This window comes from Argopecten irradians, chromosome 4 (genome assembly GCF_041381155.1).
Source record: "Argopecten irradians isolate NY chromosome 4, Ai_NY, whole genome shotgun sequence".
NCBI lineage: Eukaryota > Metazoa > Mollusca > Bivalvia > Pectinida > Pectinidae > Argopecten > Argopecten irradians.
The window spans coordinates 25,566,816-25,815,043 of record NC_091137.1 but is presented as its reverse complement, the minus strand read 5'-3'; the positions used below and the strand labels follow the sequence as shown (position 1 = coordinate 25,815,043).

Sequence of the window (248,228 nt, the reverse complement as noted above, 5' to 3'; positions counted from 1 at the left end):
TCTGCCAACCTTATGGAAGCCCTGGGAGACATCAAACATTCTATACATTTAACATTTGTCCAAAGTCATATTTTTGGACTTCCTATTTGCACACCTTTTTCTTTACAAAATAGTACAAAATACCGAAATTAAAACATAACCAAAAACCATGGACTAAAACCTTAAAAAGCATTCAATAGGTTCGCTTCCTTTATTTAACCCAACTTTCTTTTCACGTGCAATCTACTTTCGTGAATTCCGTGGTGCAAGTAAAATACCCGAGAAAGTTTATATTCGCAAATAAATAAATTCTTTATCCACTCAAAATTGCTATGAATTCCTATTCAGTTTTTAAATCCATGAATTGGTTATTATCACAGGAACTTGATGTGAAATGGAAATTCGCGAAATTTAGTAGCCACGAATGAAATTTCGGTTAACAGTAAATAAATTTTTTTATTTAATAAACATAACTTTCATCCAACATCCATTTCACCATGAACACCACCTCAACTAATATTCTGAACCCTGTGTTCTCGAACATTCATTAACTTTAAGGAATCTCTTGACTTAAAAACTTTACCAATAAGATAACGCAACTACAAAAGTTGTAGGAAATATTAGGTAGTTTAGGTAATTTCTTTATATTTCGGTTTGGCTATGGTCATGTTGTTTTTTATATATTTAACTAGGTATTAGTGTTGTGGTAAGTGGTTTGCAATTGTGTTTGAGGTCATTTTTTTGTTCTTCGGTTGCCTATAATATTCCAGGTAATTAGTGTGATGGTTCTGTGCTTGTTGGTCAATAATGTAATGGTGCTTTTTATATACCTGGTATTAGTGTTGTGGTGCTTGTCTGGTTCAATTTTGTCATGGTGACTATATTATTTATGGTATTAGTTGGTGGTGCATGGTGGTAATAATGTCATGGTAGCCTTTAATATAATCAGGTATTAGTGTTGTGGTGCATGTTGGTCAATAATGTCATGGTGCCTATAATATATCAGGTATTAGTGTTTGTGAGTGCTTGTTGGTCAACAATGTCATGGTGCCTATAATATATCAGGTATTAGTGTTTGTGGTGCATGTTGGTCAATTAATGTCATGGTGCGCCTTAAATATATCAGGTATTAGTGTTGTGGTGCTTGTTGGTCAATAATGTCATGGTGCCTTATAATATATCAGGTATTAGTGTTGTGGTGCTTGTTGGTCAATAAATGTCATGGTGCCTATAATATATCAGGTATTAGTGTTGTGGTGCTTGTTGTCAACAATGTCATGGTGCCTATATATTATACCAGGGTATTAGTGTTGTGGTGCTTGTTGGTCAATAATGTCATGGTGCTTATAATATACCTGAGGTATTAGTTTATGTGGTGCTTGTGTGGCCCAGTAATGTCACGTGTGCCTATAATATATCAGGTATTAGTGTTGTGGTGCTTGTTTGTTCAATAATGTCATGGTGCCTATAATTATACCTGAGGTATTAGTTAGTGTTGTGGTGCTTGTTGGTCAGTAATGTCATGGTGCCTATAATAAACCAGACATTAGTGTTGTGGTGCTTGTTGGTCAACAATGTCATGGTGCCTATAATATACCAGGTATTAGTGTTGTGGTGCTTGTTGGTCAATAATGTCATGGTACCTATAATATACCAGGTATTATTGTTGTGGTTTCTTGTTTGTCAACAATGTCATGGTGCCTATAATATACCCAGGTATTAGTGTTGTGGTGCTTGTTGGTCAACAATGTCATGGTGCCTATAATATACCAGGTATTAGTGTTGTGGTGCTTGTTGGTCAATAATGTCATGGTGCCTATAATATATATCAGGTATTTGTGTTGTGGTGCTTATTGGTCAATAATGTCATGGTGCTTATAATATTACCTGAGGTATTAGTTATGTGGTGCATTGTTGGTCAATAATGGTCATGGTGCCTATAATATATCAGGTATTAGTGTTGTGGTGCTTGTTGGTCAATAATGTCATGGTGCCTATAATATATATCAGGTATTAGTGATGTGGTGCTTGTTGGTCAACAATGTCATGGTGCCTATAATATTTACCAGGTATTAGTGTTGTGGTTGCTTGTTGGTCAATAATGTCATGGTGCTTATATTAATATACCTTGAAGTATTAGTTTCTATGTGGTGCTTGTTGGTCAGTAATGTCACGGTGCCTATAATATATCAGGTATTTATTAGTGTTGTGGTGCTTGTTGGTCAATAATGTCATGGTGCCTATAATATACCTGAGGTATTAGTTATGTGGGTGCTTGTTGGTCAAACTAATGTCATGGTGCCTAAAATATACCAGACATTAGTGTTGTGGTGCTTGTTGGTCAACAATGTCATGGTGCCTATAATATACCAGGTATTAGTGTTGTGGTGCTTGTTGGTCAATAATGTCATGGTACCTATAATATTACCAGGTATTATTGTTTGTGGTTCTTGTTGGTCAACAATGTCATGGGTGCCTATAATATATCAGGTATTAGTGTTGTGGTGCTGTTGTTGGTCAACAATGTCATGGTGCCTATAATATACCAGGTATTAGTGTTGTGGTGTGGTTGTCTGTTGGTCAATAATGTCATGGTGCCTATAATATACCAGGATATTATTGTTGTGGGTGCTTGTATGGTCAAGTAATGTCATGGTGCCTATAATATACACCAGGATATTAGTGGTTGTGGTGCTTGTTTGGGTCAATAATGTCATGGTGCTTAATAATAGACCTGAGTGTATTAATGTTATGTGGCTGCTTGTTGGTCAATAATGTCATGGTGCCTATAATATACCTGAGGGCTATTAGTTATGTGGTGCTTTTGATGTTGGTCAATAATGTCATGGTGCCTATAATATAATAACAGGTATTAGTGTTGTGGTGCTTATTGGTCAATAATGTCATGGTGCTTATAATATATCAGTATTTGTGTTGTGGTGCTTGTTGGTCAATAATGTCATGGTGCCTATAATATACCTGAGGTATTAGTTATGTCACTTATGTGGTGCTTGAGGTGTTGTCATATGCTGAATTGTCATGGGATGCCTATTTTAATATACCTGAGGTATTATGTTATGTGGTGACTTGTTGGTCAATACTCGATGTCATGGTGCCTAAAATATAATCAGGTATTAGTGTTGTGGTGCTTTTGTTGGTCAATTAATGTCATGGTGCCTATTTAAAAATTATATATCAACAGGTATTAGTGTTGTGGTGTGCTTGTTGGTCAATAATGTCATTGGTGCCGTATAATAGATATCAGTGTATATTAGTTTTGTGTGCTTGTTGGTCAATAATGTCATGGTTGCCTATAATATACCAGGTATTATTGTGTAGTGCTTGTTGGTCAATAATGTCATGGTGGCCTATAATATATCAGGTATTAGTGTTGTGGTGCTTGTGGTCAATAATGTCATGGTGTTTATAATATACCAGGTATAAGTGTTGTGGTGCTTGTTGGTCATAATGTCATGGTGCTTATAATATATACCAGGTATTAGTGTTGTGGTGCTTGTTGGTCCAATAATGTCATGGTGCTTATAATAGATATCAGGTATTAGTTATGTGTGGTCGCTTGTTATATATTGATATAAAATAACACGAAACTTTCAATGCTTCAGTTTTTATGAATTTAATTTAATGCTCTGCGTTTTGTTGAATTAAAATAACTTAACGCAAGCAATATTAGATATACGAAATGTTTCTGTAACCTTATTACCTTATTCAGTGTACTAGGCCTATTTCAATGTTGCGGTGCTTACTATGGTTCTTACTGGGAAAACGAGCCCATAATTATAGATATTTTATTAATAGTGCTTCCGGGTCATAAATGTCATGGTGCATAATATACCAGGGGTGGTGCAAAAGGTCAAGTAATGTTGATGGTGCCTTAATATATACCAGGTATTAGTGTTGTGCGGTGCATAATATACCAGTATCAGTGTGTGGATACCGTACATTGTCCCGGTGATTATAAAACCAGATATAGTGTTGTGGTGCACCGTCATAATGTCATGGTGCATAATATACTATTCTTAGTGTTGTGGTGCATGTAACAACAATTGTCATGGTGAATATCCAGATTTAATGGTTTTGGTGCAAGTTCATGTCATGGTGCCTTATCGAAGGAGACCAGGTATTGAGTGTTGTGTGGTGCTTGTTGGTCAATAATGTCATGGTGCCATAATATACCAGGTATTAGTGTTGTGGTGCTTGTGGTCAATAAATGTTGCAAGCCCGATGTATCCCATCGGCACTTTGTGGCTGTACGTTATATGCTTTAATATACCATGTATTAGTAATATGGTGCTTGTTGGTCAACTAATTGTCATGGTGCATAATGATCATATTTCAATGGTCAATAATGTCATGGCCTTTCGATTATGTTTCGGTCAACTATTATGGTGCCTAAAATCCATAGTGTTGTGGTGCACAATAACACATGGTGCTTATAATATACCAAATACAGCCGTTGTTTGATTGTTGGGTGCTCATGTGGTCGAACAAATGTCAACAGGTAAATGTTTTGAAGTTTAATACAAACAAGAATAAAACTTGTTGGTCAATATGTCTGGTGCTTATAATGTATCAGTATTATTTGTTGTGGTGCTTGTTGGAAATAATGAACATGTTTAAAATTCATGTTAAAACTCTGACATTATATTTCTTTCGTAGTGAAAATTTGTAGGTCTTCCATATATGGTACTTGGTACATATTTGAGACTTTCTATCATTGACCGTCGGAGATGCGAGCCATTTCAAATGTCCTTACAAAATAATTTTAGTTTTACAATGGACACACGTGTTTTTCACCGATGTTTTGCTACGGTCAACGGGATGGAATCGTAGCTCTGACGACGACATCTGTCAGAAATCTTACGTCCGTCGTTCAGAGCTACGTCATCGCAGCTACACTGAGAGAAGAACAGGATGAACGAAACGTGAATTCTTTTCGCACCATGGATAGAGCGGTATCCCATTTTCAGGCAGAAGATGTGCAAGATATAAAATTGGCACAGGTTTGTTGTGTTCTGGTCATTTTTGTTGCTCACGAAATCATTAACTTAAGTTATAACCACGTTAACATCAACAGTACAGTAACCACAGCTACTGTACATTATACACGCAAGAGTAGACCGTAGGCTTATATCACATCATCATAATTACATTACCCATAACACATTAGCTATTAAAGTGGATGAATTTTAAATATTCTCCTATTTTGTGAGGTTTGTCAACAGAACATGTGATGTAAAATTGCAAACTTTGCTCACTTGAATCTATTACTATTACAGTAACCCTGATTTTTTTCTTGCCATGCTGTGATGCATTCCTTTTAATTAATTAAATTTATTGTTCTTATGTTCACAGATTGATACAGATGTCACCTATTGCACAGCATCAGTATTAGCTTCCATGAAAAAGCAGAAATACAGAGTGTACATATGTTTGTACCAAGATAAACCAGCCCATGCCCACTGTCAGTGCCCCATAGGGTAAGCGTTTTGTTAAATGATGTATATTACAGCAAGTATATAGATCAAGTGGCATATGTTGTACATGAAGCAATTTCTCACTTAGCTGTAGACTCATGGGTCATTGGTTAATGAAAGGAAAAGGTCCCTAAATTCAATTGTCATAATATGTAGATATGTAAAGAACTCTAAAGAAAGGAAAATGATTTAAAAAAGTGGACAATTAGAAGTTACATTTTTTCAACAATAGATGAGTATTTTTCCCTTGTTTTACAGACTTGCACAGTGCTGTAGCCATGTTGGTGGACTTTTATTTGCGCTGAATGACTTCAACAGGGAAGTGGCTATACAACAAAGTACTTTATCATGTACATCCAAATTGTCCAAATGGAATGTGCCTAGGAAGCTAACTATGAAGCCATGTCCTTTAAGAGACCTCAATTGAGCAAGCCGACTCTTGAACCTGAGAAACCTTCAAGGACAGTTCTCGAGTTTGATCCTCGGCATACATCTGACAAGATGTTGGATTATAACCCACTATGCTGAGAAAATGAGGGAGCTGCGTTCCATTTTTCCAAACACAGGTGTGTATTGTTGTGTGTTGCTTCATATGTTTGGGGAATAAAAACACGTCCGTTCGTTTTGGATTCCTTTTATTTTTCTCTATTTTCTATCTTTCACAACAAAAGAGTTCCAAAGTTCCAAATGTGATTTAGAGTTATTTCCCCCTTTGCCCACAACTAGATCGTTTCATCACTCATTCCAATACAATACTATAACATGCCGCCCCTTAAAATAAAATTTTTGCCCAATGTATCAAAAATTTTACCATGAGTGATGAAAAGATTCAGTGCATGGACACTTAAGAGAAAAATTACATGAAATTCAGTTAATATAAGAAATGCAAACAGTTGCATTTAAAATACATTGAACAGTATATTAGTAAATAGTATGGGGGAATTATTTCAATTGGTAAATTTGGTGTTGTAAAAAAAATATACATGAAATTGGAGTAATGAGTAAGTTTTTAAACAAGGTAATGCTACTGAAGCATTAAATTGACCCAAAAGTATCAAAGAAGGAAAACATAATTCAAACAGAAACAGTAGTGTATATGAAATACAGTGAACATCAATTAATATGGTATCATTCAGTTTGGTCAAAGTTTACCAGGCTAATCATATGAGGTACATACAACATACATTATAATTCAATATTCAGTATTCACTTAGAGTTGATAGACCATAAGATTTCTCACTCAAAAATGTGTACATGTTGATATAAAATGGTGGTATGTTATAACTCATTGTAGCCATAGGTACAACATTATTGAAAAATCAAGGGAACATGATACCTTAATAAGAACATTGGCAATTTTCATAAGAGTTCAAGATAAAACGCACATGTCTTTGTATACAAAGTCACACAAGATAAAGAAATGTGAAAATTATAACAAGTATACACAAAATACTCCTATGGTACACAAATGTATTGATAATGAATGCATGTGATCAACAATGGTGTAACCATATACATGTAATCTCCGGTGTCCGTAGTAACATGGAGTAATACTTATAAAAAAAAGCAATAGTTGAAAAATCATACAATGGTGTTGGCATAAAAACATTTTGAAATATGAAACATGTCATTATATTCAAAACAATACAAAGAAACTTGTTGAAATACTGGTCAATTTCAAATTCAACTATGAAATTGGAGATGAAACAAGCCTAGGATTATACTAAAGAATGTTCATTTCACTTACAATGAATCAGGCTTGGTTTATAAAGTAGTTAATACAAATAACTAAACACATTTAGGTGGGCATTTAGCGATTAACTGTAGAGCTTTAGTGTTCAAACTTGAGGCAGGACACCAAGTTGCTAACTGAGCTGGCTCTCCAACCGCATGTACAAGATACTGAATACCAGCTGCAGTTTGTCGTTGAGCAAGCACTTTTTTCACCTTGACCTTAGAAGTGGTAGGATCTTGGGTGGCGAAAACAATGTCAGGGTCAATGTGATCCGAATCTCTGTACCGCAGAGGTTTTCCGTATTTGTCTCTGTGGACCATGGATTGAACAGGAGGTTTAGGTAATTGTCGTCGTGGCAGCAGAGCAGAGGATTCCTTTACTAGCGCATCATCCTGGTTAGATGAAGACATCAAAGGGGAATTACTCTGTCGATTATCTCCCTTGTCAAACATTACAGTCAGAGTTTGGGTACCTGTAGTCTGAAAGGTCCGTTTGGAGGTAACTGTGAAGAAATTTGACGGTGATGGTTGTCGTAAATGAGCAATCTTCAAACGGTCAACATGAATAGGTTGAGGAAAAGATTTCTTTCCTGTAGGGTCAGTTTAGTGTGACCATGTGGCCACTGACGTGTTCATCAATGACATAAGGACCATCATAATGATGATGAAGTTTCTTTGCAGGTCCTGTGTATTCATTAGTCATATAAACATAATCTCCTGGCTTGAGATCTATAAGATCTTTACCCTGATTGGTAGCTGTCAACATATGATGTTGGGTTTTCTGTACATTTGCATGTAGATCAGTACGAATGTCATTTAAGAGTTGTTGCTTTTGAGCGACGTAATCTCTCATGTCCACTGGAAGAGATTTCAGATCCTTCGTATGATTAACTAGAGGAAACTTTGGTCGCTGGGCAAAAAATAACCTCAAATGGTGAAAATCCTGTGCTGTTGTGTACAGAGTTGTTCATAGAAAATGTAACAGCAGGTAAAACTGTGTCCCAATTATTACACTCATCATTCATGTAGGGAGTAAGGCGAACTCCAAGGGTGTTATGAGAGAGTGTGAGATAACTGTGAAACTCACGCAAAAACTTCTCTCCATCTTCATTCATGAACCCGGAAAATTTTAAATGTTTATCAGGGATGACGTCTCAAATGATAAATGTCGGACCGACTCCATGGCCACGTGATGAATTATGGGCGGGAACGTGAACATTATAATTACCGTCTGGTTGAGGGAAATCTGTCTGTGGTAAACTGTACCCCGGGTTCCCGTCGGGAGTCTGTGAGAAATATGGACGAGGTAGCATATTCATATTTGGATAGTCATCAGGGCATGGTATTTCAGTATTTGTCACAGCACCGTTCATTCCGTTTCCCGCCATGGCGTGATAGCGGTTAACGTTGTTCTCCGTGATCCCGTCAGCATGGTCACTCCATCGAATTGGTGTGTCGAGGTGCGAAATGGGATCACAGCCTGAAGTAAACATACTGTTAGGAGTACTGCAAGTAACATCTATTAAATTCGGATTCTCCACCATGTTGTGTGTTGCTTCATATGTTTGGGGAATAAAACACGTCCGTTCGTTTTGGATTCCTTTTATTCTTCTCTATTTTCTATCTTTCACAACAAAAGAGTTCCAAAGTTCCAAATGTGTGATTTAGAGTTATTTCCCCTTTGCCCACAACTAGATCGTTTCATCACTCATTCCAATACAATACTATAACAGTATATACATATATATTTATAAAAGAATATAACACAGTTTAAATGTGCAAGCATTACTCAAGTTTATTGATCAACATAAAGCCAGCTTCATTTTTTTTTTTTTACTTTAACACACATGTATTTATACAATGACCAAATATTGTGCAGAGATCAACATTAATTAAAATTGATTCAAAGTCTTATTTTTCTAAAATTAATTTGAGAATTTAGACAATATGAAGTTAATTTCATTCTTCTGTGTATGGATATGATAAACTGAGTGTTTACAGGAAATTTTTATAAAATGTATTAATACTGCAGGTATGGCACACCTTGCTATCATACCAGATAGTGTCCCAGACTTTCTGGAGGAGGAAGAAGTGACTACCACAAAAAATGAAATGGAAGCCAGGCTTCAACAGCTTATATACACAGCTAATACATGTAAGCTCTATGTGTCTCATCTAAGTATGCTTAATGATGATGTAACTTATTTAATGAAGAAAAATGGCATAATCTATGTTTTATTACTTTGCACTTTTTCACTTTTTATTAATAATGGATTTAAAATTATTTCAATTACAATCTACAGGTACAGTACATTACCACCTTCTGTCCAACGGGGAATAGATATGGAGCAGAGAGCAAAGGTTGACTACATGGCAGTAATGGAATCATTTGGTACTCCCATACAGATAGAGAATACTGGCCTGTTTCTTCTCCAATCTGCTGCGTTTTTAGGAGCAAGTTGTGACGGCAAAGTTATCGACCCCTCCATGCCAAGTGAATGTCAAGAAGGAGTATTGGAGATTAAGTGTCCTTTCAGTATAAATGGACAAAAAAATCTGTGAAATGGAGGTTCTTGATATTTTAGAGAAATTTCTATCATTATACATGAAAACAACTGAAGAAGGCCCAGAACTGGATAAGTCTCACAAATACTTTGCACAAGTACAAGGAGAAATGGCAGTGACTGGATTGCCATGGTGTGACTTTGTAGTTTGGACCAGTGCAGGGAAAAACAACATCTGTTCTCAGAGGATTCAGTTTGATCCAGAATATGTTTTTAATATGCTTCCTAAGCTTCAAAACTTTTACTTTAAGTTTTTATGTAAAAATTAAAACTTCATACATCAGTGTTATGTTCACTGCAATGTCATATTATTGCCAGTTTTTATACTACTGTATAAGGCCTAAAAAAAAATATGTTGGTATGTTTCAGGTACCCCTACCTACCCTAGTTTTTACTTCCGACCCTAGCTATTTTATCACACTTTTTCAAAACCAAAATGTTGTGTATGAAGTTTTCAACTTAGATTTTTACGCATGCTTTAAGTTTATCCAGATAATGTTTAATTACGAATACGGTAATGAGAAATAAAAGACTTCTAGCCAGCCTAAAACCTAAGAGACAACTTACATGTATTATTAAATTACTTTTAATGTAGTTATAAAGCCACTTGACCCCTCCCTCACCCCTCCTTAAAAAATAAAATAAAAAAAAAATGAAATAAAAAAAAATCCCGACCAACCTACCCTATTTTTTTTCAGTCATGTAACCTGAAACACACATATAATTTTTTTTGGCCTAAATGAATGACATTTTTGGAAGTTATATGTACATCAAAACTAGCATCTTGTGAAGGTTTCATGGTGTAAAATATGATAACATTGCATTTGTCAATTTAATCACTGTGACTGTAAAAAAATGACATTCATGTTTTTATATAACATGATATGAAACAAATTTGGCTTCTGATCACCCTTGTTTTGACCTTTACCCTTTCGTTTCGTATTTTGCCTCCGGAACTAATCATTAAAACAATCCGAGGAGTTCGAATGTATTCACAAAACCGAAAGTAGCACAGAGAATCTCTACTTCTTTTGAGACAGTTAAACATGTGGATGTTACAGAGTTTAATGTTATAACATAATTATGCATCGTTTTGAGTCTCCTTTAGTCAATATTCAAAACGTTTAACAGACAACAGGAGCCGTACGCGTATAAATTATTTGTAGGCTTAATGAAGAAACAGAGACATTGGACATGTACGTAATACAACTAGTTAAATCTATGTCTGTGCAATAATGGTCGCATTCATCTGATTGAAGATTATGTCATGTTATTATAAATACACGTACCTTGTTAATTTTCTGAAACTTTAGACATAAATTGCTTACATGTATGTGTACAAGAGACGCTAGGTACAGTATCAATCATCAATGGGGAACCTCAAAAATACCTCAAAAATACATATATGTTCCATTTCTCATTTTCCTATACCAGCACACATATATTACATGTATTTTTACATGTATGGTTGTTCGCACTGTTGGGCCCTAATACAGACTTAACATATACATGTATAAATTTTTCACAATAGCAGTAACACATTATTTTTATCTTCAGCAGCAACATGACCCATAAAAGTCCATTGTGTTTCCACAAGGGTCAGTTAAAACTGGTTGATAGAAAATAAGAAGTAAAATAATTCTGCATATGCAATCTAGGGAAATTAAATTAACTCATATACATATATTCACACATACCATGGGTATACATACATGCATTGTATATGTGTAACTTTAATAAAAGCCAATGAATTAATCCTTATAAGATTTCATACATAAGAAGGTTCATATATGTCATAAGCACATTTTCTTAAATATATTTTTTGCAATTTATTGGCTAGGGTAGTATGAGATATTTACCTTCTTGAAGAGCTAATTTTGTTGTAACCATAATTGGTACATAGATAGTTCCACATATGCCACATGTATAGGAGACAACAAAACAACAACAAAATAACACAAACATAAACAACACCTTTTTTTAGCACAAGAAAAATATCTAGTTGCCCATAATATAAAAAAAAAAACAAATGTTTGTTTTTCAGATATTTTTCATTTAAAAAAAAAATTAATAAAGTAGTTAAATAGTTAAGGGGGAACCATTTTTGGGTAAATATATTAACAGTGTTATTTTCAGTAGCCACTATTTTTTCAATTTGTTTTATTTTACAAAACTGTTTCTTACAGCTCTCAAAAATTGGTTGGGTCTTCCTGAAGCGACAGTTATAAATATGGTATTTGATTATTAGTATCAAATGATTAATAACAGGTGGTCCGATTTCACAAATAAAAAGTATATCTCTTATTCCCAAATCTTCACCTATATGAAAGTTGTTTTGGCTTATATTATTTAACCAATTTTTGAATTCTTTCCATATTTTGTCTACTTTGCCACAATAAATTAGTAAGTGTTCAAAAGTCTCTGGAGAGTTCTTACAGAAGGTACATAATCATCATCAATTACATTAATTTGGTGTAAAAAAGTATTTGTAGTTAGAATTCTATGAAGAATTTTATATCGTAGATTTTTGAATTCTTTATTTTCTTTTAATTTTTTATTTTCAAACATTTTACATAGTATATATAAATGGACACCGAACATACAAACACTTGCATACGCACTCATTCACAATACTTAAAACACCAAGTTGTATGTTATGATACATCATATATAAAAACATTACATAGCATGTCATGGTGTTAATCTGCATAATATGCATGTATGTGTACTAACATGACACAATACGCATACATGCATGCATACATACATACATACACACACACACACACACACACACACACACACACACACACACACACACACACACACACACACACACACACACACACACACACACACACACACACACACACACACACCAGGAGAGGAGGTACCGTTACACATACATGTATATTACAGTTTAAAATATATTATACTAAATAAATAAAAAAAAAATAAAACAAAATTGTTCTGAAGAATCTTTGTGCTGATCAGCTATATAAACCCCAACAAAAGATAAAAAAGAAAATTAAAGTAAGTTAGCAGTAGTAAAAGACTAAGTGAAAGACTAGGGTAAAGGTATATACTCAAAGGTCCAATAAAGGTTTCCATTTCCTCCAGCCTATTTCAAATTGCCTTTTAACACGGTCATTTTGACTAAAAAACATATATTTATGAACTGAAAAAATATCCTTAATTACATTAATAAGAGCATTGGTATTGAAAGAGTTGCTAAGACATCTGGTTTTATAAATGTAATGTTTCATAATTATCAAAATTTCATTGTCAACAGAGCTACAATTTTGTAAAACTATTCCAAAAAGAAATGAATCTTTATTATATGCAAAGGGAATAAACAATAAATCTAATAAAGTTTCAAAATTTTGAAGCAGAGTTTGCACCTCATTGCATTCCCATAGGCAATGTATAATTGTCTCCCTTTCAGTATTACGTTAAGTATACATAGGACTAGGATTTATTCCTATCTTACGAAGGAAGGTATTAGTAACTAATATATGATGAATAATTCTGACTTGAAACCATATCAATTTGGAATTTTTTGTTACCTTAAATGGAAGAGTATATATTTTTAACCACATTTCTGTATCAAAGTTAAAGCTCAAATTCCATTTTCTAGTACCTGTTGGAGTTGTTGATGGAGTGATGATAAACCTATAGAAGTCTTTCACACCCTTTTTGCTTTTAAAGAAAATTTTTAATAATTGTGGTACAAAAGGGTATGAAAGTTTCTCTGGTTTTATTTCGAGATTTCTTAAATAGCGCTTTATTGACAATATTAGTCCATGGTATTGTAGAAAATTAGTATCAATTCCAAATTTTTGTATAAATTCGTCAAAAGAAAGAAAAGTAAAATTGTCAGAATTTTTCATTAAATCATTTAAAATTTAATTACCTGACCTAAATCAGTTGGGTTAAAAAACAAATTTATTATCAACTTTAATATCATTGTTGTACCAGAGAGGTGTTTTGAGGATACACTCTTGTCTATTTAGCCTCATATCTTCAGAATAATTTAATTTATCCCAAGCTTTAAAGACATCTTTCCAAAATTGATTATGACATCTGGATATACACAATTTTACATAATCCTTCCCACAATTATATATCTTATTTAAATCTAGAGTTGACTTGAGGATCAGATACCATTTGCCTGAAGATGAGAATAATCTTCTAATCCATCCTAACTTTAATGAATGAATGAAAGCATACAAGTCAATCATCTTAAGCCCACATCTGCATAATTTTGAATCATAACATCTGATTTGATCTTATGGTTCGCATTTGATCATTCCACATAAAAATCTTGTAGCCAAGTAAGTGTAATAGCAAAATTAAAGTTTCTGATCATAAAGATGTCGGCACAATACCTTGTACTTCATAGCCCTTGGATAAACGACATATACCTATTATAAAAAATGTATATTTAACATTGAATCTAAAAGAACAAATACCACGGAAGAGTCTTCAGAAAAGCCAGTCCTTTTCTCTGCCTTCCAGTCACTTTTTTTCGACTCGAACATTTTAACTGCAATCAATGTATTTATGTGTTTATTGGTCATCTCTACGCCATGACATCATCACAACATGGGCCCACTATAAATACCGAGGCCTTTTAGGTATCATGTTAGTTTGTACTTGCCATCTTGTGACAGTATTAAATTGGGTAACGTTTGTAGAATCCTAAATATTCTGTATTTTATCACTGACTGTTAAGTACTTTTTTACGTTAATCAACCTAGACTCAATCATTGATTGAATTCCGACCTAGTAACCGTAAAGTCATCGTAACTGAATCGTGTTGCATGTTGTGTCTTGACAAATCCGCACCAAACACGCTATTGTTCTTCAACCAATAACGTAGCTGCAAGCACCCGTTGTACTAACGCGGTAGTTAACCAACATCGTCAAACCAACCGCGTTGTTTATGACTTCGTTTACGGTACGTTTTTAAATAACGGGGTGTGATAGGTGGCTAGTTAAAGTAGTGTAGTAGTAGAGTAACACCAATTCAGTCAGAACATACACCAAAATTCGATTAAGATAAAGGACATACCACGGTTTGTTAGAACCTGTAGCACAAATTTTTGAGTTGGTTCAAATTTTGTCAACGAAACTAAAAATACGTCCCCAGTCATAACTTAAGGAAGACAACGTGCCTTACCTATACGGAAATCTGAGGACCAACTTACATTATACCACGAATGATGCGGTGTCACAATCCGGCGAGGTTATCCGTGAAAAGCCATTTATCGGTGTCAGCTTTGTCATCAGTAAGAACAGCGTCTCACTACCGATATCATTGACATTTATAAGTGCTTCTGGATCGGGCAACAATAACACAATGATGCAGACAGATACAGACGAAGGTATGTTTATCTTTAATAATTGCATTAAGTAAATATACATTTTGTGGAAATTAACATTCCATCTGTGCAAATCCATCTATTTCCTAAAAGCATCAAACCAATCACAAGCATGCAATTTTTTTCATATCTTACTACAGAACCGGATATATAAGATCATAAATAAAATATTACATATTGGATAAATTTAATTTTTGATGTTGATGAAATGAAATTCACAAGGTTTACATTGAGCACCTCAAAATAAAATTGCACTTTAAAAACTTTTTTTGGAAAGGCGTCATCAACAATTTTGAATGGCATAAAACATAAAAACATTTTTTGAAAAAATTGATATCACAACCGTTCTATTATATCTTGTCGTATATTAAATTGTGTAGATGAATGTATTTTTCTATGTGTTCCAATGTACAATGTATTTACAAATTTTGTTCCAAACTCCGTTTTTATTCAACAATATTAAGCTCATGTAAGGTATCAGCTTTGACTAGGTCGTTATTAAACACGGGTATTGATATGCTTTCAAACATAGGATACACAGCTGATTGACTTGCAATTACGATTCGATATTAACCGCTGATTCCGTTTTTGTCATATGTCTATTGTCCATACCAGACCCTCTTAGAGAACCTATGTAGGTAAAATCAATGTAATATTTTAAAGCCTAAGTAAAAAAAAAGTTGTCAGACTTTTAATACAAAATTTCAGTCAAACCACTGTTAACCTCCGTAAGAGGATTCTTTTGCAACCAGTTCAGATATCTACTGTCGTTTTATTTCTGCGAAAGTAATTTTCTTTTGAAGGTATTCTCATAAACTCGACCGGACACAGGAGTATGGCTGTATGTTACTAGACAATTTTTTTTCTTCTAAAAATAAAATACTGAGTCCAAGGTCAACAAACCGTATAAAATGTGGGCCATCCGGCCTATGGGACTACACTACTCAATTTTCAACAAAAATGTTCATTCATATTAAACTTACCGCAACTTGGCATATGATACAAATATATCACGCCATATGAATGCCACTTAGGTATCCAGAAACATTGGAAAACAGACAGATTTCAACTGGTTGGACACTGCGGTGTCCTCCGATGAAAACGCCAGGGCTCTAATGGGTAGCTCAAAAACCACTGCATTATCTTGCTCTCGAGTTAGAGTACTCCCACTTTCACATTTTGTACGGTTTGTTAAAATTCATACTTTTTGAAATTTGGTAGTGTTATATGGCCGGCCGAGGTTATAGACCTTGACACAGTAATACATATATAGAGAGAGAAAATGTCTAGAAAGCCAAACGCCTGTGATCTAGATAAGTAAAATATCGCACGATACCGTAAGTGGCGACTAAATTTATGATGTTATCTTTTCTCTTCCTCCTAATTGTCGGTTATGTGACCGGGTGGGTCATGTTGCGTGGTGTCTTCGGCAGCATGCTTCAGTAGTTTCTATAAAGAAGAGAGCTATAACACATCTGATACATGGGAGGCCGTTCTTACATGACCTGGCCGTTATTTAACCCTACACCAGTTTCATTAATATAGTACGCATCACTGACGCTAATGGTGAAACGTCAGGATTATCGAAGTTGGCAAGTAATTACAACTTCAACGATCTAGTACATTTATATTAATATGAAATGGCACAATATTGATGTATATTAGATGAGCAGATGGGACATGTGCCAAATTATGTTACGTTTTTAATTGCATATGCAACAAATACAAATACAAATGTATATTTCATATATATGTACAAAACAGTTCCGCAACGTAAGTTATTTTGTAAATATTTTTAACATTAATGCTAAGAAATGCTGAATACAACAAATTTCGAAACGGGATTTCAAATATTTAGTAACTAAATTGTTGAAAATCTTTAAACATCATAAAGCGGGCTGTTGATTCTTACTTAAACGAATCGAATCCGACGATCTTTGATACATATAGCATGCGGAACGATACTGACAACGGATGGTGTACGATTTATAATGTTTATTTATAAAACTGATGTGATTATATCACACAATTGGTTTAATGATTTCAAAATGTATAGAATATACATTTATATAAGCACATTTACTGTGATATTGTTGAACATTTCAAATTATAAACTCATTCTATAATGCTTCAAACCGATCGCTTATTCATGTATGCATTTGCAGTATAACCGTGTTGATTCCTTCCCAATGAGATTGCTTACTGAAGCATGCCGCCATTATACTGACTATGGGCAAGCCAGTCGTCCCACTCCCTTTATGCTGAGCACACAGGACCAGAAAGTACAAGTTTAAAACTGGCGAGACACACTCCAGAGCCTTCTTGATCTAAACAAATATTAATCGTGATCAAATACATTTCAATTGTGGAAACGGGATACCATGTGCTCTTCCCAAAGGTAGTAACCATTTTTTGTTTTTATGAAGAAAATGTGATTTCTTAGCCACCAAAGCTAGTTGAGTTTAACGTTTTGTGTGGGGGATACTTTCCAACCGTTAAGTGTATAGTACAAAGTAGCATAGGTTTTTTTAAAGTGTTTTATCTAGACCCCTAACACGTTTAAATAGTCTATGAACACTCTGGCTGGTCAATTAGTTATATTATACTGTAACTAATCATCAGATCCATGTAAAGCAAACCACAGCCATGCGCGCTGAAACGACATATCGTTTTCAGTTCATGTAGGAAATTGCATTTGAACGGTAATACAAGAAGAATTAAGGTCAATAGAATCCTACTGGAATGTTGTCAGACACTAAACACAGAGAATAAGCATTTGTACAAAACGGATTGTGAATCAACTGAAGCGGTGTCAAGGGAGACGTCAGGAAGAAGAGAAAATATTTTATCCCGAATTTAGTCGTCTTTTACGATCGGATTTATTTTCAGTATATACTACAGAATTGAGGCCATTATGCAAAGTAAAATGTGCAACATTGGATATGCATTTAATTGTTATCAAGCTAGCAGCTAAACCGGATGAGGATTATCATCCACCAGTGACGTTTCACAATAACCCTTTCAAAGGAATATAGATATTTGGAGATCGTATTATTGTTTAGGTAACTGCGAGTCCGATGCATGTGCATACACATTGTCACACACGTGCACATGTATCAGGGGTGTAGGAAGCAGGGGGCAATTGCATGTCTTTTTGGCCCCCCCCCCCCCCCCCCCCCTTTTCGCCGACTGAAACTTTCTTAAAATGTCCATCAAGGGATTCTACTATTTAAAACAATGGTTAAAACAATGAGAGTCGTTTGTTAAGCACGACAATTAATTCATTATTATTTTGATTTACACAACAATGTGCTGATGGTGTGAAGCCAGTTTGTTCAGATCGAGAAGGGTTGCATAATGATATGACAACATTCACAATTATCATTTCAAAATGCACGTAACTTTAATCGAACAATTCCCATGTTAAAACGATTTAAAATCATTAAAATACATTGTAATACTCATTAGAGCCATTCTAAATCGTAATATTTTACCCGGGGTGACCCCGAAACCCCTAAATACCAAAATCTCGCGCCATCGGTCACTCTCAAATTCATCAAAATGCATCGGAAAACTCATCTCGGCCATTCTAAATCGTAATATTTTCCCGGGCGCCGGGCTCGGACGCCAATTTGGCCAATTTGCGCTTTCATCAATTTCCTTTTAGCGACGCCACTGTTTATAGATATATATAAACAAGGATTATATAATGATATATGAAAAAACGTATATAAAGTATATATGGTTGTGTGTTGAATTAATGTCCTTTGATGGGTGCGGGGCACGGGGGGGGGAGGTGTTACAAAATATTGAGACCCCCCCCCCCCCATTACGTTTCAACTTCCTACGCCACTGGTATAATTATATAAACAAGAATGAAACAAATCATGTAACATGATACATTACGGATATAAAATCAATGATGATAGTATCTACCATGTATGTGTATCAAATTCATCGATACGCGACCTTACATGTATAATCTCCAAATACATACACCTGTCTACTAATGTGAACAGATTTCTTTGTTTGTTGGATTAATCAGTGTCCTATTAAAATCCACAGTCATATTAGAGGCCCAGAGGGTCTGTATCGTTCACCGGTTTGTAATGCCAAGTAATGTTGTGGATACAGGATCATTGTTTCTTTTCTGAAGGAATTTAAAGATTTACCTCCAAACTCCATGTTGGGCCCTATACCTTCTGCTCAGGGGTCAGAGCCAAAATTTATACAAATTCTGTTCCCACTCCCCAAGGATGTTTCTGGTCAAATTTAGTTAAAATATATGCAAAACGCTATGACTAGTAGCGATTAAAAGGATTTACCTCTATTTCCCTATTGGACCCCGCCCCTCCTGCCCCTGGGGGGTCATAACCAAAATTGATACAAACTATGTTCCCTTTTCCCCAAGGATGTGGTCTGGTATGACCTTATTTATGATAAGTTCCAAAAACTTTTATTATATAAGAAAAATAGAATGTTCCAAAATTGCTCTGTTCCGAAATAACCGATCGTTAGCTGCATATTAGCTTCGAAATACATATCCTTGATAACATTTCATCACAGATCACGTTAGGATTGATCTATCATGTCAGCATATCGAACTGACTATTACCTCGGCTTTGAAACGTCTTATATGAGGACTTGGATTTTTAAAATCGTTTTTCTTTTGTATGTCTTGAATATACCGCAGCCTTCCAAAACACACACCCGCAAATCCATACACGCAACACAACGCATACATTGGCGGCTGTTATTACATGACCCTGGCTGTTAATAGGACTATAATTCAATCAAACAAACAAGAGTGACGGGGATATACAATGTAGTAGACCACTTTCAATTAATAATATTTTGGTTTAATTTAGTTATAAGATAACTGTCACCGTTCGATATTAATGCCTGTCCGTCTGCCCGTGATCGGCATTCTTTATAGACGGACAGACAATTTTTATCAAGTACATGTAGCTGGTCCTTTGACCGGCAACTTGTTTGTCAATATAGAGGATATACATGTATAGTTGATTGTGTTGTTGTTTACTCCCTAAACCTAATTATTTCACTGTCATTTAAATGATGACATCGGACATGTACAAATATCCAATCTAGCGTATTTATTTTTTGTCTTATTTAGGATGCATAATACAAAGATATCCATACTTGAAAGAAATCTACTGCAGTACGCACAAACTGTAGTGTTACTTCTGGTAGCTTAAAGAATGGCATCTAGCTCCATGAATATTTGGTACTTTATATCAGAAAACAGACATGTGCGTACTGCTTCTCTTCACTTTACGCATAGATTTAAGACTGTTATGTTGCCCATAAGCGTAAACAAACATGGTGCATGTAAAAAATGATTGTTTCTTCATGATTTGCAAATAAATCTTCACTTTAGGGACTTCATTGATATCGTTCTTTACCAATCCTTTATTACACTGGTAAAAGTATTTTTCCACATTTTCACTTCCAAAAGTACCTTACATTTAGTGTAAATTACACTAATATAATCTTTATAGGCCAAAGTTTTTATTGTTCAGAAAAAAGCAGCAGTACAATTGTGTAAGATTGAAGATCAAATCGAGTTCTGATAGATATATTTTTTTAATATGAAGTTATTAATATGAAATTATTAATTTGCTAACAATTATGTAACCTAAAAGGACTAATTGCAATTTTGTGAGGGCCAATCTCTTCCAGTCAGGGCCATATAACTCTTAGGGTTAGCCGGTCCTTAGGACCAGCAGGGAAAAAGTCGTTAAGAGAGAACACTGATTATTGTCATATTTAGGTCAGCAAAAAGTCAAGTTAGATTCGACTTCGATATTTCTTGTATTTATAGATGTAGTTAAAATTAAGTTATATCAAAGAATATTGATTATCATTTCCTAATAACTTTGATACAGCTTTTGCTGAAACTCGATGCCGGTAAGCATGCCTTCATTTTAAACTTGTCGCCATAGAATTAAAGATCGTTGCCCAATCGAAGAGTTCATAAGACGTTATGTAGTTACGGAAGTCACATTGTGTTTTCGGTAACAACGTTACAACGTCGTTTAAGTTCGGCTTGTTTGAAAAGTGGGATCCACTTTGCTGTGGTCAATATTTGAATTTTTTATTGAAAAAGAAAATTTAGAAAATAATTATCGCTCATCTTGACTTACATTAAGTCCTATCTCTGCATGATTAACAACGGGAATGTATGTTAAAATTTCTTCTAAATCACGAAAAACCCAGACAGATACGGATATTGGGACTTTAAGAGCCCGGGTCATTTAAGGACGCACACGCATTTGACCAATATGTTACAGCGTGTAGATATCTGCATGTTCGATATCGTTTGTTTATTAGTTTGACTATTTTAACGTCCTATTAACAGCTAGGGTCATGTTAGGACGGCCTAAGATATATGCAGTGTTTAGCGTGTGTGAAGTACGAGTTGCGTTTTTTTTGTGAGATATATTCGTGTTGTGTCTTCTTGTATAGTGGAACTCTTTCCATTCTAATAGTGCTGTTTCACTAAAGCATGCCGCCGAGGACACCAAGCAACATACCCACCCGGTCACACATTATAATGACAACGGGCGAAGCAGTCGTCCTACTACCGGTATGCTGGAGCAGAAACTACCACTTTTGTAGACTTTGGTGTGTCTTGGCCAGGGGACAGAACACAGAGCCCACCTCGTCTATCAAACAAGTCGCATACATTACATCAACGTATTTATCTCGGATATGTTAAAATCCGCACAGTGCAATAAAACGTGTTGCACAGTGAGATGATGATCATGGTGTGTGATACTCCTCACACAGCAGATACACGTTGGAAAGATAAGTATACCAAGTTTGGACCAAAAGTGGAATACTTCTCTTTACAATCCGTCAGACTGGGAAAATTAGGTTAAGTTTAGACGCTTACATATCAAAGGTAATTTGCATAATCCCACGTGCCAGGGTAAGATAAATATGTTTATATCTATATATTCTTTATAATGTGATGTATAATGACAAATATAGTGGAAGGAGAAATAGGTTCCCATGTACCCCTCTGGCAGTTTTTCGAAACATGTTTTTAGGACCGGGACCGGTATGATGTGTAGTTTTATTTTATGCTTGTTGCCATTGACAACTAATGTCCCATGGGGTCATATGGCGCCAATCTGGAATTTAAGTTATCGAAAAATAGCAAAAAATCACACATTCGCATATACGCATATATTGTAGACAAGATTCAGTTCAGTTCAGACCTATTTCTCCTCATCTAATATTGTACGATAGTTTACACATTACATTATATACGTAACATATTTCATATTTGAATACGAAACATGCTCTCTGATTACGTATTTTTCAGATGTTGTGTTAATAAAATTTGTATCTATATCTATCAACTACAATTTGATATCGTTGATGTTTCTTGATATCTGAATGTATTACATATTTTTACATTCTAAAAATGTCCCGGGGCAGTACTCGTATAAATGGCACTCTTGATTTAGTCATTAATGTTTCCAATTTCTGTCCTCTTTACATCATCATTACTTAATTTACATAATATTGATTACCATACGTCTTGGCTAAATATGCAACACATTAACTTGATAAGAAACACATGGTCATCGCTATAAATATAAAAGCAGGATGCAGAACGATATTGAATAAGGTAAGTTTATTTCATAGCGCTTTCAACTTTAGGTTACTGATGTGAATGTGTCACTGAAAAAGAAATTGTTGGTGGGTACGTTGTTTTATTTAAGACCCATTAACAAGCAGTGCTATTTTAAGACTAGAACGAATATACGTACCCGGCCTACTATACCTTTCGGCCGGGTACGAATTGGTCCCTATGTGTGGTGGTGGAGCAGCGCCTCCGAAAATCACTCGGGCACAATTTTCTATACTTTGTGGTAGGTTTCCGATTAATTTATGCGTATACAAGCATTTACATAATGATGTTATCCTAAACAAACATAACTACCATTCTTGATATCTACCGTACCGCTCACAAGACATCAAATTCATAATTTGAAGACTTCCGGTATAAATTCTCTTCAGAAAGGCCTTCATATGTATTTGTAAAAAAAATAATTGTAGCTCTAAAGACGACATCATTATCTGTCTAAAAGTTTTTTGAGCTACAATATTGCAGCTATTTAAAGACAAGCTCCCCTGCGATGTGTATTGTGCGGATGTTTGTATATTTTTGGAGGAAAGAAAAAGAGAAAAGAAAATATCCAAAATTTAATTGCCTTTTACGATCATGTAACCGAAGTGGCAGGTACAATTTTAACGCCCTACCTGCAAGGGTAATGATTAAACGATGGAAATCTGACAAAAACTTATTATATTAAAATAGTTCTGAATTAGTTTGCAGTCGAATTTGCAATATGTAAATATACAATGTAGTCCATATTTACTATGCAAATATTAGTACTCATATTAATATCGCTAGAGAATACTTTCATTGACAAATCTAAAAAGTGCCACCATCTTACGATTTTTGCTTGTTTGTTTGTTTGATTAATTAACGTCCTATTAACAGCTATGGTCATGTAAGGACGGCCTCCCATGTATGCGGTGCGTTGCGTGTATGTTGTGCGGGATGCGTTTTTTGGGAGACTGCGGTATATCCATGTTGTGTCTTCTTGTATAGTGGGAACTGTTGCCCTTTTCCATGTTACGACAATAATAAACATAATCTATTATGGAATATGTTAACACGATCTAGCTTAAAAAATACGTACGCGGACACTGGTAAGATTGCACAAAATTACATCCGCACAACATAGACGCAACACGCTGAATACACGGGAGGCCGTCCTTACATGACCATAGCTGTTAATAGGACGTTAATTAATCAAACAAACAAATATATCCTAAGTTTAAGGCTTTATTACACCATTTGACAATACAGGTTTTCTTTTTGCAAGATTTGATATTTTTTGTATTATCTCTCACTCATGTTATATATATTTGTATATTCGAATCTCCATGCTGTGAACTTATTCTTCCCTGCAGTTAGGGTGTTAGAATTGTAAAAGCTGCCCCTATTGCATGATCGTAAAAGGCGACTAAATTAAGGATATAATCTTTTCTCTCCTTCCTTATTGACTATATTCTTTCTAACGTCTTCCTTGACACCGCCTTACTTTTGGCCTTTTGTTGAAAGCTCGCCCATGTTAGATAGGCTCTGGGTTCTGTCCCCTGGTCAAGACATACCAAAGTCTTTAAAACTTGTAGTTTCTGGTCCTGCTAAGTGCTTAGCATACCGAAAGTGCAATTACTGGTTCGCTCGTTGTCAGTAGTCTTCGCCGACATGATATAGAAAGGACAATAGTTCCATTATACAAGAAAATACAACACGAAAATACAGCAGTCTCCCAAAACACGAACTTCGCACTGTATACATGCAATACACCGCATACATTGGAGGCCGTCCTTACATGACCTTAGCTGTTAATAGGACGTTAATTAATCAAACAAATAAACTTTATTTAAAAAAATCATTAATTATACTTATTTTGACATAATTAATTAAAGCAAGATATACTAATATCCTTATGTGGAAAATTTCAAGGATATTGAAAAAATTACTAATTAGATATTTGCCTATTACCGGTATTCATTAATATGTACTACCAGATGTCGTTTTCCTGTATCAATATTCCAAGTCATAAAATGCCATTGTCAAAAGAAACAAACATAATTTTGAATCTGTCAAATATAATAACGGCAGAACAGTTCAACTTTCATCTATCATGATCGAATCATATTGATCAACCAAAATGGAATTAAACAGGTATTAAATTCATATATACCTTCTCACAGTATGTATTTACAATTAATTTAAAGATGCTCCACCGCCGACAGAGCATAAATCAAATGATACTCATCACATTTGAACTATAATTGGTGTTTAATATTGTATATGTATTTCTTAATGACACAAATATATATATATATAATAATAATATATTTTGCTATTGGTGCATGCGCAATCAGTACTTTATTCAATATAGGATATAGTGACACGGAATTTTTTCGGGATGCATTTAATTATTTTCTAAATTGAAGTAAAATTAGTAAAGTAAGTAACTGAAGAGTAAGTAACTTTGAAACTGAAGAAAATACAAAATCGTTTGCTCCTGTTTTTTATAGTGAAAAAAAATACCATTTATCAGCGGTGGAGCATCTTTAAATGCTTGGTTTATTATGTGTACGTCCTATTAACGACCAGGTTCATGTAATGACGAGTGGTGAATGATTATTTGGTGATTTCGGTGGTATGTGGTGGTGAGATAGCACTATAGAAAGGGCAAAAGTTCCACCATTACACGGAAACACAACATGAATATACTGCAACCTTCCTACACATTCAAACATGCGTACAAGGGAGGAAGTACTCCAATGAACCTGGTTACGTAAGGTGATCGGGTGGCTTGTTTTGTTTGATATTTAAATAGTGATGATGGTAGGCTATTCAAATCACGTTTTGTCCGTGGTCTTGTTACTGCTAGAAAGAGTTTAAGGGATCATTTTCAAATTGTTAACATCGCATTGGAACCAATATGTTAATAAGATGGCCGACAGGCCACCGTCTTTGATTTTGATAGTTAAAGATTGTTTCCGCTATTTCTAAGAAAGTACCGAAGAGATCCTTCTCAAATTTCATATGAATGACCCTAGTTGTGAATATTGCATTTTGGGACCGATTGGTCAATTTGTAGGGCGTAAGAATTGTACCTGCTGCCCCTATTGCATGATCGTAAAAGGCGACTAAATTTGGAATCGTATAATTTCTCTTCTTCCTAACTGACTTTATCTTTCCTAATGCCTCCCTTGGCTCCGCCTAACTTTTGACCTTGAGTTGAGCGTTCGCCCTTGTGAGGAAGGCTCATGGTTCTGTCCCCTGGCCGAGACACACCAAAGTCTATAAAAATGGTAGTTTCTGCTCCCGCTTAGCGCTCAGCATACCGGAAGAAGGACGACTGGTTTGCCCATTGTCGGTATAATGTGATCGGGTGGGGTGTGTTGCTTGGTGTCTTCAGCGGCATGCTTCAGTGATATAGCACTATATTTACACTTGCTAGGCTTGGTCAATATACGCTAATACTAGCCGATTTTGTTTACCATAACTGCATGGTAACATTGAACTTTGAACTTGCGTATGAAAATGTTCTGTGCAACGTAAAAGGACTACTTTTTTTAAAAAAGAAACACATGGCTTTGTTTACATTTTGACGCAACATTACGTGTATATTGTTGTTTTTCATAGAATTTTGGAAAAATGTAAACAATATATACATATTTTATATTTATATATGATTCAAACAATTTTTAAATTAACAATTGTATAAAGAAACGGAAAAATATCCCGACAGGGGGGACGTGCTTTCATTTTTGTTAAAAATGATGGGTGTCAAATGTAAACATTACCTCTGTGCCTATGTTCGTCCTACGATCGGTCAGTTATAAACATACCCTCTTGTCTTTGTTCTTTGAGAATTTAATCATGTGTATTATAAAACATGCACCGCTAATAATCCACGTGTTGACAGTTACGCGTCGCCAAAAATACATTGTATTCATCGGTCACAAGTGAATTTGTTTCATCTATCGATGGCGATATGGATCTAAGCGTAGATTATATAATCACATGGCTCCCAAGGATGTAATATCGTCACGTCAGACGACATCTCAAACACATTGCACTCGGTGTTTTGACAACTTCGGCAAATTCAAGTGTGTAAGCGTGCGTCAGCTTCGCCTCGCTGCACAATAACGGTCACCGAGTTCACACATGTGGCCGTGTACAAATTCTTTATGTTATTACGCTATATAATTTCTTTTAGCAAAATTGAATATATATTTAAAGTTCTGATCTGATTATATAAAATTATCTCTGAAATTTACTTTGTTTGTCATGTTTGTTTTACACTAAAATATTGAACTTTTTTGTCGTCGCGGATGAATAATTCTACCTTACGTGAAGCGTCATCATTCGCTGTTCAATTGAGTAAGCTCCTCCCACTTTTGACCGACTTTTATTGAATAATTACGTCACTTTCAAATGACGATTTTAGTGCATAAAATATAAATAAAAAGTCGTGTGAGTGTAAATATAGGGATTGGATTTCGTTTTTATATTAACCATGCTTGTATGGAGCGGAGCAATTCCTCTAAGAATATATTCAATATGGGGCGCTAACGCGCCTCATAGATTATATTCTTTGAGGAATTGCTCCATACAAGCATGGTTAACATAAAAACGAAATCCAATCCCTATATATAAAAGGACAACAGTTCCACTATACAAGAAGACACAACATGGATATACCGCAGTCTCCCAAAACACTCACCTCGCACAACATACACGCAACACACCGCATACATGGGAGGCCGTCCTTACATGACCATGGCTGTTACAGTAATAGGACGTAAATTATTCAAGCAAACAAACAAAGGTAAATAGAATGGCAGACGGGTCGCCATCTTAAATTTTGATAGCTGAAGTTTGTTGCCGCTCTATCTATGAAAAAGCTTTAGGGATTTGTCTCAAAATTCATTCGTAGGCTGTCGGTTAACAAGATTTCCGCAAGGTAGCCATCTTGGATTTTGATAGTTGAATCTTGCTACTGATTATTACGGAAGAGATCCTTCTAAAATTCCATAATATAGTTTGTGGTTGAAGTTTGACAAACAGAAAAAAGATCCCTCATTCCAATGTCAGGCATAAATCATTCTTTGCGGGCATCAAGATCCCTCTGGGATCACTTGTTCGTGTGTGTTTCGGACTATTTGATGGTCAATGATTTTATTAAGTTATTATGAGTTACAAATCTCCAACCTCTCTAAATACTGATAAAGAAATATACGAGAAAAAATACCAACGAATGCAGCATAGCAGTATGAGGTATTGTGTGAACCGCTTTCATACTATATGATAGCAAGCCACTTTTCTTGTCGTATGCAGACTGAATGGAGAAAGGAACAATTTCCGCGTTTTGTCAATCACCCAAGATGTTGCCGTGCATAACATTACTATCACAAGGACTGACCCTGATATCAAAACGCAAAAATATAACTGACTGCTGTTTTATATAATGGAGTTTTAAATGAGTTAGGTTATATTGCGTTAAATAAAGCAAGTGTCAAATAACAGATCAGAGCATACACAAATACAAAAATCCCACACTATGCTTAACCAGGTGCTACATTGCCAGTTTTCAATTTCCTTTATTGAAAATTTAATCCTTCGTAAGTTACTATTTCCCTAATTTAATTAAAAATTATATCTTTTGAGATCAAATATACCGAACGTACATTTAAATTCATCAATAATTCAATTCGTAATAATGTAACACCTTTTCAATCAATTATTTCTGACAGTATTCATATTAGTTTGTAGTAATTTCAATCCGTTTGATAATTTTACATACTAAATTACTTTAAATGATGCACGTATATGTTCCATGTTAAATGTACATTTAAATTCATCAATAATTCAATTCGTAATAATGTAACACCTTTTCAATCAATTATATCTGACAGTATTCATATTAGTTTGTAGTAATTTCAATCCGTTTGATAATTTTACATACTAAATTACTTCAAATAATGCATGTATATGTTCCCGAAGGATAAAGACTTGTTCATTTCCCGACTTGTGGTGAACTTACATGTTGATATTCAGCACTTCGTATTATTAGATAAAGGATTTTATATGAAATTGCACACTCACAAACAATCATATTGTAAAAATCTTGAAACGTACTCTTTCCGCGTGCAGCTCCATGTAAACACAAACTAGGCTTAACATAACACGTGTCAAAGCTGTATATGAAAGGATGAATATTAATTAGATCATCTCACACGAGGGCCAGTATTACCTCAACATTTCAACGTTTCATCAACATTATACACGATTTTTCTCATGTGTTTTAGCCAAAACTATTTGATCCCATGCAACTCTTATTTTATAAAATCAACATTTTCAACTTGGGTTTTAGTTCGTACTTGCCTTTTTCTTATCCTTATCTTTTAGACACAGTCATTGTTTATATCCTGATATTGATGCCTGACTTGTAGTTTAGCCCTATATGACCTTATACCTAAATAACCAAACAAACAAGGCAACATTACATATGATTGTCATGCTTCGTCTTCGTCCGCAGTCATTAAACTTTTTTATCCCCAGCTTTCATCGAAATGGGGGACATTTACTTGTAATAACTACCACAAGTACAAGCGATTTTTCTTGTAGCTTAGTCACATGGCTAAATGTGCCAAGGGCTCGTATGCGTTCGCTCGGCACTTTCATCTGAACTTATTTGGCGGAGTTATTGCCCTTTGTTCAAGGCATTTTCCACTGTTTTCGTTTAACAACTCACAAATATTAACGGATTTTCTCGACAGTTGGTGACATAGTTAAACGTCTCGGGGGCCTTGGCCACGAATTTGCTTGTACAGTTTAAAGGTCATTTCAAGAAAAAAAAACATTTGGGACTTCTGAAGTTCTACCAGTGCCCTTTAACTAATATAAATGCTGCTTTTAGGGTCGATCCGAAATCCTAAATGGCCACCATAACATCATCCTGAAAAAAATATTTCATTTTTTTCGAATCCAGCCGAAATGTATGAATTGAGAAGTGTTGGTTTTTAAAACCTTACCTTTTAAAACCTTATCTGTCTGCGCAAAATCCAATGCGTTCCAAAATCACAATTTTTTATATTTTTTTTTCATTTTCTTAGCCCACCATCATCATATAGTGGGCTATTAAAATCCCCTGTCGTCCGTGGTCGTCATTCCGTCCGTCCGTTAACAATTCTTGTTACCGCTATTTCTCAGAAAGTACTGAAAGGATCTTTCTCAAATTTCATATGTACATGTAGGTTCCCCTAAGGCCCTAGTTATGCATATTGCATTTATGGGACCGATCGATCAACTAGATGGCCGCCAGGCAGCCATCCTGGATTTTGATAGTTAAAGTTTGTTACCGCTGTTTTTCAGAAAGTACTAAATGGATCTTTTTCAAATTTCATATGTATGTTCCCCCAGGACCCTAGTTGTGCATATTGCATTTTGGGATTGATCGATGAACAAGGTGGCCGACTGGCTGCCATCTTGGATTTTGATAGTTGAAAAGCAGAGAAAAGATCCTCCATCATATGTCAGAAAAGATCATTCTTTGGTAGGTACCAAGATCCATCTGGGATCTCTTGTTACTGTTTCACCGGTGCCAAGGCTATCTTTAAAGACCGCTTAGATTGTTTTTTAAAGTGAACAGTCGGGCAAGGATGGCTAAAGTCGGTAAAAATGATGTGAATGTATCCAGTATAATTTCTAATGGAATAGAAAAATAAACTTTCTCGTCAAAATCTGTGTGCGTACGTAGAAATTAATTTAAAGTATAGGAATCCTAAAACGTCCTCCCGGCTGACTATGTCCGTGGTTACATTACCACGCAGCCTCGCTTTCAATGTTTCCATCTTTTCTTAGTTCAATGGTCAGAACTGGGAAACGTAAACAGAACTTGACCGTCATATTATTATGTGAGAACTTTTGGAAGGCCAATGAACGCATTTAGACTGGTTTTCTTTTCCCGACTATTCACTTTAAAATTGATATAAGATGGCATTAAGTTTTGAAGTATCCACACAATGCATACACACATTTTTCGAAAACTTCAAGCATTGAACGATTTTTTAATTGCGTGGATACTTAATAAATCATACATCGACCCTGTAGGTAGGGCAATAGAATAGCTGCTACCCTACTGCATGATCGTTTTGGGGCATTCAGGTGAGTGCTCGCCGTTTCTGTTCCTGCTGCTGAGCGCTCAACATAAAGGGAATTGGCGACTGGTTACTATAAAAAGGCAACAGTTTCTCTTTTACAAGAACAAAACACGAATATATATTGAGGTCTCGAAAACACGCACTTCAAACACTCAACACATCTCATTCATGAGTGGCCGTCCATAAATGATCAAACATACTATCATGATTTTTAACAGGTCGGACAAATGGAAACTCGGGCTTTCTTAACAGAATCGTCGAGGATATTTTTAAGGAGGTGTTTGAAAGGCAAGGTGACCGACAAGAAAAGATAATTGAATTCAAACTTCCAGAGGATCTAGAAAATACTTTGGACTTGTCGCTTGAGCACCCCACAGATGATGATAGACTGCTAGAAATCTGTCGAGATGTCATTCGTTACAGTGTAAAGACGGGTAAGGAAATTCTCATTTGGTATTAACTTCTAACATCTTTAGTCATATCATTTCTGTTTAAAAGGTCATTTCGTTGGGCAAAATTTCAGACCAAAATGTAGAATGATATATCTGTTTAGATGTTGTTGTTCCTGCAGGTCATCCTTTGTTCTTCAATCAACTATATGGTGGAATGGACCAGTATACGATGGGAGGGGCATGGCTCACCGATGCCCTCAATACCAGCATGCAAGTTGTTTTTCTTTTTCGAAAGGTCTATTTGTCCGAACTGTGGAATTTTAGCTTTTTTTAATTTGATGTGCACATGTAATTTAAACATAAATATATCACCCTAAATTGTTGAAATTTCATCATATTCAAATTAACAAAATACGATATATATATATTTTTTTTTTTCTCGTGGAATGCTTTCTTATTTTCTCATTAAAAGCTTTATTTAAGTCGTAATTATTATGTATAGGTTTCACAACTACCTGCAAAATCTATATTTCTAGGTTTACCTACGAAGTAGCACCTGTGTTTTCTGTCATGGAGAAGTATGTTGTAAACAAAATGCTAGGAATCGCTGGCTTTTCTTCAGGGGACGGTATTTTCTCTCCTGGTAAGTCGTTGATATGTTTCTGATACATATTTCATAAAATTTAGAAATGTTCCACTCTTCACATTCGCTAATGCACTGTCATTTAGCATATCGACTCGATGCTTACTTGTTAAGAAACACCGAGTCAATATTTCTATAATATAAACTTTATTTATTTTATATCGATTGCGAAACAACTCATGCAAATTCCTTTCAATGGCCCGGATGAATGCGCGCGAGGGGTCTTAGTTTGTGAGGAAACTCACGTGATCGGGTAGGTACCCCCTGACCTTTCCACGTCCATGCCGGCTAGGTATAAGTCGAGGGGCTTAACCTTTACCCCCACCCGATCACATCAATATTCCTATTGTGACGTCACTCTCAAGTCGATATTGGTATTGTTACTTCGTTAAATTCTTCGAGAAGATGTAGTTGAAAAAAATCTTCATGTAATTCTGTATTCTATAGCATAAAGCAAACATTTTAAAATAATTATTATATCTAATATAAAATTTAAACCCATAGACCTTAACGGTCATCTGACTCATGGCACAAAACAACAGTCACAGTATAAAGTAGTGGTTAACAATTTATATAAGCAATACAAGGAACACCTTAGTTGAATATGTAAGTTTCTCAGATATTAAAGGTCATTTGTTGAACAAACTTGGTAGCCCTTCATCCTAGTATGCTGTTGGCCAAATATCAAGTCTCTAAACTTCTTAGTTATTCACAAGGGTTTGTTTCAAAGATTTTAGCTTATATGACTCCAGTGAAGTTAAATTGTCTTCATTTGAATAATTTGTTTTCTACAGATGTTCCACGACATATATGGTTGTAATCCATTCAAGGATTAAGGAGGAGTCAGATTTTAAAGCCAAATTTCAGCAAAGCTCCCATTTATTACCTCCGCCGTTCTATACCCATTGGTCATATATCGATCCTTATAAAATATGATTGTCCTCACCTACTGATGTTTCAAGACAAATCTGGTTGTACTCCACTCAAGGGTTAACGAGGATTAAGAATTTTAATCAAACTTTCATCAAAGTTTTCCATTCTGAGCCCCGCCCCTTTGTCCCTAAAATTCAAATCTGGCTCATTTATAGAAAATATGATTGTCTTCCGCCATTGATGTTTCACAGCAATAATGGCTTTTAATCACTCAAAGGAGAAGTATGACTTTAAAGCCAAATTTCAGTCAAATTACCCCTTCGGATCTCGCCCTTCTGTCCCGAGCGGTCGGACTTAACTCGTTTATAAAAAATATGATTGTCCCTCCTCAATGATGTTTTACATAAAATATGGATGTATTCCACTCTAGGGTTAATGAGAAGTAGGATTTTGAAGCAAAATTTCATCAAAATTCCCCTTTCTGAGCCAGCCCTTCCGTCCCCAGGGGTAGGAACTCACTCGTTTATATAAAATATGATCATCCTTCCCCAATCATGTTTCGCATCAAATAAGATTTAATCCAAGAGAAAGCGGGTAGGATTTAAAACCCAAATTTCATCAAAGTTCCATCTTCTGAGCTCCGCCCCTCTGTCCCCAAGACTCGGACCTAACTTAACTCGTTAATATAAAATATTATTGTCCTTCCCAAATGTTCTTTTACACCTCACATTGTATATGGATGTAATCAACTCAAGGGTTAAGGAGAAGTAGGATTTTTAAGTCAAATTTCATCAAAGTTCTCCCTTCTGAGTCCCACCCCTCTGTCCCTAGGGGTCGGACCTTACTCGTTTATATAAAATGTTATTGTCCTTTTCCAACAATTTTTTAAAACAAATTCGGCTGCCATCCATCCAAATATGAAGGAGGAGTATTTTAAAGTTAAAATTCAGAAAATTTCCTCATTGGGACCTCGCCCCTCTGCCCTTAGGGGTCGGACCTCACTCGTTTATATAGAATATTATTGTCCTTCCTGAATGATATTTCACAACAAATATGGATGTAATCCACCTTGGGGTTAAGGAGGAGTAGGTTTTTGTATAAATAGTCTTGCGGACGGCGCATGACGACGTACGATACACGATGACCTTCGGTCAAGACATTCACAGGTGAAAATCACAGGTAGACTTGGGTTTTGGTGTCGATCACCTATCTGGGTGTAGTGAACTACTAGTTTACCTGTAGTTTAAATGAATTGCACCATCAGTACTACTACATTGTAGTTGGCTATTCACCCGTATTTCAAAACATAACGTCATCTCAGAGATGTAAATCTCTGGTCAATTATAGCAGTTGAATTATTCGCTGCCGTGTGTTATAAGGGGAAGAAAGTCCAATGGCAGAATGGCAGATATCTTAACCATTACGACATATCGATCTCATAATCTCTTGTGTAGATACCGGTAATTGGAACGCTAGTTTTAATCACTTCTGCTTAATCACTATTTTAAAAAATGGAGTTAGTTAAAGTGTGTTGTGGAAAATGTCAAGACGAAAGAAACTATAAACCGCCTTTTTATGAGTGACAACATTCACTAACCAATTCATGAAAATAAGTGAAGATAATATCTAATTTATTAACCGATCTGAATTTCAAAAATATATACTAATAATATCATTTACATACAAACAATTCTTTTAAAAAAAATACAACAAGGCCGAAAAGTAAAAACAAAACACTCACTTCATACACGCATTTCATCGCATACATGGGAGACCGTCCTTACATGACCCTAACTGTTAATTGGATTAAATAAACAAACAAAACAAAGAAAAGTAAACTATATATGAATTTTAAAAATTTTAAAATATTTCGAAAACATAATGATAATTAATGTTGATTAAATTTTATCCCAACGGTTGGTCACGCCCCGTTTACCCTATCGTATGTAATTTACATTTAAGTTATATGTGTCGTAACTGCGAAAATTTTGACACATTGTTTTGATAGATCATTTTATCGAATTTCTGTCTACGACATAATTTAAAAGCTCGCAACCACAAAAGAAATCTGACAGAGTAATTTGACATACTGATTAAGTTTAAGATTAATTGCGGAAGCGTTTTAGGCTCACATACAAACATATTTTTTCAGGAGAACGAAAATATTTTATTTGGCGGACGCCACTAATGTATCTGGCAGCCGCCAAATGAAACATTTTCGTTATCGTAAAAAAATATTTTTTAATGTTAGTCAATATACTTCCGTACCTTATCTTCACCATAGTTTTAAAATACTTTTGGTTTGTAAGGAAGAAAGATATATATTTATAACTATAAACCGGTACCCCAGGAATGAAGTCACAAGCAATCTTGCTGCTGATAGTTAATGCAGTAACTATAAGATATAAGAAATATTGGCTAGTTTAAAGATGCTCCACCGTTGGCAGGGCATAAATGATATTCATCATTTGAGCAATAATTGGTGTTTAGTCGTATATATATATTATATATCTAATTAAACCAAAAAATGATATGAAATGATTTGTTTCGCCATTGGTGCATGCGCAATCAGTACGTCATTCCATATAGGATATAGTGCCACGGAATTTTTTCGGGATGTAATTGATTGTTTTTTTTTATATTTTTAACTTGAAATAAAATAAGAAGCTCAAACTTTTCAATGGTGGTAATGGTTAAAGTAGGTAACTTTTGTAACTGAAGAAAAACACTAAATCGTCTGCTCCTGTTGATGAAAGATAAAAAACACCATTTGTCAGCGGTAGAGCATCTTTAAGTTTATGTTTAAGGGGTTTAACGTACCTTCACCAATAATATAACTTCGTTTACTGGTACGAAAAATTTGGCTAGTGCTGTATTCGCACTTTCATAATAGTAGGATCGCTCTCGGTTTCCATATACCTAGTACAGATAAATAGAATAGACTAGTTCCAATGAATGATCATAATCTTAATAACGAGTAAACGTCATTGATCTGCACAATTGCCTTAATTCTCACACCTCTATCCTTATATATAATTAGCGTGTGACACGAAAGTAACAAAAGTATTGCGAAATGTTTGAAAAATTATGTTTACTTACTAAACAACTGAACAAACATATCGATGAATGGATAACGTAGAAATCAAACCGTCTTTGAGGACGAATAACTCAATTTCAAAGACATAAATTAAAAGTCATTATAATTTGAAAACATGACATACGATACATGTAATTACATCACCTTTGAATACATGGATGTGTGCCCGGCTCATATATGGATGTGTGCCCGGCTCATATATATCAAACAATTTGTTCAGTGTTTGTTTAGATAAGGCCGTTCAGTCTCGCCTTGGAGAATTGTGGTTTTGAGATATTTGAATTGTGTTATTCTAATGATGTTATCATGTCTGTTACAACGTTTAAAGTGAACAGTCGGGCAAGGATGGCTAAAGTCGGTAAAACTGGTGTGAATGTATCCAGTATAATTTCTTATGAAATAGAAAAATAAAATCTCTCGCCAAAATCTGTCTGCGGACGAGAAATCAATTTAAAGTGTAGGAATCCTAAAACGTCCTCCCGGCTGATTATGTCCGTGGTTACATTTCCACGCAGCCTCGCTTTCAATGCTTTCAACTTTCCTTTACTTTAATGGTCAGAACTGGGAAACGTAAGCAGAATTTGGCCGTCGTATTAATATGTGAGAACTTTTGGAAGGCCATTGAACGCATTTGGACTGGTTTTCTTTGCCCGACTATTCACTTTAATGACTATGTCAGCTTATTTGTACACTTTGCTGAGTTCCGTTTTAATTCTGATATATTTACTTTTGATTGTCATTCAAATAAAATATTCCTGTTTTAACACAACTGTGGGTCCTGTGCGATCACAACGAAGACATTAATTCCATAACGTTAGCATTATCTTTAAGTTATTAATAGAGCAGAACTTTAGTTTCTCCGGTAATCAAACGACGATAAACGTACTTAGATGTAATTTAAAGATAGTAAACGCGATTTCTATAATATCAGACACTACGACAGCTTAAAAAATAAGTTCTAGTTATAGATCTGGTGAAAAGTCAAAATTTTCTGATGACTCACTATTTTCTATTATAGATTCTTGGAATTAAGAATTCATACAAAGTTTAAAATGTAATAAAAAGGATATGGTGGTGTGCTTCATTTTGAGCTATTATGAATCCAAGATACCTATTTGACGTAAACTGTGATTTGAGCATTCACACGACGAACGAAAGCAATATTTTTCAAATTATTTATCGATGTACAAATATTCGCAAAATTGACAAAACCTATGTGTTCTTTGTGAAAATAATATTATCATACAGTCAACTCGTTATTTTTGCTCAGAACAGATGTATATGTTACCCCTACCCCATAAATTTTGAATAAGAAAATACCTCGTATTTAAGAATTCAACGCTTCACAGAAACGGTTCTGATGACTTTTTTTCTAAGTTTTGCAGTTCAAAAGAAAACAAATTGTTGTTTCTAAAACCTGCATGTACATGTAATTAACATTTTGATCTCAGTGACCCTTAAAAAGATTTACAGCAAACATTTAAAATGTTGTCGCACCTGCGAATTAAATTTAAAAAAATGAAGTAAAAAGGATAAAATTCACCTCTCCACAAAGTGTAAGAAATGCACCTTTTCAAAATGGTAATTTCTATATGGCAACTTTTTAAGACAATTATTTTTTTTCAAAATCACAAAAGATGTTTGATTGATGTATATATTTCCACTGTGCGAAAGATCCAAATGCGCATGCTACAACGGAATTCGCTGTCTTATCTCGTTCAATAGGTTTCGCCGTGATTTAGTGATACTAACATTTAAGTATAATTTGCAGTCAGTGGTAACTTTATAGTGTAAACGCCGTTAATTTCAGTTTAAGACTACACAACTTTGTTTTTCAATAGATGACCCTGCAGGTAGGGCGTATTACCTGCTGCCCCTATTGATTATTGGTAAAAAGGCGACTTAATCTAGGATATTATATTTCTTTTTTTTCTAACTGACCTTCATCTTCTTAACGTCTCACTTGACACCGCTTCTGTTCAGCGCTCGACCCTGTGATATAGTTATGCCCACTAGCCGTGACACAACAAAGTATAACAGTTGTAGTTTCTGCTCCTGCTTAGCACTCAGCATACAGGGAGTGGGACGACTATTTGTGAATATAATGTGACGGGATGGGGTGTGTTGCTATGTGTCTTTGGCAGCATATTTCAGTGATAATATAAGTTCACATATACAAGAAGACACAACACGAAAATACCGCAGTCCCCAAAACAACACACTACATACACGCTTCACACCTCATACATTTAAAGTGACAATCTGACGTCGCGCGGATGTCCATACAGTTGAGTGTAAGCTAACCCTTTAAACCATATATATGAACAAGTTAATGTAATTGTTATACAGCGAAAATATAATTGATATACGTAAATTAGCAAAATTGATATTTTAGGCCATGGAAATTCTACTCCGTCTCCCAATAATTTCGGTGTAGTTTTTATGGTATTGTATACATATAACAGTTATGTTATGTTATTCCAATAAGTAGTAAACTGACGGAAATAAAAAAATGAATGGAATAGTGCACTACTAAATTACAGGCTCCGAACTGCACTGAATCGATTTTTAAAACATACGAGATAATTATAAGTATCACGATGTCTCCGACATGTACACTTTGTTCCATGTTGTGAGACATACCTATTCGTACTTTCAATTATCTCAAAGAAAATTAAACAAAATATGAACGTTTTCTCATCTTATCATCGTATCAACTCGACATTTCATCGTTTCATCAACATTTACAATCTGTGTTTTACTTCTGACTTGCCTTTTTATTATGTATTCTTCTGAGGTTTCAGTCCCGTTGGAGTCTCTTTCGATATATATCAAAGAAGTTATGAGATTTTCAAATAAAATTTATCAATATCTGTACTATTTGTAGCAAGTTGCCAGTTGCAAATTTTGTCAAAAAATTACATTTCTATTCTTATTAGATTTTTTATACGGGGATTTTAAGAAATGACCTATTTGGCGGCCATTTTGAAAGTGTGCTTTTTTTCGCTTTGATTAGAGCCAAAGTTTTGGCATTTTTTGCTTAAAGTGTTTTACTTAAATCATCACTGCACCAGTATATTTAGCTGCATCGAGTTATGTTTTGCTGTAATTCTTTACTAGCTTCGTTAAAATTACCATTAAAGTAGTAAGCATAAATGTGTGAAATGATACGCTTTTGTCATTTTATTTTAACATTTAATAGTAATTTTAACACTTTTATTTTTACTCTAAATTATTGAAAAATAACAGATATTAAAATGGGGCAAAAAAGTTCTTCTATGGTATGAACTCCTATTTCCAAAAAGCTATATGAGGAAAAAAAGTTTAATACAAGAAAATTTTGACTTCTCAGAGGTGTACATCCTTAACATGTAATCATTGGTTAAATCCGGATATTAAAATTACCTTAGTTGTCGAATGGCCGTAAACTCAAACAAACCACTAAAATCGCTATACAGGTAATGGACCGCGCCATTGGACACCTGTACCCGTGTACCTGTATTTTTTTAACTAATTATTATCATTGTCTCATTTATGGTAACAGTGTTAGTGTTACGAAGTTCAGGTATTACTAGATATTTCAATAGTGTAATTGAATTCTCTGTTGTTAATTAATTTCTTAAAGTTTAATGATTTAATGATATTAACATTTATCATAATACAATCTTATAATTCTAAAAGCTTTCAGAATAAATGTTGATGAGTGTAATTTGCATTTTATATCAGAGATTTAGTTAGTATAATATCTAAAGCTCTGTTGTCATATATTTAATGTTGATTTATTCTTTTTATTGTCATTTCGGATGATATATTAACATGAGTTCTTTATTGAAATCAATCAAATGTCCTGTACATGTATTAGAATATAAACTTAAAGTGATGACATGTAATTGCATTTAAATAATGTCGAGTGTCATATAAATTATGTTGTCAACAGATATCTTTGAAATGTTTAACATACATAATATATAATATTTCAATCAAATACAGATTAATTATTTTTATTTTCACCCAGACAATTTAGATTATACACTTCGTTCCATTACTACATGTATTTAGATCTATGCACATGTAGCTGATGTGTTTGATGTACGGTACTGATAAGTACAGTAAAATCTACCAGTCCTCTTAATCTCTGAGAAAAAAATCTTTATCAAAATGTGCCTATTCTTCAAATGAAAACGGTTGTTATACATTATGCAATATTAATATTTTTTTCTTCGGAAAATGAAGATCAAATATACACATTTACATTTATTACATTTCTATTAATACCCTGTATATTGCACGTTATGTGTATTCCAAACATGCGTCTACAATATACACCCCGAGCTCACTTATCCCCAACACAACCCCAAATCTATACGTATTGTTCTGGTGTGTATTTTGCCACACTGACACTAATTCTGCCATCTTATAATGAAGTGTATTACCTGTAACTAACATACTAGTCACCAGATATAGTATAGAGAATTGAAATTGATGTGTGTATACCTGAATGAACGAAAGGTGTACACTATAAACCATATAATGTTGTAGTTATCAATATGTTATCGAAATGTTAGAACTTATTGTTCAAGTTTAAAATAGAAAGTATCAAACAAAGTTTGAAGATGGTTATCAAATATGTAAACAAAGTCAACATTGTTAAGACTTTATTAAATGAAGGATGTTGTATCAAACATTTGCTATATACAATATATATATCAATTATAGCTAAATTAATGAAATCAGATTGATAATACTTTTTGTGAAGAAAAAAAAAGTTTTAAAGTATGACTTTTTTTATTTATTTGTTTATTTGTTTTTTGTTAACTTTATCAAAATAATAGATTTTTTTCAATATAAGTACATATAAATATAAGGTAGCTTAATTATTTAAATTAATTCTCGACATTCTTTCTGGTTTTGTTCTGAGCAAAAGTAGATCTTTTATAAGTCCAAATATAATCTAGATTCAGATTACCAGACACCCAAAAGTGAAAATAACATGTAGCCTTGGGTACTGTTCATTGCCTGTAATGGAGTTTTGGTGTCGATCACCTATCCAGGTGTAGTGCACTACCAGTGTTGTATTTTTTATGCTCACAGGACAGAAAAGTTGTTAGGTCACCTGAGACGAAGTCAAATACTCTTCATAGAAAGAAATCTCTTAATGTCCTTGACATAAAATGTGAATTATATGACCCTGGGGTCTCATGTTTCCCCTGGGGAGGGGATCAAATTTACTAAAGTTTATATAGGGAAAACACAGTTTTGAACACTATTTGGTCATTTGTAATAAGAAATGACTCAAATATTGGTAGAATTATCAGTTTGAGATGGCCATTGAATTATATTAACAAATTGTCCATAACTGACCCCCAGGGGCCTTAAGGGCGATCAAGTTGACTAAAGTTTATGTAGGGAAAACACATCTATGAGCATTTTTGCTCAATTTTCATAGGAAATGAGTCAAAGTTGGTTAGAATTATTAGTCTGAGATAGCATTTTAATATAATATCAATATTGGTCCTGGCCGACCCCCTGGGGGCAGAGGGGCGAGGCCAACAGGGGCAAATAGGCTAAAACTTCAAAAAATATTCTGAAAATCCTCTTAATAGATGGAAAGGTCTTAAGGTCCTTTAAAAAATTGTGAATTATACGACAATGGGGTCTTAAGTTTCCACCTTGGGAGGAAGTCAAGTTTACTATAGTTTATATAGGAAAAAAAACATTGATGAGCATTATTTGCTCAATTTCTATAGTAAATGATTCAAACTTTGTTAGAAATATTACCCTGATATATAGCATTTTAACATATCCATATACGTCCTCATTGACCCGTAGGGACCCGTTGGATGAAGCTAAACGTGGTCAAAATGACTAAGAATTAAAAAAAAAGTCTTCTTTTGAATTCACAAATTTGATGAACCAAATACTCTTCATAGATTGAAAAGTCAAATTTATAAAATCACTGACTGATTTCAAGGGCCTGATAGGTCAATATATATTGTCCATATGTCTTTGTTTCATTCTGAATCCGAACTCAGGGGATCACTAAGGCATAGGGGTTTCTTGGTAATATTTCATTGGCCACAACAACTTACTATCATTATTACAAGACATACAATACAAATATTTTTATTTAAAAGCACATATAAGAGCTGAAAATGAAAATGATTTTTAGCTGTAATCATATCTAATGTATCTATATATTTTACCGTAACGATCTAAGCACGATTTTACATTCGTACATGTATAAGTTACTGAGGACTTCTGGCTGTATAGTTGACTTCAGTTAGAATGAACGTACTTCAAACCCTATTCCTAAAACTACTGAATAGCGATTTTCAATTGATTTGCAAAAACTCTGAAATTCCTAGATTGTGTGTTTCCCAGGAAAGTCAAGGAAAACGATCTTATTTTGTCAAAAGCAACCATCACGCCTGCACGCTTTTATAGTATTAGTACTAATTTTCCATAAGTGTAAACTTTATCTTGATTGACAGTGAAATGTGTATAGATAATGAACAGCCTTGTCTCCTAGATCGCCACATTTCATTTGAAAGACTTTAAATTACTTCTAATATCTATCTTATCGTCAGGTTAGATCTAAGGGACGGATTTACGTCAGCTAATGCCACGAGTCATTGAAAACTAAACAATGAATAACCTTGAATATTTTCTGAGTTCAAATTTAAAAATTCTTCATATAAGTTTTTATCTCGTCGTTTAAAGCATTAAGTTACCAGAGAGACAAAAGGTCTTCTCTCTGTGATGTTAACACGTTGATAAAAGCAAAGAGAAAATTGACAGTGTCGATTGGCTTTAATCGACTAATAATGCCAGTTTGTGATGATTGGGTAATACTGAGTTAGTGGTCGCCATGTTGTTAGATATAGATTGTTGTGAACAGTCAATCAATGTAAATAAATCAGGAACACATGTATGTATAACTAGCTAATTATCACGTTTTGTCGGTGGTAGAGATACAACGTATATTTGTGTATGCATGTATAGGTGACGGTAATCAACATTAAATATGCATATGGTGAGACATTGTTTGAGTATTTTTCTTACGACGGTGACAATTATATTATTTCTTTATACTTATGCCTAATCTAAAACCTTGGTTTTTAGCTATTGCGTATCGATACTTTGAAATTAAAACAGTTGTGATCCATATATCCATGTGATTTCCTACCCACAACAATAATTATTATTAATTAGTGACTTATTATGAGACCGAGATGTTGTAACGGCCAAGATGTATGACATTCTACTGTCGATCCCCCTCCCCCTATATAAAACAGGGTAGCGTATAATTTAAGTACCATCTGCTATAAATGAAGATTATGTGGCAAGAAAACTAGCTGATATTATCCTTTTCTCTCATACCGGTGTCATACCGACCCATTCCATTTAATACACTTGTGCCGTCTGAAGCCGTATTACATGGCTACCCATGCAATACAACCTCATGAAATTATATGCTAATATAAACGATGCAAACAACATGATTTGCTTTAAAATATCTCGCAATTTTCATGTATATAAATTGACTTTCATTCCCGGTTTTCTTCGAACTTCAAATGGCGGGGTGATATTATATTGATATGAAAACGTCAAGGTATGAAACAAAATTACCTTTTCATATGTGAATATAGATATTCTACCCTCGGAATCAGAGAGATCTTATTTTTGGTACAGATACATATATAAAACTGTTTCCATTAACATATCTTTAACAAACTTGCTTTTGTTCCTTTTTAGGTCACAAGTGACCTATTCTAATCGCCTTTGTCCGTCGTCGTCCGTCGTACGTCGTCCGTCGTGCGTAGTATTTCCGTAAACAATTTACATTTTCGACTTCTTCTCCAAAACTGCGGAAGCAATTTCAATGAAATTTTGCACAAACCTTCTAAGGCATTAGGCCAATCAAAATTGTTAATTATATGGTCCCCATCCCCCAGGGGGCTGTGGGAGGTCTAAAAGGGGTAAAATTGACTAAAATTTTTAAAATCTTCTTCTCTACTCACAGATGTGGTAGAATGTATTACTCTTCATAAATAGAAAGGTCGTAAGGTCCTTTACAACAATTATAAATTATATGACCTTGGGGTCTCTCGTTTCCCTCTGGGGAGGGGGTTAAGTTGATTATAGTTTATATAGGGAAAACATATTTTTGAGCATAAGATTTAAATGTTGTCAGAATTATCAGTATGAGATGGCCATTAAATACTATTAACAAATTTTCTATGACTGACCCTCAGGGCCCTTAAGGTGGGTCAAAAGGGGCCAAATAGTCTAAAACTTCAAAATAATTCTTTTGACATTTTTGAAATGGTAGAATCAAATACTTTTCATAGAAAGAAAGGTCTTAAAGTCTTTTACAAAATTTGTGAATTATACAATGTATGAGACTGGGGTCTCACGTTTTCCCTTGGGGAGGTGATCAAGTTTACTTTAGTTTATTTAGGAAAAACACATTTATGAACATTATTTGCTCTATTTTCATAGGAAATGAGTCAAACTTGATTAAAATTATTAGCCTGAGATATAGCATTTTAACATTCATATCGGTCCTCGATGACCCTCTGGGACCAGAAGGGCGGGACCAAACAGGGTCAAAATGACTAAAATTTCAAAAAATTCTTCTTCTAAGTTCACAGGTTTGATGGAAGCAAATACTCTTCATAGACTAAAAAGTCAAATTTATAAAATCATTGACCAACTTCAAGGCCCAGTATATAGTGTTTATATGTCTTTTATTTGTTTCATTATATATTCAAACTCAGGTGACCGTTAAGGCCATGGGCCTCTTGTTTATCAGTATGTATGTTTATATTTTGTGTGATCTCTATACCCATGGTATACACATGTGACCTATCATCAATGCATGTATGATTTTTCTATCGAAGCTATATAGTTATATAATTAGGGCCCCGACAGGCAGCCATATTGAATTTTGATAGTTGAAGTTTGTTACCGCTATTTCTCATAAAGTACTGAAGGAATCCATCTCAAATTTCATAGGTAGGTTCCCGTAAGGCTCTAGTTCTGCATATTGTATTTTGGGACATACTTCAAGATGGCCGCCAGGGAGCCATCTTGGATTTTGATACTTAAAGTTTGTTGTCGCTATTTCTTAGAACGTACTGCAGGTAGACCTATTGCTCATGAAGTAATTTTGAATTTTGATAGTTTGAAATTGTTACCTCTATTTTCATAAAATGACAAAGGGATTTGTCTCAGATTTCATATGAAGGGTCCCCTAGTACCCTTGTTTAAATAATACTCCTCATAAAGCATCGAAGTGGAACGGAATTGCAAATCTAATTCTAATTAGATTGAGTAATACAGATGTAGATATTTATCTAAACTATCTTTGATATACATATTAAACCACTAGTTTTCTCACTTTTAGAGCTTTTATATACAAGCCATCTTATAATAAAAAAAGTATAGTTGTTTGAGGATTCTTTATAGATTATACACATTATTGATTATCGTATAATTTTCTTGTATTTACTCATAATACACTTATTTCCATAAGTAACTAGTACATATGTATGGTCAGTGTATATATGTGGAAGTAAGCGTGTTCTTATGTATGGGACATAGGTAACTTGTCGTATAAAAGTGTATATATGCATGACTGGATATTTATTAAGAGCGCATGTAAAGATAATAATAAGCTTTTAATATATATTTTATCTTAAAAATATATATATATATTTATTTATGAATGGGTGTAGGCAGCGTTACTGTCCTGTGATTATCGTTATGGAATTAGTAAATATTGTGTCAGTGTTGTAATGAGTGAGAACCCTCCTGTGTGGGGATACTGTTTATATTGCTGAAGGCTGACACCCAAGTCCCTAACCGTGGCAACCGTCGACGAATGATTTTCTTAATGTTCTGGGGCAATAAATATTTGCTTTCCGTCTTAACCAATATTATTCATTAATGATTAAATGAAATGAGTGATTGTCAATAAAATAATATATACTGACAAAATACACTGGTATATTGATTGTAGGTGGGTCAGTTTCAAATATGTATGGGTTGAATCTGGCAAGGTGTATGCGGTTTCCAGAAGTCAAAATGGACGGAATGTCGTCAGTTCCGCCCCTGCGTATTCTTGCATCAGAACAGGTTTGTTTTATCATGGTGTTCATAAAACATACTTGTCACATAATAAATATATTGCCGTGTCCCAAACTACAGTCACTTTTTAAGAGAAACACAACAACATACCACAGCCTCCCAAACCTTACCACATGACATCCACACATCGTCATATTGCAGCCTCCGAAAACATACCACATAACATTCACACACAGCCATACCGCAGCCTCCCAATACATACCACACGCCATCCACACGCCGCCATACCACAGCCTCCGAAAACTAACTACATGTTAGTTCACACACACTCACACACACAATTACCACCATGCATCACATACACACACAACAAAAAATATATTATCCTTTGCAAAGTGTAAAGTTTTAAGAATCATTACATTTGTGTACTCAAGATGATGTTCCGTCTTAATGGCTTTACCATTACTAATGTGAACTCGTGGATATGTATATACGTATTGCCACTCATCATTACATTTCATTACAGGCACACTTTAGTGTTAAGAAAGGAGCAGCGTTTCTTGGCTTCGGAATGAAAAATGTCGTCCTCGTGAAATGTGACTCTAAAGGCAGGATGTCTACAACAGACCTAGAGCAGAAAATCCAAACACTAAAATCTAAGGTATTGAATGGACACTTACGTATGATTTGTATGATTTAACTGCTCGAAAAATAAAATGTCATCATCTCAATGCAAATTCTAACTTTTTCAAGGGCGAGGAACCATTATGCGTTGTTGCCACCTCTGGAACCACTGTCATAGGAGCGTTTGATCCCCTAAACGAAGTAGCTGATATTTGTGAAAAATACAAACTTTGGATGCACGTTGATGCAGCTTGGGGTGGTGCAGTTCTGTTGTCAAAGAAACATAAAACACTTATGTCTGGTGTTGAAAGGTACAATATTAAAGTTTTGAATAAATTCAAAATACCTTCGATTAGTTATATAGGCAGGGTAATATTTTTATTTCTTTACAGCTCCATAGTAAAGTTACACTCTCTTTGTTATTATCAGAAATGACTAATTCATGTCAGTGTTGCTGTTATGCTGGGTGAAGCCAGTCCCTTTTGAAGTATATTTGTAGAAGTAATAAACATTCATTTAAATGAGTGGGACGACTGATTCGTCAGTATAATGTCACCGGATAGGGTGTGTTGCTTCAGTAATATAGCACTATAACAAGAGGCCCATGGACATTAATAATCACCTGAGTTTGGATTCAATATTGGGACCATTAGGCTCTTAAAGTCAGTAAGTGATTACATCAATTTAACCTTTCAATCTACATTTTGTGTGGAGAGTATTTGATTCCATTACACCTCTTAAAGTTCTAAAATGAATTTTGAGCAAATAATGCTCATAAATGTGTTTTCCTTGTATAAACTATAGAACATTTTACCGCATTCTCAGGTGAAAATCTGAGACCCCCGAAATTCACAATTTTGGAGAGGGCCTTAAGACCTTTCGAATTTAAAATAAGATTTTTGAAGTTTCAGCCTTTTTTTGGCCCCGCCCCTCTGGCCCGTGGGTGTCAGCCAGCACCTATATTGATGTGATGTTAAAATGCTGTCTCCGATCAATAATGCTAACCATGTTTGACTCATTTCCTATGAGAATTGAGCAAATGATATTCATAAATGTGTTTTCCCTATATAAAGTATAGTATTTGACCACCTCCAAAGGGGAAAATCTGATACCTAGGCAATGAAATTTACAGTTTTTGTAGAGGGCTTCGATACCCTTCAATCTTTGAAGAGTACGAGTATCTGGTACTAGCTTATCTGCGCGTGGTTAAGAGTTTTTTTTTAATTTTAGCCATATGCAATTTTACCCCTTTTGGCCCCGCCTCTTTGTCCCATCAGCCAGAAACTATATGAATATGAAGATAAAATGCTATCCCATAGGCATTGAATGTATTTTTCTAATTTCGGAAGATATGTAGATAGTTTCTGCTATGCATAGCCGCTATGGAATTTAGAAAAATATATTCAATCCATATATTTACATTAGAATAATTTATGAAAATAAAAATTATTGAAAGATTATTATGAAAATAAAAATTAATGAAAGGTTATTAAATTATATTAAATGTGATGACACCCATAAACAACAAGAAACGAGATTAATGGAAAGCTGGATGACAAAGTCGTTCCACAGCGTCGCTTTTTCAATCTTCCGCCTTCCAGTCGACCTTTTTTTTCAAATGAAAAACGATAAACAAGAAATATAGTCAAAATAAGATTTGGTTGACTTATTATTGTAAACCTTTGTTGATTCTATATCAAGAAACAACACATTAGAGATTATACATCAAAATACTGTGGTTGACTATTTGTTTATTGATATGAAACTGGCGTGATGAAATCAGCTGATTGTTTTACGAGAATCGTTTTATTCATAGTGTATTCATAGTGTTTTCATAGGCAAATGTTTGTTTTCGTCAGTTGGTTGATTCATATAGTGACGAATCACTCAGAATGTAAATATAGACGAATAACTCTAACCAAGTTGGAATCATTTCTTATGTAAATTGAGGAAATATTTTACTCATAAATAAGTTATCCTATGTAAAATATAGTAAATTTGACCCCCTCCCCAGGGGAAAATCTGTAACCCCAGAACCATGAAATTCATACTTGTGGTAGAGGGCATTGAGACCTTACAATCTATATGATTTTATTTTTAATTTTAACCAATTTGACTCTTTAGGCCGCTCCCACAGTCCCCTGTTCACAATTTTGATAATGCCTTAGAAGGTTTGTGCAAAACATTGAAATTGTGTCAGCAGTTTTGGAGAAGAAGTCGAAAGTGTAAGTTGTTAACGAACACACGACGCACGACAACGGACAAACGGCGATTAGAAAAGGCCACTTGAGACTTCGCAAGAGTTCCAAGAAGACACCAAACGAATATATCACTAAACACGCACCTCATACTTCATACACTCAACACACCGCAAACATGGGAGGTAGTCCTTACATGACCATGGCTGTTGATAGGACGTTAGTTAAATCAAGCATACACTTTGGAATGGCCTTCATTATGTCTATATTATTTTTTCAGAGCAGACTCCTTGACGTGGAACCCTCATAAAATGATGGGTGCTCTCAATCAATGTTCTGTGTTTCTTACAAGGCATAAGGTAGATAACTCTTACTTCAGTTATTCAATTTCTGTAAACCTGTTTAATACAATAATACTCTCTTAACCCCCATAATGTTAACCAATTGTCATTCGCAGCTAGTAAATTTCAGTGATTTTGTTTCGTTGATTTAAAATTGAATAGAAATACCTTTTCTACCACAATAGTCAGTGTTATTTAACTCTCAGGGTATCAAATAAACGATGCAGCTGTTGATTAACAATTTGTTTATACCACACGTGGTATAAACTCTGTACGCATTCTGATTGGCTGACACGGTAACTTTGACCGAACAACGTCTTTCTGAGTGTCGTGTCATCATTTGTCAACGTCATCAATAATCGAGTGACATCATGCTATGCTGTGATCGCCGCTTGACGCCAAAACTGCTGTTGAATAGCGTACTTATCCTCGTCGTATTTCTATCGGCTAAAAGCTGATATAATATGTGGTAGAAACATGTCACACGACTCGTGGTTGTTGGATATGGAATTTATTCCACACTCGTAAGTTATTTTTTAAAAGTTACAAAAGACACTACTCGCTAAAGCTCGTGTCTTTTGTAAATTTTAAAAAATAACTCACTCGTGTGGAATAAATTCCATATCCAACAGCCACTCGTTGTGTAACCTCTATTTATTTAATAATGAATGAATTGTAGTGGATATTGACTCGCGGCGATAATTTTTCTGGAATCGCAAAATTCGCGGAAATAAATCGCATGCAAAAGAGAGTTGGTTATCAGTATCCAGAATTAATCAAACGTTGTTTATCTGACGACAGGATCTGTTGGAGAGGAGCCATTCTGCGAGAGCGGAGTATCTATTCCAACCAGACAAATTTTATGACTCCACGTATGACCTAGGTGACAAATCTATCCAGTGTGGACGCAAGGTAGACGTTCTCAAACTCTGGGTCATGTGGAAGTCAAAGGGAGATAATCGGCTGGAACAGGATGTAGACAATGCCCTGGATTGTGCCAGGTATACTAGTCCTTTCTTAACTAATACACATGACTATGTTGTGTTAATTGAAGCATCTAGTTAAGACAAGATATCAATACCCATAATTAAGTTGAACATTTTTGTACAATAGCAAATCATAAATTATTATAAAAGTTACGAAAAATAACGAGAACACTTTTTAAAATTGAAAATGATCATAAATGCCGTTAGTTTATTGTGATCAGAATGATCGGGGTATGAAGTAAAATTAATATTTAATACTATGCAATACGTCAAGATTTATTTATTTATATTTATCTGAAGACAAGACCTCATTTTTGTGAAACTACATGTTTACAACTGTTATTGCATTTTGATTACAGATTCTTTGCAAATACAATAAAAGACAAGGAAGGTTTTCGCCTTCTTACTCAGGTAATGCATTTTTATTGTTTTGAAAACTTGGTAAAACAATCGAAACAATTCTGTTATCAAATCTAAAAGGATTCAATTGACTGCAGCAAATAATAGATTAGAATCTACAACAATTACTCCGCCGACATGATTTCATTACCTTGATATAATTGACATAGCACCAGGTTTATATATCTATCACACTTCCATTTGCTGATCTGATTTACTTAGATTGCCCGTTAACACAACTGTAGTACCCAGTTTTATACAAACCCTAAGTGTATTCAGAAATAAAACGAGGACCATTGTTCATGAAATGAAATCGACACCTGATCAACTTTTATCAGTGAATTATGTAAACAACCCCATCCCTCTAATGAGAATTTAAACCTACAGCTAAAAGGCGAGTAATTTAGGATATTATCTTTCCTCTTTTTCCCTACTGACGTTCTTCTTTCAAATATCTCTCTCGACACAGCATCATTAAAATGTGGGATGTGCTGTACGGTGTCTTTGGTGGCATTGTATACAGCGGATGTCGACCTAATGGTCAATAGAAAGTGAGGCCAAAGCAACCAACCAACCTAGTAGAGAGAAGTAAAAAATCATATATACTATCAATTCTTAGATACTATCGACTAAGATTAATAATTTATGTAATACTTTATCATCCATTATATTGTAGCCTGAGTTTACCAATATTTGCTTCTGGTACATTCCGCAAAGTATGCGCAATGAAGAGGAAAACGATGATTGGAGACTACGTTTATCAAAGGTAATTGGTCTGAGTGCATCAACAGTGATCATCTTGGTCCAGTTAAAACCGTTAGATATCCTGTTAGATAAAAGTCCCAATATCCGTATCTGTCTTATTTTTCCATGATTTAGAAGAGTGTTGAAAAAAAATCCTGTTGTAAAGCATGCAGGGACAGGACTAAATCGAAGACAAGATGAGCGATAATGATTCGGAAACTTTTGATAAAAATCAAATAAATATTGAACATCGCTAGGTGGATCCCACTTAGTCAAACAAACCGAAGTTAACCGACATTGTAACGTCGTTGCCGAGAACGTCATGTGACTATCTTAACTAAGTAACGTCTGTTCGAACTCTCCGAGCACGGGTCATGAACTTTCCGACTTCCATTCGGCAATAATCGTAACTTCTATGGTGACCAGTTTAAGATGAATTCATGTTAACAAGTATCGACTTTCAACAACTGCTATACCAGTTATTAAGAAATCATTATAAATATTCTTTGATATAACTTAATTTCTACTAGATTGTACATCTACAAATACTTACAATATCGGTGTCGAATCTAACTTGTTTTTTTGTTGATAGTTACGTATAGTGTGGCTTTAACGAAGGGGGCGTTGGAATGGTTTGAGTGGTGTCAGTACATATTTATGTATAAGTCAAATGCCTAGATTCTTTACGTGCTATGTGAAAATAATAAATTAATTTAGTTTCTCTTTTGCGATATAGTATTTCATGGAGTTTAAGTTCAAATTAAGAATTTCAACCATCTATTATTTTTTCTAGGTTGTTCCTGCAATGAAACAACAGATGGTAAGAGAGGGTACAATGATGGTGAACTACCAGCCTTTGGGGGATCATGTCAACTTCTTCCGGTTGGTGTTGTCCAATCTGGACATCACGCGGGAGGACATGACGACCGTAATCAATATCATAGACAGGATTGGACAGAATATGTAATGTTTAGATTTACCTTAGATGCTAACATCTTTATGGACAATTTATAGCAATACTAACCATTTACATTAGTTGTATATTATCAATGCCTTAATTACAATACTAATGTACTGTAAATTAATTTGCATGGGAGATACGAAACCGCGAAAACGTTTTACAAATCGCGACATTAATGGCCATAAAATAATATAAGACTGTTTCATGTTTTAATATGAAGGATAGTGGTATTCCTACTCGAAGATCACAAAAGAGTATATTGCCCTAGACCAGCCAGTATTTTACGTGTAGGTATGAGGGTAGCTTCAGGCGACACGAATGAATTCCCCTAGACCAGCCAGTATTACACGTTTAGGTATGAGAGGTAGCTTCAGGCGACATGAGTGTATTGCCCTAGACCATTCAGTATTACACGTGTATGTATGAAAGGTAGCTTCAGGCGACAAGAGTGTATTGCCCCAGACCAGCCAGAATTACACGTGTAGGTATGAGAGATAGCTTCAGACGACATGAGTGTATTGCCCCAGACCAGCCCGATTTACACGTTGAGGTATGAGAGGTAGCTTCAAACGACATGAGTGTATTGCCCTAGACCAGTATTCCAGTATTACACGTGTATGTATGAGAGGTAGCTTCAGGCGACATGAGTGTATTGCCCTAGACCAGCTAGAATTACACGTGTAGGTATGAGAGGTAGCTTCAGGCAGCATAAGTGTATTGCCCTAGACCAGTCAGTATTACACGTGTATGTATGAGAGGTAGCTTCAGGCAACATGGCTGTATTTCGTAGGCATGAGAGATAGCTTCAGGCGACATGAGTGTATTGCCCCAGACCAGCCAGTATTACACGTGTAGGTATGAGGGTAGCTTCAGGCGACACGAGTGAATTGCCCTAGACCAGCCAGTATTACACGTGTAAGTTTGAGAGGTAGCTTCAGGCGACATGATTGCATTGCCCTAGACCAGCCAGTATCACACGTGTAGGTATGAAAAGTAGCCTCAGGTGACAGAATTATGTTGCCCTAAACCAGCCAGTAATACATGTGTAGGTATGAGAGAAAGTCATTAAACCTGAAAACGCGAAGTGAAGTCGCCGGAAAAATTGATTCACTTTTAGATATCATTTGGTATGTGAGTACTGGAAATTTCCATAAGAACAATGTACATGTAATTGTAGTCCACCAACAGTCGGTTATCACATCACGATTCAAATCGAGCCAAACACCTTTGATGCCATGGATAAAATTAAGTTTATAGATATACACCGTAAATTTAAAAAGCCAGTTTTATATCCCCTTTATTCATTGATTTAGATCATTATAATTTATTTTTCCTGGCATTAATTAAAATACCATTTAAAGCTTGAAAACCAAAAAATAAAACCAAAGAACGTCTTATAATGTCCCCCTAAATAATAACTTACAAAACATGAAGTAAGGAATTACAACAAATACAATTTATGTATGATAGAAACTAAAATTATCATGCATACAATTTATGTAAGATAGAATAAAAAAATGTCATACATATAATTTATGTAAGATAGAAACAAAAATATGTATGTAGAAACAAAAATTATCATAAATGTCATGATTGCAGTGAGATTAAAACTCACTGTCAACAATTGATGAAATTATAGAACTAGATCTAGTGGCAATTCTATTTTTGGGAAAAAGAATTATTGTCGTTAAACTCACTTTCCTCATAATTTTCTGATTCTTCATAAGAAATACCTTTTGCATATACATTTGTGCTTCATATGTTGATACTGGTTATAGGTTTCTATTAATAAAACTCTTTTTGTTTGTGTAGTGTATATGTTATATGTAACAGATTTTTTCTATACATGTATAGCTGCTGATAAAAAGCAATTAGAGATACCTCCCCTTACAAGTTCTATTTTTTCAGAACACATTAAAATGTCAAAAGTTCATACTATATACATAACTCAAAGAAAAAAATATTAAAGGTTTTCAAATAATTCAATCATTGGAATGTATCAGTCTTTTGCTTTTATTTTTCTATACCGGATCAGCATGCTATACAATGTGTTTATTGTTGTTTATGTGGTCATAATACATTTAATAGTTATGTTTTGTCTTTTTTTATTTATTTGTAAATATCTTTTATGCTAAAAAATTAAATCAAAGTGAAAAGAAATATATATACAAAAAAAATAAACATTTGCATACACAAAATGGACCCAGTTATTTTATCAAACCGCGCTAACATTATCATACAACAGATTACAACTGATGAGTACCGTCTAGGGTTGATGGTTGCATTAACGAAAAACAGACAACATGAGATTGATATATCGGCGTCAGTATCGAGTGATCAGTACCATAACTCGAGTTCCCTCCCATGGGCAAGGCAAATTGTGTAGTGAAAACTTTCACTCGTCTCCGGATGGTTTACAGAGACCGATGTCATAAAGTTTACTTTGTACCGTTATTCGATTCTACATGTGTTGTTGTTAACGACTTTAAGGTAGCCTAAAATGTACACAACAAATGTACGTACATGTACATATAAAAGGTATTGCCCTCTGAACTCATTACATATATCAAAAACCTCTCATTTACAAGATAAACATGACGACGTGCTCGGTAACAGTTTCAGTACTAACGTCATTTGATTACGTCAACGGAGATGGTGTGATCGGAAACTAGTTCCGCCCAATTGTTACGTCGCCTGGCAACTGACTGCGTGATCAGAAACAAGTCCCGTCCATCTCAAATCTGATTGGTTTAACAGAAATAGCCGAGTCCGGGTGTGTGCTAGATTCCAGGAGTGTGTTAGTTCGAAAGACTAACTCACAGCTGAGTGAGGGTTTTGGAAAAAAGTTGGGAGCTACTCAATTTATCTTTTATATATCGTTAAATAAGTAAAGGTATATTAACATCTGCTGTCGCACTCACTCGTCTTCAGTTGTGAATGTCCAGGTGTGGTTATTACGACAGTACATGTAATAGTACAAAATATTTTTGGTTTGCTTTAAGTATTTGGCATGTTGATCCATTTTCAAGCATGCGGTAAGATATAATCTTTTCACATATTATTTTCTCAGAAGACTTTAAAGATGGTAAAACACTTTTCAAAGGCTCGGATGTTAGGATATTTCTTTTTAAATATTTATCATAGTTACATGTAAGTGGTTTTATATTAACAATCGGCAATGTGTACCTTCATAAAACAAAGATGAGCTTTAACCAATATCCATTTTTATCTGACATCTGAATTTCAAAAATAGTGCATTCCAAAACGTAGAATCTTTATCGTACTAGTATCCTAAATTCTCAATATACGCTAATTTCCTTTCAAATTTAAACTTGATATGTTGAAATCACCAAACTGTTTTCTGTATTTCGATTTTGAAATACAAAATGGAAAATATCCAGAGAATGATTTTAATGAATGGTAAAATGGTAAAAACACATTTAATTGTTGTACTGAGAGAATATTTTAGTATCCTGCTCTTAGGTCACTAATTCCTCGACATCCTGTTCAATGGTCAAACGAGTGCTGTATTTATCTATTTTTTTGTTAATGAAATCCCAGTTTGGTATAGTTTAGTTAATTACGTGAAACTTAGTTTGTTAAAACACGTATCACACATCAACCGCGTATAACGTTAGATTCATTATCTGGCAGGTAATTAAAACAGGTCATCTTGAAATTGGTCGACAGATTAAAGGCAAAATATTTTTCAACTATCCGAAGGGATACCGCAAGGTGATGTCATTGGTACATTATATATAAGCATACAGAACCTTTACGCAGCAGTTGTATTCTAAATGATAAGCATAATTTTTTAACATTACATTTTATATGTGTAGTATAACACAATATAATCAACATTTCAATATCTACCATATATGTAACCAAACACTTACTGCTCTTCTTTTTAATGTCAAAAGTTGAAACTCCATCCCCCTCCCCCTACATCCCACATCCATGTTCCATCCAATTCATTACATTCTTTTCCTATGTTCATAATGTTCAAAAGCAATGCTTAATACGACATAGCATAATGTATACATGTACTACGTTATTCGTATTGACATTTATAAGTTTAGTATTTTAGTCACCAAACATACTTTCTGTTTTCTTTAATTGTCATTTTACAAATTAGCAATGAGATACCTTTGATTTTTATTTGTTTTGTTTTCTAATAAGTGTCTGTCAAAGGGAGAAAATACATAATTAAATCTTAAAGATTTGGGTGCCGTACTTTTCATACTCACGAGTCAAGAGAAGCTTTCAATATATTTTATAACGTTTATAAGGCATCATATGTTTAGCTGTCCATTTGAATGATTTGTACAGCTTTATTCATCAAACTAGATAGATTTTAATAGATTACTGAAGACAAAATAACATATCAAAAGGTTCTCTCAGTTACGGCACATATAACGTTAAAGTTTTTATGTTGCACATATCAATGCATAATAATTAGGAGCAAATACATTATGTAACTCACTGTTTAGTTTCATTAAATCGGACAAAATAGAAAATGACCACTCTGATAATCCCTTATTAATCAACAGAGACTTTGACTTAAACTTATTTTATATTGTATTATGACATCAGCCCATGTATTGGTAAGCAAAAAAATATATTGGTCATGGCCATCTGAGGACCCATGCAAATTGACACCCCTCATTTCCGCGAGTATGTGTTTTGAAACAATTCAATACCGTTAAACTTCCTTGTGTCGAAAACGTGATGACGGAGATTTCATAACTTTTAACAACCCAACCCCTACTCTTTATGTGATTACAAAACCAAGTATTGGTCTGTATTACATTATGTAGACAGGATGATATTTACTAAACACAGCTTCTGATTACACTACACCCTACCGACTCTGTATTATGAAAACAAATATTTATAAACAGAAAACCCCTATGTAGTATTGGAGATAATTAATGTATAAAAATATATATGTCTCATTGTTTTCTTAATTATGAACATTCTTCTTTGTTTTATTTATACAATAGTTCTGCAAAGTAATTAGCTGTGATAATGCATCATTTCTGAATTTCACAAAAATAAAAACTTATTATGAAATAAAACATGAATATGATTAAAGATCTTGTAATCAAACTGTTCAACTGTATTATCATGGACCCAATTATTCCAGTATTTACTTTCAAGATTAAGCAATTTATTGGTTCACCGCAAACACCTATTAGGTTTCTACACATTCCATTGGGGTTATTACATCAGCAAAATTCCATATAATGTAAACTTTTCAAACCTAATTAAAATACAAATAGACGTATTGTGCCACAACTACAAATAGGCGAGTACATTCACACATCCCAACAAGTTGTACACGTTGATACGATGTTAATCAAACCAAAAGTGAATAGCCGGACACAGGAAGGCGGTAAAAATGGTATTAATATAGCCAGTACAATTTCTTATCAAATAGAAAATATTATAGGAATCCTAAATCGTCCTTCCAGCTGGCTATAATTGGATAGAAGTGTTGACATTTCCATGCAGTCTCCCTTTCAAAGAGTTATGCGAATTTACACAGGGCTTTCCCATGACTTCAGCGGTCTAAACTGGACAGCGTAAGCGTTTTTCGGTATATATCATAACTAATGTAGGATTAAATAAAACTATAAATATCGAGTATGTCACAATACACTGGTATTACAACTTATGGAAATCATTATTAGTATTAAATATCTAATCATATAGTTGTGGACCTATAAATTAATATTTAAAGATGCACCACCGCTGACAAATGGTATTTTTTCACTATCAAAAACAGAAGCAGAAGATTTAGTGTTTTTCTTTTGTTACAAATGTTACTTAATTTACACTATTACCACCATTGTAAAATTTTGAGCTTCTAATTTTAATTCAAGTTAAAAATATGAAATAGAATTAATTGCATCCCGAAAAAATTCCGTGACACTATATCCTATATAAATTCAAGTACTGATTGCGCATGTACCAAAGTCAAGAGAAATTATTTTATACTATTTTTGTGTTAATTAGACATATGTACACGATTAAAAACCAAGTATTGTTCAAATGATGAATATCATGTATGCTCTGTCGACGGTGGAGCATCTTTAATAGAATGAAAGATAAAGTGATCAAATGAACAAATGGAATCATATTTAAAGGACAGATTTATTTTAGGCTCCACGCAAAATCTAAAATCTCAGTTGATCTTTTATACTATATACTGACATCATCAAAAGATTTTTCTCGAACATCGATTTTATACTAAATGTAAAATATGAACACAAACTTCCTTGACTAAGCATAAACAAATAAAACATAAACTCTTAACTTGCAGAAAAGTGTGCATGAAGTGAAGCTTGGAACCATGCTTTCCGAAAGAGTAAGGGTTTTCTTTACAGTTTTAATTAATCCAATTAAAGTCTCTAAATCTCAAGAAAATCATTCAGTTATACTTGATATTACAAATCATTCATACCACATAGCTGCCTCATTTATACTCCTGGTCATCTGGCCTCCATAAGCTGTACATGTAGATGTTCGGTGACATAGTGTTGACAAATGACCCTTGTGGTAAAGGAAGCAACTCCATGACAGTAAATATATCCAACTGTCGACGGGTGCTCCCTTCATCATAGTAGGTCCAAATTACCGATCCATTTCCATAGCTCTCACTTCTACATTAAAGTAGTTCCGAATTCCCTGTCCTCCCAAAGTTTTAAATCTTGATCCATTTTGTCTAAAACACAATCTTCCTTTAGATATAACAAAGTCAGAAGTGTTGTTGATTTAACGTTGGTACAGAAATGTACATCTTTTCAATACTTAGCTTAAATCGTGTATGTCTTCCTAAATATCAATCTTTACACGAAACATCTGTCGTATCTTGTCTTATTTGTTTTAATGTGTAATTGAAGAATAAATATCGGTCTGCCGTGAATGTTCTCTCCCTCGTGGAGGGAAAATTGTAGAATAAAAACCTACTTGAAGAAAAGAGCAACTCCATGACAGTACATACACTTCCGACCGTCATCGAATGCTCCCCTCATCAAAGTGAGGTCATGCTTTCCATTGTAGTTGAACGCTCCAATCGTCAGCGTTTTCATGGGAGGTTTTCATGACATCAATACGTACAATTCCAACATGTTATATCCCTATTGCTGAAAATAAAAAAGCAGAAATATCGCCAATCGAAAGTTGGTATAGAAAATATTATTTTGAAACGCAATGTGTTACATATTTTAACATAATTATTCCGAAAAAGTAGAACTGCTACAGTTAAGAAGACATGGCAAACAAGATCATTGCATCATAATTACACATTTTCAGAAATAACCAGATAATGCGTTTTATTTTGTTCAAAATGGGATAAGAAAACCATATTTAGTAACATCTGCCTACTTCCAACTTTTGAATTAAAGGGAAATTGTGAACAATTTGGCAATATATTGTAGTTGATTAAACCTGTCCTATCTCTTCTTCAAAAAAATCTCTTTCCTTCGCCTGTTTGCTCTCTTACTGTTATAAAACTGTCTCCCTCTCCTATCAACATCTTAATATCACTCTCTCCAACTCACCAATGACTTTAGAACTTATAATATTCCCATTGGTTATGATGACGATGTCTCTTAAAATGAGCGGAATGTCACTGAAGAAATATCGAGGGAGGGGGGGGGTTAGGAAAAGGGAGGTCAAAGGGCGTGTTTAAATCGAAAGGAGAACCGCCATTTCCCTACCTGTATTTGTGGTATGTAATTCATGTACGATCATGTCCCTCCTGTTATCAATTTTCAAACGCTCTAACATAATAAATATTCATGAGAAATGTTGAGTGTTAAAACAATTATTCATTAACTTTGGATCGATTACCAGTACTAAACTGTTATACAGTCTCTACTACGTGCTTAGCCGAACTATCGCTGGCTAGATACTGTAGAAATTTGCTGAAGCAGGCAGGAAATGCGAAGTTTTGGCGGCCAGTAAAATGTCATGGCGTACATTTTAATCAACAAGCTTGACACTCTGTTTATGTTAGATTAACATGGATCACATTAACAATGCCGTTTGTTTTAATTCTAAATATAGTTTTTCCTCTGTGTCTGCCTGTTATCGAAATGTAGTGATGGGGTATTTCTTTTACACAAGTTAGTATACAATATGGCATTGCATAACTAGTAGAATAATTTATCCCATCACTGGATTTTAGAAACAGTGTATAAGATCCAGGAATTAGTCAAACAATGTAATGATAACACTAATGGATCAATCAAACATTATGTAAAACCCAGGGAAAAATCAAACAATGTATATCACCTAAGGATTAGTCAAACAATGTTTAATATAATTAAACGTTTATAACAAAACGGGGATTAGTAAAACAACGTTAATACCCAAGGATTAGTAAAACAATGTTTAATATAATTAAACGTTTATAACAAAAAGGGGATTAGTAAAACAACGTTAATACCCAAGGATTAGTAAAACAATGTATAAGACCTAAGGATTAGTCAAACAATGTATAAGACCTAAGGAATAGTCAAACAATGTATAAGACCTAAGGAATAGTCAAACAATGTATAAGACCTACTAAGGAATAGTCAAACAATGTATAAGACCTAAGAATTAGTCAAACAATGTATAAAACTCATGGACTAGTTAAAACCCAGGAATAAGTAAAACAATGTTTAATATAATCAAACCTTTATAAAAAACGGAGATTAATAAAACAAGATTTAACACTCAAGGATTAGTTAAACAATGTATAAAACCCAGGAATAAGTAAAACAATGTTTAATATAATCAAACACTCAAGGATTAGTTAAACAATGTATGAAACCCAGGAGCTAGTCAAACAATGTATAATATAATCAAACCTTTATAACAAAACGGAGATTAGTAAAACAATGTTAAACACCAAAGGATTAGTCAAAGAATGTATAAAACCCAGGAATTAATAAAACAATGTATAAACCTCGTGGATTACATGTAGATAAATAATATGTAAGATCCAAGGATTGGTCAAACAATGTATAGCACTCAGGGTTTTCTATAACATAACTGTAAATACGGATTATTTAAAGTAATGTACAATGTATGACACGTGGATTATGTGTAATACACACACATTAGAATAAACATGTATAACACGATTTGGTATATAATTAAACAATGTTAGATAAACCTGGCCCTAGTGGTTTAATAATGTCTCTTAAATACTTAGAACTATGATGTGCAAACAGTCTATTCAAACCATTTAAGTTATATGTGCCGTATTTTTCATAGTCATGAATCAAGAAGAGCTTTTAATATGTTATTTAACTCCAAAAGTTACCAACATTTTGAAAATTACAATACTTTCAATGTATAGGTTTTAATTTTACAAGTACAAAAGAGAGCTGAAAATGATTTTTGGCAGTACTGCCAAAAATCATTATATTAACATCTTTAGTGTAGTGAAATGAGTTCATACGGTCAGACCATGAAGCCATATTATTGTCCACAATTTCATTGCACATTTTTACAGTATTATTAATAATTGTAAAGTGATTTTTGAAGGTATGTTTCCATCTAAATGTATATAAGGCATAAAAACCAAGAATTTCACAGTGCATAGCCTATGTGTTCCAACTAACGTTTATAAGGCATTATATATGTTTGTCTGTCCATTTGAATGATTTTCACAGCTTTATTCATTAAAACTTATGGTTTTAAATAGATAATTGAAGAAAAAATAACATGTCCAAATTTTCGGCCAGTTACGGCACATTTAACTTTAAGCGTTACGGCACTAATATATAAAGTGCTCTATTACACCAGAGTATCCCAATTCAATGTTTAATCGATGGTAATATTTTTGAAAAAAGGTTTCAAGACACAAATGGAAATACACTGTTCCTCCTACTTCTACACACGGATATAGTCGGATAAAAACGCTCTTCTGTAGATTAGGCTGCGACAATCACACAGACTACGGTTAACCTTTGACCTTAAGACAGCTGGTTATTTTCATAACGAATTGTGTATCTTAATTACGTTGATAAGGGTCGTATGAAACACCATTCGCTGGCATGCTGTAGCCAATATGGCAGACAGAATATCACACACTCTCTAAACTGGGGTTAGACAGAAAAGCTGATTTTTTCTTAAAAAATAAACTTGATTCAGCTCATATCGACATTCGTAAATTGGATATATAGATTTCTAATTAAGTTACTCAACTGTTCATTCTTTTATACATAATTTAGTGACATAGCGTTACAATGCATTATATATATTCTGTATAAAAAGATAAGATGAACCTACAGAAAAGCTAAAATGAATTCTTAACTATATATTGAATCGATCAGCATGTTAAAGGAAACTTATATCGATAACATTCTATGGACTAGTGGTCAGAGTTCAATTTTAACCTGTCAAACGAATGTAATTTATTCTGAAATCCATATTTATATTATGTCATATATATGAAAGTTAAAATGTTACAAAAGGACAGTAGAATAGCATTAATACGAAAATGTAAAGTCTATTGGTAGTCTAGATTTTAGATTCAAATTGTTGGTATGAATTTTATCACATTACCAGTATGTCCTTTGTGATAATTTAATCAAACAACTTTTCGTCTAAAAAAGATTGTATTATTAATCAAATTTACAAGATCAAACGATGCAGCCGAAAAAGAAATATACATCAATTCATAAGCAATTGTTAAGTTGACAGTGTGGTTCTTAGGAAAATTCGGAACTATCCTTCATTCTTTTCTTTAAATGATTGTATCCAGTTTTAGGGTAGTATACTTCGATTTCGTCAGATACCGTAAACACTAAAAGTTGAATGGAAATTTTACTACGCTTTGGCCATAAACGTACGTTACAAAATGATACACGATAGAATGAGATATGTCAATAAGGAAAGTTATTTACGATGTTGTAAACCTGAGATTCTGTGAGATCTATAAAGTTTTATAGGCCCTTTATTTACCCTTGTGTGTAAGGAAAATATTGACTAAGGTTACAACCATATCAGCCGTCTTCTACCTTGATTTACTGGCTCTAAGAACCTGTATCTACATCATATACAACTATTTTACTATGAATGATTGTACATGTAGGAACTGAGTGAAATTCCACAAAACGCGAGTTTTAATGAATGACAAAAAGGAAAATTGCAATGAACATTTGATCGTATATGGATATTTTCTTTTAATTCGAAAGCTGCTAATTACAGCAAAAACAACATCTCGTGAATAAGTCCTGTATTGCTAGCGTAATGCAGAAACTATGCGCATTCTGTATTCTTATCGAAGTTTTTCCAATTCCTAAACCCATTTTACGGGTGTTATCGTTGAAAACCTGTTATACCAAAAAAACGCCTCTTTTAAATCAATTTCGTGTTTTAATTATTTGCAAATTTCCTTTAAAAACGTATTAAATATCTGTAAACGTAAAACTTACTTTTTCTTGGGCATAAGTCAAACCAAACCTTGGATTTTGCGTGTTTCCATCTCGATTTTGGACACAGTCTTTTCCGTGGTCCAAGAACTTTCCTGCGTGACGCGGTCCCAGAACTCCCCCGGCACGTGAAAACGTCCACGAGCACAGTGCCTCCTATCCCACACCCCACCTTATAAACTACAGACCAACTCCGGACGGATATGCGGACACATAAATACCGGTATAAGTAATTACCGAACGTGCCCCAGCATATTCTGTGTTTCGCTCTCATGTAAACTGTGTCCACGAAAGAGGGGGGAGGCGACATTTAATTATCTCAACTCAAAGTATCTAATTTATAAAGGAAGACGTGAAAAACTATACCCTCGTCAATTTAATAACTCGTGATGGAAAATAAGGGGTTCACAATGGGTAATTTGAGATCAGAAAGTTTTGCAGATAACGGTAATGTGCTAATTCCGTTATCGAAAGTATACCCTTTATAATTAACGTAGAGTTAATTATAATACCCATGCTAATTACCAGTGAGATAACATTGTAATAAATATATTTCAGAACTCGATTACAGTTTTTGCTGCGTACAGATATTCAATTTGTATTTTTTTATAATAAACGTGGAGTTTCCCCCTCGTTGGACCCCTGTCTGATACAACAAATACGACCCAATGGTCCCCAGCATTGTGACCGAGCCGCCATAAACATTATATGATTCGTCAAGGACACTATAGATGTCAGAGATAGCCGAGTGCGGTCGGGACGGTCCGAGCGGTCCCATTACACAACGTTGGGGTGTTAACGTCATTGTGTGCTATCGTATACTGCCACACCCACCGGGCCACGCCCCTTTGTTAGAAATAGTCTGAACGATTAATATTACACCCAAAAACAACTGCGATGCTTGTTTATCACACATTTTAGAACAATATACAAACGGTTCATGTGAAATACAGCAAACATTCACAATAGCATGTGTATTAATAAGTAAACATCAACAATTGTTTCGATTTTGACTGACATACACCGCCATAACTTTCCATTGTGTAGATGGGTTATGTAATGTTACCGACGTATACAGGAAGTGTCAGTATCATTCCGGGAAAAGATAATCAGTAACATTAACGGAGTACACCTATATATAAAATTATCTATTGTTATAGCAGATTGGTAATTGGGGTACTGACATTTATTCTACATTATTATGTACTTCCGGTTACGTGGATGAGTAGGATGATCCCATATCAGTATGCAATGTAATATTGGAAATTACTTGATTCAAGAAACCTTAAACTAGAAATGATCTGTTTGTATATATTAAGAAGTTGTTCGTGTCTTCATTGACTATTTCAGTTTATATTAGTGTAAATGTCCTTTTCTTATCACGGCCATCATTTGGAAATATCATTATGTGAATATATATATTATGTAAACCTACCACCACGAATTAAATTATGATTTCCCTTCTTTGATGAATTTAAATGATTGAAAATAATGTTAGATTGATTTTTTTTAATTCTTTAGTTTAGTAACATGACTATTTAGCGCGTAATTTTACCCCAAGGAATATCGCGTGTGAAGGCGGGTTGGTGTTCCCTAGGCTACAAACGTTATGGCTCCAACAAACTTCTTTATAGCTTTGATTTTCATACACAAACGCTATGTAAACATGTTGTATACATAATGACACGGTTGTCCTGTATCTTACTGTCAAACCAAATTGGACAATTCCTGACTCTGTCTTAAGACTTGTTTGGCTTTCTGTGGTGTTGTTATTTTTGAAGTTAGCTAAGGTTGTGACAATTATATCTAAGGAATAATAAAACATTAGTTTTATGTAAATAATTTTATTATCTTAATACCACGTAATTAACTTATAACAATTTGTAATTCTAAAAATAAAAATAGGCGAAAGTTTGACGGGCGAAATCAACTTGTTATACGTTACGTAATCCAGATCCAATGCGCATTAGTCAAACATTTGTGAACAGTTGACACAAAATCTCGCTGTAGGATATATATATATATTTTTTTTTTTTTTGTAAATTGACCGGTATTTTGAATTGATCTTGATTTATTTGTTCATTTGCGATTCACAAAAACCGGAAATCCTAAAAAAATCCGTCGATCGACAGTAGGTATGACGTACAGAAAAACGACTGAGCCAAATATCAGATGGAATGAGGTTTGTTTATGTCTCACTAACAGACATGGTCAATAAAGAAAGTTCATTCACTAATTACTTGTACAGATTGGAAAATATAAAATGAAATGACACACATTTTCGAAGATAAGAACTAATTTGTGTACTCGTATGTGTATGTATTCCATATCTAAAATTTTCATCTTGAATATTCATTATCTCATCGATATGAATGTAACGTCAGGTCTGGCTCCGTTGATTTATAATCAATATGTTTAATCATACGGAAAATTAGTCATGCACACGTTGAATAGCTTACACGTGCATCAGGCGTATATACATTATAGTTACTTACGTGATATGACCGTATTCTCATCACATCTATACATACATAGAGTACCCATCCGTACTCCCCCAGGAATACATTAGCGGGGCTGTTAATCTGTTAATATATGCACTACCAGTACCTCAAACGAGCTGTCTGGACTTGATTCAACGATTTTAAGCCAATTTTGTTCTGAACTAAATAGATGATAACAAAAATTCAACAAATAAAATGCCATTTTGTTACTTTCAATAGTCACTAGGATTTGTAAAGACTTTTTAAAATACATATCCTTATTATCATTACGTTTAATAAGAGGATCTGACTACATCCCAGAAAGAATCAAGTTGCAGTGGCTTAGGAAGATGAAACGTAATGGTGGGAGGGGCAAAGGTCCTCAATATTTTCTAACACCCCCCTCGCGCACATCGCACCCAAAGGAGATACTAGATAGATAGATGAGTTTAACGATGTATTTTGATGATTTTGGTGTTTGGGGGGTTCGGGGGTCTCCCCCGGGAAAAACTTGTACGATTTAGAATGCCACAGATTAGTTTTTACTGTTTTTTTTTTTGTTGAATATGCGATCGCCGAAGGCGCGAGATTTTGGTGTTTGGTGGGGCCGTGGGTCTCCCACAGAAAAACATTGTACGATCTAGAATGCCAGAGAGGAGTTTTACGATGTATTTTGATAATTTTTCGGGCGCCGAAGGCGCGAGATTTTAGTGCTTGGGGGGGTTCCTGGGTTCTCCCCCGGGAAAAAATCTACGATTTAGAATGGCTGAGATGAGTTTTACGATGCATTTTGATGATTTTAAAGCGTTCTAACACGGTAATTTTTCGATTTAAAGTTACCTGCATTTAGAAATGATAATTGTGAGTGTCGTCATACCATTATGCAACCCAGCTCGATCTGAACATACCGGATTCACACCATCGACACATTGTTGTGTAACTCAACATGATAATGAATTGATTGTCTTGCTAAGACACATAAACAAATTAATCTTTTAAGAAGCGTTTTTTGAAATAGCATAATCCCTTGATGGATATTTTTAGTCTAGTTCGCGTGTATTGAGTTTTCATTACATTACGTGCTTGAACGTTTTAGGAAACGCGCCGCGCAGCGGAAAATTTCAGGGGGCAAACTAGTCTTAAAAAAGCTGTCAGAATGATTTTTGCGTTCGGAGTCATCTCGTCCAAAGAGCACAACAATGCTAAATGCAATCGGATCCCCTCGGAGAAATTTCCGGTAATCTTCGGAAATATAAATTTCCGAAGATTGACGCAAATTACTCCGAGATGTCGCGATTGAGCTTAATAGTCATTGTATACTGGGACGAAATGTCGTTTTCAATGGATGTGTACATAAGGATTTTCCTTGCTGCCACTATTACATGATCGTAAAAGGCGACTATATTTAGAATCTTATCCTTTCTTTCTCCTTACGTTACTTTCTTCTTCCCAACGTCTCCCTTAACAACACCTCACACTTGGCCTTTGATTGAGCGCTCGCACATGTGAGGAAGGATCTAGCTTCTGTCCCCTGGCCGAGACACACCAAAGTCTATAAACGTGGTAGTTTCTGCTCAGCATACCAGGACGACTGGTTTGCCCATTGTCAGTAAAATGTGACCGGGTGGGGTGTGATGCATTGTCTTCGGCGGCATGCTTCAGTGATAAAATACTGTAAAAAGGGAAAGACACAACACGAATATAATGCAGTCTCCCAAACCATACACCCGAACTTGATACACGAAATACACTGAATTCATGGGAGGGCGTCCTTACATGACCCTGACTGTTAATATGACGTTAATTTAATCAAACAAACAAACAAGCATGTCAATCACTTCATACAGTAATAGTAATGTTTCCATACGTACATGTAGTTCGATATACTATCGCTATAGGAGATTTCAGAAAAGATGGCGATGACGTCACACAAAGGTACATCCGGGCGCTCAAAGGTACAACTCCTTATATCACCACATAAACATAGAGGGAAAACAGTCGCTTGCGATGTTTGTTTACATTTTATTGTAATAAATAGTACGACAATCCGAGAACTATTGCGTTATTTTAATTATAAAAAGGGTAAATAAAAATATTTAACAATAATATTTAGATATAAACATCTGGTATTTATATATTTTACTCCGTTTATACTCCATTTTCTACCGCCACGAGAAAAAAACACGGTCGCCATTAGACCTACGTATAAACATTGACAGAAGTTACAAAATTGACAGAAACTACAAATTAAATTCCAAGTTTCCCCAAATATTATACTGATATTTTAATAAGCAATTACTGTTTTCTAAGTCTTACTTGGTAAAATACCTTACGATGTGTGATTATGACCAAATTAAAATTTGCCTTCGTAGATACCCCAAGCGCACTACAGCCATTACGTACAGTACTGCCGAGATCCCGAATTTCGTCATTTTTCATAGTCACAAAATTATGTATTCTGGTTAACTTTTTCGTTAGAAATTTTGGAATTTAGTTTATAACATTCAAATGAGTCATTTTATAGTTACTTTTTATCATATTTTTAAACAAAACTTCGAGTATTTTAGAATTCTCAAAGCCGTGCGCAATGTGTCCTGGTCGGCATTTATAGTAATTACGATCTACATTGTAGCTATATTCATAAATCTAAATGTAGTCTATCTAACATGTATTCAAATTATTTTAAAGTAATATCACCTCAATTTGGGACTTCACATAACGGCACATGGAATAAAAGTGATTAAAAAATAAAAAATAAACTCATGAAATTGAACGATTTTATTTTTCGAGATATCGGCAGCCATACTGTACGTCTACGTACACATACATGTACATGTATATCTTCATTTATGTGTAACGGTGGTTTATACCATTCATTTAAAATAATATATACATGGGAAATAACGAAATATATATATATATTTTACAAGTACTTATTGAGATATGTGTTGGTAATTACGTATAAATATTATTAATTTCCCAACTATCGGCTGTTGCCCGAGGTGATCTACCAGCGAAGCCATGCACGAGCGGCCGTGGCCTGGCCGTGTGGTTCACATTTCGTTATATTTATATTAAATAGTGTTATGAACAGATTTTTCGTGTATAACAGAAATATTATACATTGAAATCAATTATCTATTCATAACTTTTTCACAACATGGATTTCTACGTGTGAACAAAAAGCGGGTACGTGTGACGGCCCGGCACCGCTTCGCAAGCTGGCTTCAACACTAAATCTAAACAAATATATTTAGCAATAAACAATTGTAAATATAAATGTCTGCAACCTCTGAAACAATAAGAAACTATTTTGAAATCAGAATTTGCAAGTATGAAAGTGTATACTTTTGTCAACGTATCGATTGTGTATCAGGGATGTACGTATCTGTTATTGTTTTTATTAGTCGCCATACCGTGTTTGTACCTTTGAGGACCCGGATGTAAACTTTCTGTGACGTCACGCCATCTTTTCTGAAATCTCCTTTATCTGACATACTCATAACAAATAATCATACCCCATCTTCGCCTCTATCTGATTACAACAACAATCTTCTGTCCATTGTACGTTATCAAAGCTACTATAGGCAGCACTCCGTACTGTGTAACTACAATAAAACACATGTCTCTGTATAACACATTTATTAGCTAGCTGTACAATTTTAAATGTCGTGTCTTTTTTCAATTATTTCTGTATAAACATGCGTTACGCATGTACAGTTGTACATACATTGTACATTAGATCCTTTATTCTTTATTGGACGTACCGAGAGTAGATGAAAAAATAGCCTTTCCAAAAATTGACAAATGATGTTAGTAGGAGGTCAGTGTTTGAATATCAACCATATAATGTCATAATTAAGGCACACTGATCACGTGTGAGTTAACATCACTTTATACGTAGGTATCGCCACATTGCTTCATTCAAAAGTGAATTCTTCGTGATTGTACACTTTGGCAATTTCTTACAAATGTTTACAATTCTTACATGTATGTTTGAATTTATTGGCGTGTCAATTGTAAAATGTGTATTTGTCAATTATATAATGAAAACACTTTTTTTCCAAAGTTAATTATCATGTCAAAGTAAAAAAAATGCTGAGTAAATTTGAGACCCGAATTTTGGTTAATTCTTAGTGCAACGTTTGCTGAACATCTTTTCATCATGCACTACAATCATCTTTGTCGATTTTTGTGTGTGTGCTATATCTAAGGTTGGACGACAACATTTTCTTTGGTAACAGCAGATTTGTAAGAAAACAAAGGCATGTGTACCCCAAGGTTTGGTACCCGGACCCTTATTATTCATATTATTATGTTTGATTGCCGATTATGCTTTTGATACCACAATACTGACATAACGTTTAATGAATAACAGTAAATGTAGAATTTGTTGACCATCATAAATATTTAAAGTTGTATTGCTGCTAATTTCACTGTAACGATATGTAACTTAAACATTTGATATTTAAACATTGACATGTAACTTGATGATTTAGCTCCCCAAAAGCATATGTCGGCCTATAAGAGATCCGAAATCTAGGAATCATATATTCCTGGTTTTGAATAAAGCGCCTTCAATCACCGCCAGATTCCTAATCGTATCACGTGACTGACGTTCGACACGACCTTCACGTGGTGAGCCAGGTAACTAGCGTAAGCACACATGTGTTTGTTTACGTTTTCCTTCTGGCCTATATGAGCAAATCATGCTGGTATATGTTCACAGATTGAGTATTTGAAACATTCAATTTACACATTACCGTAAAATGTTGTGTGTATCAAATATTGTAATGTGCGAGCATTATTTTCTTTGTAGATAGAGTCTGATGAGGTCGACCACATGTTTTGTTTATGAAAAATTGTTGATATTTTCTCTTGGTTTCACAAATCTCGTTTCACTTCGAGATTGTTGCGACGATGTTCGGAAGAGTTCGGAATGATTCGGCATCTTTCGAGTTTCACGTGTACACGTTAAAAAGATTTTTTACTTTTATAATTAAAGATACTCCCAGTGCTGCAACTTTATAAAAAGTGGTAAAATTAGAAAGTTTAAACCTCAGACAGACGGAGAAAAATATGTATAAACAGTTTTCACTATGACCAAAAGAGCGAAAGTTATAGACCATACAACTTTAAGTGTACTTATTGATTCCAACTGTAAATGGAACTTCCACACCGAATATGTATCAAAAGGAAGATCTCAATATTAGAAATATGGGTAATACAATAATGGAAGCTGTGCTTTTAGCAGAAGAAAACGGATGGGTGTAGTGCTTCAGATGCTAACAAAGTAAAAAAAAAAAAAAAAAAAAAAAAAACAATAAAAAACGTTAGAGGTTGTTAGGATAGTAACACAACTTCCTTCATACATAAATAGCCAAACTTTATACTCTGTATGACCGTATCTAGGCAAAATTTAACGTATTTTATTAACTACACAATGGTCTGGTACTACTTATCTGCCCTTCTACTTTAAATTCAGAAAAAAGATACTCTACGTTATAACTGTCAGGACATCAACAACACTCACTCTTCTTTCCTCTCATCAACCATAAGAATATATGACTGTTTATATTACTAATATTAGAAAGTTTGGAATCTATCACAAAAGAGCACAAGAAGCCTGCTCCTGTATTAGTGTTCATTATACATGTATTTAATTCTGGTACATTTCCATTTCCATACAACATAAAGTGTATCGTTCGGGCAAGGATTTGGTTTCTTTTGGGAGTTCGTGGTCGATACCTATATAGACGATTCTTCTTAACATGTACATCTTTATCATACTAATATTATAGGTATAGACACAAAAAGAAGCTTTAATGGATTTAGAATTTAAACAATTGTATGTCGGCCATTTTGAAATACAAGATATTATTAACCTGATAATTTTTACCAATTACTAATTTCATATTTGCATTCACTAGTCCTAAAATGTACCGTATTTGACCTTAGTTGTCGATGGTCGTAAAACTGGAACAAGCAAACAAATCACCGCAAATAAGCCGCCCCCCACTTCCCACCTATTTTGACATATCATTTCCAGAAGTAGGGGATGCCTAAAAATAAGACCCCCACACCTATTTTCCGTGTTATTGAAGGGTGCATTTGAGCAATGGAGTAATTTTTAAAAAAATCCACCAAAACCATTGTGCACTGTTTTCTTTTTATCGACAAAGAAAAATCACGTACAGTAAACAACTGTTTGTTTGTTTGTTTGTTATTATTGTTACGTTGTATTTAGTTCAAGTAAATTCACAGGTAATTTATTTCAATTATCAAGAACTACGAATTGTTGACAGTGATGATATTTAATTGAAGGTTATTTTCGACCAAATATCTTCACCTCGGCATGGTTAACCCGTTTGCACCAATGTATACACAATTAAGGTTTTTGACCCTGTTTTAACTAGTGATATTTTGGTATGCCTGTATATAATCCAATAATATTAGATCTCGATATTGAGAAACTTCTGATGTGCAATATCGAGATCTAATGCCCGAACCCTATACGAGTCTTCGCAAGTTCCGCCCTCGAATTAGAGCGGAACTTTGACGCTTAATTACCAAGTGAAAAACTTACCAGAACGTCAAAAAACATGTATAGCGTGAATCATTAGTTATCCATGAACACATCCTGGTATAAGAAGAGGTATGACATAACATTAATCCACGGAATAATCACACATTTAAGAGCTGACCCATAGCATCGCTGTATAATCTAGGTTAATTCCTATTCAAATTTTCGTCACTTCCGGTTTATCAAATTATAGTACGGTGTATCAAATGGAAAGATAAAATTAATAGTGGTAACCAAGGTTGTTTATATGCACGGAAACAAGTATTTTTTATTAGTTCTGATTGATTCTGGAAATATTTAAATAAATTAATGCATTTTTGTCGAAATACTGCAAAATATTTCATAGATAATGATACTTTTACTTTCCGTCACCATTCCGTAATTTGTAACAACCGAGTAAAAATGGCGACCGGGTAGACTTACAAATAGTGGTGGGGGTATAGAAATGTCTAAATTCGGTATAACAGTGCAATAGTGACGTTTTGAATTTTGGATTTAACATGATTTGGGATAATTCTTTCAGGATATAAAAGGTTAGTGTAAACATAACTTGAAATTTTGAATTTATATAGAGCCCATTTCTGCGCCGTGTGAATCCTGCCTCGATTGTTAGAGGTTAGACACGACGTAATGATCAAAAGTGTTTCGTCGTGCTATACCTCTAACATTGTTGGAGTAGCCTGTATATCACTTCTTAGGTGTAGTTGAACACTTAGCTGATAAAAAGTGTGTATGCATCGATCCTATTCCTAATCAATTATATTGTTAACTCGTACTGTATATAAAAGATTTTATGTTGCTTGCTAATTTTGACAAAATATGCGAAAAAATGTACATTTCAGTTTAGTAAGTCCACAGGGTTCGCTACATATTTTTGTCACCTGATAGCCATGTCATTTGCTTACGCGTGTCTTTAGCATGTACTAGGAGCGCTTGTTTTTCCGAATTCGATTTTACAAAAGCATACACATCGACTACTTCTTGACATTGTCATGCAAATATGATATCATATATTGTATCATGACAATATGGCATATATATGGAGGCGTTCCATATATGGTACCAGTGTATCATCTGAACATAGTTGGAAAACTGTTTTTCAAGAAAAATGTTGGAGTGTGCATTTACACAAATCTGCATGTTTTGTCCCAAATACTGCGGTTCAATATTTTTCTCAAAACTACGTCTTCGTTTCATGTTCAGTGTTCATAAAATTATATGATATGGGTATTTGTGATCATTGAAATGCCTTCCTATATGCCAGCGTTCCATGATATCATTTAAAACCGTCATTTACATAACATGGTTAAATAGGACTCGAAGTATATGTTTTTGTAAAGTCGAATTACTTAACCGAAATGTACAATTTTTTGCATAATTTGGCAAAATTAACAAGCAACTCATCAATCTAAGACTCAGCAGTAATACCAAATGTTAGGTCTGATGCATAAATATTTTTTTTATCAACTTAACTATGTTCAAGTACACTTAAGAAATTATACATTGGCATGTGAATAATTACTATAGTTTAAATAGGGTATAAAACCTTAAAGATACTCAACTGCCGATACAGCATAAACGATACGTACATGTAAATTTATTATATTTTTATTTGTATGTCTAATTAACACAAGAAATGATAAAATTGCTTGTTTTGCTTTTAGTGGATGAAGCATTTAGGATGCAAATAAGTCTTCATATTTTTACTTAAAGTAAAGTAAGAAATTAAAACATTTCGCAATGGTGAAATTCATATGAAGTAAAACTTTGTAAACTGACAAAATACTGATACTTTTAAACCTTGATATCAATCGTGGGAAGTATGTATACTAAATCAGTTCCTCTCTAGATTCAACCGACAAAGGTCAAATCTGTTAAAAATTCTGTTAATTTTCGTTCTAAACTGTTATTGTTTGATGTGAAGGTTTTAAGGATTATATAAGTTGTAAAAAAGTCAATATCAGGTCATTTAATTTAAATTTATTTTGGATGTCATATTTAAAGTATATAATATTATGTAAATTATGTTTAGAACGTTAAATGATTAGACAAAAATATTATAATAAAATATATTTGCAGTTTATGGCAAATTATGGAGAAAATTGGTTTGATGATTAAATACGAGTTTTATAATTAGGGGAAGTAACTCTGTCATGATCTGTTGGCGAACAGCAACTTTCGATTTGAATCAGGTAATATATTGTAAGAACAATTAAGGATGTATTCTTCTGAGGTTTAAGTCCCGTTGAAGTCTCGTTTCAACATAGATCAAAGAAGTTTTGAGATTTTCAAATACAATTTATCAGTATCTGTAGCAAGTTACCAGATGCAAATTTTGTCAAAAAATTACATTTCTATTTTAGGAGAATTTTTTATACGGGGATTTTAAGAAATGGCCCATTTGGCGGCCATTTTGAAATTGTGTCTTTTTTCGCTTCAAGTAGAGCCACAGTTTTACCATTTTCTACTGAAATTGCTTTTACCTAAATCATCACTGCGCCAGCATTTTTAGATGTATTGAGCTAATTTTTGCTGCAAATTGTTACTAGGTTCGTAGTAATTAATATATTGAGCATTAATATGTGTAGTGATACACTTTTGTGACTTTATTTTTACATTTAATGGTAATTTGGGCACTTTTATTTTTTACTCTAAAGTACTGAAAAATAACAAAAATTCAAATGGAGCAATAAAGTAAGCACACGGACCCCCAATTTTTCTTCCTGATTTAGAAAGAACAGCCGTTTTCCTATTGATATGCAAAATAATAACAAAAGTTTAATACCAGAACTTTTTCTATAAAGGGTTAAATTTGGCAAAAATGGCTGAAAATGGTGCATTTTGTAGCTCAAAAATAAGGGGTAGGGGTAGCATATGTTGTTATTCTGAGAAAAAATATTAGTCTAATTGATAAAATCTGGTATATTTTTAAAAAAGACTACCAGAAAATGAATTCTACAAACATTCATGCATATCAAACACCTCATAAGGAAATTATGGCTTTAATCTCTATCTTATATGGTCAAAACGGCAAAATTCCCATAAAAATCCAATATTTTGTCAACTAGGTATCTTTGAGTGACAAAAGCTCAAAAACGAGCACACGGACATATGTTTTTTATTCCATTTTCTTTCATGGTATGAACTCCTTTTTCAAAAAATCTATATGAGAAAAAAAGTTTAATACAAGAAAATTTTGACTTCTCAGAGGTGTACATCCTTAAAGGCCCACTACCTTTCCGAAACGGCTTTTAATTTTTAAAATGGGAATGTAAAACAAGATCGATAATTTTGTAGAGTTGCAAAAGTTATTAGCTTACCGTTAATACTACATTTATCATCACCTTCTGAACGATTTGATTAAAATAAATAAAATGTTTATTTTCATAAAGCGGGTCGTATTATGTTTCCCGCCGTCGTCCTAAGTACCGTGCTGTAGTTGATTATCATTGCGCCAGACGGCAAAACAGCGAATTGACTCTCAAATGTTTTCATATATTACGCAGGAAATCTTGCATATGTTTGGTGTCGTAACCTTATTTTAGGTCATCGGTATGCATTTTCTGATGTTATTAATGTTTTTTAAGAAACCTTTATATTTTGCTCCGGAAGGGTAATGGGCCTTTAAGAGCTGTACTACTCGATTTTTATCTATCTTATATTTATTACACCAGTCGAAAGTGTTGTAAAATATTTTACTTTTTTTCCCCTGCACAATTTGTTTAGACAACTCATGGGTTTCACCAGAAAAAAAAGTCGATACAGTTAATTGCTATTGTAAAGGTCTATTTTTTTTTAATTCAACGTCCTATTAACAGCCATGTTTGTTGGTGGATGGAAGTCCGACTACCCTGAGAAAAACCGCCGATCTATGGTGAGTACCTGTCAACTGTCCCACATGGGATTAGAACTCGCGACCCAGATCTAGAGGTAGAGAGCCTGTGGTAATATATCGAGACATCTTTTAAAGCCACTCGACCACCGCTGTGCCAATTATACTCGAATAAACGCTTGTAAAGAAATAAAATAATCTGATTAAAATGTAAACATGTTGGTTTATATAATATATAATTTTTGGTGGTGAATAACATAGTCAACGCTTTTTTTTTTGTTCGTGACTATGAGAACTACAGCACATATAACTTTAAAAATGTCATGTAATGCTTAGAATTTTACAATATCTACTCTCAAATGGGGTTAATTAAAACACTTGTAGATGAAATGGAAGTTATCCTTACCCGGTTAAGATTCAACATCGCATAGAAGCTGCTACTGCAGATGATGATGATGATGAACAATAATGATGTAGATGAATGAAGCTGATGCATCAGACAATGATGATGGTGTATGAAACTGTGACTGTAAATGATGATGATGGTGATGATGATTATGAAAAAGAACGGTAACGACAATGACTAGTATGAATGTTGCTGCTGAAGATGATGATGATGATGAATGGTGATGGTGCTGGTGAAGATGATGAATGGTGATGATGAATGGTGATGATGATGATGATGGTGATGATGATGGTGATGAATGGTGATGATGATGATGAATGGTGATGATGATGATAAATGGTGATGGTGATGGTGATGATGATGATGACGATGAATGGTGATGGTGATGATGATGATGATGAATGGTGATGATGATGATGATGATGATGATGATGATGATGATGATGATGATGATGATGATGAATGGTGATGATGATGATGATGATGATGATGATGATGATGATGATGATGATGATGATGATGATGATGATGATGATGATGATGATGATGATGATGAAGATGACGATGATGATGAATGAAGCTGATGCAGCAGATTATGATGATGATGGTGAATGAAACTGATGTGGCAGATGATGAGTGATGATAATCTTTTGTTTTGTATTTGTAAAAATGCTTTGGAAAAAAATAAAATAATTATAAAAAAAAAAGATTCAACATCGATGTTCGATATAATTGGTTAGTATGACCGCCATCCGAACGATTTTTGATTATTAATCGGTTAGTCTACTGTCATTTAATCTTTCAGAAATGTCGGCTTTTTAATCATGTCTCACATTTAAATCGTATCACTAATAAAATTTAAAATTTCAATTTTGGAGCAAATTCTATAAGTTTTTCACAGTTTTGAACATTGCCAACTTTCTGTTGCGTTTCATCGACAAAACACTAACTATAGAAATGTTTAGATTAGACTCTTTTACCAGAAACATCAATACACGTAGAGTATGAGATGTTTCTGTCAGTAAAGAGTCCGCCAGAAAATTCATTTAAAAGTACAAAAAAAGCAGAAATGAAGGGAGAGTTGTTATGCTTAACAATTTGTTAAATAAACAATCCTTATTTTATTGTTTAAATAAGACAAATATAATAAATTAACGTATAGTAAAATAGTTTAATTTACAATTTTAAAAAGTAATTAATTAAAATTTAAATTATTATAATTGTGTATTGTATATAAAATAGATTACGAGACAAATAACTTAATAAATTGGAGCAAAGTTTCAAAAATATAGGGGAGTTAACTCGTACTAGAGTACGCTGCTAAATACTATTGAATTTCGTACTTACTTCCCTTTATATGTATAGTATTTGGGAGACTAAACAAGCCATGACCACAATGCTAACTTTGTCTATGCGTGCAACCAAGGACGTATATGAGACTTATAAATCCTTGGTGCAACTGATGCAAAATGCAAAATAAAATGTGTTAAATGTTTTACATCACATGTTCAATGGTCAATGCTGTTAAATCACGTGGAATACTCGTTTTGTTGTGTTTGAGTTACAAAAATTTTTTTGGTATGTTTTAATTTCATTATTAAAATCTAAAATATACATGGACCAATTTTGGCCTCTTTTATAAATTAAAAGGAAAGTTAATCACATAATAAGATTTCAACTGGAAATTTTTTTTATAGTTTATGCAAAACAGTAAGTACAAGGTATGTTTCGCATTGTAACATAAATTGTACATATCACAGGGATCTGAGAATTAGTTACAGTTTATATAATTTTATATATCACGGACCACCAGAGTGCCCTAAGACCATTTTAGACGTAAAAGAGGTCTAGATAAAAAACAGCAAAAATCATACTCTAGATATAGACTTTTCGATAACTTTATAATGTAAAATGTCAGTTTTTGAGAACTTTTTATGTATCTAATCAATAGAATGTGTCTGTGTCGCGCTTCATGTACATACTGTATATATGCAAAGTCAAGTATATACTGCGATAAAGATAGTGTAACTCTTACAACTGGCATTATCAGATCTCCTCTTAAAAGATTGGTCAAGAATTGCATGAATAATAACTTTCGGGTGTGTGTGGGGGGATATTAGTTTTGAATATGTGTTTTCAATATTCAATTCAATTCATTTTATTCACTGAAGACAAACGATCTGTGTGTAATAGGTGGTCAATCAAACAAATACATAGAGATGGCAGAACAGAAATACATCATTACATAATGATGTTTTACAAATTTAGCAATGATATATACGTTACACATATACATACAAAATCCTTATATTAATGTGTAATATTATATTAATATGTAATATATTTTCGTACGTACATCACATAACATACATGCATTATACACATTACATACAACTTTACATATATAAGTATAATACACAATACATACATACATTATTCACAAAATTAATTACATTACAAATTAATGTTCAATTGTATGGAATAAGTCACGTCATGAATGTCAAATGTTGAAACAATTTTACATGTAGCTATAAAACGTGGGTGCTGGTATGGCTAAACAAATCAAATATGACTACCAATAATTATTAATGTTTGTTTGTTTCTTTTTCCTTTCTTTCTTTTACATACAATTTGATATACAATCATTAATGCTGCTATTGTATGTTTGATTATGATACATCATATACATTTGTATGGGAGAGGGCAATTCTAAGTTGTATAACTTGTGCCTAATTCCTTTTGACTTTGTTCAAATAAAATATGTCTAAACTAAACTATACATTATTCTACATAGATACATTATATAACATACAATTCACATGTAGGAGTGAGCTCTTTAATAATATAGCTACACTGACACAGATAAGCACTTATGTGACAGAATTCTAGTGACTATGAAGATAAGAATGAGTCTACCGATAACCGTGGGCAATATGGAAGTGTTAATTCTAATTTCTCTCTTTTTTAGAATTCTGCAGGCAACAGATCCGCGACTTGGTAGGTAACATATCTTACAGTTAAGTTTATATCGCGCGTCTTCACAGATATCCATACGGAAATGGTTACAGAGACAACTTAATTAAGTATAGTGCTTTAACTTTGTTCGGCCATATTCCAATGCAATACATCCCTAGATACATGCAAAACATGATACATTAATTTGATCAAAATTGACTTATACTAGTAGCATTTAACTATGATTTAAGACTACTCACAATATTTATAAACTCATGCAAACAAACATTGGATGTGTCAAGTTTGCATTCTTACACACCTAACCGTAACCAGGGTGTATAAATCGTTATAATGGGAACATTCAGTTGTGCGGATTATCGCCCATGATTTATATTTTGTTCATTGCTGTTTATTTATTAGAAACCTACAATGTCGACGCTAACGCAATATCTGTCTCTGGAATTTCCTCTGGAGCTGCCATGGCCACACAGATGCACGTGATCAATTCGGAACGAATAATGGGAGCAGGGATCATAGCCGGAGGTACATGTAACATGGTAGAGTTACGTCACCTTACTACAAACTAAACATTTTTCTCCTAGAACAAGGACGTTAAGCCTTATAAATAATATGAGCCTCTTTTGAACGGACTGGCAATAAGGATCTGTATTTTAATCAGATTGACTTTTTAAAACCATCATCTTTTCTTTCTCATGTACACTTCCAAAATTTTTTTTTTTTTTTTGAATGAAAGTATGAAATTACAGTAAGCTTAAAGAAATGTGAACAATGCATATAACTATTTCTTACTTTAAAGTGGTAGAAAAAGAAACAACTTTAATTTGGTCTTATTTGTAATTAAGACCGAAATTATTGAACTTATTTACAAGTTCTGTTGTGACACAGCATTACCAAAGAGCTATTAGTTACAGTCGACGTAGATCGTCTTAGTATAATCACTGACTAGTACATCGCTCTGATATCCGTATTAATACCAATAGTGAAATTGGTATACAGCTTTTGTATTTTAATCTTTGATTCACTTGAACAGTACCATTTGCCTGCTCTGGAGGAAGCATAGCTGGTGCGTCGACATGTATGCTGACACCATCGCTGACCTCTGTGTCGTCACTGGAGCTTTTGGTGACGTCAGGCAGCTTCCTTGGTAACGTAGACACGACATCAAACCTTCGTGATGACAAGGTCTACATCTTCAGTGGTACTTCGGACAGTGTGGTCAAGCCTGGTCAGTTGTAACAGAACGATAAATATCTTCTGGTCTCAATAAGTATAACTACAATATCAAAAATAAGAAATTATCATATATTATAGGCCTATACTATTAAAGAATTTCACAAAGAGTAAATGTCTAATTTCTAATTCAGATTGTACATTTATTCTCTTGTAATATTGTGCAGATTTTCATGTTTTAGAATCTTTATTTCAGGAAATGGTCAAAACATTGAACGTTTTTATCGGCATTACATTTCAAATCGATCAAATATAAAGACTGTTTTCAATATGGCTGCGGAACACTGCATGGTAAGTTCACCATTACATTTTCAAAAATAAAGGACACTTCTAAAACTTGAAATATGGTCATGGAGTTATTATCTGAAGTGGTCAAATATATGAGATTGTATGAAGGATTCAGAAATTCAGAGCAAAAAGGGTTATCGTTCTTAACATTTATGGGTCTTTAGTTAAATATTTTGAATCAAAATGAAATCTATGCTGAACTTAAACATAATCAGTCATCATTATAACTGTATAATTCAATTTTGCTTGTTACGAGCATTTTCATTGGCTTAAAAATTTACTTTATCAGCCCATAAAGGAAAAAATGGCGTCGCCGTTTGTAACGTCGCTTCTGATTGGCTGAGATGACGGCGTAATAATTTCATAGACAAAAGAGTCCCAAAATAAATTTTAAATGTTGAAGAGATTATCTTTAGTAAATTGAATTATAAGGATTAATTTGAATAGATTTTTTATGTTATGGAGATATAACACAAAAATCTGAGTGTACTCTCATCATAAACCGCTTCGCGGTTTATTTAGAGTACACTAAGATTTTTGTGTTATATCTCCATAACATAAAAAATCTATTCAAGTTAATCCTTAAGTGTTAGTATTTTTTATATATAATTTGATAAGTTGCACTTTACAGCCGACTGAAAACTATGGAGGACAGTGCGGCACCCTGTCGTCGTCCACTGGTTACCTTAATAACTGTAACTATAACGCCGCTTACGACCTTCTCAATCACATCTATGGCGGTCATCTCAAGGTCAGTGGTCCAGCATCTATTGGTCATTTCTAAAGCAGATACAATACGACATATAACGACATGCTCTGTTGGCCAAGAAATCCAAAACCAGTTTGAGTCATAAATTGACTATTACAGTTAAATACACAACTTCAGTATTGTTCAGTTGAATAGATACTGACAATACGGTATTGGGAGTAAAGAAAAGTAAACTTATGATGCTATTCATTTATGTTAAAGTTTCAGTTCCAATATACATGTACAATGTATTTATATTACTCATGTATGTCTAACATCATAGCTTTTCAGAGTAATACATAGTTAAATCTCTGGGAATGCATTTTATTGTCTATAAACATTATTTTCCCTTCTATTGTTTTTGATACTTTCACTTTTCCAGAAACCAATGAATGCTTCCGCTATCGAAGGAAATGTGAGTAAGATTTTCATAGAGAAGAATGCTTATGTTTAAGTGAGTGACGACTGTCATAGAAGTAAATGAGAACTAGGATTAGCGATGATGTTTGCTGGGCGGTATAAAAATGTGCAAAAGTTATCATTTGAAAAAGAAATTAACTCTTACATCAGAAACAAAAGATTGTGGATATTTAATGACATTTTGAAAGTGTGTGTTTTTATATTATAACTCTTTCGTACGATGGCCGATATGGGCCTGGCAAAAACGAGTATCATAATTACATAAATATCAGACAAATATCATAACCAAAAAACTGTGTCCCACATATTACTAGTTTACAAAACTGTCCGGCATATTTTTGGACAAAAAGACTGCCTGGCAAAAATGTATTGCGGCCATGAAAATGTATCCGGCATTTTTTTCGACAAAAAAAAAAACTGCCTAGCAATTCATAAGGACAATGTGAAAGTGCCTGGCATTTTTATTGGACGAAAACTGTCACTGATTTTTTTTTCAATCAGTAGTATAAATTATTGACATGTTATTAAGGTTACCAGAAACAATGTTGACCTTTTGAAACAATAAACAAACGACAGAGATTGATAACTAATGACACTCACACGAGGGACGATTTTCACGGCGCTTCGCTTCATTGGCCTTTTATACAGACGCATGTCCCATGCAGTAAGTATGACATGTTTGATGTAACATTTCACGATAGATATGTATAAGATTCGGGTTTTTGCACTTTTAATATATATCAGGCACTTTTACGTTGTAACAATACATTTTTGCCAGGCAGTTTTTTCCCCAAAAATATGCCGGGCAGTTTTGTTAACTATAGTGATACCAATATACCAGACACATTTCTTTTGTTATGAAATTTTCCTGGCATTTTTGTAATTGTGATTTACGTTTTTACCAGGCCCAACTGAGCATTTCACTCGTTTGTTTTATTTTACGCGTTTTATTTTGAGTTTATATTTTCAGTTGCGGAAGTTTGATCAGAAAGAGTTTTTCCATCTGGCGCCTCCCTCTACATACAGTATGGATGTAACCGGATATGTCTATGTACCGGAAGTCTGTTCCCAGAGACATCAACATTATACGGGTAAACCACGTTCGTTTGGTCAAATTGTTGTTACTAAACACCATACAGAAGATAATATAAGACTCTTTCATATGTGGATATGAAGTATAGGGATATTCTACACGAGGGTCACAAAATGTTGTAAAACCCGAGGCTTACCGAGGTTTTTCTCTCATACCCCGACGTTTTATTGCAATTTTATTACTATGATTTTACGCAATTTTGAAATCAATTCGAAAAAATCGCGACTTCAAGTCAATTCTCCATACATGAAAATTGGATGATATTTTCAATGCTAATCACGTTGTTAGTATCTTTTAAAGTTAATCCAGACTCGTTTCTGAAAAAAAGAGTTAAAATTGTACCTATAAAATAGCGATTTTGATGACGCTGTGACGTCACGAGGCTTCATAGAACGAATATACGTACCCGGCCAACTATACCTTTCGGCCGGGTACGAATTAGTCCCGATGTGTCGTAGTGGAGCACTGCCTCCGAAAATCACTCGGGCATCGTTTTCTTTACTTTTTTGTAGGTTTCCAATTATTTTATGCGTATACATGCATTTACATATGATTTTTGTCCAAAACAAACATAACTACCATTCTTAATATCTACCGTAACGCTCACAAGACGTCAAATTCACAATTTGTGGACTTGCCGTATAAATTCCCTTCTCAAAGACCTTCATATGTATTATGTAAAAAAATTATGCCTCGATGAGAATTTTATATTTTATGTGGTTCAGTTTTATTGCCTAGAAGGTAAGCGATATCATACAAGTACAATAAAAATGCAAACAAACGTTTTATAATGGTTTGCATAATCATTACTTTGCTCCATTAGCAGTAATAGGCACCAATTGTAGCTCTAAAGACGACACAATTTTCTGTCAAAAAGTCTTTTGAGCTACGATATTGGAGCTAGAGGCTTCATTGCATAGGTAGCCATACAATACAGTCTTAGGCGACATGAGTGTATTGCCCTAGACCAGTCAGTTTTGCACTTTTAGGTACGAGAGAAAATGTTTTATATACCACATAGTTAAGTTTGTCATCTATGGATACGAAAATCGTTCACAGAAGGAATGATAATTTGCTCACCATGGCAATACTCACCTTATTATACAATTGCATTGTTTACTCTGCATTCACATACCACTTGCCATCTACGTATGTAACACAAAAGGTATCGGCTTGAGATTGAGAATGCTTGTAAACCCTGTGGCATCAAATTCAACTAACACAACTAGGGATTTACTGCATTATATATTTAACAAATTATATATCAACTAGCAACTATCTTTTAAAACTCTCATAGATCTCTTGTTTTCAAGATAATTTTGATATTATTATGACATAGGGTTCACCGCACTGTACTTTAAGAAGCTATAAAATGTATATATATTTTCAGAATGTAAATTTCATATTGCGCTGCACGGCTGCGGTATGGGAAGGTATGTATGATATACAAGTAGTTTATATTGTTTCTATGTTCAATTTGATTAATTGGTTTAACTCCAATAGAAAGACGGGGCTATTTAATTACTACCAGGTTGGAGATGGAGGAAAACCGGAGAACCTTGTGAAAACCCAGCGCCATCGATCAGTACCTGGCAACTTGACTTAGGTCGAACTCGGGTGGAGGAGGGCTTGTTGTACCATGTCGGAACATCTTAACCCTAGCCACCGAAGCCCCTAGGTGTTAGGAAGCATTTCACTTAGGAAATTGTAATGCATATGTATTTACATCTGATTAGAAAGCGGTCAAAATAGGGGTCACTTTGTACAGTATGGAAATATTGTGGTCGATAAAACTGTTATCTTTAATGTGATGAGACTGCACCATTTTGAGTGTTATTTTATTTACAAAATACACTATCCACAATAAATTAGGTATTGAATGATGGCGAGAAATGTTTTTCATATGTCATCGAAACAGTTGGTTTTTTATGTAAATATTTCAATAAGTTTTACAGTTCCTCGTTCTAGGGAAACTATTGGTGAAGTGTACGTTCGTCATGGCGGCTATAACGATGTGGCAGAACTCAACAACATCATCATTCTGTACCCACAAGTTATCCCTACCATAACTAACCCTAAAGGATGCTGGGATTGGTGGGGGTACACAGGGGCATACTTTGGTAATTATAAAGGATGCTGGGATTGGTGGGGGTACACAGGGACATACTTTGGTAACTATAAAGGATGCTCAGATTGGTGGGGGTACACAGGGGCATACTTTGGTAATTATAAAGGATGCTGGGATTGGTGGGGGTACACAGGGGCATACTTTGGTTATTATAAAGGATACTAGGATTGGTGGGGGTACACAGGGGCATACTTTGGTAATTATAAAGGATGCTGGGATTGGTGGGGGTACACAGGGGCATACTTTGGTAATTATAAAGGATGCTGGGATTGGTGGGGGTACACAGGGGCATACTTTGGTAATTATAAAGGATACTGGGATTGGTGGGGGTACACAGGGGCATACTTTGGTAATTATAAAGGATGCTGGGATTGGTGGGGTACACAGGGGCATACTTTGGTAATTATAAAGGATACTGGGATTGGTGGGGGTACACAGGGGCATACTTTGGTAATTATAAAGGATGCTGGGATTGGTGGGGGTACACAGGGGCATACTTTGGTAATTATAAAGGATACTGGGATTGGTGGGGGTACACAGGGGCATACTTTGGTAATTATAAAGGATGCTGGGATTGGTGGGGGTACACAGGGGCATACTTTGGTAATTATAAAGGATACTGGGATTGGTGGGGGTACACAGGGGCATACTTTGGTAATTATAAAGGATGCTGGGATTGGTGGGGGTACACAGGGGCATACTTTGGTAATTATAAAGGATGCTGGGATTGGTGGGGGTACACAGGGGCATACTTTGGTAATTATAAAGGATACTAGGATTGGTGGGGGTACACAGGGGCATACTTTGGTAATTATAAAGGATGCTGGGATTGGTGGGGGTACACAGGGGCATACTTTGGTAATTATAAAGGATGCTGGGATTGGTGGGGGTACACAGGGGCATACTTTGGTAATTATAAAGGATGCTGGGATTGGTGGGGTACACAGGGGCATACTTTGGTAATTATAAAGGATGCTGGGATTGGTTGGGGTACACAGGGGCATACTTTGGTAATTATAAAGGATGCTGGGATTGGTGGGGGTACACAGGGGCATACTTTGGTAATTATAAAGGATGCTGGGATTGGTGGGGTACACAGGGGCATACTTTGGTAATTATAAAAGGATGCTGGGATTGGTTGGGTGGGGTACACAGGGGCATACTTTGGTAATTATAAAGGATACTAGGATTGGTGGGGGTACACAGGGGCATACTTTGGTAATTATAAAGGATGCTGGGATTGGTGGGGGTACACAGGGGCATACTTTGGTAATTATAAAGGATACTGGGATTGGTGGGGGTACACAGGGGCATACTTTGGTAATTATAAAGGATGCTGGGATTGGTGGGGGTACACAGGGGCATACTTTGGTAATTATAAAGGATACTGGGATTGGTGGGGGTACACAGGGGCATACTTTGGTAATTATAAAGGATGCTGGGATTGGTGGGGGTACACAGGGGCATATTTTGGTAATTATAAAGGATGCTGGGATTGGTGGGGGTACACAGGGGCATACTTTGGTAATTATAAAGGATGCTGGGATTGGTGGGGGTACACAGGGGCATACTTTGGTAATTATAAAGGATACTGGGATTGGTGGGGGTACACAGGGGCATACTTTGGTAATTATAAAGGATGCTGGGATTGGTGGGGGTACACAGGGGCATATTTTTGGTAATTATAAAGGATGCTGGGATTGGTGGGGGTACACAGGGGGCATATTTTGGTAATTATAAAGGATACTGGGATTGGTGGGGGTACACAGGGCATACTTTGGTAATTATAAAGGATACTGGGATTGGTGGGGGTACACAGGGGCATACTTTGGTAATTATAAAGGATACTGGGATTGGTGGGGGTACACAGGGGCATACTTTGGTAATAATAAAGGATGCTGGGATTGGTGGGGGTACACAGGGGCATACTTTGGTAATTATAAAGGATGCTGGGATTGGTGGGGGTACACAGGGGCATACTTTGGTAATTATAAAGGATACTGGGATTGGTGGGGGTACACAGGGGCATACTTTGGTAATTATAAAGGATGCTGGGATTGGTGGGGGTACACAGGGGCATACTTTGGTAATTATAAAGGATGCTGGGATTGGTGGGGGTACACAGGGGTACTTTGGTAATTATAAAGGATGCTTGGATTGGTGGGGGTACACAGGGGCATATTTTGGTAATTATAAAGGATGCTGGGATTGGTGGGGTACACAGGGGCATACTTTGGTAATTATAAAGGATGCTGGGATTGGTGGGGGTACACAGGGGCATACTTTGGTAATTATAAAGGATGCTGGGATTGGTGGGGGGTACACAGGGGCATACTTTGGTAATTATAAAGGATGCTGGGATTGGTGGGGGTACACAGGGGGTTATACTTTGGTAATTATAAAGGATGCTGGGATTGGTGGGGGGGTACACAGGGGCATACTTTTGGTAATAATAAAGGATGCTGGGATTGGTGGGGTACACAGGGGCATACTTTGGTAATTATAAAGGATGCTGGGATTGGTGGGGGTACACAGGGCATACTTTGGTAATTATAAAGGATGCTGGGATTGTGGGGTACACAGGGGCATACTTTGGTAATTATAAAGGATGCTGGGATTGGTGGGGGTACACAGGGGCATACTTTTGGTAATTATAAAGGATACTGGGATTGGTGGGGGTACACAGGGGCATACTTTGGTAATTATAAAGGATACTAGGATTGGTGGGGGTACACAGGGGCATACTTTGGTAATTATAAAGGATACTAGGATTGGTGGGGGTACACAGGGGCATACTTTGGTAATTATAAAGGATACTGGGATTGGTGGGGGTACACAGGGGCATACTTTGGTAATTATAAAGGATACTAGGATTGGTGGGGGTACACAGGGGCATACTTTGGTAATTATAAAGGATGCTAGGGATTGTCTGGGGGTACACAGGGGTATACTTTGGTAATTATAAAAAGGATGCTGGGATTGGTTGGGGGTACACAGGGGATACTTTGGGATGCTGGATTGGTGGGGTACACAGGGGCATACTTTGGTAATTATAAAGGATGCTGGGATTGGGTGGGGGGTACACAGGGGCATACTTCTGTAATTATAAAGGATAACTAGGATTGGTGGGGGTACACAGGGGTGTACTTTGGTAATTATAAAGGATTACTAGGATTGGTGGGGGTACACAGGGGCATACTTTGGTAATTATAAAGGATGCTAGGATTGGTGGGGGTACACAGGGGCATACTTTGGTAATTATAAAGGATGGCTGGGATTGGTGGGGGTACACAGGGGCATACTTTGGTAATTATAAAGGATACTGGGATTGGTGGGGGTACACAGGGGTATACTTTGGTAATTATAAAGGATGCTGGGATTGGTGGGGAGTACACAGGGCATACATTGGTAATTATAAAGGATACTGGGATTGGTGGGGGGTACACAGGGGCATACTTGGTAATTATAAAGGATACTGGGATTGGTGGGGGTACACAGGGGCATACTTTGGTAATTATAAAGGATGCTGGGATTGGTGGGGGGTACACAGGGGCATACTTTGGTAATTATAAAGGATGCTGGGGATTGGTGGGGGTACACAGGGGTATACTTTGGTAATTATAAAGGATGCTGGGATTGGTGGGGGTACACAGGGGCATACTTTGGTAATTATAAAGGATAGCTGGCATGGATTACAAGGTACTTTGGGGGTACACAGGGGCATACTTTGGTAATTATAAAGGATGCTGGGATTGGTGGGGGGTACACAGGGGCATACTTTGGTAATTAATAAAGGATGCTGGGATTGGTGGGGGTACACAGGGGCATACTTTGGTAATTATAAATGGTATGCTGGGATTGGTTGGGGTACACAGGGTCATACTTTGGTAATTATAAAGGATGCTGGGTAGTGGTGGGGGTACACAGGGGTATACTTTGGTAATTATAAAGGATGACTGGGATTGGTGGGGTACACAGGGGCATACTTTGGTAATTATAAAGGATGCTGGGATTGGTGGGGGTACACAGGGGCATACTTTGGTAATTATAAAGGATGCTGGGATTGGTGGGGGTACACAGGGGCATACTTTGGTAATTATAAAGGATACTGGGATTGGTGGGGGTACACAGGGGCATACTTTGGTAACTATAAAGGATGCTGGGATTGGTGGGGGTACACAGGGGCATACTTTGGTAATTATAAAGGATAACTGGATTGGTGGGGTACACAGGGGCATACTTTGGTAATTATAAAGGATGCTGGGATTGGTGAGGGTACACAGGGGCATACTTTGGTAATTATAAAGGATGCTGGGATTGGTGGGGGTACACAGGGGCATACTTTGGTAATTATAAAGGATGCTAGGATTGGTGGGGGTACACAGGGGCAATACTTTGGTAATTATAAAGGATACTGGGATTGGTGGGGGTACACAGGGGCATACTTTGGTAATTATAAAGGATGCTGGGATTGGTGGGGGTACACAGGGGTATACTTTGGTAATTATAAAGGATACTGGGATTGGTGGGGGTACACAGGGGCATACTTTGGTAATTATAAAGGATACTAGGATTGGTGGGGGTACACAGGGGCATACTTTGGTAATTATAAAGGATACTGGGATTGGTGGGGGTACACAGGGGCATACTTTGGTAATTATAAAGGATACTGGGATTGGTGGGGGTACACAGGGGCATACTTTGGTAATTATAAAGGATACTGGATTGGTGGGGGTACACAGGGGCATACTTTGGTAATTATAAAGGATGCTGGATTGGTGGGGGTACACAGGGGCATACTTTGGTAATTATAAAGGATGCTGGGATTGGTGGGGGTACACAGGGGCATACTTTGGTAATTATAAAGGATACTGGGATTGGTGGGGGTACACAGGGGCATACTTTGGTAATTATAAAGGATGCTGGGATTGGTGGGGGTACACAGGGGCATACTTTGGTAATTATAAAGGATGCTGGGATTGGTGGGGGTACACAGGGGCATACTTTGGTAATTATAAAGGATGCTGGGATTGGTGGGGGTACACAGGGGCATACTTTGGTAATTATAAAGGATACTAGGATTGGTGGGGGTACACAGGGGCATACTTTGGTAATTATAAAGGATGCTGGGATTGGTGGGGGTACACAGGGGCATACTTTGGTAATTATAAAGGATGCTGGGATTGGTGGGGGTACACAGGGGCATACTTTGGTAATTATAAAGGATGCTGGGATTGGTGGGGGTACACAGGGGCATACTTTGGTAATTATAAAGGATGCTGGGATTGGTGGGGGTACACAGGGGCATATTTTGGTAATTATAAAGGATACTGGGATTGGTGGGGGTACACAGGGGCATACTTTGGTAATTATAAAGGATACTGGGATTGGTGGGGGTACACAGGGGCATACTTTGGTAATTATAAAGGATGCTGGGATTGGTGGGGGTACACAGGGGCATACTTTGGTAATAATAAAGGATGCTGGGATTGGTGGGGGTACACAGGGGCATACTTTGGTAATTATAAAGGATACTAGGATTGGTGGGGGTACACAGGGGCATACTTTGGTAATTATAAAGGATACTGGGATTGGTGGGGGTACACAGAGGCAAACTTTGGTAATTATAAAGGATACTGGGATTGGTGGGGGTGCACAGGGGCATACTTTGGTAATTATAAAGGATATTGGGATTGGTGGGGGTACACAGGGGTACTTTGGTAATTATAAAGGATGCTGGGATTGGTGGGGGTACACAGGGGCATACTTTGGTAATTATAAAGGATGCTGGGATTGGTAGGGGGTACACAGGGGCATACTTTGGTAATTATAAAGGATACTGGGATTGGTAGGGGTACACAGGGGCATACTTTGGTAATTATAAAGGATGCTGGGATTGGTGGGGGTACACAGGGGCATACTTTGGTAATTATAAAGGATGCTGGGATTGGTGGGGGTACACAGGGGCATACTTTGGTAATTATAAAGGATGCTGGGATTGGTGGGGGTACACAGGGGCATACTTTGGTAATTATAAAGGATGCTGGGATTGGTGGGGGTACACAGGGGCATACTTTGGTAATTATAAAGGATGCTGGGATTGGTGGGGGTACACAGGGGAATACTTTGGTAATTATAAAGGATGCTAGGATTGGTGGGGTACACAGGGGCATACTTTGGTAATTATAAAGGATACTGAGATTGGTAGGGGTACACAGGGGCATACTTTGGTAATTATAAAGGATGCTGGGATTGGTGAGGGTACACAGGGGCATACTTTGGTAATTATAAAGGATACTGGGATTGGTGGGGGTACACAGGGGCATACTTTGGTAATTATAAAGGATACTGGGATTGGTGGGGGTACACAGGGGCATACTTTGGTAATTATAAAGGATGCTGGGATTGGTGGGGGTACACAGGGGCATACTTTGGTAATTATAAAGGATACTGGGATTGGTGGGGGTACACAGGGGCATACTTTGGTAATTATAAAGGATACTGGGATTGGTGGGGGTACACAGGGGCATACTTTGGTAATTATAAAGGATACTAGGATTGGTGGGGGTACACAGGGGCATACTTTGGTAATTATAAAGGATACTGGGATTGGTGGGGGTACACAGGGGCATACTTTGGTAATTATAAAGGATACTGGGATTGGTGGGGGTACACAGGGGCATACTTTGGTAATTATAAAGGATACTGGGATTGGTGGGGGTACACAGGGGCATACTTTGGTAATTATAAAGGATACTGGATTGGTGGGGGTACACAGGGGATACTTTGGTAATTATAAAGGATACTGGGATTGGTGGGGGTACACAGGGGCATACTTTGGTAATTATAAAGGATACTGGGATTGGTGGGGGTACACAGGGGCATACTTTGGTAATTATAAAGGATGCTGGGATTGGTGGGGGTACACAGGGGCATACTTTGGTAATCAAAAAGGATGCTGGGATTGGTGGGGGTACACAGGGGCATACTTTTGGTAATAATAAAGGATGCTGTGCTGGGATTGGTGGGGGTACACAGGGGTATACTTTGGTTATTATAAAGGATACTGGGATTGGTGGGGGTACACAGGGGCATACTTTGGTAATTATAAAGGATACTGGGATTGGTGGGGGTACACAGGGGCATACTTTGGTAATTATAAAGGATGCTGGGATTGGTGGGGGTACACAGGGGCATACTTTGGTAATTATAAAGGATACTGGGATTGGTGGGGGTACACAGGGGCATACTTTGGTAATTATAAAGGATGCTGGGATTGGTGGGGGTACACAGGGGAATACTTTGGTAATTATAAAGGATGCTGGGATTGGTGGGGGTACACAGGGGCATACTTTGGTAATTATAAAGGATACTGAGATTGGTGGGGGTACACAGGGCATACTTTGGTAATTATAAAGGATCTGGGGTGGGGTACATACTTTGGTAATTATAAAGGATGCTGGGATTGGTGGGGGTACACAGGGGCATATTTGGTAATTATAAAGGATGCTGGGATTGGTGGGGGTACACAGGGGCATACTTTGGTAATTATAAAGGATACTGGGATTGGTGGGGGTACACAGGGGCATACTTTGGTAATTATAAAGGATACTGGGATTGGTGGGGGTACACAGGGGCATACTTTGGTAATTATAAAGGATACTGGGATTGGTGGGGGTACACAGGGGCATACTTTGGTAATTGTAAAGGATACTAGGATTGGTGGGGGTACACAGGGGTATGCTTTGGTAATTATAAAGGATGCTGGGATTGGTGGGGGAAACGGGAACATACTTCTGTAATTATAAAGAGTGTTGAAATTGTTAATGTCTCGAGCGACCATACCTATTTCGCAATCCCCGCGCATTACTTACGTGTTGCTCAATATATCCATACTTTTGAGGCGCATACAAGGAAAACTAAAAAAACGAAATACCAGCGGTGTTGTTCCAACACCAAGGCATCAACATCATAACTTTATTTTATAAAAATGAAATTCGATTTGTTCATTTTCCCTCAGAAATATAAGTAATATTGTTCCCTTATCCTATTGTTTCAGCGACTAAACACGGATTCCAGATAACAGCCCTGAGGAGGATGTTAGAAAGGGCCAGTCACTACTGATACAGCCTTAATTAGATAATCAACTGTGTCTATGTGAGATTTATTTAAAAACGCAATAATTAAAACGCGTTATAAGTTTCTATTTGATGTTTCTATTTTTAAATTTGTATTTCTTGTAATTTTCACCATCACAAACTGTCAAAAACCAACAACGTGTTCCAAAAATACAGCAAGTCACAGAACATACAACTTTAAAAAGTATACCTGTATCGAATGTTTAAAATAAATGGACAAATAGCGTCTCCTTGGTATACAGCATTCAATGTTTGAAGGAAATACATGTATTCTCTTGGATCGGGTTGTATAGTGTGAATGTACACTAGAATACAAATGATGACAACCCAGCGTGTTGTGATATGTGAACTTACAATAAAAAGAAAGATATGTCTGACCTGCCGTTTAATTTCGAGGCGTCATCCCTTGAAAGAGAGAGCAGAAAATATCAACCTGTTGTAAAATAAAAATAATTTATTGACTGCCTAATACGTAGATAAATGGAAATTAAACTTATGTAAACGCATGTACGTCACAACAATGTTAAACTCTCGAGTCATTTCACTGTGATAAAATGAACGTTTTCTGTTACCTCTTACTTAAACGCAATAGTGATCTGCGGATTTTGTAATCAAAGTAATATGAAAACTAAAACATGTGCGGTCATTACTAGATTACATATTCAGATATTGGGTCGTTCTTGACTGAACAGATCACGGGTACATATAAATATCAATAAGATGTGAGTTGTTGTAGATGATACCCCGCTATCTTATCTCGCTATCGCCGTACACGCTCGACACATACCTAACCAGCGCATCTTCACAATCAGTCAGATAGAGATGTGTATGTACGTGAATCTATACTTTAAACTCAAATATTTAAGTCAATATTTCAATGTAAGAGGCACTTACGGGGTTATCTTTGAAATAAATCGCAGTCCCTTATCCAGCCCCTGATTTTTATGTCGGGTAGTATAACGCCCCCATGTCAGATGGAGATCTGGTCGTGAAGGATGGCTGCGGCATTGTGATTGAGAGAAAAGCGATCTGATTTCTGTGGAAGACAAATCAATATCTGATAATCAAAATGACAACTAATGTTCTGTTAAAGACTGTGGTGATAGCATTTCTGTTTTCTCTACAATTACAATGGGGTAAGTTTGTGTTTATTTGATTTTCCATACAGTTTTCTCATAAAGGTCTACATACACGTGCATATAGGTTACGGTAGTTATGAATTGCCAATATGTAAATATTTATTGGACAAACGACGAAAACACATGGAATCCGTCACTAACTACAATATACTGTAAACATTCTTTCGATTTATTTTCGTGAATTTCGCTATCCAAGTAATTTCACGAAAGTAAATATCTGCGAATTAGCATCAGTCTCGCTTACATTGAAAGGTAATCTCATTTCATCCAAAAAAATCGGCCAAAAAAAGAGGGGGAAAATCTTCACATGCATGCATATTGTGAAATGGAAATCATGAAATTAAGTGGCCACGAAAGAAAATTAGTTTAGAGTAATGTTGATGTCAGGTTGTCTGATATGTCATTAAGAATCTATATCCAAGGAGGCCTACAAAGAGGACAAAATCTAACTCGAGATTAAGGAATTGTCATTAATTTCTCGGGTTACGTAGTGTCTGATATACGATATTTATCGAATGTAAATCCGCTTCTGGGAGGTGAAATTTAGAACAATTTAAAGTTAATATATAAATTCGCAGTTATCGGTATTGTCGATTTCGATGAAAGTGCGAGAGTGGATTTCCATCCGTCGAGAGTGGGAAATGACTGGCCAAAAATATCAAGTTACTAGGAAATAAAACCCCGACCCTCTTAATGATAAGCAAATATGGCACCACTGTGGCACCGATTAAACAAAATTAAGTTCCAATCATTACGTTTTCAGAGAACATATTGTTATTATTACTTTTTGATAGTTACATAAATTGTTTGGATACTGAATCTGATAATTGACTGATGCTTTAAAGTGATGTTAAAACCCTAATATGATGCTTACTCATGCAAATGTACATATGTTAAATTAACACAAGAAAAAATGATACAAAGTAATTAATGTTGCTTTTGGTGCATGCGCTATGGACATAGTCCCTGATTGAGCAAATTACCGTTCATCAGCAGTGTATAGCAACTTAATGAATGTTTGGAAAATTAATATTGTTGGTATTGCTGAAAGCATTGAAAGTATCCACAAGGGTAGTAAAGGAAAGGAAACTATGACCACGGGCAAACTAAACAATAATCTGACAGCAAAACAAAAATACATGTGCCTGTGCTCTGGCTACAGACTGATCCAGATCGTGAAGCCTAAATTCTTAAATACACGTATTCCAAAAGGTATCCACCAGGGCGACACCATCTGTCCCATATTTTTATGTCGTAAATCCTAATAAAGGAAATATCATATTTTTCACAATAAAGGATTCCGTGTTGAATTTTAGTTTAAAAAAAATTATAGGATAATGTAAAGGGGCCGGTCTGATATAAACTTTATGTATCCTAGGTCCGGTTATAACCATATCGTATGATAACCGGAACAAGGACGTTAAGCCCCACCAATCAATTAACTCTGTAAGATAAATACATGTCTCAAAAGTGTCTAGAATCGTGCCATCAAATCACCTGAAGACGACTTGTAATGTACCTGATCACATCCAAAACAATGGACGATGTTGTCCGTAGATTATCAAACTGGAATGTAGATAAAAGACTTGATAAAACCGTGTGTACCAGGCCCTACAGATAGGATAATGAATGTTTACACAACGATCAGCTACTAAAGTCGTGATCTCAGGTAATGCAGAACATCTTATATAACTGTTAACCTATATTGATGAAAATATTTTGTATAACTGTTAACCTATATTGATTAAAATATTTTGTATAACTGTTGACCTATATTGATGAAAATATTTTGTATAACTGTTGACCTATATTGATGAAAATATTTTGTATAACTGTTGACCTATATTGATGAAAATATTTTGTATAACTGTTGACCTATATTGATGAAAATATTTTGTATAACTGTTAACCTATATTGATGAAAATATTTTGTATAACTGTTAACCTATATTGATGAAAATATTTTGTATAACTGTTAACCTATATTGATGAAAATATTTTGTATAACTGTTGACCTATATTGATGAAAATATTTTGTATAACTGTTGACCTATATTGATGAAAATATTTTGTATAACTGTTAACCTATATTGATGAAAATATTTTGTATAACTGTTAACCTATATTGATGAAAATATTTTGTATAACTGTTAACCTATATTGATGAAAATATTTTGTATAACTGTTAACCTATATTGATGAAAATATTTTGTATAACTGTTAACCTATATTGATGAAAATATTTTGTATAACTGTTGACCTATATTGATGAAAATATTTTGTATAACTGTTGACCTATATTGATGAAAATATTTTGTATAACTGTTGACCTATATTGATGAAAATATTTTGTATAACTGTTAACCTATATTACTGAAAATATTTTGTATAACTGTTACCTATATTGATGAAAATATTTTGTATAACTTTTAACCTGTATTGATGAAAATATTTTGTATAATTGTGAACCTGTGATGAATTTACTGTAACATTTTATGTAATTCTAAACTATAATATAGAACTATTCTAATATAGAATTTTTACAAGTACAACTGTTAACATACATTAATGGTTAAATTATTCCTTAATACATGTAACTAGGCCGCCGTGATGGCGTAATGGTTGAAATGTCTGGCATTATACCAATCGGCTCTAAGCGTTGCTAAATTTAAAATCTTAGCTAAAGACAGTAGTAAGATATTGACCTTAGACGCATATCCATTTTGCAACAAATCCAAAAATAGCATTTATCGTAATGATATTTAATGATAGATTTCTAGTACAGGATGATATATCCTCTACACCAGACTCAATTTTGCACATTCTTTATGATAACAGGTTTTATTGTAACATTACTTCAGGTTGTCAACTAGTCTTGAAATTATAGAAGTCTATGTTTTTCTAAAGTTTATCCAGTTTATTTGTGAAAACAATTTAAGTTTGACGGCGGTGGCCATATTGAATATGACACCTGAAAATGTTGCTGTTTCATACGTTATGTAAAGCATTAAAAAGACACCCCAAAGGAAGAGAGAAGTACATGTAACTAATGTGGAAAAAGAGAAAGACCATTCTTTTTATTGACTGATATAGCTCATTGTATGGTAGGTGTCAGGAACCCTCTGGGATGTATCTTATTATTTGTATTACTATGCCAATATTACATATACTGGGATGTTTCTTATTATTTGTATTACTATGCCAATATTACATATACTGGGATGTATCTTATTATTTGTATTACTATGCCAATATTACATATACTGGGATGTATCTTATTATTTGTATTACTATGCCAATATTACATATACTGGGATGTATCTTATTATTTGTATTACTATGCCAAAATTACATATACTGGGATGTATCTTATTATTTGTATTAATATGCCAATATTACATATACTGGGGTGTATCTTATTATTTGTATTACTATGCCAATATTACATATACTGGGATGTATCTTATTATTTGTATGACTATGCCAATATTACATATACTGGGATGTATCTTATTATTTGTATTACTATGCCAATATTACATATACTGGGATGTATCTTATTATTTGTATTACTATGCCAATATTACATATACTGGGATGTATCTTATTATTTGTATGACTATGCCAATATTACATATACTGGGATGTATCTTATTATTTGTATGACTATGCCAATATTACATATACTGGGATGTATCTTATTATTTGTATTACTATGCCAATATTACATATACTGGGATGTATCTTATTATTTGTATGACTATGCCAATATTACATATACTGGGATGTATCTTATTATTTGTATTACTATGCCAATATTACATATACATGCACGGACGGTGTCTAGCTGCTTATATAAAGAAGACATTAACTTTCGTACATTTTTAAACAATAAGATTTATGACTCTTATAGTAATATCCTAACTTACAGGGTAATATATATCTGTCTACAGATACACATGCATTGTACCATACGACTTGAACGCAAAGTCAAATGTCTTTGAATTATTATAAAATAAGATGTTATATTTTCAATATAAATTTTCATTAATGCAATGTTTTGTATTTCTTTAATTATTTCTCTGTATATGATAGATAATGAAGCTGATATGCATAAACCATAATATTAAACATACAATGTATTTAACTTTGATCATGGATTTGTCTAGACAAAATAGTTGACATGAACGTTTTATCACAAGTTTACAGAAGTCGAGTGTTTAGTATATATCATCTGATGGCAGACGTTATCTCATATCATATATAATAACCCATGATAAGCTCTTTTCTTTATGATATCGCAATACCGTTATATCAACCAATCAAATTCGACGTCACAAACGGCGTCGCCATATCTAGGTTATGAGTTGGTAGCGAGATTGAATTATGAAAGGCCCACTACCTCTCCGGAGCAAAATTTAAAGGTTTCTTAAAAATATTAATAATATAAGAAAATACATATCGATGGCCGAAGATCAGGTAGCAACACAAAGCAAATGCAAGATTCCCTGCGTACAATTTGATAATTGTCGAAATTCATTTCGCCGTTTTGCCGGTTGGCGCAGTAATAGTCAACAACCGCGCGGTATTTAGAAGGCGGGAAACATACGACAACTCGCGTTATGAAAATTAACATTTTATTATTATTATTTTTCGAAGATAATGATGGGTGTAGTATTAACGGTAAGTTAATAACTTTTGCGACTCTGCAAAATTATCAATCTTGTTTAATATTCTCATTTTGAATATTAAAAGCCGTTTCGGAAAGGTAGTGGGCCTTTAAAATGTAAAATTAAGAAATGAAAAAAATAAAAAGGTGTTATTATGGTTACTGGTTAGACCAGTCCCAGAAAGAAGGTGGCCAAATACCAGAAGCAGTTGGCGAGTTCGATTTCGACAGTTGACACACACTCCCATTTTCTATAGAGTATGCCCATGGCTATTCAAAGTGTAACAGTTTAAATGGACACATGTGCTATCAAATGATAAAGTCAGGGTGAATCAATGCATGGACACCTGTGTCATTTGAATGATTTAATATGCTAGAATGTAACAAACAATCCACGCGTGTCAAATGTAGCGTCACGTTACCAAAATGGTACACTTTTAACTTCTTTCCTGTTGCTCATTATCCCTGTTTAAACATGAACAAAATGAAATTGTGAAAAGGCTCAGGGAAACAGCATGTATTTTAAAACAAGGAAAACTATTACTGATTGTGATATTTTTGACAGATATTTGTCACTAAATAAACTTTAAAATGTTTGAAGTTCCCTTCAATGAATTCAAACATCTTTCATTATGTCAAGACATTAAATTATATTATAATCAAATGAAATTTAAGAGGTGTACCATTTTGGGTACTCGAACCTAGTGAAATACAGGGCTGAACCTGGGATGCTTCAAAGCTCTCCATTGTAACAATCTATGGACACATGTACCATTATCTGGTCTGGATACAGCATGGGTCCACACTTGCAATTAAATATATATTGTCCGAGTGTGTTATATCACCACATAGTGTTTACATCTAGTACAATCATTTATTCATATTTTTTACAAATAAAACCTATATTTTTTGTAAAGATTTCAATTTTTAAGCTCGCTTTACGAAACAAACTGACAGCAAATATGTAGTGATAAACGTTAATTATATTCTCTGCGACGTTTCACCTATATAGCTACTCTCCTGACCTCTCTAAGAGGACATTATGTGCTTATCTGCATTACCGTACAAACCTATTGTCAGATGGTAGCATGTATAACATTGTTCTCCCGTTCCACCTCAACTGAATTACTTCCCCTGCATACTTTCTAAATATGTTATAAAATATGTTATATCATATTTTTGTAAAGTTTTTTCTTTTTCTTTTCAAACAAAACAAAGTTTCATTTAATATTTTCTTTCTGAACATAAATAATTTTGACCATTTAAATGATAATTAGATTTTAAATATAATATTTTACTTTCAGAAAACTCTTTACAGCGTTTAATTTTTATTTATATTTAAAAAATGTTCGTTTATCAATCAACGGACGAACAGACGGGCGGAACTTTTTAAATCCCCCGCCTAGTTATTATTGCAATTTCTTGACCTCTCTTTATCTTAGAGAGGAAAACAAATAATGTCAATTGTAAATATTACATAATAATCATCGAGGAAGACTTGATTTTGCATTGTGTACGTGTACTGATGTGCGTATACCATGCAGGATCGAGATTAGCTACACAAACACATTCTATTGAATAGATACGTAAATAGTTCTCAAAAACTGACATTTTACAAGTTGTCGTTAACATTATTTGACAGATTACCCTAAAACTGCCTATACCTACCCGGTCATACTATATACATTGTATAGCTATTTGTCGGTCATGTATAGTAGTTTACGGGTAGGCCTGATAATATGATATCGATGGCGTTATCGAAAAGTCACACACATTTATTGTCCTTGTTTAATAGACAGCCTTTTTTAACTTCTTTCCTGTTGCTCATTATCCCTGTTTAAACATGAACAAAATGAAATTGTGAAAAGGCTCAGGGAAACAGCATGTATTTTAAAACAAGGAAAACTATTACTGATTGTGATATTATTGACAGATATTTGTCACTAAATAAACTTTAAAATGTTTGAAGTTCCCTTCAATGAATTCAAACATCTTTCATTATGTCAAGACATCAAATTATATTATAATCAAATGAAATTTAAGAGGTGTACCATTTTGGGTTCTCGAACCTAGTGAAATACAGGGCTGAACCTGGGATGCATTGTAACAATCTATGGACACATGTACCATTATCTGGTCTGGATACAGCATGGGTCCACACTTGTAATTAAATATATATTGTCCGAGTGTGTTATATTACCTATATTACCACATAGTGTTTACATCTAGTACAATCATTTATTCATATTTTTTAAAATAAAACCTATATTTTTTTGTAAAGATTTCAATTTTTAAGCTCGCTTTACGAAACAAACTGACAGCAAATCTGTAGTCATATACTTTAATTATATTCTCTGCGACGTTTCACCTATATAGCTACTCTCCTGACCTCTCTAAGAGGACATTATGTGCTTATCTGCATTACCGTACAAACCTATTGTCAGATACATTGCTCTCCCGTTCCACCTCAACTGAATTACTTCCCCTGCATACTTTCTAAATATGTTATAAAATATGTTATATCATGTTTTTGTAAATTTTTTTTCTATTTCTTTTCAAACAAAACAAAGTTGCATTTAATATTTTCTTTCTGAACATAAATAATTTTGACCATTTAAATGATAATTAGATTTTAGATATAATATTTTACTTTCAGAAAACTCTTTACAGCGTTTAATTTTTATGTAAGAAAAAAATGTACACTTGAAGAGCCGACAGACGAACAGACGGGCGGATCTATTTACATCCCCCGCTTAGTAATTATTGCAATTTCTTGACCTCTCATGATCTTTGAGAGGAAGACAAATAATGTCACTTGTAAATATTACATAATAATCATCGAAGAAGACTTGATTTTGCATTGTGTACTGATGTGTGTATACCATGCAGGATCGTGATTAGCTACACAGACACATTCTATTGAATAGATACGTACATAATTCTCAAAAAATGATATTTTACAAGTTGTCGTTAACATTATTTGACAGATTACCATAAAACTGCCTATACCTACCCGGTTACACTACAGTGTATATACATTGTATAGCTATTTGTCGGTCATGTATAGTAGTTTACGGGTAGGCCTGATAATATGATATCGATGGCGTTATCGAAAAGTCACACACATTTATTATCCTTGTTTAATAGACAGCCGTTCGTGCAACTTTGTTAATATATATGTTACAGAGAGATCCATTAACATCGACGTTAGGTAGCTATATGGACTATTCCAGTACATTCCATACAGTATACTAACTATTTCCGCTATAAACACGGAAGGTATCCTTGTAAAATAACTATCTTTTTGATGGTGATCATATTTTGATGATAATATTTATGTTAAATTTCGCTATTAGTGTAGCGTGGATTGGAATCTGATTACATTCGAATAGTTTATTGTAACGACATCAAATCGTATCATTTCACCACGTTTGTCCGCTATGCTAACACTGACCGTTATCATTCACTCTAGATAACGTTTTATTTGATCATATTTTATTGTAATATTTTTTCTTTCATACCTACGGGTATAGCATGGCTACCCATGCACGATGCAATAAAGCCTCGTGACGTCACGGCATCAGCAAAATTTCTATTTCCTCTGTAAAATTTCAACATTTTTTTCACAAACTTAACTGGTTTTACAATAAAAGATGCAAACAACGGAATATTTGTTGAAAATACCCCGAATTTTTCAAATTTACTTTCAGCCTTGGATTTCTTCGAATTTATTTAAAAATGGCGGGATATTATAGCTGTAAAATTGCAATAAAACGTCGAGGTATGAAAGAAAAATACTCTTTCATAAGTGGATATGAAGGATAGGGATAGTCTACCCTTGGGATCACAAAATGTTGCAAATCCCTCGGCAAGCCTCGGGTTTTACTACATTTTGTGACCCTCGGGAAGAATATTCCTATCCTTCATATCCACATATGAAAGAGTCTTATAATATAGAATGGGATTTCCTATATCTAGTTCTAGTGGTATTTTTATTTGATCATATTTTATTGTAATATTTTATTATAATGGGTTTTCCTATATCTAGTTCTAGGGGTATTTTTATTTGATCATATTTTATTGTAATATTTCATAGATAATGGGATTACGGTTAGTTATTATTATTTTTTTTTAAATATACGATACGATGATCATAATGGAAAATATGCTGTATTAATATATTGTATCAAATCATCATCGTCGTCGTCATCATCGTCCTTCAATTGAATTGATTTTTTTTAAATCCACATGCGATACATAGCAATATGTACAGATTGATGTACTAACACTTGTACCAGTTATTAACCGGAGACGTCACATTTAATGACCCAAATTACAATCTGTTCCACTATCGAGGAGTTATCCGTACCGGGGTCTCAGGTGTACTGTACTCTATCTAATATGTAAGTCCGATAATATCTCTCTAGTGAAATGCAGTACAACTTACATGATGATATGAATCGATTGCAAAACATCAGAAAAAATGGTTTTTCTTACTCATTCAGACCAGAAACGTACATGTACATGTATATACATTGAGATTGGAAACTCCTTCTTTGTCTTTGTTGACAACAGATGGACCTCCGGTATATTGACGTTTTCTCTTAGCTAACTACTTTGTACCTTTAAGTGCAATATTTTAAGTAGGCTATTTTCGCATCAGTACAAAGTTTAAACATTTTATCTTGGTTTGTTATGACCAGTTTTCCCGATTAACATGATTTAAAATGATTTTTGAAAGCACGAAAATAAACAATTTTACCTCGTTTTTTCGGAAGTGCATTTTTTTTTATTAAAAAGTTATTTGCATGTATTTAACTATTTAAGATTTTATCTAGAACCCCCTAAGCACATACTGATGTACATCTGCCGATCGTAAAAATTGCGGAGTCGCCAATCTCTCTAATATATATTTTTAATCAGCACATCCAGATGATATTCAGATCACAGTTAGTCCAAGCAACCATGAACGTTATTTCGATACGAAACATGCCTTAGCAAGTATAGGGTTGTTTCCGCCTAAACTTGCTGTACTCCCAGTACTATAGCTGAAAATCATTACATTTTTTTCTCTTCACTTTACACTCAATTTCACTCTGATACACTTTACTATTTTAATTAGTTCCATCAAAATAACAGCAACATTTTTATGTTGATTATTTAGCATGTGATTTTGTGTTAATATATCTTATCATAAGATATCGATATCAAAAATTAGTTCAGAATGATTATATTGATCAATATTGATATTACCTTATTCCCTTAAAGGTCCACTACCTTTGCGAAACACATATTAAAAGTTTCTTAAAAATGATTATATATGAAAATGTATATTAATGGCCCAGGAGGCTGTGTGAAGATTCATATCGCTGTTTTGCCGTCTGGCGCAGTGATAATAAACCGACGCGCTGTTATTAGGACGACAGCGGGAAACATAAAACGACCCGCGTTATGTAAATTAGCATATAGTCTATTCAAATTAAATTATTAAGAAGGTAATTGTAAGTGTAGTAGTAACGGTAAGTTAATAACTTTTGTGACTATAAAATTAACAATTTCGTTTTACAATCCGATTTTAAAAGTCAAAAGCCGTCTCGGAAAGGTAGTGGGCCTTTAAATCTATGATTAGTACTTTTCTATAGTTCAAAATAATGTCCCCATGCTCCATCCGAGAAATGAAATATTTACATTATTATAAATTATGATTTACAAAATACAAATACAATAACAAATATGCCATCTACTATCTTATTCTTTACAATTACTTGCTAAATCTGGATCGGAGTAAGGCCTAATCTTTACATTTATAGCTTCAGCAGAATGATTAATGTGCCCCGACACTCTCCGTGTACTGTTACCACCCTCACTCCCTCCCCTTCACCCAAAACCACAACCAAACCCAACCAAACACCTGTTCTAGATCGCGAGTTCGAAACATAGAAATGACATACAAAAAAACCCATAAAGATGAAAAGTTGTCAAATGACTGTCTGTCGATACAACCAATCCTAACCTAGACATCCAGTGAATCGACAAGTAGTCTGCATAGTAGTTCTTAGTCCGCTAAACCTGCCTATATTATTAGGCTTTTTTAAAAAAAAATTTTGCCTAATATATAGTCAGCTCGCGGTACCTCTTAAAAATGTGAAATCGTAGGCCAGATTTGGCCTACGCTACGTCAGCGGTATATTTCTAATATATCGTCCATGCAATGCCGGGAAAACATACACATACCTATATATTGGGATCTTATGTACTCCACTGCCCCCATGTTACATCCCATTTATGAAATTAAACAACTCTGCACAATGAAATACTTCCGAGACCCTTCTATTTCACAGATTTGTAATGGCCGCCGTATACACATTTAGTAGAGCAAACGGCAGCCAATCAACTTCGCTTCCGGTTTTATTTTTAAAAAACCACGTGTAGTTGAAAGATAAACAAAATGCTAGCCAGTTAGAGTTTTTATAGTGAAATTATAGTCGACATACACGACATGTTGTCAAATATTCAAATTGAACACGACTATTGCTGGTACCGCATCACTTTCGCGATATTCACGTTGCATATACATGTAGCATATACACAGTTGAATTTTGTTTATCTTTCAACTACACGTGGTTTTTTAAAAATAAAACCGGAAGCGAAGTTGATTGGCTGCCGTTTGCTCTACTAAATGTGTATACTATACGGCGGCCATTACAAATGTGTGAAATAGAAGGGTCTCGGAAGTATTTCATTGTGCAGAGTTGTTTAATTTCATAAATGGGATGTAACATGGGGGCAGTGGAGTACATAAGATCCCAATATATAGGTATGTGTATGTTTTCCCGGCATTGCATGGACGATATATTAGAAATATACCGCTGACGTAGCGTAGGCCAAATCTGGCCTACGATTTCACATTTTTAAGAGGTACCGCGAGCTGACTATATATTAGGCAAAAAAAAATTTAAAAAAGCCTAATAATATAGGCAGGTTTAGTAGTCTGCATAGTAGTTCTAACACGTGCTTCATAATATATAATCACATTAATAAAGTCTGTAAAACGATAGTATTAACATATATACCTGACTAATTACTACCGTCTATTTTACTTGTAGTGTATGGTCAGCGGTGTCCAGTTTACTGGGTCAGGTACGGCTCGAGTTGCTATCGCTATCAATATAAGGATGCTAAGTCGTGGTATGAGGCGAAAAACTGGTGTAAGCTACAGGGAGGGGACCTGGTCAAGATCGAGACAACAGCAGAAAGGGTCAGTAGCAAAGAGGACTTAGTGTGGTTAATAAGGCTATGTAGACAGAAGATTGTTGACATTGACCATTGATTCGTTCAAATGTTGCGTCATATGGTACGGCAAAAGTATCAGAGACATATATGACATATATGACAAATAGGTCACTGAATAAATATAAACATTTTGTTTTGCTATATTTGTCTGGCGACAATCCACCTTTTACAGACATTGATACTGCATTTAGTCATGAACCAAAGCTGAAGTGAATGTAATGTAGGAAATATATCACTTGTAACAAGACCTGACATATTACCATGTAAATATAATTATAGAATTATAACATTATTTATGTCCTTGCATCTATGTGGTGAATTGATGTACTTGTTCTGTTCAGACATGGATACTGCGCCAGTTAGGGAACCTACAAAGTCACCAACATGCCCATCCCCAATGGTGGACAGGAATGAACGACCTTGACGCGACCTCTGCCTGGCAATGGTCAGACCGTTCCACTGTTGACCCGAGGGTTTTGTAAGTACCGCACATAAGAGTAATTCATTTTCTTTTTAAAACGATTGGGTAATGCATGGAAGACCTAAAAGATTCGTTTGTACGTGCACATATCCAGATTTTCAAAGGTGAGCACAAAATATAGGATGTGTATATAGCATAATCACGTTATGGATTTTATAAATTGTTCAAAGAAAATAATTGCCGCTTTCATTTGTAGGTTGTCAACTTAGCATTGCCATTTACTATATATATATATATTGCCACTCTTTCTGCAGGACGAGGAAAGCAATGTTTTAAACGCTTATGTGGACGATGTTAGTCAATGTTAGATATAATCTAATTTCTTTAACATCAAATTAATGAGCGTATTGTGTTTGTGGTGTACAGTCTGTGGTTACCAGGGAATCCCAATAACCAGGGAAACAGAGAACACTGTGTCAGGTTTGAAAACCTAAAAATGAACGACAGACCATGCGGCGAAAGGATCAACTATGTTTGTGAGCGATCAATAGGTGGGTTTATATTTAGCGAAAATACTCTATCTAATCAATAAAGTTCAAATAACAAATGCAACAAGACTGTAACCAAACCAAAGTGGTACATCCTGATAGTTGCATCAAGTTTCAATTGGCATCATTTCCAATAAGGGGACCAACAATATGCCAGATAAAATACAATAAAAAGCCACATGGATTTATTTCTTATTTTGTTAATAAATAGAGACAACAATGCACTGTACTAGTATACAATACCGTTTCGTCCATTAGGTGTACCTCTGACCTGTGATGCTGACCGAGGCTGGCAGTCCTACCCTCCTTACTGTTATCACGTCCACGGGGACCAGCAAACCTGGGCAAATGCCAAGTAAGTACCAAAACCTCGACAAACGCCGAGTAAGTACCTCAAATCCGGGCAAATGCCAAGTAAGTACCAAACCTGGACAAATGCCGAGTAAGTACCCCAAACCTGGACAAATGCTAAGTAAGTACCCCAAACCTGGGCAAATGCTAAGTAAGTACTCTAAAGCTGGGCAAACGTCAAGTTAGTATCCCAAACTTGGGCAAACGTCAATATAGTACCCTTAACCTGGACAAACGTCAAGCTAGTACCCAAAACATGGGCGAACGTCAAGTAAGTACCCCAAACCTGGGTAAACGTCAAGTTAGAACCCTAAACCTGTGAAAACGTCACGTAAGTACCCCAAACCTGTGTAAACGTCACGTAAGTACCCCAAACCTTGACAAACGTCAATATAGTACCCTAAACCTGGACAAACGTCAAGTAAGTACCCAACCCTGGGTAAATGTCAAGTAAGTAGCCCAAACTTTGGCAAAAGTCAATATAGTACCCTAAACCTGGACAAACGTCAAGTACCCCAAACCTGGGTAAACGTCAAGTAAGTACCCCAAACCTATGTAAACGTCACGCAAGTACCCTAAACCTGGGCAGACGTCAATATAGTACCCCAAACCTAGGCAAACGTCAAGAAAGTACCCCAAACCTGGCCAAACGTTAAGTTAGTACTCCAAACCTGGGTAAACGTCAAGTAAGTACCCCAAACCTAGCCAAACGTCACGTAAGTACCCTAAACCCGGGCAGACGTCAATATAGTACCCAAAACCTTGACAAACGTCAAGTTAGTACCCAAAACCTGGACAAACGTCAAGTTAGTGCCCCATACCTGGACAAACGTCAAGTTAGTGCCCCATACCTGGCAAAAACGCTAAGTTAGTACCCCAAACCTGGCAAAAACGCTAAGTAAGAACACAAATAAAGGCAATTGTCAAGTAAATGCCCTAAATCAGTATCAGTGTTCATAATAATTCATAAACAATACATACTTTAAACCTTTATATGCTTATATTGATAAAGAATCTTATATTATAGAACATCATTTAAGTCAGGCAATCATTATATCTTAATTAATTATACAAAGAATGACATTAGCATATACGTATTTGATGTTACGTCATGGCGTCGACATCAAAGGCTTAATTAGTCCCCAATACTCATACAATCGCATACTATTTATCATAACAGACGACAATGTAACCGAGAAGGAGGAGATCTCGTTTCTATCCAATCACCAGGTGACGAGCAGACGATGCAGGGTATTGCTAGGACATCCAGACGGCCATACTGGATTGGTCTACATTCATACCAACAAACAGCCAATGTAAGGAAATGATTTGAAATTGAATAAGACTTATTCAGCATTGGTTTATTTTATTGCTTATTTTTCAACAAAGCTGGATATTTAGATATTGTAAATGTTCTGATTTTAACGCATTCAAAAGGATTTAGCGCAAATGCGAAAAACTGTAAATTATGATTATTAGCGCATACGTGAACTAGTCCAATCCTTTTGTGGTTCAACGCATGAAATTTGTGATTTAGTAGCGCGGATAAAAATTCGCGTAATTCTTCGGAAATTCAATAGCGGAAATACCTTTTTAGATATGTTACTGCTGAACACGAATGAACGCTTCAAAGACATTGCGAAAAGCGCTGAAATTAAACTACCGCTAAAATAAAATGCTTTACAGTATGCATATGAATACTTAGTAATCATCTTATTACTTTCTAGAAAACTGTGATTTGTTACATAAATTACCATTTGTCTTTTATACTATAAGAGCTTACTAAATTTCTTTATGTTTCTAGCCCAACTGATATTCACTTGTTGTTAATATATTTGCAAGTTTCATTATCGCGTATTTCGTCTCATTAACAGGGTCCTGTACAGTGGATGTGGAGCAATGGCAGCCTCCTCACGACCAAGGCTTATTGGGCCAATACTGGAGCATCAAATCCCCCTAAGTAAGTATTTAATGGATTTATTAGCATGTACAAAAATCGTCACAGAAAAATACTTTTGATATAAGATGTTGATTCATATAGAAAATTCATTTTGAAAAGAAATTTTGGCAAATCTATCTGTCAATTCATTCTACATGTATATGAATAGTGGTATATATTGAATAGTAGTACTGTGTGTCCTATAAATAAATCCAATATTAGTCTTGTCGTGATAAAAAGTTTGCGTCCTTTGACGAAAATCTTTTTCATATCCGAGGGTAGAGCGAGAACATGTTCTCATGACTTCTCGTCCAAACAACATGAACACGACCTAAGAACAAATATGGCGATAGTCGGAGTAGGGAACTTGGAAACATTAGCAATTTATCAATTTATAGTTGATTTTCTTAACATTGATGAAACCGAATCAGAGACACCACTAAATATACATATAACAATTCTGAAAATACACACCTTTTGATATTGAACGTTAATTATTTGAAAATAATTCAAATTCTATAAAATAAATTTCAACTATTTAATTTAATCTGATCAGTCAATATTTTATGCATCAGTGACACTCGTGCTAGCGTTTCTTACATTTTTTATGTGTCGTGCATGGTAATGTTACATCAATATAAAGAAATCATTGGAAATTCGTCGAAAAAACAATCACAACATTTTACGACCTATTATTACTTAAAATGATATAAATTCACATTTACATCAGTATTTTTAATTTCATAATCAAACTTCACGGCCACAAACAAGAAAGTCAAATTGAAGCGAAAGGCTAATCTTTGCTTTGCCGCCATGTTTGTTCTTGTTTGTTCTTCTTGCTCCTGCTTTGGAGATAGTGTGAGATTTCGTTCCGAGAACAATGTTCTCGTTTCATGTCCGTTGCGTTTGAGCGAAATTATTTCTTGAGAACAGAGTTCTTGTATCAAGAACATGTCGCCCAAGGACGGCCTTGGATTTTATTGATATGATACTTTTATTTTCGTCTGAATACATCTTTTGTTATTTAGTCTGTGCTGTTATTTACAAAGATTTTTTCCTTTTTTTTTTCACAGTAACCGTAAAAATACAACTTGTACGTATATAAGTAATTCAATCACAAATAACATGCCATGGGTGTCAACAGTGTGCAGCACTCGGAAATACTATGCATGTCGGAAACCGGAAGGTACGTGTTGCGCATGGGTACTTTTACAGTAGCTTGATGAAAATAATATGGTAGTCCTTCCAAGAATTGCATGATCAAAATGTCCTCATGAGTATCAAATTGATAATTCATTGCATAGATAAATAGGGGATAGTTTAATGATATTTTATACCACAAGGTGGGATGTATATATGTCATGTTCAATCAGATTTATAAAAACAAAGAGGATTGAATTAGTATCAAATGCTCACGAACATCTATCTTTTGTATGATTTTAGGAGTTTGTCAAGCAGGATGGGTTCCTCATCAGACAAAATGTTATCAAATCAACATCCGATTCAAATATTCCTGGTCACGGGCGAAATCCTATTGCGATTCACAGCATGCTAGACTTGTCGAAATCACAAGGTAAACAAAGGCATTTTTATTGATTTATAAAACACGCCATCTTAATTATGTTTTTTCCTTCCTTTTAATAACGATAAAGTACTATTAAAGTATTTATTGCAATGCCTGAACTACCGACAAAATTCAGTTGCCGAGGATATATATATTAGTAATTTTATGAAGATTATCATTTCTGATATGCTTAATGAAAAAAAATATTTTAAAATGTTTCGAATTTTGCCAATTACAGTGTATCAGACACGATTTAGAAAAGCACATTTTCTTACTTTTTAAAATGCATTTTTGTGGAAATAGAAAAGAAGATTTAAGTAATTTAAGCTAAGTTAAAATGAATTTATTGGCAACATTCATATTTAGTTTGTATAACGTATCTTTATGGTGTCAGAAATATAATGGGATTTACGCTCTGAACTCGGTAATGATTGGTTAAACGTTTTATAACTATTACAACAGACACTCTGAACTCGGTAATGTTTGGTTAAACGTTTTATAACTATTACAACAGGCACTCTGAACTCGGTAATGTTTGGTTAAACGTTTTATAACTATTACAACAGACACTCTGAACTCGGTAATGTTTGGTTAAAAGTTTTATAACTATAACAACAGACACTCTGAACCCGGTAATGTTTGGTTAAACTTTTAATAACTATTACAAGGTAACAGACACTATGAACTCGGTAATGTTTGGTTAAACGTTTTATAACTATTACAACAGACACTCTGAACTCGGTAATGTTTGGTTAAACGTTTTATAACTATTACAACAGACACTCTGAACTCGGTAATGTTTGGTTAAACGTTTTATAACTATTTCAACAGACACTCTGAACTCGGTAATGTTTGGTTAAACGTTTTATAACTATTAAGGCAACAGACACTCTGAACTCGGTAATGTTTGGTTAAAACGTTTTATAACTATTACAACACAGACACTCTGAACTCGGTAATGTTTGGTTAAACGTTTTATAACTATTACAAAACAGACACTCTGAACTCGGTAATGTTTGGTTAAACGTTTTATAACTATTACAGGGAACAGACACTCTGAACTCGGTAATGTTTGGTTAAACGTTTATAACTATTACAAGGTAACAGACACTCTGAACTCGGTAATGTTTGGTTAAACGTTTTATAACTATACAACAGACACTCTGAACTCGGTAATGTTTGGTTAAAAGTTTTATAACTATAACAAGGTAACAGACACTCTGAACCCGGTAATGTTTGGTTAAACTTTTAATAACTATTACAAGGTAACAGACACTATGAACTCGGTAATGTTTGGTTAAATGTTTTATAACTATTACAAGGTAACAGACACTCTGAACTCGGTAATGTTTGGTTAAACGTTTTATAACTATTACAACAGACACTCTGAACTCGGTAATGTTTGGTTAAACGTTTTATAACTATTACAACAGACACTCTGAACTCGGTAATGTTTGGTTAAACGTTTTATAATTATTTCAACAGACACTCTGAACTCGGTAATGTTTGGTTAAACGTTTTATAACTATTACAGGGTAACAGACACGACATTTGTTAACTCTTACCTCAGCAAACTAAGGCAGGCAGGTATCGATAGTTTCTGGATCGGTGCCTCAGGTAAGTCAATAGCTTCTTACATTTTCGTAGTTACTTTATCGATGTCTGCTATTTTTAAAAAAATATAAAGTCCTGCATAGTTCTTTTTAGAATCATTTAATAAGAATTACATATTCAGATCAGATTATAATTTCATTACACTTATACATTTCGCGGATTCTGCTCTCTTAAGCCATGCAATACTATTGATCGATCATTGCGTTATTTTGAGGTAAAGTCAATGTTGCTAAAGACATAGATATAAACTCCTAGGATATTAGATTGTTTTTCATTAGATTTTTTCAAAAAGTAATTCATGTACGCTAATTGAGCTGAGCGTTTGATTACTGCAGATTTAAATACGACAACATATCAATGGAGTCACCGAGGACGTATCAGCTACCAAAACTGGATTCACAACCCTCCTCCCAACACACGGAACCATCTCGATTGTGCTTACGTTGCTACCTGTAAGTCACTTAGAAAATCACATTTAATACAAATACTTCATATTGTTGGGTTACGCTGAGAGAAAAACAACACAATATTAGTGTATTGTCAGCAGAAAGGTGTGTTTCAGTAGAATGCACGTAATACAATACATGAAAATATGGTATTTTATATCAAATTGAAGAACCAACTTTTCAGTATATTCTTACTCTTTCATCTTCAAAGGGGGCAAATCTACTCTTATTGTGCGCGCTAGCCACGGGCTCCTAGTATATAAGTCCATCGTAGTAACGAGAATATTATAGTGTGTAGTACTGGATCACCAACACATCTAAACTACTTATCAACTTTATACTGTACAGAACACGAACAGTGGTAAAACATTAATCTCTAATTACTACTTTGGTATTGAGAAACGTTATTCCTGGTCACGTAAACTGCGTCCTCGAGATCTCAAAAGAAAGTAAGACTATTGGAAAGCCTAAGGACTCAACTCAAGGAGGGAAAGTTAAATGGATAATTTTGGGCAAGTTGAAGACAAAGATATGCGTGTTGTCGTATTGAAAGGAAAAATAAAGTAATGTATTTGATCTTAATTTCAGCTGACAACCGAGGGAAATGGCGTACGACGAGTAACTGTGGGGTGATGAAGAAGGCATTTATGTGTAGTATTGGTATGAACCAGGCTGTCCATCACGTAAACCCGCCTAGAGGTACGATACTATAGTAACATAGAGCCCATGGCTAAAATCGTCCATTGTTTTGAGTATGCAAATTGCAGATGACGTTTCAAAACATTAGTATTGTTTGACTGGCTACGCAAATGTATAACAAATGTATAAGATAATATATAAGAACATACATGTACCTGTAATTATCTTGGTGGCAAATATGGACAAACACGTTTCAACTATTGGGAAAGTTCATCTAAATTAATACGCATGAATTAAAAAACACCATAAGACAAGTGAAATGGTTTAAAAAAACACATAAATGGTAGAAATATACGTTTTTGTGTATTTTCTTTGCTATTTGGTGGCTTATCAGTCAATATCCTCGAGCGAAAGACTGTGAGAAATCTGACGCTGGGATCCGAGACGTTTTGTTAAACCTCAAACTGTCAACTAAAGCAGTTACTGACGCTTTGTGATTTGGCGTTTCAGCCCAGTACACTTGTGACCGTAACTGGATAGTATACGGGGCAAACTGTTACCGCTTTAATGATGCCAGGAGGGACTGGATAGGCGCTGGACAAGACTGTCAGAAACAGGGATCAAGTCTGGCAAAAATTCCAGATGTACACGTTCAGGGATTCATTGTTGGTAAGTGTTAAATTATTATGTATTATTTCATTTCAATCAATTTTATTTATCAATCAAAAGGATTGGGCAACAAGCTAGACCCATATATACCTTTTCCTAGCTGGATTTCGTTTGTATTGATTAGTCCTAGCAACAGCAGGAGGGTGGACATGTACCTATGATACAAGCAATTATGGTTAGCACATAGTAAAACGGAAATAGTAAAGCATGTACTAATTATAAAAGATGCTTTTTTATGAATGATCGTTTTTAAGATGATATGTTTTGCAGGAGTAATACTGTATATAAATATAATAGTGTTTCATAAAATTAAAGCATATTGGTTATTGTAAATTACGGAAATTACAACATATTTAATATGAGGATTTAGTATACACGTATAATGTAGAAATGATCATTTTATTTGAATGTTGGTTTTCATTTAAATTCATAGCTCACACTCACAATCAGGAGTACTGGATTGGTCTAAATGACATGAATGCGGAGCATCATTTTATATGGACATCAGACAAATCTCAAGTAAGTAATTTTGTAACATAACTCCAATAACTGACTTGTTTGGATATAGGTCAAACTCCAGTAAGTTAATATATATTACTCAGCTAATTTATATAGATAATGGATGTTTGTTTCTAAAGCATAATACTAGAAGATTTCGAACCACACTTACATTACGATTCTGGTAGATGACGGCTAGAAGATTTCACGCTACAATGTGTGGATAAGACAGTCTGTAACACGAGTTTATGCTGATGTATTTCACGTCTAAGTGTTCTGATTCATTTGTATTCAGTATATTAATTTGTTTCAGGCACACTATTTCAAATGGAACCCCCATGAGCCTAATAACTTGGGCGGTGAAAACTGCGTGGAGACGAGAGGAAATGGATGGAATGACAAATCATGTACCACTAGTCTAAAATACATCTGTATGAAGCCTGCACGTACGTCTATTTTACTGTACTTCAACAATTTGGGAAATACTTTGTTTGTCAATAGCTGAAATCTCTATTTAACTGTTCATCAACGTTCAATGTCAACACATTAGATATTTCGTCTTTGATTATGACAGTGCTTTAATCATTACTCAAACGGTTTTTGGTGAAAACAAAAACAAGTTTCGTCAAGCAGTATTGACATCACAATCGACATCTTCCCACAAGAACTGCAAACTCTATAATATGGAATGGCGGAATGCTTATACAGATATCGGTTAGAAATTGGTCAGCAACATATTTCGATGGGAAAGTTTAGTCAACCAATACATCAAATCACCTTTACCAACTTGCGTGCTTTTGATTTATCTATATATACATGAATATTTTTTTATTTCCAGGAAACGCCGGATTGCCATCTGGACCTCCATCTACAACTGCACGTAAGTAATCTCCCACTCCCGTGTTAACATAAGTATCCACTCATTGTATGATTAGCTGAGGAACATTATGTGTATCAATCTTGGCTAAGGTAGATTTTGCTTTGAATTTGGCGAATGATAATATCTCGATACTGTAGACGGACTTAGTTTGGCGCTTGGTGATGAGCAATTTTTGTGAAAGTTTATTTTGAATAATAGATACGAGTTTAAGGATGATTTCGAACATTCGCAATATTTGCTGCAATATAGATACTTGTAAAAAAATGACGCAATAATGTTTCAGCACAAACTTCCCTGAGCATAATGTGCTGAATTACTATCACCGCTAAAATATCTACATTTAGGAATGTAATACCAGTGAGTTTTTATCAACTTTTTCAGTACCCTACAGTGTAAACTGTGGTCTATTGTGGGAGGCAGATCCTAACTCTAACAATTGCTATCAGTTCCAAGACCAACAGTTAGATTGGAACGACGCCAGAACGACCTGCAGACACCAGGGTGGAGATCTTCTGAGTATCGAGTCCAGAGAGGAACAGTTTTACATCGCAGGTAATTCGTCATCTAATGATGTTTTACTGACAACGGTTAATGAGGTGACGACTTGAGGGTCAATAATATCTAATGTATAACTGCATACAAATTTAACTATACACGGTTTAAGTAAAGGCAAAACGAAAGTAAAAAAAATCAAAACACTTTTTTAAACATTACATTTTCAAGGCGTACAATTTAAGAATTATGTAATAAACGTTGTACTTATTGCAGTATATACATTTGTACTATCAGTGCTTGTCAATATTTTACTCTTTAGTCTTACGTTGATATCCACTTTGTGATATACATGTAGATATATTTTTCTCGTTTGTTTCATGTTAGGGATACTGTATAGTTGTTCATATTCGCGGGGGTAATTTTTTCTAAATTCGCGGATTCCACCAAAGTGGCGAAATTTAATACCTCGCGGAAATTTTCAAAAGTCATGGAATTCCATAGCACATACTGTCACATAAATGCTTCATAGACAATTCGCGAAAATAAGTCCATCCGATATGTTTCAAACTCCACAGTACCTGCTACCGACGTATATGTACATTGTACTACAAAGAAATCACTTCCAAAAGTGCGTTTCGGTTTTGGTATCCTATTACATATTTTCACATATTTTAATTGTTTTCATTAAATATCCGCGAACATGTTTCACGCAACATTTCAGCAATTGACATAAGACCACATGTATTATACAATATGATCACACAACCTGAACATAATCATCCGTGATCAATGTAAAAACTGAAAACGAATCATGTGGTAATGCCAACGTTTACAGTGCTACCTATAAACTGTGATGTTTTTCACTCTTCTCAAAGAATGTCAAGTGTTTCTAAATAACATTTTACTCTTCCAGCTCGTATTCAGACGATGTCATCAATTGCGATGTGGATAGGTGCGAATGACCGAGGGTCAGAAGGTGGCTGGACATGGACTGACCGCTCGCCGTTTGCATACCTAAACTGGCAGTCTGGTGCGTACATTTAGTTGTTGACATGATAAAATGGCGAATGAGCACTCACAAACGCATATAATAAATTTCGAAACTCATTTAATAAAAAATAAATAGCCCGAATTCTTAATGATGATGAAAACTATCTTACATTCATTTTTTTTTAAATAAATTATTTATAAAAAAAATGGTTACAATTAACTTTAGATGAATTGAAATTACGTACGCTGAAATACCGACTTAATGTAAAAAACGAAAATGAACGGAGAAGACCTATGCCAGATGTTTAGACCTATGCCAGATTTTCAGACCTTTGCCAGACATTCAGACTTACGCCAGATTTTCAGACATGTGCCAGATTTTCAGACATATGCCAGACTTTCAGACCTATGCAAAATTTTCAGACCTAAGCCATATTTTCAGACCTATTGCAGATTTTCAGATCTATACCAGACTTACAGACCTATGCCAGATTTTAAGACCATTTTTCAGACATATGCCAGACTTTCATATCTATGCAAAATTTCAGACCTATGCCATATTTGCAGACCTATTGCAGGTTTTCAGACCTATGCCAGACTTTCAGACCTATGCCAGATTTTCAGACCTATGCCAGAGTTTCAGACCTATGACAGACTTTTAGACCTATGCCAGATTTTCAATCCTATGAGACCTATGCCAGACTTTCAGACCTATGCCAGATTTCAGACCTATGCCAGAGTTTCAGACCTATGCCAGACTTTCAGACCAATGCCAGATTTTCAGACCTATGCCAGACTTTCAGACCTATGCCCGATTTTCAGACCTATGCCAGACTTTCAAACTCATGTCAGATTTTCAGACCTATGCCAGACTTTCAGACCTATGCCAGAATTTTAGACATATGCCAGAGTTTCCGACATATGCCAGAGTTCCCGACTTATGCCAGATTTTCAGACCTATGCTAGAGTTTCAGACCTATGCCAGATTCTCAGACCTATGCCAGAGTTTCAGACCTATGCCAAATTTCCCCATAAGATAATGTATTGGATATATACAATTTTACATTGTTGGTCATCCTTATCTGTTTATGGTAGGAGAACCGAATGATCTCCACCATAACGAAGACTGCGGTGCCATATTTACACAGAAAGGAACATGGGCTGATTATTCATGCATACAAAGAAACGGATATATCTGTAAAAAGCAAGGTAAGATATGACATATACTGTATTATCTCACTGTTGCATATTTTACCGAATACTTCAGACACTAAATACAACTAAAATGTCTATATTATGATGTTTAGCGCCAAATCATAGAATGGTCTATTCAAATGGCATTTCGTCCATTGGACGAAGTAAGTCTTTCTGTCTGTATCTCCGTACCCAATTCATGCTATAGCTACATATTATCTCACATAGTATTAGAGGTATTGTTAAAACTTTACATGTAGTTTGCTGTTATACATTTTACACTACGATAAAATTTCAAATATGTTACATCAATATTTATAATTGAATTAAGTTCTGCGTTCTTGTAAAAATAAAAACATCTTCTAGCTTAATTAACAGTAATATTTAAAAGTGAAATCAGTTTCTAAAAGACTTTCTTCATTATTGCTCACAGGGAGGGCCCATACAACTGTCAAACCATCAACGACTATGCGGGTACCAGGTAAGGATAAAATGGAGGAGAATTGAAAAAAATCACATGAAAATTATAATTTGTCCCAGTGCTGGTATCAATGCATTAATAGCTATATAGTAAGAACCAACGAATTCATCAATCGATATTTATCACAACACATTGTCTTTTTATTTTATTTTTAATAGAACTTGTTAAATATGTAGGCGTATACATCTTGTTACTAGCCGGAAGATACTACTACTGTCCGAACTATGCCTATTTTTATCCTGTTACGAGCCGGAATGATGCTCGGCTGTCCGAACTATGCCTATGTTAATCTTGTTACGCGCAGGAATAATACTTGGCTGTCCTAACTTTGCCTATGTATATCTTGTTACAAGCCGGAATGATGCTTGGTTGTCCGAACTACTGGAAACCTCACGGATCGTCCTGTTACCAGTTTGTCTCCAAAAGTATTACATGGGACCAAGGTCGCACTTTGTGTCGGTCCAGAGGAGGATATCTGGCCACTATAGCCAGCCAAGCCGACCAGAACTTTTTTGTCAGTCAGCTGCCAGTCAGTAAGTTCGTGAAATAGCATTTTGATTAGAAAACAAATACAGCCAGGATGAGTTCTAAGGAATGAAGGTAAAACGGATAAAATATATCCGGCGAAAACTTCCATACTCTTTAACAAAAATATTGTCTTTGCTTACCTTTTTATGACAATTCAATTGCATATCATTAAATAGTCTCAGCCTAAATATCAAATGATATCAAAAACAACTTTAAGCAATTTTGATTGACATCTTACAATTGCAGACTAATGTATCATAGATGTAACCGTCTTGAACTTATTTTGCATTAGCCAGTTCAAACAGTTTACAATATTATCTTACAATTTGGTAAAATAATAAAGTCAAAATTCAAGATAGATTTTGTCAGGAAGAACGTTTTCATGAATATGGGACCAGGTGTATGATGTAATTATGACATATTTAATTTTTTTTTTACATTTTGGTAGAACTTTGAATTTGTTTTCGAAGATCATACTGGAGGGTACTGGATAGGACTGAACGACAAACTAGTACAGAATGACTTTCAGTGGTCTGACGGGAGTAAAGTAACATACACCGCTTGGGCACCAAGGGAGCCAAACAACTTCTACGGTCATAGGGAAGACTGTGTGCTCATGTATTTGAAAGTAAGTTTTTTTTCTGTTGTATCATTAAGTTCAACTTCGAAAAAGTAACCAGAAATGTAAACCAAGCACTTAATTAATTTAAAAATATGAATCGTGAAAACGACAGAATATTGATTTGAATCTTCTTGTTTTAATTTCATATTTATGTATATGTATACATAATACTAAATGAATTGATGTGTATTATCCCAAGGCAGCTAACACAAAAATCAAACTGTCAGTATTATTGACAATTATACTAATATATGTGTTTATTTAACAGTTACATAGGCCTGTTGTTAACATATGTATTTATATTTAGGGTGGTAAGTGGAATGACGGTACTTGCGATCATCCCCAACAGGGTGTTATCTGTAGACGACCAAAACAGGTGGTGTCCAAAACCCAAAGTCCACAGACTGTAGGGTGTACATTGGTAAGGACAATAATGGTTAAGTGTAGTTGTAGTTCTGCAATATAATTCACTTATTGATCGGTAGATTGAATATGATTTTGGGATAAAATATGTACAACAGCAAACATTTTTACAATTTTCGCATTACCATATGATACCTGATGATACTGGTATGGTTACGAGATACTTTCAATTAAGTTTACATTGCTTACTAGTTTACATTTGTATTACAATTTCGTTTTTTATAGATATTCTGTATGTATGACTTGCACTTTTGTGTGTAATATTGTGTGGTGATTGACATTTGTGCTTACTTGTAATTACCATGTCCCCTCCTTTCACAGCCTGCTGTAGGTTACGTAGCCTCATGCTATTTTTATGTCACTGGTGCCCTAAAAACTTGGTCTGACGCTAATGCCGATTGTGGTCGTCGTTTTAACGGAACACTAGCCACCGTCAACGACAGGTATTAAAAACCTCATTCACATATGGTCTTATCACATCTTTTTAGGTCCTAGGACATATGATGGTACATTTTCATCTGATGCCATTTGTGATGTAAATTGCAATTGTAAAGCATTTGATATTGTCTAATAACTATACAAGTTGTATACACTTTGGTGGTATTCTATACAACTCGATAGTTTTGCTCTTGATATTAATATTATTACCATAATAATAAGAAGAAGAAGAAAAAATGAGAAGGTGTAACATTTTCATATAAAATCCTTTGTTCTTTTTGTATTTTTTCTCTATTTGTTAACATTTCGAAGGCTGATAATAAGGTCACAACCTTGACAAAATTGAAAATTAATACAACATTTGTAAACAAAATGTTTGGTCCGCTGCCATAAATGAAAATTAGGCATTAAGGAAACCTCAAAGAACGCACTTATCATCTTAGATCCTAGACACAGTTTGATTTAACACTATGTCATACCAGTATTTCATTATAGTCAATACATGTTCTTTTGTCTTACGTCCCTAGGTATACTCAGGCTTTTGTTGCTAACTACCTTAATTACAAGGGCGACATGTTCTGGATAGGAATGTCTGACACAGTTACACCTGGAACGTACCTGTGGAAGGATGGAACGGAAGTGGAATTCACGTTCTGGGGAAGCGCACATACAGGTAACATATACCCATAATAAAGCATTGTATTCAAACAATAGCATTATAGATAAATCAGGGTGTTCATAATTTATCTGGCAACTCTCAGCTTAATGTCCAGTTTTCTAATTAGCATTCTTTGTTTTTCTTTTATGATTTTGTTTTTCAATTTACATTGTAATTTTTTCTGATATATTGATATATCATATGTTAACGTTTATAACAAACACTGCAGGTTTTGAAGCATAATTTTCGATATTTGAAAAAGTCATTTTATCAAAGAATAACTTAATCTGTAGGAAGAGAGAGGAGCACATGCGTTGCCCTTACAACGGCACTTCCGATCGGGTTATGGGAAAACAAAAACTGTACAGATAAACATCACTACGTGTGTCAGTATCCAAGGAAAGGCTTCACCACTCCTCCTCCAACCACTACCAAACAACCCATCATGTGTCCACAGGGCTGGTCTGGCCCGAATTCACACAGCTACATGTGCTATAAGGTAACGCCCTTCTTAAAAACGTATTCGAAATGGACTAAGATTCCGTAAGCAACGTCAATTTCGCTCAATACAAGAATAAAATCGTTATAGTTGTACGATGAAATTAACTTTTGTACGATGATCGCTTAACAATGATTATATGAAAAATGTGTGTTTCAAAATGTGATTTAATGTACCTGTCATAATATAATTGATGTGTCTTGAGTGTTACCATTGTGTTATAGCATTTGTTCGTTAACACAAATACATGTATATATATGATATACGGTACCTTCCTAATACATTGGCTGTAATGTGAAAAAATTATGCTCAATACTCCCAACACCAATATGTTAAGAATAAAAATATTTGAATATCAATGAAACTTTTAAAGGTGTATTACAACGACAACGTTCTTGGAAAGATGACCTGGACTGAATCACGTGATTATTGCCGTGGTTTGGGAGGTGACCTTATCAGTATACATCGACAGGCACAGAATGCCTTTGTAGGCACTCTACTGAGGTAAGGAACCTTGGCAGGATAAATGCACTTTACTTTGTGATTTCACATGGACCTGATGTTGCGTTTTAACACATAACGAACCTTTCACGACGCTTAAATTTCGCGATAGGCTTCGCTTAAACTTTATTTTACTCATGTCTTCTGCGCAAATTTCGCGATTCCGTATCGCATTCGAAAATAAGTTGGTTTACAGAATATTGTCTTGAGGTAAAATGTTCCAAGGTCCTATGTACCTTAGGCTGGGCAGTATGGTATGGGTTATGGTGCTGCCTTGTCAGTATACACACACTAGATGAAACTAACTACCAGCTCTCACTGATGCGTTGTAAGGAGTAACTTCATTATGTTGAGAGAAGCATGAACTAACTTGTTTTAAGGTTATAAAGTACCACGTTGTTTTAAGATTTGAATATATTATGTTAGTAATAATTGTTTTACAGACATTGTTGTCTTAGCTAAAATGCTTTTTACAAATATGTCTTAATATTGCAGTCAGAAAACCGGAACGTTTTGGATTGGTTTAAATGATCGAGACCAGGAAGCAGGTAAGTTTGTGTGAGGTTTTATAAAAACACAAATGAATCTGTCAAAACTTCAACCTAATCCTAATTACATTACTGGAGAGTACAAAGAAATATCCGCCACATTGTTCTCTATTCCAAGGTTACGTGTGGACGGATGGGAGGGGGACTGACTATACCAACTGGAACCCTAATGAACCTAACGACTATAACGGTAATGAAGACTGTACACAGATTTTTGCCGGAACCTTGGGATGGAATGATAACAACTGTTACACCACGACTAACTGGATATGTGAAATCAGGAGAGGTAGGTTTTTGTGTAAATTGAGCCTAATCTTATTCACGGCTATAACTGTGCACGATATATATGTACGTCAAGATTTTCTTCTTTTTTTGTGTTTGTTTTTTGTTTTGTTGGTTTTTTTTCTTCATTTATTTGTAAATGTGTTAGCTAAAGTATGTAGCTAAAGATCCTTGCTGAAGCTGGATATTCTTTTCGGCTAGTGCGTGTTATGTATTCCGTATAACAAAGTAAATAAGACAAATAGTGCGTTACCGAGTTTATCAACAAAGATTTACATTATAGCAACTTACTGATTCCAGGTAAAACGCCGTTGACAACAATTGCGCCGCCTACCGGAGTTACATGTAAGTATTCCTACCATTATTTTACCGTCGCTATTGATATGTTATAATTGATATAAAATATGCCTCTTGATATAATCTATATCAGTGTTTTGAAAATACGACAATAATCCAAATTATAAAACATTAAATTTTTTATAACATGTATGGTTGCTGACTGAAGATATCTCTCAATAATCTGTTTTTAGTGTTGTTAAAGTTGATCATGAATTTCCTTATCATTTATGCAGCAAGTTTGTGTGGATCAGACCCAGGGTGGTCACTTTACAATGGGTCGTGTTATATGTCCAGTCCTTCGTCCGGAGACTCCGCCCTAGTGGACTGGTATGATGCCGGACAGTACTGTATGGGCCAAGGTGCTACATTGGCCAGTATACATACACTGGACGAAAACAACTACGTCCTATCATTGGTGAGTGGAAGGGTTAATAATGAACGCTCTGTAAATTTGAAGACATTCCCAGGGGATTTGGTTTTAAGGGAATTTCTATTCTAAACGGTGACAAGCGTAATACAGTCTAGCGAAAATCTATGTATTAACATTCGCACAATTTAACTAAAATCGTGATATATTAGCCCCAAATATAATAAATAAAATTGATATGCTATAGGTTGGATGATATAAGTAATACCGAGTATTATATCATTGAATACAAAAAAGTGTAATGTGGTTACATCACAGATATCGAAGGCGTCTTTGACTAGCGTTTGGATAGGTTACAACGAGCTGGGAGCTACCACATACACGTAAGTTTAATATTTGGAATTATAGAATGTAAACTTGTGTTTTTGGTCTTTAGTTTCATCTTATTTGCAATTTTGACAAGCAATGACATTTTATCAATATTATTTTTTTCTGTTCTTTTTCTTTCCGTAGTGTTTCGCTAGGTATTTGTATTTAGTTTGAGAGGCCTATTAGAGTTGACAAAAACCATTATTTTATGGAACTACCCAACTGGCAAATGATGCTAAATTCATCTCATTATTGTTAAATAAATACTCATTTATGCTAGACTAGTATAGGTTGATATAAAAAAAATTTCAAGTCAAAACTTTCTGACCCACTCTAACCATCCTCAGGCAGTTATGTATATATTTTGTCATATTGTTTTAATATCGTCTGTCAATTAGGGATTCAATGTAAGCATACAAACTTATCAATGGAATATAATCTGTAATATCAAAATGTAAGACACAATTATTTTATCAGATGGTCAGATGGTTCTCTAGTGGATTTTGACTTTTGGGGTAATGGCGAACCAAACAATGCGTTCGGTGCTGAAATGTGTGTGTCGGTGTCCGTGTACGGTAAGCATTGCTCACAGAATTGTAACTTCACTCAATTTGTTACATACCTTAATTAAGTGTATAACTTTTTGCAATGATGTATCGGTACGCAACTGCATATTACGAATTTATAACAGTATTTGTTTGATGGAAATATATTGTTAATCTTATATTTTTGTATTGCAGTATAGACATGAATTGACCGAGAAATCTTTAAGTAAAAATAATCCAAAATATCTGGACAAAAACAAAAAAGAATACCATCGCGAATGTAACAAAATTACAACCTAATATGATACATCGATCCAATCAATACGAGTCTGATATTAACAGGCGGGACGTGGAATGACGATAACTGTGGACAAGAGAAGGGATTTATCTGTAAGAAGAGTCTGTCTGGGTCAGGGCCGCCCACTGCACCAGCAGTACAGGTCATCAATGCCGGCTGTAACAATGGCTTTACTCCATTACTAAACAGTGAGTAGGAAAGTGTTGGTATCTTCGGCGGCATGTTTAATTGGGATAACACTATAAAAGGACATTTCCTCTATCACAAGAAGACACAACACGAATATTCCTCAGATTCCTAAAACACGCCTAACATACTACACATATGCAACTCTGCATTCATGGGAGACAGTCATTAAATTGGCCTGACTGTTAATAGGACGTTGATATAATCAATGTTATCATCTTTATCGGTTTCTTTGTCATTGATGACGTCATAATCTTCAACTTAATGCTGTAAATGTTTCGATTCGGTTAATTGTGATTTGACATTTATATAACGGACTTATCAATCTTAATTTGACTGCTGACTTGTATAAATCGTTATAAATCTTTAAAGTTAAAGGGTTATTTGATAATTGTTTTACAACATATGCAAAAGAGATGAAATGACTAACCCGGATTTTCGAACAAAGCCACCGACATTATCTGTTAATACAGTATCTTATAGTATGATATATAGAGGATATTCCTTGTTTCTTGATGAATACAAATTGTATTTCATCTCACGAGTTGAAATATTACTTGTATTCATCAAGAAACAAGGAATAATTTATTTAGTATTCATTAAGAAACAAGGAATAATCTATTTATTACATTTGTTTTCTCGCTTCTTTTCACAGTCACCATCACTACTAGTTCTGCAAAAGATTATTCCGCCATGATTTTTGCAGAGTTATTTGCCCTTGCGTGTTTTTTAGCATAACGTCATATTTTTAAAAAAAAATATGACGTCATATTTGCGCTCAAATTATTGACGAAACATTTTCCCTGCCAATGCTGCATACCGATTGGTCAAAAGCGAGTGAAAATTTACAAATTGTTCACCGTAAAACCTTATATTTCACTGCGTAAAATGTAATAAGATGTGATATAATATAATATAATATATTACTTATGTTAACACCTTCAGGTAATAAATGCTTTCCTCAAACCTTCAGGTAAAAAATGCTATATTTAAACCTTCAGGTATCAAATGCTATATTCAAACCTTCATAAAACCAATGCTTTTCTCAAACCTTCAGGTAACAAATGCTTCAAACTTGATGGTGTATCTTCGCCGGTAGATTGGCCAACTGCTTACAAGAACTGTCAGAAGTACGGCGCGGGATACGATATCGCTTCAATTAGCTCAGCAACAGAACAAGGTTAGTTCTACAGAATATTTATGTTATAGCTATTTGATAAAATTAAATAAAGCATTAATAATTTTACATGGAATTAGAACTTAATTTTGTTTGTCGCGACTGCCAATATGGTGGTGTATTGTTCTATATAATCGATCTTCAATAATTCCCCTTGTCCCAATTGAATTGAACGTTTAATTGTTTCGACGTTGGAACCGTATAATCTGTCAAAACCAGCCCATGTCTAATCCGGGTCTCTATTTATTCCAGCATAATTAAACAGTGTATTCCTTATTCATAGTAATTAAAACTTGTGTTATACAGAAACCTGCCATTATCGTTGAAATATGTTGGTCCTGGTTACATCCGGTTAAGACGGGTTATACTGTTATACATCTCATGTTACTCTTTACAATAGGTTGTGTATCAAAGTACCATTGTTGTTCTATACCAGTTGTATGGTAATGTGAACATTACGTCATTTTCTTGTAAGAGCAACCTCATGGATGATTCTGAAAGTCTTCATACCAACAAATAACCTCAAAATCAGCAACTACTAAATCGCTGATCATATTTTAGGAAAGGAAATAACTTTATTTTACAGCGTATTTGAACACACTCCTGAAAGGTCTAACAACCAATGTATGGATTGGTCTGAATAACAACCGTCACGATCATAAATTCATATGGCACGATAACTCGCACCTTACCTATACTAACTGGGCGGTCAACGAGCCTAATGGGCACAGCCAGAACCACTTCGGTACTACAACGGTAAGGTGGACTGTTTTCAGTTTATTGTTAGTAAGAGCAGTTCTCTGTTGTATTGCTTTAAATGAATTATTTTTGTTTTTGACTGTTTCGAGATTAAGCAGAAGGTTAATACCATAATCGCCTCATAAAAGGTTTGTTAGTTTCCTATTTGTTGTAAAATAGGTAATTATAAACAATGTATTATCTAAAGTTGGCAGGTAGGTAGTGAATGAAACATTTTAAACTAATTGCAACTGTTTGGCTTGAAAGTAATAATTTATTATTTATTTGAAAAAAAAAATCTTCGTTAAACAGTAGTTAGCCTAATTATATCTTGAAGAACTGGCCCATGTTGTTCAAATCGTCAGTTTTAATTGCGAATAATTTTATTTCGTATGCGTTACTATTAACCATTTGAATTATTGTTACTTTCGCAAAGACAATCTGGCTAATTTATCCCTTTTTTTCGTTTTAGCTGAAATAATATCCATTGTATAATTGCCTTAATACAATTGTTTGCGGTTTGAATTTCAGACCCATTCGCATGCTTTAAGGAAATTATTAATTACTGGTTTGCATTTCAGAAAGAAACTTGCATTATATTTAGCGATCTCGTATAAAATAAATCGGTTAAAATGATAAGCAGTAAATGTGTAAGTAAGTAAGCCACATTTTTGCAGCCATCAACACAGCATGGAACTGTACGTATATGAAAGCTGATGAAATCAATGTACATTGATAGTAAACTAATGACCCCTGGCATTGTCCGAAATTAGTATACGAATTTCTATATTATACATTTCAATTAAATTATTATTGCTGTTCGTTTAAACATATATGGATATTCATTATGATTGTGTTTTTTGTATTTGATTGTGTGTACGCCTCTTTCAGAATATTTAATTTCTAGTATAGATTGTTAGACTTTTATTCACACACACTTTCCTTGATCTCAATGTAAATATAATTGTCTTTCGTCAATATGATTTCTTCATATGAAATATTTACTCACAATTGCTTAACAAATATTTTGTATGCGAATGATAAACATCTTCGGTATTTTTATGTAAGATCGAAACATATTTACAGCCAGCAACAGATCAGCCAGAAACTGTACGTATATGATAGTTGATGAAATCGATGTACATTGATATCAAACTTAATATCAGTGGCTTTTTATCCGAGAAATCATAATTTCCGTTTGCTTTCATTCCACATCATTAAAATTCGAATTCATCTACATAACGCCATGCTTATCCTAAGCTATTAATCTCGAGTTTTGTGTCGAGGTAAGCTGTAAAATCGGTAAAACCATAGTGATCATGCAGATGATGAATTCTTGAAAAACACCTACATCTACATTCCATCCATGCTGACATAAAACTCATAAAACGCTTTATCATGCAAAGTAATACCAACCTCCTTCATCCGTACAAACTACCTTCTCTACGTAGCGTAACAGATTTTTGGCATGGAAAATTGTTATGAAAATATTTTCGAGATTATATGGGATAGAAACGTACGATAAGCAAAAAAAAAGACAAAACAATAGTAAATTTATTATCGTCAGTAATTTAACAGAAGTCCATGGCAGGTTACTTTTGTAGAAGTCACGAAAAGTCGTCAGTAGTTTAAAGATTTAGGAACAGCAATTAAAGACCGTGAGAAATCTTAGACAAAACATATATAAACTAAAGAACATACACAGTAACTATAAAATGTACATGTATATTGAAATCTGATATTTGCTGAATCATAGCTACCACGATAAAACATTTGTTGAGCCAAATATTGCCCATTTCCCTTCTGCTTCTCAGTTTTATCAAATATACTCAAGATGTACATAGTACCGTTTCATCCGTTCATCATTTAAATATAAAACCATTTAAACATTTGCAATCATCAAAAATCTAACTGGTCGTGAAAAACGACCTCTTGGTCTTAACAGGAAGACATAACATACAACATAGATAGCAAAACAAGAAGCATCAATACAATAAAGTTGACAAGATAACGGATAATTAGTCATATAATTCGATATTTAGAGTTATCCTTTATATTTTCTGTTTATCTTCATCAATTAAATCTCTTAACACAATGAAAACACATATAAGTTTGCAATACCTTGAAACAATGTATATGTTTAGTACACTGTACTTATTAATTCCATAGTGGAAACCAAACAATTGAATACCTGATAATTAATAATAATCTTCATCAATTCAACATTAGAATATTTTCCCCTGTAGGAGGACTGTGTGGAGGTGTACACATCAACCTCTAAAGTAGGGAAGTGGAATGACAAGCGATGCAGTAGCACCAGAGCTTACCTTTGTGAAGGAATGAGAGGTAATGTAGAATATATTACTTCATTTAAAGTCCTTTTCTGTTTTCTAGAAGGTATCATTATCTTAATTGGCATGGTATATGGCAACTTGTGAACATACTTATGTAACACTGTTATATCGTATCCGCAAATTTAGACAAAAACTTATGGCATACAATGGTCAGTACTTACTGCCAAAACGAAGTTGATTTTCTTTACATTTTAGGATATTTTCAAACGTTGAGCAATATCATGTCCTAAAATAATAGATATTAGAGATTGATATGACTGAATTATCAAACCTCTGATTTGAGAAATCTAGCAGTTTTGCGTTGACGACAAAGAAAGTGTTACTTTAGGTGATGTATGATAATATGATATATTATATAATATATATATATATGTGTGTGTGTGTATTTTATTTCATCTGTTTTGTGAACTATGTATCTCTTTATAAATAGCATCATAAATTCACATCCAGACTACGTGTGAAAGAACATCATGAAGTCAAACATTAAGAAGTTTTACCAACAATACTAAATTTACTAGTAAACCTAGGATATCACTTGTTTCTAATTGACTCTATTACATATTAGCATGTTCTTCCGTTTCCAGTAAATCACGTGCCTTTACCAAGCACACAGGGCACGTGCAGGAGTGGCTACACATCCTATGGCACCAGCTGTTACAAGGTTGTCACCTCCTCCCCCGCGACATGGACTAATGCTAACACGGCCTGTACCAACGATAATGCCGCCCTCGTCAACATCAATGACATATATGAGGATTCCTATGTGTACTCCCTGCTCGGTAATACACCATACTGGATCGGACTCTCGGACACTCTCTCAACGGTACGCATCAATCTTTTATATTTGTCCTCTACCAATGAATGCAGAGGTGTCTCATGTTTGTTTGATTGATTAATTAGCATCCTAGTAACAGCTAGGGTCATGTAAAGGCGGTCTTCCATGTACATATGTATGCGATATGCAACGTGTATGAAGTGTGCAGTGCGTGTTTTCAGAGACTGTGATATATTGTTAGATACAGTATTACTTTCCGTTTGTCTATCCGGATGTTGGTTTCCAGACGATACATTGAGAATGGATTGATTGATCATTCAATAGTGATGGAGTAACACATCTTGGGATATAATTTTAGGTCAAAAGGTCAATAACAAAGGTCACTGTCACTAAAAATATATTAATGCCAGTGTGTTAGTATTTCTTCAATAATACTTTTATAATAAATGTATTATCCGAGTTTATTATAGATGAGGTTATTCCAATTTTAACTGTTTTCGTAATGGTATATACGATGCCACTTTTTTTCTTTTTGTCCATTTTAGAGAAAAGTTTTAAATATATTTAGAGAAAATGTTTAAATATGTACACATTAATTGTAGATTAGTTAAATACACTGGGAAACACTGTATTTCACAACCATCTGACTTATTTGAAAGATACAGAAAGTTGTGTATTATTTTCAGAGCATTGTATTCGATATATGAACGATATTCCTCAATTTGGAATTTGTTTCGATATATAAAATCCAGTTTTCTTTCTTCACAGTCTTTTGACACATATTCCTGGACAAAGAACTGGCCCGTATACTACACCAACTGGGGGTCTGGCGAACCTACCCGAGGGGCTGGGGAGGGCTGCGTTTCTGTGATGGGCGGAATGTGGAACGATACGTTATGTACAGCTTCTATGGCATATGTTTGTGAAATCAACTCAGGTAATGAATGTTAATTGTTAGCTAATGTTTTACCGTCCACGCACAGATCATGGGACATAAATTACTGGTTATTTATCAAACCAAATGAACATTTTTCCTAATTATCAGGACATATTAAAAGCAACGCAAACGATATTAAATTTGGTTTCTACCATTGCGTTACAATTTGTTTTGATAATTTGTAATAAAAGAAAACATTTTGATTTGGCCAAAAACTTTATGGCCTTAGGATTGCAAAGCAAGCATTTCCATAGCATGATATACGATTCCTATATCAACATATCACATTCATGTGCACATGCACTGGTTATTTAAACTCATTATCATTCTGTCATAACATTTTCGCCATTCATATAAAAAGACTTCAATTTTCTATCTTGAATGTTTTTTTATCAAAATGATTTCGCTGATCTTCTTATCATACCCAATTTACCTGCCTATTATCTTAAATTATTACATTTTCTACTCAGTCTACGCTTATTTCTTAATTTAAATATAAACCTGATGGTTTATTTTTCTTCAAAATTGAACAGTGCCTTCACATTGTGTTTGAATTTACAGTTAAATACGTACCCAGTAAGTATTGGTTGTTCGCTGTTGGTTTAATAAACGGTGAAGCGGTATGTCGTTAACTCGGACACATGACAATTGAAATTCGTTGTTAATACAGGTGTATCAATTCTCGAATGTTTTCTGATCAATCTGATTAAAATACAGATCCTTATTATCACTACGTTGATAAGAGGATCTGACAACACCCCATTAGGGGTCACGTTCTGGTGACCTTTGTAAAGGACAAATCAAATCGCTGCTTCAAGAATGTTGACTGGGGACGAAATATGTTGAAATAGCTGCCACATTTTTTTCCATTCCTTTATAAAGTCATCTCGCCCAAAGAGCACAACAAAGCTAAATGTTCATGTATACTTGGACGATATGGAGGTATCAATTGACATAACAATGTGTAGATATGCATTTGATCTGAAGTACACATGGTAAAAAGGTCATCCGAACATGGCCCCTAATGGGATGTTGTCAGATCCTCTATTGAACGTAGTGGTTATAAGGATCTGTATTTTAATCAGATTGTTTTCTGATACACGTATCCATCATCTCAAAGACCAAAATGTAACAAAAAAGAGAACGAACCTGAGTAATGTCCTAATTCACAATATTCCGCTGAAATAATTGGTGTTGGGTCTGTCTGTAGTTGTTTATCCTCAGTTCCAGGTACAAATCACACTGTCGCTCAATAACCCTTGTGAACATACCGGATAGGCCTCATTTTTTGCACTAATAATGTATCATTTATCTTACTAATTTGATTGGTCCCGCCATAGGTTAAGACTGTTATCTTGACAAATTGAAGTTAATGATTGAAACACGTGCATACTTCGAATATCCTATGATTTCATATTACAGTCTGTACTTAAGTCTAGGTTATACGACGAGGACTATTTGAGGTTTATTCCGTTTTCAAACATACCCGGTATGTAATGCAAACACTGGTTCCTAAGATGTTCTGAGAGTATATACTAAGGGTGTTATCAATAGACAGCTCATCAGCTATTCAAACGTGACCACAAACAATATGCTTTGATTTGATAGTGTATCGATATCATATACATGGTACATTGTACATATTAGTGTTTCATTAAAAGACCTACATGCATGCACTTTTTCATTGGCATGCGTGGTATATGTTTCTAGGGAGTAAATGGGTGACAGTGAAATTTGCACCTGGAAGAGAGTGTGGTTGTTGTGAGACCTAGAAGTATTTTGGAATGAATACATGCTTCCAATTATGTGCTTACAACCAAAATGTGGTTTACCTACATAGTATACATACAGATATACTGTCATGCCGAAATTTTGGAAATACGTTTTTGCTCAATTGAAGTATTTTGTTAAATATCACGGTTCATCCTTATTTGCGAACGGGCCTAATTCATTTGTTTTGTTAATTAATAAAGTAATATTCATATTATTCATATCATGATTTCATTTGATCGATCACAATCATCATTATCATATGACACTTCAGACGTATCATTGTACTTTTCCATTACATCATGGCACATTTAAATGTTTTCAACACGTTGTCCCTTGTTTGGTCTCATCAAAACCTCATATTAATACATTTTGCACTATCATCCTACACTATATTCCGTCTGTATAAATGTCACCTTAACATGTTGGTTTACTGTACCTCGTCGCTCACCTCATTGCTCACTTCATCGCTCTACTATAAAGTATAAACTGCCAACGAGCAAAGTTAAACATCAGTGAATTTTTGCGCTGATAATATTTATTAATAAAGGTTTGCAAATTTTTTGTAGATAAATAAAATTTTGAATTCGATGAGACGTCTTTGAATGTATACCATACGCACATCTATAGTTTAGAAGCATAATAAATTAATAATGATTATTTTTTTACCAAAGAAATCCGTCAGCATTTTAACTTTTCATCAAATATTCTAACCGTTTGAACCATACGTTTGAAATTGGCTGAACCCTATATTATTGATTTGCCAATTTTTCAACTGTGCGTTTTATTATATCATTGGTAGCTACCCTATGAACATGTGATATCAATATTCAGTTTAATTGATATAAAACTACAGTGACAAATTGTGGGAAAGAAAAGGCAAGATAAGACAAATTGTCACTCATACAACATAAAAGATTTCGAATTCCAATATGCTGTCATCATTGTCATTAATTCTCAGATAATATTAAATTTAAATGGTTAGTAATATCCATTCACCTAATATCTAAATTCATTATTAAGCTGAATTGTATTACCAAAACTGTCATCGAGATTTATCGTTGAATTCCACGTACACATGCTGCTTATATGGTTGTGTTACTCTTTATTGGTAAGTAACCTGCCATTGATCATTACGTATATATGTCTATACTCGAGTAATACAAAATTTATCTATTTCTTGTTATTAAGTCCACCTGTGTAGCAGAGGTGAGATCTATAATAAAATTACACCATGTTTATTTTCCAGCTACTCCTCCCCCAGTGACCCCGCCCCCTGCAGGTCATTGTGCTGATCCGTCCTACCTCCGGAGTGGTGATTTCTGTTACTATATAGAAGCCTTTCACGCTGTATCGTGGCCAGAGGCCCGATACTATTGTCAAAAACGTGGTATGCAACTGACCAGTATTCACTCCGGTGCCGAGCAGAGCTTTCTGTATCAAACGGCCAGTAACATGAAACCCATGGCCAACGATACAGCGGCAGTGTCGGCAGGACTACAGAACGTGTGGATAGGGATGAATAAGGGACTCTCTGGTAAGTAAAAAAAATATAAAACGTATCCTCATGATAAAAGTATTTCTATTATGTGAATCACACCTTCAAAAACGACAGAGACTAGAAAAAGTAAAAATAAAATGTGTTTGTTTCGACAATGACATCCTGTATGGGATTACTAAATGTTACATTACGAAAAGTTAAGTGGCAAATAAACTTTGAAGTAGATACTACCTGATCAGTGTCATAAGATTGCACCATGATAAAAAAGAAAAGAAAAAGTGAAATGAAATATTATCAGTCAATCAGAAGAAGTACGGGACGTCCCGTGTCCAAAACTGCTCGTAATACTCTTTTATTTACAGATGGATTCACCTGGACTGACATGACAGCCGTGAGTTTCGAAGCCTGGGCGCCTGGAGAACCATCAGATGCTAAGGGAAGTAATAATGAGGAATGTGTGGAAATGTACCAGTCGAACGGTGAATGGAATGATAACAACTGCTTCAACACCAAGGGATACATATGTAAAGCACGTGCTTGTAAGTTTTGATGTTTTACATCACTGTTATTCATAAGAAAAAAAGAATAGCAGGAATGATACATGAGGAGGTTTAAAATTGTGGTACCTCTTTAGTTTGAAATTGTTTGCGGTAAAAATGTTCACAGCAATGTATAGTTTAGTCACAATAAGAACGATATAAGTATCTAGCGTGCAAATATCAATTCAACAAAATACTGTACTTTTGTACCAAAAAATCTGTATGACGCACTACTACTTCGAAGCACGTCTTTTTTAAAAAGTCATTCTAGCTTGTGTTCTGTTCCATATCAAGTGTTAGTGAGCATACAATGTTTGTAGGGGGTCTATAACATCCTATCAGGAACAGAATGATTAAAACAAGAAAGGCGCTTTCTAGTTTGTACTATGTTTCATAGCTGTTAATTGCCCTACAAAGATGAAAAGGTAGCATTCATAATTTGTTAATAAGTCCCTCTTAACGGCATCCTAAAAACATCAAATATATGTCTACTTTCTATTTTTTCTAGTAATGCTAGCGGCTGCCCCTACACCACCTCCATATACACCAGCTCCCGATACACCAGCTCCATATACACCAGCTCCCGATACACCACCTCCCTATACACCAGCTCCCTATACACCACCTCCCTATACACCAGCTCCAGTAACACCAAGACCAGGAACACCAAGACCAGGAACACCCAAACCAGCGACTCAGCCGTCATTTGTGACGTTCAAACCCATAAATGGCCACTCACAACAACAAAGATCAGCACCCAAGACAGGTAGGATATGTAATTAAACTATTTCTAATGTAAGTTACGTCTATTCAATTTGTTTCAATGGCAATATGTTGGTGATTTCATTTTTGCTTAAATTTGTAAATTATTCTATTTTATATGGATTGGGACAACGATTTTAGTTTCATACATAAATTGTCATAATTTTAATGGCGTGATTGGTATCAAATGTCCAAGTTATGAAATGATATATGTAATTATATACTAGTTCAGATAACACCGTTGTCAAAAGGTAATATAACTACTTATTTGGCGGATGTATTCGTTGTAATGCAACTGTAAAATGCTACTGTTCTAAATAGAATATTCAACTTTTAGATTGTCAACTGTTTTACATACCTCTATCGCAGATATTGTTATCTAAATCTTTTTTTCCAAATACTAGTCCTGCAGAGGGAGAATATATATATAAACTTCAAACAGTATAAATGTCTCTTCCACAAATTTTCGTCCACCTGTCCATCTTCAGGTACAAAAGTACTTCAAGAAACAAAAGAAAAGCTAGGTGAAATCCATCTTGATTTCAAAAGGTTCAAGATGGATTTCACCTAGCTTTTCTTGTGATACTATGTACCTGTAGATAGACAAGAGGCCGAAAATTAGTGAAAGAGACATAAATCTTATTTAATTATCTAAAACTCATACTTCCAAATTGAATATTCTACGTTTTACTCTAATGCTGTATTTTCCTTCAGAGAGCAATGGTATATCGGGTGGTGCTGTGGCAGGAATAATCCTGGGTGTAATTGTTGTCCTGGGGGTAGCTGCTGTCGCCGCCATCTTTATAAAACGTCGTAATGGCGGCGGTTTCGTTAAGGGCAGAAATGAGAGTGAAAATCTAGGTTTTGACAACGCTTTATATACCAAATCCGAACAGTCTGTACATATAGACCCAACGAAGACTAATGGTTTTTCGTCTGGACTCCCCGGTGATGAGGAGGACGCGTAAGATGAACCACGTGACGATGACGTCTCATGTTGTTCCGATATTGCATAACGTTTTGCCATTGCTGGCTAGAAGAAATATAACATTAAGTCTGCATTTGGTATTTGATAATAACGATAACATCCCGCAACAGTGGTATTATGGCAAGTCATCTTAACGCCTCTAGGAGGTCAGACAGCTGTTATTTGAGGAAAAAATGACAAAAACATTTTCTAAGAGAACTGCATCTTTGTCTTGATCAAATCATGGCATTTGTGTATCGTTTTGATATTGACATTTGCAGCTTTTAATTCCATGTGTACATTGTGTCAGTATCATTTGTTGTGTTATTTGTGTTGTGTTTGTCCTATTTATACAGATGTATGGTTCGTGAACGTCAATTATATATAAATATTTACAATATATCCATGACAATTAAACTGTCTAAATACACGTAATCCTGGTTTATTCTTTGATTTTTTTTCTCTTGATTTTAAATGATTTCTCCTAGCAAATTACATCTAGCAACATTCTGAAACATTCTTCTGGTTGATGTATCCTGTTCTAAACGCAAACGCACTACATACTTGTAGACGGAAGCGTACCTACGATTCGTCTCAAAAGTATAACATACCCAAATGTGCTGTGCATTGTAAGCATTCCTCCTGTAATAAAATTAAGCGAAAAACTACAATATCACATGTTTTGTAAAATAGCAAGTATCCTGTAAACCAATAATATTACAGTTCTCCACTTATTTTATTACAAGCACGCGACTTAATTTTGATATACCCCGAGTACGCGTCCATCTGCGTGTGCAGTACGTCTACATTCAGAAGTGTAAGTGTCCATACTAACATCTCTTGTTTACTATGTCCAAGTGTCAAAAGCGCTGATAATATCCAGCCAGAAATATGTCTACAAACATTTCAGAACAGTATCCAATCTGAATTCTTTCACACACACAAAAAAGAAAACCATCCAAAGGAATCCGAACATTTAGGTAGGCTGTACTTACGCTAAATCCCAAAGTTTAAACGCATTCAATCGCAACCTAATATATTTTTCTTCTATTTCAATAAGGTCAATAGTATATTTCATAAAGTCATTCTTCAGTGTTTTTTTAAACTGATCGATATTGTGTCAGAAATTTGTTGTTCAAACAATGTGGACATTTTAACCTCCCAAATTAAAACGAATAAAATGGTGTTCACTGGAGCTTGAGTGCGTTATCCAGACCAAAATGAGTATTTAACATGAGTAATTACGTACATATATAACAGAGATGGAAATGCATTTTCTGATCTTCCCGATCTTCCAAATAAAACGGATATAAAGAAATATGTATTTCAATTAATATGGACTTTCAAACACATTCAAACATGTTTATTGGTAGATTTTTTTTCGTAGTTTTTAAAGGAAACATGAATTTTCTTACTACAGCTATTTTTGAATTTATCTTATTTTGTACATTTAAGTACATTTACATGAAAGTAAAGTATATACTGAATCGATCAGATTTACAAAGGAGTTTTCATTGCAACCTACAATTATAATAGTTAGGTAGATGTGAGTTAGACTACGATTATCAAACACTGACATTCATTATTTATTTAGCCTTATTTAGTTATAAAATAACAATCACATAACTGGCCCCTTCGGTCATGTCATGAATATGGTAAACCACGTGTGTAATAACACTGTTTTGACGCCACAGGTAATAATAACGTCACTTGAATGGCTCGATAGCTAGACCGAAAATCAAATTCTGACATTGCCACGCTTATATTACTGTAAAAACGAGATTGCGAGTGTATACTTAGAAGCTTACGCTCGAAAACACGTAACATGAAATTTATTAAACTCTTTTAATAATTTGATATGTCATGCACTCGCCTTAATGTTCATTTCATATCAAACCATTCCACTCGATTAACAATAATTGGTAGACACTCATGTAATATCATCTTTATACATGGATGATGTAGTTGGCAATTTGATCAATGAACTGTTTTCTTGACTCTAAATGTGCAAAAAAAATCCGAGTTCCCGTTGAGATACTTATCCTCTGTTATTAAGTTAAGATATGCATCATTGAAATAACAAGAAAGTTAATCCAGTTGTAATTTTGTCCCCGTTTGGCTATACTAGGATTGCACTTTACTTTAAAAGATCAAAACGTTAAGATTATAACAGAATAAATGCCCAATAAATCAAAGTATATGGTAACAAATAAATGGAATTTGGAATAGAATTAAATTCCTTTTTTATAGAATTTGCTAAATACCTGAAATTAGTACTAAAATCTGCTGACCCTACCCTGTTGATCGCTGTCGGACACTGTAAATGAATACCGAGGATGTCTCAGAGTATTGTAGCATACATGTATATAGCACTAATGGCTATTACAATATGAAAACCAAGTGGTCCTTTACCGAACAAATTGTCTATATTTACATGTGCCCGATATGCACTATATGCAGTATTGAATTAATTGTGATTCCATTAATGTTATATATACCCGTACAATAACAATCGCCGGAGGCAATTTCTGGCAATTAATGAGCTCTATTCATTGACATCATAATAGACTGGACACGGGAGTGACTTCAACGATTATTAAGAAAACTTTTCTAGGAACAAATTCTAAGTTTGAAGAATTTCTAGTTATACATATATAGTACTGTACTATGGCGTGAGAAAAATCAGAATGATGCTCCTTAAGGTAAGGATTTTAGCTTGGATGTGATTTTATTTTACAGTCTAAAGTTAAAGTATGAATTAAATATAGTATACATCGCCAAATTTTAATTATACATATTTTATAGTTATTCGAACAGTTGGGAGTGTTTTTAACTGTGATAGGTTTGTTAGATATGAATACTCTAAAAACAGATATTCACGAGTACTGTCATCACTTAATTGTAAACACCATTCGCGGCAATGTTCTTTCTACAATATCTGTAATTTCTGTATTTTGGTAATATGGTTTATATAGTCACAAACATTTTGAAAACGCAGTTCGAAAAACATACCCGTAATTTCCTTTAATTTCCATTTTCTGTAAAGTTCACACGCCTACAATAGCTTCAGTAGTTTTTTGTCTATATATATATTTTTCGATGAAATTTTTCGTCATGACTCATCTCTGAAACAAACTAAAATGTCTTTCTGAAATGAAACTATTAAAACTTGATAAAGTTGATTTTCGTTTGGCAGATCCACTTCTAGCGGATCTACTTTAGTCGTTGTGTTCGTATTTGTAAGAAAGATCAGTGGTAGTTATTATTTTCAATCTATTTTGTATAATTATCGGTTTATGTAGTATTTCCATTCAATACAAATACAATCAATAGACTCTCAAACACATACACACGTACTGGACAAAACCTCCTATATTAAACGCATGCCTACAAAAGACATACTAGATGTATTATATAAATAGAATCATACCAAATGCATTCGGATATATCCATTCCACACTTCACATTTTCAATCTATTTTCATGTGATGATGGCGGCAATTTTGTTCGAAAAAAGTACGACAAAAAACTTATTATGAAATTCAATTAAAGTGAATAGTCGGGCAAAGGAAACCAGGCTTAATGCGTTCTTTGGTCTTCCAAAAGTCATTGCATACCATAATGATGGTCAAGTTCTGCTTACGGTGTCCAGTTTTGACCATTGAAATTTTGGGGAAGCCCCGTGTAAATTTAGCACAGTTCTAAATATAAATTCGCCAAACTCTTTGAAAACGAGGCTGCGTGGAAATGTCAACATGGACATGTGTTTCTCAGTCGTGTCGGTTTCGTTTCGTGTGATAAACCACTAATGCGGTATGTAAATTGTTGTTTTGAGATGATACATTTGATGCAAATGAAGTATTCTTACATTAATGACAATGCTTTGTAATCAGTTTTCGATAAAAGCATTTTTATACATGGAAATCGACACAAATATTCGGCCGATGCAGAGATGGGGCCCAGACAAGGGGCAATTATTGCAGCATCGCATTCGTCGTATTTTACATCAACCGAATTATGAAGGTTAAAAACAAATAATCGTAACATAATTTCCCATTTAAAACCACACGAAAACGTTCCATACAACGTCCATGCATGTAGCTGTCAAAGATGTGAAAATAAATTAGCTCATACGTAGATATTTTACAAGTACAATATATGTGTTCAATTATTCGTGTAGTTTTTTGCAGAGATTTATTAAATTATCTATGTCTCTGGGTTTTTTTGTAAACAATATTTGAGTTCTGGAGAGAGATGACATGAATGTCCAGCTGGAAGGAAAGAACTTTTATGATGTATATGTATTGTACAATGTATATATGTAAACGTACATTCCATGTAGCTGCTATAGAATTACAACTAGGGAATCTCTCAAACATTGATAATATTTAATTCTTCACATTCATGTAGACCTATGCTGTGAGAATTAACACATCATATATATTTCCAGAAAACATATAGGCCTACATGTATGTTACTTTCCTTTTCTGTTGTTTCCTGTTCTTTTTTGTGCTCTGGAGAAAAAGATGATTGAGTTGGAAGAAAAGTAATTAATTAAGAGAAATGTGTACCACAGTACTTTGTCTGTAGCCGAGGGGTTCTATACTGTTTTAATAGTCCAGTAATTAATAATTAAATTGAAAATTTCAAAATTAAGATGAAATTGTAAATTCCATTTTTGAATGAAGTGGTTCCCCTCCTTTGAGAGTACACAGTGTGTATACCCTTTTTGGTTTTTAGGAATAATACCTGAATAGGAACCTGAAATAACATGATAATCAATCAGGTATGTGTGTGTTGGGGGTGTGGGGGGCTAAAAGACAGAAGAATCATGAGGTTGGGAAGTTGTAACTTGGGTGGGGGGTGAAATATAGAAGAAATAGCTACAGATAACTGGAAGTGGAAGGGTGCTTTATCATTGATCTGGTCATTGCATATTTGGGGTTTACATGGCTTTTTTTGGTTATTTAGTCTCATTGATTTTGGAGCAACTTTGAATCCATATGGTAGTGTATATCTTTCTTTTTTCCATGTGTAGCTATTTCTTCTGTATTTCACCCCCCGCCCAAGCTACAACTTCCCAATAGGTACCACTTTTTTGTTTAGAACTCAAATCAAAGACAGATGTACATAGTATTACATACTACATTTTAGTCTATGTGTCTGTAATCACGGTTACTATAGTATTAATACATAAATGATCTATGTACAAGTTACACATAGACAACAAATGTGAAATTTGGTTCAGACAAAAAGATTTGTAACATTTCAGATAACTTGCTAGCTATATATATATAGTTTTATGGTTTTATTTATATGTTGAGTCTACTCTCTTGTAAAGTAGAATTTAGAAATCCTAAGACAATGGTATCTATATTGCTATATGTAAAAAAAAAATCCCTTATATTTTAAAAGTAATTGAAAAGCTACGTGTCTCACAAGCCCTGACAAACAAATGGGCAGGCATATGGATGCAAGAATTATAATCACTGGATCTAGAGGACTAATATAAACAAATATTTCTACAAAGTTAAACAATGAAAAAGTATTGCATCATAATTTTATTTAATGATTACAGTTGAAAGGAACATTTAATAAATTAATACTGTTTAAATGTTCTGTTCATGATCTTCTAGGTCCATATTGGTAAAGTTTACTTTCAAGAGCACTCAAATCAACATTCTTCAGTCTTCATATGATGCTAATTGTATGTATATGTATTCATACACTTGTATACAGGTCCAAGGGATGAACTTTCTGTATTCATGTCACTATGCATGCATGGTGCCTGAAAAAAAAGAACCAACAATTTTTTATATCTGTTGAATATGACAAAAATTGAAATGATCAATTTCAAATATATATAAATGAATAAATGTAGGTTCATTCTACAGGTTTTTTTTTTATTTAAGAGAAAACATTTTATAAGTTGTGAATGTGTCACTGATGCATTTAATAGAATCAAATACTGTTTCAAAAAAGATACAAAATTCATTATCTATAGTTCCAACAAAAATTCAGAATAATTATAAATGATACATGGCTGCAGTACATTTCAACTCTGTAAAGTTTGTCATATACACATGAACCAGGTACAGTTGTAATAAATATACAAACACTATTTATTATTATGACCAGAAATAATACTGTATGTGTCCTCCAAATATATCTAAAGAACAAGCTAAAACCTACATGTACATATGTATATGTGTATATCAGAACATATACAATACAATTTTACCAATTAACCTACAATGTAAATCCTACATACAATCACAGGTGTTCGTTTCTAATATAAGTATAAGTATAATACTGGGTCAAGGTCTATAACTCGGCCGGCCATATAACACTACCCAATTTCAGAAAAAGTATGATTATTATCCAACCGTATAGGATATAATAATAGAAATACTCTCAATCGACAGCCAGATAATTTATCTTTAATTTGGTATATGATACAATATATACCATGCCGTATAAATGTCACTAGGTATCCAGAAACATCGGAAAACAGCCAGATTTCAACTGGTCGGACACTGTGGTGTCCTCCGATAAACACGCTAGGGCTCTAATGGGTAGTTCAAAAACCACTGCATGTCAACACTTCAGCTTCATAGGAATTAAAGTTTGGTAAAAAACAAACTTACCGGTATGTTAGTGTTTATCTATGTACCATCCATTTGCGCAATACAGCCTTTTGAAATTTCCGATTGAAAAAATGTGTGTCTCTAGCCGTCATGTTGATATGTGTGTAGTACATTTGTTTTCTCGGCGTTGATTGGTCAATTAATTTTCGAGAGCCAATCAACGCCGACAAAACAAATCTACTGCACACATACTTACATGGCGGCTAGAGACATAATTTTTTTCAATCGGAAATTTCAAAGGGCTACGTTAGGCAAATGGATGGTATTTATCCAGGGATTTACTAACCGGTAAGTTTGTTTTCTACCAAACTTTCATTCTTATGACGCTGAAGTGTTGACATGCAGTGGTTTTTGAGCTACCCATTAGAGCCCTGGCGTGTTCATCGGAGGACACCACAGTGTCCGACCAGTTGAAATCTGGCTGTTTTCCGATGTTTTTGGATACCTAGTGACATTTATACGGCATGATATATATTGTATCATATACCAAAATAAAGATAAATTATCTGGCTGTCGATTGAGAGTATTCCTATTATTATATCCTATACGGTTGGTTAATAATCATACTTTTTCTGAAATTGGGTAGTGTTATATGGCCGGCCGAGTTATAGACCTTGACCCAGTATTATACTTATACTTATATTAGAAACGAACACCTGTGTACAATGTATGTGTATAACACTACCAGAACATATACAGAACAATAATTTACAAATTAAAAATCTATAAATATATATATCAGAACTGTATGAATTGACCGGTAGCATAATATTATAGATTAATTGAAACAAATCTTAGCTTGATAATGCACTAGCGGTTACATTCTAACTGTACATGCATTACAACGGTACATTTTATAAATATACACCTGGCATTCATTACCCCTAAAGAGGCCCCACGAAAGAATCTCTATTTACCCCCAGGGTTACGTTTTACGCCATTGGGGAACAGGTATGAAACATTTAATACAGGTATACTTTTTTTACCTGTAATTTTACAAATAGTCACAATTCTATTTAATTGTTAGCATACCTATTCTGCATTTTATTCCCATTTTAAATGTTTTCATATTTTATCACTCTATCTTAAAATGTTAAATGTAATAAAACATTAATTAATAAGATATAATTACTTAAAATTAAAACATTTTATATATATATACAACACATTACTTATACTTTAAGCACTACAGTTAAACATTAATAAGAGATAACTAATTAAAATCAAAACATATATTTTTGACTTTAAACTTGACTTTAAACATATTTTATTGTCATACAACTTAAGAAGCCTTCTCCAATCTTATGAAATATTTACAGGTAATGACATTCATACAATAGATATAAATAATAATTGAATTCATCAAAGTATATAATAACAAGATATATACTATATATCATAAAATTATGTAATGTTCAAAATCTTCTGCTGGACTTTACGAATGATTGCACAAGTTCAAATACATGACAATTTACTTCAAAAGCCAAGTTTTCATTTCCGTAAAGTAAGGGTAAGGTTGGGTAAGGCGGCTGTCGATGTTTCGGTACCGTTTGGCTCTGGGTCTGGTTTGTCCTCCGGCTGCATGTTTTGGAGCACACGGATGATGCTATAGATATTTGGGTGGGAGTGTTCAACCTTCTTCTGGAGTTTTTTGTGCCATCCTCGGTGTTACATAGGTCTATGAGGTTGCTGGATGTCGCAAAGGCTATGATGAGGGAATGGTCGCCATTGTCAAGTAGAAGGAATTCCTCTCCAGCAGTCGTCTGTGTTCACTTTCCCTAGAGATTGATGTCCTGGATGGTCTTTGGTAGTTGAGGAGTCTGGGTGCGTGTGGCGTTGTAGAGTAACGTCTTGCTAGATTGAAATGTTGGTAGGTGTTGGACAGTGGAGAGTGTGTACAGATGTTCTCCATAATCTCCAGGGGCGTGATCTTGGCGTGGTACTGAGGATGGTTGTGGGGGTGGTGGCCATTTCCTGTAGGGATGTTGTTGCGGGTACTCAATGTGGAGGGGCAGTCGGGTATACGTATGGTGCATCTCCCGTAGGTGCGTTCTCCTCTGTTGTTCTTCACACAGTAGATGTAGCCATTATAAGCAATGTTCTGTCTTCCAAATTTATTTCTAAGAAATTTCACCTGAATCTGTGCGTTTGCCATGTTGTTGGTTGATGGGGAACTGTGATAGTCAAACCTCTCTGATGTCCTGATATACTTATAACATACAGCTTGGATGCTGGTCTGAACACTTTTAATCTTATTATCAAAATCTTAGATGTATTCACTTTTCATCCATTTTATGCCTTGATAATTAAAAAAGTCAGCTTATGTGACCATTTACAAAGACCTACATATACTGTATGCTAATTATTTAATTACTGATTCTTCACTAAAAAAAAAATCAAAACTATAAGACATCTCATATATATTATAACTGCACAGTCTTCTATAGATTTAGCTGATGAAAATGGTATATGATATGTAAAGATTGTATAAATAATGATGAAATTAGATAACTTTAAACATTGTGTAAAAACCAGGTAATGTGGAAGAACACAGGTAAAATCCAGGTAATGTGGGAGAACACAGGTAAAATCCAGGTAAGGGATATGTGAAGCAGACTATAACTGCTGTCACAACATAACTGCCCCTATGTTATTATAAAAAAGTGGGAGAAACAAGAACACACCGAAACATGTGACCATATGTGACCACTCATTCATGCTAGGGACTATTTACATAATGATCAAAATACGAAGACTCACTCACTATCAGCTGAGCAGGGAGTACCGGGTAGTAGGCCTAGGTACGTACAGTAGCGGTCCGGAGCCGCGTGCTCGTTTGAACTGTTCTCTTCACTATAACAAGTTGTATTAACACTCTCCATGCGTCGTAATGTTTACCGAGTCATTTGTTAGGATTGTCGCAGCTCTATTGCCTTTCCTTTCGCATTTTAGGTGAGTCAGTTCGACTCAGTTGGTTGTTTAGGCGGAAACCTTATGGTTCAAAACTACGGTAGCCATGTTTTGTTTACTACGGAGAGTGGTGGATGTTGCGCATGCGTTAAGATTGAACTGCACTGATAGCCGGTCGGGAGGACGCATTAGGATTCCCATAATAAATATTAATTTTTTCGCATACAGAGCGATTTTGATGGGAGATTTTATTTTTCTATTTCATAAGAAATTATACTGGATATATTAACACCATTTTACCGATTTTAGCCCTTCTTTGCCCGACTATTCGCTTTAATGTAAATGTTAAATTTGATATCACGAAATTACAGATGTGTGTCCTGTTCCTGGGCACACTGCCTTCTGTTACACCCATCAACGAACTACCGTTTCCAGAAGATCTCCATGACTGTTTCGTCAAACATATGAACAGTTCGGACATTGACATGGCTGATGAACTGATAAGCACATACTGCATCGATCAGTTCCTGTGGGTTTCCGGTCGAACTAGCTGGGAGGAACCACGTGACAAAGTCTCGTTTCAAATCATACAGAGGCTTTTAACAAGGGGAGCTGAGGAACACAGGAGAAGAAAACGATCCGCGGAATCTCTACTGGTTCGGAAAGAATATCGGATGTTGTCTAGTATAGAGCTCAAGAAATTTCACAATGCGATGAAAAAGTTAAAGGAAATAGTAAGTATAAAAATGAGATAATTGAAATGGGCCACTAAGATGTAGTAAACTGTAGAAGGTAGTAGCGTAGGCAGCCCCACTTTCCTAATATATTTCATTGGTTCGTTCACTAACTCCCTAACAAGGTAAAGTACTCTTCATGTGGCACAAAAATGGAGACGGAATAAGATTTGTTTCCGAATCAAATTATTGTGTTAAAGATGCTCCACCGCTAACAAATGGTATTTTTTCACTATCAAAAACAGAAGCAGACGATTTAGTATTTTCATTCTGTTACAAAAGTTACTACTTTACACCATTACCGCCATTGAAAAGTTTGAGCTTCTAGTTTTACTTCAAGTTAAAAATATGAAAAATAATTAATTGCATCCCGAAAAAATTCCGTGGCACTATATTCTATATGAAATGAAGTACTGATTGCGCATACACCAAAGGCGAAACAAATTATTTTATATTATTTTGTGTTAATTAGGCATATATATACACGATTAAACACAAATTATTGTTCGAATGATGAATATCATTTATGTTCTGTCGGCGGTGGAGCATCTTTAATAAACTGTATGTAACATCTTTGTATTTCTAACGACTTCATGAAATAAAACAATATAGTAAATTGATAAGTAATTAGAGCAAAAGAAAAGAAATGTCATACATCACACCATACGGAAGACTTATCACAGTCTATCCTGCAAAGGGAATATAATTTTTCTTACAATGACGCCGCCGTAACAGGATTTCCAATCATGCCAGGTTTTTTTCTTTCTTGACAGTGTGTTAGGGTGATCATTTGTACCACAAAGGTCGACCGAACTACATCGTCACTTGTGTTTATATTCGCAGATTCCGAATACACGTACAAGTGTGTATGATACATTGGCCAATATACATAGAGGCAGTGAGGTAATGCATGCAGCACATAAAGGGGCTAACTTCCTGGGATGGCACCGGGTATATATTTACCTGTAAGTACATATTATATATACAAAACATAAAAAGTATATACTGATTATCACACAACATAGTATTAATATCAAACACTCATTCCCTATCAAAAGTAAAAACTATCGGTTAATTAAGCCGACATTTACTTTTATACAATATGGGAAACAGGTACAATTTTAACGTCCTGTCTGTGGGACAAATACTGGTCAGATAACATATCAGAAACCACGACCTCAGAGAAATATACATGTAATAAGGTAAGACCAGCAGTGTGTCTTTGTATTACAGGTTCGAGCAAGCATTACGGGATGTAGATGATAGTGTCACCCTTCCATACTGGGATTGGACTTTAGACCAAGCGATGAACGATCCAACCCAGTCCGTTATATTTTCATTTCGATTTGCAGGGAATGGGTACGGACGTGTTTACAATGGGATGGCAAAAGGTTGGGGAACAAGGAGAAATATTGGCGAAAGGGGTAGTTTAATGAATAAAGAATCCTTAAACAGAATCCTCTCCCGCCGTCGTACGCAAGCTATTTTAGAACCTAGAGCTTCTAACCAGTACAACTTAGAACTACGTCACAACTCGGCCCATTCATGGGTAGGAGGAGATGTAGGTTTTATGAACACGGCGAGTAGAGACCCACTGTTCTTTCTAATACACTGCTTCGTTGACTACATCTGGTGGCGCTTCCAACAGCAACAGATCAATCGTAACATCGACCCTTCGTCTGACTACCCGAGTAATTACGGTCCATATGCACATCGTCCGAACGCAAGGATGGAAGGAATATCAGGATACCGTAACAGTGACGGATACTCTAACCACTGGACCAGAGATATCTACACTTACCAAATGTCTCCGGAGTGCCCAGACTGTGGCGGGTCTTCGTGGCTGACATGTGTAAGAGGCGAATGCGTTTCAAAAGCTAGAAAACGCGAAAGGGAGTCCCATCATGCTCTTTCTTCTGGATTGAAAAAACAAACCAATGTTTTCGACGCAGAGCATCAACGAAAGAGTCAACAGGCAGGTGGTTTTAAGAATTTAGATACATCGAAAGGGAGAAAACCCTCCATCCAAAATTCTTTCGAAATAAATGGTGACGTAAGCTCCGATCTTTGGGCATTTCTACCAGTGAAGGTGACAAACTCAGATGCTCTGTCGGCATCCCAACCTAACTATAATACTACTGTATACCAACATTGCAAGCGTTCCCGAAATGAGACTTTAAATGTTCTCGTTCGCATAGATGGTTTGAACTACGACGGACATTTTATTGAACATGCACTGACTGACGAACGCCTATCCCTTTTATCACGTTACGCGTACGTGGCAATCAAACGCCCTAATGATCACCATGTAGATGTTATGGCTACTGCGCATGACGAATGTGGACGAATGTGTAGACCCATGTGTAAGGTTAAAGGTCACCGGGAGTTCACACCCTGTAGCGGACACATGCGCATTACACCAAATGACAACGACATGTTTGCACCCACCATAGCAGATGCAATGTTGAAAGTATGGAAGAACAATACGGATGAAAACACAACCCTATCCTCCCTGGACAAGAATATTTATCTTTCTTTTGTCTGTGACTCTACATAAGAGAACCAATGGAACTTAAATGAAAATTGATTCTTCATGAATATATTCATATTCTTGTGATCTAAACAAGAAAATAAAGTTATTGAACAATTATTGCACATCTTTCATATACATGGTTTCTATAACACAAAACTTACACCACTGTACATTTTAACTTATTTATTCATATCGCCTATAACTCGTGTTACAATACGTATCCCACAAAGCCCTCAGACACACAAATGACATATATCAGATGTAATAAATTTGTAAAATGTTGTTTTTATCCGTTTTGTGGTGAGAAAAGCACCAACAAGAAGATGAAATCGAGGTTGACCTATGTCATTCTCTACTAAAGAACACATTTTCGGTGTACTGGAAAATAACTTCCTACACTATTTTTCGAGAGAACGGTTTCTGTGTCAAACAAATGGGCGACACCTGAAGGACTGTCGCGGATGAAATGAAGAGAATAGAAAGTGGAGACAACTCTTGATATTACTCTTAAACGGGGCCAGTTTCATTAGGGTAGGAAAAACATACCAGAGTTTGAAATCATATAAGAATTTAAATTTATTTATCACCTGTGACATTGAATGAAAATCAAGGTCATGCATTTAAACAACCTTGGTAGTCCATTATATAATATATACCGACAATAAATCTTAAAGATAAAATTTTATTGATTTTTCTATAAAAACATTAAACAGGAAGGTAATTTATTGGGCATGTAACGAGCACCTGTTCCAAGGTAAAAATACAAGCCACCAACTCGAAAGCTTTAGATTTTAAATTAATCTATTTTTTCCACAGAAAAAAAATTCAGACAAATTTGCCACATGTTCCTTATTTTACCTTGCCCCTCAAGCCCCATGGGGACCAAGCCTACCATTTATAAAAAACTGGTTCTCCTCCACCTAAGGAAGCTTCAGTCCGAATTAAAACAAAATTCCTTCATTACTAAAGAATCACCTAGTGGGCCATGACCCTCTAGCCCACGGTAGACCATACCCACAGTTTAAACAAAATTGGTTCCCCGCAGACCAAATTGGAACTAAATCGCTTAATTCTTACAGAAATAGAAGGACTTCAAATATTTTGCTATATTGAGCCCCGCCCCTCAGGCACCTGGGTGATCAGACCCACCGTTTATACAGGATCGGTAACGATCCCCTTCACCCACGGAATTTCAGAAGTAGAAGGATTTTAAAGAATTTGTTAGCTCGCCTTTTCGAAGAATAGGGGGAGCTAATGTTGTCACCCCGGCGTCGGCGTCGGCGTCAGCGTTGGCGTCCCATTTCACGTTAAAGTTTTTGAGCAAGTTTCTGTTTCGTCAATTGTTTAAGCTTAAGTCGTCATAAATGTTTATGATTTTATTTTCCTAATGTGTATGGATGCTAAACATGATACATGTAATACAACCAATTTGGGGCCCTTTAAGGGTTTTTTGAGTCTGTTAATTTGTCATATTTCCATGTTAAAGTTTTTGAGCAAGTTTCTATTTTGTCAATTGTTTAAGCATAAGTCATCATAAATGTTTATGATTTTATTTTCCTAATGTGTATGAATGCTGAACGTGATAATACAACCAATTTGGGGCCCTTTAGGTGTTTTTTTTAGTCTGTTAATTTGTCATATTTCCATGTTTAAATAGTAAATACTTGAACATCAACTTCTTCTGAATAGGCGAGCTTTGCTGTTCTCCAACAGCTCTTGTTATATTTCTTCTACTTGGCCCTGCCCTACAGGCCCTTGGTGAACCGGGCCCGCTCTTAACACAAAATTGTTTCCCTTTCACCCAAGGAGGCTTCAGACCAAATTAAAACAAAATCTCTTCAAATCCTAAGAAGGAGAAGGATTTTAAAGAATTAGCTATATTTCCCCTTTTGGGCTCCGCACCTCAGGCCCCTGGGGCGCCAGGCCTACCAATTATACAAAATTGGTTTCTCTTCACCCAAGGAAGCTTCAGACCAAATTTGGTCAAAATCCTTATAGGCTACAACCTTATTACTCCATGGCTTACTATCACTGATGTACATGTAATATCCATCCCTTGACTACATCAAAAAATAAACAGTTTGCACTGACATGGACTCAATAACCATGCTTTCTAGTATTATCATTGTTAGTGTTTATGATAGTAGAACGATAGCGGCGATTCTGTTGTAAAGACAAGCGATCAAGGGAGGTAACTCGATATAAAAAAAATGGAAATCAGTTTGTGAAACATCTAAAAATGTTAAGACATGAAAGCATTGTTAAAACATTTAACGGATTTTGCCGATTATGTATTTTGTTAAAGATGGATGTTTTATGACAAGATGACCATTAAAAATTATAAGAAACGGGGAACTATTTTCTTTTGTTGTCAACGCCGCAATGCGGCGGGAAACGTGGAATAATGTCCCCACTTTTGGTGACTATTACAATCAGCTGTTCAATCGAATTTGTTGACAATGACTAGAGAAAAAAAAATATTGATATTTAAAAAAAAATATATATTCAAATGTCGCGAGAATAAATAATATTTATTTGCGAGAAAAACTGTAAATATAAGGAAGAGATTTTTATTTTGTTGAGGTTATGAGGGTATATTGAAATTTCTGTTTTTTCTTTGGTATATAACATATATAGCCTGCCCAACTAGGAAATCATTTACACTTGTGTAAACGCAGTCGGTTTCCGCGCAAGAATACACACACCGGAACACTGGCTTCCGCAAGTAGTATTAATGTGCATCAGATTTCGTGTAATATTTATGTATTTTCTTTAACTTTTTCAATATAAATAATTTGAATGTATTGAAAATCTTTAAATATATTTCAGAAGAAAAAGATAGTTTTATTGTGGAACTGTCATTGGTGTACTTTCTAAACTTGACAACATTTCCCGCAAAATTTGGGCCACCTGTTCCGGGAATCCATCAATTGACCGGCTGTTACATCAATCGTATAACGTTGAAAAAAAAAGTTTTATTTTATCGGAACATTAAATTTAAAAGAAATAGTTGGTTGAAATGTAAGTATAACGAATGTTTTTTATTTTTCATTTACTGGTATGTAAACTGCATTTGTTTGACAAATATTTCAAGCTGACTCGCTAACGCGCATCATTTAAAATATTTGTCCAACAAATGCAATTTACACACCAGTAAACAACAAAAAATAATGACCATTCCTTAAATAAATCATGGATTACTATAGACCCCATTCATTTTTTAAGCTTAGATCTTTTTAGTTAGTTCTCCATAAACATTATTTTTTTGTTTTATAGTTTTAAAAGTATTCTATTAAAATAAACAACACTTTTTAGAGATATAGAGATTACATTGTATCTATATGTCTGATGGTACGTTGTCAATCACACTCTTAAATATACATTTACTTGTTTCCAAAATTTTCCTAACACCTGCCTTGTTAACCGATTTGTTTGTGTAGTCGAACCAAGGACTTATAAATTCTTGGGTCGATCGCTACAAACAAACTCATTCCCCCAATACACGCAATCCCCAACAAATATTTGGATATCATAGCAATAATTATAAAACATTTTAAAAATTCAAGTATTTATATTATCAAATAAACAGATTTTTTCCATAAATACGACTCATTTGTGAATGGTCCACTTCTCGGTCTAATCGGTCAGAAGGAAGGCCTGATCAAAGAAAACAAAATAGCATATAAACATATTCCTCACTTTAACTCCAGTTCTCTATAAATGATCTTCTTTGATACTTCTTAATGTATCTTTCATTTTGTGTTCTTGCCCAAAAAACACCGATAACTAAATAAAATATAATAACATTATCAAAATAATAAATTAATATATCTACTAGACAAGACACATTACCATTACTCAAAAATAATGCTTCATCTGGAACGAATATTGGTGTGCAATTAAAAACAAACAAAAATGACATAAAATTTAATCTGTTTAACACAGTATTGCATTTCTAAAGTTTGCATTACTGACATTATTTTAATTATATTTAAAGACAAAAACAAAATGGTAATTATATTACATTGATATTCTTTATTATACAAATATTGACTTTTTGTAGGCTAATACGAGGAATTGTTTAACATGAGAAAGGTGACATTCCCCGAGGCCGAGGGCCGAGGACAATATCACCTTTCAAAGGTTTAACAATTCCTCGTATTAATCTACAAAAAGTCAATAATTGTTTTGTTATATGAAACGGTACAATGATACAAGTTTTGCTACTTGAACAATTTTGAAGTAAGGGCAGCGCAATGACTACTCAAACAAAAATCAAGAAAATCTTCATCCACGTATCCTCAGTAGGTACTTTTAGTTCTTTTGTTGTTCTTCTTCACAATACCCTAACTTCGAACATATAGCTACATTTAAAACGTGTTAAAACATCTTTTCTAATCTTTCCTAACAGTTGTCTGCCATGTTGGATATGGCTATTGCCCGATGATCGGCAATGATCTATTTTGATTGGTCAAAAATGTGGAAGAGACAGGGAATTCCCTGTGTCTTTTTATAGCCAGGTTACCGGATTTGCAATGTCAACCTCTGAACAGGTGTTCATCAGTCTCAGGTTGACATTGCATTTTGTCAAGACCTGTCGGAGCGGTCTAGACCAATCAGAAAACGGCAAAACTCACAGTCATATAACAATATCAAATGTCAAATTATGTAGGATAGTTTCATATATTATAATTATATTAAAGTAGGGTGTTAGAATTGGATATGGTGCCCACAGTCCATTATAGTAAAAGGCGACTAAAGGGATTTTATAGTTGTATCTTCCAAGTTATCTTTTGACACTGCTTCTAATCATCAACTTAGCTTAGTTGAGTATACCCACTTTCAATTGGGCACTTTTGATTATTTAAAGATGCTCCACCGCCGACAAATGGTATTTTTTCACTATCAAAAACAGAAGAAGACGATTTAGTATTTTTCTTCAGTTAAAAAAGTTACTTACTTTACACCATTACCAACATTGAAAAGTTTGAGCTTCTAATTTTACTTCAAGTTACAAATATGAAAAATAATTTATTGCATCCCGAAAAAAATCCGTTGCACTATATCATATATGGAAAGTACTGATTGCGCATGCACCAACGGCAAAATAAATTATTTTATATTATTTTTTGTGTTAATTAGACATATATATACACGATAATACACCGAATATTGTTCAAATAATGAATATCATTTATGCTATGTCGGCGGTGGAGCATCTTTAAGGTTGAGCAGCTGTGTATCAATGTGTTGCGTGTTTGAAATGTATGCATATTTTGAAATACTATGATATATGTTAACGTTGTGTGTGTTATGATAGGGATTCTCCTTTTCATAAAGTTATCTCTATGAAGCATGTTGTCAATGACATCAAACAGCACATTCTATCCCGTTACATTATACTGACAAACAACGAAAGACTTGGAGGCGGACATAGTGAAAGCCTTCCGCACTTCCGGGGTTTTCAAGCGAGACGGAAGAATAAAATTATGTAATACCCCAAAACATCTGAAACAGACGCCTTTTACTATTGTTCAATGGGAACAGAATATACAACCATACTGCGCTACTTCCATGGTAGTCAATCGGATATATGAATGTCGACATTAACATGTATGTACTTTCTTTATCGATTTAAACCTAAAAATGCAGCAAAGATACACGATTTCAGTCTAAACGAATGAATCCAAACTGTACTAGGATTTAAACTAGTAGAATTGTTACTTATGAGCAAAGTATGCTAAACACATACTAAAAAGCAGTTTATTTCGGAATCATATCGGTAATGCGTTCGTTAAATACGATAAAATAAATGTAGATTTGTATAGTTCCAACCGTGTGGACAAACAAAATTGTCAAATTTTCGAGGCGATCTGCCCCTTTATCAAGACAAACAAAACGAACACGATTACATAATAGATTTGTATTGAAATTTTGCAAACATTCATAGACACTTACAAGCTCGTCCAAGGCTGTGTACCCTTAATATGGCGGCGCCCAGTTCACCGACACGTTCGAGATTGCTCTGACAGAAATGGAGATTATCGATGAAGTAACGAGATGAGTATCAATATTTTCCCATGAATTCGTTATCGGAACTGTTTGGTATTATTTAGAGTGATAAAGTTTGACAACTTGAAAAGTAGTTTTTTGAGATGTGTGTTTATTGACAAGTTACAATCCAAACTGTTACTATAAATAGACTTACAGGTGAATTTCGTCCAATGCTGTAAGGACTGTATACGATCGGCGATTCGTCACGGTCTACTGAAGGTACTAAACTCTACACTGCCATTACGCATTGCCGCATGAATGAACACTATATACGCGTATGTCACCTGTGAATACCCGTGCCTTACCTGTCTGTGTACGCGAGTGAACCACATACGTAAACATGGCAGACCAGCATGATAAACTGTCTGAAGTATTAGCTGAAAGCAGGGCTACATTATACGACTGTGAGTCTGAGAATGAACCCATTACTCTTGAAACTTTGCATAAGCTGATAATAAAAATGAATAAGCTCCAAACTTGATTATTTTGACATTGCCATCAAACGTATAGATACCGTATGTGAATCAGTGTCCAAATTGTCGGGAAGAGTGACCTCCCTTGAAAATGATACCGGTCAACTAAACGTACGTTTCTCCGAATTTGACAATAATCTTAAGGGATTGAGTAACATCTTCGATGGCGTGACCGAACAATGTCAAAAAGGTGAACAAAACGCTAAACACTTACAAGAACATACAAGCAAATTAGAATCCATGGTGAAACAATTACAACAAGACGTACCTAGACAAATACAAAACTGAAAAAGAACATTTTTAGCTGATGTGACGGAGAAAAACGATGAGATTACAGAACAACTTACGGACCTGAGATGTCGATCTATGAAATACAATCTTGATCCTTTCTGGCATTAAGGATGTACTCCTCTGAGAAGTCAAAATTTTCTTGTATTAAACTTTTTTTCTCATATAGATTTTTGGTAATAGGAGTTCATGTTATAAATGAAAATGGAAGAAAAAACATGTCCGTGTGCTCGTTTTTGAGATATTGTCACTCAAAGATACCTAATTGACAAAATATTGGATTTTATGGGAATTTTGCGGTTTTGACCATAAACACATGAGATTAAAGCCATAATTTTCTATCGAGGTGTTGGATATGTATGGATGTTTGTAGAATTTATTTTCCAGTAGTCTTCTTTAAAAACATACCAGTTTTGATTAATAAGACTAATATTTTTTCTCAGAATAACAACATATGCTACCCCTACCCCTTAATTTTGAGCTAAAAAATGCACCATTTTCAGCCATTTTTGCCAAATTTAACCCTTTATAGAAAAAGTTCTGGTATTAAACTTTTGTTCATATTTTGCATATCAACAGGGAAAGGGTTGTTCTTTCTAAATCAGGCAGAAAAATGGGGGGTCCGTGTGCTTACTTTTTTGCCCCATTTGAATATTTGTTATTTTTCAGTATTTTGGAGTAAAAAATAAAAGTGCCCAAATTACCATTAAATGTCAAAATAAAGTGACAAAAGTGTATCATTTCACACACTAATGCTCAATATTTTAATTACCACGAACCCAGTAACGATTTACAGCAAAAATAAGTTCGATACAGCTAAAAATACTGGCGCAGTCATGATTTAAGTAAAAACAATTTCAGTAAAAAATGGTAAAACTGTGGCGCTATTCAAAGCGAAAAAAGACACAATTTCAAAATGGCCGCCAAATGGACCATTTCTTAAAGTCCCCGTATAAAAAAAATCTACTAAAAATAGAAATGTAATTTTTTGACAGAATTTGCAACTGGCAACTTGCTAAAGATATTGATAGATTTTATCTTAAAATCTCATAACTTCTTTGATCTATGTCGAAACGAGACTTCAACGGGACTGAAACCTCAGAAGAATACAACCTTAATGAGCAGAACTGGGAGAATACATATGACGTCATACGACAATTCCTCGACGAGCAACTCGGCATTTATGAAACCCCCCAGTTTGCTAATGTTCATAGATTCGGTAGAGAATCGAGAAGAGGTCCTAGGCCGATAATAGCGAAATTTATTTACCAAGCAGATCTAGAGCATGTCCTACAAAATGCCAGAAAGCTCCGCGAAAAGCCGTAGAGAATCAACCGACAATTTCCTGAGGAAATTGAGCAGGCGCGTCGTAGCCTTTACCCCAAACTACGCCAGCCCCGCGCAGAGGGGCACAGGGCCAATATTGTGCGCGATATCCTATATGTAGATGGACAACCCTACGACGAACAAGGCCATCAGACATCAGACAGTCGAAATCAAAGAGTGCGCATGACAGGGTGGCAGGTTGGTGTTCTAAACAGCTCCGACAAAAATGAACAAATATGCGGTCATATTGACTTTTTTTCCTGAATTTATTTCGTCGCAACGGTCAAGTACAAGGTATGTGTGAAAACAGTGTATTTTTCATCTACGAACAATATGGGGAAAAGTCAAAAAAGAAGGAGAAGTAAAAACTCAGGTGATACCCCACCGAATAAAAATCAGCTCACTACACGTGTGACCTCTAGTGACACATGTACGACACAGGTGAATACTACTAGTACTTGTACAAGCACAGGTACGCAAATGCAAACCTCACAGGTAATTACAAATGCTCATGGATCACTGTTTGGAGACATGCCTATTTCTCCTGGGTGTTCAACTTTTGACCAGAACTTTTCCCATATGTATGGTTATCACAATACGCCATCAATCACAGGTGTACCTGGTCAACCTGTCACACAGGTAAGCGCGCGCGAGACATCACGTGCATTACACCATAGTACTCCAAATGGAATGTGTGGCCCGCCACCAGTACCAGGGAACATGATACCGGGGCTCCCCGCTCCCCCACCTTTCCCGTCTCCACCCCCTCCACAGTCGGCTTTAGCGGCGGTAACTGCTTCTCCCATCCCAGTTCAAATCCCAAACATGGCTTTTCAGATGATGACGACACATATAAATATTCTAAGTGACAAAATTTCCAAAATGGATTCATTTATAGGAGAAAAATTACCAAAGCTTGACCTTTTGGAGTCCATAAACGACAAATTAGTGAATTTTGAAAAAAAAATCGAAACTATTATGTCTGAAGTGGAATTAATAAAAGAAACTGTAAAAAAAACATGATGGTGTATTGGAAAAGGAAGAAAGTCATCATTATGAAATTGAAAACAGAGTTGCTACCATTGAGCATAGAAACAGAGAACTACTGGAAGAGAATGATCAGTTGAAGGAAGACTTTCTTAAATTGAAAACGTACTCGATGAAATATAATTTGATTTTTAATGGAATTGCGTGCAATGAACAAGAAAACACCGAGCAGGTATTGAAACATTTCATCGATCAGGAACTGGGGATAGAAGATGCAGAAACCATTCCACTTCAAAACGTGCACAGGTTGAGGAGGAGAAACGACGGTAAACCTCCGGGAATCATCGCCAGGTTTGCCAAGTATTCTGATCGCGAGCGCGTGTTGAGGGCCGTACCTGAGAAACTCCGCGACAAACGACATCTCTCGGTGTTTCAGCAATTCCCCCCTGAGATAGTCCAGAGACGAACCGCGTTGACTCCACAGCTAAGGGAAGCCAAACGTAGGGGTGAAAACGCGAGACTGGTCTACGATACGCTATATATAAACAATGTCCCCCACTACGCACCTCGTCCTTACCACGAACCCCGACCCCCAGTAAATCGTGAATAGGACAGTCACTCAGACACTGCTCTTAATGGACCATCTAATGGAAAACAATTAAGCTTAATTTTCTTAAATGTGTGTGGCTTAAAATCAAAATTAATTAATCCAGACTTTTACAACTTAATTACTGAATATGATTTAATATTATGTGTTGAATCTAAAACTGACCTATTAGATGATATTAACTTACCAGAGGGATACACGTTCCATGGTAAACACAGACACAAATGTAAGAAAAAGTCAGGTGGTATTGTTTTATTATACAAAACCAGCTTGTCAAATATTTTACAATTTCATCAATCTAATTCTGAATTTGTTCAATGGGTTGAATGTCAGATAACAAACGCTGCTTCAAACATTTTAATTGGTTGTACATACATTCCCCCGGAAAATACTGTTTATTCATCAGAAAATGCTTTTACAGAAATAGAAGAAGAGCTACTTATTTATGGTAATGGAATAAATAATGTAATGTTGATTGGAGAATTCAATGCTAGAACTTCCACAACTCCTGATTATATATTACCTGATGAAAGATTATTTGATATTTTGAATGTGATGGAAAGTAATGACGATGTAGAAAATTTGTACTCTGCACATGAATTGATTGAACAGAATATTCCTTTACAAAGATATAGTGAAGACAAGGCCAGGCCAAATAGATATGGTAATCTTTTACTTGAACTCTGTAAAAGATCGTCTCTGTATATAGCTAATGGTCGAATAAGTAAAGATAAACAAGTTGGCCGAGTGACATGTAAAGGCATTAGTGTAGTAGATTATCTCATATTAAGTAGTCAAGCTTTCAGACTAGTCTCTGAATTTGAAATATGTGACTTCAATCCTTTATTTTCAGATGTTCATAACCAAATCCATTGTATTTTGAATATGGTCAAACTTAACCAATGCCGTAGTAAATGAAACTGATATGTATACTGTTGCAAATGTAAAATGGAATTCTTCTAAAAAGGACGAATTTGTAGAAGCCTTAAATCTGACTGAAAATATGAATTTGCGTGCAGTTCGAAACTCTTTAGACCAGCTGGTCGGTAATGATGAGGTTGATATTGACCAAATCAATGATGTAGTCACAGGCATTTGTCAAGTTCTTAAAGGGGCGGCCAGCAAAGTATCTGTGTCTCCGACGGTAAGACATAAACAAAAAACAAACATGAGTAAACCATGGTTTAATAAAGAATGTGGTTTAACACGAAATGCTTTTAACAAAAGTAGGATTAAATACAAGTTTAACAAAACAGTCCTTAATAAAACTGATATGAATAAAAAAGCTAGCGAGTATAGAAAACAGCTTCGAATAAGCTACAGGAAATTCCAAGAAAAGTGTTGTAAGAAACTTCGATCTCGAAATTGGGTAGTGTTATATGGCCGGCCGAGTTATAGACCTTGACCCAGTATTATACTTATACTTATATTAGAAACGAACACCTGTGTACAATGTATGTGTATAACACTACCAGAACATATACAGAACAATAATTTACAAATTAAAAATCTATAAATATATATATCAGAACTGTATGAATTGACCGGTAGCATAATATTATAGATTAATTGAAACAAATCTTAGCTTGATAATGCACTAGCGGTTACATTCTAACTGTACATGCATTACAACGGTACATTTTATAAATATACACCTGGCATTCATTACCCCTAAAGAGGCCCCACGAAAGAATCTCTATTTACCCCCAGGGTTACGTTTTACGCCATTGGGGAACAGGTATGAAACATTTAATACAGGTATACTTTTTTTACCTGTAATTTTACAAATAGTCACAATTCTATTTAATTGTTAGCATACCTATTCTGCATTTTATTCCCATTTTAAATGTTTTCATATTTTATCACTCTATCTTAAAATGTTAAATGTAATAAAACATTAATTAATAAGATATAATTACTTAAAATTAAAACATTTTATATATATATACAACACATTACTTATACTTTAAGCACTACAGTTAAACATTAATAAGAGATAACTAATTAAAATCAAAACATATATTTTTGACTTTAAACTTGACTTTAAACATATTTTATTGTCATACAACTTAAGAAGCCTTCTCCAATCTTATGAAATATTTACAGGTGATGACATTCATACAATAGATATAAATAATAATTGAATTCATCAAAGTATATAATAACAAGATATATACTATATATCATAAAATTATGTAATGTTCAAAATCTTCTGCTGGACTTTACGAATGATTGTACAAGTTCAAATACATGACAATTTACTTCAAAAGCCAAGTTTTCATTTCCGTAAAGTAAGGTAAGGTTGGGTAAGGCGGCTGTCGATGTTTCGGTACCGTTTGGCTCTGGGTCTGGTTTGTCCTCCGGCTGCATGTTTTGGAGCACACGGATGATGCTATAGATATTTGGGTGGGAGTGTTCAACCTTCTTCTGGAGTTTTTTGTGCCATCCTCGGTGTTACATAGGTCTATGAGGTTGTTGGATGTCGCAAAAGGCTATGATGAGGGAATGGTCGCCATTGTCAAGTAGAAGGAATTCCTCTCCAGCAGTCGTCTGTGTCCACTTTCCCTAGAGATTGATGTCCTGGATGGTCTTTGGTAGTTGAGGAGTCTGGGTGCGTGTGGCGTTGTAGAGTAACGTCTTGCTAGATTGAAATGTTGGTAGGTGTTGGACAGTGGAGAGTGTGTACAGATGTTCTCCATAATCTCCAGGGGCGTGATCTTGGCGTGGTACTGAGGATGGTTGTGGGGGTGGTGGCCATTTCCTGTAGGGATGTTGTTGCGGGTACTCAATGTGGAGGGGCAGTCGGGTATACGTATGGTGCATCTCCCGTAGGTGCGTTCTCCTCTGTTGTTCTTCACACAGTAGATGTAGCCATTATAAGCAATGTTCTGTCTTCCAAATTTATTTCTAAGAAATTTCACCTGAATCTGTGCGTTTGCCATGTTGTTGGTTGATGGGGAACTGTGATAGTCAAACCTCTCTGATGTCCTGATATACTTATAACATACAGCTTGGATGCTGGTCTGAACACTTTTAATCTTATTATCAAAATCTTAGATGTATTCACTTTTCATCCATTTTATGCCTTGATAATTAAAAAAGTCAGCTTATGTGACCATTTACAAAGACCTACATATACTGTATGCTAATTATTTAATTACTGATTCTTCACTCAAAAAAATCAAAACTATAAGACATCTCCTCATATATATTATAACTGCACAGTCTTCTATAGACTTAGCTGATGAAAATGGTATATGATATGTAAATATTGTATAAATAATGATGAAATTAGATAACTTTAAACATTGTGTAAAAACCAGGTAATGTGGAAGAACACAGGTAAAATTCCAGGTAATGTGGAGAACACAGGTAAAATCCAGGTAAGGGATATGTGAAGCAGACTATAACTGCTGTCACAACATAACTGCCCCTATGTTATTATAAAAAAGTGGGAGAAACAAGAACACACCGAAACATGTGACCATATGTGACCACTCATTCATGCTAGGGACTATTTACATAATGATCAAAAATACGAAGACTCACTCACTATCAGCTGAGCAGGGGAGTACCGGGGTAGTAGGCCTAGGTACGTACAGTAGCGGTCCGGAGCCGCGTGCTCGTTTGAACTGTTCTCTTCACTATAACAAGTTGGTCTATTAAAACTCTCCATGCGTCGTAATGTTTTACCGTAGTCTTTTGGCGAGCATTGTCCGCCATGCTCACATTGCCTGGCCAGGGCACGCATTGGTTAGGTGAGGTCTAGTTGCGAACTCAGTTGGTTAGTGTTTTGACTCACGGAAACTATTATGGTTCCAAATACTACGGTAGTGCCATTGATTTGTTTTTTTACTTACGGAGAGTGGTGGATGTTGCGCCATGCGTTAAGATTGGAACTGCACCTGATTAGCCGGGTCGGGAATGAGGGATACGCAATTTAGGAATTCCACAGTTTATAATTATGTTAATTTTTTTTCGCTTACCAGAGCGTTTTTGATGGGAATGATTTTATTTTGTTCTTATTTCATACGAGAAATTTGTACTGGTATATCCTCTAATCACCATTTTGGACCGATTGTTAGCCCTTCTTTTGCCCCGACTATTCGCCTTAAATGCAAAATGTTAAATTTGATCTATCATCGAAAATTTCAGATGCTGGTGTCCTGTTTACCTGGCAACACACTGCATTCTGTTACAACCCATCAACGATAACCTACCGTGTTCCAAGAAGAGCTCCATGGACTGTTATTCGGCAAACTTAGGAATCTACGTTCGGACATTTGAAATGGGGCTGATGAAACTGGAAATGCAAATTAATGCTTCAGTATCTGTTTCCTTTGTGGGTTTCCGGTCGAAAACAAGCTGGGAGGAACCACGTGACTACCTGTCTCGTTGTTTCAATTTCTACTACAAGTGGTCTCTTTATAAGTGGAGCGGATGGATATCTGGCAGCAAAGAGAAGTAATATCGTACAATGCCGCGGTTGACGAGTAGGGGGCCGGAAAGAATTTTATACGGTTGTTGTCTTAGCTGTTTGAGCAGTTCATTGTTATGGCTATTATGCACGATGATATATAGGGATATAAGGGAATATAGTTACGTTTTTTTAATGTGGATAATGGATAAATGGGCCACTTAGATGTTTAAACTGTTGGTAGAGATTGGGTAGGTGGCGTATGGCATTTGCTAACCACGGGTATACCGTTGATATTTTTTCAGTGGTTCGTGTCACGTAATACTCCCTAAACAAGGTTAAAAGTTCTCTTCATGTGGCACAAAAAATGGGATGACGGAAGTTTATGATATTGCTTTCCCGAATATAAAATTATTGTGTTAATAATAGCTGGTATGTATACATCTTTGTATTCTCTAACGACTTCATGAAAATAAAAACAAATATAGCTAAATTGATAAGTAATTAGAGCTATTAGAAAAGAAATTGTACATACATTCACGCCATACCGGGAAGATACCACTCTATCACAGTCAATCCTGCACAGGTTATATTTAATTTTTTCTGTAAATAATGACGCACTTCGTAAACTAGGATTTCCAATCATGCCAGGTTTTTTCTTATCTTGACAGTGTGTTAGGGTGATCAATGTTTGTACCATCAAAGGTCGTATCAGAACTAAACCGATTCGCTGCGGCTACTTGGAGACTGGGTTTTGTCGCAGAATCACGAAGTCTCGGTTCTTTGTGTTGAGTGTTTACATGGGCCAAATATACATAGACCGCTAGTTCATGGAGGGTAAATGCATGTGCAGCACATAAAAGAGGTGCTAACTTTTCCTGGCGATGGCAACGGGTATATATATACCTGTAAGTTACCCCCCCCAAATTTATATATACAAAACCATTAAATAAGTATATACTGATATATCACACAACATAGTATTAATATCAAAACAAATCTTTCCCTATCCAAAAGTTCAACAAAACTATCGGTTAATTAAGGCCGCGACAAAAACGTTTTATAATAAATGTGTAACATTGAATAAATTTAATCGTCCAGTCAGTTTGGAAACATACTGGTCAGATAACATATCAGAAACCACGACCTCAGAGAAATATACATGTAATAAGGTAAGACCAGCAGTGTGTCTTTGTATTACAGGTTCGAGCAAGCATTACGGGATGTAGATGATAGTGTCACCCTTCCATACTGGGATTGGACTTTAGACCAAGCGATGAACGATCCAACCCAGTCCGTTATATTTTCATTTCGATTTGCAGGGAATGGGTACGGACGTGTTTTACAATGGGATGGCAAAAGGTTGGGGAACAAGGAGAAATATTGGCGAAAGGGGTAGTTTATTGAGTAAAGAATCCTTAAACAGAATCCTCTCCCGCCCGTCGTACGCAAGCTATTTTAGAACCTAGAGCTTCTAACCAGTAATTCGGAACTTAGAACTACGTCACAACTCGGCCCATTCATGGGTAGGAGGAGATGTAGGTTTTTGAACACGGGCGAGTAGAGACCCACTGTTCTTTCTTTTACACTGCTTCGTTGACTTACATCTGGTTGGCGCTTCCAAATCAGCAACAGATCAATCGTAACATCGACCCTTCGTGCTGACTACCCGAGTAATTACGGTCCATATGCACATCGTCCGAACGCAAGGATGGAAGGAATATCAGGATACCGTAACAGTGACGGATACTCTAACCACTGGACCAGAGATATCTACACTTACCAAATGTCTCCGGGAGTGCCCAGACTGTGGCGGGTCTTCGTGGCTGACATGTGTAAGAGGCGAATGCGTTTCAAATAGCTAGAAAACGCGATAAGGGAGTCCTCCCATCATGCTCTTTCTTCTGGATTGAAAAAACAAACAATGTTTTCGACGCAGAGCATCATATACGAAAGAGTCAACAGGCAGGTGGTTTTAAAGAATTTAGATACATCGAAAGGGAGAATAACCCTCACCATCCAAAATTCTTTCGAAATAAATGGTGACGTAAGCTCCGATCTTTGGGGCATTTCTACCAGTGAAGGTGACAAACTCAGATGCTCTGTCACGGCATCCATCAACCTAACTATAATACTACTGTATACCAACATTGCAAGCGTTTCCCCGAAAAGTGACTTTAAATGTTCTCGTTCGCATAGATGTTTTGAACTACGACGGACATTTTATTGAACAGCACTGACTGACGAACGCCTATCCCCTTTTATCACGTTACGCGTACGTGGCAATCAAACGCCCTAATGATCACCATGTAGATGTTATGGCTACTGCGCATGACGAATGTGGACGAATGTGTAAGACCCCATGTGTAAGGTTAAAGGTCACCGGGAGTTCACACCCGTAGCGGACACAAATGCGCATTACAACCAAATGACAACGACATGTTTGCACCCACCATAGCAGATGCAATGTTGAAAGTATGGAAGAACAATACGGATGAAAACACAACCCTATCCTCCCTGGACAAGAATATTTATCTTTCTTTTGTTCTGTGACTCTACATAAGAGAACCAATGGAACTTAAATGAAAAATTGATTCTTCATGAAATATATTCATAATTCTTGTGATTCTAAACAAGAAAATAAAGTTATTGACTGAACAATTATTGACACATCTTTCTTTATACATGGTTTTCTATAACACAAAACTTACACCACTGTACATTTTAACTTATTTATTCATATCGCCTATAACTCGTGTTACAATACATATCCTACAAAGCCCTCAGACACACAAATGACATATATCAGATGTAATAAATTTGTAAAATGTTGTTTTTATCCGTTTTGTGGTGAGAAAAGCACCAACAAGAAGATGAAATCGAGGTTGACCTATGTCATTCTCTACTAAAGAACACATTTTCGGTGTACTGGAAAATAACTTCCTACACTATTTTTCGAGAGAACGATTTCTGTGGTCAAACAAATGGGCGACACCTGAAGGACTGTCGCGGATGAAATGAAGAGAATAGAAAGTGGAGACAACTCTTGATATTACTCTTAAACGGGGCCAGTTTCATTAGGGTAGGAAAAACATACAGAGTTTGAAATCATATAAGAATTTAAATTTTATTTATCACCTGTGACATTGAATGAAAATCAAGGTCATGCATTTAAAAAACCTTGGTAGTCCATTATATAATATTTACCGACAATAAATCTTAAAGATAAAATTTTATTGATTTTTCTATTAAAAACATTAAACAGGAAGGTAATTTATTGGGCATGTAACGAGCACCTGTTCCAAGGTAAAATACAAGCCACCAACTCGAAAGCTTTAGATTTTAAATTAATCTATTTTTTTCCACAGAAAAAAAATTCAAACAAATTTGCCACATGTTCCTTATTTTACCTTGCCCCTCAAGCCCCATGGGGACCAAGCCTACCATTTATAAAAAAACTGGTTCTCCTTCACCTAAGGAAGCTTCAGTCCGAATTCAAACAAAAAATTCCTTCATTACTAAAGAATCACCTAGTGGGCCATGACCCTCTAGGCCCATGGTAGACCATACCCACAGTTTAAACAACAAATTGGTTCACCGCAGACCAAATTCGAACTAAATCGCTTAATTCTTACAGAAGAAGAAGGACTTCAAATATATTGCTATATTGAGCCCCGCCCCTCAGGCACCTGGTATGATCAGACCCCACCGTTTATACAGGATCGGTAACGATCCCCTTCACCCACGGAACTTCCAGAAGTAGAAGGATTTTAAAGAATTTTATTAGCTCGCCTTTTCGAAGAATAGGGGGAGCTAATGTTGTCACCCCGGCGTCGGCGTCGGGCGTCAGCGTTGGGCGTCCATTTCACGTTAAAAGTTTTTGAGCAAGTTTCTGTTTCGTCAATTGTTTAAGCTTAAGTCGTCATAAATGTTTATGATTTTATTTTCCTAATGTGTATGGATGCTGAACATGATAATACAACCAATTTGGGGCCCTTTAGGGGTGTTTTGAGTCTGTTAATTTGTCATATTTCCATGTTAAAGTTTTTGAGCAAGTTTCTATTTTGTCAATTGTTTAAGCATAAGTCATCATAAATGTTTATGATTTTATTTTCCTAATGTGTATGAATGCTGAACGTGATAATACAACCAATTTGGGGGCCCTTTAGGTTTTTTTAGTCTGTTAATTTGTCATATTTCCATGTTTAAAATAGTAAATACTTGAACATCAACTTCTTCTGAATAGGCGAGCTTTGCTGTTCTCCAAACAGCTCTTGTTATATTTCTTCTACTTGGCCCTGCCCTACAGGCCCTTGGTGAACCGGGCCCGCTCTTAACACAAAATTGTTTCCCTTTCACCCAAGGAGGCTTCAGACCAAATTTAAACAAAATCTCTTCAAATCCTAAGAAGGAGAAGGATTTTAAAGAATTAGCTATATTTCCCCTTCTGGGCTCCGCACCTCAGGCCCCTGGGGCGCCAGGCCTACCAATTATACAAAATTGGTTTCTCTTCACCCAAGGAAGCTTCAGACCAAATTTGGTCAAAATCCTTATAGGCTACAACCTTATTAGCGGCGATTCTGTTGTAAAGACAAGCGATCAAGGGAGGTAACTCGGTAAAAAAAAAATGGAAATCAGTTTGTGAAACATCAAAAAATGTTAAGACATGAAAGCATTGTTAAAAACATTTAACGGATTTTGCCGATTATGTATTTTGTTAAAGATGGATGAAACGGGGATATAAGAAACGGGGAACTATTTTCTTTTGTTGTCAACGCCGCAATGCGGCGGGAAACGTGGGATCATGTCCCCACTTTTGGTGACTATAGGAGATTTCAGAAAAGATGGCGTGACGTCACAGAAAGTTTACATCCGGGTCCTCAAAGGTACAAACACAGTATGGCGACTGATGAAAACAATAACAGATACGTACATCTCTGCTTCAAAATCGATACTTTGTCAAAAGTTTACGCTTTTTATACTTGCAAATTCTGATTTTGAAATGGTTTCTTATTGTTTCACAGGTTACGGATGTTAACATTTTTATATTTTCATTTGTTTATTGGTAAATTTTAGTGTCGAAGCCACCTATCGAAGCGCTGCCGGGCCATCACACGTAGGCCTACCCGATTTTGTTCATACGTATAAATTCAGGTTGTGAAAAGGTGTATGATCTATTTCAATGTATAATGTTTCTGTTATACATGAAAAACTGTTCACAATACGATATGATATAAACAAAAACGTGAACCACCTGACCAGACTACGGCCGCTCGTGTATGGCTTCGTCGCTGGTACATGTAGATCACCGCAGGCCACAGCATTGTTGGGGAAATAAATCATATTTATAAATACCAACACTTTTATCTCAAAAAGTACTTGTTTAAGATATATATTCGTTATTTAATATGTACATGTTATTTTAATGGAATACTCTTGTATCATAACAAAATTACGAATAGTAATTAAACTACTGTTTTACACGTACACGTCTTGGCTGCCGATCTCGTAAAATAATATGGTGAATTTCATGCTGCAGATTTCATTTTCAATATTTCATTTTCAGCCGCTTTTATGCCATGGGCTGCTATGTTAAGTCTCAAACTGAAGTGGTATTACTTGTAGATAATTGGAATACAATATTAGGTAGACTTCATTTAAATTGATATAAATTACAGATCGTAGTACTGTAAATTCCGATACATTGAGCACGGCTTCGAGAATACTAAATACTCAAAGTTTTGTTTAAAAATATGATAAAAAGAACCTACAAACTGACTCATTTGTATGTTATAAACTAAATCCTAAAATTGATGACAAAAAAATAAACCAAAATACGTAATTTAATGACACTGAAAATGGACGAAATTCGGGTTCTCGGCTGTACTGTAATGGCTGCCGTGGGCTTGGGGTAATCTACGAAAGCAAATGTTTAATTTTGCACTAATCACACATCGTAAAGTGTTTTACCAAGAAACACTTCGAAAACAGTAATTGCTTATAATTATATTTTGAGGGACTTTGAATTTAATTTGTAATTTCAAGTTGATATTTGCAATATATCTGTCAATGTTTATACGTAATGGCGACCGTGTGTTCTCGTAGCGGTAGAAAATGGAGTATAAACATAGTAAAATATATGCATACTATATGTTTAAATTTGTATATTATTGTAAAATATTTTTATTTACACTTTTTGAAATGTAAATAACGCAATAGTTCTCGGATTGGCGTACTATTTATTACAATAAAATGTAAACAAACATCACAAGCGGCTGTGTTTACACACAATGTTTATGTGTACAGATATAAGAGTTGTACCTTTGAGCGCCCGGATGTACCTTTGTGTGACGTCATCGACATCTTTTCTGAAATCTCCTATTACAATCAGCTGTTCAATCGAATTTGTTGACAATGACTAGAGAGAAAAAATATTGATATTTAAAAAAAAAAATATTCAAATGTCGCGAGAATAAATAATATTTATTTGCGAGAAAAACTGTAAATATAAGGAAGAGATTTTTATTTTGTTGAGGTTATGAGGGTATATGGAAATTTCTGTTTTTTCTTTGGTATATAACATATATAGCCTGCCCAACTAGGAAATCATTTACACTTGTGTAAACGCAGTCGGTTTCCGCGCAAGAATACACACACCGGAACACTGGCTTCCGCAAGTAGTATTAATGTGCATCAGATTTCGTGTAATATTTATGTATTTTTTAACTTTTTCAATATAAATAATTTGAATGTATTGAAAATCTTTAAATATATTTCAGAAGAAAAAGATAGTTTTATTGTGGAACTGTCATTGGTGTACTTTCTAAACTTGACAACATTTCCCGCCAAATTGGGACCACCTGTTCCGGGAATCCATCAATTGACCGGCTGTTACATCAATCGTATAAACGTTGAAAAAAAAAGTTTTATTTTATCGGAACATTAAATTTAAAAGAAATAGTTGGTTGAAATGTAAGTATAACGAATGTTTTTTTATTTTTTATTTACTGGTATGTAAACTGCATTTGTTTGACAAATATTTCAAGCTGACTCGCTAACGCGCATCAATTAAAATATTTGTCCAACAAATGCAATTTACACACCAGTAAACAACAAAAAATAATGACCATTCCTTAAATAAATCATAGATTACTATAGACCCAATTCATTTTTTTTAAGTTTAGATCTTTTTAGTTAGTTTTCCATAAACATTATTTTTTGTTTTATAGTTTTAAAAGTATTCTATTAAAATAAACAACACTTTTTAGAGATATAGAGATTACATTGTATCTATATGTCTGATGGTACGTTGTCAATCACACTCTTAAATATACATTTACTTGTTTCCAAAATTTTCCTAACACCTGCCTTGTTAACCGATTTGTTTGTGTAGTCGAACCAAGGACTTATAAATTCTTGGGTCGATCGCTACAAACAAACTCATTCCCCCAATACACGCAATCCCCAACAAATATTTGGATATCATAGCAATAATTATAAAACATTTTAAAAATTCAAGTATTTATATTATCAAATAAGCAGATTTTTTTCATAAATACGACTCGTTTGTGAATGGTCCACTTCTCGGTCTAATCGGTCAGAAGGAAGGCCTGATCAAAGAAAACAAAATAGCATATAAACATATTCCTCACTTTAACTCCAGTTCTCTATAAATGATCTTATTTGATACTTCTTAATGTATCTTTCATTTTGTGTTCTTGCCCAAAAAACACCGATAACTAAATAAAATATAATAACATTATCAAAATAATAAATTAATATATCTACTAGACAAGACACATTACCATTACTCAAAAATAATGCTTCATCTGGAACGAATATTGGTGTGCAATTAAAAACAAACAAAAAATGACATAAAATCTAATCTGTTTAACACAGTATTGCATTTCTAAAGTTTGCATTACTGACATTATTTTAGTTATATTTAAAGACAAAAACAAAATGGTAATTATATTACATTGATATTCTTTATTATACAAATATTGACTTTTTGTAGGCTAATACGAGGAATTGTTTAACATGAGAAAGGTGATATTCCCCGAGGCCGAGGGCCGAGGGCAATATCACCTTTCAAAGGTTTAACAATTCCTCGTATTAATCTACAAAAAGTCAATAATTGTTTTGTTTATGAAACGGTACAATGATACAAGTTTTGCTACTTGAACAATTTTGAAGTAAGGGCAGCGCAATGACTACTCAAACAAAAGTCATGAAAATCTTCATCCAAGTATCCTCAGTAGGTACTTTTAGTTCTTCTGCTGTACTTCTTCACAATATAACTTTCGAACATATAGCTACATTTAAAACGTGTTAAAACATCTTTTCTAATCTTTCCTAACAGTTGTCTGCCATGTTGGATATGGCTATTGCCCGATGATCGGCAATGCTCTATTTTGATTGGTCAAAAATGTGGAAGAGACAGGGAATTCCCTGTGTCTTTTTATAGCCAGGTTACCGGATTTGCAATGTCAACCTCTGAACAGGTGTTCATCAGTCTCAGGTTGACATTGCATTTTGTCAAGACCTGTCGGAGCGGTCTAGACCAATCAGAAAACGGCAAAACTCACAGTCATATAACAATATCAAATGTCAAATTATGTAGGATAGTTTCATATATTATAATTATATTAAAGTAGGGCGTTAGAATTGGATATGGTGCCACAGTCCATTATAGTAAAAGGCGACTAAAGGGATTTTATAGTTGTATCTTCCAAGTTATCTTTTGACACTGCTTCTAATCATCAACTTAGCTTAGTTGAGTATACCCACTTTCAATTGGGCACTTTTGATCATTTAAAGATGCTCCACCGCCGACAAATGGTATTTTTTCACTATCAAAAACAGGAGAAGACGATTTAGTATTTTTCTTCAGTTAAAAAAGTTACTTACTTTACACCATTACCAACATTGAAAAGTTTGAGCTTCTAATTTTACTTCAAGTTAAAAAATATGAAAAATAATTTATTGCATCCCGAAAAAAAATCCGTTGCACTATATCATATATGGAAAAGTACTGATTGCGCATGCACCAACGGCAAAATAAATTATTTTATATTATTTTTTGTGTTAATTAGACATATGTATACACGATAATACACCGATTATTGTTCAAATAATGAATATCATTTATGCTATGTCGGCGGTGGAGCATCTTTAAGGTTGAGCAGCTGTGTATCAATGTGTTGCGTGTTTGAAATGTATGCATATTTTGAAATACTACGATATATGTTAACGTTGTGTGTGTTATGATAGGGATTCTCCTTTTTATAAAGTTATCTCTATGAAGCATGTTGTCAATGACATCAAACAGCACATTCTATCCCGTTACATTATACTGACAAACAACGAAAGACTTGGAGGCGGACATAGTGAAAGCCTTCCGCACTTCCGGGGTTTTCAAGCGAGACGGAAGAATAAAATTATGTAATACCCCAAAACATCTGAAACAGACGCCTTTTACTATTGTTCAATGGGAACAGAATATACAACCATACTGCGCTACTTCCATGGTAGTCAATCGGATATATGAATGTCGACATTAACATGTATGTACTTTCTTTATCGATTTAAACCTAAAAATGCAGCAAAGATACACGATTTCAGTCTAAACGAATAAATCCAAACTGTACTAGGATTTAGACTAGTAGAATTGTTACTTATGAGCAAAGTATGCTAAACACATACTAAAAAGCAGTTTATTTCGGAATCATATCGGTAATGTGTTCGTTAAATACGATAAAATAAATGTAGATTTGTATAGTTCCAACCGTGTGGACAAACAAAATTGTCAAATTTTCAAGGCGATCTGCCCCTTTATCAAGACAAACAAAACGAACACGATTACATAATAGATCTGTATTGAAATTTTACAAACATTCATAGACACTTACAAGCTCGTCCAAGGCTGTGTACCCTCAATATGGCGCCGCCCAGTTCACTGACACGTTAGAGATTGCTCTGACAGAGATGGAGATTATCGATGAAGTAACGAGATGAGTATCAATATTTCCCATGAATTCGTTATCGGAACTGTTCGGTATTATTTGGAGTGACTTTGCTAAAGTTTGTCAACTTGAAAAGTAAATTTTTGAGATGTGTGTTTATTGACAAGTTACAATCCAAACAGTTACTATAAATAGACTTACTTTTACGATCGGCGATTCGTCACGGTCTACTGAAGGTACTCAACTCTACACTGCCATTACGCATTGCCGCATGAATGAACACTATATACGCGTATGTCACCTGTGAATGCCCGTGCCTTACCTGTCTGTGTACGCGAGTGAACCACATATGTCAACATGGCAGACCAGCATGATAAACTGTCTGTTCAAAGTATTAGCTGAAAGCAGGGCTACATTATACGACTGTGAGTCTGAGAATGAACCCATTACTCTTGAAACTTTGCATAAGCTGATAATAAAAATGAATAATTCCATCAGCTCCAAACTTGATTATTTTGACATTGCCATCAAACGTATAGATACCGTATGTGAATCAGTGTCCAAATTGTCGGGAAGAGTGACCTCCCTTGAAAATGATACCGGTCAACTAAACGTACGTTTCTCCGAATTTGACAATAATCTTAAGGGATTGAGTAACATCTTCGATAGCGTGACCGAACAATGTCCAAAAGGTGAACAAAACGTTAAAAACTTACAAGAACATACAAGCAAATTAGAATCCATGGTGAAACAATTACAACAAGACGTACCTAGACAAATACAAAACTGAAAAAGAACATTTTTTAGCTGATGTGACGGAGAAAAACGATGAGATTACAGAACAACTTACGGACCTGAGATGTCGATCTATGAAATACAATCTGATCTTTTCTGGCATTAATGAGCAGAACTGGGAGAATACATATGACGTCATATGACAATTCCTCGACGAGCAACTCGGCATTTATGAAACCCCCCCAGTTTGCTAATGTTCATAGATTCGGTAGAGAATCGAGAAGGCCGATAATAGCGAAATTTATTTACCAAGCAGATCTAGAGCATGTCCTACAAAATGCCAGAAAGCTCCGCGAAAAGCCGTACAGAATCAACCGACAATTTCCTGAGGAAATTGAGAAGGCGCGTCGTAGCCTTTACCCCAAACTACGCCAGCTCCCCGCAGAGGGGCACAGGGCCAAAATTGTGCGCGATATCCTATATGTAGATGGACAACCCTACGACGAACAAGGCCATCAGACAACACAACCCACAGGAAACTATGCCCAAGGTACCCAACGTAATGCTACTCCACCATTCCACGCATTCGGCACGCCCAATCGACGACGCCCCCGCAAGCGAGGGCGTTTTGACTCCACCCCTGATAGATACCGCTAGGGGTGCGAGGAGGAACTATACAGTGACTCTGACGATGAAACACCGGAACATTGTCCGAATAAATCAAAGTTACATTTGTTAATGTATGTGGTGTATCATCAAAACTGAGATCACCAGAATTTGATTTACTTATCCAATCGTACGACGTATTGATTTGTGCCGAAAGTAAAATGGATGAATTTGATGTATTAGGTTTATCACATGGCTATGAGTATTTCTGTAAAAACATGTCTAAAGAGGTGAAAAGAAAATCGGGTGGCATTCTTATTATATATATAGAAGAGTTGAAAACTCATTTACAATTCTTTAATGCCAAACTCCATCTGATTTTATACAGTGGATGAGATTGCCTAAAACATTAACTAATAAGGATTTTGATATCCTTTTAGGTTGTGTTTACATTCCTCCTGAAAACTCGAAACATTCATCAGCCGATTGTTTTGAAGAAATTGAAAACGAAATGATTGATATTGCTGACGGTAATTGTAAATTTGCTTTTGTTGGTGACTTTAATGCCAAAACACAATGTAATAATGATTATATACCGCCTGATGATACTCTTATTGATGTTTTAGATATCAATTCTAATGATGAACTCTATAAGTGATGCTGGTATTTCGTTACAGCGAACAAGTCAGTGTAAAGGAAGAATTAATTGTTTTAGCTATAAACTTCTAGAGTTTTGTAAAAATAATAATATATTCATTGCTAATGGTCGGATTGGGAAAGACAGATTTATTGGAAAAGTTACATGTAACGAAACTAGCGTGATTGACTATCTACTACTTTCATCTGATTTTTTCAAGCACATATCTAACTTCGAAGTATTTGATTTTGACCCCTTATTTTCGGATGTTCACTGTAGACTTGAATTTTGCGTCTCTAACAAAATGGATATAGCTAGAACAAACAGAGAAGATATAGATAATACTTCAGCAAATAATTATATAAAATGGAATAATGAAAAATTAATGGCTTATGTTAACCATATCGAAGAAGATGCGTTAGGTAGTCTTCAAGATATCATGGGAAAATTGGACAGGTTAGTAGTTAAGCCGAATGAGCTAGTCACCGCTTCTGAAATAGACAATGTTGTAAATGATATAGGTATATTATTCAAAAATTCGGCGAAGCATATTTTTGGCGGAAAGAAAACATCCCACAATTCATTTAGATGAAAAAAAAAAGAAATAAACCTTGGTTCACTAATGAATGTCATCTTAAAAGAATTTTATTTCACCAGGCTAAAAGATTTTATAATCAAGATAAAACCTCTTCAAACAAGACTACCCTTAAAGCTGACAATGCAAGTTAAAAAGTATACATTTGAGATTAAAAAAAATAAAAGTTTTTTTTCAATATTTTTTTTCCAATTCGTTTCTGAGACAACCCCTTGCGATTCTAAGGACAGGCAGTCGCCATTTTGTTTTAACTCTGCTTGGATACACAACTGGGTACCGACCCCTATATAAAGCGCGTGAACTACACACACGTGCAACCAGCCAAACGCTAGCTGTTCAGGGTGAAAAAACTAACACCTGACCGGCGATCTACTTTACTATATACCCAAGACGTATTTACGTGTAACGTGAGACCGTGCCATGAGAATAAAATGGTTAGCACGTTCAATTTTTTCTCAAAAAAAGTTTCTAAGAACTATATAATATCTCTACAGTAGAATAAAAAGAATTGAATGAATCCATACGTTCTTTCCACGTGCGAGATCCATTTTGATTATAATGTAAACAAACTCGGAAATTCTAAGCAGATAACATTGTCAAGCTTAAAATAAACACTGCACTCACCTGACAAGGTTTCATTGAGGTAATATTATCAGCTAGATCCCAAAATATGTCAAATACGACCTAAAACACTTCAATATGCATTAGATATTACACGCACATGTACACGTGTGTACCTTCGGTAGTTTAGTTATGGAGCGTTACTTCTTCGGGACAGGTGGCCACGTGCACGTGGCCAGACGAGTACATCGGGTTCAATAGTTTACGTGGAGATGTGTGAACGGATTATTATTGGGATTTCTATTCATTTGTGTGGAAAGTTCAAGTTGTGAATCATCTAAATGACAGCTTAGAGGAGTTGACATTTTGCTTTCTAAAACAAGCTCTGCACATATTACAGGTAAGGGGTTTGTTTATGTATTAGTAGGAGATACACTGTGGACAAGTACTAGGTATATATGTACATGAGTGAGCGCACGTGTGTCGATTCACGCGCTTTATATAGGGGTAGGTAGGCGTGTTGTATCCAAGCAGAGTTCAAAACAAAATAGCGTCTGCCCGTCCTTAGAAACGCAAGGGAATGTCTCAGAAACAAATTTTGAAAAACTGTCATTATTTTTCTTTTTAATCTCAAATGTATATTTTTTAACTTGCATTGTCAGCTTTAAGAATACTTGTAAAGAATACTGAAAAACTCTGAATAAATTTTATAGAATTCACCAAGAAAAAATGGAAAGGGAATTACGAAACGTATCCAAATCAGAGCCCAGAACATTTTGGAATATCCTCGATAAAATTGACGGAACTAGTAAACAAAATATTATTGGTAATCCATAGAAGATTTGTATGATTATTGCAAAAAATTAAACAAGGGAGATAACTCTAATAATAGCTTTGATGGCGAAATTGTTGATGGGGGTATTTAATGATTTATTAAATAACGAAATTACTGAGGATGAAATAACTTGTTCTATTGCCGGTTTAAGTAATAATAAGGCTCCAGGTCATGATGGAATTCTAAATGGATACTTTAAACCCACCGCAGGAATTCTTATGCCATTATATTGTAAGATATTTAATATCATATTTGATAGGGGCTTCATTCCAAGCTCATGGAAAATAGGGGTTATAAAACCTATATATAAGCGTAAAGGGGATCCTAATAATTTAGATAATTATATAGAGCAATAAGTCTTGTTTCTGGTCTCGGTAAAGTTTTTACATCCATATTAAATTGTAGACTAAACAAAATGGTTGATGAAATAAACTTGATAACTTCTGCCCAGGCAGGATTCAGGAAAAAACATTCTACATCTGATAACATTTTTATTCTACATGTTCTAACTTCTATCTATTTCTCACTTGGTAAAAAACTGTTCTGTTCGTTTCTTGATTTTAGAAAAGCTTTTGATTCAGTTTGGAGACTCGGTTTATGGCAGAAAGTTCAAAGAAGCAATATAACTGGGAAAATGTTTAAAGCAATAATTAATCTATATGAAAATACAAAATCCTGTGTCAAAAATGGAAATGATGTATCTGATATGTTTACTTGCAACGTCGGTGTAAAGCAAGGAGAAAATTTGTCACCCTTCTTATTTGCTATTTTTCTTAATGATATTGAAAGTGTTTTTTGAAGAGCATGGTGTCATTTGTTTGAAGAATATAAAAGATTTAGGTAATACTATTGGAATGTATATAAAACTATTTGTAATTCTTTATGCAGATGATACAGTTACAATGGCTGAATCAGTTAACGATCTATAGTCAGCCTTAAATAAATTTGGAATTTATTGTGAAAATTGGAAACTTGAAGTAAACACAGATAAGACAAAAATTGTTATTTTTTCAAAGAGGAAGTCTCGAACTCGTCCTCATTTCACATTATTTAACAAAGAGATTGAAATTGTAGATTCGTTTTCTTATATAGGAATATTGATGAATTATAATGAGAGTTTTCATAAAACAAAATTGAAACTTTTGGAACAGTCAAGAAAAGTTATGTTTGCTGTTTACAAGAAAATAAGAAACATCCCTCTTCCTATTGATCTCCAGTTAAAAGTATATGATTCCCTTGTGTTACCAATATTGACGTACTCAGAAGAAGTATGGGGCCACGAAAATATTACAGCTATAGAAAAGCTTCATTTACAGTTTTGTAAACGTATACTCGGCGTTAGGAAAAGTATGTGTAATTACATGGTATATGGTGAATTAGGGAGGTTCCCTCACTATATAGAGGTTAAAAACAGAATTATTATGTTCTGGCACAAATTGATTACTACTGATAATCTTTCAAGTAATATATATAAGTTGATGTTAAACTTGCAAACAAATAATATCATGGAATTCAAATGGATGCATAATGTTAAAAATATTTTTGAAGAAACTGGTTTGAATTATATATGGTACTTCCAGAATGTATGTACATATAATAGAGAATATTTAAAATCTATCGTAAAACAAAGATTACAAGATCAATTTGTACAAAAATGGTTTAATGATATAGAGAATTCATCAAGAGGTCGTACATATTTTATTTTTAAAAGTCATTTTGAATATGAAAAGTATCTTGTGAAACTAAAGCCATTAGATAGACAAATCATCATGAAATTCAGAACCTCGAACATACACTTACCTATAGAAACTGGAAGATGGACTGGGACCCCTGAAGTAAATAGAACTTGTAATCTATGTTTTACTGATTGTAATCTATGTTTTACTGATATTGGGAATGAATATCATTATTTGTTTCAATGCAGTAATGAAATGGTGAAACGTTTACGAGAAATGTATATACCAAGTTACTATTATAGAAACCATAGTGTTATCAAAATGAAAGGCCTGTTTACTATATGTAACATTACTGTTCTGACAAATATATGTTAGTTTTTGAAAAAAAAATGAAAAACTATTGATTGAGCATGTACATCACTAATACATACTGTAATGCACTGTTGCGCTATTGAGCCCAATATACTTGTATGTTTATATTATGTATAGTGACCTCCTGTTACATACTTGTATGTCTGAGAGTGAAATAAAATCTGAAATCCTACGGTATACTAGAATCTTTCACTGCTTAGAATTGTCTAGATTGTTTTTTTATTGGACAGGAAGTCCGTAAGCCTCGCTTTCAATACATGGTAGCGTACGCGTGGTACTATCATTTTCGGAGTTTGTATCGATAATGATCAAATATCAGTCATTTAAACTGCGTTACACAAAACAAACGCGGTAGTAATATTGCAGGTAAGGATGATATGGTTTCAAAACTCTAATATTATTGTTTAAATGGTTCGCGATATAGTCAAATTAGTATCTTCTATTCGGGTTATCAATATTTAAATTTACTTTATTTCTTTTTATAGTGTCTAAAGTATATAATCATGATGTTATATAGATATTACGTGAAATCATCCTCCAACTGACTCGTTGGTATTACCGAATGTGACATGTATGTAGACACTGTCTGTTATAGACTAGTGAGTAGTGTTTTTCTACATTCCTTACATAACAAAATCAGTCTTGATTGACGCGCTCTCATGTTTCACAACCGTGCACTTGTTCGAGTCGGTGGAGTAGACCGGACCTAAAACCTGATAAAAAGCGACCCTGATGTTGGAGGAAAGTGTGTATATTGGTAAACTCTGAGAAAGCCTAAGGAGGTCCGAACACAGTGACCCGGTATGTATATACGTAATTGATGCTGCACGTGTCTCCCATCTGCTCGACATACATCTGGCTAGAAGAGCTTTGTCCTACAGATAATATTTTACTATATAGACGATGGAAAACTGTCATAGTCTCTCCCGTTATTTAATGGTCACGCAACTTATCATAATATATCGACAGATGTGTGATATAAAAATATTGATAAGAACAGCCTATTATTTTCAGATTATAAAATTATTTTGAATCGTAAAATCTAAAAATGAATAAAAAAGATATACTGAATCTTTGCCATGATACAATTGATGCATTAAATAGCTTTATTTACCTGAACTTGCATAACAGAACATTTATTATACCGTTCACAAGCAGATCGGTGTGATAGTTTGTAAATACAATGAATAATGTTGTGCCAGCTCACTATCGACACGTGAAATAAAACAGATATCAATGATGTCTATCCATGGGTTGGTTGGTTGGTGTATGCATTTCCTATTAAAAGCTAAGGTCAAGGACGGTCTCTCCTGTATTCAATGTGCTTGTGTATTGTATGAGGCTGCGATCGATATGTTTGCGCTGTGTCTCCTTGCGATAGCGGAAACTCTTGCCTATTTTATAGTGCTATCTCACTGAAGCATACCACCTAATTATTTGACATGTAAACCAAATGAAATTGTCGTCTTGGTAGTTTTAAAGCCAAACGTCTTCTAACTTATATTTAAGATAAATAAATTATCCATGCTAACCTTTATTTTAGGAAGTAAAATTTAAAGGAAAAATTCGTGAATATCTTAAGATATACTCAGGCATTAAAATTCTATGTTATTTGAATATCTAGATGTCCCCTTAAGTTCACTTTCTATGAAGGTTTTGTAGATATGAACCAATTTGAAGTTTTAATGTTCATAGTATGTCAATCATAGTCTAAACTTGCATGAACTTACAACACATCATTCGGGCTATGGCAGATGTGGTTCTTCTAGTTTGTCACAAAGACTATCATGGTATAGGAATATTCCATATCAGTCTTCAACTTCATTGTTTTAACATATTATTAATACGCATACGTTGACAAGTTAATTGCGAGGAAAAGGTACGATTTCTGACCAGTATCGTTAACATATATGCAATGCTTTGACAGGGGCGTAGCTTTCTATATAAAAAAGCCCGGACTTGCACATAAAAATCCCTAGTATGAGTTAATCATAGTCTTGTAAAGTTAAAACAGCATCAAAGTAAAAAAATAACCTAAACTTAGATGATTTAATTAAAATTAATGACACTGAAATATACCCGTGCAGATTTGGAAGTCCGGAAATGGAAACCTGAAGTCGAATCCGTTTATTACTATCAACCTACGGGTTCTAGGTGTAACGACAAGGTGGCCTCTTCAACCTTAAACCGAAAGACACGCAAAGTCAATGGCCGACAGATGAAATATCGAAAATTGATACATCGCAAATTATAGTGACACAGAGTAGATTCTACTTAAATAATCCGCTAAACCTGCCTATATTATAAGACTTTTTTTGCCTATAATATATACACATGTAATCTATATATTAGGTAAAATATAATTCATTAAAAAAAACTAATAATATAATAGGCAGATATAGCGGACTAGATTCTATTCGGTCCTCAAAATAGCAATTAGCCAGCTTATCTAGATATGGGATTATTGTTCCAAATTCCCAATCCAGAGTAAATGTACAATCTGCTGACCTACACTTTTTGGAACGATATAGAGAAATAGAAATTCCCGTCATGACAGGCTTTATGAAGACAAAATTTCGTATACTGTATTTTTCTACCTTTCTACCAGTGCGACTTTTATGCTTTGTAATATGTGTCGTCGTTTTTAAATGCATTCACTTCTTTCACATATATGAATAATTCGATTTTTACATATATGTAAAAAAAATCCGTAACGTAAGAAAGTTCCGACCATCTATCCTCAAATCCCATTAGAATCACTCAAGATACATTTACGATGAGATTATCATGAGATTTTGATATATGCAAATTGAACAGAAGCGAATAAAACATTAACGCATACTTATCTTGTACAGGTAGGAAACAGACATAATAATTTCATTTAATAACTATAGTTTAGCAATACAAAGCATCACAAAATATCATATTCGGGGCTAAAAATCCTTTAAAACCATTCCACTTTCCGTCGGAGGGGGCGGGGGGGGGGCTTCGCCTCCCTGAACCCCCCAACCAGGAGGGAGCTACCCTGGACCCGCTGGCTTGACCCCAGACTAACGGATCTAATAAAAGTTACAAATCGTTTGGTATGATTAGTTCATTTTCGATTTGGAATCCAGTGTTGTTTTTTATGCACAATAGAAAATCAAAAATTGTTGTTATGTTTTTGTTCATCAGGTCTGCTAGCAGATGAGTCAATATGGCGAGCCGATTAGATCACTGGGCAGACATTCTGGTCCTGTTTGTTTACTTCGCTGTAGTTTTAGCTTTGGGATTATGGGTAAGATTGAAAACTGACAAATGCGTTTTAGATAATAAAAAACAAGGGCATTTCTTAAAGCGAATTAAAGTTTTATTTTTAACTTTGCTATTTTAATTGAAACTGTTTCATGCATTAAGTGTTATGTGTGTGAACGGCGGATACAAGGTAGGTAAACCAGCATTGTATAATTCCATATTAAATGTTAATCATTTAGTTACCTTTAGTTATGTTGATATTTCAAAACATCTCTCACCACCTGGACAGTGATATATGACTATATTATTATCTTTATGTCACCCTGCTTTTGTTTTATGGTATACACAGGACTATTGAATAAACACAATTGAAAGAGTTTGTTGAAATGGATCTCATATGAGTTGCTTTGTGATAAGAAGTTGACCAATGATATTTTATACATGCTCTTTGTTATATCACAAACTTTTATGCAATTAGCGTTAAATAATCCCATATTAAAACCACGAGTGACATAGTTAGTTTCTCAGAATACTATAACTGTTGATAATACGGACAAAACATTTTCAAACGGCGGATTCCAGTTCGTTTGTTCCGCTTCTGTCATTTGGTGACATCATATAACGTCACGTACTGCTATCGACGTCATGATATACATGCTCGTCCTTAGATTAATGACATTGTCATATGGCACAGTAAAAATGCCAGTTATGTAATAAATACTGATGTGGTTTCTTTTAAAGAATATATATGAACTCTCTTTTATAGACCATGAAAAGACCAAACCGTGGAAATGTACAGAGTTATTTCCTTGCTGGACGTTCAATGAAGTGGTTTGTGGTAAGTGCGTGTGGATACAAACAACATTTGACGATATCTTCAGGAAATGGATTTTAAAACAATGTAGAAGAATTTACTATGTATTGATTGATAATTTTCAATGCGCATCAAATGATTTGAGACCATAACAAAACCTCAACTGATTCGCCCACTGCCAAAGTCCTGTGTGCTCAGGGTGTAAATGACAATATGCTTCAATAATGTTGCAGCATAATATAATATATCATAATATAGCATAATCTTCTTGAATATTGACAAGTGACCTTAAAGTTGTCTATTTCATAGACTCTAAGATGCATCTTCCATTCCAGGTGGGGGCATCAATATTTGCCACAAACATTGGAAGTGAACATTTTATGGGATTAGCCGGTGCCGCTGCGTCATCTGGGATAGCCATGATATTGTTTGAATGGCTGGTAAGTTCCATGCATATTCATACAAGTTCCCTTTAGTGATTTAAGCATGGAATCATACAACGGTCAGTGGAATTGTCTTTCTTCAAATCCTTTGTTTTACTCTATATCCTACCATGCCTTTAAATTAACTTAATAATCATTTCTCACAATTTCGATATTGACGCCATCTCGACATTTTTGTTTTAGGCCATATTCCTCCTTGTACTTTGTGGATGGTGTTTTGTACCAGTATACATATCTGCTGGGGTAAGTCAATATATTTAATACACATGACATTACGTTTGTTTAACTCTAATATATTTTATATTTATTGGTAAACATGCACAATATCTTCATATCGGACAATTATATTTTCCATTACATTTAAATAACCTATATTTTTATTTATATTGTCATGATAAGTATATCATAACCCGATGAGTTTAAAGATATCAATGCTTATAGTTATTTTTCAGACTACTTGACAAAACGAAATAAATTTAAACATACGACTCCATTAATTTCCAAATCAACACGTAACTTCGATGGCTCTATTTTTGCAAATTTTTGTGAGAATCCGCCATCCGCTATCCGGATTCGCAACTTTTTGTGAGAATCAATGCGGACTTACACAGTTTGCAAAATAAAATTTCTTTCATATCCCGATGAAATTTAAAAAAAAAAAAGAATTCCAAAGACATCCATGAGATACCGAATTCAACCGAAAAATTCGAATTTCAAATAAGGTAAACCTCATACAACATGGAGTTTTATATAAGTGTGTGATGGTAGTGGTCCAGTCAGAAAGCTGCGTCCGTGACAGAAAGACAGTGATGTTACAGAATCCACGAAGGAATTACCCATGGCAACCCAGTTCGTACTAAATCTTAACTGCAGTGCGTTTTCGTGTGCATGATCTGATGGGATTAGAAAGTACATTCCTCGTGTCATATCCGCTTGTATCATTAGTGTGTGTGAGGTTATGTAACCACCAACAGACTTCATAGCAAAATATTGTAGGCCAACACAACACGTGCCTGAAAGACTAAGTAAACATTTTAACATGATTGTTTAAACAAGGTGAAACTTAATCAGTTGATATAATATACGAAATATGATCTTAGTTTTTGTAAGAAAATATGCAATTGAATACAAAATGAGCAAATGTGCTATCCCATTCAGTAAGATATCAAAATAATTGTATCAATGCTCTGATGCAGTGGATATATGTAGGAATGATGCATCTATGTCTCCGTTTTTGCTGGTTGATGATTGGTTGAAAAATCATTATCAGTACTACCTACTACCAAACCAATATTATTTTTCTCATTTGAAAATCGTTTCTATGTTCTCTCATACGACAGTTTCACATCGCTGTGGACTTAAATAAATAAATTAACACTGTTGTCTACGTTCAAAACATTTTGCACATGGCACATCTCTTTTAGGTTTACACCATCCCAGAATACCTAAAGAAACGGTTCGGAAGTAAGAAAATCCGGAACTACTTCGTCATCATGACCTTGACCTTTGCCATTGTCATCAAATTGGCGGTATGTTGTAAAAATCTGAAGCGTTACCTTGATTTAGACAAATCCAAAAAGGAGTGTATATAAAATAGTTATAATTAAAAGATAGTTATTGTCAGTGGTTTGAGTGCGTCATGTAATTCATTTTCTCCGAAGAAAACATATCGTTTTACCCAAAAACAAATATGACATGATTATCAATACTTAGCCACAAAAAGCATATTTTCTAAAAGCTAAATCCACTTGAAAGAAGAACCACCTGGTTTTTAATAGAGTCAAGATTCATTAATGGATATTGATGAGATTTATACATTTGTATATTAAAGATATTTAATTGAAAGTACAATCATGCCTTTATTCAAACCCTGGCACTAAAAAGGCTACAAAAATTGAATACACGAAGATACATAACGAATATTCATAACGACCTTTCATATTTTCGGAAGACAACACATGTATCTGTATAAACCTTAAAGAACTACAATATTGAATCTACGGTGACTATATGTCATAGATTAACATTTCAGTTATTCAAATTGTTCGTGTTCCAAATGGTTCAATTTCAAGTTAAATCAAACACATAACAATTCATTTGGTTATTTCCATGACAGGCCAACATGTTTGCGGGGTCGTTATTTATCCAACTAGCTACAGGATGGAACATGTATTTATCTGTCACCGTGCTGCTGGTAATCACAGCCTTGTACACAGTGCTTGGTAAGTAAAACAGGTATTTATCTGTCACCGTGCTGCTCGTAATCACAGCCTTGTACACAGTCCTTGGTAATTAAAACAGGTAATCATAGCCTTGTACACAGCCCTTGGTAAGTAAAACAGGTAATCACAGCTTTGTACACAGTACTTGGTAAGTAAAACAGGTAATCATAGCCTTGTACACAGTGCTTGGTAAGTAAAACAGGTAATCACAGCTTTGTACACAGTACTTGGTAAGTAAAACACAGCCTTGTGTACACAGTGCTTGGTAAGTAAAACAGGTAATCACAGCCTTGTACACAGTGCTTGGTAAGTAACACAGGTAATCACAGCCTTGTGTACACAGTGCTTGGTAATAAACCAGGTAATCACAGCCTTGTGTACACAGTGCTTGGTAAGTAAAACAAGTTATCACAGCCTTGTACACAGTGCTTGGTAAGTAAAACAGGTAATCAAAGCCTTGGACACAGTGCTTGGTAAGTAAAACAGGTAATCACAGCCTTGTACACAGTGCTTGGTAAGTAAAACAGGTAATCACAGCCTTGTACACAGTGCTTGTAAGTAAAACAGTAATCACAGCCTTGTACACAGTGCTTGGTAAGTAAACCAGGTAATTTCGTCACGTGCGCTGGTAATTAAGCCTTGTACACAGTCCTTGGTAAGTAAAACAGGTAATCACAGCCTTGTACACAGTCCTTGGTAAGTAAAACGTGTATGTATATGTCACCGTGCTGCTGGTAATCACAGCCTTGTACACAGTGCTTGGTAAGTAAAACAGGTAATCAAGCCTTGTACACAGTACTTGGTAAGTAAAACATGTAATACAGCCGTGTACACAGTGCTTGGTAAGTAAAACAGTAATCACAGCCTTGTACACAGTGCTTGGTAAGTAAAACAGGTAATCAGTCACAAGCCTTGTACACAGTGCTTGGTAAGTAAACAGGTAATCATCCTTGTACACAGCCTTGGTAAGTAAAACAGGTAATCACAGCCTTGTACACAGTCTTGGTAAGTAAAACAGGTAATCATAGCCTTGTACACAGCCCTTGGTAAGTAAAACAGGTAATCACAGCTTTGTACACAGTACTTGGTAAGTAAAACATGTAATCACAGCCTTGTACACAGCCCTTGGTAAGTAAAACAGGTAATCACAGCTTTGTACACAGTACTTGGTAAGTAAAACAGGTAATCACAGCCTTGTACACAGTGCTTGGTAAGTAAAACAGGTAATCACAGCCTTGTACACAGTGCTTGGTAAGTAAAACAGGTAATCACAGCCTTGTACACAGTGCTTGGTAAGTAAAACAGGTAATCACAGCCTTGTACACAGTGCTTGGTAAGTAAAACAGGTAATCAAGCTTGCACGTGCTGCTTGGTAAGTAAAACAGGTAATCAAAGCCTTGACACAGTCCTTGGTAAGTAAAACAGGTAATCACAGCCTTGTACACAGTCCTTGGTAAGTAAAACGTGTATGTAATGTCACGTGCTGGTAATCACAGCCTTGTACACAGTGCTTGGTAAGTAAAACAGGTAATCACAGCCTTGTACACAGTACTTGGTAAGTAAAACATGTAATCACAGCCGTGTACACAGTGCTTGGTAAGTAATCAAGCTGACAGTTGGTAAGTAAAACATTTTATCTGTCACCGTGCTGCTCGTAATCACAGCCTTGTACACAGTCCTTGGTAATTAAAACAGGTAATCATAGCCTTGTACACAGCCCTTGGTAAGTAAAACAGGTAATCACAGCTTTGTACACAGTACTTGGTAAGTAAAACAGGTAATCATAGCCTTGTACACAGCCCTTGGTAAGTAAAACAGGTAATCACAGCTTTGTACACAGTACTTGGTAAGTAAAACAGGTATTTATCTGTCACCGTGCTGCTCGTAATCACAGCCTTGTACACAGTCCTTGGTAAGTAAAACAGGTAATCATAGCCTTGTACACAGCCCTTGGTAAGTAAAACAGGTAATCACAGCCTTGTGTACACAGTACTTGGTAAGTAAAACATGTAATCACAGCCGTGTACACAGTGCTTGGTAAGTAAAACAGGTAATCACAGCCTTGTGTACACAGTGCTTGGTAAGTAAAACAGGTAATCACAGCCTTGTACACAGTGCTTGGTAAGTAAAACAGGTAATCACAGCCTTGTACACAGTGCTTGGTAAGTAAAACAGGTAATCACAGCCTTGTACACAGTGCTTGGTAAGTAAAACAGGTAATCACAGCCTTGTACACAGTGCTTGGTAAGTAAAACGTGTATGTATATGCCACCGTGCTGCTGGTCATCACAGCCTTGTGTACACAGTGCTTGGTAAATAAAACAGGTAACCACAGCCTTGTACACAGTGCTTGGTAAGTAAAACAGGTAATCACAGCCTTGTACACAGTGCTTGGTAAGTAAAACAAGTAATCACAGCCTTGTACACAGTTCTTGGTAAGTAAACCAGGTAATTATCTGTCACCGTGCTGCTGGTAATTAGAGCCTTGTACACAGTCCTTGGTAAGTAAAACAGGTAATCACAGCCTTGTACACAGTCCTTGGTAAGTAAAACGTGTATGTATATGTCACCGTGCTGCTGGTAATCACAGCCTTGTACACAGTGCTTGGTAAGTAAAACAGGTAATCAAAGCCTTGTACACAGTACTTGGTAAGTAAAACATGTAATCACAGCCGTGTACACAGTGCTTGGTAAGTAAAACAGGTAATCAAAGCCTTGGACACAGTGCTTGGTAAGTAAAACAGGTAATCACAGCCTTGTACACAGTGCTTGGTAAGTAACACAGGTAATCACAGCCTTGTGTACACAGTGCTTGGTAAGTAAAACAGGTAATCACAGCCTTGTGTACACAGTGCTTGGTAAGTAAAACAGGTAATCACAGCCTTGTACACAGTGCTTGGTAAGTAAAACAGGTAATCACAGCCTTGTGTACACAGTGCTTGGTAAGTAAAACAGGTAATCACAGCCTTGTACACAGTGCTTGGTAAGTAAAACAGGTAATCACAGCCTTGTGTACACAGTGCTTGGTAAGTAAAACAGGTAATCACAGCCTTGTACACAGTGCTTGGTAAGTAAAACGTGTATGTATATGTCACCGTGCTGCTGGTCATCACAGCCTTGTGTACACAGTGCTTGGTAAGTAAACCAGGTAATCACAGCCTTGTACACAGTGCTTGGTAAGTAAAACAGGTAATCACAGCCTTGTACACAGTGCTTGGTAAGTAAAACAGGTAATCACAGCCTTGTACACAGTGCTTGGTAAGTAAAACATAGCCTTGTAATGCTTGTAATAAACAGGTAATCACGCCTTGTACACAGTGCTTGTAAGTAAACAGTGCTGGTGCTTGTGTAACAGTAAAAACAGTAATCACAGCTTGTACATGCTTGGTAAAAAGTAATCACGCTTAAGCCACAGTGCTTGGTAAGTAAAACAGGTAATCACAGCCTTGTACACAGTGCTTGGTAAGTAAACAGGTAATCACAGCCTTGTACACAGTGCTTGGTAAGTAAAAAGGTAATCACAGCCTTGTACCAGTTTGTAAGTAAACACAGTTGTACACTGCTTGGTAAGTAAAACAGGTAATCACAGCCTTGTGTACACAGTGCTTGGTAAGTAAAACAGGTAATCACAGCCTTGTACACAGTGCTTGGTAAGTAAAACAGGTAATCACAGCCTTGTACACAGTGCTTGGTAAGTAAAACAGGTAATCACAGCCTTGTGTACACAGTGCTTGGTAAGTAAACCAGGTAATTATCTGTCACCGTGCTGCTGGTCATCAAAGCCTTGGACACAGTCCTTGGTAAGTAAAACAGGTAATCACAGCCTTGTGTACACAGTGCTTGGTAAGTAAACCAGGTAATTATCTGTCACCGTGCTTCTGGTCATCACAGCCTTGGACACAGTCCTTGGTAAGTAAAACAGGTAATCACAGCCCGACATATTACCACAAGCCCTCCACCTCTGGGAGGCGGGTTCGAATCCCATGTGGGGCAGTTGCCAGGTACTGACCGTTGGTCGGTGGTTTTTCTCCGGGTACTCCGGCTTTCCTCCACCAAAAAACCTGGCACGTCCTTACATGACCCTGGCTGTTAATAGGACGTAAAAATAAACAAACCAAAAGCCTTGTGTACACAGTGCTTGGTAAGTAAAACGTGTATGTATATGTCACCGTGCTGCTAGTAATCACAGCCTTGGACACAGTGCTTGGTAAGTAAAACAGGTAATCACAGCCTTGTACACAGTGCTTGGTAAGTAAAACAGGTAATCACAGCCTTGTACACAGTGCTTGGTAAGTAAAACAGGTAATCACAGCCTTGTATACAGTGCTTGGTAAGTAAAACAGGTAATCACAGCCTTGTGTACACAGTGCTTGGTAAGTAAAACGTGTATGTATATGTCACCGTGCTGCTGGTAATCACAGCCTTGGACACAGTCCTTGGTAAGTAAAACAGGTAATCACAGCCTTGGACACAGTGCTTGGTAGGAACAAAATGCAAAATAATCATCTCGCTGAAAAAAGTGCGAACTACATGTATAAATACCACTTAAATATCAGGATTACAGTATAATGTTATTGTGATAATTGAACATAAACATTTTGTAAATATCGAGTCTATGCTATTTTCTATTGAGCAATATAAAGAGTTTTAATGTGAAAAACCTGGCCCACATTGACGTTGTACTCGCAGGGAATAAGTTCATGGTTCGAAGTAGATTATGAGAAAAATCATTATCTGTGATAGCAAACATGAGAAAAACGAATATTGTGTCCTAAAAGTAAGCATTCTAGTATAATGTATCATCCATTTAAATTCATTTTAACAGTCTAGAGACTAAGACAACTTTCCGATTTGTGCACCGATAAATAAACTATGTATTTTGTCATCCTTATGTAATAAAAATTAACAGATACGCCTTTTTCATTCTGAGAAATTACGGATTTCGTTCTTATGTAAATAATGCCCTTGTTATGATTTTGATTACCAGGATATTTCCTTTGATCTTTTGCTTCTGTTACGTACAGGTGGCCTGACAGCAGTCATGTACACAGATACACTACAGACCGTTATTATGATGATTGGCTCCTTTATATTGGCCGGTATTTGTAAGTAATTATAAACACACTCCATTTTGTAATTACAAACAAAGAATTTCATATACCGATTTTATACCGACAACATATATCTCAACCAAAATATCGAGAAATTATAATATAATTATATAAGGAATAAAGCGTATATTAATACACTTTGTTGGATGTGGTTTTGTTGGATGTGGTTTTATCTTTTAATCAAACACAGTTTTAAGATTTTTTTTAAATCATCAATTCACCCTTTTTGTGTTTCACTGTCCTGAAAAAATAGGGGCGTAACACGAAGTCATAATTTGTTATTATGCAGGGGACGGGATAACGCCATATCAATTAAATCATAATAACAATGAGGACCTCTGTGGTAACAACACAATAGTAATATCAACTCGGGGCTTCTTCAAATGAAATTAATGACACCTGATTAGAATCTCATTGACATATGTTCATAGCAAATTGATAAATGCTTTGGAAAAAGTAATGGATCTACTGAATCAGTTTTAATGTAGAATGATGTAGATGTAATTCAAAATTCATCTTTCTGAGACACAAAAACGATGTAATTGTTATCAGCATATATGAGGGTGTGCTTTACAAAAATATATCATGTTCTTTTCAGGTTATCATAAGATTGGAAGTTGGACGGAGTTGAAGCTACAGTACATGGCTGCCATCCCTAGCGTTCTACAAAACAACACCACATGTGGCTACCCTAGTGCGGACGCCTTCTCACTGTACCGTGACCCTATCCATGGTGATATTCCATGGACAGGACTGTTGGCTATGACTACAATGGGCAGCCTGTTTTACTGGTGTGGCGATCAGGTAATCTATAGAGATACACGTTCTGTAACAAGACAAGGGGTTTCAAACAAGTCACCGCGTACTTCATTGACAGTACTTTAACAAAATCAGACATGTCACATCGTCATCATCTTATCGAACCTTTCAATTCAAACTAGGATCATCTTTCCTTAATCGGGAATGTCGCAAAAATTATAAACATTTATGGTCTTTATAAATAATACATTCACTTAGTTTATCTATCACAACGTCAAACAACGTAACATGCACATTATCAGACGTTGTTTTGGTAGCAAACTTTTTAAACTTTATAAGGTCAATATAAAGCGTTTACAATCCAACAAATATGATAGATTGGAGATGATATCCGTCCTATCTTTGTATAATTCCTTTAACATTATTATCCATTCCTTATCAGTTATTACCAGAAACATATATACATAGAGATTGGAAACTCCTTCTTTGTCTATGTTGACAGGCAGAGGGACCTCCAGTTTATAGGTATTTTCCCTTGGCTAACTTCTTTTTAGTATATTCCTTTAAACATGATATTTTTGCATCAACACAAAGTTTAAATATTATATCATGGTTTGATGTGATCAGTTTTCCCAATTGATGTTATTTAATATGATTTTTGAAAGTATTAAAGCAATTTTACCTGATTTTTCGAAAATCAGGCATTCAAAACCGGAAGTGTAATTTGTTTTATTAATATATAAGTTAAAATATTATTTTTTTCTTTCCAAAATCTTACTCAAACCATCTGAAAATTACTGAACTTTTATAACATATCAAAGTTATTCTGCTTTATTTAACTATTTAAGAGTTTATCTAAAAGCCCATAGGGACATACAGAGGTACATCTGCCTATCGTAAAAATGGCGAAGTTGCCAATCTCTATGTATATATGTTTCTGTTATTACTTACCGATGATCGTAGACGTACTACATACACGTAGACGGACGCGTATACGATAGTTATCAGGGGGCGTCTCAAAAATTAAGCACACCGTTATGTTATAGGGACAATGTGGAGCTTATATGTATTTGACAATGTTTAGGGGTCTAGAAATAAGGAACATCTCATTCTTAATAAAAAAAGGTAATTTTGATATCTCAAATCAACGTATTCCATGACATTACGACAACATTACCATGACGTAACGACAATTCTGTGTTGATGTCACGACAATAGCATCATAATATATTACGTCACTAAGTAAGCATTATCATACATAAACGTTGTACATGATTAAGCGTATAGGGTTGATAAACAGACTCCTTTTAACCAATTAGTGTTTGTTCAAGTTTGTGCTGTCGCATATTGAGGATTAGAACGAGAGGTCAATCATATCGTAATCCACGCATGGTATGTACATGTGTTTTAACTTTTGATACGACCCCCGAATACGCGTCCGTCTACGTGTACGAGTACGACTACGCCCAGAACTGGAGATGTCTAATAAGGTCTTAGAAGGGGGTAATGTATGGTGCATCATTTTTCGAAAGTACTGGTAATATTTGTGTCTTCTAAATAATCCTTTAGTCAGAAGATTACTGACGTATTACTATTCTATCCTAGGTTATCGTACAGAGATACCTGGCCGGCAGTTCACTACAGGGGGCCAAAGCGGGAGCGGTATTAGCCAGTCTCCTCAAGATTTTACCTATGTTTGTCATGATTATTCCCGGACTCATCAGCCGAATACTCTTCACAGGTTTTGTCACTGCCTAGTAAAACAGCCTTGTAATTTATCCTGTTTTGCAGTGTATATCTACCTAAGTTTTCATATTACGGTTTCAATTTATCAAACCAATAGTTGAGAAATAAATTGCTTTAGAGAGGAAGCATATAAAGTGTTTCTGTGAATTGAGAATATAAATTTATTCATGAATTGAGAATATAAATTTATTCATGCTAAATTATGACATTGTATTTTTATCTATTTTTTTTTCATAAAATAATTGTAGGTACCTATAAAACATCAAATTATTGGAATTAACTTTTAAAATATATAACTGTTTACTATATAAAGAATAATAAAGTAAAAGGTCAATGATTTTATAGACAAAGTCTGATGCTACATCCAACTGATTCACTAAAAAAATAGTTAAGTTTGTCGTTTTACAATATTATATGACTGCTGTTAATGGTTCAGTTTTACGATTCATTCTTTCAAGACGAGGTAGCATGTGTTAGCCCTGAGGAGTGCTTGAGGATATGTGACAACCCAACGGGATGCACAAATATTGCCTACCCTAAATTAGTGTTAGAATTACTACCGACAGGTAAAATGTATACTCTTAATCCTACGGTTAAACGCTAAAATGACTGAAGGTTAAAGTTACGTTGAAATTAACAAATGATCCCCAAGATATTGTTCAATTTATTCTTAGATCGTATCTTACCTCATCCCATTAAGATGCTTAGTATCTTAACACGTACATTATTATTTAACATAAACATAATTATTTTAATTTTGAATTTAATTAATTGAATAAAATTATAATCGATTAAAAGCTGTTTTTCATGAAACATCTTTCAAGTAGAAAGCCTTAAACCAAATACAGGCACTTTTGTGTGACCCTGGCAATACCTATTTTGAGGTTGGTTTCTTGACAGGAATGAAGGGTTTCCTGATGGCGGTGATTATGTCGGCTATAATGAGTTCTTTGACATCTATATTCAATAGTTCCAGTACTGTGTTTACACTTGATTTGTGGCGACAGTTACGACCCAGGGCTAACCAAAGAGAACTCCTCATAGTGGGTAGGTAAGTAGACGAGACTCCTTGTGTGATCTACAACTCAGCTGTGACCCTCCATCTCCTCCCCGAATATCAGACGTGAGCAAGCATGTGTTTGTCAGAAAGGCTTTGTAGAGATTTCAGACGTTTCCTTATTCTACAATTTGCTTGGCCCTGGATGGTATGCGTAAGTTTTCACTACCTCATGCAAAGCCAGTAATTTATGTCTAGTGGATGTTTCTGATCGATCCATACGAAATGCTAAATAATGCCGTAAACAAATTATTTTTAGCGACAACAACATTTCGCAATTTTTGTTGCGAAACAGGTTCGCGAGAGGTTTTGCAGAAAGAAAATTTAATAGAATCTCCTTTCAATTTTTAGAAAAGTAAGGATATATTTGCTTTGAGTAAACCACACTCGAAAGAAAGTTGAGTATTTAACTATCCAGCAGAATTTTGACTCGTTAAAGTTTGATTTTTTAGGATAAACTCAATATCGCTAAAAAATGTGATCCACAAAAAGTACAGCTTTACAGTATCATTAATATATAACATGTTATTCCGATTATGGCATGATGGCAGAGCTGGTTATTTACCTGAATAAAATTCATAAAACAATTAGAACCTGTAAATAAGTTTCCATTCATTCAAAAATAATATTCTATGCAGTATAAATTCTTATAATAAGACAAGTAAGATTTACTTATAAATAGAAGTACGGTGATAACGAAATAGTAAGCATGTAAATTTATCATTTCTTGCATAACAAGAATACACAAAATATGTACATTTATATCAAGAATATACAAATATGTAGGGTGAAAAATATTTTTTTTCATTTACGTGCTCACGTAAAACGTTTACGTGCTCACGTAAAACAGTTTGCGTAAGACAAGAAATATTTTTTTATGTATGATGAAAAATATTTTTTTATGTAGGACGAAAAATGTTTTTTTAATGTAAGACAAAAAATATTTTTTATGTAAGGTGAAATATATTTTTTTTTTTTACTGTTATTTCTGTATAAATAACTGTATGGTAACGGGATACGGAACCGGTTGTTTGGTTTCTACTTCCGGAACATAGGTACCCCGAAAAATTAGTTTGGTACGTGGTAAATCGCTTCAAAAACTTGACATTTTTTATTTATTTTTTTTTATCAAAATTAGAACATTGATAGCTTTAAAATTTAAATATATCTAACAATTGATTGTGAAAATGAGAATAAAGTTTTGTTTTTAGACATGAAACTTTGATCGTATTTCCGTAAAAAAAAACTGAGAAAAATCCGTGCAATTATGAAAATATCTCAAAATTCATCGTGTCATGCATGAGCGAGACCTTCGCTGCAATCTCATGGGCTGACTTAAATGAAAAGTTGATATGCTCATTTCGTGACACCTCGTCATTTACCTTTAGCGTAACCCACACACAAGAGACACCCGAAGAGAAAATGGCGTGATGAATTTGTAGTGGACATTTACATGTTATTTTTGCAAGAAAGGGGGTTATATCGTCATTGTGACGACTTTTTATACAGATGTTTAGGAACGGACGGTAGTAAAAGTTTTGATGAACGCACTAGAAATGGGACTTTTTAGCCGCTAAAGCTAGGTGGAATATAATTTTTGAGTCTGGGAGCTTTCCTCCCTTTACGTATATTGTGCTATGTAGAATATGAATTTTACCGATTTTTTATGTAGACCCTTAAAACATCTGAAAGTGAACTGTGGGTACTCTGGTGGGTCCATTATTATATATACTGTAACGAATTCTCAGATCTAGCGTAATCCAGTTTTGATCGTGCCGAAGTTTTGAACAGCAAATCGAAGGTTTATTTATCATTTTCCCATTTATCTTGTTTTCCAAACTAAGTTCTGCATATTAAGTTACGCCTATATACTTTTCCATGTCCGTTTTTAACACAGTGTTTCTCTGCCTATTCACCCTCAACAGTTTGAAGTTTACAACAAATATGAATATCTCGGGGAACAATTTAAAAAGGCAGATGTCACTTCAGCTACATGAACACATGGTGCCAAGATCGTGCTATAATATTTTTTTCGTTTTCACTATTTGACTAATTGTGAATATTCTAGTATCAAAATATATTTTGTTTTTTTCTGTAATGGAAATTATGTATCTGCTCTCGTTGTGTAATATGTCGATTTAACTCCACGAAATGATAACACTGTTTCTACGTTATCCTATGTTTTTATTTATGATTCTTTTTAACCAGGTTGTTATACCGAACCGTACACAAATGACTACCAAACCGTACACATGTGATTTTGCGCTTCGTAACAAAATGCGAAAAAAATATATACTTGACAGTATATGTATTTATCCAAATCATACAAACTACTAGAATATTGATGAATAAGCTGAATAAGTTGATACCGTATTACGTATTTTTCATGACATATCTACATAAATCAGATGATGACAGTGACTATTTCAAAAGAAATTCTAACAAATGACACTGCTTGAATGGAATATTTTAAACAAACTTTAAAAGGTGATCATTTGTGTATGCTTTTGGATAGAAATAACAACCAGTCCTTAATTGTTACTGTGTATTTGCCAAGTTTTTCGTCCTATTGATTTACTTGTTTAGATTGAAACAATCGGGTTCGGATCCTATTACCATTCAGTGATATAAAAGAGTAATTATTGATTGGGTGTCAACAAGCGGAGATTAGGGCACTAATGTTGTACCGATGGTGTACCGATGTGTACCATACTATCATTAGTATCGCTGATATAAAATGATCTTAATCAACATATGTTATCGATATCATGGTGACATTCACTTGAATATATGTTGAACGTTATGTACATTGAGTTCAAAACCAAATTATCTTATTTCTCTTCGTTCTTTAATTGATTATTCTTTCATTGCATTTTATTGCTTCAGCGTCATTTAATTTATGTATATATCTTTGGACATTCTACGTGTTATCAGAAGCTATCGGCCAAGATTCATTACATATCGATTGGATTGGTGAAAATAAATGCGAACTCTGTGATAATAGCATGAAATGTGGCACACATGATATAGAGATAACAAATTAATTACAACCCGGGCTATTTCAAATGTTATCAAATCTGTTTAATCCATTTTCGTTATGATGAATATTTCAATACAATAAATAAATGTCCCTTTTTGACATTGATACGCTCCTTGTTACACACTTTTTTATATTTCCATTCTACTTTCAGTTTCCCGTTTAATCTATGTTAAACCAGATGGGCAATATCTGGCTATGAACTCCAATCTGGTCAAGCGTATGAATATTTGACGTTTCCGCTGCGTCACTGAGAATGTATACACTGTATACTTACGCCTATACATAACGGTCAAATATTTTTAAAAGTGGTTTTAAAGTTGTGCGGTCTATGAAATCTAATGGTATTATCGTATTGACAAAATAACATGTATAAAAAATATTATGGCATAATTTTCATTTGTTAGTTTGTTTCAAACCGTTTTGTGTTGAACTATATTCAGAATCTGATGCTATGGCTGTTCCGTTTATTGAACTTGGTGACGTCAACACTAGCGCAAGCGGGAAATTCAAAAGATATACATGTATAGTTTTGAATTTGATTGATCGTAATGGAAATATAAGTAATAAACTGTTACCAGATTGGACATGCAGTTGATATGAAGCCCATCCGTCCGAAAGATAAATATTCATGGCAACGGGCGCCATTCTATTTATCTTCCTTCCGGATGGGCTTCATATCAACTGTATGTCCAATCTGGTAACAGTTTATTGCTTAAGTATTATTAGTTATATAGTCAGTACTGACAATTATAAAGGCATAGAGGACCAGTAAGATTTATAGGGGACGCGGGCGTAGCCAGAAACCCATACTTTTTACTGACCCTCTATACCTTTTTATCGCACCTCGGACAGAAATGTCCCCGAATGATTGGCGGAGAGCCGTCACGTGGTGACCCCCTATCACTTTATAGGGGGTCAGTAAATTTTATTATGGTGCAATATGGCGGTTCTCGCCCTCGCTTCAAAATTTAAACACATTATCTTCAACTAAATATACCACTTCATTACCGTAAAACTATATATTTATTGTTAATTTTTGTGTAAAAATAACTTTAATCGTTTTAATTCTTCAAATTACATGAAATGCATTTTTTAAATACGAGTTGCTCCCCCTACGCCAGTTTGAAAGTTGATGACGCGGCGAAAGTCAAACGTAACAATTCAAGCGTTTTCTAGACTGTGATTATAAACAAATGGAGGTGTTCGTACCTACAGATCAATCTTCACTCTACAATCAATTTATCGGCATAACTTTTAAGTGATTATCTCAGCGAGAATGCACAGATGATCAAGGAGATTGTACTTAAAATGTTAGATGGATGTTTGTGTCACTCTTGTTTGTGATGCTTTCGATATACAGACGGTCTGGTGTCGTATTGAGGTAGGCATACTGTGCACATAGGAATGTCGAAATTATTGTTCATTTATGAATTATTCATTATTATTCTGCAGGTTCCTTATATAGTATATTTGAAAATTCTTGAAAGAAATACATAGATAAATATGTAGCCTAGGCCAATTATTTTAAATGTGTCGATTGTTTGTTATCATTCGCACAAGTATGATTTAAGTTTGATTTCAGATTCTTGACCAAACAAATAGAAAACAAGAATAAATAAAACCAATAAATGGTCCTCGATGCGATAAATTCGTTATATAGTCAGTTACTGACCTCCTATAAAGGCATAGAGGATCAGTAAGAAGTATAGGAGGCTCGGGCTACGCCCTCGCCCCCTTTATATCTTACTGACCCTCTATGCCTTTATAGGGGGTCAGTAACTGACTATATAAATAATAATAGGCGGTAAGTAACTGACTATATAACTAATTTATCGCATCGAGGCCCATTTATTTGTTTCGTTAGATCTTTGTTTCCTATTTTTTATGAATAATCTGGAATCAAACTTGAATCATGCTGGTGAAGGATATGAATAATAGCCACTTTCAGACGTGGCCCAGGCCTACATATCTATTTATATATTTCTTTCTGGAATCTGCAAATATGCCTGTATAATGAACCTGCAGAATAAGTACTGAATAATTCATAAATCAGCAACAATTTCGACATTCCTAGGCCTTGTGTACCGTGTTTACTGTACCTCAATACAACACCAGACTGGATGTATATTTCATCACAAATAAAAGTGACACAAGCATCCATCCAACATTTAAAGCCCAATCTAGTTGTTCATCTCGGAATTCTCGCTGAGATAATCAATTGTTATGCCAATAAATTGAGTTTAAAGTGAGGATTGATCTACTTTAGATACGAACCACTCCATTTGTTCATAATCACAGTCTTGAAAATGCTTGAATTAGTACGTTTGATAACGCGTTATCAACTTTCAAACTGGCGTATGGGAAGCAACTCATATGTTAAAATGCATTTAATTCAATTTAAAGTATCATAACGTTTCAAGTAAAGAAGGAGTAACAATTTGGGCCCTCTGGTGGCCATGACCAATAAGCTTTATTTTCTGTTAACAGATACCCGGGGGTTAGGACATCACGATATGACATATGATTAAGGTCAGGTCGGAGTCCCTTGTGAGTTATGGGGGGTTAAACAGAATGAGCAATTTTCTGTTTTGTCAAGATTTGTTGGAACCAAATTTTAATTTTGAATAATTTTTTAATGAATTATAAGGAATTTATATGTTAAAAATAAAACATTGTAGAAAATATAACTTATTGTCTAAAAAAAGGTCACAGTGACCTAATTTTGTAAAATGTCAATTATGTCAGAAAAAAGTTTTATCTGGTGCCATAATATACCAGAAAAATGTTGTATATCATTAAATTGTATTGAGCAATACATTTTTATATTATAAAATATAATATTAAAATATTTTGGATGAGATGGATTGAGGAGGGGGAGCAAGAGGGGAGGAGGATAATTTTCTTTAAACTTTAAAACACCAATAAATGTATTTCTATGTTCAGAAATAAAATAAACTGGCTCAAGTAGTATTATTTTTCTGTAAAAAAACGCATTTGAGATAATTTAATTATATATATCATACAATGCATATTTAAAACATTTACGAAATCATTATTGCATTTCAAAATTTTATAGCAAAGTAATTAAGCAAGTATATGACCCTCTGAACATATGCAAAAACATTAATTGGTGTTTTAAAGTTGGAAAATTATAAATCCCCCTCACCTCTCTCCCTTGCCCTCCCCTCCTCCTCCCCGCTCCAATCCTTTCAATCCACAATATTTTATTTTATAAAGTTTATAATATGCAAAAATATATTGCTAAATGCTATTTGATGTAATTTATATAGCATTTTGTCTGGTATATTATGGCACCAGATGGACTTTATTCTTGAATAATTGACATTAAACAAAATTAGGTCACTGTGACCTATTTTTTGACACTAAGTTATATTTTCCAAAATGTTTTATTTTTAACATATAAATGTTTTATAATTAATATAAAATCATTCAAAAATAAAATTTGGTTCCAACAAAACTGGACTCAACAGAAAATTGCCCCTCCTGTTTAACTCCCCATAACTCACAAGGGACTCCGATCTCGCCTTAATCATTGGTCATATCATGATGTCCTAACCCCCGAGTATATGTAAACAAAATAATGCTTAACAGTCATGGCCACCAGAGGGTCCAAATTGACACTTCTTCTTTTACACGGAAACTAAGAAGCAATATATAGTTTTACGATAATGAAATGGTATATTTAGTTGAAGAGAATGTGTTTGAAGCGAGGGCGAGGTACGATAAATTGCCAAATGGTCTTGTCAAAACAGTTAAGAAGATAAACAAGACCTCAATATATATCCACATCAATGTCTTCTCTATGCTTTCCTGAAATCACACTATAGAAACTACCTACAGGCCATCAAAGCCTATGTCAAAATCATCCAGTATATGGTCCACTTTTCATACTACTTCTCTTCCTCCGTCCTAGATCGCTGGGATCTGTCAGTACTATCATAGAGCGATTCCAAAATAGCATGCCTGGTACGCGGTTCTTTTGTGTGAAGGACAAGTGATCTTCAGTTGGAGCAAGTCGTTCGTTCACTCTTTGTGGGTTTAACAATTGTTTGTCTAGCTGTAATTACACAACTTTCATTACACTCAACTAAGTCTCCGCAGCTTTTTCTGATATTGAACTCTGAGCACACAAGACTGGTGTGACTTGGCCAAAACTCTGCCACACATCCCAGGCAATTTCCGTGGCTACTGAAAAAGAATACAGTTTCACATCTAGTAAATGCATCATGTCTCAGAAAAGCAAAACAAAGCATGTCTCAGGACTCGGAACATGCAATAGGGGCAGCAGGTACAATTCTAACGCCCTACCTGCAGGGGCAGTTTGAAGTTCTTCCCCGTACCAAATACACTCACAATGATTGTATTACAATGCTGCCAAAATAACCAGCAACGTCATCGTCTACTGCACGAAGATCACCTTTATACTTTCATCATCACATTGTCTGTCTCCGTGTGATTATATGATATTGGATGTTCTAGCAATATCCCTCTTTGTTTGATACGATACATGGTAGGTAGTTGACGGTAGTGTTGATGTATGTTGATAGCACTGTGATGAACATTTGGCAGGAATAGCAAACACTTTAACCTTGTTCTCATCGGCACACAGATTAGGATTGGTAATCATATCCATGCTTTTTTTAATTCATTGACTTAGTTACTTTTACATTATTAATAATTTTATGTATTATTTCCCGGAGTGTATAGTTGCTATAACTGTTTTGTGGTTGCCATTTTTGAAAATGGCTGCCTGACGTCATAAGCTAATTAGAAAATGGCCCGAGTCCTAAACTATGGTTTAGTTCCATGCTATTATAAAAAGAGTGCACAATTCTGTTATATTTCCGCACCAATCATCGGGACTACAAGAGTAACATAACATTAAAAGTTTTGTATACCCTATGTCATTACAGGGTTTTCGTGGTGTTCATGTGTGTGGCGAGTAGTCTGTGGTTGCCGTTGATCAAGGGTTCACAAGGAGGCCAATTATACAACTATACAAATATGGTTCTCTCATGTCTTATGGAACCAATGAGTTCAGCTTTGGCTTTGTCTGTCTTTTGGAAGCGAACAACAGAAAATGTATGTGTAAGAAGAAATAAACTAAACATAAGCGGAAAGGGAATTAAGGAAAATCATATTATTGGTAACTAACCTGCATCTCGATGGCGCTGACTGTTAAAAGGACATTAAACGTAATAAGCCAAACAAAGAATTAGAGTTCATATGTATACAGGAAAAAATATATTGCATTTTAAATGTTCTACAACATAATTTCCAATAATATAAATGCAGCTCTTCTAAATATTTCTGACATATTGGAACTCAATACATTATTTGTTTTCGATCTCCGTTTCTTCGATCTGAGGTAATGGAAATCTTACGGTATATCCTCTAAACCGCCAATGACACATCAGTTGTAATAGGATTACTTGTAATGGTATGTTTACGCTTTGATATATTTCCAGGGTGTATTCTATGGATTGTTAATATCCCATGCTGTGGGTGTCGTAAGACTGGTAATAGAGTTTATCTATCCTATCCCACCCTGTGGCACACCTGAAACAAGACCTGCCTTCTTGTACAAAGTACACTTTATGAACTTCGGCGCTATCCTCATATTCTTCAGCGGCATTGTCATCATACTACTCAGTCTACTCACCAAACCAAGGACAGAAGAACAGGTATGTTAAAATAGAATTTCATGCAAATGTTTTATAAAAAATAACCTGAACAAGTTATTGAATACATAACATGAAGTGTAACAGTTATGTTCATTCTGTAAAAGTATACATATATCAACACTAATTGTATCTCGGCTCTTCAGTGACAATAATGCTGCTCTAAAATATAATTGTGATTATTGAACTTTTTGTATATTGTAAATATATTCATCATGGTGACTGTGCTAACCTTATCAGGAATGTTTCTGTCAATTGCACTAAAGTCAGTACTTTTACAGTAACACAAATTACTTAACCCCTAATGCACCTTTAAAATTTAAGCCAAATATTGTTTTTCATTACTATAGAGAGCACACACTAAACAGGTATCCAATATCCTAAATTATAGAATAAATGCATGGTTTCTAGATGGAAAATGTGACCTACTGGACACGAATGAAGTTCCCGCCTTCACAGTTAACGAAGGGAGACTCTAAAGTGTCGGCAAGATGTGACGACGATGAATCACCAGAAAATAAACCCGATATAGAAAATCATAAAACAATCGATTTGGATGCCGGTAAGTGCATTAATTAATTGAATCACAGGTTTACGACGCGCAAAAAAATACTATAAATACTGAAAGGTTGTTTACTTAGCACTGTTTCCTATTTCCAGAAAATGGGTTAATTAATTTAAAAATGCTCTGAACACCACAAAAATCATCCGATCTGAATATTATTTAGCTTACATTGAAGACAATTCCTTGCTGGTCACTATGGTATATGATACGATGGGATTTTGGGCGAATTTTATTTCATATCGAAAATTGAATTACGAGGGTTCATGTAAAAATCGTTAGTCGGAAAAGTACACGCTACATCCCCAGGTCACGATTCCCTAATGAGCACAGACCGAATAAAATCGTCATTCATTCAACGAATGCATCCCTGAAGTGCAGATCCTCAATGTAAACTCACTTACTTATAAAAATTGCACATTTGTATCCCTTAGCGATCCCCACGCTCCATTTATTGTCATGCAGAACAGATGATCATCGATGTCGGCCATTTTTTGTCTGTCGTCTCCGATTTGATACAAGCTCTCTGATTGGTCCACTCGCCCCTAGGAGTCAATAAGAGAGCTTGTATCAAATCGGAGAAGACAGACAAAAAATGGCCGAGATCGGTGATCATCTGTTCTGCATGACAATAAATGGAGCATGGGGATCGCTAAGGGATACCAATGTGCAATTTTTATAAGTAAGTGAGTTTATATTGAGGATCTGCACTTAAAGGGTTGCATTCGTTGAATGGATGACGATTTTATTCGGTCTGTGCTCATTAGGGAATCGTGACCTGGGGATGTAGCGTGTACTTTTCCGACTAACGATTTTTACACGAATCCTCGTGATTCAACTTTCGATATGAAATAAAATTCGCCCATAATCCCATCATATCATATACCATAGTGACCAGCAAGAAATTGTCTTCAATGTAAGCTAAATAATATTCATATCGGATGATTTTTGTGGTGTTCAGAGCATTTTTAAATTAATTACCCCCATTTTCTGGAAATGGGATACAGGGCTAAGTAAACAACCTTTCAGTATTTTTTTTTGCGCGTCGTTAACCTGTGATTGAATGCATGATATTAAATCAAAGTCTTTGGTCCCATCAGCCAAACGACCAGGCGGTATAAGTTCTCAAAGGTAAAACGGGTGAATTAGTTGTCTTCGAAATGAAAATCGAAGATCGAAACTTGATATTGGCCATGCTGAATCCAATCTTCACATGTAAACAGCATAATATAAAGCCATACTTATTAGCCTGGGGAAAATGTTTAGAAATAACTGAACAGGGTTGTAGAGAGGAAAACTTAATGATAACTAGAGACTACTATACATGTAACACCTAATCATTTAAATTGCCAATGGTAACTATACAGTTTGTGTTTAATCAACTCTGTTAACTGATTTTATTTTATCTATAGAAAACCCCATGGATGCCAAAACAAAATCCAATGTATGGCGAGACCGCGTTTTATTCTTGCTTCTTGGAACATCCGATAAAGAACACAATATCATGGAGATGACCTTTGAGCAGAAGCGAAAATTCCTCACCGAAAACTCCAGGTGGATACCATGGATATCTGCCTCAGCTGTCGTTACTATGACAACCATTGTTTTCTTAATGGGTTATTTTCGATGATCACGATGAATGTCTACATGCAAACCACTACATAGCCGTGAACGGTTAATGATGCTCAAATTATCAAAGGCTTAGATCGAGACCCATAGATTCCGTATGTGTAGTGCTTTTTCTTAATTTTTAGTCACCGTACTAAATATATGTTTTATCCATTTAACTTTTTCTTTGCCATATATGTTGTATAAAACTTGACTTTTATGTTCTATATATCTAAATATAACTTTATATCCGCACTCGATACTCCATAAAGCCACACACTGTACTTAAACCTTGCAGGTCGCCAAACTCATAATGAATATTTTATGAAACCGCACTCCATGCTTGATCCTGACCTCACAGGTCGTCATACCCGCACTCAATATTTTATGAAACCGCACTCTATGATTGATCCTGACCTTACAGGTTGTCATGCCTGCACTTTACGTAATGTCCTTATGTTACCAACTGTTTCTCTCTTAACATATTGTTTAGTATTCCAAGATGAACGACTCTTTCCAGTATAATACTTTAAGATAAGTTGAAAATGCAACTCATTTTTGTTCAATTCAAGTTATTGTCAGGTTGACCTGTAACTTTTTTTCCACAATTTCACATTTTGAATATTGAACAGATATTGGTTTGCTGTGATTTAGGTTTTCTTGATTTATGAATCTGTATAAAGTGAAAGCCATTGTTGTAATGATCAAATGATACGTTGCAAATCTCAAAGACAGCGTGAAGAGAGAATCAGGTATCGTTGTCTTTTACATACTACATCTAAAAGGCAAATTACGTTCTGCTTTCTGTTGTTTGTTCTGCTAATAAACGATATTGTTTGATCAGAGTAACATAAATACTTTTGATATTTTATAATCTCGCTTTAATAAAACTTGATATTGGATTGCTGTGATTTAGGTTTTCTTGATTTATGAATCTGTATAATGTGAAAGATTGTTGTAATGATCAAATGATACGTTGCAAATCTCAAAGACAGCGTGAAGAGAGAATCAGGTATCGTTGTCTTTTACATACTACATCTAAAAGGCAAATTACGTTCTGCTTTCTGTTGTTATGCTAATAAACGATATTGTTTGATCAGAGTAACATAAATACTTTTGATATTTTATAATTTCGCTTTAATAAAACTTGATTTACTCTGTCATTAATTGTAATTTCGTGTTATAATGAGAAATCGGAAAGCCTTCCGAAATCATAACATATAATTGTAGAAGAACATGGAAAATACACATTCCTGGTCGAGGAACGAACCCGGGTCTCTGGCGTGGAAATCGTATTTAACACTATGTACAAACCGCACCGACCCGCTCCTTGTACACAAGGTACTTAACACAAACTAAAAACTGAACCCGTCATATGATGAAAAAAAGGAAGTTTATCTCATAAGTATGCATATTTCACAATGTGATACATTCCATAGCAGTTGGTTATCGTTTATGTTTACACATCCGAGTGCGTAAACACCTATGACATCCCTGATTGGTCAACTCTAACATCTCTTGATTCCGATTGACTTTCAACTTCGGACTACTTTTCATAGCTCATTTTCTTTTCAATGCCACTGCATTTACTGTATAAGAGGTAGTTGTAACGTATTAACAACATAATATTGGCTCTCTATTTAGGCACTATATTTCATGGCGCAAAGATATCATTACACGTTATGTGGTGATGGATTTTCCTGAATGAAGACGAGAAATGGTAACCACAGTATAAATAAACTTTTAAAGTTATTGGATAAACTAGTTACTCAGAACGTGACTAATGGATATCTGAACACTCGATAGTTACTCGCTAAAGTTCGTGACTTTTCAAAATTTGAAAATTAGCTAACTCGAGTTTGATGAACATATGATAAACTTGTTATATTAGTGAACCTCTATAGATCGTGTTCCGTTGTCGTCTCATCCCGCGCTGATATATGGAAGGGGAGACAATGGGAATAATCCACGTACCACGTGATACCCGATAACGTTTGTGCGCGACTATTGTTTCTATTGGTGATGTTATGACGTCAAAAGATGATATCCCGCGCTAACGTCATTTCAGCGGGAAAATTACAGATAGTTTCGTCACATCACCACTAGAGATACTAGTCCCGCGCAAACGTTATCGGGTATCACTTGGTCCGTGAATTAGTCCTATTGGGAACTTTCGACATTCCTTGAGATTTAAACACCCTAACTACTCCAGAATGGGATATTCACGATCAATTCAGAAATAAGTCCATATTATATTATAGACCAATCAAGATAAACAGCTTCAAATATTAATAAATTAATACACAAACAGGAGTTATTGTGACAATACTCTCAAACAATTTTATTTAGACTGCAAATCACTTAAAATTCGCTCAGATTTTGTTATTATTTTCGCGTTGATACGTGCTCTTATGGGATTTGGTCGCTATTTGATATATCGAATGATAATTTAATGAAAATAAATTAAATTTATCAGCTGATGCTGTTTACTCCGTCTGATTGGACGATCCCGAACTATATTGCTACTATGAAAGCAAACGTTCGCGAAAACAACAGTCGCGAAATATACGTGATTTACAGTATAGTGTATTGAATGAGTAAACTAAACAATTTTTACAATAATATATAATATTTTAATCTTCAATATGAAGAAAATTGTACACAAATGTATTGATGTTTGATACACAAGTGCTAACGAAGAGTGTGCCATCAATATCTCGATCATCATCATAATCCTATTCTGTTTGGTAGTAAATAGTGTTAGATTTTAACTTGCTTAAACATTAAGAAATTGATGGAAGAAAATGAAACTTTGAAATGGGAATTTACGTTTTTCAATTACATCAAGTTAAAACAAAACTCGCGAAGAAGAGCATAAATAACATGTTTAAGTTTCAGCATAGGTTGTATTTAATGAATTTTAAAGAAAAGTATGTCGATTCACGATGCAACAATACAATTTAGACTTGATTTGATTTTCATTGGTAATGAAGAGATATTGGGTCCTTTGACTGATCAATCGGGTTTTTCCATTCATACCACAAACCAGTTTAAGATAGCATGCAAATGTTATCGAGTAATTCAAGTGGTCATTAATAGTATTGCTACTTTAACACTATTACGATACAGTATTTAGCAGAATGACAAGCAGTATTACAGTAACTGATAAATAGCATCTGAATTTCATAATTGGTTTGCATATACGTCTATTAGTTCAATTACAAATATACTGAGGCCAATGTATAGATTTCTATCTTCAATATGAAGTATAACAATGTTTACACACATGTACATAGTAGGACACACATGATTGCCAGTTACAACAACAAGAACATTAAGAGATCCCAGAGGGATATTGGCGCCCACCAAAGAATGATCTATGTCTGACAATGGAAAGAGGGATCTTTTCCCTGCTTTTCAGACTTTTTCAAACATAATACATACGAAATTTAAGACAAAGTGCTTCATCAGTTTCTGAGAAACAGCGGTGAAATCCAAGATAGCGGCCGGTTGGCCATCTTGTTGACCGATCAGTCCCAACGGTACTATGCACAACTAGGGCCCAAGGGGAACCTACGCATGGAATTTGAGATATCCCTTCAGTAATTGCTGACAAATAGCGATAACTATCAAAATCCAAGATGGCGGCCGGTCGGCCATCTTGTTGACTAATCAGTTACCAAACGCAAAATGCAAAACTAGGGCCCTAGGGGAACCTACATATGGAATTTGAGACAGATCCCTTCAGTACTTTCTGAGAAATAGCGGTAACTATCAAAATCAAAGATGGCTGCCAGGTGGCCATCTTATTCACTGATCAGTCCCAAAATGCTATATGCACAACTGGGGTCCTAGGGGAACTACATATGAAATTTGAGAAAGATCCCTTCAGTACTTTTTGAGAAATAGCGGTAACAAACTTTAACTATCAAAATCCAAGATGGCCGCCGGTCGGCCATTTTATTGACCAATCGGTTCCAAAATGCAATATGATCAACTAGGGTCCTAGGGGAACCTACATGTGAAATTTGAAAAAGATCCTTTCAGTACTTTCTGAGAAATAGCGGAAACAAGAATTGTTAACGGACGGACGGACAGACCACGGACCACGGACGAAAGGCGATTGGAATAGCCCACCATCTGATGATGGTGGGCTAAAAATGTACACGGGAACGACAAAATTGTTTTGTGGAGTAAATATTACTCATATTTTGAAATAAAAGAAACTCAAAATTAACAAAGTCTTTCTACATTAAATGATAAAAAGTGCTGTCAGAGCAATGAACTTTTTACAAGGACTGCTTGCTCCTGTATACATGTATAAATCATGCAAAATAGCCAGCCAGAAACATGACAAGAGCAATCATGAATATGGCGGCTGCATCTAGCAGCCATTTGAATTCTTTTCGTTCCATCATGAATATCTGTTTCTGCTGTAACGACATCGTGATTATCTCCCTTCCATCCTCCGGCTCTCCAAACAAAAACGACGTCAGCTTCACAAGGCAAGACCTTTCATTGCCTAGTATCGATACATCCTCGTCGTTACACGTGTCGTCGTCTGTAAGAGAATTCAATGTTTGAATATGTATTGAAATATCGCATTACAGATATCATTAGAAGCTAACGGCTGTAATATCAAGATATCTGACAAATATTACCTTTCACGTATTTCCTTCCATTTGTTGTGTCGTTCCCAGTGACCGTTTTAAGGGTGATATCTTCGTCGCTGATGGCGCCATATTCCTGATCTTTATCTTCCGGTGAGGTGGCAGGGACCATAACTCTTGTCCACCAGGTCACGTGTTGAAGCTGTATGTAAAATTGTGACATCGTCATACGGTAAACCAACTTATTTTCACGTGCAGTTCAATGTCGCGTATTTCTCGAATAATCAGAAACCGCAAAAAATGACCTCGAAAATGTTCTGAGCACAGATACAATAGAAATATATGACTCAAAATCGCAAAATTAAGTCGCCCTGAAAAGATCGATATTTAAAGTATGTTCTTGCTAAAAATAACAATTTTCCATGATTCTGATATAGGAACTGAAAACCAAACGTCGTATAAAATAGAAATAATATATATTTAAAACAGATGGTCTTGATGTTGTTGATGATGATAATGATGTTCATTCTTACCTCCTCCTCGGTTCGTCGTCGTGTCAACAAACTGATAAACCATATGGCCAAAAACGCCAGGAACACGTTGAAAAGTCCGAAGTACAGGAAGTGAAATTTGTACAGGATTGCTGGCCGTGTTTCTGGCTGTCCACAAGGTGGCGCTGGAAAGGTAAATTCCAAAACCAGACGCACTAGACCGCACGCATGAGTGATTAGTAGGCCGCCAATAACTCCCTACAATAAAGTATAAGCACATGTAATGATACAATAAGGAAATAAGCAGTATTTGATGACTGGTTCTTATCTTGGATTTACGATAAAATTACTTTCTAAATGCGTTATTTGACCTTCAAATGTTGTGTCACATCAATGGCCCGAATAGTCGCTTTAACTTCTATCATCATACTAAAAAAATATTCGTTTACATATTAGATGTTGTATAGCTTGAATGATTTTATCACAAAATTAATAAGCTAATCTTAGGAATCTCACTTTCTCTGTCGTCCCCTTCCAAAATATTGCCATCAGGAAGGCTGGTCCTGCCGGTGCCATCAGAGCAGCCAGAACCATGTTGAGGTATGCAAAGAGCTGTCCGCCTTGTGAACTTTTTATCAGGGGAAGCCATACAATACTCAACACACACATGAAGAGGATAAACACTCTATAAGAGAAAATACAAAGGTTTAGATTTTTAATAAATGATAACGGAATTATGATTCTATCGATAAAGGTCCGCGATCGTTTAGTAATACCTAAGGTCATTAAGAACTGCCACTCATGTCTCATGTGAACAATATTTCATGTGAAGTAGGTAGTGAACTATTGCTCATTCTATTATAATATTTCTGTGGAATATTCTGCAAAAGGTTCTAAATGCTGCCCCCACCCGCTGTCAGAAAATGCTCATTCTATTATACTATTTCTGTGGAACATTCTGCCAAAGGTTCTAAATGCTGCCCCCGCCCGCTGTCAGAAAATGCTCATTCTATTATACTATTTCTGTGGAACATTCTGCCAAAGGTTCTTAATGCTGCCCCCGCCCGCTGTCAGAAAATGCTCATTCTATTATACTATTTCTGTGGAACATTCTGCCAAAGGTTCTTAATGCTGCCCCGCCCGCTGTCAGAAAATACTATAATAAACAAGTTTATCACATAGATAGTAATAACTTAGAGGTATACCATGAAAATCGTGCTTTCCTCCATGTGCAAAAGAAAAGTAACCTCTCTATTATAACACATTTCTTAACCAATGTGAAGAATTTTGAGAAATCAGTTACTTAATTGCGTCCAGAGACCATTACCTGCCAACGATAAGCAGTTCCCTCTGTGTAGAGGTGGGCCTAAACCGTCTCCACAAGTCCATCGTAAACAGTGTGCTGGAGCTATTGAAGATGGAAGTCAGGGAACTCATAATGGCAGAGAGGACGACTGCCATCATAAAACCTCGAAGTCCTGAAAAATCAGATAGATATAGGTAAAACATTATCACTCTTGTCATAGATTGTCATATATTAACATTCACTCGACACTACTACTGTATAAACTACCCAGCCAAAGTGTAGTCAATGAAAGTAAATAACTGACACCCAAAACAATTATGACGTCTCTAATGTTTATTCGATAACGTCAACTGATCACTGTTATTTTTTTTTTCATCTTGTGGAGTATATCGTCGTTGTTTTTCTAGTATAACATAACACTTGTAATGTAGAGACCCACAAAGTGACTTCATGATTCCAAATATACGCATTAATTTATCTTCCTATGGAATCTACGGTATATCGAGATGCCAGAACTTTGCAGAAAGTCATATCATAACGCACGCTAAGATTGTCTGTAAAGCTCTAGTATCACTACATACCATAGATTCCATTAATTTACTACTTCTTAAAGTAATTTTATATACGTATCAATATGTTGACGATAAGCAACTCAAGTTTTCAAGGATACTGAGTTGGAAGTTGGAAGCAGTTTGAAAACTTCAGTATATAACTGTTGGTTGTAGGAGTTGTTAGTGACAATGATGAGAGGCAACCACACCAGAACTTGAAATGCACAAGAATATAAATAAAGGTAGAAAAGATCGAAAGATGAAAAGAACCAATGATCTGGTATACGGGAAGTTCTTTATAGAAACTCCAGGAAGTTCTTTATAGACGTTCTGCACCGCGCTTTTATTTAGAACTAATTAAAAATTCAAGATTGTTATGATAGAGATTTGAATAAAACAACCACCTTTATCTTTTCCTTACATTATAAAATGTTTGTATATCGATTATCATCATAGACACATTTAGACTATCACAAATATGTCATTACATATAAATTATTCTCTCATGCCTACACGTGTAATACTGGCTGTTTCAAGGCAATACACTCATGTCGCCAGAAGCTGCATTGCATGGCTACCCATGCAATAAAGCCTCGTGACGTCACAGCGTCAACAAAATTACTATTTCTCGGTGCAATTTTTACATTTATTCAGAAAGTAGGCTGAATTTACTTTAAAGGATACAAACAATGGGATTTGCATTGAAAATATTACGCATAATTCCATGTATAGAGAAGTGACTTGCAGTCGCGTTTTTTTTTTATTTTTTTTTTATTTATTTATTTCAAAATGGCGGAACACTACAGTAGTAAAATTGAAACAAAACGTCGAAGTATGAGGGAAATATACTCTTTCATACGTTGATATGAAGGATAGGGATATTCTACCCTCTGGATCACATAATGTTACCCTCGGCAAGCCTGGGGTTTTACAACATTTTTTGACCCTCGGTTAGAATATCCATATCCTTCATATCCATATATCATATCTTATACTATTGTATAATTATATGTAAATAGATATAAATTAGTAATTATATATTCAACGAATTATGAATGTAAGTAACATGCTGTAATGGAGATATTTCAGAGCATCACTCACCATTAGGGAGCAGCTCCAAAACCAGCATTGGGTAGGCGATGTTAGAACATCCCACAGAATTGTCACATATCCTCATACACTCGTCAGGATCCGCACAGGCCACCTCATCTAAAAGACCATCAAGTTTATAATTACAATTGTATTCGAATGATTGTTTTACATTTTACTTAAATATGTCAGCATTCTGGTCAGCATTTTTATTCTGAAATATAAATTTTCACTAACACAACACTTACGGGAAGCAATTATTATAATACAGTGCAAAACCGATCATATCAGGGATATTTCAAAATGTTTTAAAATTCATATCATTGTTGTTGATTTACGACGAAAGCCAAATCATGATTAATCAATTGGAAACTATCGCGGTTCCGAGGTAAACATGCGATATGAAAATTTTGATTAAACTAAATGACAAGCAAACATAAAATTATTGGACGGATATCACGTTAACGAAACATGAGATGATGTAATCACTGATATTTTCTGTTGCAAAATTGCTTACGAGATACCGGTAATAAACCAAACATGAATGCGTACACCACAACATCAACCTTAATCATGGTATTAACAATACTGCCACAGATCATTGGGCCATTTCGATAAATGTGTGTGCAAGCAAACGGCATTCACCCGGAAACAAGACGCGGCTTATCATTCCCGGCAATATCATCAGGAAAAGAGGCAGTAGTTTGAGTCCGGCCGCCATAACCGAACCACCTTTAGCGTGAGACAGACTCTTAGCCGCTAGAGATCTCTGTACTATAACCTAAAAAGAAAACAGACGATACAATGTCCACCCGCCACCCCACACTGACATACAGATCATCACTGCGTTTTATTTAAGATGCAAATATCCCAAGATGTCGGCATATTTCATGATAGTCGTCTCTCTACATCGAATTTTGTTGCTGTGAGTGACATCGTGTTTTGTGAATACAACAAGCCAAAAGTTTATATAGTATTAATATTGCAACAAAAAGTAATTTGTGTTTTAGTTATAAACCGAAGCATTTTTATATGATACTTGTTATTATCATTTGTGCAAATCAAGTTTTAAGTTATCTTCTTTACTTACCTTTAATGAATCGAGTAAAATACATCAATCAATATCAAAACATTTAAAATCCTACGTAGATTCATTGCTAAATGTCAGTTGAAGGATATAAATAATGTAATTTATTTAATAATAAATACATTCAAACCAATAGGTAACCTTTATATCTGAATGTTTCCTCCCCAAATCATTTGATAAGGCTAAACAACTAGTCATTATAGAAAATATGACAGGTAATTCCATCACGATAACTGGAAAAGAATGTTAAGACCATGCTATTGCACCACTACACGATCTTACCTGGTCACAGCACCAATAGGCAACACATCCCAGGGAGGAACACACCAGAAGACCGGGCCACGGCTGTTCTCCGTGAACAGGATCCAGGAACACATGGAACGCGTCTTTCTTCGGTAATCCACATGTACTATTGGCGACCTGAATAGCGGCCGTCGCATTCATGTACAAACGTTCAAGATTTTCTAAACTTCCGACCCGACTGAACGCTGCAAAGGAATGAAATAACTGTTATCATGTTTTTCTGTAAATCTAACATTCGTCATAAATATAAAATTAGTTTTATTTGCAATCTTGATGCATATTGCGTATTTCCAATATTTTAAAAGCATAAGTATCTACATAATCACTTGTCAATGTTTATGACACCGAGTCAAATTTATCATTTCAAATTTGCTTTACTGTGAATATTTCAATAATGAGTTTTAGTTTAGAGAGGCATCAAATAACTTGCACATGCTTTGAGTGAAATTAAAAATGGAGTTATAGCATTCAATTGCATAATACATTACTAGAAAAATAAATATATCCTTAATAAATAATTGTGCTTAGTGGTGCAGAAACTTCAGCCCCATATACCAATCCCCAATAAATTATTATCATTAAGGTTGTCATGAATCATGGCTTCAGTGCCTACCTATTCCAAAGAGTAGAAGGGCTCCAAGTGTCAGTACGATTGCCTGGAACGTGTCGGTATACATAACAGCCTTCAATCCTCCTGGAACCGCGAAACACGTAGATAAATAGGTATTATAATGGTCAATAGGTTAATAAAATTTACGCATAGTGCTTTAGAAGGGGAAAGGAAAGCACATGATCTGATTAAATAGGTATCTTATATATTGTATCACATATTTCCTCTGAATATTTAAATATGGTGATATCAGTTACTATAAAGTACGTCGCACCTAATGTGTTTTATTGTGATAATACATTTCTGTTCAAACTCAATTAGATGTCAGTGCTAATTAATATCCTTCATAAAATTGGGGAAAATATAGATAAGAAAGACAAGATACGATGAGAAATAATATAGTCATGTTTCAGTTTTGAATGTTTGCAATAATGTCCTAAAGTAGGCTAGACAAAGATTTCAAACACATGACTTACCCAGAATGGTATAGAACCCAGTGACCGCCAAAAGTATGATGACGGACATGTACATGTTCCATCCAGTAGCCATTTGTATGAAGAGACCGCCAGCAAACATATTAACCTAAATCAGGAAAATCATCGTTTGTGAGACAGTTTGACATTTCTTGAATCAGACAACAGTGGATTCCAACAAGTTTCTTGTAACATGAATTTTTTACTAGATTTAATACAAAACTTAATACAAAGGTATCATTAAAGTTCCTGTTTTGGGGACTTTTTATTGTTTGGACTAGCAAGGAAAGTGTATGCCAATGAAATGATAGTAGATCTATAGCCTATAATTACGAAACAAATATTACGCCAATGTAAGATGACAATTATAGTGGAAGATGTTTTTAATTAGTAGTACATGTGAAATCTTATCGAAAGAAATGTACTACTGAATTGATGAAACTCTCATTTTGGATATGAAGGTTTTTTGCTTTGTAGATTGTAGCATATAATATAAATATTGTATTACATTTATGTTATTCTAATTATGTAATCCTCAAAATGGAGGAAATATAGAGAATAATAATGACAATACCGCTAGTTTGGTGACAACAGCTAGGATAAGAAACAAAACCGATACATAAATCCGGATTTTGTTTCCGCCAAGACGCTTCTCCAGGTACTCGGGTAAGGTATACACCTGTCAGAATAAACATGAGTAAATTATATGGAACTTCATTATATATATTTAAAGTTGCATCAAACAGAACAATTGCTCTAAGATCAAAGCATTCATTAAAACAAAAGGAGTTACAATTCAATTACTTAACAAGAGGCCCAGATGGCCTGTATCGCTCACCTGGTTAGTAATGCCAAGTAATGTTCTGAATACAGGTTCATTGTTTCTTTTCTGAAGGAATTTTAATATTTACCTCTAATTCCCCTATTGGGCCCCACCCCTCCTGCCCCCAGCGGGTCACAGGCAAAATTTATACAAGTTCTGTTCCCGTTCTCCCAAGGATGTTTGTGGCCAAATTTGGTTACAATCCATGCAAAACTCTAGGACAAGTAGCGATTTATAGAAATACCTCTATTTCCCCTATTGGGCCCCTCCCCTCCTGCCCCCGGGGAGTCAGAGCCAAAATTTATACAAGTTCTGTTCCCCTTCCCCCTAGGGTGTTATTGGCCAAATTTGGTTACAATCAATGCAGAACTCTAGGACAAGTAGTGATTTATAGGATTTACCTCTATTTCCCCCTATTGGGCCCCGCCCCTCCTGTCCCGGGGAGAGGGGGGGGGTCAGAGCCGAAATTTATACAAGTTCAGTTCCCCCTCCCCCAAGGATGTTTGTGGCCAAATTTGGTTACAATCCATTCAGAACTCAATAATAACTAGTAGCGATTTAAAGGAAATGTTGATGGACGGACGGACGGACGACGGACGGCGCGCCATGACATAAAAATTGGGAATTTTACAAGAACTCATGTTATATAAAGAGAGATATGTCTTACAATCTGAGAGGCAGACAGTACACTTACCCCCGAGGAAATATACACCGGGATGAAATACCAGCCAAGTAACAATATCAGGAACACTGGCTGTAATAGTAATTGTTTAGTTATCAGGATTTTAAAAAATATAATAATGAGGTAAAAACGGTATAAAGCCAGTATATTAATAATCCGAAATAAAAGGCAAAAATAAAAAGTAAAATGAAAAAAAAAATCATTTCTATAAAATATATATTCAGCCATTATAGGGCCTTCTTCAGTTCAAAATAACACTAACACACCGTGTTCGTTTACATGTTTGTTTATATCTATTGTGCGCAGGTATTAAATGTCTCGATTATAAATAGTCGACTGTATGTAAATTCATAGGTGTTCTTTTTCTAGATCTTATATAATAAATTAAACGATCTTGATCGAAATGTGATTTATGATCCACATGAAATTGTGTTCTAAATGATCGTACTAAAATCGAAATAAAAAGAAGAAAATGAGTGTTAAATTCAAATGTTAAATTATTCGCCAAATCTTTACAGAAAACAACATCAAATATATACTGTTGTGTAAAAACTTCAATCTGATAATAATACAATATTTCATTTCGCTTAAGAAACAATATGAATACTTACACTCCATTCGAAAAGGATCATAGCTATTCCTGTAGAGGCCCCGGCCCCCGCCAGACCAATGAAGTGTTCACTCCCTATGTTACTAGAGAATAGTGATGCCCCCACCTGAAATTACAAGTTACACAGTATTTTCATAACATGTTACCACTATCAATGTATGATACATATGGTTGATGGAGCAAAATATAATTGTAGTGGTATAAACTATGTAATTACTTGATTAAGTGTTACATATCTTAATTTACTCTTCCTTACGAGTCTTGAGTTCTTTATGCATAATGTTCATTCTGTTGTTTATTGAATATGCCTTAGATATGTATTATAATGCTAGCATTTCTTATCTTCTTTTATGAAATACAAATTCAAACAATAAATTGGTGTGTATATCAACAGCCCCTAGAACAGAATCGAAGAGTACTGCTGTATTGTAGGAAACTTACCGCCAACCAAGGCATGGTTCGACTCGCTAAGAAATAACCCTTCACATTGCCTCGTTTAGAACTTCTCATCGACTAAAAGTAATAAATTGTAGAGGAGGATAAATGACATGTTTTATTTAGATATACAGTTTGTTATCAAATATTTCAGTTTTTACAAAGTGAAATGATTTTTTTAAAATGTGAAAATGTAGTATGTATGTATGGTTTGTGCGTTTTTTGGCTCCAAATCCGTCAAATTCCCAAACATGTTATTAAGTAACTAAATTGTTGAATTTCAAATATGTTTCAGCTGCAATTCAAAAATATGGAAAGTTTGTCAATTTTCGTTATTTTAGCTACATGTAAGTTTTCCATGCATGTACAGTGCATAGATATTCTCAGTAAATTAAATATTACGTTTGTTCAATATTGTGCTATGTTTTTCGTAGACAAAACGTGGTAAAAAAGATATATTTCGGATGGTTATTATGGCAAGAAAAGCTGCAAAATTACATAGAAGACTTAGTAGAATGGTTTACATACCCAGAGTCCCACAGCGAGAACTGCAGCAAAATAAACCAACAGTACAGTGATGTCCTGCCAGTTGTTCAGCTTATTGTGGTGTTCCATGGTGGAAATCTGGGCTCACCAATGTTCAACACCTAAACATATAAACAAAACTGTTTGGAAAATTGTGTGTAATACATGGTATAGATTAAATCTTATACAGCGCAATAAACAAAAATCTTTGTAAATGATAGAAGATGAGTTGTCAAAGAACGTGGTTCTATTACCCCGATAATTAATAGACATGAACGAGGGTTGTAAAATGGGGTAATTAATGCATAGCAGTAATAGTAATTAAGAATACTTGTGTATTTTGATGTTACATTAATGCTTCTTTTACTTTTTTCTTTCATATGAATTCAACCTTAAAAGATATGCCTTATGACTAGCGCGTATGTTAGCATTAAAAAGATAAATGACGATACAAAGAACACACTGTTGTTATGTGGTATGCTTTATTCCAGAAATAAAATACCATTGTAAGTTTATAAGATATACACTCTCAGTCGTGTGTATTGTATATATACAAAATATAGCGTTATGGATACTCTACAATACATTATTTGTTCTTCCGATTGTTATTCTGGAGTATAACAATAGCAATTCTCAACAAACAAACAAAATGTTGATCACGCATATGAAGCGTGCTAGGTCAAATGCACGAGCGCATGTTTTACACGTGATATGTGGCTTTAATCACTGGTCAGCGCGGTGGCAGCAGTAGGTTATCTGACCAAAGATCTAGAGTTGACCCCTTCATGGAGCGATGTATTACCCTACTGAGCCCAGTTCATCTTTATCAATTTGTTGGTTGTAATTGTCAGCTAAAAGGTTTCTATTCTCATCTGCTTACGGGTTTGTTTGGTTTTTTTTTATTTTACCCTCAGAATTATCTTAAAGTTTTGACATGTTATTTTTTTCTTCAATAATCTATTAAAAACAACTAACAACTATGATATTTATTACCAGGCACTCAAAGAAATGTATGATGCCTTATAAACATTAGATACAGCACCTCAGTTCATAATTGTCCGTGTAAGATTAAAAATTAAGCATTATACGTATTGTATTTCTCAAAATGTTGATCACTTTTAATGGTGAATAACATATGAAACTCTCAAATCGTCGATATGACAATCACGGCACATACATTTGTACATGTATATAATTATCTATTAGAAACAAATGAAGTAAGCAATACTAACGGTATACCAAGCTGTGGTTATTATCGAAATTATATACAGCCGTTATAATGACTTGTCCTTAAACGTTCCATATGGTAATTATTCATGAGTCTATAGTGTGTATAGATAGATCATTCCTCGGGTATTAAATGAATGTAATTGGGCGATTTGACAGTATAGATACATTCGGGATATATACGATAATTGCAGTTAATATTATGGGTCGTTCAGACATGTAGACTTGTTTAAAACCTTAGTTCAACACAATCAAACACCAGGTACCAACATGGCCGAAAATGTTGAAACTATTAACCAACATTGAGTTAATATATGGCCTACAGTGTTGTTTCTCTGCATAATAAAATATCCATTAAAACCAAATCGAAGCATGAATGATACAGTATATATCTAAGCTTTAAGTCTAGTTACTATGGCGTTAGAGCCGAAATCAACATTATAAGTGCTAACTAAACAATCGTAAGCTAATGGCTATCTACAAGTTTAACTTAGTAATAATACTGACCATTTAGTCGCTTAATACATCAAATTTATTATAAATTATGTGTTATACACATAGGTATTTCATGCCACGGAAACAGGTTCTCGTATAGAAAAGACATAACGGATATATGATACTTAAATCATATCCTTTATACAGGCACTGTGCATATGATCAACAAAATTATTTCTATAAATAATATAATTTCTTACAATAAAGTCAAACTGAGAACAGATCGTTTAGTTAGTGTTTTTCACGTTTAACAATTATCCAGAAACAATAATGTTATTTATAGTTGTGTTATCAAACGACATCTTCAATTATTTTGCATCGTGAAACATTTGGCGACAGAACATGAAATATCTTGTAACTAACCAAAGCGTATCTTGATACAATGAATTATATTAATAATACATTTAAGAAAGAGATTAGATTACAGACAAAACAGACAATAATATGTTCACAACATAAAGATGAAATAAAGCATAACTTACTTTTCGTAACTGATCTACTGTCGTAAAGGTCAGATTACTTAAGCAATGAAGGCATGCTGAATGTACTCCTTCAAAGAATAACGGAGTTGTTTAGCAGTTCAGCCTTTTATAAACGCTCCAAACGTATCAGTACCCAGATATCTAAGTTCAGCTGTTCACTTAAACTCTCGGTTTTCTCTCAGCTTTATAAACATTCTTCAGGGTCAGAGTAACCATGCTAGCCGAGTCAGTTCCATGTGTATTATCTTAATGAACATCTCTCGGCTATGTCTAAGTTGGCATTTCCATCATTTGACATTGGATATGTTGCTACAGTTTATATACAGTCGGTACTTTATCATTACCGATTCGGACATTTCATTGCAAGCTCATCTTTTTATCTACATTTAATGTTCTCGTTGATGCACTTAATCAAATGCTGCAGCAAATGTTAATGGAATTACAGTCAATGATCCTAGGGTCAGATTAGCTGCAGTTCTTTAACATATCTGTGAATTCTAACAAAATCAGAAATCTTTATTGGACATTTATTTATCTATCATTAAATAAGTAGTCATTTCTTAGATTATACAATGTAGTAATATTTGCTTCACAATGTCCCATAACACAAGTGCCAGGATAAGGGATAAAACTACAATACATATAGCAATTGCAAATGTGATGTTATCTCGTTCATAGCGGAACATTATTTGTCTATTTCTTATATTTTATCTATTGTTGTTCTTATTTTCGCTTGTTTATTTAGGTCAGATGTCAGGTATCAATAAAAGAAAGCCTAGCACATTATGGTTATACATGAACCGTTTGTGAAATTTTCATTTTTTAAGTTCATAATACTAGTGGTATCATATAATGCGTCCTCGATATCCAAGGGATAATTTATTTACTATCACTGTCATTATAACTTCAGTGATAGTAACCCCTGGAGTATGATGATAGATATCTTGTAAAATACACATGCCCATATTAACGTAAATACACCCTTGCACCTTATTACATAGGTAAATACATGCAATGTTGCGTGTCCACGTAATACAATTTAGCTGCAAAATTGTAGCTCAAAAGACTTTTAGACAGAAAATGGTGTCGTCTTTAGACCGGCTGAAAGGTATAGTAGACCGGGTACGTATATTCGTTCTAAATGCAAGTGTACGCACCAACGCTCTACCACAATTACATTCAAAGTCTCTCTCTTTCAATACAACTGCGTAGCAAATGTTTACAAACAATGCATGAATAAATAATATACACCGCTATCTTATTGTGTCCGTAACCATGATACGCAGGCAGGTGTTAATGAACTATTAATAATTCAGGTAAGTCATATAGTCTATGGAAGCTGAGCATGGCCATCTCGTCGTGTTCTTATGTTGTCGTTTTAAAAACGCGACAAGACGACATTTTATAGAATAATCTCGAGTTATTGCAATTTATGATAACGACAAGGCGACATACTAGACCCATCTGATGTCCACGATCATCATAAATATATCTTGTAAATCTTTGTTACAGCTTACTGGAATAATCTATGGGTTGTAAAAATATCTTAAATCTTATATACGATACACCCAATCATTTTAAACTTGTCTAATGTACACCCTATTAACAGCAATGAGCATTAATTTGAAGCCGCACTGGGTCTTAGTGATGAAGGAAAGCCAAAGTCTCCGGAATATAACAATATCATCAATTTTTATTTTTTTTATACTAAATCCAACCCTCTGATTGGCAGATTCTTTGTCTTCATATACTATAAAGAAAAAATCCTAGAATGGCGCGAAAATCCGACGTAATCATGACGTCACAATAGAGACGTCGACGTTGCGTATTGATTTAGAAAAATAATACATTGGAAAATCAATAGAATCGTACGTTTAAACGCATTTCATGTAATTAAGTAGTCTGAAAAATTCATAATGAGCATGAATGTAACTTTTTAGTTTTGAAATAAATTTTGTTTGAAACTTTTGTGAGAATCCGCTTCGCTATGCTTAAATAACAACAGAATATGACAGTACCTGGAAATCATACGATGGCCGATAGCAGCCTGACACAACTATATAGTAAAGTAAATGTGTCACGCTATTTAACATCAATATTAGGACACAAAAAATCTCTAGTAAAGTAAATGTGTACCGATAATTTGTACAGTAAACAGCATGACACAAAAATCTCTAGTAAAGTAAATGTGTACCGATAATTTGTACAGTAAACAGCATGACACAAAAATCTCTAGTAAAGTAAATGTGTACCGATAATTTGTACAGTAAACAGCATGACACAAAAATCTCTAGTAAAGTAAATGTGTACCGATAATTTGTACAGTAAACAGCATGACACAAAAATCTCTAGTAAAGTAAATGTGTACCGATAATTTGTACAGTAAACAGCATGACACAAAAAAATCTCTAGTAAAGTAAATGTGTACCGATAATTTGTACAGTAAACAGCATGACACAAAAAATCTCTAGTAAAGTAAATGTGTACCGATAATTTGTACAGTAAACAGCATGACACAAAACCTCTAGTAAAGTAAATGTGTACCGATAATTTGTACAGTAAACAGCATGACACAAAACCTCTAGTAAAGTAAATGTGTACCGATAATTTGTACAGTAAACAGCATGACACAAAAAAATCTCTAGTAAAGTAAATGTGTACCGATAATTTGTGCAGTAAACAGCATGACACAAAACCTCTAGTAAAGTAAATGTGTACCGATAATTTGTACAGTAAACAGCATGACACAAAACCTCTAGTAAAGTAAAAGTGTAACGATAATTTGTGCAGTAAACAGCATGACACAAAAACCTCTAGTAAAGTAAATGTGTACCGATAATTTGTACAGTAAACAGCATGACACAAAAACTCTAGTAAAGTAAATGTGTACCGATAATTTGTACAGTAAACAGCATGACACAAAACCTCTAGTAAAGTAAAAGTGTAACGATAATTTGTACAGTAAACAGCATGACACAAAAATCTCTAGTAAAGTAAATGTTTACCGATAATTTGTACAGTAAACAGCATGACACAAAAAAATCTCTAGTAAAGTAAATGTGTACCGATAATTTGTGCAGTAAACAGCATGACACAAAAATCTCTAGTAAAGTAAATGTGTACCGATAATTTGTACAGTAAACAGCATGACACACTCTAGTAAAGTAAAGTGATCTCTAGTAAAGTAAATGTGTACCGATAATTTGTACAGTAAACAGCATGACACAAAAATCTCTAGTAAAGTAAATGTGTACCGATAATTTGTACAGTAAACAGCATGACACAAAAATCTCTAGTAAAGTAAATGTGTACCGATAATTTGTACAGTAAACAGCATGACACAAAAAATCTCTAGTAAAGTAAATGTGTACCGATAATTTGTACAGTAAACAGCATGACACAAAAAATCTCTAGTAAAGTAAATGTGTACCGATAATTTGTACAGTAAACAGCATGACACAAAAATCTCTAGTAAAGTAAATGTGTACCGATAATTTGTACAGTAAACAGCATGACACAAAAATCTCTAGTAAAGTAAATGTGTACCGATAATTTGTACAGTAAACAGCATGACACAAAAATCTCTAGTAAAGTAAATGTGTACCGATAATTTGTACAGTAAACACATAAATTTAGTAAAGTAAATGTGTACCGATAATTTGTACAGTAAACAGCATGACACAAAAATCTCTAGTAAAGTAAATGTGTACCGATAATTTGTACAGTTAACAGTATGACACAAAAATCTCTAGTAATGTAAATGTGTACCGATAATTTGTACAGTAAACAGCATGACGCAAAAATCTCTAGTAAAGTAAATGTGTACCGATAATTTGTACAGTAAAGAGCATGACACAAAAATCTCTAGTAAAGTAAATTTGTACCGATAATTTGTACAGTAAACACCATAACACAAAAATCTCTAGTAAAGTAAATGTGTACCGATAATTTGTACAGTAAACAGCATGACGCAAAAATCTCTAGTAAAGTAAATGTGTCACGATATAATGACGCAAAAATCTCTAGTAAAGTAAATGTGTCACGATATTTTTTACATAACATAATGATTTGTCTCGCTGTTTTAACGTTACAGCATGACACAAAAATCTCTCGCGTAATAGGAGACCGAATGCGTAGGTAATCAAGCATGTCATTTTGGGGCGAAGTGTCTGGTAGGTCTGGTATTCCAGAATGGCAGACAAATAATGGGATGTTCTGCTGACTGAAGCTACAACACAACGATAGCAGTTTTTGTGTTCTTTTTGATAGGTCATTATAAATTCACACTTTCAAAATAGTTAAAAACAGCATTCCTAACTTTCACATCCTATCCTATTTATTATGATATTTGAACATCAAGATATATGCTATAACATATTTGATTAAAACAATCACGCATTGACAGATTTAATTACATAATTTATTTATAAATATGCTCAAGCGTAATACATGATGGTATTTCCTGACAATTGGTGGACAGTTTATATGGATCCATATAAATCAGACATACTTTCTTCAATCCTTAACATTTACAGTCAGTGGTTAATTGATAGCATAAACCCCGTTGATTTCAAACAAAGGCTATTCATGCCACGCGCATTTTGGAGCCGCGCGGATGAATTTATGATGGTCCACATCAGAAACTGTACTGTAGGTGTTATCAGCACCGATCGTACGTTCGAGGAACATGTATTAAAATAGGTTTGAAAACATTTACATCCTACGTGTGTAAATACGCATGTAGAAACGTTACATTGTTAATCTTACCGTATCTCTTTGAGCAATACAATGTATAGTTTTGTAGAGCGGGTGTCCATATTTCGCCGTTTTTTCTTGATTTTCGCAAAGCACAACTTTCGCTCCATGTGCTAGATGTATACTTTATGATTCATATGAAAGTTTTCTCATATTCTCACTAGATTCTACTATTTTAAAAAAAAAGTATGAGCGTCAATGTCTTTGCATGGTTGGAACAAAAATACGTCAGAAAACCCTGTATAATTTTCCCGAAGTCGTCCATATTTCGCCGTCTTGAGATATGCAGACGATTTTAAGAATCTATTCCCAAAGTGTGTACAATTTTAAAATAATTATACTAACCTTTCATAAACAAAGGACTATTTAGTAATTCGTGAAATCAGACAAAACAAACAATGCAATTGCAATGTACGGTAACCGGCGTTATCTCCCTTTCCATCAAATGGTGTGTACTAAAAACAAGATAGCGGATCCTGGATGCAGAATTTGCGGATAACTTGTACAAACAAAATTTCAGTTTTAATTTGATCTCCATGTATTGAACAAAGCAATACCATATACATAAAAATTACATAGGTCTACATGTATATCAAACTATTAATTGTGTTAATGAATATAAATATGCGTCAGTGAATTTATTGTCCAAAACTAATTTCTGTTTAAAAAAGCACAGGAATATGCACATCGGAAGCGGTTTAATTGTGACGTATCGATACACTGTCAACGTGAAAAAGTACACGTACATATACATTATTTAATTATGCAGATTGATGTTCAGCTTGTAGCAATGTCTGTTTTGCTATGTTAAGAAGCATTTATAAAACAAGACGATGGTAAACAAAATTGCACTAGTTCAGCAGCTGTTTTGCTTATATCTTAAAAATAAAGCAATCATAAGCAGAATTTTTGATATCTTCAATATCTTCTGTATATTAAATCAAGTTCGTAGACATCTTATAACAAGCATTTTTTAACATTTTACGAAGACACACAAACATAAGTTACAATACAAAACATTTAAGTATATTAATTAAGTTAACGAGATAGTAATTGTATACGTACGTATCTTACACATATGCATAATTATAAATACATGTATCCCTATCACAGTGCCTATATTTATCACAAATACTGGATTATATTGAATGTATCAACGCAAATAAACACAAGACGATCTGCATACTACATTTTATGTGATTATAATAGTCACCCCAGAATACTGATTCCCAGCGTACAAACACGTTTATTTTGATACACGCAACATATTATGTGCTATTGTTCACTCGATTGGGCACACACCACGCATTCCCAAACGCAACTTTTTCTACCAATAACTGTATCATACAACGTTGTTGTACCTCTGGCAAACATTCATATAGAGATTGACCAGTGTTTTGATTGTCTTAAAGGTGGTATGAACGCAATGGCACATATTCTACGATATCGACTAAATTCTTTTTAGTCATGACTATTATTTTATTGTACGGAGGATAGACAAGTGTTTTCATGGTGTGTATAGGCCTATTTTGAATGCAAAGATGGGGATAAAGCTGATGATACTGTTTCAGATAGGGTATTACCAGTAATGGTTTTTTTCTTCTGGAAACCTGTACATGACCTGTTAACCTATTGTTCCCTTAGACGATCCCAGAATTGTTCTCCGACAATCAGATGTTCTGTACACACATACTGACGTAACTACTGTACTGAATGTGGAATTTCCCCGAGGAAAGCCCCTCGGTTGTAGCTCCGACCAGCGATTCAATTTGTTGTTTATAACCGTTACAATGCTTGAATACATCTTTTGATTTGATGTCAAATATATATATTTAGTTAGATCTATTGTTATTTTGAAATCCGTCAAGACTCAACTTATGACGCAAAATCTTATCGAAGCGTGAACTAGAAGTAGTAAGAACCTGCACTGCGTTTGTATTCATACGTCATTGCGAAATACGCTAATATGAATGCAACTCCCCTCCCACTGACTATATAGGGGCATATGTAAATATAATGATACACTCTGCCACATGACACCCATGTAGATCACATGTACAAATCCATACATCCTCGGCGGTTTGCTCAGCCTCTAGATTTTCTGCATCTGGATGCGCGAAGTTTGTACAACACAACCACTCTGTATCGCCACATTTCTCCTCCATATCCTGACACATTTACTTTACTAGAGATTTTTGTGTCATGCTGTACAAATTATCGGTACACATTTACTTTACTAGAGATGTTTGTGTCATACTGTTTACTGTACAAATTATCGTGACACATTTACTTTACTAGAGATTTTTGTGTTATGGTGTTTACTGTACAATTATCGGTACACATTTACTTTACTAGAGATTTTTGTGTCATGCTGTTTACTGGACAAATTATCAGTACACATTTACTTTACTAGAGATTTTTGTGTTATGGTGTTTACTGTACAAATTATCGGTACACATTTACTTTACTAGAGATTTTTGTGTCATGCTGTACAAATTATCGGTACACATTTACTTTACTAGAGATGTTTGTGTCATACTGTTTACTGTACAAATTATCGTGACACATTTACTTTACTAGAGATTTTTGTGTTATGGTGTTTACTGTACAATTATCGGTACACATTTACTTTACTAGATATTTTTGTGTCATGCTGTTTACTGGACAAATTATCAGTACAAATTTACTTTACTAGAGATTTTTGTGTTATGGTGTTTACTCTACAAATTATCGGTACACATTTATTTTACTAGAGATTTTTGTGTCATACTGTTTACTGTTCAAATTATCGGTACACATTTACTTTACTAGAGATTTTTGTGTTATGGTGTTTACTGTACAAATTATCGGTACACATTTACTTTACTAGAGATTTCTGTGTCATGCTGTTTACTGTACAAATTATCGGTACACATTTACTTTACTAGAGATTTTTGTGTCATGCTGTTTACTGTACAAATTATCGGTACACATTTACTTTACTAGAGATTTTTGTGTCATGCTGTTTACTGTACAAATTATCGGTACACATTTACTTTACTAGAGATTTTTGTGTCATGCTGTTTACTGTACAAATTATCGGTACACATTTACTTTACTAGAGTTTTTTGTGTCATGCTGTACAAATTATTGGTACACATTTACTTTACTAGAGATTTTTGTGTTATGGTGTTTACTGTACAAATTATCGGTACACATTTACTTTACTAGAGATTTTTGTGTCATGCTGTTTACTGTACAAATTATCGGTACACTTTTACTTTACTAGAGATTTTTGTGTCATGCTATACAAATTATCGGTACACATTTACTTTACTAGAGATTTTTGTGTCATAGTGTTGCTGCTAAACAGTGTGACACATTTACTTTACTACATTGTATATATTTGTGTCAGGCTGCTATCGGCCATCGTACAATCACCTCATGTTGTTCATCACGCGATGAATGTAAGAAACTAGGTCACCGCGGCTTCCGAGTAAAGGAGCACTGTTCACCATCTTTATGCTTACAGTATAAAATCTTTTCAAAGTATACTTAGTCTATTGTGTTTGAATGAAACATATACCGATTTCATCAATGTGTCAGTAGGCCTTATACAGGTCAGATAAACAGGCAAATAGAAATTATGTATGTATCCAAAGCTTGGGTAAAGCATTTACAGACATACAACTGATGTGTGACGCTTTTTATACGAATACCTATCATCATAATCTATTATGTAGTGTTTCAATCGATATGTAGTTGCGTGCTTGAACGTCATGTTTTTATGTCGTATTCGTTTATATAATGGTTGTTATTTGTTTGGACTTGTAGAAAAACATAGTACTTTTGCAGTATAATAACTTGTGAAATCAACTATGTCGACAATATAATTTGGGGTTTAGGTACGTCAGCAAGCAGCAATCAGCGAACCAGAAAAACTTATGTAGTCTTTGTACAACATTCAATTTACAAGAATGTATTTATTATAATATGGAAAATGGTTCTGATGTATATTTGGCGTTTATGGAATATCTTAAGGTTTATGTATACAGATGTACAAAGTTCAGTATTGTTTAATGGTATTACATCTGAGCCAGTCAAGATGGAGAGAGGTATTTTGCAAGGAGGGGCCCTCTCCGCAAAAATGTATTTTGTTTTTATTAATAACCTATTGAATCAAGTCGAAAACTGTGGTAGAGGTGCATCTATAATCGATATACCTGCAAATATACCTGCGCAGGCAGACGATCTATGTCTTGTTAGTACAAATAGTACGAGCCTCCAAAAAATGTTAAGTATATGTGAAGAATACAGTAGAAAATGGAGATTTTTGTATTCAAGCTCAAAAAGTAAAATAATGGTATTTTCTGATAAGAGAACCTTAAACATCAACTGTACATTTAGTCTTTATAATAATGCTTTACCTATTGTTTTAGAAACTAATCATCTTGGTTTTATTATGAATAGTAAATGTCACTCCTTTGAAGGGTTAAACAGGCATGTAACAAGTTAAAAAGTGGTACTAGGGCATTACTGCGTTCTGGTGCACACCAGTGTGCCCTGAACCCCCTTACTATTTCAAAAGTGCTCTATATGGGTGTGAGCTTTGGGTGTTATCAAAACCTGATTTATTAATGCTTGAAAGGGCTCAACATTTTATTATAAAGTCTATACAAGGGTTTGACAGAAGAACTAGAACAGATATGTGTACTTCACTAATAGGTTGGACCTCTATTGAGGCTTATAAATATATTAAAAAACTATTGTTCCTAGGCAGAGTTTGCAGAATGAAAAGAACAAATTTGATTTTTAGAATTTTCAATGTGAGATATTTTTTAAATAATGTGACTACGTATGTTCAAAAAGGTTTTATTCCAGACATTACCAAAATACTTAAGAAATACAACTTATATGAATATGTCTTAAAAAATTTGATGATGGATCTTTTCCGTCCAGATATTGTTGGAAGCATTAGTCCACAAATCTGTATCTATGTATGAAACAAATGCCTGGAAATTGAGAATGTCAAATGACGCAGAATTCATACGATTCTTATCATTACATGATTGTTTTAAACCCCATTACCTTTGGAAACTAGCTCTACGTCATCCAAATTGCCTTGAAAATGTAAGATTTATTATGAAAATGATTGTGTCTGTACGTTTAGAAAATTCTGTAATATTATGTCACTATTGCGGACACTTTTACACTGATATTGTTAGTCATATTGTTTTGAATTGTTCATTAAATGAACAAATAAGAAATGAGTTCATATGTTCAATTGCATCAATCACAAATGTAGATTTTATTTCATATCCATACTCCCTCTCAGATTTTGAGCTAATACATGTATAATTGGAATGGTATAGAACAATTCAGATTGACATGCGTGTACAATTTTAAAAAGATGTTCAATTTATATATGTAACTGATTAAAACTTACTCGTTTATGAATATATATAAATATTGAACATAATTTGATATAGAAATATCCGAGAGAATTGTGGCCTCTTCTCTTTTTCTCTGATTTATAATAACCATGTTGTGTATTTTCCCCCTATTCTCTCTCTAATTTTGTACATATTATCTCATGTTGTTATCATATGGGTTTTTTTCATATACATTTATATTATCATTACATACTCTTCATTGTAGAGGAAATAAAGATAATAATAATAATCAGTGTGTCAGTAGGTCTTATACAGGTCAGATAAACAGGCAAATAGAAATTATGTGTGTATCCAAAGCTTGGGTAAAGCATATACAGACATACAACTGATGTGTGACGCTTTTTACGCGGATACCTATCATCATAATCTATTATGTAGTTTTTCAATCGATATGTAGTTGCGTGCTTGAACGTCATGTTTTTATTTCGTATTCGTTTATATAATGGTTGTTATTTGTTTGTACTTGTAGAAAAACATAGTACTTTTGCAGTAATAACTTGTGAAATCAACTACATATGTCGACAATATTATTTGGGGTTTAGGTACGTCAGTAAATATGAAGGGACAAGGAGGCACACATGGGGGATATTTATTTAGGTTGAAGTATAATAACAAAGTACCAAAGCAGTAATACCAAATTAAGTTATATGCCTGTTGGCCTCTTACAAGTAACTATATTTGTCGATCACCAAGTGTCATTGAGTCATTACAAGTATACATACTATCATGCTGAATAGTTCAAAATAATTTGGATGGGCTTCTGTTTTTGCCGTTTCAATGTGCCAGGTTTTAGATTTGGCTGTCTGTTATCATCGGGGTAGACCCTTTGTATCTCTAACAAGTAGACGGAATGATCGAGTTTTCTGTCTGTATTGCCCGTAGAAGTAATCTTTGTATCTAAACGTAGATCCAAATTAGACTAGTTAACCTATATCATCTCTCGTGACCAGTAAAGCTTATGGTTGTTTTTATAAAACGGCATACTGTACTCATATTTAAAATGCGCAGATGAATTTAAGAGCATATTTCTTGTGTTTATTTATTTATTTTACATTCTAACGCAATAAAATAGAGTCATGTTACTTTCATATCATGTCAAGATAGTGGCATATTACAATAACGCAAAGAATATCGCAAGGTGAATCCGTTGATTACAGAAGATAACTGTATATAACCATATGGTCATTTATGCTAATCAAACATATCGCAAGCAGACATGATCACTTAGGGACAAGCGATAAAAATAAATCTGATTATAGTTTAAAATGTTTGTAAAATAATATTCGCGTTGTAGAAAATAAAACATTTTATGGATGAGACCGTACTTAAATCATAACAAATGAAAATCATATAAACGCTTACTAGGCAGCGTAATATAAAAGTTTGAAACTCGCGCTCAAAATTGGGGAATGGTGTCTGAAACAGTACTTTGCAATTACGAAATTTCAGCTTGCTGTTCAATATTTTGTGATAATAGATAGCTTGATATTGTGAAATGATATTTTCGTCCGATTAACCAGGATTTTTCGATTCTATCTCCAAATTTTAAATATACTAACGCAATATTAATAAAGCAAAGCCGCATTTTCACGCTTTCTTTGGTCCTCATTTTGCTTGAAATAAAATCTTAATCACAGAAAAGTATTCAAGTCATACTGAAATAGTCTAAAAATAGACTTAAACACATCGGGCAAATCAATAAAGATGACCCGGTCAACATAGAAACAATTCTAGCAGCGCTGCAAATTAGCTTTGAAAATAACGTTATAATCAATAAATGAGCCATTATCAGACAAGTGACAACAGACATTAATGTGTAAATCATTCAACCATGTCGTTCCTGGATAGCCTAAAGTCGTTATGATTTATTCATTTACGACAGGTGATCCGCGACAATTAATTTGCACGTTTTATTACAAACACTAGGGAGTACATTCTAATAAACTCAGCGATCCAAATATATGAGACGTTGGCCGTTACTTACACTGGCCACCGGACTCTTAAGATTTTGACTTTCTCAGCAGAGTTCTTCACTATGTAGTAAAGACAAAAATAATCAAACCAAATTTTAGTAGTTTTGTTTTCATTATTCCAGAGACTGGGGCCAGTCTACGCGTTACTTATCGACAATTGACTTTTCTTCTAAAATAAATCACCCTTAGATTTTCCAGTTAGGTAGTTAAATTTACCATAACTTCGAGTTCATCATGTACACATATCCTTGAAACACATGAACAAAAGACGGTTACGAGTATACCAAAAATGATATCATTGTTCTAAATCACTCCAAATATATTTGAGACGCATTCAACACATCTATCTGTTATTGGTGTTTATTAGAACAAGAATAAACATGACTAGCACTAAATTTGATGTTGTACATCTGACCTTGATTTACTAAATCATGTTTGTGGTTTGATTTACTTTCTCATATTTTCATTAGCATATTTTTATGTGATAGGTGTGAGATTTTGTTTAAACCATTCGCCAATAACTCCTAACCATCGGTATACAAACACCTCGTTACACGATATCTATTACATTCATTATCTATTACTTTGAAGAAAATTAAAGAAGCTATTTTTAAATTAATTTATTCTAATAATACAACAAAAACATAACTGACATTACTGACACCACATGTAATAGCAATACGGCACCAAACTATCGTTGCACAGACTACAAAGTATGTAAATATCCACAAACAAAACAGGTCGGTAGTCGTCAATATAATACATACTTAATCATTAAACATACAAGTACAATACAACCAAAAGGTTTCTAATGGAAACAATGGTGGTAAATTTACATTGTATTTCATTTGGAATTCAGATGTTCGAATTATAGAAGACACTTATACAATTGTACTATTACTAAAAAATCTGCGTTTATCATCTCCACCCTTATTTAGCAAAACAAGAATAATGTTTTACATGTTAAAATGCTTAAATTGTCAATTTCTTTGGTTTCACATTTCAAATGTTTTGAAATGTTATAAATATCAAAATCGTCCTCTATTTTTTCCTATGTTTTGAAATACCACAATTATCAATTGATTGGGGCATTTTGCAATCCTTCAAAATACCGTACTAGATTCAACTAGATCTAATATTCTTAGTGAATATCAAGTCCTTATCAATTTGTAGGATTTAAATATGACTTTCATTCAAACATTTTCTGCTTTATGAAAATACAGAAATATTTCTGTAAACGAGAAAACTGTATTTTATAAGACAACCGCTGTAATACTTGGGTAGCTAACAGTACTTATCATAAAGTGTCATAGGCTACTTTGTTGGATTGCGATATCTAAATGTGATGATTATATTATTTTGATATGGGACATAAGTGGTCAAAAAGTTTGACACGTTTTTTTCTCCTTTTTTATTTTTTTCTTCAATATTCCATGCAAACGAACAATTTGTTATGAAATAAGTTAACAAAACCATTAAAACCCCAAGGAAAAACATGCAACACGTAAACAGAAGTTTTGCCTATATACAATATTTCACGTCTTCACTATTTTCGACATGTTCACTAGTATAATAAACAAGGGATTTTACGGACATTACTACATAGCATTTAAATACAAATAGTCGTGTAACTGTTGAATTCGCGTTCGAAGTCTCTTTCCTGAAATAACTCGAAAATAAAGTGGGTGACAGTAACTTTAATTATAGATGTTCCACCGCTGACAAATGGCACTTTTTCACTATCAAAACAGAAGCAGACGATTTAGTATTTTACTTCAGTTACAAAAGTTACTTCCTACACACCATTACCACCTTTGAAAATTTTGAGCTTTTAATTTTACTTCAAGTTAGAAATATGAAAAATAATTAATTGCATCCCGAAAAAATCCGTGACACTATCTCTTATATGGAATGAAGTACTGATTACGCATGCACCAAATGCAAAATAAATGATTTCATATTATTTTTTGTGTTAACTAGACTTATACATACACGATTAAACACTAATTATTGTTCAAATGATGAAGATCATTTATGCTCTGTCAGCGGTGGAGCATCTTTAATTAACAGATATCGTTACTGGTGTTCTGGGATTTTATAGAAACAAAACGGAGTAGTCACTTTACTTACAATTACATATACCCAATTACATATGTAAATTGTGAAAGGTTATAGACCACGCTTTGTGTCTTGGTTACAGTGTATATTCCTTTTTCATGGCTTATTGGCAATACTGCCAATATTAATTTTGAGTTCTTACCAAAAGCGTATTCGACCTAAGTATAATAAATATATAAACAAGAGCTGTTGGAGAACAGCAAAGCTCGCCTATTCAGAAGAAGTTGATTTTCAAGTATTTACTATTTCAACATGGAAATATGACAAATTAACAGACTCAAAAACACTCTAAAGGCCCCAAATTGGTTGTATTATCACGTTTAGCATCCATACACATTAGGAAAATAAAATCATAAACATTTATGATGACTTATGTTTAAACAATTGACAAAATAGAAACTTGCTCAAAAACTTTAACATGGAAATATGACAAATTAACAGACTTAAAAAACACCCTAAAGGGCCCCAAATTGGTTGTATTATCACGTTCAGCATCCATACACATTAGGAAAATAAAATCATAAACATTTATGATGACTTAAGCTTAAACAATAGACAAAATAGAAACTTGCTCAAAAACTTTAACGTGGAAATATGACAAATTAACAGACTCAAAAAAAACCTAAAGGACCCCAAATTGGTTGTATTATCACGTTCAGCATCCATACACATTAGGAAAATAAAATCATAAACATTTATGATGACTTAAGCTTGAACAATTGATGAAACAGAAACTTGCTCAAAAACTTTAACGTTAATGGGACGCCAACGCTGACGCCGACGCCGGGGTGACAACATTAGCTCCCCCTATTCTTCGAATAGGCGAGCAAAAAATTGCATTGTAGGTACATTGTAACACAACCCCCAAGATTGTAGCTTTTGGTAGCGAGTTGTAAATATAAAAAGGTCTTTTCAGACTGAAAATTTGATAGAAGTAATTAAGTTGGTATAGCTTGTGTCTAGTAAGACCTGTATTGGTTCGCCTTTAACAAAATCACTGTAAAATATCTATACTACATGAAATTCAATCATTAAGAACTGCATGTGAAATAAAACAACTACAAACCTGGAATACAATTGAAAATATGATAGTCTAGAATTAGAACATTATTGAACATAGATACATATTAAGACGTTGATATTTACATGGAACACCGGGCATACACCAAACGTATATAAAACATTAAACCTTATGTCAATGAAGTCCCATAGATAGTTGTTATGCAAAACTGTTAGTAAATATAGATTATAGAAATATGACATTCATTTAAACAGAAGTCACATCAAACGTATTTTACGGCTATTGTTGAAAAGGTGATTAGCTTTGTGAAAGGTTCGTCTCCCATTTGCTACAAAAGGTGTTATTGTAATCTTCCCTAAAATGGCCAACTAACTAAAGCATATAAAACTTCATACTTTTCTCAAATTTCGTCATGTATTTTTGATCTTGTCATGTATATTTCTTTGTATATTATTATTATCCCCAGTCTGAGTGAATCAATAAAACATCTTGAAATCTTGATTATGAAAACTGTTTGGACATCATTGTTAAACTTTGCCTGATCATCTATTGAGCAACTGAGCTATCTGAATGTTTTTTTATACCTGAGTTGTTTTTCCTGATACAGATCAAAGAAACTTTGCGAGTTTATACAAGCTACCACTAATAAAAAGGCCGCGTGTCTTTTCACTTTGTTGGTCGTGTCTTAACGCTGGGGTGATTACGATAAAAGCTAATGTCAAGAGAGACTAATGTATTGATATTAGTTATAACGAGTAATATACTGACAATAACACACATCAATAAGACTACAGTTCAGTACACATCACACAAATATGAACTGATTTTACACCATTCCTCTCTTCTCACACATACACTTTTAACTACCTTCTAACAACATTTGAATTAGAATTAACCAACAAGTCTATTCATGGAGTCCAACTCATGGACTAGATTATTAAAATATCAATGCATGTTTTGTTACTTGGCAGTATCGAGACAACACAGGCAAGTATTAAAGCACTAAACAAAATACCAAACAAAGAAAATACGAAGATCACACTTAATATCAGCTATTATCACTTAGTGCTTATAACAATATTAGGCACATTTCGTAGTTAACTATCCTGCTATCAATTAAAGATATGTAGACAGTATAAAAAAACAAATCTCGTATGGGATTTGATCTCGTATGAGACTCGTCACTTTTATAAAAATATGATGCAAATCGTAAACTCACAGTTAATTTCCTATTTAAATGCTTCACTCTTCACTGTAAAATAAACACCAGTGTGACTTTCACCTGGGACTGATGATGTGGTATGAAATGATCTTGGTAAATCAAATAATTTAAATAGCTATCACATCAAATTAGCACTTTGTGTCAAGTTCGTACGATTCTTATATGTTTAAAATCAAATGCAATAAGTATTTATGTTGTGAATTCATATGAGTTACATAAGATATAAAATGTGAAAAGGGAACTAGTATGACTTACCAGTGTTGGAACTGCCACCAAAAGCTGTTGTCCAATGGGTTAGACTGTGGAAAGTGACAAGCCATGACATTTCAACAGCATGATCACTCATGCATGCAGTCTAGAACACGTTTACGGGTGGCTGCAATGTACGTGTGATCGATATGCATAATAAACATCTTATTTGCACAATGAATTGTCCTAACCTGTTTAGCTATTTTTGTAAAACATAATTATAATTTAGCTGGTGCATCTATATTTATTGAAGTCTATTGATAAATCACACATGCAGAAGAATTGGAAGCCAATAGAAGATGTCAGAGAATCAAATGTTGATTCAATACCATATAAACACAAAAAAGACATTTTTCACGTGTATGCGTTAAAATTCAATTACATTGATAAGTTTTTATAAGATAAAGACATTATAACCCAAAAAGTTATAGATCGCCTTTTTGGTCGATATTAACACCATATTTGGACAATAAAATAATATCTTGTATAGATTAGCCCTGCAGGTAGGGCGTTAGAATTGTACCTGCTGCCCCTATTGCATGATCGTAAAAGGCGACTAAATTTAGGATCTTATCTTTTCTCTTCTTCCTAACTGACTTTATCTTTCCTAATGCCTCCCTTGGCACCGCCTCACTTTTGGCCACGAGTTGAGCGTTCGCCCCTGTGAGGAAGGCTCTGGGTTCTGTCCCCTGGCCGAGACACACTAAAGTCTATAAAAGTGGTAGTTTCTGCTCCTGCTTAGCGCTCAGCAAACGGGGAGTGGGACGACTGGTTCGCCCGTTGTCAGTATAATTTGACCGGGTGTGGTGTGTTGCTTGGTGTCTTCGGCTGCATTCTTCAGTGATATAGCACTATAAAAAGGGCAACAGTTCCACTATACAAGACACGACATGAATATACCGCAGTCTCCCAAAACACGCACCTAGCACAACACACCGCATACATGGGAGGCCGTCCTTACATGACCTTAGCTATTAAAAGGACGTTAATTAATCAAACAAACAAACAAACAAACAAATCTTGTATAGATCGTTCATTGTTTTGTGACAGCACATTTACTTTTAATCAAGAGTGTAGACAAATTGATTACATGACTCAAATTAGATTTTCATTTCAGTTATGAGTGTATTTAGAGCAGGTTTGTCATTGAATTTGAAACAAATATACGAGAACGTCGGAGAACGTCGATTTGTATATTGTTTATGGTCTACGAGACATAACATATGTGGGAAGCTCGAAATCTAAAACTGTTTTTTGGATCTTTTAGATTATTTTGTTTGTAGAAATGTTCATGATTGTTTATTAAGAAATGAACATTCGAATATCCATGGCAACATATCTCCATGGTTATTGAAAACAACAATACAACTGGTATCGTTGGATTTATTTCCTTGGTAATAGAGCAGCCATATGAATGAAAGCAATCGATCCTAAGTCCAAATGTTTTTTTATCATTAAAATCCCCAAAACTCGAATAGAATCTACTACACCCAATATTCTTCAACTATGCCACAACAAATGATCATTGACCAAAACTATACACGAGGAAAATAGCCTGTTATGTCGGAACTTTATAAGAGTCTGACAGCTTTTGATATCGTAAAAGATAATAACTGGCCCATTTTAACTGCTTTAAGCATTTACATAATTCTTAAGGAAAATTATCTTTTCAAACATGTTTATTGAGCAAATCAATACATGTATTTATAAATGGCTGTTCATTCTACGTAATTGGGTATAAAATTGCTTTTAATTAAAGTAATTAATGTTTTACCTTCAGTGTTGACTGCCTTGTTGACTATTACTATAAGGCCATGGATAATGGCCATATGTCCCAGCACACAACATAACAAAAGCCCCAAAGGGCCTGTATGACTCACCTGGCTCGTGAAGTCAAGAAATGTTATATGTACATGTTTAACTGGAACTGTCGTCCAGGAGACCAGTTTATAGGTTTAGATGGTGGAGGAAAGTCATAGCACCAGGAGAAAACTCATCATCCAGTAGTTAGTACTAGATAGCATTCAAGCTCAAGACTCCCGAACTGGTAATTTGTCTTGATATCTTAATCACTCAGATTTTTAACAGTATCACTAAGGGATTCAGAAAGAATATTTATACAAACTTTCTTCCTCTTCCTTCTTTTAGGCTTTTTCTGGTCATATCTGATTTTAATCCCTGCATGACTTTATGACTAGTAGTGATTTAAATGAAATATTGACAGATGACTGATAGACGGCTGGCTGGCAAGGCCAGCTAAACACTTGAAGTTTTGGGTTTTAAAAATAACCATAAGCCACCATAAAATTTTTACATGTTCATTTCATAAACAACAGCAAAATACATACTATGATTTAAACTATTACTATGTATATAAGTATGAAACTACAATGCACATAACAGTATTATTGGTGACACCAAAAGCATTAAATCATCTTCACACGAAAGATAACAATCACTTGCCTGATCTTCAAATACACTTTTCTTCAAATACACTTTAAAGTCAAACGCCCCTAATATTTCACAACTACATCATGTACTTGCTCCAGCATTTGAACTAAATTTGAGTCTAATATGGATCTCCGGAGGTGATTGAGTTTGTGAGTTTGGTGGTAAAAATATCAACACAACTTCTGGTTTTATTAGGACATGACAAAAAATAAATAACACAACAGCTTCACTAAAAATATTTCACAGCAAATGTACCCAGGAACTCATTTATGATATTTGTAGTCCCCTGTCTTCTTAACGTACTCCATCCTCGATATTCCAGGGGTTCCGATCACTTACGATCTCTACACCCCTGGACAATCTCATAGTGAAATTGAAGGCAGCTCAGCTGAAAACATTTGACCAATCACAGGCCAGCAAAGATTTCCTTTGAAGACTACAGAGAGAGCGACGCCTAACATCAGAGTCACACAGTCAACCACAGTGTACCGTTATACGGTTCTTTTGATGTACATCAAAGGACTAAATTACCTGTTCTTTCCAGTTGCCTCCAGTTTTACTATGAGATAGTCCAGGGGTGTAGAGATCGTAAGTGATCGGAACCCCTGGAATATCGAGGATGAACGTACTCATGGTTTAAACAGAACAAAGACTGAGCAGACAGTAGAATGAGATCGTAGAAATTAAAATTGTCTTCACACATACACGAACTTGTCCCTAACATTCACATCGTCAGAGACTTGTATTTGCAATATTGCAATATGCTATAATGTCTCCAAAGATGATATATTCAAAGAAATAACAAACTTAAAATAAAACATACTTAAAATAAGGAACAAAATGTGCCATAAAGTTAGGGTTATAGCGATTAGTTTCAATCAGAATTACTTCTATACATTAAAATGCTACCAAACAGTTAATGAAGTGATTCACAATATCATTAAATTAATGCTATTTCAATCAAGAGACATGATTAAAATTCTATAGAAAGACTTTGTCATTATATATGGTATATAACATGACATTAACTAGTGATGTGACAAAGAATTAAGTAATAGATTATAAACATTGTAGTGACAAATGATTAACTGATATATTATTTAAAGCTAATTTCATTTGTCAATATTGAGTTTGAATTATATATCATATCAACAGGTACATCTAGGTAATAACTGCCTTTGTAGTATTCCATCAGATTGTGGTGAAGGCCTCTACCATATGTGTCCGTCGCGTATTTCTATATAATTCAATTTTGCTTGTTACGAGTATTTTCATTGGCTTTAAAATTTACTTATCCGCCCATAAAGGAAAAAATGGCGTCGCGGTTTGTGACGTTGCTTCTGATTGGCTGAGATGACGGTGTAATGATTTTGCAGACAAAAGAGTCCCAAAATGAATTTTGAGTATTGAAGAGATTATCTTTAGTAAATTGAATGATCAGGATTAACTTGAATAGATTTTTTATGCTATGGAGATATAACACAAAAATCTGAGTGTACTCTCATCATAAACCGCTTAGCAGTTTATTTAGAGTACACTCAGATGTAGTCAGGGTCCTTAAAAAGATGTGTCAAGTTTTGGAGGCATACTCCAGTTTGTAAACATATACTGGTATTCTGGAGTCGTTTTAGTTAGGACAGCCAGGTTTAGCACTTTTCAACTTTCAAAATCGAAGATGGTTTTTTCTGAAGAGAGAGAGTATACTTGCCTATCCTGTCAGTATTTTTCACACTGCTCTATATGGATCTTTGTGTCATGAGTTATATGTCAAAACTATATTACCTAATCAGCCTCTAAAACCAAGCAAAAGTGTTTTCTTAGAATAGATATAACTATATACAATATTCCATATAAACAACATGCAGATACACGGAATGAAAGTACATCTCACATCAATGATAGTGTAAGCAAGATCCCCATATTCATCATCGTTAACAATGTAAGATGATTTGGTTTTAGTTTTATTCGTTTAACATCTTATTAACAGCCAGGGTCATTTAAGGACAGGCCAGATATCGGGGGGAGGAAAGCCAGGGTAACTAGAAAAAAAATCACCATCCAGCGGTCAGTACCTGGCAACTGGCCCATATGGGATGCGAACACAAGAGATGTAGGGCTTTTGGTAATATGTTGTTACATCTTAACCACTTGACCACCCAACGCAGCCCCAAATCCAGATGAAATACAATAATACTAAAAGTTAAAGTTATAATTGAACCTCATTATCATCATTACAAATGTAAACTTTGACGACACACTATAAATACTGTATTTTTAGGTCATGATCAGGCATCACACTTATATTCAAACTAGCATACCAATAATACTCTCATTACTTGATACCACAGCCCATCTAACTTACATGTTACAGTTTAACTGTGCTTTTATGTCATGATGTGTGAGACTTACACAGACATTTTCGATATCCATGATTCGGTGAAAAGGCAATTCAAGCCAAATTTTCCATAAAACATACACACTTTTTTCTAGATTCACAGATTACCTATTAACATACAAATATACTTTTTAAGTCTATGAAGCAAATGTAATGTCAGTGGATTAATACACAATGTTGAATTACCACACACTGTTGAATTATATACATGTACCACGAATTAAAGTATTTGATTATTTCTAACAGTACATTTATAATGAACTAAGTTCCAATAGGTTATCTCATACCAGGATACTTGAAATCCACGACAAATGTTTCTAGACAGACAAGTGGCGGCTAGTTAATACCTGATATAACAGTCTATTATGGTGAAATTAAAATGAATCACTCATGGCACCGTGAGTTACACCTTACTTAGGTTAAGACGATTCCCAAAGTCCCTTCAATTTACGACATTAATAAACAAGAGGCCCATGGGCCTTAACGATCACCCGATATTTGATACAAATTACTAGCAAACTGATGTCTTTTGTTCATGAAATAGGAGGAATGCACATCTAATAGGTCTACATACAAAGTTTCATTAAGCTAGGTGCATATTTACTCACATTACCATGTTCACAAGGTTCAATAATTATTAATGCAAAGAGCAATAACTACGTAAATAAGTTGGAGTCGAATCAAGCTTATTTTCAAACTTATTTTAAATACTTCCAATGTTAGTCTACATACAAAACTTGTGCATATATATTTATTCAAGTTATCATGTTCACAAGATTCAATAATTATTATTTCGAAGGGCAATAACTCTGTCAGTTACAATCTAATTATTAGTGCAAAGGGGTATAACTCCGTAAATTATCTTCGAATCAAGCTGATTTTCAAACTCCTTTCGAGATATTTCCAATGTTAGTCTACATATAAAGTTTCATTAAGCTCGGGTTATATATACTCAAGTTATCACGTTCACAAGGAAATGTTAATGTCGGCACGATACAAGAAGCACGACGACGGACAAAAGACTATTGCAATAGGTCACCTGACAAAAATCTTGTGATCAGGAATATAAAACCAATGTTTGAATTAAACAATCTCTTCAATACAGCTTTGTAAAATAACGTCATCTGAGTATGATTAGTTCCAGTTTTCAGTGTTTTCGACATACCTTCCACCAAAAAATATGACATCACTATCATCTAAGGGTGGAACTAATTGTCCTCAAATTACGCAATAAAACCCACCTACAAACCCCCCTATTTAGGACTACTGAGTGGAGTTTTACAAATGTTGTAAAAATTAAAATTTTTGTGAGGTAGATGCAGAGTGGAGAAGGGGATATTATGGTAGATCAATGCCTATCAGAGAGAAAAATTATAATATCTATCTATATATATATATCTGTTGAGTTATTACATGTAATATGTGCTTGTGCAGAAGAAGTGAAAATAAAAATTGGTCATTAAAAACAACCTTCACTCATAAAGTTATATATGAACATCATACAATCAAAACCTTACAAAAATAGCCATATTGGCATTCTTCTAATTTTGCATATCACAGAATCATCTGACCTTGTGGGTAGGTTTTGATCGTGATGTCATGCATTTACGCGTGAAACACATTTTGTGCTCACAAACCAATGATATCACAATGTATATCTACTCCAAAGGGCAAATAACTCTGTAATATGCAAAACGGAAAAATTAACACTTTAATTGGATGAGACAGAGTTTTTCAAATATATTTTGGATCCATCTTATACCATAAAATTCAACTCTACAAAGTTTGTATCTTGATACAGCGTAGAGTTTAACTCCATAATGTTAACATCTGACTATACAATACAGGGTAACTCCACAATGTTTGTATCTGTAAAATTAAAAGAGTATCACAGACATGGTGTTGGTCATGATAGTAACTGAGAAGCGTCCTCCAAATGTTGCTTTGTCAATCTCACTATGTCCTCGCCTAGTTCTTCCACAGTCGTGTAACGAGATTTCTCAAAGCTAAAAATGTCTCTAATCAACCCCAAAACCAGATCCTGAAATCAAAGAAAATTTCATTTAATTCAATTTCAAATCAAATAAATACAAGTCAAAAAAGTCTATATTGATAAATTATATTACTAATTTATAAAACATTCAAACACAACTTATAGTCTTTTCAAGTTACAAATATTTTAGCCAAATGCAAAACACTGTCCTGGTACTAGCTTGAAGAGAAAAAGAGTCTATCAACTTTCAACATGAACAAATATTTAGACATTGTTGACAATAATAATAGTCTTGAGTTAACAGAAAAAATGAAATATCAGGTGATTTTAACCAGTATTGACCCTTCCCTAGGTAGTGCATAGCCACACCTCATGCTCGCAAGCAAACATGTACCTATTCAATATCGTAGCAAATGTCATAGTATACCCAATACATATGCAAATTCACATGCAGTACCTGGCTAGTTTGATTGACAGCTGGTGATCCGTAAATTACCATGATACTATCCCAATCTTTATTAAAGTGATGATGAAGGTTTTATATTATTTATTTATAACATTATAGAAAATTCAATCGATATCTGCCTATCCTCCATACATTGTGTTAGAATACAGCAGTGGTTAAATACTCACTTTGAAGCTATAACACAGATCTTTGAGTTAGAATACAGCAGTGGTTAGATACTCACTTTGAAGCTATAATACAGATCTTTGAGTTAGAATACAGCAGTGCTTAGATACTCACTTTGAAGCTATAACACAGATCTTTGTGTTAGAATACAGCAGTGGTTAGATACTCACTTTGAAGCTATAACACAGATCTTTGAGTTAGAATACAGCAGTGGTTAGATACTCACTTTGAAGCTATAACACAGATCTTTGTGTTAGAATACAGCAGTGGTTAGATACTCACTTTGAAGCTATAACACAGATCTTTGAGTTAGAATACAGCAGTGGTTAGATACTCACTTTGAAGCTATAACACAGATCTTTGTGTTAGAATACAGCAGTGGTTAGATACTCAGTTTGAAGCTATAACACAGATCTTTGTGTTAGAATACAGCAGTGGTTAGATACTCAATTTGAAGCTATAACACAGATCTTTGTGTTATAATACAGCAGTGTTTAGATACTCACTTTGAAGCTATAAAACAGATCTTTGTGTTAGAATACAGCAGTGGTTAGATACTCACTTTGAAGCTATAACAGATCTTTGTGTTATAATACAGCAGTGTTTAGATACTCACTTTGAAGCTATAACACAGATCTTTGTGTTAGAACAAAGCAGTGTTTAGATACTCAATTTGAAGATATAACACAGATCTTTGTGTTAGAATATTATACAGCAGTGGTTAGATACTCACTTTGAAGCTATAACACAGATCTTTGTGTTAGAATACAGCAGTGGTTAGATACTCACTTTGAAGCTATAATACAGATCTTTGTGTTAGAATACAGCAGTGGTTAGATACTCACTTTGAAGCTATAACACAGATCTTTGAGTTAGAATACAGCAGTGGTTAGATACTCACTTTGAAGCTATAATAGATCTTT

The 248,228-nt window shown here is 34.8% G+C and overlaps 6 protein-coding genes, 1 long non-coding RNA gene and 1 pseudogene across 12 annotated transcripts; 6 read left to right on the top strand and 2 right to left on the bottom strand.

Annotated features, from left to right (window-relative positions):
• The first annotated feature begins 4,796 nt into the window (after positions 1-4,796).
• On the top strand, positions 4,797-10,783 carry LOC138322199 (uncharacterized; annotated as a pseudogene).
• Positions 10,784-15,063: 4,280 nt separating this feature from the next.
• On the top strand, positions 15,064-57,545 carry LOC138321102 (cysteine sulfinic acid decarboxylase-like). Its single transcript, XM_069264521.1, has 12 exons — positions 15,064-15,159; positions 31,170-31,385; positions 31,523-31,613; positions 31,880-31,986; positions 45,981-46,096; positions 46,575-46,709; positions 46,802-46,983; positions 49,151-49,229; positions 50,013-50,212; positions 50,557-50,608; positions 51,273-51,362; positions 52,134-57,545. The coding sequence occupies exons 1-12, from the start codon at positions 15,135-15,137 to the stop codon at positions 52,305-52,307; spliced, it is 1,467 nt and encodes a 488-aa protein (XP_069120622.1). The 5' UTR covers positions 15,064-15,134; the 3' UTR covers positions 52,308-57,545.
• An 893-nt stretch (positions 57,546-58,438) lies between these two features.
• On the bottom strand, positions 58,439-64,020 carry LOC138321103 (uncharacterized). The gene is made up of 2 exons (XR_011208281.1): positions 63,740-64,020; positions 58,439-59,449 (listed from the first exon to the last, which is right to left on the bottom strand). It is a non-coding gene; the product is annotated as an uncharacterized lncRNA (long non-coding RNA).
• A 15,911-nt stretch (positions 64,021-79,931) lies between these two features.
• Positions 79,932-94,126, top strand: LOC138321101 (poly(3-hydroxybutyrate) depolymerase-like). 2 transcript variants are annotated; one of them, XM_069264519.1, is made up of 10 exons: positions 79,932-80,034; positions 80,413-80,535; positions 81,044-81,238; positions 81,440-81,534; positions 82,163-82,282; positions 82,662-82,694; positions 83,670-83,790; positions 85,183-85,225; positions 85,761-85,912; positions 93,980-94,126. In XM_069264519.1, exons 1-10 carry the CDS (start codon positions 79,932-79,934, stop codon positions 94,042-94,044), a joined length of 1,050 nt encoding a protein of 349 aa, XP_069120620.1. In that variant the 3' UTR covers positions 94,045-94,126. The 2 variants fall into 2 exon arrangements, with proteins under 2 accessions (XP_069120620.1, XP_069120621.1); XM_069264520.1 differs by lacking the exons at positions 85,183-85,225; positions 85,761-85,912; positions 93,980-94,126 and adding an exon at positions 85,296-85,754.
• Positions 94,127-94,874: 748 nt separating this feature from the next.
• On the top strand, positions 94,875-138,446 carry LOC138321099 (macrophage mannose receptor 1-like). Of its 3 annotated transcripts, XM_069264515.1 has the most exons (45): positions 94,875-95,194; positions 106,973-107,124; positions 107,501-107,637; positions 108,007-108,131; positions 108,387-108,483; positions 109,660-109,795; positions 110,354-110,439; positions 111,492-111,604; positions 111,862-111,991; positions 113,517-113,599; positions 113,932-114,048; positions 114,631-114,741; positions 115,192-115,350; positions 115,784-115,869; positions 116,162-116,294; positions 116,687-116,728; positions 117,110-117,280; positions 118,137-118,253; positions 119,309-119,422; positions 119,841-119,888; positions 120,242-120,421; positions 120,887-121,044; positions 121,346-121,459; positions 121,783-121,904; positions 122,427-122,572; positions 122,851-123,056; positions 123,430-123,560; positions 124,053-124,105; positions 124,224-124,391; positions 124,688-124,732; positions 124,960-125,141; positions 125,412-125,476; positions 125,940-126,037; positions 126,350-126,493; positions 127,549-127,671; positions 128,255-128,424; positions 129,084-129,104; positions 129,493-129,516; positions 130,653-130,752; positions 131,345-131,583; positions 132,304-132,472; positions 135,492-135,779; positions 136,106-136,282; positions 136,791-137,048; positions 137,759-138,446. In XM_069264515.1, exons 1-45 carry the CDS (start codon positions 95,128-95,130, stop codon positions 138,010-138,012), a joined length of 5,859 nt encoding a protein of 1,952 aa, XP_069120616.1. In that variant the 5' UTR covers positions 94,875-95,127; the 3' UTR covers positions 138,013-138,446. The 3 variants fall into 3 exon arrangements, with proteins under 3 accessions (XP_069120616.1, XP_069120617.1, XP_069120618.1); XM_069264516.1 differs by lacking the exon at positions 129,493-129,516; XM_069264517.1 differs by lacking the exons at positions 129,084-129,104; positions 129,493-129,516 and having other exon boundaries at positions 94,877-95,194.
• A 129-nt stretch (positions 138,447-138,575) lies between these two features.
• LOC138321100 (tyrosinase-like protein 1) lies at positions 138,576-153,247 on the top strand. The gene is made up of 4 exons (XM_069264518.1): positions 138,576-140,713; positions 147,939-148,301; positions 149,145-149,266; positions 149,535-153,247. Exons 1-4 carry the CDS (start codon positions 140,699-140,701, stop codon positions 150,856-150,858), a joined length of 1,824 nt encoding a protein of 607 aa, XP_069120619.1. The 5' UTR covers positions 138,576-140,698; the 3' UTR covers positions 150,859-153,247.
• A 27,949-nt stretch (positions 153,248-181,196) lies between these two features.
• On the top strand, positions 181,197-208,429 carry LOC138321095 (sodium/mannose cotransporter SLC5A10-like). The gene is made up of 17 exons (XM_069264513.1): positions 181,197-181,334; positions 181,609-181,769; positions 184,143-184,245; positions 184,969-185,040; positions 185,352-185,456; positions 185,643-185,702; positions 186,884-186,988; positions 187,576-187,681; positions 192,706-192,786; positions 193,391-193,596; positions 195,157-195,292; positions 195,756-195,863; positions 196,198-196,348; positions 204,329-204,497; positions 204,884-205,099; positions 205,508-205,658; positions 207,071-208,429. Exons 3-17 carry the CDS (start codon positions 184,165-184,167, stop codon positions 207,286-207,288), a joined length of 1,965 nt encoding a protein of 654 aa, XP_069120614.1. The 5' UTR covers positions 181,197-181,334; positions 181,609-181,769; positions 184,143-184,164; the 3' UTR covers positions 207,289-208,429.
• Positions 208,430-209,876: 1,447 nt separating this feature from the next.
• Positions 209,877-239,943, bottom strand: LOC138321094 (sodium/mannose cotransporter SLC5A10-like). 3 transcript variants are annotated; one of them, XM_069264511.1, is made up of 16 exons: positions 239,842-239,943; positions 220,865-220,983; positions 220,343-220,414; positions 219,903-220,007; positions 219,304-219,363; positions 218,361-218,465; positions 217,790-217,895; positions 217,317-217,397; positions 216,683-216,888; positions 215,959-216,094; positions 215,326-215,433; positions 213,695-213,845; positions 212,884-213,052; positions 212,410-212,625; positions 211,928-212,078; positions 209,877-211,827 (listed from the first exon to the last, which is right to left on the bottom strand). In XM_069264511.1, the coding sequence occupies exons 2-16, from the start codon at positions 220,949-220,951 to the stop codon at positions 211,592-211,594; spliced, it is 1,989 nt and encodes a 662-aa protein (XP_069120612.1). In that variant the 5' UTR covers positions 220,952-220,983; positions 239,842-239,943; the 3' UTR covers positions 209,877-211,591. The 3 variants fall into 3 exon arrangements, with proteins under 3 accessions (XP_069120612.1, XP_069120613.1, XP_069120611.1); XM_069264512.1 differs by lacking the exon at positions 239,842-239,943 and adding an exon at positions 228,166-228,258; XM_069264510.1 differs by lacking the exon at positions 239,842-239,943 and adding an exon at positions 223,066-223,390.
• Positions 239,944-248,228: the final 8,285 nt, after the last annotated feature.

Excerpts from the sequence above, each read along its gene's own strand:
- LOC138321101 (XM_069264519.1), top strand. The coding sequence starts at position 79,932 with ATGAAGATAAGAATGAGTCTACCGATAACCGTGGGCAATATGGAAGTG. Across the intron at positions 83,791-85,182 it reads GAGACATCAACATTATACGG|AATGTAAATTTCATATTGCG; the intron begins GTAAACCACGTT and ends ATATATTTTCAG. Across the intron at positions 85,913-93,979 it reads GTACACAGGGGCATACTTTG|CGACTAAACACGGATTCCAG; the intron begins GTAATTATAAAG and ends CTATTGTTTCAG.
- LOC138321102 (XM_069264521.1), top strand. The coding sequence starts at position 15,135 with ATGATGCAGACAGATACAGACGAAG. Across the intron at positions 49,230-50,012 it reads TGTTTCTTACAAGGCATAAG|GATCTGTTGGAGAGGAGCCA; the intron begins GTAGATAACTCT and ends ATCTGACGACAG. Across the intron at positions 50,609-51,272 it reads GTTTTCGCCTTCTTACTCAG|CCTGAGTTTACCAATATTTG; the intron begins GTAATGCATTTT and ends ATTATATTGTAG.
- LOC138321100 (XM_069264518.1), top strand. Across the intron at positions 148,302-149,144 it reads TGAAAAAGTTAAAGGAAATA|ATTCCGAATACACGTACAAG; the intron begins GTAAGTATAAAA and ends TTATATTCGCAG. Across the intron at positions 149,267-149,534 it reads CACCGGGTATATATTTACCT|GTTCGAGCAAGCATTACGGG; the intron begins GTAAGTACATAT and ends TTTGTATTACAG.
- LOC138321099 (XM_069264515.1), top strand. The coding sequence starts at position 95,128 with ATGACAACTAATGTTCTGTTAAAGACTGTGGTGATAGCATTTCTGTTT. Across the intron at positions 121,045-121,345 it reads GTGTGCTCATGTATTTGAAA|GGTGGTAAGTGGAATGACGG; the intron begins GTAAGTTTTTTT and ends ATTTATATTTAG. Across the intron at positions 131,584-132,303 it reads TCTCGGACACTCTCTCAACG|TCTTTTGACACATATTCCTG; the intron begins GTACGCATCAAT and ends CTTTCTTCACAG.
- LOC138321095 (XM_069264513.1), top strand. The coding sequence starts at position 184,165 with ATGGCGAGCCGATTAGATCACTGGGCAGACATTCTGGTCCTGTTTGTT. Across the intron at positions 185,041-185,351 it reads GTTCAATGAAGTGGTTTGTG|GTGGGGGCATCAATATTTGC; the intron begins GTAAGTGCGTGT and ends CTTCCATTCCAG. Across the intron at positions 204,498-204,883 it reads GGAAGCGAACAACAGAAAAT|GGTGTATTCTATGGATTGTT; the intron begins GTATGTGTAAGA and ends ATATATTTCCAG.
- LOC138321094 (XM_069264511.1), bottom strand. The coding sequence starts at position 220,951 with ATGGAACACCACAATAAGCTGAACAACTGGCAGGACATCACTGTACTG. Across the intron at positions 219,364-219,902 it reads TGATCCTTTTCGAATGGAGT|CCAGTGTTCCTGATATTGTT; the intron begins GTAAGTATTCAT and ends TTACTATTACAG. Across the intron at positions 217,896-218,360 it reads CTGTTGTCACCAAACTAGCG|GTTAATATGTTTGCTGGCGG; the intron begins GTATTGTCATTA and ends TTCCTGATTTAG.